Genomic DNA, 288,358 nt, shown 5'->3' on the forward strand with positions numbered 1-288,358 from the left:
AAAGCTCACAGAAATGGTTAGTGAAGATGATGCTGCCTGACATTCATGGACAGATGTGATCCAGTAAACTACAAGATGTGAGCAAGCTGACAACCGGGGCATGGAAGCTATGTTAGGTACCTTTGTTTCATCCTTCTCTGCACGTTTAGGAGGCTGCATAACATCTCGGTTGAATACGTATCTAGAATGTGAGGACCTGGAAGCAATGTCAAATGCCTGAACTACTGAGGCAAAACAAACCATGACTTCCTTATTGTGGCACAAGGTTTGAAGCAAAAAATGCAAGATCCTTGTTTCAACACAAAAAAATAACCAAAAGGCATAGCTTTCAATAGTGCTAAATAGATGCAAAACATTGCATATCCTGTCAGTGGGGGAGTAGATCTATCAACATTTTCCACATCATTTAGTGTGTTTTTAGGCCCTCTATAGGGATAATCAGAGATTCCCGTGCATCTATGAATGATCCTAGCTCCGCCCAAGAGGATCGTGAAGACATGCTTGAAGAAGGTGCCCTCGAGGCGAACCGTTTTGCTATGCTTAATGACACACTATGCCAACATGAGACCCATCATGTTGAGCAACATCGAGAGCTGGAACACCGCCATAGGGAGATGGAAAATCGCCAAGATCATCGTCATAGCCAGATGATGGCTAAGATGGGCTTGCTTGTAGAGTGCATGGGCACCCTCATCTCCACCCTCTCACCCTCCTTAGCTCAGCCCAAGGAGCATGGTCCTCCTCATGAGACCACCGCCCTCCCCCCCCTTGGAGACGGGACGTGGCCAACAAGGTTTTGGTAGCACCCATAGTTTTCCCCATAGCACCTATGAGCTGGGCGAGCCCTCTATGCGACATGATAAGCCCATCCTCCCCTCACCCGTGATGAACCCTTCCAACCCATCCTTGGGACAACAGCTCCCCCATAGTGGAAGCTATATGCAAGGGCAAAATGCAAATTTTGGGCAACATAGTATACAAGGTGCACATGAGCAGCATGCACATGGCAGTTTTGGGCAGCAAGGCCCCAATGTTCAATTTGGATCACATGTATTGCATGGGCAGCATGGAATTTTTGGCCATCAAGGCCCTAATACACGTGCACATGGGCATCATGGAATTTTTGGGCAGCAAGGCCCTAATAATCAGTTTGGCCCACATGTAATGCATGGGCAGCTTGGCACCTAGGGGCAGCATGGAAATTTTGGACAGTAAGGCCCTAATAATCAGTTTAGCCCACATGTAATGCATGGGCAGCATGGCACCCAGGGACATTTTGGTCAGCAAGGCATGTATGGGCATTCTCACGGGCATTATGAGTACCATGACCATTGGCATGGGTTCGATGTGCAAAGGCAAGTGCATGCACCTACTTATGGTCAACATGCTTATGATGATTGTGAATATTTTGAGCAGCATGCATCTGATGACTATTTATGTTCTTATGAGCTACATTTTGGTCACATACATGGACAACCATCTAGACAGCACTATGTATGTTGGACAACATCATGCAAATGTATACGAGTATGTACATGGGGAGCAACATCATTATCAGCAATGGAGTGCTTGATATCATCAGCCACTTGATCATTGCTATAAGCAACATGTGCATCCTTATGAACCACATGATACTTCTCAAGAATGATGCCATGATGAGAGCATCTCATTGCTGCAGGCTCATGAGCAGGTGCCCCATTAGCCCAAGGCCCTTAACTTTGAATGCCTAGTAGTAGCCATGCATGTGGAACTCATGGACATGAACTACCTAGGGATTGATGCAGTGAATGTTGTAGTGATTGTAGCCTCATCTGCTTCAGTTCGACTTGGCCTAGTGTTCCCAATGAGTTTATGGACAAGTCAATGCATGCTATCATATGGGTCATAAGGATCTTGTGCCACAATAAGGAAGTCCTGGTCTGTTTTGCCTCAGTAGTTCAAGCATTTGACATTGCTTCCAGGTCCTCACGTTCTAGATACATATTCAACCAGGATGTTATGCAGCCTCCTAAACCTGCAGAGAAGGATGAAACAAAGGTACCTAACATAGCTTCCATGCTCCGTTTGTCAGCCTGCTCACGGCTTCTAGTTTACTAGATCACATTTGTCCATGAATGTCAGGCAGCATCATCTTCACTGACCATTTCTCTGAGCTTTTAGCAGTGCTACAGTATGGGTTGGTAAGGATCTTGTGCCACCATCAATGCTTGAAGATGATACCATGAATTACTTCTATGATACAACAGATGCATTGGATCACAATTATCCTTTTGACCTCGATGGTAGTACGGTGACCCATGCTTGTATGGATGAGCCTTGTCCTCTTGATGCTTATTATGTGGGTTATCAATTTGATCTCGAGGAATGGAATGGTCTTGGAAAAGCCCTACCCTGATCAGCATTTCACCAGTACAGTTCTTTCCCTACTTCAAGGGTGTAATTTTGACTAAGGATTAGCTAACTTTGCCCTGGTCTGCATTGCAAACAATTGCAAATATCACACTATTTTAGAACAGTTTTTACCCTGCATTAATGATAGTCAAGCATCACCTATATGGGCTGAAAGTACGCTTCATGAGCTTTGTTTTGACATGTCACATGCCTCAATTGGAGCTGCCCATAGGAAGTTATGACCAGCTTTCTCCAGCATGCATGTTCTGGATAGCATGCTGTCCACTATTTGTCAGCCCCTCATTATTAAGAATTGGTGGCCAAACTCATACGCTATCAACTTGCATATGTCGTATACATCATATACACATTTGTATGCCCCAATTCCGCATGAGATTCTACTTTTTCATACCTATATTCTCCTTTGTAATGTTGAACAGAGTAGTACTCTGCAATCCCCCCTTTTGCTATGAGCCATAAGTCCTCTTTTTGTTTTTGAGAGCAAAAACCTTTAAGGTCGAGATGGAATGTAAAAGAGAGGGGATAGATGGGTAGGACATGGGTTAGCATGAGAATACCTAGTTATACTAATGGGGTATTTAAGGTGTTGGGAGATCCCATTAGGGATCAATTTTATCAATAATCAAGTCTCTTTTCCCCTTCCTTCCAGCTTTCATGGCTTTCCTTCTCTTTCTCTCTCCTCTCTGCAATCTCTCCCTTCTCTTCTTCTCTCTCCTAGGTCTCCTTCATTACAGAGTGGTTGTGTGCTTTAACTTGTTGCCACTAATTAGTCAGTTAAGAAACTATATTCAAATGAAGTAAGGCTTGAAGAGAGAGCAACTATTGATGAATCAAAATGGCTTTCAAATGAACTTTATAGACTACCAATGCTAGTAAATTGATTGCTCCTTTATTGATAGGATGTATGTTGAAATTTCTTATTGATGACCATGATCTTGTTGCTTTTATAGAATGGAGAGGAACTAGTCTCACTTGAAGAAGCAAAAGAGCATGTAAATTGAATGCATCTAATGTACAATGCATATAAATCCATACAATGACATGTAGGTATTGGTTTATTTTCTTGAAGGAAAAAAGGCCATGCCAATTGGATATACACATTGAAGAGAAAGAAAAAGTCTTGTAACAACGTAGGTCAACTATTGCAATGGGTTGCATAAACAAAAAGGAAAATTTAATGATCAAATTTTTGCACTTACTTTACATATGACCACTATTCAATAACATGTTGCATCGATTGCACATCATGGTCGGATACATTAGATGGACAACAAGACTACTTTCTTTCATAGAAACTTGTATGACAAATCATATGGTTTGGTTTAGCCACAAAGTTAATCTAGTTTTGGGGGCTCTCTACATTGAGGTCGGATGGCAACTACTCAAAATGACCAACTCACACTTGTTATGTAGTAAATGAAGTACATCAATAATACACTAAAAAGACTTGATTTTGATGCATCTGAACCTAAGGATACTCTTGTAGAACCGAGATCATGTCTTAGTCTTTAAGATCCAAGTGGTCTAATTAATACATTCTTAAATGAGTGCGTTGTTAGGTGTTTTCTTTAAGTCCATACAAGCTTGATGTGCAATTTGTTGTGTCATATGTGAATAGATGGATGCATGGCCTAGGCTCTAACCATTAGCAAGTTGTGACATAGATGTTTAACTACTTGCAAAGCACACATGATTATGCTTTTATCTATCCACATGGTGTTTACCTCTAGCAATTCTAATCCAATAAGGAGTTATGACTTCAAAGTGTACACTAATAGGATTTACTTTTGACTTGATACTTTATGTATAACTTGTTTGAGCAAAAAGCATCCTAATATGGCCATTTTCACTTATGAAGTTGGGTATATGCTACAATTGAATGCGTAGGATTCAAATAACTTGTTATTTCTTACCACTTTTATAGTAATGAAGAGTGTTGTCCATGCTCACTCAAAGCGCATTGAAGTACATTATCTCTATGTATGGGAGCTAACTCAGTAAGCAAGGTCACCAAATCTTTCTAGTAAGAGAAGTAAAGTCCATGACTTTGAAAGACTTCAAACTTCTGACAAGAATAGTCTTTTTAGGCAAATTTGCCAAGTTATCTTCTATAGGGAGAGAATATGATAGGAATATGCAATCACTTAGGATTGCATGGTTTATTTTCTATTTTAAGAGGTCTTATTCCTTGAGCATATACACATCCTATTCTTGTCTATTTTAGGGTCTTATTTTGGGGTTTGTACTTATCTTTATTTCCTCTCTTTTTTTCAATCATCTTCAAGAATAAAGGTGTGAGCACCCTGGCCCAAACCTGAGGCCCATTGTGCAATCATCAAATACTAACTCCAACTCAATTTCACTAATGTTCATAGACTCCTTTCCTTTGGAAGAAGATTTGGTATATGTCTTTTCTCATTTTACTTTTTTTACAAATTTATGCCAATTTTACCAACTTTTCTATATTAATGCCACTCCCTTTGAACCTCTTCTTTCCATTCTTCTTCTTCTTACCATGTGCTTTGTCTTTGGCTTATCCTATTCTACACTAATGGCACTTTCCCTTGAAATTCTTCTTTGCATCCTTCTTTTTCTCACATTGTGCTCTAGCTTTTACTAAGATCAAAATGTATTCCCTTCTAGATTGGATCTTCAACCATGTCTCCTTCTCTAGTAATATGCCTTGGAACTCATGGGAAAATTAGATATAGCCTATAAGCATAATTCCATGACCAAGCCATCATGATTGGAGAGCACAACATAGATACACCTTGTTTCCAAGCTCTAAAGGGTCTTTTCTATCCACTCCATTGAAATTTATACATGTAAATTATTTCTCTACATAACAAGTCATAGTTACACCTCCTTGGATAACTTATGTGCTATGAGATTACTATCCATGTTTTAAATCCAAGTTAGCTTTTGTATCACATATTGACCTTTTATTATGTTCTTATCACTAAACTATTGTGAGAAATACAATAACTCTAAAAGTGAACCAAATGTTTACAACTCATGAACTTGATGTCTTATAAATGTTTACTCCAATAATAATGCTCATGTATGACTATGTTTTTAATTTGATAATTCTTCAATGCTTGAAGGAAGACATCGTTGTCAAATTGTGATTAGCATGTTAAAATAATAGAGTGATTGTGCAATTTTTCATTTACTACAACATAGCTTGTTTTGACAGTGACAAATGACATACGTCTGACAAAGGGCATGCCACATGGATGCATAAATGATATCATATGAAAGAATGGTTTAAAGTTTTATTGATATCTCCAATTATTTAAAGAAATAGAGAAATGCGTATCACCTCAAAAATAAATGCTAGCATATGACCATAATACATTGAGTAAAATTATTTTATTTATGGTCTACAATATTGTCACAAGCATTGTCTATTAGTAAAGGGTAACAACCTTTGAAATCAAGCACGTTCTTGGTGTTAATGTGCTTAGAATGCTTGTTCTTATTATGGTAGGTTGGACATCATACAAAATCGAAAAAATCTCAAGGAGGTTGAATACAAAAATAAAAAGTATGTAGAGCCAATTAATTCTTAAAAAGCATTTGGATTTTTCTTGGATTTCTTGCTATAGCAAATATGTGTTGGTTGGTTTGATTTTTGCACATTGGCAATCTCTACTCAATTGTTTCGTTCTCTTCAAATATAATAAATTCCACCTAGCCTCTTGGAAGGGCTTGGGGGACATGGGAATTCCCAAGTCTAGAGCCCTTTGTGTGGTGTTGGTAATGCCATCTTTTTTCATAATCCTTTTTTTTTGTTAAAATATGACATCTTTCAAGAGTTCTCTAACATGATGAATCATGCAAATATCTCATTTGGATTTTGTAAAAATTATACTTTTGAATTGCTTAAGATATTTTGGTGAAAATTTTGAAGTGATAAGTTGATTTAATGTTGGATCATGGGTGTGATAAGATGAATGATTTTCTACAAGGTTATTTTATTAACAATAGACCAAGCTCAATGCTATGGGAAAAATGAATGAGGAGAAGAGCAAGATTTCCCAATCATACATTTGATTCCAAATAGTATTTTATTATAGGATTCTAAGCTAATAAAATTTACAAGTTGGATGGTTAGATGTGTGAAGATAGCTACAAGTTTGTCATTTTGCCAACTAAAGTTTTATAGTGTTTATTTGTGGTTCTTATTCGGTGGTCATTACAAGCAAGTATTATTGCTTAACCTGTAGTCTAAAGAAACCTGAGAAACAAAATGAAATTTTAATAGTTTGGATCTCTCCATGTCTAGAGAGGCAACCATGGTGTTATAAAAATTCAACATGAAACATTAAATAGTCATAATGTTGCAAAAAATCAACAAAGAATTTCAAAAAAAAAGTGATGTTGTAAAACTTCAAACAACTGCAATCGTATAACAATAGTAAAGTTGTAAAGCTTCATTTGTCAAGATACTTCAAAACTTGTTTGATAGAAAACAAGGTGGAATATGGAAAATGAACATGAAGGATATCTTATAGTATCCTTGCTTATGTTTTGATTTTGTTTCATATGAAAAAGCAAGGAAAATGCATTTCTATGCTTGTATGTTTTAGAGGATGACTTCAGCCCTCAAAAGGGAAACTCTCACTATTGAAGAGACATATCGGAACTCTGCAATTGAAGCACAACTATATAAATTAAGGATTTTAAGTCCCATATATGGTAGTTTCATTGTTGAAGCTCAAGTATGAGTAAGTTTTCAATTTGATGGCTCTCTCATGCTTGAATCAAGAAATGAATCACACGATTGAGATCAAGACATCAAAAAGTAGGTGTCTCCAGAATTACATCGATCACCTAGAATTTCTATTTCTAGTAGGCAACACAAGGTAAATGTGTGACACATAGGCAATTGAATGGGCACAAATAGCAGGATGTAAAGAACATTACCAAATTAGTAAATATAGTTTTATGAAAATATATTTTGGTTTGGAACTCTAATACTTTCTATTTATTTAAGGAGATACTAGCATTACATGAAATGCTAGGCTGCTTTGCAACAGCTTTATGCAGAGCTATTGCGAAGCAGCATTGTGAGTCCTCTTGCTCCTCCTCCTTATCTTCTTCAAAAAAAAACACACACACACACACACACTCTCTCTCTCTCTCTCTCTCTCTCTCTCTCTCTCTCCCCCCTTCTTTTTACTTTGTTAGTTCACTTATTTTCGCACATGATCTCTCTTCACTCACTCACACACACACACACACACACACACTCTCTCTCTCTCTCTCTCTCTCTCTCTCTCTCTCTCTCTCTCTCTCTCTCTCTCTCTCTCTCTCTCTCTCTCTCTCTCTCTCTCTCTCTCTCCCCTTCTTTTTACTTTGTTAGTTCACTTATTTTCACACATGATCTCTCTTCACTCACTCACTCACACACACACACACACACACACACACACACACACACTCTCTCTCTCTCTCTCTCTCTCTCTCTCTCTCTCTCTCTCTCTCTCTCTCTCTCTCTCTCCTTTCTTTTTACTTTGTTAGTTCACTTATTTTCACACATGATCTCTCTTCACTCACACACACACACACACACACACACACACACACTCTCTCTCTCTCTCTCTCTCTCTCTCTCTCTCTCTCTCTCTCTCTCTCTCTCTCTCTCTCTCCCCCTTTCTTTTTACTTTGTTAGTTCACTTATTTTCACCCATGATCTCTCTTCACTCACACACACACACACACACACACACACACACTCTCTCTCTCTCTCTCTCTCTCTCTCTCTCTCCCCCTTTCTTTTTACTTTGTTAGTTCACTTATTTTCACACATGATCTCTCTTCACTCACACACGCACACACACACACACACACACACACACTCTCTCTCTCTCTCTCTCTCTCTCTCTCTCTCTCTCTCTCTCTCTCTCTCTCTCTCTCTCTCTCTCTCTCTCTCTCTCTCTCTCTCTCGCTACACACAAACATAAAAGTATAGCAAAGCTAGTAGCATGAAACATATATCCAATTTCTAATAAAAACAAAAATATATAGATTAAAATGCATCCAAGTGATGTAGAAGATATCCACTGTTAATAAAGAAAAGAAGAGTTTCTCTAGTTTGACTCATCAAAGTGAAGCTTTCTCTTCCTCTGAATGATTTAGAACATTTTGATCTCCACGCCTAACATGGGAAAGTGAAGCCACAATATGCTCCTGAATTGGCATAGCATATGATGTGCCAGTCTCACCCCACCTTCTTGCACCAATAATAAACAAAAACCACAACATAAGCTAAACACCATAGATTATAAATAAAAAGGATAGTATAAAATGAACAAAGATCATTACATTGTATCCTCATCACAAAATAAAAATACATGGTCCAATATATTCCTAGACCATTCAGTAGGAGCTATGTGCCTCTGATGTACAGGCATGAAGCAACCCAAGTCCTTACTTTCATACTTCATCCAACCCATGGGTATCTTATCTACATGAGATCATTTATACTTGTGGTTTTGGTTAGGGGTAGCCAACACGAAAACATTGAATGTAACCTTTGTGTGGGATCTCAACAAATAGGGAAAATATAATGTCTATATCGAGATCAAACTCCACACGCTCAATGACTCTAGCTAGAGTCCTTCTTATAATAGCATGGCTAGTAACAGCTCTCAAATTACATTGAAGATACTTCTAATACTCAAAAGCAATATAGTAACTGTAACTTGGAGTAGGCATCTGCAAAAGTCAAGCAAAAACCTAAGAAAGAGAGAGACCCACAATTAAAAAACCACTTTTAGACAAATCATAAAGATTATTTGCAAAATACCTAAGGCAAGTGATTGTAAGGGGATGCCAACAAAATACCTCTCTGAAGAAGCATTTCATATCATTACACATTTTGAAGTACATCCTTATACACAATGTTTATAGTAGCATATGTATCATCTACACTTTCCTCCAACAAGACTTTCACACCACATGATCATCTCACCCTTGAAAGTGCTACATAAGGCCAACAACAATCATAGTTTGACCCTAAGACTTATTGATTGTCATAGCAAATGCTACCTAAATACGAAACTACCTTCATTTCACAGTAAATGGAAAATGCAAATTGCTAGGAATGAATGTGATCCTAGGAATACTCTTATCTATATTTGTCCCCGTTATTATTTTTGCATCTATCAACTTTCTGTTAAAAACCTTGCATATCAATCTCGTGCCATTACACAACCCATTTCCTGGATTCAAGTTTCTAAGGAGCATTATAGGTGCATTAGTTTTCAACAACAAAAGATGAGGAGGGAATCCTCCTCCCAAATCTAGGGTATTCAAGTAATCTATAGAGTACAAATATGAGTTATCATCTATCTAAGAACTAAATCTGCATTGTAATACACTATTAACCAATGCTTCAACAGATTGTGTTTTCAAGACCATGGTAGATGGAATCTGCAACTTATCACACCTATTAACAATACCTATTCCATCCCCAATCCCTTGAATCAAACTACTAAAGCCACAATCATTTACATCACCATTTGTGGATACACATATTTTCAAAGAGTCTTAGTACCTTAACATACTGCCATAGATAAGAGTAGCATAGAGTCACATTAACAATACTCTCATGGAAGGCCTTGATCACAACTAGCAAGATCTATCTAAAATCTCCTCCAAACAAAGTAACCTTTCCACCAAATGTCTTATCACACCTCATAATATTCCAAAAAGTTTTATCAACTACCTTAAAGGCATATATTGATGCATCATAGGAGCCTCATCCCACAAAATTAGGCTTGACCATCTCAATAATTGAGCAAGGTCACTTTGAACAAGAATATTGAACTTCGACTTAGCACGACTACCAAGCAAAATTAAGACAGCAATCCCTAATGATACAATTGCCAATCCTATACACCAATCACTTCGCAACTTAGCCAACAAGCACTTATAAAGGTCTTTCCAAACCCACCAAGACCATCCAATAAGAATATATCCCCAAAGTTTGATTCCATAGCATCCATAATTGCACAATATGCAATTCTTTGTCCATCATTTAGTATTGCTTCAATAGACATATCAATCTAAAAGCTTGTGCATATATATTGTGCTAATGCATCATAGATTGAAGCTCTCTAAGCAAGTCCAGTAAGAGGTCAAGCGTGACCCCTAGCTAATTAGATAGCTCATATTTAGTATCATAAACATACAATTGAGCAAATCTTGGTCTTTCTTGGCAATGCATATTGGGTAGGAGAGAATCTATATAGTGATAAATTGAGCCATGTAGTCGAAAAGTATAAGCATTACCAACACCACATAAGAGCTCATCAACATTTGCACTAAGAGATACAAATGCAAGAGCACTATTATAAGCTCGTATATTGTTTTTGAACTCTCCACTTTGAGGATGCACACCATGCAATAAATCATGTAATGGTTGCGGTGGACATTGCAATGGAGGTAATATCACTTTTCCATTTTGACAACAATGTTTTCCAAATAAGACCAAATGTTTCATTTGAGTTTTGCATCTCCACAGTTTGGCTGAGCATCGCTCATATACCTCAAAAAGACTCCCAATGGAATGCATATTTGGTTCTTGAAATAACAATATTATGGTTGATGGATGAATATCCATTGTGGGTAGAGTATGTCGAATGGAGCAAAATCCTCCATTTTTGGGATTAAATATGGAAATATTGTTAGTATGTGATTCACTTATCACTAGATTTTCTAAACTTTGATAATTTTGAACATTGGTACCATCCATTTGTACGAAAGATTCATGTATAAGAAGAGATGGTTTAGTATTTCTAATAGAAATCTCAAAATGTAAAGGCACATTTTGAGCAGCAAAAGACATCATAATTAGCAATCTATCTTGTCCCATCAAAGGGATTGTATCTACTACGTGGCATATAGAGAAATGGATGCTTTATTTGTAGTTGAACTATTTGAGTCCTAAGTCTAGTTATTTGTCTTCATTTATACCTAGTAGACTTGAGTAGATGCCTATGAACACGAAGAACATTGTCTCTAGTAGTTGTTCGATATGGCAATTCCATAATTATTGCAATTAAGAAGAATCTGGTATCAAGAGATAATTACATAATTGAGTGATAATTTGAGAGACAATGCACAAAGGTCAATAGAGAGAGAGAGAGAGAGAGAGAGAGAGAGAGAGAGAGAGAGAGAGAGAGAGAGAGAGAGAGAGAGAGAGAGAGAGAGAGAGAGAGGCAATTGTTCTAAAAATCCACCACAAAAGAACCTTACAAACATTGAAGACCAAGGATAAAACATCAAAAGTGCTTTTTGACAACTCAAAGATATTGTTTGTTACATCAAAGGAGATAAGAAGGCACATCAAGGGAGTTTGCTTGTTACATAAAAAGAGATAAGGACAACACATCAAATTAGATTGATCAAAGTTTTATTTGCTACAACATATGGAATTAACCATCAGGTTTATGCAAAATATCTTCTTTTCTTCAAGTGTGATCATCGAGATGATGATTTATTTGTGCAACAAGGTATGAAACCTACCAACACTCATTTTTAATGAGTGCACTTTCCATTGTAGCAAAAAAAATTTCTCTTGCATTAGTGAAAATGGTAATCAATAGCCCTTGTTGCAAATTGCAGGTTGCTAGTCATCTCCATGTCCCCAAAACACAATCCACATATCATTTACCAGTACATTGGTCAATCTATTTGTCTCGTAAACCACTCTCAAAAGAGTCTTTACTTCAGCCCTCAAATCCATTGAGACATCTTGAAGTACATTTTGTGTGTGCTTTGTTTCATGTACAACTTCATGCAAATCTTTGGCTTGTTCATTCAATTCAGTTGAAAACATCCCAAGGGAATCATCAACACATGCACACAAACTTGTCTATATCTGAGACAACTGTGTCATCTTACTTTCCAAGGATTTAAAATATGTAGAAGGTAGAGTTGGATCAACTTTCCTTCTAGTTTTTATAATTCATGCACATTGTGCATGAAATATTTCTTATCTCCTTGTTGCTTCTTTCATGTTTCATACATTCACTTTCTTGGATCCTACATTTGGACTAGCATAGAACATAGGAAATGTTCTAATTAACATGCATAGTAAACTATGATACGAACATGGATAGGGAGACAAAACAAATTGCATTTCATACCCATGTAGTTCACACCAATTTGGCAAGCGACGAGCAAAGGCTGGCATCATTGTCTCATCTGATTTTAAGTTGGTATAGGAGGAGTGGAAAGTATTGCTTCTGGCAGGTCTACCATAGCATTTGCCATACTGGATTCACCCTACTCCATTAATATATAAGCTCCTACATTAAAAGAGAAAACTCCATCACTTACGTAAAGAATATACAAACAAGTAAGTGACAAATCTATGTCAAAGTTTAGGATAGACCTTAATGGGTAGTCTTCAAAATGTTGTCAGAAAAATTTTGAGTTGTGTGACACAAAGGGCACAAAGTAGCCATAAGATTATATATGTTAAGATAATAGTAGTAAATCTAAATTAAAATCCAAATTAAAGGGAGCCTACTGATTATAGTGTAAGAGCACATGACCTAATATATAGGATAAGAAAGATAAGGCCCCCATCTTTAGGCCATGGAGGAAAGTAGAGCCTAGGATTCTCCCCCTCTCCAAGTTAAATGTCCCATTTTGGAGGGGGGCTCTAAACCCTAAGAGAATGGCATCCTCTCACTTTGTGTGTGTGTGTGTGTGTGTGTGTGTGTGTGTGTGTGTGTGTGTGTGTGTGTGTGTGTGTGTGTGTGTGTGTGTGTGTGTGTGTGTGTGTGTGTGTGTGTGTGTGTGTGTGTGTGTGTGTGTGTGTGTGTGTGTGTGTGTGTGTGTGTGTGTGTGTGTGTGTGTGTGTGTGTGTGTGTGTGTGTGTGTGTGTGTGTGTGTGTGTGTGTGTGTGTGTGTGTGTGTGTGTGTGTGTGTGGTCACACATATACCAATGCGTTACCCTATCTACATATATTCTCAAAGTGTGATCTGTGTGAGATCAAAAGAGAAAGAAATGGGGCCTTAAAAGCCACTTGAAATAGTTTCCTTAAGAACTTCTTAAATTGTTACTAGATGACTATATTAACAATGCCAACAACTCTCAAAGGGGGGTAAAATAGCAACGTGGCTGGTGGGCACTCATCTCCTACTTTTGCATTTTTGGCCTCTCAAAGAGGTAAAGAGGATAAGGCCTAAGGTTATAATTAGAAGGGTTCATGATGCAAGAGCCCATGATTAAAGTTATAGGTTATGGGGGCAAGTAAAGTTTAGGCTTCTCTCCCTCTCTCTAGGAGAGAAAATATACCATTTTGAATATTGGTTTCACATGAATCAATTAGAATATGAACTCATATACTAAAAGAGAGAGCTTATGGTGTTGAGGCTAAATAGGGTAAAGAAGATAGGGTTCATGTTTAGGTCATGGGGGTAAGTAGGGCCTAGGGTTCTCTCCCTCTCTCTAATTGAGAAAATGTATGATTTTGAAGGGGGTGTGACGATCCCAAGAGAATAGGATCATGCATCTTTCTCCATGTGTGTGTATATATTATGAGGTACATGCTAAAATGGCTAGAGAGAAAAAGAGAAAAATTCATCACTTTTACAAAAAGAATATACTGAGATGCAAGTGGTCAAATAATCATAGAGGGAATAGGGTCATTCACATCTCACATATAGCAATGTGTTACTCTACTTTACCATGTGTACACATATTCTCAAAGTGCATGTTTGAAAGAGGGGGTGAGAGAGAGGCCTTAATAACACCCTACATTGTAACTGGATGGCTATACAAACAATGCTAGCAACTCTCAATGCCAAGGTGGTTGGTGGGCATTCTCTCCCTCTCTCTAGGACAGCAAACATACTATTTCTAATATTGGTTTCACCTCACTTGATTAAAATATGAGCTTTTGTACTAAAAAAGAAAACTTGTGTTGTTGAGGCTAAATAGAGCTACAATTCTCTTCCTCTCTGCAAAAGAGCAAATATATGATTTTGAAGGGAGTTGAAGACCCCAAGAGAATAGAATCCTCCATCTTTCTCCATGTGTGTATATATGTTATGGGGTACATGCTAAAATGGCTAGATAGAAAAAGAGAAAACTTCATCATTTTTACAAAAAGAATACACTGAGAAGCAAGCGGTCAAAGAGTCATAGAGGAAATAGGGTCATTCACGTCTCACATATAGCAATGTGTTACTCTACTTTACTGTGTGTACAGATATTCTCAAATTGTAGGTTTGAAAGAGGGAGTAAGAGAGAGGACTTGGAACTCCTACAGGGCATAGGATTGGAGAGAGAGAGAGAGAGAGAGAGAGAGAGAGAGAGAGAGAGAGAGAGAGAGAGAGAACTCAAAACCCCAAGAGAATAAGGTCATGTGTATGAGTGTCTATGTATGTGTGTGTGTGTGCGTTCGCATGGGGGGTAGGCTAAAATTGCTCTAGAGAAAAGAAAAGGCAAGAGAAGGAGAATATTAAGCATCACTAAACTTGAAAAAATATCATCTCAAGCAATCATCTTATTTAACATAAATGTACCAAACTCTTTCCATCTTAAAAATAAACAATAGATATAATATAAAAACCTCACATTCTCATTCTAGGATTAGGGCAAGATAGAATAGGAGAAAGAGAAAGGGGTTGTTGGATTTTTGTAAATAAGTGAAGGCTTAGGTTTCTTTTACAATGCAAGATTACTAAATATACATGCATTTCTATTCTTACATGCAAAGAGACATCCATGAACACATGCCTCACACACACTCTACACATAGTAAAGAAAACTTCATCACTTTATAGAAAGAACATACAAAGAATTATGTGGTGAAAGAATCAAAGAGGACATATGGTTATTCATGTCTCACACATAACAATGCATTACTCTATTTTACCCTATCTACACATATTCCTCAAAGTGTAGGTTTGAAAGAGGAAGAGAGAGAGAAAGAGAGAGGACTATACACTCCTAGAGGTATAGGATGAGAGAGAGAGAGAGAGAGAGAGAGAGAGAGAGAGAGAGAGAGAGAGAGAGAGAGAGAGAGAGAGAGAGAGAGAGAGAGAGAGAGAGAGAGCTCGAAAACCCCAAGAGAATAAGGTCACATGTATGAGTGTCTATGCATGTGTGTGTGAGTGCATGGAATGCATGTGCGCACACATGGGGGGTAGGCTAAAATGACTCTATAGAAAAAAAAAAGAGAACGAGGATATTAAAGTATCACTAAAGCTAAAAAATTTATATCTCAAGCTATCATCTTAAAAAGAATGTATAGATATAATATAGAAACCTCACATTCTCATTCTAGAATTAGAGCAAGATAGAAAAGGAGAAAGAGAGAGGGGTTGTTGGATTTTTGCAAATATGTGAAGGCTTAGGATTTCTTATACGCTGCAAGAGTACTAAATATACCTGCATTCCTATTCTTATATGCAAAGAGACATCCATGAACAAATGCCTCACACATGCACACATGTACACTCTACATGTAGCAAATAAAACTTCATCACTTTATAGAAGGAACATACAAATAATTATGTGGTGAAAGAATCAAAGAGGACACATGGTTATTCATGTCTCACACATAACAATGTGTTAATCTACCTTATCCAATCTACACATATTCTCAAATTGTAGGTTTGAAAGAAGAAGAGAGAGAGAGGACTGTACACTCCTAGAGGCATAGGATTACAAAGACAGAGAGAGGGAGAGAGCTCTAAACCCCAAGCGAATAAGGTCACATATGTGAGTTTCTATCTATGTGTGTGTGTGTGTGTGTGTGTGTGTGGGGTAGGTGGAAATGGCTTTAGTTAAAGAGAATACTAAACTATCACTAGAGTTAGTGAAAATGATCCTCTCTCTTGCTCTATGAATATGTATGTGTGCATAAGTAGTAGGCTAAAATGGCTAGATAGAAAAAGTGGAAGAGAGGGCTCTTGGATTGTTGCAAATAAGCGAGGGCTTAAGCTTTCTCACACGTGCAAGAGAACAAATTTACGTACATTCTTATTCTTGTGTACAAAGAGACATCCATGAACACATGCACTCTCACCTACTCTCTTATTTTCTCACACACAATGTTGAAGCTCAAAATTGCTTGTCTTGATAGATTCAAAACAAAAGTATTTTTCAAAGTATTTTAAAATAACATCCTATAATAGGCAACATTAGTTAGCAAGGTTTAATTCATAACAAAGTAGATGTGGATAACAATGCACTTATTTAAAAGACAACATTAATAACACTATAATAGAAACTTGTCCTAACAATTCACAAACTCCAAACTATGTTAACAATGTGTTAATACCATTGCAAACTTCAACCTATATTTTATCCCAAAACACATGTTCGTCCCAAAATTATACAGAACAAATTAAATGTTTATCTATCTCAAAGTACTTTGAATAGTTGTTCCGACTTGGCCAAGCGACAAAGTCCACTTCCATAACAAATCAAACCTTGATGTGACAATCAACAATGCGAATGGCTGGCATCACAAAATCATCATCATCATTAGATTTTTAAAAATCGAATAGCCACAATATATTGATTGTGAACAAAAACAAATAGTAAATACTTATAACAACTTAAATATCAATAGAAAAATTGAAAGTGGGACCTCCAACAAACACAATGTAGCCCCTAAATATAGAAATATTTAATCTAAATAAAAATAATTATTGAATAATTTCTCCCTTTAATATTTCTTGCTTAAACATAAAATATATTCAAATTTTAAAATATTTATTATTTTTTAAAATAATAGGTTATGTGTCTAACTTGAGTAGAATATTCTAATTATTTTGAAATTAGAATATAGAAATATGTTATAATTACAATAAGTGTGATATATAAAAATGACATAAACATATAATAATTCAAAAATTTTAATTTGGAAATCTCTCTCTCTCTTCCCCCCTAGGTCACATATTCGAGCTTGTGGTGTGTTGGACCGATTGGGCCAACGTGTAGACCAACTAGGCTGCATTGCTACATGCAATCCTAGTATTGCCCCAGGCCCAAGCAACCCTTGCCACATGCAGGCTTGTTGCTACCCTCGCTATGTGTAGGATCACTACTATCCCCACCACATCTTGTAAGCTAGTTGCTCCCTGCCACATGCATACCCTATGTTTTTTATTTTAAAATTTTAATTAATTAATTCTCTCTCTCTCTCTCTCTCTCTCTCTCCACCGATTCGCCAACATTAATTTCCAGTCGCCAACGTTGAAGCAATAGCTCCACAGGCTACCACCCACTAGCCAACGAGAGAGAGAGAGAGAGAGAGAGAGAGAGAGAGAGAGAGAGAGAGAGAGAAGGCTATGGAGGCAACTGTGCGGGACTCTATGTTGGAGCCATTCAATGCTTATGTGCCACCTCTGCCATGCAACCCACCCTATAATGAGAGAGAGAGAGGGGGGAGAGAAAGAGAGAGTTGCCAATTGTCAATTGTGGAGGCGATTATGTTGGGACTCTACCCCCACTACGTGCAAGCTCAAAAGCCGCGAGAGAGAGAGAGAGAGAGAGAGAGAGAGAGAGAGAGAGAGAGAGAGGATGGCAAGCACCTCAGTCATTGTACGGCCATGACAGAAACATGAGAGAGAGAGAGAGGTAGGTACATGGTAGCATGCATTCGAATGTCACATCAAGTACTTAGCCTCGGCCCTCACGTACTTGCGAGTGAGAGAAAGCACATAAATTGAAGATTTGACGCAAATGTCGCAATAGCTTATATGAGAAAAGAGAGAGTATGTACATGTGTGAGTGTGTATCACATCATTTTGATGCCTTTTGTGAATAGAGATGGCTCCTTTGAATGGTGGCGGCTGTTTTAAAAAATTTTACACTTTGGGAAGGCCGTTAAGTTGGGACTCTCTTGGAGGTTTGGATGCTGACCAAACGTACAAGGCAAATAATAAAGTATAGAATAGATATAATAGATACGTATATCTCACCCACACTTTATAGACTCACACGCACACACACACACACACACACAAAATCACTCACAGCAAGCACTATAGCACCCAGCCTTCCCCTCTTTTATAGCGAGGGCAGTGCCAAGCCCTGTTATATTTTATAGACTACACCGTGAATGTATGTATCTGATCATATCGCTCGGCCTCCCACGGTCGGGAAAGCTTTCGGAGTGCAGGTGATTAAAGTATAACGGGAGAACGACTATTGTGACCCTTCCCTTAGAGCCATCCACACCAGGGCAATATTGGCCGCCATCGCAAACAGCTGACCATCCAGCCGACTACCTACATTATCATCGCCACACGCTCCTTCTTGAACAGTCGCCACGCTGAGTAAAAGATTGCCCTAATGAAAATAGGTGCAACTCACGGCGTATGTGTATTGAACTCTGCTTTGAATAAGATCACGATCAAGAATTTCTTTGTGATTCCTAGGATCGACGACGATATGGACAGATTGCAGGGCTCTATCATTTTCAGTCACATTGACTTAAAAGTGGTCATCATCAGATTCATATCAGGCTCAGCTGAGGATACGTACAAGACAGCTTTTTTCACTTCTTTTGGCTTGTATGAGTTTTTGGTTATGCAGTTCGGACTTGCGTGTTCGAAAGCTTCGTCATATTTAATTGTATTTTTCATCCATCCAGGGGATTTGTAGGTACATTCTTTGATGACATAATTCTTCAATCAAAGAATGAAGAGAGCATTATAAGTACTTGTCTACTGCATTCAATGAGCTAATAAAATATCCGCTGGTTATTAATAATAAAAGTGAACTTTTCTTGCATGAAATTCACTTCTTGGGATACATAATATTTGCGGTGGATGGTGTAGATATGGACCCTACTTAAAGTTGATGCTATTTGAACGTGGCCATATTTAAAGAATGTTCATGAGGTTCACAACTTCTTGGGTGTATTCTCATACTATAGACACTTCATTCATCATTTTACCAAAATTGCATCCCTATCATATTTTCTACACAAAAGAAGGGTGTACGTTTTCGGTGGATAGAGATGAGATTTCAGCATGTGAGAAGCTGAAGGAAAAGTTGACTTTAGATCCAATGTTTATGTTACCATATCCGAGGAACTCATTTGTGGTACAATGTGATATATGTGATAATAACTTTGGGGTTGTTTTAATGCAAGAGAAGCGTATCTCATTGTCTACAAGAGTTGTGCTTCGCTTGGTGCTAAAAGAAATTTGCAAGTTTATGAGAAAGAATTGCTTGTTGTAATTCATGCACTCTCTACATGGAAATATTATCTTATAGGGGCAAATCCCAATATGCAATTTGTCCATCAGAATTTGCAATATTTGTTTACTTGGATGAAACTATCTGAGAAGCACATGAGATGGTTGAATTTTCTATCAATGTTTCATTTTCAGATTGTGCATATAGAAGGTAAGGAAAAGGTGGTGGCTAATGTACTTGCAAGAAAGACTCAAATATTAGTAGTTACCATATCTTATCACATTGAGTTGGATGCCATAAAAGAGTGTGTTGATTTTGCACGAAGTGTTTATAATTAGCTTTCCAATGGTGAGAGGTATGAGTATCATGTCTTTATTGATGACTTTCTTATGATCTATGGATAATTGTGTATCACAAAGCACTTGAGGCCAAAGGTAATGATAGAGAGTCATATCCTTCCTGTATGCAAGGCATAGAGGGATTGATGCTACAGTGAAGATAGTGGAGTACTTTTTCTTTTGGCTAGCTTTGAGACATAATGAAGTTTGTATGCATATATATTGCATGCCAGAAAGTCAAGTATAATAGGCAAAAGGTTCCAGTGTTGTTGCACCCTTCACCTATTCCCATAGGCCTTGGTAGATTGTAATAGATTTCATCTTTATTTTTTTTAGGATACCAATAAGAAATTATGAAATCATATGTAGGTTTAACAAATAGGCTCACTTTATTCATGTTTGCAAGAAAATCAAGGCTGATCATATAACATAAATTTTTATATTGTACATCTTTAAGTATCATAGCATGCTAAAATTGATTTTGTTAATGATAGAGATCCTCACATGACCAGCTGCTTTTGGAAAGAGTTATTGGAAAACATTTTATCATGTTGAACTTTTCATTGTTCTTTCATCTAAATGATGGAAAGTCTAATGAGACAAATTTTGCAATGTTGGGCCTCTTGAGATACTATGTAATTTTTGCCGCTGGTTGAGTTTACATATAATTATATGATGCATAGTTCCATTGGAAAGGTTACTTTTGAAATTGTGGAGTGGAAAGGAAGTTTAACCAATTTTGCATGCAAAAGACAAAATCTTTGAGATTGATAAGCATGTTGAGAGCATGGATGTGCTTTTACTTCAAAGATCACTAGAGAAGCAAAAGAGGATAGTTGATTGCTAGAGACGTGCATTAGAGTTTATAGAGGGCGACTATGTATTGTTGTGTTTTGAGAAAGCAAGGCTTTTTTTATAAAAAAAAGCAAAGAGCATTTGTGTCATAAGTTGAAAATGTATGTTATTATGAACCTTGCAAGTGTTGGAAAAGTTTACTCATATAGTGAATAGGCTAAAATCACCTCCCCATTGCAAGATACACATCACCTTTCACTTTAGCTTGTTGAGGTATTTTCATGGAAATGTGCCAAAGGATGTATATGGGAAAACTTAGCCAAAGGTTGAGGACCTCGATGAGGTTTTGGTAGGCAAGTAGCTCTTGGCACATAAGAAAAGGAAAGTAAAAGGTAAAGTTTTTAGATTCTACTTGGTGAAGTTTCAAAATTACTTACTTATGGATACAAATTGGATAGAAGAGGGTGACTTGATAAATCATCCTTAGTTGTTGTGGCCTTACCTCGATACCTTTTAGATTAAGACAACTTTAGATTAGTCTCTCTTAGGCTTAGGAGACCAGGGGTCTTTAGTATTGCCCAATATTTGAGGGAAAGGTAGCGTTTCCACTCTTTAGTGGTGGACAACTTGTATATCTAGTGGGTCTCGGATGCACTGCATTTGTAGCCAAGGTATTGTGTGTTGATATCATTTTTACTGTGAGATCATTATTTGGTGTACTATAGTCATTGTTGTTTGGTATGCAAGTGGGTATAGTTTATATCATGGCTCTAAGACTATACATTTGTATCGGACATGAGAGGTTTACAATAGATATATATGCTACATGAGTGTCACGTGATACATCTCTGGTGGAAGGCATTGTTTACGCTTAGATTGTGCATTACTTTGCCTTGGTGGTTAAAACAATGTTGGTATATGTAAAAAAGATGCATCCCATATGCTTGTGACAATACTTATGATTCATATGTGTGAATTATAACTTGGATTTTGCTAGCTGGAAATTTCAGCATGTTATTTGGCATGGGTTTGGTTAAGCAATAGGTGCAAATGTTGTTTGACTATGATGCCATATGCTTTGTCAGTAGTGTTCGCATGCTTCTGTTGCAATCAAGACAATTGCAAGAATTTTAAGGAGGTTTGTCACAAGACCATGAATTTTGAACTTATTGCTTTGGCATAATTAAGTTGTAGACATGTGAGATGCACATATGAAGTGCAAGTTGAATTGGACACGATGACAGTCCAAAACCCTAGCTTAGGTAGTGGAGGACATTAACAAAAGTTGTGATAAGCTATGTGGAGAGATTCTAGTAGGTGCTCGGTGATAATTTTGGCTCTAGGCAATAAATGTGTCTTTGAAAAAGAATTGTGGTGTCATTCTGAGTAAAGAATTGAACATTTAATACTCAAAACTAAGGTCAACAAAAGTTAAAAGGATTTCAAGATCAAAGGGCATGCATGCATCTATGTATGCATAGTCTATGTGCATGTGTATATGTATGCATAGCTATGGCATAAGCATAGGCTATGCATAGACATAGGTATAGCTTATGCATATGCATAGGCCACATAGATGCATATGTATAGGTAACATATTCGTATATCCATATTTATATGTAAAAAATGTGTAAAAATACTATTTGAAAGATCTCTTATGTTAAATCATGTGATAGGTATATATATTGACCCCTTGAGTGATTAATATCATGTAATTTTTTTCTCAACAACTATTATCAAAATGGACCAAGCTAGTTGCCCCTTGCCCATTAAATATTCAATGCCCAGCCCTCGATTCTTTTGATGCATCATTCTTAGCATGTATATTAAAGCCCAACCCTTCTTGACAATTTGCTAATCAAATTTAGGACTCAATCTAGTTCCAAGGAACTTGAAGTGAGCTCTAGTGTTCTAATAGAGAGCACTTGGTTGGAGCAAATATGGTATATCATTACTTGTTGTCTTAGAACATTACTCGAACTTTACCCTTTCAATATGTATCTTCATGTTAGTTTCTAATCCACTCTTTTTCAAACCTTGTACCTTAGATATCAGTATGTATTTGGACCGTGATAATTGAAACATCATATAGCTGAGACACCCAAAATATCCTAATGTCAAAGACAGGCAACAACATGTGGGTTGTTGATGTCACTTTAATATGTATAGACAATTTCTTTGGGCACATGTTGCTAGGATAAACTATATAGAGCAATGTTGTAGATATGAATGAAGAGATATGTCATGGGTTTGACTTTGATGGTTCTAATATGAAGTTGTGCATAGTTCCATGGTGGTTAGAAATTATGCGAGAATGGATTTGTTGACTACTCCATAATGGTTTCACACCCTAGCAAGTGTTCCAACAACACATTGTTGTAGTCTAAAGAAGTGTCCTATAGAATCCTACCAAGCCTCTTGGGAGGGATGTATTTCTAATGAGAGACATCTTGAACATTGCATCAAAATTAAAAGGCATCAATTTTCAAACAAGTCAAACTGATGCTACTAGTGTTGCCATCAGAGTGACCGTTTGAAAGATTTTCTCTCTCGCTAATTATGTCTCTCCTCTTAGTGAATCTGAAAATTTTTGGACTCTTTTGCTGAATTTAAACTTGATTATTGCTGTGATTAGGGCTTCTTAGGCATCTTAGGAAGTGTGCCCACAAATTGCAGCCTTCAAAGGAATTGTTGTAAATTTGAGAAATTCCAGTATATTTAAAAAGAATTACTCATGTACAATCACATGCATGCAAATTTTGAAGATCTAGTTTGTGCCAAAACGTGTATAAAATCAAGGGGCAATTTGGGAATTTATGCTTTTGGTCATTCATGATAGCTGCACATTCTTGATTTTGTAGTGAGATTTACCAATCAACAAGAGAAGAGAAGATTCTTGGAGAGTGATTGTCATGAGGATGTGAATTTTTAATTTAATGCCCTTTAGATGCTTTACTTGTGATACTCAAGTTGTGGACATTTGAGATACATATGTGAGAATTAAGATGAATTTGTAACCGGGATAGATAATCTTAGCTTGGGTAGGGGGGACCATTGGCAGAAGTTGCTATGGATAGGTACCAGCGGGGTGCCTGATGTCAAATCTTGGTTAAAGATATTTAATTTTCCCTTGGAAATGACTTTTGGTATCATGCAAATAGGGATTTAAATAATTTAATGTCCTGACTAAGGTTTATGCAAAATTTTAACACTTTCGGGGTCAAAGAGGTTAGGAATGTAAAATTGAGTTTAGGCAGGGCCAAAGTTTTGAAGCTTGGACATGTATTTTCTTGGCTGGAAATTTAAGTCTAGAAGCTGAGTTTACATGGGCAGATTTGACACTTGGCAATTGGCTAAGTTTGGAAGCTATGCGAGGATGTGTAAAGCTATTTGGGGCAGAATTTAGAAAAATAATCTTAATTTTGGAGAGAGACATAGGTGATGTAGCACATGGTAGTAGGGCAACCTGATCCAGAGAGAATTCTTGAGCCACAGGCTACTTGGTGACCTGATTTCATGTGTAAATAAGGGCTAGAACTACAGGTGATGGCAATAGGCAGGTCATCAAGGACAGGAAACAGCTCCAAGATGCCATGCAACAGTTGGTGATACCATTTATTGTTGTATTTGGTGCAAGTGACTAGTTTTTGGGTTCTAGACTGGTCTGACCTGATTTTGATGTGTTTTTGCATGAGAAATTGATATTGGTCACTATTTGATAGTCGAATTAGATAAATTTTTCTTTCCTGCTGCTTCTCTCTCATCTATGCTTGATGTATGTGACATTTGGTGAAGGAAATTGGAGGCTTGAGCCACAGATTTGAATCTAATTGTGTTGCGGATTGTTGATTTTCTATTCTCAATGGGTAAGTGATAAGGATTAGGGTTTTTATGGTAGCATTAGAATGTATGCATGTGTGTCTTTTTTGTGATTGAAGAAGGTTGCTGATGCAAATTTGGTTAGTGGATAGCAGAATAGGTGAGATTTTCGGTCTATAGGTAGGCTGATTTGCATGCAATAGCAAGGGACAATTTGGGGCTTTATATTGCTTGTAATCTGTGATCTCCATGTAGGTATTGAAGATTCAATTTGTGCTTGAATGTGCGTCGGATCAAGGGGCGAGTTGAATGTTATGATTGTTGGTTACAAAGGACAGCTTGATATTCCATGTGTTTTTGGAGAAGTGGCTTGGTCTGCAAAGGAAGAGAGGAGAGCGTTTCTCTTGGCTCCGGATCCTTGGGAGTGATCTCTCTTGGATTTCAAACTAGGTGTGGCTCCTCTTAGGGATTCGAGTGAGTTCTCAGCTGTACAACAACGTGTTTATAATTAATTTGAAAAGAAATATCGCAAGGGGCGCTAATATTTTGCAGCCAATCAAGTGTTGGCTCATCTCAATTTCTTGGGGCATTCTAGCTGAAAGTGATAAAGTATTACATTTTCAATTAAATATTTATTTCATTGCTTTTATTGTTTGCTGTAATAAGTATATTTTAGGATTCTAGAACCCTTTTGTAAAAAGGAAGCTTGATTTTAGAGATTGTCTTGAATCTGAGGCAAGACTTGACTCTTCTGAAGGATTAGAGTATAATTTTAATGTACTACAAGGTTTAAGAAAATGTAAAGAAATACCAAAAGGGGCGCACCAATTTTGGGGCCAATCAAATGTTGGCTATACATTATTAAGTGGTAAAGTGGGTATTTCATTTTCTTTGAATTTATTGCTTGATGTAATTACTTGTAAATCATGTCACTGACCATCCTATCCAAGAAGGAAGGCTAGTTTTAAATGTGTAAGCCTAGCAACCCAAAGGCACAAGTGAGCAATAGATGGCTTTTGGCCATGCCAAGACTCGTATGGAGAGAGAGATTGCAATGCTTTTGTGGGAGAGTTGTTTCATACATAAGCTACATACATAATAGACTTAGGCCAAAACCCATGTGGCAAAGCTTCAATTTTGATCATACATCATGCTATCTCTATGAGAGGCCTATTCTTTCTCTTAGCTACACAGTTTTGTTGAGGTATATAGAATATTGTACTAGTAGTTTATCCTATGTTAGCCCAAAATGCATTAAACTCTTTAGACAAGCACTTCCCTCCTCAATGAGAATGGCGAGTACTCGCTTTAGATCTTGATAATTTTTTTGCCATACATACAAATTATTTGAAGTGCAAAAGGATGCATGTTGGAAGTGCAAAAGGATACACCCATGCATTCTTGGAGTAATTGTTAATAAGAGTCAAAGTTATAGACACAAGGTATTGAGCTAAAATTACATTAGTTTCTCTAATACAGCCCCAAAACATGCTTAATTAATGAGTTAGATCTTTTTTTAAAAAAGAAATGTATTTCTAGAGAGTGTTTATGTTCCATAAGCACAAACCCTATTTGGAGGACCCAAACTTTCTATAAATAGGCATACTTCCCTCTGTCCAGCCTCAATCCCGTTTTTGCAGCTGCCACATGCCTACTCAAGACTATCCATACATCATGCCATCTCAAGCCAGAGCTGTCCGTCATTGTTGTCTACCATCTAGCACCTGCTACCAAACCTTCCATTCTCAGCCTGGTGATTGATGTACCAGCCTGAATTTTTGTTGTCATCTCACCTCTTGGAGCTGCTGTACTGCTGACCCTGCTATCACCCTCTACTGATGTTAATATCGATGCTGCATTTGCACCTATCTACTACTGTATTGTTGAAAACACAGCTCCAAACTATTCTATTTTGATCTAGATGTTGCTGCCTTGACTGCTGCTACCCAAACACAAGTGTGTTTGCAAATTTCCCATTGTTCATTGCTCATTTGACACTCATCCGGTGTATGTAGTCTGTATTTGTTACTACCAAACACCTTCGAAGGTTGCTTGCTACATTTTGAGATTTGAGAGTACAACACACTCTTCTACTCATATTCTTTGTCTTGGTCCTTGAGACATGGGACTTTGGGGGCCAATTTTCACCTTGTATAGTGTGTTTGCTGCATTGAGCATTTGCATGTATTCATTCATTATTCAATTTTATTATCTTTTGTATTCATTGTCTCTTTGTTAACCCTAACCCTAATTGTGTTTCTTTATCACTTTGTGCGTTTGTTGTACGATCATGTTTGTATTCTATAGGTGAGCATTTTATTACATGGTATCAGAGCTAGATACTTGTTAGGACAATATTTAGCTATGTGTCCCAAATGGCCATAATACATGCATAATCCTTTAATGCACCGCCTTTGTTTTTCTTGAGCTGTCAATGGCTTGAATCATGCCACATCAATTTGTATGGGCTTTGCCTCAAATACTTGGTTGAGTATTCAAAAGTCTTTGTTCTGCCTGAATTCAAGATGTCTCCTCAATATCTTTCTCATCTTTTCTCAAACAGGTGGTTGTCACATTCAATTGCTTGAGAGATAAATTCACCAAGTGTATGCACCTTTGGCATAGTGAGCAAAAGGTCTTTAACATCATCTTTTAATCCCCAATGGAATTGACTAATAAAATAAACCTTATGTCATGTTAAATCGCGTGTGAATTGCCGAAATTCTAATGCATATATTGAGGCAGGCCTCGACCCTTGGTGTAGATTTCTAATCTTTGTTTCAACTACTCTTGTTGTGTCTACTTCCCCAAATGTGGCAGAGAACTCTTGTATGAAGCCCTCAAAATTATATAGCAATGGGAATTCCTTCTTAAGTAAAGGGGGAAAACCAAGAGAGAGCTATACCTAAGAGAAGAGTTCCTACGAGGCCAACCCGAGAAGCATTATTTGGATAATGATTTGGTTGTATATGTATTAACAATTGTACCTATTGGAGGAAACATTTGAATTTTGGCCTCGTGCCATCAAATTTCTCTAGAAGACTGACCTTTGCTTCTTTCTTAAGTTGATCATGAAGGTTGCCAGTAGTTAATGTACCTCTTGCTTGATGTATACATGTCTCTTGAATTTCTTGAAGTTATTGTTGTAGGTCTTGCACAACTAAGCTCAAAGCTTGTGGTTGCTCTACTTGTAGCCTTGCATTACTTTCTTGAAGCTCTTGGATTTGCTGTTGGATACTTTGTAAAGAAGCAACAATACCTTCCATTATGGACTCCGTCGCGACCAGGCAAGATCGTGGTAGAAGAGTCTTGCCAAACTATTATGGCCACAATAAGTGCTTTTTGAGAGCAATGAGATTTCTCTCGCAACTTACAAGAGAAGAACTTGAAAGAGAAATTAAACTCGAACTTGATTGCAAGGTAACTCGATTACAAGAGAATGCTCACAAGAGCATGGCTTAGTTACAAGACAAGACTCTATACAAGACAAGACTAGAACAAGACAAGAACTGGAAGATGACTTACTTCACAGGACTGAAGGGCTTATAGCCCATGATCCCTATTTATTCTATAGACTAGGGAGGTTAAGGGGAACACACATCATTATAAGAGGTACATGGCATGACATTCACGTCGATACATAGCATTACAGCCACACTTACACATGGCACACTGACATCAGGGATGACATAACAATGATCTTCTAGAATGTTCTAGAATCTTCGTGCAACCCATCCATCTGTAGATAGTTGGTTAGAGTCCGAAGAGGCTAATTCCACAATGTTGGATCTTTTGGGGTGCTATGTTTCAGACCATAAGACACAGTGGGAGCAGTACTTGCCTTGGTTGAGTTTGTGAAGAAAACTGCTAGGGTTTACAGCACATTATCTCACTACCTAGATTGCCAACCTTCTGCAAGTTTGAGTACCAATTCTTGCATTATGCAAGGTTGCATAATCAAGTTCACAAGAAAGCCTCCACACAATCTTACTCAAAGCAGAGGGGATTGGTTGCCTCTTCTTCGGGAGGGAAAACTAACAATGGCAAGAACTCACAAGATGCGAAGGCAAGCCAAACAAAGGGTAACCCCTCTTCTTTAGACGGAACCAAAGAGACAAAACCCATCTAGCAACAACTCCCTTTAAAAAAATAGGTTTTGCACACACTGCCAAAGATCAGGCCATGTGGATGAGAAGTGTCATACCAAGGCCCATGGTCTTCCTCCTAAGAAACCTCAACAGACCGCTGCAATTGCCTCCACTCTGGCTAGCCAAGCTAGTGGGGCCTCCCGCTACTGCTCCTATAGCTCCAACATGTATTGGACATGTGGCATACGGGCAGCCTCGGTGGCCATCCTTCTCTACTTCTAAGAGATTGTTTGGTTGGTATAAGAGTACCGATCCCATTGCGCTTTACACATCCACCTCCATCTAAGACTACCTCACCACCTCCTCAAGTGTTTCCTTGGTAGAGCCCTGCTAGTGGGCGTACACGATGGATCCCACCCCAAAGCAGCCAAGGCATCGGACAAAGGGTGCGTGTCGGCTACCCAGTGGCCTACCAAGCCCTACAAAGATGGATGAAACTACATGGAAACTTTTTTTTGTTTTTTGTTTTTTGAAATAAGTGAGGTAAATTTTATGGGATGTGACCGATTGAGTAATAGTGACATAGAAGACGGGAGTAGGGAGGGTACACCCAACACATCACAAAACAGTACAAGCTAACCCATCCACTCAGGGTGTTGATGACGAGGAAAAATAGATGATGAGGTATCCATGTGATGGAGGATGGTGATGGGGTAACAACAGCCGCCAGTGGAAACAGCTTAGGATCCGCTCAAGTGGTGCTCTGCACAATGAGATGCAAAGTATGCTACATGTTGAAGAATGCTCATGCAGCAAGTGTCACTTGGACAGTGTTCCTCATGGGAAAATTGTTCACTTGCCCAAGCGCTCTAGTACAAAGATGATGAAATCATGCAATGCGAAGGGTAAGGTACAACAGGGGGAAGAAGCCGATGTCGAAGACAAAGTACTGAAGCTTGTAGAATATCAAGAAGGGTAGGAACCCCCTCTCAACCGGGATGTAGATGCCGAAGAAGGAAGAGGAGCCTGATGCTGGTCTTCATATGGTACCGAGAACCATAAGGAATGAAAGAAGAGGAAGTGGAAGAAGCACCCGCTAGAAGAGCAAGGTAGAAGTCACCGCTATGATAGCATCGAGAGAGATATTGCATGATCCGTCTCAGGAGGAGAAACCGCCATGCTGGAAGAAGAGCAAGCACTCCTAGGATTGCTTTAGTCCTATCTGGGCTAGAGACGTGGTGTTGTGTGTGTGTAAATGCAGCGCAAGGCAAAAGAATGGAAAAGCTAAGGACAATGAATCCTATGGGCCCGACTCTAAGAGTGTGAAAAATGAATGCTAGATTGACCTAGGGTATCCGAAAGGACCTAGAGACATGCTAGCCTAAGAAGGCGGCTACCATTGCGTATGTCTAGTAGTAGGGCTCTGCCAAGGGAACGCCTGACGAGGTGGGGAGGAAGATGAGATAGATGCATAAAGTGCAACGAGATCGGAACCTACAGACCAATCAGCCAGTCCCTCAAGGGTAGTGAAAGAGATGGGCTGCAAAGGCTGTACTCGAGTCACATGTCCAACAATAACAACGACGGGTGCTGAAGGTGCAGATGAAGCAGGAACGGAACGCGTAGCCCCATTGGATTGTGCAGCCGCAGCGGTCTCCTGAGGCTTTTTAGGTGGAAGACCTTGGGCCTTAGAGTGACACTTCTTGTCCACATGGCCTGCTCTCTGGCAGTGTGTGCAAAACCGGTTTTTCTTAGGGAGTTTTGCCAGATAGGTCTAGATTCTTTGGTTCCATTTGAGGAAGAGGAGTCACCCTTTGATTGGCTTGCCTTCGCATCTTGCGAGTTCTTGCTACTGGTGGTTTTCCCTCCCGAAGAAGAGGCAACCAACCCCCTTTGCTCTAAATAAGGCTGTGATGAGGATTTCTTGTGGACTTAATCATGCAGCCTCGTGTAACGCAAGAACTGGCACTCAAACTCGTAGAAGGTTGGCAATCGAGGTTGGGAGATGATGTGTTGAATGAAATTAAAGTATTTTTCGGGCAACTTATTCAAGAAGAATGTAACCTGATCATCATTTGACTTTGGAGAGCGAGTAGTGGCGAACTCGGCCGCCTATATTTAGCCAGCTTAGCTTTCAAATCATCCCCTTCCTTAATAGAGAACTCTTGAAGCTCAAAGTCGAGATTGATGCGCCAAGTACGATCACGAGCCACATAGCGGTTGAGAAGGTGACTCCAACGCTCTGATGCGAGTTAGAAGTGTTGCAACTGAGAGTGAAACTCAGGAAGCAACCCCTGCATCAGCTCAACATTGGTTGTGGCATTGCGGGCTTGCCATTGATGGATGTAGTCAGGGTGAGCTAGTTGAGGGCCCGGCATAGGCTCTAGACCAATGACGAGGTCCCAAAGACCCTGAGACTCAAGCACTTGTATGAAATTAGACCAAGTGGTGAAATTTGACCTGTTAAAACGTATCTTATCCATGAAGGCATTCTTGGCCGTTGCAACATGAGTGGTAGTGCTCAGAGATGGGACACTGAAAAAGTGGAGTGGGGGTAGGATGGGGGGGTGGAGTACACTTGGGAATGGGTCCCAAAGTGTCCACCGGGCATGCGGGTAGTGTGCAAAGTGGATCCATAGGTAGGGATGGCTGACTAGGCATGGACATGGTAGTCACATGAGGTACCCAAGGAGGTGGGGTGGGAACACGGGGAGCAGAAGATGGGAATCCCTGCGTAGGTGTAACCCAAGGAGGAGTGTGAAGACACACCATAAGTTGAGGATGGAAACCCCTGCGTATGAGTGGTCATGTGAGATTTGAAGCTGCGGAGGGGGATGCCCATCACAATCGATCCAGGAGTTATGGGTGTGCTCATCTGCTAAAAGGTGAGAGGCAGAGGCACTGTGTTATAGGGTGGCATTCCCCCTAATGAAGTACCACAGTGCAAAGAGATAGAGAATGGGGTGGAGAAGGAAAAGGTGCTAGGAGCGGAGATGGAAGATCCAACCCCTAGGGTGTGTGATGCAGATGTGGAGTGTAATCCAAGGTTTTGGAAAGATGATGAGAGGTGATCAAGGTGTGATATAGAAGAGAGTGGGATGCGAGGGAAGTGAGAAGTGTGTGTGATATGCTCAAATGACACAGAAGCAAGATGTACTTGAATTCCATTTGCTTCGTAAGCCCCCTCTATTGAAGTTCACATATGCAAAACCATCCGGATCTTGTACCTTAAAAGAAGAAACAGGCGAGGGTTTTGATTCATGCAACACAAAAGAATTGTACAAACTTGACATTGGACTTGGCTGAGATAATGAAGATGAATCGCCAAACGTTCCAAATGCCGTATGTCCTCCATGATCAGAGAGGTGGCCAACCTCACCGACCAGTCCGAATGTGGTAGCAAAACTAGTAGGAAGGGTGTAAACATCACCATACTTGTTGCGATAGTACTCCTCAAAGTCCTCTGTCATGTTAGTGAAATTTGGTGAAGGTGGAGTGTCGTCCTCCTCACCAAGTCCATAATGCCATCTCAGGGCCTCCAATGATGGAGAAGCTTGATAAGACATCATAGGAATTGGAGAAGAAAGTATCTAGGACATTGTGATTCGGTTACGAGTCATGTTGTGTGTTGAGAAACCCTTCACCCGCAGTTTGCGTTTTTGCTTTTTTGCGTTTTGCGTTTAGGGTTTGCAGCCCCAAAAAGGGGTGCCATCCTAGACTAATTGTGCCTATTTATAGGCCACTCTCTCATTCATTCCTCACGGCTGATTCATTCAGTCCGTCATCTCTTCTCTCCAGCCTCTCCACTACCCTCACACCCCTTTAGGAGGACATTGCGGCTCGTGGTTCGTGGCTGTCTTCATCATCTTCCTTGTGCTATGGTATCCTTGTTCCCTTGTATCACATTCACTCCACGATTCGGAACTTCATCATTCCATTCATCAGAGTTTCTTCTCTCTTCTCTTCTCTTCTCCATGTTTGCCGAGTTCACTCTGTGTTCCTTTCCACAAACCCTACTGTCTCACTGGTACGTCATCTTTTGACATGGTGTCAGAGCTGGATCTGCTCAAACAGTGGCAAAGATCCTCCACTCCAATGAAGGCAAAGACCGGTGGCGGGTTCGGCATCCACTTCTCTTCTGCTTCCGCTGCATCAAAATCTGGTTTTTGTAGATTTCATGTGTTTCAGCTGTTAGCCTGCTCTATTATCATTCTCAGTCTGTCATCTCTTGGTTGTGAGCTCCTGTCAGAGTCTGACAGGAGACAGAGGAGCTCTGTCAGCTTAGTAGCTGCTGTTTTTGCCTGCATTCAGCTTTCGGGAGTCACATAGCCCACACTGGGCCTTTTGGTGTGCAGTCGACCCAGATTTTTGGGCAGGTCGGCCAGATCTGGCCAAGTTGGCCAAATTTGGCAGGTCGGCCAGTTTTCTGGCCTGGGGCTATATATAGCAGCCCCCCAGTCATTTCCAGTATTGTCTTCTGCAGGTTCAGCACACTCTCCGTCCTCTCCCGCTCCGGCATTGGTGCTGCCATTGCTTTCAGTCTGTTCTGGTGCCCTCACTGACGCTCCGGGCTGCGTGCAGGGACTAATCAGTCCATTTCAGTGTATTCAGCATTCATCTCAGTCAGTGCAGACTTTCTTCCTTCATTCCCTGCTTTCTCTCTCCCCTCCTCTGTGTTCGTGTTCTTCTTCCGTTGCGCACTCTCACATGGTATCATCGCCTGATTGAGAGCACGGAGGACATAACCAAGTGGAGAGATACCTCACTTCTGCTGTCATCCCATCTTCAACTGCCCAGGCGGCCCCTGTAGGAGGCCCTTCTTCCTGCGTTTGCTGTAGACGCTGTCTTCCGAGGCTGCCACGTCAACCAGCGACCCTTCTTCCCTGCGTTTTCTATCAGCCTGTCCCTCCTTCTGCTGGGCGACACATCATCAGCCTGCGTTTTGCAGATCTGATGGTCGCGTCGCTACCACTCCTGGCGGCACATCTCCTGTTGGCGACTCATTTTCTGGTTGTGTCCTGGTGTTGGCGGCCTCTTTTCTGGTGATCGTCATCAGTTAGCTTTGCGTTTTGCAGATCCAAGTGTTTGTAGGCTATGAAAGCCTGCGTCTTGGTGGTTGGTGACCATACTGCTGGTCATACTTCGGCTTCGGCACAATTTTCTTTGGTTTTTTGGTATTTTGCAGATTGGAAGATGTCTTACCAGTTTTCAGGCTTTGACGACTCAGAGGATGAGCTCCTTTCTCATCATTCCTCTGAGCGGAGACGGGATTATCATGAGTTTCGACGTCGGGAGGAGCCTCCTCGCACTCATCCTTCTTTAGTCCATGCATCTCAGAGGGTTCCATCTACCGTGAAGGTATCTTCCGTGAAGACTGCTTCAGATGTGCGGATGCCTTCCTTGATTCCCTCCATTCAGGTGCCGATTCTTCCTTCCTTTCCAAAGGAAGATAAGTTGGATGGTTCCAACTTCTCCCTCTGGTCGTGCAAGGTGGCATGCATCCTCGATACATTCGACCTTTGGGAGCTTGTTTCTTTGCCCATCGACCGTCCCCCCGTGGATTCGTCTGATGGCACCTCTATGGACCGTGCAGCCTTGTGGGATAGGCTCAACTCTCGAGCCCGTTCCTTTCTTTTCATGAGTCTACATGATTCCGTTCTTGTACATGTTCACAGGTTACAGAGCACGGCGGAAGTGTGGAAGAAGCTTGCGTCTTTGTATCAGCACAAGACGTTTGCCCACAAGATTTCCTTGGAGAAGAAGTTCCGGATGCTCAGTCTTGATGATTCTTCTTCCATGAAGGAGCACATCACGAAGATGGAGGACATGCGAGGCGAGTTAGCCTCTCTTGGTCGTATGATATCGTCTGAGGATATGGCGATGATTTTGTTGACTCAGCTGCCATCACCCCGTTATGATGTCTTCTATACCAGCCTCATCACCTCGAGGACCCGTGAGACACTCCTATGGGAGGAACTTTCCCCGCTTGTCTTGGAGCATGACGAGCGACTCAAAGAGGTGGGAGCCAGTGGCTCCACCAAGGCTTTTACGGCAGGACCAGGTGGTGGCAAGAAGAAGAAACAAAAGAAGGAGAAGGCCAAGGACAAGAAGGAGGAGGACAAGAAGGATGCGAAGGAGAAGAAGCCCAAATGTCCCCATTGTGAGAAGGGCACTCATCCCGAGGAGAAGTGTTGGCAGAAGTATCCCCATTTGAAGCCCAAGGAGAAGGACTCGAAGGCGGCCCCAGCCACGACAGAGTCTGCGTTTGTGCATGTCTTTGTTGAGGAGGATACAGCCCTAGCTTCTACCACTCAGGAGAAGCCTTGGCTCGTAGACAGTGGAGCATCTTCACATATGACCTTTCGCCAGGATTGGCTTCAGGATCTTCGTTCCCGAGGGGGTACTGTCACCATTGGTGACAATTCTACAGTTCCTGTTCGAGGCGTGGGGACTCTACCTATGTTTTCTGACAGGCGGTCTTTCTCCGCTAAAGTTCTCTATGTCCCTGATTTGGGTTTTAACCTATTGTCTGTGCATGGCCTTACTCAGCTAGGTACCCGAGTCATTTTTACTCAGGATGCAGTCACAGTGGAGGATGCTTCTACAGGTGATGCTCTTTGGACAGGTACACAGGAGGGTGGGCTTTATACGCTCACAGCCTTGGCTGCGAGGACTTCCCATGAGCTTGGGCTGCTTTGGCATGCTCGGTATGGTCATTTGAACCTCGATTCTCTTCGGCGGGCTTCTCGGAGGAAGATGGTGGAGAGCCTTCCAGATTTCCCTCCTCTTCACACTTTGTGCCCTAGCTGCTTGAAGGGCAAGCAGCATAGGCAGCCTCACCCTCAGGTTGCTTCTAGGAGGGCTACTCCTCCGCTTGAGTTGGTTCACACCGACCTTTGCGGACCAATGGGCACGGCCTCCCTTGGGAAGGCCAGGTATTTGATGCTGATTGTGGACGACTTTAGTCGTTATGTATGGCCTTATTTCTTGGAGTACAAGAGCGAGGCGTACTCCCGTTTCTGTGAGTGGCAGGTGTTTGTGGAGACCCAAACAACTTCCAAAGTTCGTGGTGTTCGAGCTGATCACGGTGGCGAGTTCACTTCTCACCTTTTCTCTCAGTTTTGTAGGGATCATGGTATTTGCGAATCGGACCATGGTGGAGATGGTCCGATCTATGCTGGAGCATAGGAGTCTTCCTCATTTCCTTTGGGGTGAGGCGGTGGCTACAACGGTGTATATTCGCAACCGCTCTCCGACTTCGGCTTTACAGGACATGACTCCTTATGAGGCTTTCTTTGGGAAGAAGCCTTCCGTGTCCCATTTTCGCATCTTTGGGTGCGATGCTTTTGTCCACGTGGACAAGAAGAAGAGGAAGACGAAGTTCGACTCTAAGTCGAGAAAGCTTATCTTCATGGGTTATAGCACGACCACAAAGGGATATCGGCTCTACGACCCGACGACACGGAAGGTTGAGGTGAGCAGGGATGTGATCTTTGATGAGGCTTCGGCCTCTGAGGATCCGATTGATGGTTCTATTACAGGTGCTTCTTCGACATCGACGGACCACCCCCCCCCCCCCCCAACCTTCTCTTCCTTCCAAGATACCCCTTATCACCCCACCTATTCCTCCTCCTCCGGCTTCCCTTTCCCCTTTGGTGGATGTCCCTCCATCTTCTATGAGTTCTTCCACTCCCCTCCGGGGTCTTCTCGGGATACATAGTCTTCTTCCGGTGCGGAGGATCTATCTTCATTTGGTGAGGGGGAGTCCCTCTCCGATATGGGTGCTTTGCAGGTTCCGGAGACTACACGGTTTCCCTTGCAACAGCAGGAGTCTCTTAGGATTCCCTTATGGTATCGCCGGCTCATGTAGGATTCAGGTGTGACTCACTTTCCTGCTTCTTCTACAGGTCCACGTCGATCATCCCGATTACAGGCCCAGCGGGATAGTTCACTGTGTGTGAACTATGCTCTTATGTCTCAGATTCTTCAGGATTCCGAGTCTTCAACTGTGGAGGAGGCTCTTGCACAGGATATTTGGAGATAGGCTATGTAGGCCGAGCTCAATTCCATCGAGCGAAACCATACTTGGGAGCTTGTACTGCGTCCCGAGAAACGGAAGGTGATAGGTGTGAAATGGGTCTTTAAGACCAAGTATCTTGCAGATGGCTCCTTGGACAAGCATAAGGCTAGGCTTGTTGCCAAGGGTTTTGCACAGCGCGCAGGATTGGACTACTTCGAGACTTTTGCTCCTACAGCTAGGATGTCCACCATTCGAGTTCTTTTGGCTCTTTCCGCTCACCACCATTGGCCTGTTTATCATATGGACGTCAAGTCCGCTTTTCTGAATGGCGTCCTTGAGGAGGAGATTTATGTTACACAGCCTCCTAGTTTTCTTGTGCAGGGGAAGTAGGATCATGTCTACAGGCTGCGGAAGGCTCTTTATGGCCTGAAGTAGGCTCCTCGTGCTTGGTACCAGAGGATTGACTGCTTCTTTCTACAGAGTGGCTTTGCATGCTCCGCTCATGATCCCAACCTCTACTTACGGGTTGTGGATTCTCTTTCTGTTTTCCTTATTTTATATGTCGATGATCTTATCATTACAAGGAGCGACACTCAGCAGGTGGAGCGTACTCGGTCCATTCTTCAGCAGGAGTTTGACATGACGGATCTAGGGATCCTTCACTTCTTTCTAGGACTGGAGATCTATCAGATGGCACAGGGCATCTTTATCTCGCAGCACAGGTACATCTCCGAGCTTCTTTCGGAGTTTGATATGGTCGCGTGTCGGCCTATTTTTTGCCCCATGGACCCTGAGTTCAAGCTTTTGGCAGATGGAGTCCCCCTTACCGATGCCACTCGTTACAGGTGCCTTGTCAGCTCTCTCATCTGGCTGCTTCACACTCGGCCGGATATCTCTTTTGTGGTGGCTTTGTTGTCTTCTTTTATGAAGACTCCTACACAGGATCACTAGCAGGCAGCCTTGCGTGTTCTTCGCTATTTACAGGGGACTCGATCCTTTGGGATCATGTATGGAGATGGGATTACCCTTTCTGGATAGAGTGATTCTAATTGGGCAGGTGATGTGGATTCGAGATGATCCACTACAGGTTATGCTTTCACCCTTGGATCCGGTGCTGTCTCTTGGAGCAGCAAGAAGCAGCCTACTGTGGTACTTTCTTCTACAGAGGCTGAGTATCGGGCCCTATGTTCGACCGCTATGGAGGCAGTTTGGCTCCGTCGCTTACTGGAAGAGATTGGCTTTTCCCAGACCGGACCTACGGAGCTGCGCATGGACAACCAGAGTGCTCTTGCTCTAGCGAAGAAGCCGGTGTTTCATGCTCGCACGAAGCACACTGAGGTTCAGTATCACTATGTTCGAGAGCGGATCGTGGATTCAGAGCTGGTGGTGGTCTATTGTCCTACGGCGGCCAATGCGGCTGATCTCTTCACGAAGCCTTTGCCTTAGGCTTCTTTGCTTCATCACATGCGGTTCTTAGGTCTTCAGACCCTCCCAGGATCTGAGAGGGGGTGTTAGCCTGCTCTATTATCATTCTCAGTCTGTCATCTCCTGGTTGTGAGCTCCTGTCAGAGTCTGACAGGAGACAGAGGAGCTCTGTCAGCTTAGTAGCTGCTATTTTTGTCTGCATTCAGCTTCCAGGAGTCACACAGCCCACACTGGGCCTTTTGGTGTGCAGTCGGCCCAGATTTCTGGGCAGGTCGGCCAGATCTGGCCAAGTCGGCCAGATTTGGCAGGTCGGCCAGTTTTCTGGCCTGGGGCTATATATAGCAGCCCCCCAGTCATTTCCAGTATTGTCTTCTGCAGGTTCAGCACACTCTCCATCCTCTCCCGCTCCAGCATTGGTGCTGCCATTGCTTTCAGTCTGTTCTGGTGCCCTCACTGACGCTCCGGGCTGCGTGCAGGGACTGATCAGTCCATCTCAGTGTATTCAGCATTCATCTCAGTCAGTGCAGACTTTCTTCCTTCATTCCTTGCTTTCCCTCTCCCCTCCTCTGTGTTCGTGTTCTTCTTCCGTTGCGCACTCTCACATCAGCTTGCTGTCCACGCCCCGTTCGCGGAGAACATCTTAGCCGAAGGTGTCCATTGCTGTCTCCATCAGTTGGCGCCTGATTTTCAGCCCTCTTCACGCAGTTTGGAGCTGATTCCAGCCAAGCGATTGCTGTTCTTGTGCAGACCTGCTGCTGTACAGCCTGTCACGTCATTATAGTCCTGCTGCCTGCGTTTTTAGTCTTTCTCTCTCCTGCATGCTGTCCTGCTTGCGTTTTTAGTCTTTCTCTCCTCGCCAACCCTACTATCTCGCTGGTACGTCACCGTTTGACAAAAGATGACATACTAGCGAGACAGTAGGGTTGGCGGGGAGGAACACCAGGCACTCCTTGTGCCACCTCTTCGTTCTAGGCCACAGAGATTGTTCTGCATCGGCTATCAGAGTACTATGCTCAAGGCAATAAGACGCATCCATTGCACACTAAGTCCTTTTGAGCACATGGAGAATCGATTGGTGCTACGACCTCCTGGAGAATGTCGCAATGCCAGCGGCAGTCTGCTCCCACTTATTTTCAGGTACAGTGGCTTCCACTACCTACGGATCTGCCATCCGCTCCATCGAGAGACAGTGATTGTTTGATATTGTCTCCTCGTCAGTCTGCTCCTTCGAGAGATAGTGGCTGCTCGATTCCTTCCTCTTCTTCGGCTACCCAGTCTGCTCCACTGAGAGACATCAACTGTTGCCCACCTCTTGCTCATTCTGAGCCCCACCCTTCTCCACCCTCGACTACTCAGGTTCGAGAGGCTACCTCTGGGCACTCTTCGGCACCCCATATACCTTCCTCGGCCCGTCCAACGGTACTTCCTTCATCATCAGACATTTCGGAGTCCATGATCCATGAGTTTTTGGATTCCCTATCTACTTTAGAGGGGGATTTAGAGGGGGATGCTATTTCTTTGCCCTCAGAGAGGGCATCTACTTCTTCTCGACTTCAGTAGGGGCCCCTCCACCTCCCACCTTAGAGGGGGAACCTACTCCATATGAAGTTCTTCACCCATCCTCTACTTTCTTGGGATGGCTGTCTTCGACCAATCATCTCTTCTATTGATACCCAGGATCTTCAGGTACCACCTAGATTAGGACCTCGGAGGTTTAGCCATGACTTGGTGACAAGGCCTTCGTATTCCTTCCAGCATGGATGCACGGAGCTAGTGGCTTCTCTCCCGAGGTTGTGTTTCGGGTTCTCTAGTTCACTCTATCTACTGGTCTTTATTGTAGGTTTCTTTTCGGTGGAAATCTTGGATCTTAGGATCCTCTACATCTTCTTGCCTTGGTCACTTGGTCAGCATGGAGTCACCTCCCGAGATCGAGTACGGCATATCCTTATGGTTCTTGGCACTACACAAAGTTCGACATTCCTCCTATGCATTGCATGTTTTCATAATCTTTATATTAGGACACTTGGGCAAGTGAACAATTTCCCCAAGAGGGACACTGTCCAAGTGACACCTGCTGCATGAGCATTCTTCAGCATGTAGCATTGCATCTCCACCTCACTCCTCTTGTTCCCCTTTTTGGGCCTGAGAGGGGGTTTTGAGAAACCCTTCACCCGCAGTTTGCGTTTTTGCGTTTTTGTGTTTTGCGTTTAGGGTTTGTAGCCCCAAAAAGGGGCGCCATCCTAGACTGACTGTGCATATTTATAGGCCACTCTCTCATTCATTCCTCACAGCTGATTCATTCAGTCCGTCACCTCTTCTCTCTAGCCTCTCCACTATCCTCACACCCCTTCAGGAGGACATTGTGGTTCATGGTTTGTGGCTATCTTCATCATCTTCCTTGTGCTACGGCACCCTTGTTCCCTTGTATCACATTCACTCCATGATTCGGAACTTCATCATTCCATTTATTAAAGTTTCTTCTCTCTTATCTTCTCTTCTCCATGTTTACCGAGTTCACTCTGCGTTCCTTCCCGCAAACCCTATTGTCTCGTTGGTACGTCATCTTTTGACATTGTGTGCCTCGCACAAAGACTATCTTTCCATAATATCCGCAGGATACTCTTTACAAGAGCACTGGCTCTGATACCATGTGAAGAAAACTGCTAGGGTTTGCATTGAGGACACACAGAGTGTACGACCACGACAGAAACACAAAGAGATAGACACAGACACAAAGGGTAAAACTCAAACCCTAAACGCAAAACTCAAAACTCAAACCCTAAACAGAAAACTCAAAACTCAAACACAAACAAAAGAAGGGAGAGAGAGAACACAACTCTGAAGTGAATGAATCTTGTAAATGAATGTAAGAGTGGACAGTGTGCTCAAGGGCAGAGCAATGCCAGAGTGTGACGTCCACAAGAGACGGATCCCAAGTTTGTGACCACCAGTCGAAGAGTGAAGAGAGAGGAAACTGCAAAATGCTCACAGTAGGGGCTGCCAGAGACAGAGGCGACAACTGCAGAGTGGGGAGGATGACACCAGGCGGCTTTAGAAGGATATAAACACAGGATATAGGATGTCGCCCGATGTTGGCGATGGCAGCTAGAGGCCAAACACAGCCTGGGAGATGGTGCTTGACAGCGGGCGACAACTGGAAAAAGGCGCCAGGGCACTGCGAGGCTGGAGGGAAAGGTGGCAGCAGTCGTGAGGGCTGGACAACCACGTGGAGGTAGACTGATAGCTGAAATCTGCATTGGAGAGTGTGAAACCTGCACAGACGGAATGAGGCTGAATGGGGAAAGCCTGTCTATTTATAGATGTGGAAGGGCACCCTAAAAATTAGGGTTTCCACTAAACTTTGTCGAACCGCTCCCCGTTTTAGGGTTTTTCTCTAAAAGAGCATTTTTTAGTGTGTTTTGGGGCTGTTTAAGAGGCTAATCAGCAAGTAATGTATGTTTTAGCTCAATAGAGTTCGCATACAATAACATGGTGTATAGTTCTAGTGGCAAAGCTCCATTTGAGATGGTTGAGGGTGGCAAGAAGATACCGCCTATTTTACAAACTAAGGATAAGATCTTTGAGGCTAATCGCTATTTGGAAAACTTGGACGCAACCTATGTAAAGATAAATTATGTACTTCACAGATCGCAGGAAAAGCAAAAGAAGACAGTTGATTGCCATAGATGTGCTTTGCAGTTTGCTGATGGTGATTATGTATCGTTACATTTGGAAAGAAAGACTGAAAAAGATGAAAGGAAGGGAGAGGTTGTATACGAAGTTAAGTATGAGATACTATGGGACCTTCCAAGTGCTGAAGAAGATTGGCGATATTGCATATCACCTGAAATTACCTCCACATTGGCGGATACACAATGCCTTTCATGTCAGTTTGTTGAGGCCTTTTCGTGGTGATGTGCCGGAGGATATATCTGCTGAAATTTAGCCTTGGGTTGAGGAGCTCTATGAGATTCTAGTACACGAGCAGATTTTGGTACATAAGGAAAGAAAGGTCAAAGGTAAAGTTTCTAGGAAATATTTGGTGAATTTTTAGAACTATTCACCAAAATGGATGCAAAGTGGATGGAAGAGGATGACTTGGTAGACCATCCTCAATTGTTGTAGCTTTACCTAGATGCCTTTCAGTTGGAGCTGACTTTGGATCGAACTTTGAACAGGGCTCAGTCAGGTTTAACAAATCAAGGGTCCAAAGCAATGCCTGATGCTTAAGGGGAGGTAGCAGTTCCACTCCACTAGTTATGGATAGTTCTAATATGTAGTGGATCTCGGATGTACGTAGTATACATCCGAGGTACTGTGTTGACATTATGTCTGCCATGAGGTCACTGATCAGTGTACTAATCATTGTGAGATGTATGCAAATGAGTATGAGTTTCACTCGGGCATCGAAACTATACATTTACATCAGTTTGACATGAGTTTTGCATCAATTCATGATCAGTTTGGTCTCAATTTCTAATCAGTTTCAGCTCAGTTTTGGATCGGTTAAGAGATTAACTTATGATTAGTTTTGGGATCAGTTTTGCATCACTTTCTGAACAATTTTTGCACTCAGTTTGTGATCAGCTTGAGATCACATTTGTAGTAGTTAGTGACCAGTTTTCAGATCAATTTATGATGAGATTATGCTCAATTTTTAGTGGTTTACAATTGGTTCCATGGATAGCAACATGTAAGTGAATACCATTGTAAATTTCAACCATGGTTTAAAGAAATACCACAAGGGGCGCCAATTTTGGTGCCAATAGTGTGCCTACTATCCAAGATTGTTAAGGTAAAGTGTACATTTCAGTTTATGCTCATTTATTGATTGCTCTAATTACCTACACTAGAGAGCGAGAATGAGAGACATCCAGACTGTAGATGGGAGGCTTAGAGGATACATATTGCAAAAGCAGAGATTGATGCCATGAAGGAAGCTAGATCAAAGCATAGGTTTCATGTGAGCTTTCCTCTACACTCATCTAGGGACAAGGTTAACAGAAAATTTTTCCATACCAGAGGGTCAAAACCCTGGGTATAGAGAGACTTAGGAGAGGTGATGGATCAATTGCACAAGACTCTTTGGAGGTGGGACAAGTGGCTACACGATACTATACAACATTGATAGGATCTATGATTAAACTCCAGGGCTATGAGAGGGATAGAGATACAATATGGCAGAGCACCAGAAGGGTGGTCATAGATAGGATGAGCAAACATTTGATGGCCCTTTTTATAAAGGAGCCAGAGAAGGCATTTCTAGCACTACCCTCAAATAAGTGTCTAGGAGAAGATGGACTAGATAAATCCTTCTTTATGAGCTACCGGGATGTCATCAGTAAAGGTTTCATTTCAGCTTTTCGAGAGATTATGGCATTAGGAGTTTTGCAAGAGAGACTTTTTGAGAAGTTGATTCACTTCATTCCCAAGGAAAGTGGAGACAAATTGGCAATCATACAATGGAGGCAAATCACCTTGCTTGAAACTGCCTATCCTTGCGAAGGTGATCAATCTTAGACTAGCCCCATTGATGGTAGACATGATCCACCCCACATACTGGACAACATCTTCACCTAGGACTTCATTGTGCTACTTCTCAACTTCGACAATGCCTATGACCATGTGGATTGGGAGTTCTTGAAGGGCATGATGCTGAGGATGGGATTCCCAGAGCAGTGGGTTAGGGGAGTAGGAGCTCTCTATTCATCAGCACACAACTAGGTTATGATCCAAGAGGCCAAAAGAGAGAGATTACACATCCAGAGATCAGTGAGATGGAGCTATCCTTTAGCCCCCTTCTTGTTTCTATTTGTTACAGAGGCCATCAACACCTTCTTGAGAGACAGATCCACAGGTATTGGTGGCATCATGTTACCCATCTGTGAGTTTGAGGAACTTCTTGATGTGGAATTTGCTGATGACACAATAGTTCATTTATATAGGGATGAGAGTAACTTTAGGGCCTTTATAGTGGCCATGGAGATCACTTGTAGAGTAGAAGGTGCCCTAATTAATTGGCATAAGTTCTATGGGTTTTGGGTATGCAACACTAGGCAGTCGGAATGGCAGCCACATGAGGATTTGACATGGGTTCCCCCACAGAATTTCGATGAGATAACTTGGATGCCATATGGGGATTGACATTACCTCAAAGAAGCACTTGGCATCTCTTCTTTTGAGCATTAGATAGAAGCTCTTGTATTGGAGCTCCACGAGACTCTTTGTAGTAGAACGAGTAGTGGTGGCCAATCACGTCCTTGCAACCATGTGGTACATTACTTCCTGTTGGGCATTCTCTAGGTTATGAATTAGCTAGGTGAAGATCCTTATCAAGAACTTTATTTGGTCAGGAGGAGATGGAAGTCTGGCTAGAGCAAAGGTGGCTCAGGACATCATCATACAACCAAGGTCTAGATGAGGCTTGGAGATCATAGACCGAGATTGCCAGAGCAAAGCCTTATTAGCTAAGCTCATTGTTAGGGGTCTTCTTCTAGGCGAGGAGTCTTTGAAGAAGCTTCAAATAGGGAGGCTTCAGTTTATCACACTTCCACATGGAGAACCATGCAGCTGAGCATTCATTGGATTCTTTAGGAGATCAAGACTAGAGACTTAGGGAGGAGCTTTGAGGTCAGATTTCCCGCTACCATTATTAGAGCATGGAGATCTTTTTCATTTGGCTTCCACCATCTACCATTGTCAACAATAGTAGAGAAGAGGAGATAACCACTTCTCTTCAATCACCATTTGAAATTAGAGTTGGGCCACACTCTTGGACAGAGGACTTATCTATCTTGGGGCAGATCCTTTGCATAGGTTTCCACCTTACTGGGAGATAGGTTCACATTTTAGGAGCTACCACAAGAGATTGAGAGGCAAAGACTACCAGGTCTCAAGGAAGCTAGGGCCATGATTGAGATATGACAAAAGGAGTACCTCCTTAGTGGTAGATGGATACACACACTTCTTAGACTTGGGTTGGTCTCTTTTCCAAAGTGGACATCCTTCTAATAGTCACTACGGCTAGTAGAGATAGGGCATTTACTTTTTTCATAGAGGAGGATGGATGCCTCTAGCAAGAGGACTTGGACCTCAAAGTTCACAAGATGCTCCAAACAAAGGATCAAAGTTATGGCACAATTCGAGAAAAAGTAGCACATTGACATTGACCCAACCACCCGTCTTGTAGATGAGTGGAGATATTGGGCTTAATAGAGGAGGCCTCTATAGAGATTACAATGGGATCTAGGAGAGTGGGTGTGAAGGGATCCTCAACCATGTGATGTCGCCTTCTTTGGCTACAGTGGATGGGGAGGAGGATTGTTAGTAGTCGTGTGTATCTTGTGTGGTCATCTCCTGCGTGTGAGCCTCATTCTAAGTCAAGCAAGGACATTAGGAGCTCTGATATTGTATATGTGTTTCATTTTATGTGCTTTAGGCATTTTAGATGGAGGACACATTAATGCATTTCTTTGTGGGCACTTTTGGTTGTCCTAGGCACCCCCATTTTGGGCCTAGCCACTCTATTACCAGTTGTGGCCCCAATTTGCCTATATTTGGGTGGCTTGACCTCCCACTCTCATTATCCATCATTGATCCTTTGTGATCAGCCATCCCTCCTCAGTCTCTCATCCTTGTGCTACCATCTAGCATCCACATTGATGCATAGTGCTATGTGTTGGAGGTGAGTGTTGTAGCCTTGTACGTTCAGCCATTGCAATCACAATATGCATAAATGTTTGTCTAAGCCTTCAGCTTACAAGCACAGGTTTTGCTTGATTTTAAGTCATGGTTTTTGTTCTTGGGTCTTGGGTTTAACCAATGAGATACCTTTCATTGGGCTGTGTCATTCCCAATCTACATATCAAGATGATGCTTCTATTTCAAATGTCGAAGGTTTTTGTTTTTAGAAAGATCAAAGTTACCTATTTGTATCAACTTTATCAAGGTTTATATTTCAAACAAAGAATGAAACACTCATTGAGATACCTTACTAGATAATTTCCTAGCAAGAAGGGTTGATGTTTCCTAATCCTTGCTAGCTCTGAGCAATACCCATGCATGGAAGCCGGAGATCTTCGAAGAGGAGCACTCTGTTTGAGGTACCAACCATTTTGCTTGGCAGTTTGGGGGATGCAAATTTATGTTTACAGCTGGGTGGCATTATTTTGGCTGGGTGACCTGATTTTCAGGTGATCAAGACCACCAGTACCTTGCATTTTGGATCAGGGCACATCCTGCCAAGCCTAGCAATCACAGGCAGGGAAGATCCTACCAGGCTGGGTGGCCTGTTTTCCCTGTCTGCTGGCAACCACAGGACAGTCCCACAGATCTGACCTCTTATTGCTGTGTTTTCTGGTTTGCCTGTTCTCATCTGCTCAGGGCAGCCCTTCTATGCCAGGACAGCCGTTGTCAAACCTGCATTTATTGCAAGACCCACTCAGATAACCAGCCAGCCCTTATTCAGAGCAGGGCGGCCATACTTCAGCCAGGGCAGTCTGTTTTCAGCCAATTTAGGGTATTTTTTTCAGGCAGCTGGCATTATCTTTGGTGGACAGCTCTATTTATTGCTGTGTTTCACTCTGGGCTAGATCGTTATGACTTGAGAACCATTTACTTGTGCTGGGCAGTGTGAGACGAGTGTACTTTCCGTCTCCTCTTGGCTGGATATCTGTGTTTACACCAGCCAGCCCTCTTTGGCCGACATTGTGTGTTCCTTTCGGCATCAGATATTCCCTGTCTACCTTGCCTAAGTCAATCTTCTTTTGTATCATGGCCCAATAGACTCTGATTATTTCGAGGACACCTCTTCTTGGTTGCTTTCCATCCCAATGGTGGCAGTATCTTCTTTTGTTTTCTTGCAAGTACTTACTGAAGGACATCTATGGCCGATGTGTATGCTTTGGGATCTTGTGGTTTGGGACGGTTAACATCAACCACCATCCTATCACTCTTTCCCTCTATATTCTTCCGGGGCTTCCAGTCCCCAATTGGCATTAATAGCATCTCTTGAGTAGGTGCCAGTCATACCCTCTCTACCCGTCTCTAAGAAGTTGGATGGAACGAACTACCCTCTATGGTTGTGCCAAATGGAGTGCCTCCTCAAATAGCACCTATGACCTTTGGGATTTTGTTACTGTCCCTATACCCTGACCTATCATGGATCCCCATGCTGGTGTGACCTTGGATTCGGCAGCTTTACGGGATTAGTTGAATTCTAGAACCTGGTCTTTTCTCTTTTAGAGTTGTGCAAATTCTATGCTCGTACGTGTCAAACATATTTGCACCGCTGCAGAAGTTTGGCAAAGATTGGCATCTTTGTACCAATTTAAACTTTTGGGCATCAATTTTCTCTTGAGTTGAAGCTACAACAACTTTCTATTGCAGATTCCCTTATAATGAGGGATCACATCCACAAGATGTAGGAGCTTGCATCCCTTGGTATGGACATTTCTTCAAAGGACCTAGCTAAGACACTTCTTTTACATCTTCCATCACCGACTTATGATGTGTTCTACACCAGTCTTTTCACATCTTGTAGCCGGGAGACTCCCATCTCCTCCTCTTTGTGTTCACTTTCCTTTCCTTTGCGCACTCTCACAAGGATACATTTGACATGGCCTTCTTTGGCTACACTAGGATGGGAAGGAGGATATAGATGGGTAGGATCAAAGCAGAGCCAACAGCGGCCTCCCATTGGTATATATAGGGTATCTCACAACATTTCTTATTAGACTTTTGGAGGAGGCTAGATGAGAGATTTAGGTCTAGAAAGAGATTCCTCTTCCTATGGCTATTAGCTCACAAGAGCTTAGCAAGTGGCACTTGGCTTGTACATGGCAGGGACCTAGTGGCTAGATGAGAGATTTAGGTCTAGAAAGAGATTCCTTCCTATGGCTATTAGCTCACAAGAGCTTAGCAATTGGCACTTGGCTTGTATATGGCAAGGATCTAGTGGCATGCATGAGATGTGGTGAGTCAGAGGAGACATAGAGACATTGCCTCAAGGACTATCCCAAAGCTTAAAAGGTATGGAGGAGAGTCCTCAAGTTAACATTCCACGGCACAGTAGAGACCATGGTTGTGACCTAGGGACCTATGGCTTGGGTCACAAATAGAAGCCCAAAATGTGGATATGAGGATGTTCAGGGCAGCTTGTCTTTCCTCATTATTGGATAACATCTAAGCGAGATCCCCACTCTAGACAACTCGTAGGCAAAATGGACCTAGGGACACGATCATAGATGGGAGCTGATTGCTAGTATTATAGCGTGGTACATGTGGACCATAGGGTATAGCCACATTATTGACCTCCAAGATGTATCCACAGCTGAGACTCTTTTGAGGATTCGGATAGAGATCATCCACACTCTCTGTGGAAGATGGGAGAGGATGCAGGGAGGATTCGACAACATGAGGAGGAGAAGAGAGGCCTTCTTGCACATGTGGACCTAGGGACAGGATCATAGATGGGAGCTGATTGCTAAAATTATAGCCTGGTACATGTGGACCACAAGGTATAGCCACATTATTGACCTCCAAGATGTATCCATAGCTGAGACTCTTTTGAGGATTCGGATAGAGATCATCCACACTCTCTGTAGGAGATGGGAGAGGATGCAGGGAGGATTTGACAACATGAGGAGGAGAAGAGAGGCCTTCTTGCACACTTGGGACTCCTGCACTTTTTTCCATGTCCCCTCAGATGATGGTTGGGCATTGTAGCCCACCAAATTGGTTGTTCACACAACCATTATATTTGTAATGTCCATAGACACTCTCTTCAAAGTTCCTTGTACTTTGTATATTACATTGAGGATATTTTCTTCAAGGTGTTAGTAACAGATTTTTCTTTTCTCTTTGAAAACAGGAAATAATAGCAAGAAATAGATGTGCGAGTTGTCCACTCACAAGGGAGTGTCTAATGCAAGGGTTTTGTAAAAAGAATCAAGTGGATAGTAATGTAATGTCAAGACACCTAAAACTTGCCTTTGATGAGTCATATGTTTTTGGGTCTTAAAACAGTCCCAAAAAGCATTTAAACCATAGGACTCCAAAATATTCACTAGGACGACTGGCTCAAAATTTTCTACAAACGGGACTCAGTGTGCACTCTCACATTTTATCCCTTATGCCACATCTACTCCCTTCAGTTTGCTGTTACTGGTGCTGCTCAGCTGTCTAGACACTCCTAAGAGCTGCATTTTCACTCAAAGACTGTCACCCAGCTTCTCTACCATCATTACTGTTATTACTTGCATCTCCACACCACATAGGCATCTGTGTTTTGATATGCTCCATGCTCCTACCTGCTGTGTTTTGTTTTATAGCTGCTGCCATTACCTCCAAGGGGCTGTCAGAAAGCTGTACATTCCTCTTCCTAGCTCCTACCCTATTGCTGGTAGTGCCACGCTGCCTATTGGCTGCAGCTGCCCATTTGTATACTGCTGCCATCTCGCTATTGGCAGTGCCACATAGCAGTTTGATCCCAAGCTCCAAACTTGGATAAAGAAACTACTCTCAGGCCCACTTCATACACAGGTCTTGAACTCACCTAAAAGAGAAACTAAATCTATTGAGTATCCAAAGTGCAGTAATTAAAAGGACAAAAGGGAAATGGAGTAGAAGGAATAAGCTATAAACCTGCTACTTGTCTTAAGGATTTGGAAAACCCGACCACACTCATAGTGCATCCTAGGAGATCAAGAATAAGCGAATTACAAGCAAAGGGAACAATTGAGTAACCATGGATACTGAGCTTGAACGAACTCACTTGCAAAAGCACGACTGAAGACATGTTTAAATTGTGAGGCTGGGATGACTAACTCGCAACTGGGTCACGAAGTTTTGTCAAGCAAATGGATTGAGCATGTTTGCAACAAAGAATAACCATCCCTAAAAGGCCATGCAAATGAACCTCTCATTATCAGAGAATCAATGATGGTCATGAAGGATGGGTAGGCAAGGGAAGGCCATATCAAAGTCAGCCAAGGTGGGCCTCCAATTCCCTATGGACTGTGAGACCTAAGGTAGATTGATGGTCTTTCTGTACCCTTTTCTAGCTTCTTTTACCTTTTCATTTGGGAAGAGGGTGTTGTGAATGTGTTGGATCTAATAAGTCTGGTGAATGTGGTGTGGCTCTGTGCCAAAAGTGCTCTCACATCACTACTATTGTTGCTTGCATCTCCACATCACATAGACAGCTGCATTTTCATCTACTGCAAACTCTTTACCTGCTGCATTTTGTCTTCCAGCTGCTGCCTTCTTCTCTACATGTTGCCAAGCTATGCAAGCACATCTATGTTTTGTAATCCTTGGCCCCTCACATAGCTGTCTTTTGATATCCAGCCTGTTGCTCTGCTGTTCTCAGCCCTCTATCATCATCTATCCTTTGGACCTGTTGCGTGAGACAATCCTCTTTGTCTATGCTACTTCCATAGTGGTCTACAACAAATTTCTTCATTGACATTGGTGGTTTGCTGTTGTTGGGATCCATTCTTAGAGGACAATGCTCTTCAACACTCCTTTAACTCGCTTGCATGAGAGAGAGTGACTATTGGATAGCCACTGCTATATGTCTTTCTCACTTATTTATTATTCATTTGGCATTCGACATTCATTCATCATCTACATATTCATTTGCATACTCCTTTGACTTACATTCGTACCTCTCTGTGTTTTCTCCACAAATCCTACTATATCCTCTCATGGTATCAAAGCCAGTTCGTTCCCTTCTAAAGCGTTTCTTGCATGACTATCATGAGAGCTAGATTTGTACCAGTGACATGCATATAACTATGATATCTTGGACACCTTCACCTTGGGAGTCCATAGTGTCTAATCAAGCCTCTCCATCTCTAGAGGCCTTGATACAACATTATTCTCTCAACATGGAGGATAATGCTTCCTCTTCTTATGATACTCCAACTTATCTAAAATTTGAGCGGATGATGGTTGGACAGTTAGTCAAACACATACAAAGAAGATGGTCTCGCTTCACTCCTTAATACATCTCTTCATTGTTTCAACATAGGATACCACAACTTACTGAAAGGCATGGTGAAGAGAGGTATGTATTAGTTGTGACATTCACTTGGTGAGGTTGGCCATCTCTTAGCTCGAGGAGGACAAACCACTTTCGAGATGTCTTGGATATTATGTTTAATAGAGCCAAGCCAAGTGATAGGTTCATATAATAATCCTTTTGCACTTTTATGAGCCAAAATCCCTCTATATTGCTCATATTATGAGGAACCACTTGTAAGTTACCATGGAGATCTGGTTGGAACAAGCATGTGAACTATCACAAGAACATGAAAATTTATTGCTTTTCTTAGCATTTGATTAAAAGTTAATCAAATGTGCAAATGTGACTTGCACATGTGAGATGCAAGCTCATTATTTCATACTATGGGATCTAAGACCTTGAGATATCAGTTGGTATCAAAGGAAAAAGTTGTAACAAATAGCGCTATGTCTCATAGGTACCAAGTGGTACAAGATGTTTAATTTTGTCCTAGATCAATTTATTGGCCAATAATGTCAATGGTGACATTAGAAACTAGGTATTAATTAATTAATTAATGCTAGTCTAAGGACTAATAACTACTCAGGGATACTTCGAAGACAAATTGACCTAGCCAATTTAATTATTGGTAGGTAAAACTAAACTTTTGACTACTAGAATAATTATTAAATTAAATTTTAAAATTAACGAGTTTAAAAATTAATTTAATAAGCTCTAAATAATGCTAGAAAGTTGGATTAGAAGACTACAACTTGGCAAAACTTGCCCATGCAAGTGGAAAAAACGTTTTTGGGGTTGGTGGAAGTCTATTCCAATCATTGTGAGAGAGTAGGAGGCTATTAGAGAGCAAGGAGATGCTGCTGATGTGATTTGCAGCCACTAGGGACCAGTTCTACAGCAGGTAACAACACTTTCGGAGCCCTCTAAGTATAAGTGATAATGGGCCAAGAACCTTGTGGTGGAGTGACAACATACAAAAGGGGCAACAATATTTCTGGTGGTCCTAAGCTAATGGTGATAGCTTTCATGGTTGTTTGAGTAGGGCAACAATAGTTTTTCAGCCTTTCTTGTGATGAAACTCTGCAATTTGTCTCTCTATAGCATCCTCTGTAATGTGCCCGCCTATCGGTTATCTAGGCACGTTTTTTAGCGGTCCATTAAGAGATGAATCTAAGTGACGTTACCTGGCACTCCCATGGAATGTTACGGGGTTTGTCTTGCCTAGGGTTTCTCGAGTCCACCTCGCAATGGAACGTTCGTGGCCGAACCCGCTAGGATCGACCTGAAACTTGAGTCCCTAGTGGTCAGGTCTCTTGATAGCTTCTAGCGTCGAGTCCTGGACATCTTATTTTACACAGAGATATCCAAGCCGAAAAAGATCCATGCCGAACTTGGTTCAAAGAGAATGGGAAGCAAGAGGGATGCGCTAGTTAACCTCTCTACCCGTAGGGCATAGTCCCATTCCGGTCCCCTAAAACGGCATGAATCGGGGTTCTAACCGAACAATTTCCAAAGGTCGACATTGGCAAAACATTGTGAGAAGCCTCCCAGTTCTCTGGGACCACCTTGCCGTAGGACGGATCCATTGGGGTTCCGCCCACCCGCTTCCCTTGATAGCTTTAGTTTTCCAATTAGCTCCTATCACATTTATGTTGACATTTAAAATCAGCTTCCTTAATTAAACCTTTTAGGAAACAGGGTTGGTTCGTGTAACTTATAGCACCGATATAAAAACAGAGCAAGCAGTCCTTTGGACAGACAAGTTCTTTAACTTATCTTTAGGTTAATCTCTGTCTCCTGCCCATATAGAAAAAATTATATATCCCTTCTGCCCTACAAAAGTAATTGGTTCAAATCACATGGCACCATAATTTTCATCCTTTATCTAAAATAGGATCTTCCAATGCCATAGATGTTGGGCTCACGGAAGACTTCACCTCCGTTTCGGATTGGGGAAGGGGTGTCCAGAGCTCCACTTGATCCCAAACGGCCAAGGAGTAAAACACAATTTCCGTGGTTAGCCTTTTCACCACTCGATCTTCGGCCCGTGAATCGAGCAATGTCCTCTCGGGTGAATCTGCGGTGCAATCTTGGAGATTATCCACCCGTACAAAATAACATTTCCTTAATTAATCCATTTAGGAAACAAGCACAAACAGGGCATTCAACCCTAATATCATTGTCGAGGAAAACATTCCTTTATTCCCATGGCAACTTGTTATCACGGACCCCTGCCATACATTTACCATCAAATACAAGCACTTGGAATAATCATCCAAATCACATCCCAACAATCAGTTTAATGCAAAAAGCATTTAGAACGATATTAGATCAATCAACAAAACAATGATATCCTTTTCCAACATTGCAAGAATAATGGTGATAGCCTTCCCATCATGTATTTGCTCTCCCCCTTGGGACCAGGAGCGGTTCTATGTAAATTTTACTTAGCACACTCTTCTTCGGCTAAGGCATATGTTAAGGTTTCAAACACTGTACAAGACATAAGTTCTATTAATCACTTACATTGATCGATAACCCAGTCTTCTTTCCAACAAGTACAAAAACATCAGTCTTTCCTTTGACTTAGGGTTTTCTAATCCCTAGAGCTCTCCACTTGCCTTTGAAGCTTGGAATTGTATTTTGTACCTAGCCCAATCTTCAGGTTGGGTTGATGAAGGTAGTAGTTGCCAGATGGACCCCAAGGCATCTTTGTTTTATCCCTTATGATTGTTGTTTGCACTAACTATGCATAACATTAAGATTCCAATCTATCAAACATGAGCCATTAGTTCGTGTTGTTCGCAGGAACTTGGGCAAAGCCTAGAGTTTTTGGGATGAATTTCCTTTAGGCTAGATTGCTTACCATTCCATCCATGAAGCGTGCAAGTTGGAGCAAATACCTTAAAGGTGATGAAAACACCCCTACTATTGCGAGGACGGGGAGTTGACATGCTTGAAGCCTTATATATTGTTTATGAATTTATCCCATAGCATCTAAATGCAATTAACTTCTCTTAAAACAAGCATTTGGGAAACTCAATCCTTGGAATAGTCGAGACGAAGTTTACATTTTTCAACGAACTATTCATCCTTGTTCTTCTACTCTTTTAGATGTGACTCGCACAAGACTTCAGCAATAACTTGCTCAAGAAGAGGGCCAATTAGGAAAAAGTTCAGCTTGCGGGATGGAGGACAATCTTACGAGAGGTACAGAGAATAGATTTGTGGGCAAAGGGGAAGAAAGATGCATGTGGCCACCCTCTCAGGAGGGGAAGAGAAAGAGTCTCTCTCTCTTCCCCTCCTACTCAATTTAGTTCAACATAGCATAAACGTTAGCTTCACTGGGACTTTTGAAATCTCCCAGACATTTTGTATGCAAAATTTTGGTCTCATAGGCTAACTTGGCCTGTTGTAGATGTTAATATAACTTTCTTTCTTTCTTCTTCTTTCTCTCTCTCTCTCTCTCTCTTGCTCTCTCTCTCTCTCTTTCCCTTTTCTTCTTCTTCTTCTTCTCTGTGTGTGTGTGTGTGTGTGTGTGTGTGTGCCAATGTGTTGTTTTTTTTTTCCCTTGTGATGGGGGAGGGGAAAGAAGTCCTCATTCGCAGCCCCAAGGGCGGGTTTTATACGTGTTGGGGGGGTATTATTGGGGGGGCGTGTGGAAGAGGTAGAGTGGTGGTGTTCTTTCCCCACCCACCACTTGACGGGGGGGAGGTAGTAGGCCCGTGGCCTCCTTTCTCCATCATCGTCATCATCACGCTCTTCCTCTCCATGTTGGCATCATTGACATCCCCCTTTCCCTCACCACCTGTTCGGCGGCGACAGGAGGAAGGGGGGTGGAAAAAAAAAAACTAGTTTTATTAAAATTGTAGGGGGGAGGAGTTCGTATGCATGGATATTACATCCTCTCCCCCTTAGAACTCGAGATGTCCTCATCTTGGAAGAACTAGGGATTTCGTTCTAGAATCTGTGGAGTAGGACCCATCACGCATTCGTTGCGACACTTTGATTACTCATAAGCATATGGTCTTTTTAAACAACCACTTATTATATTAGATATATCCAAGTCTCGTAGTATATCCAATGTTGTGGCACTCGGAGCATCGGTGTTTAGGGTGCTTTGGACATTCCTTTTTGAAATGACCTAACTCCTTGCAATAAAAATAGTGCGGTGCTTTGTCACTTGTGGTCACAAGATTCCTAGTTGTCCTTGGCAGGATTTTCTTTTTTAGACCAAATTGCCCTAGGATCCTTTTAGCGGATCGAAGTGGTTCGGGACTGAGCTCCATGGACAATTGGCTTTGCTTGTAATACTAAAGAATACTCCCAAGCTTCGACATTTTGGTAAAACCCAATCTATATTAGTTGAGAAGAAACAACTTAGGAGAAATTCATTGTAAGTTATAACTATCATTCCTTGCTAAAGTATCTCTGATCACTTGTAAGTTCTAGACATCAAAATTGATGCAACTCGTATTACTCGGGTTAACTGTAGTTACAAGAGTAACATTTATTCCAATACAAGTTGTATTTCATGTCGATAAATTTTCAGGATTTCTAGTCATCCTGAAGAGGTATAGTGGGTTCTAAGTCTTCGTCTTCATCTGATTTCTCTATATATCCGAAGACTGCACTTACGTAGCTTCGTTTCCTTGGAGGCTCCATATCTTTTAGACTTAAGTCAAGGTAGTCTACTTGGATGTGTCCTAGCTCATTGCAGTGAAAACATCGGCGGCTAGGATATTTCCTATGGATGTGTCCTATCTCTCCGTACATGTGGCATCTCTTGTCCTGATCTCGAGAATTATCTTTTCTACAATTGCCCGATTTAAGTTCTTGGATGATTGGAGTCCCTCGAAGTAATGCATCTTGCAAGTCTGTTGGACGCATTGCTTCAAGACGGTGGTTTAGAGGAGTGCTCAGGCCATGGCAAAACTTGGATGCTTGTTGCGCAATATCCATAGGTGGTGCATATTTTAGTAGGGTTACAAACTTTGAGTAGTAGGCTTCCAAGGTTAAGTCTAGCTGTTTTAGCATGAAGAATTCATTAATCCTCAAAGTCTGGTAGGTTGACAGAAGGTATCGTCCGCATACAACATCTTTCAATTGAGCCTAAGTGACAGTGGCTTCAGAAATACCTTGATCTTTGCACCATTGCTTCCACCATATCCGAGCCTGGCCAACTAACTTAAGTTATCGATAGGCAGGCACGTTACAGTTGGTATCAGAGCAAAACTTCGTAATGATATATGATTGATTAACGTATGGTTCATAGATATATCCTAAACAGAATAACGTAAGTGGTATGGCTTGACTATTAGGCACCTTCTGCACCCATGAATGTTGACATGCAAGAGAAAAAATTTCTTTTCAAGCAAATTAAGGCACCCGAGTTTGATGGAGAAGAGATAGATGTCGCAGTGGAGGCGGAGATATGGATTGAATCGATGGATGATTATTTCTCTGCTTCAGGAACCACTTTTTCCAATCACGATCCGATTCCAACAGTCGCACCCAGTGTCAAAATCGGACCAACCTGTCCGAGTCTCAAAATCGGATCAGCCTGTCCGAGTCTCAAAATCGGACCAGTCGCCTAGGGTTTCTCGAGTCCGCCTCGCAGAGGAACGTTCGTGGCTGAACCCACTAGGATTGACTTGAAACTTAAGTCCCTAGTGGTCAAGGTCTTCTGATAACTTCTAGTGTCGAGTCCTTGATATCCTACTTTACGTAGAGATACCCAAGCCGAAGAAGATCCATGCCGCAATTGGTTCAAAGAGAATGGGAAGTGAGAGGGATGTGCTGATCAACCTCTCTGCTCGTAGGGCATAGTCTCATTCTGGTCCCTTAAAACAGCATGAATCGGGGTTCTAACCTAATTATTTCTCGGGGTCAACGTCAACAAAACCTTGTGAGAAGCGTCCCAGTTCTCTGGGACCACCCTACCGTAGGACAGTGGATTTGTCGGGGTTGCGCCCACCTACTTCCCTTGATAGCTTTAGTTTTCTAATTAGGTCCTATTACATTTATGGTGACATTTAAAATCAGCTTCCTTAATTAAATCTTTTAGGGATAAGGTTTGTTCGCGTAACTTATAGCACCAATATAAAAACAGAGCAAGCAGTCCTTTGCACAAACAAGTTCCTTAACTTATCTTCGAATTAATCCTTGTCTCCTACCCATATAGGAGAAATTATATATCCCTTCTGCCCTGTAGAAGTAACTGGTCCAAATCACATGGCACCATAATTTCCATCCTTTATCTAGAATAGGATCTTCCAATGCCACAGGCGTTGGGCTCATCACGGCAGACTTCACCTCTGTTCCGGACTAGGCAAGGGGTATTCAGAGCTCCATCTGACCCCAAGCAGCCTAGGAGTGAAACACAATTTCCATGGTTGGCCTTTTTACCACGACTTTTGGCCAATGAATCAAGTAGTGCCCTCTCGGGTAAATCTGTGGTGCAATCTTGGAGATGATCCACCCGTGTAAAATATCATTTCCTTAATTAATCCATTTAAGAATCAAGCACAAACAGGGCATTCAACCTAATATCACTGTCCAAGAAAACATTCCTTTATTCCCATGGCAACTTGTCATTATAGATTCCTGCCATGCATTTGCCATCAAACACAAGCACTTGGAATAATCATCCAAATCACATCCCAACAATCAGTTTAATGCAAAAAGCATTTAGGACGATGTTAGATCGATCAACAAACAATGATATCCTTTTCCAACATTGTAGAAATAGTCACGATAACCTTCCCATTGCGTATTTGCTCTCCCCCTTGGGATCGGGAGAGCGATTCTATGTAAATTTTACTTAACACACCCTTCTTTCGGCTAAGGTATATGTTAGGGTTTCAAACACTGTACATGACATAAGTTCTATTAATCACTTACATTGAACGATAACCCAGCCTTCTTTCCAACAAGTATAAAAGCATCGGTCTTTCCTTTGACTTAGGGTTTCCTAATCCCTAGAGCTCTCCACTTTCCTTTGAAGCTTGGAATTGTAGTTTGTACGTAGTCCAATCCCTGAGTTGGGTTGATGAAGATAGTAGTTGCCAGATGGACCCCAAGGCATCTTTGTTTTAGCCCTTATGATTGTTGTTTGCACTTACTATGCATAATATCAAGATTCCAATCTATCAAACATGAGCTATTAGTTCGTGTTGTTAGTAGGAGCTTGGGCAAAGCCTAGAGTTTTTGGGATGAATTTCCTTTAGGCTAGATCGCTTACCATGCCATCTTTCAAGTGTGCAAGTTGCAGCAAATACCTTAAAGGCGATGAAAATGCCCATACTATTGTGAGAATGGGGAGTCCACAATGCTTGAAGCCTTATATGTTGTTTATGAATTTATCCCATAGCATCTAAATGCAATTAACTTCTCTTGAAACAAGCATTTGGAAAACTCAGTCTTTCGAATAGTCGAGATGAAGTTTACATTTTTCAACGAACTATTCTCGCCTCGTAAAGTTTGGAACCTAATGTATCACATACAGGAAATTAGCAGCCACTTGCTCGAGAAGAGGGCCAATTTGGGAAAAAGTTTAGCTTGCGGGATGGAGGACAATCTTGCGAGAGGTACGGGGAATAGATTCGCAGGCAAAGGTGAAGAAAGATGCGTGTGGCCACCCTCTTAGAAGGGGAAGAGAAAGAGTCTCTCTCTCTCTCTCTCTCTCTCTCTCTCTGCTTTTTTTTCTCTCTCTCTCTCTCTCCCTCTCTGCCAACGTGCTAATTGTTTTTCCCTTGCGATGGGGGAGGGGGAAGAAGTCCTCATTCAGAGCCCCAGGGGGGGGGGGGGGGGGGGTTATATGTGTTGGGGCGTATTATTGAGGGGGACGTGTGGAAGAGGTGGAGTGGTGGTGGTCTTTCCCCACCCACCACTTGTCATAGGGCATGACAGACTGGTCGAGAGGGGGGGAGGTAGTAGGCCCGTGACCTCCCTCCTCCATCATTGTCATCATCACGCTCTTCCTTTCCGCCTTGGCATTGTCGACATCCCCCTTCCCCTCGCCACCTATTCAGTGGCGGCAAGGGGAGGGGTGGAAAAAAAACCTAATTTTATTAAAATTGTAGGGGGGGGGGGAGTTTGTATGCGGGGATATTACATCCTCTCTCATCCTACAGCCATCTCTTAAGTTATCTCAACAAAATCCAGTCATTTGAGTCATCAGAGATGGACATATTGGAAAATCTTTGGTGTAAATCCTAATTTATAGCAAAAATCAGGGTTTGACAGCCAATTGAGGGCCTAGGACTTGAATTGCAGTCATTGAAATTGAAGAATTTCGGAGAGATTTAACAGGCTAGTTAGCTAATTTCAATTTGGGGCTAAATTTGACTTGCAAGGAGTAGGGTGAAGGCCAAATCTCCAAGCAAACCAATAGGCAATTTGTTTGAAGGCTTGCTGGTCATTAATGACAGCAAGTAACACTTGGATTAGTGGATGAGATTGGTGAATCTTAGTTGTACTCCATCCATTTGCAATACAAGATAAACAAATAATGAAAGAGGTGTCAATTTTGGGGCCAACAAGTTGTCCATTGTCAAGATTTAAAAGGTAAAGTGTGCATTTCAATTTTTCTAAAATAATTACTTCTTGTAATTATTGTTAAATCAAGTTATTACCACTCTATTCAAGGAGGAAGGCTGGTTTCAAGGTTCCATTAGTGAGATACCATGAATTTCCTTGAATTGGTAGGCCCGAGGCACTTGATTGAAGGTTAGAAGATTTTCTCTATTGCTGAATTTGTATTCAGTTGAGCATTACATCAAGAATGTTTTCAAATTGTGAGATGGGATCAAGCAGTGATGGTGCCCCTTAGTCTGAAAATTCACATGATGAAGGGGAAAATACAATGCCTCATCTTGGACAAGGCACACAATATGGATAAGTTGATAATGTTGGTTAAGACCAAAATCTGGGTCCTTCTAGACCTTTAGAAGCTAATGAATTGCAAGAGGAAGAGGAATTTGGTGACCATTTTAAATATCAACTGAGAATAGCAGCTGAAATGCTTGTCCAATTGGCAAATAATCCTCAATGTATGCAATTTTTGAACCCCTTAAAGGAGGGCAGCAAAGGCAAGAAGAGGAAATCGTCTTTAAGAGCCTCGAGACAACAAGATGCACTAAAGGAAGAGCTAATACATCAGCATGAGGTTCCAAATGTGGGTAGTGAGCATAGGCAAATGATGCCGGTGGGGCAACTGATGCGTATACAAGGCCAACTTGGAATCGCTAATCCAATGCTTTTTGGATAGGAAGGCATACATGCAATGTGAGGCAGCTAGGGTACTTTGGTGGCGACACTAGTTTCCATGTAATAGTGGGTCAGGAACCACATACGAGGATGTATAACATAACTCCTTATGGTATGTAGCAACCAATGCGTGGTGTGCAAGGCCCAATGTATCCGGGGATGGCTCGTAATATGCATAATCCCATGTATAGCAATATTGACATGATGTTGGGGCGCAAAGTGGCAAGTTTGACCGAACTCATGGTATTAATGTTTGTTATGCAAATGCTCCATATAGTGTTGCTCATGAGGGAAATGTAGCTATTAATGCATGCAATGTATGGAAAAATGTATCTTGATATAGTTGATAGTATGCAAATTTCCATGCACCGTCACATTGCAATAGTCCAAAGTATGCAAATATGAATGTTTTCTAATACATTTGGTGCTCCTAGCATGTCACATATATATGAGAGGCTAGTCAACTAGATCCAAGGTTTCATGACGGTCAAGTTAGAATTGCAACAATGTGAAATTATAAGGCATCGCAATGCTTAAGAGGGAAAAAGACCTAGAAGCTAGTGGAGGTTTCAAGGCAACTAAAGTTAGAGGTAAAGTTTCCATATGCTTCTTGGTGAAGCTTTAGCATTGTTTCACCTATGAAAGAATACAGCTGGATGGAGAAGGGTGACATGGTAGATCATCCTCAATGATGTGCTTTACCTTGATGTGTTTCAATTGGAGCCAATTTTGGGCTCTTTTAGGCTCAATAGAGCATAAAAGGTCTAGAGTATTGCCTGAAACTCAGTGAGGAGGTTGCATCTCCACTCCCCTAGTGATGGATAGCTCAATTATGTAGCGGATCTCAGATGTACTTGGTTTGCATCTAGGATACTGTATGCTGACAATATTTTTGCAATTGGAATCACTATTCATTATACTAGTCACTATGAGTTAGTATGCATATGGTACGATTTGCATCTAGGCTCTGAAACTATATATTTGCAAGGTTATTGATATATATGGAGTACATGGAATGCACATTTGGATGTGATGTATATTTGCAAGGTATGTATAGGATCTATGGATGACATGCTATGTATATTCGCAGGTGATACAAGAGAAGTATAATTGCATAAGTTGCATATGGTTTGTAACTAATGTATACTTTACATAACTATCGTGTGGTGCATCATTGCTATGAGGTATTGTTTATGCTCACTTTATGCAATACAATGCCTTAGTGGACAGAACAGTATTGGGTTTTGGCATGTGGATGCATCCCTTATTGTTTTGACATTGTTTATGATTCATGTGTATGGATTGTAACTGGTTTAAGTGACTGAAATTTCACATGCAAAGGTCATGAGCATGGTTAAGCAACATGTGTAGATGTTGTTTGACTATGATGCCAATATGTGTTTCCAGTGATAGCAATCCGCTTTGGTACGTTGTAGTGCAATCGAGGACGATTGCAAATTTCAAGGGGATAGTCTGTCATATTGCTTTGCCTAGCATTTGATTAAAAGTTAATCAAATGTGCAAATGTGACCTGCACATACTCAGCCGATGTCTTCCCACTGATTTGCTTCGCTTTGGACAGAGAGCTAGTATCCTAGTGCTTCGCATGTAAGATGATCGGATATATAGGGCAGTGGGAGCTAGGACTCTCTAGGATTGATTGATTTTATATGGATGATTGGAGGGGAGGATTAGCCTCTCTAACCACCCATCTATTTAGCTACTTTTCTTTGAGAGAGTTGGAGGATCTCACTCTAGTGTCAGGATTCTAAAGCACTTGTTCTATGAGGACGATCTTAGAGCGTGAGTCACACATATATGGAGATCTAGACACTTCTCAGTTGGACGAGTAGCTAGTGACTTGGATGAGAGCTTATAGGAGATTAGTTCCTTCTTCAAAGAGAAGGCCATGACGAGGAGAGAAGGCCTTTTAGAGAAGTAGAGATCTGCCAAAGCATCATTGCCTCCCTTATAGAGGGGAGAGGAGAGATGGCTAGGGTGTAGTAGATGGGTAGCGGAGAGGATGCACATTGCTAGAGCAGAGATCAATGTTATGCAAGAAGCCAGATCAGAGTATAGGTTTCACGCGAGAGCTTTGTTATGGACTTGGTCATGTGACAGGGTTAACTAAGATTTTTTCCACACCATAGGGCAAAAAGCCTCTAGATAGGGTATTAGGAGACTCAAGAGAGTAGATGGATCCATTGCACAGGGCCCTTTGGAGGAGGGACACGTGGTTACACACAGAACTTCACAACTTTACTTGGGTCCACTACTAGGCCCCAAAGCTATGAGAACGATAGAGAGACAGTATGACAGAGCGCAAAAAATGTGATTGCAAACAAGATGAGTAGATACTTGATGGTCCATTTTATAGAGGAGGAGGTGTAGAAGGCGCTTCTGGAGCTGTCCTCAGGCAAGTCTCCAGGAGAAGATGGATTGGATAAGTCCTTTTTGAGCTATTGGGATCTCATCAGTGTAGGCCTCATATCAGCTTTCCAGGAGGTGCAGAAGGTGCTTTTGGCACTGCCCTGAGGCAAGTGTCTAGGAGACGATGGACTGGATAAGTCCTTTTTGAGCTATTGGGATCTCATCGGTGTAGGCATCATCTCAGCTTTCTAGGACATCATGGCAGCAAGGGTCATGCCAAAGAGACTTTCCGACAGATTGATTCATCTCATTCCCAAAGGAAGTGGTGGAGATCACACAGTGGGGATCGATTACTTTGCTTGGAACTATCTATAAGATTCTTATAAATGTGATCAGTCTTAGATTAGCCCCATTGATGCTAGATATCCATCCCACACTGACAAGTTTTGTCCAAGAGCCCAACATCTTAGATAACATCTTCACTTTCTTGGAGTCAATAGCTTTGGCACTAACAATCGTCTTGATAGCAACCATTATCCTAGAGAGATTTCGGCATATGCTTCATCTCCGATAGCTCCTAAGGACTATGTTTTGCTTCCTTTACTACTGTCCAATGTCTACTTTGACATTCCATTGACTAGAGGAGTGCATTTCACTCCCTCCATAAAGTAGCTCTTTCCTCATCATTGACACCTCTATCTAAAGGATTGCCTTTCTCTCCCTTCACAGTGCAAATCTCTTCTAGGTGCAAATTTTATTGCAAACGGATGGAGTGCAACTGAGATCTTTAAACTTTCTCCACTAATCCAAGTGCCTCTTGCTATCAAAACTGACCGATAAGCCTCCAAACCAATTTGCCCCTTGGTTTGCTTAGAGATTGGCTTTCACCTTGCTCCTTGAAAGATAAATTCAACCCCAAATTTGATATTGGTTGGGTGGCCTCTTGAATCTCCTTGAAATTCTTTAATTTCAGTTGGAATTCAAATCCTAGGCCCTCAATTTTGAGCACACGTTCCAAGGTGATTGTTAAAACCCTAATTTCTGTTGTAAATTAGGGTTTACAGCAAAGATTGATTGAAATCTCTTTCTTTGATGGCTTGGATTGCTAAAAAATACCGAGATAGCTTAAGAGATGGCTAGGGAATAAGAGAGAATGTTGCAGAGAGAGAAATTTCAAAGTTTCATTGCGAGAAACATTGAAAAGCTACTGCTATCCTGCTCAAACAACCATGGAAGCAATCACCTACAGCTTAGGGCCACTAGAAAGACTGTCACCCCCTCTTGTATGTTGTCATCTATACTAGAGGAACCTTGGGCTGCTATCACCTGCTCTTGAAGGACTCTAAATTGCTGTCAAATGTTGTAGGACTGATCCTTTTACTGGCTCTCCCTGATTACATCAGTAGCCTCTCCTTGCTCTCTAAAAGTCTCCCTCTCTCCACAATGGCTAGAATAGATTTCTATCAGTCCCTAAAAACGTTTTTTTCACTTGCGTGAACAAGTTTTGCCAAGTGGCAGCCTTCTAATCTCATTTTTCAACATTGTCTAGCTTATTAAATTAATTTTTAAAATAATAATTCTGAAAATTATTTTAATATTATTCTAGTGCTAAAAAAAATCAATATCACCAAACTAATATTTAAATTGGCTAGGACAATTTGTCTTTCAAGTATCTCTAAGCAATTATTGATCCTTAGACTGGCATTAATTAATTAATTAATGGCTAGTCTCTAATATCACCATTGACATTAGTGGCCACTAAATTGGTCTAGGCCCAAACTGACACTGGTACCACCTAGTACCTATTAGGCATAACTTGTTGCAACTTTTGCCTTTGACACCCAGTGCATCCTTCGGATCCTTGGCCCATTATTATGAAATAGCTGCCATGTGTATCACATGTGCTAAATAACCTTGCACGCTTGATTAATAACTTAATCAAATGTTATTGGCAAGATTAAAGCATCTTAAAATTTCACGTTTGCATGATAGACCTCCCCCTGGAAATCCCTACAATCATCCTCAATTGCACTGCATTGTACCAAAGGAAAAGCATGTTAATAACATTGGAATTTCCATAAAGCATCACAATCACAACATTCGTCACTGTTGTCCAACCATGCCATGTGCCCCAAACTCGCTGAAAATTTCCAACCAACATAAATATGATATAAATCTGAAATACAATCTAGAACTATTGCTAGAAACCCATGGGATGCATCCATAACTCATGTTTCTCAACTATCTATTCAAACTTCACAACCATAGTAAAGCAAATTCTCAATATAAACCATGGCTGAAATTGTCAATGGTATTTATTAACATGTTGTTGTCCATGGAATGAGCTGTAAATCATTGAAAACTGAGCATAATTTGATTGTGAACTGATCACTTGCTAACCACAAATTGGTGCAAATGTGATCCCAAACTGATTACAAATCGATTGCAAAAATTACTCAATAACTAATGCAAAAATTGATCACAAAAGTGACCATAAACGGTTCTCAAATTGATTAAAAACTGAGCTGAAATTGATAAAAAATTGAAAGTAACTGATTATGAACTGATCCCAAATTGATGCAAAAGTATAGCCTTAGAGCCTTGGTAACAGCCATATTGATTTGCATACATCTCACAGTGACTAGTACATTGATTAGTGATCCCATGGCAAACATACTGTCAGCACAGTATCCTAGATGCATGCTGAATATATCCTAGATCCACTATATGTGAGAGTTGTCCAAAACTAGAGGATTGGTAGTGCTACCTCCCCCTTGAGCATCATGTAATACTTCGGACCCTTGCTTTGTTGAACTTGATTAAGCTCAAATTGAAGTCGGCTCTAACTGAAAGGCATTTAGGTAAAGCTGTAACAACTAAGGATGATCTACCAAGTCATCCTCTTCCATCTATTTTGTATCTATTAGTGAAACAATACTGAAGCTTCACCAGGAAACATATGGAAACTTTACCTCTAACTTTACTTGCCTTGAAACCTCCACTAGGTTGTAGGCCTTTCTTTTCCTTAAGCATTGCGATACTTTATGCTTTCACATTGTTGCAATTTCAACTCAACTAAAATATAACATTGTATCCAATTGACAAGCTCCTCATATGTACTCGATATTCTAGGAGCAACATATGCATTAGGAAACATTCTTGTTTGTATACTTTGGACCATTATAATGTGACTATGCATGGGAATTTGCATACTATTAGCTATACCAAGATACGTTTTTCCATATATTACATGTATTACTAGCAACATTTTTTCTCATGACCAACACTATACGGAGCATTTGCATGACCAGCATTAATACCATGAGTCCCAAACACAATGGGCTGCATATATGCACTACTAAACTTGCCACTTATGCCCCAACATCATGCCAACATTATTATACATGGGGCTATGCATATTACCAGCTATACCTAGATACATTGGGCCTTACACACCACGCATTGGGTGCTGCATATGATAAGAAGTTGTGTCATACATCCCTATATACGGTCCCTGACCAACCATAGAATCGAAACTAGTGCCACCACCAAATTAACCTGTGTTGAGCTAAAATATGCATTACTTGTTGATTAGCCTCTTAAACAACCCCAAAACACACTAAAAAATGCTCTTTTAAAGTAAAAACCCTAAAACGGGGGCGGTTCGAGAGAGTTTAGTGAAAACCCTAATGTTTTGGGTGCCCTTCCACATCTATAAATAGACAGGTTGCCCCATTCAGCCCCTATTCCGTCTGTGCAGGTTTCTCACTCCACGTGCAGATTTCAGCCCCATCAGGCTCCTCCCACGTGGCTGTCCAACCCTTGAGACTGCTGCCACTCCATCCGTGTTTGCTCCTGCTGTTGGTGCCTTCATCCATGTTGACGTCAGCTATTGGCGACATCATCATTTTCTGCGATTTGATCATCTAGTCATCACCAGCCACATCAGGCACTATTTTAGCCCGCTGTTTACAGCAGACTGTGCACAGTTTCCAGCCTCCGATCGGCGGTACACTGCTGTGTTTACAAGTTTCCAGCCTCCAGAATGCTGAGTTTTGGTAACCAACCTGTTGCCATTCACTATTCAACACTCCTACACTCTGACTGGTGTTCTCAAACTTGGGATCCATCTCTGGTGGACGTCACACTCCGACATTGCTTTGCCCTTGAGCACACTGTACACTCTTACATTCATTTAGAGGATTCGTTCACTTCAGAGTTGTGTTCTCTCTCTCCCTTCTTCTGTTTGTGTTCGAGTTTTGAGTTTTGCATTTAGGGTTTGAGTTTTGCCCTTTGTGTCTGTGTCTGTGTTTGTCTCTTTGTGTTTCTGTCGTGGTCATACACTCTGTGCGTCCTCACTGCAAAGCCTAGTAGTTTTCTTCACATGGTATCAGAGCCGCTGCTCTTGTAAAGAGTATCTTGTGGATATTGTGGAGAGCTAGTCTTTGCGCGAGGCACACAATACGACTCGTAACCGAATCACAATGTCCCAAACACCTTCTTCTCCAGTTCCTATGATGTCTTATTAGGCTTATCCATCATTGGAGGCCATGAGACAACATTATGGACTCGGTGAGGAGGACGACACTCCACTTTCACCTTCACCTTCTTCTACTCCTATTCCAGATTTCACTAACATGACAGAGGAGGACTTTGAGGAGTACTATTGCAACAAGTATGGTGATGTTTACACCCCTCCTACCAGTTTTGCTACCACATCTGGATCGGTTGGTGAGGCTGGCTACCTCTCCGATCATGGAGGACATACGACATTCGAAACATGTGGCGACCCATCTTAATCATCTTAGCCAGGTCCAATGTTAGGTTTGTACAATTCTTTTATGTTGCATGAATCGAAACCCTCGTCTATTTCTTCTTTTGAGGTACAAGATCCTGATCGCTTTGTGTATGTGAACTTCAATAGAGGGGGCTCACGAAGCAGACGAAATTCAGGTACATCTACAACTTCTGTTTTATTTGAGCATATTACACACACTTCTCACTTCTCTCTCCCATCCCACCCTCTTCTATATCACACCTTGATCACCTTTCATAATCTTTCCAAAACCTTGGACTACACTTCACATCTGTATCACACACCCTAGGGGTTGGATCTTCCATCTCCGCTCCTAGCACCTTTTCCTTCTCCACCCCATTCTCTATCTCTTTGCACCATAGTACTTCGTTAGGGGGAATGCTACCCTTTAACACAGTGCCTCTCACCTTTTAGCAAATGAGCACACCCATAAATCCTAGGTTGATTGTGATGGCATCCCCCTCACTATCTCTAGCTTCACATCTCACATGACCACTCAAACGCAGGGGTTTCCATCCTCAGCTTATGGTACGTCTTCACACTCTCCTTGGATTACACCTACGTAGGGATTCCCATCTTTTGCTTCCCGTGTCCCCATCCCATCTCCTTGGGTTCCTCATGTGGCTACCATGCCTATGCCTAGTCAGCTCATCTCTACCTATGGATCCACCTTGCACACTACCCGCATGCCTGGTGGGCACTCTGGGGCCCATTCCCAAGTGTATTCCACTACATCATCCTACCCCCACTACACTTTTTCATACTATCCATCTCCGAGCACTACCACTCTTGTTGCAACGGCCAAGAATGCCTTCACAGATAAGATATGTTTTAACGGGTCAAATTTCACCACTTGGTCTAATTTCATGCAACAAGTGCTTGAGTCTCAGGGTCTTTGAGACCTCGTCATTGGTCTAGAGCCTATACCAGACCCTTGACTAGCTCACCCTAATTACATTTGTCAATGGTGAGCCCGCAATGCCATAGCCAATGTTGAGCTGATGCAGGGATTGCTTCCTGAGTTTCACTCTCAGTTGCAACACTTTTCGCTCACGTCAGAACGTTGAAGTCACCTTCTCAACCGCTTTGTGGCTCATGATTGTACTTGGCACATCAATCTCGACTTTGAGCTTCAAGAGTTTTCTATTAAGGAAGGGGATGATCTGAAAGTTAAGCTGGCTGAATATAGACGGTTACTTGCCGGTTCGCTACTATTGGCTCTCCAAAGCAAGACGATGATCAGGTTACATTCTTCTTGAATAAGCTGCCCGAAAAATACTTCAATTTCATTCAACATATCATCTCCCAACCTCGATTGCCAACCTTCTACGAGTTTGAGTGCCAGTTCTTGCGTTTCGCGAGGCTACATGATCAAGTCCACAAGAAATCCTCATCACAGCCTTATTCAGAGCAAAGGGGTTGGTTGCCTCTTCTTCGAAAGGGAAAACCACCAGTGGCAAGAACTCGCAAGATGCGAAGGCAAGTCAATCAAAGGGTGACTACTCTTCCTCAGATGGAACTAAATAATCTAAACCTATCTGGCAGCAACTCCCTAAGAAAAAACGGTTTTGCACACATTGCCAAAGAGCAGGCCATGTGGACGAGAAGTGTCACTCTAAGGCCCAAGGTCTTCCACCTAAAAAGCCTCAGCAAACCTCTGCGACTGCACAATCCAATGGGGCTACTCCTTCCGTTCCTGCTTCATCTACTTCTTCAACACTCGTCATTGTTGCTGTTGGACATGTGGCTCGAGTACAACCTTTGCAGCCCATCTCTTTCACTACCCTTGAGGGATTGGCTGATTGGTTTGTAGGTTCCGATCCGGTTGCACTTTATGCATCTATCTCACCTTCCTCCCCACCTCGTCATGCGTTCCCTTGGCAGAGGACATGTGGCTCGAGTACAACCTCTATAACCCATCTCTTTCACTACCCTTGAGGGATTGGCTGATTGGTCTGTAGGTTCCGATCCCGTTGCACTTTATGTATCTATCTCACCTTCCTCCCCACCTCGTCATGCGTTCCCTTGGCAGAGTCCTGCCTACTGGACGTACGCAATGGTAGCCACCTTCTTAGGCTAGCATGTCTCTAGGTCCTTTCGGATACCCTAGGTCAGTCTAGCATTCATTTTTCACACTCTTAGAGTCGGGCCCATAGGATTCATTGTCCTTAGCTTTTTCATTCTTTTGTCTTATGCTGCATTTACTCACACACATACACATTCATTGCATTTATTTTGAGTTAGATTTTCTTTCTATTATGTTTTGCTTTGGAGCATCTCGCCACTAACCTTTGTGTTTGCAGATTCTCATCTCTTTTGCAGGGTTTTGTCTTTCCGTGGAGGGCTAACTTGTAGATTGCTTTGGTCCTACCTGGGCTAGAGACGTAGTGATGCACACCGTTCCTTTCATGGTTTCATCATCCTAGGAGTGCTTGCTCTTCTTCCAGTATGGCGGTTTCCCCTCCCGAGGCGGATCGTGCAGCATCTCTCTCCATGCTATCGTAGTGGTGACTTCTACCTTACTCTTCTAGTGGGGTGCTTCGTCCACTTCATCCACTTCATTCACTTCCTCTTCTTTCATTCCTTATGGTTCTCGGTACTGTATGAAGACTGGCATTAGGCTCCTCTTCCTTCTTCGGTATCTACATCCCAATTGAGAGGGGGTTCCTACCCTTCTTGGTATTCTACAGGCTTCAGCACCTTGTCTTCAACATCAGCTTTCCCCCCCTGTCGTACCTTACCCTTTGCATTGCATGATTTCATCATCTTTGTATTAGGGCGCTTGGGCAAGTGAATAATTTTCCCATGAGAGACACTATCCAAGTGGCACTTGCTGCATGAGCATTCTTCAGCATGTAGCATACTTTGCATTTCATTGTGCAGGGCACCACTTGAGCGGATCCTAAGCTGTTTCCACTTGCAGCTATTGTTACGAACCACCATTCTCCATCACATGGATACCTCATCACCTATTTTTCCTCGTCATCAACACCCTGAGTGGATGGGTTAGCTTGTACTGTTTTGTGATGTGTTAGGTGTACCCTCTCTACTCCCGTCTTCTAGGTCACTATTACTCAATCGCCTGCATCCCATAAAATTTACCTCACTTTTACAAAAAAAAAAGGTTCCATGTAATTCCATCCTCCTTTATAGGGCTTGGTAGGCCACTGGGCAGCTAATGTGCATCCTTTGTCCGATGCCCTGTCCTCTGGGGTGACTACTTGGATTTCCTTGGTAAATAACCGTCGCCTCTGTAGTCTTGGTTCGAGAGAGTTTAGTGAAAACCCTAAAACGGGGAGCGGTTCGAGAGAGTTTAGTGGAAACCCTAATTTTTGAGGCGCCCTTCCATATCTATATATAGACAGGCTGCCTCCATTCAGCCCCTATTCCATTTGTGCAGGTTTCTCACTCCAGGTGCAAATTTCAACCATCAGCCTTCTCCCACGTGGCTGTCCAGCCTTGGAGACTACTGTCACTCCATCCGTGTTTGCTCCTGCTACTGGCATCTTTATCCATGCTGACGTCAGCTGCTGGTGATATCATCATCTACTGCGATCTGATCATCCAGTCATCGCCAGCCACATCAGACACTGTTTCAGCCTGCTGTTTATAGCAGACTGTGTGCAGTTTTTAGCCTTCACCGTGCTCCTTGAAAGACAACTTCAGCCCCAAAGCTGATATTAGCTGGCTGGCCTCTTGAATCTCCCCGGAATTTCTTAATTTCAGTTGCTAGAATTCAAGTCCTAGGTCCTCAATTCTGAACACGCATCCCGAGGTATCTGTCAAAATCCTGGTTTCTTTTGTAAATTAGGATTTATAACAGAGATTAACTGAAATCTCTTCCATTGATGGCTCAAATTGCTGGAAAATACTGAGATAGCTTGAGAGATGGCTAGGGGATAAGAGGAAATTCTATAGAGGGAGAAATTTTAGAGTTTCATCGCGAGAAATGCTGAAAAGCTATCGTGCCTTGCTCAAATAGCCATGGAATTAGTCACCTACAGCTTGGGACTTGTAGAAAGATTGTTGCCCCCTCTTGTATGCTGTCATCTGCACTAGAAGAGTCTTGGGCTACTATCACATGCTGTAGAACTAATCCCTAGTAGTTGCAAATCACATCAGCAGCCTCTCCTTGCTTTCTAATAGCCTCCTTCTCTCTCACGATGGCTAGAATAGACTTCTGTCAGTCCCTAAAAACGTTTTTTCTACTTGCATGGGCAAGTTTTGCCAAGTGACAACCTTCTAATTCCATTTTTTAGCATTATCGAGATTATTAAATGGATTTTAAAATATTTAATAATTAATCTAGTGCTAAAAAAAATCAACTTCACCAACCAATAATTAAATTGGCTAGACTAATTTGTCTTCCAAGTATCCTTGAGTACTTAGTGTTCCTTAGACTGGCATTAAGCAAATAGTTAATGCCTAGTCTCTAATGTCACCATTGACATTAGTGGCCAATAAATTGGTCTAGGCCTAAATCAGACACTGCTAGGACCTATCAAGCATAACTTATTATAGCTTTTGCCTTTGATAGCCACTATAGCCTCAAGGTCCTTGGCCTATTACCATGAAATAACTACCATGTGCATCACATGTGCTAAACAACCTTGCACATTTGATTAATAACTTAATCAAATGCTATCGACAAAATTAAAGCATCTTTAAATATGAGGTTCCCGTGATAGATGGCATAGTTCGGCCCATTTGGGGGAGCTAGTAAATGAATCTTACCACCTGTCGACTTGCAGATGATGAAGATTCCCACTTCCAAAGGAAGCAGAAACTCCATGTAACCTGCAACTCTCATGTAGGACCATGGGTCACTGCAAAAGAACTTGTGCGAGAGAAGCTATGTCTATAGGGGAAAAGTGCAGTGTGTTGCTGAGGTATTTGACGTGACATCTGTGTAGCAGGGTGTGATGGGCTATTGCTGGGGGGGGGGAGAGAGATTGGAGTGTGAGGCTTGTTGTCCCCTGTGGGAAGAGGTTGTGGGTAGGGAGGTCAAGCAAATGGAGAAGTCGGAGCTGCAATCGAGCGTGGTGGGGGGGGTGGGATGGGTGGAAGTTGAGGAAAGAGTGGTGGGATGTGTAGAGGCCTATGGGGGCGCGGGAGAGGGGGGGGGGGGGGGGAGAGGGGGGCAATGGGCTAACTGTGGAGGCAGTAGTGGAGGGATAGGATGGTGCATCGAGTAAGGCGGTGAGGGTCTAAGATGGAGGGTGGGATGGGTTTGGAAGGGAGAGGTCGTGCAAAGAGTAGTGGTGTGGGTTTTGCCATATGGGTGGGGGGGTGATTATGATCCCTTGGAGGTAGATATTGTTGAGCTAAAAATGCACTAGCTTTGCTAAAACTACCCCAAAACATACTTAATTAATGTAGAAACCTTGTTTATTTAAAAGAAATGCGTTTAGAGAGTGTTTGTGTCCCATAAGCATAAACCCACTTGGGAGAGCCCAAACTTTCAATAAATAAGTGTGTTGTCCTCCATTCAGCCCTTAATCTCGTTTTTGTAGATTTCAAGTATTTCAGCTTGCTTCTCACACCCTGTACGCAGAGGACATCGCGGTGGTCCAAGCTGGCCATTGCTGTCTATAATAGTCTGGCGCCTATTTCCAACCTACCACACACTGTTCAGAGCTGATTTCAGCGTACTAACTGCTACTGCAGGTTTTTCTTGCGTTTTTAGTCTTTCTCTCTAGTGCACTATCGTCTGCATCAAATCCAGTCTTGATACTGCCTTGTTGCGATTCGGGATCCGTTTAAAGTACGACACACTCTCCAACTCATTACCCTTGCCCTAATCCTTGAGATATGGGAGTTGGAGGTTCAGTATTCATTCACTGCATAGTGTGTTTACTGCTGCATGAGCATTGTATATTTAGTAGTCATATCATTTCATTTATTCAGTGTGTTCATTGTCTTTGAGTCACCCTTACCCTAACTGTGTTCTTTTATTAGACTGTGCTTTGCTGTACGATTGTTATTTGTGTTTCTATGTTAGGGTATTTCTTTACATGGTATCAGAGCCTGATACTCTCTCAGAAACCTAGGCCTTTGATCTGAAAGCTCTTTGTAGAAGCAAGAACAATAGTAGGTTCAAATGACTTCGAACACAACAACACCAATTTAGTCTTCAGAACCAACAATGTGGAGAACCGCGAGGGTGGGCAGATTAACTTGCTCACAAAGTTTGGACATGGTGGAAGACACTTCTGACCATATAAAAGAAAAGCTATACAAGCTGTCCACTGAAGAATATCATGTCATAGTGCCTTTTAGACGAAAGAAGATTGAGAAGCTTGATCGAAGGATTGCCCTTCAAGAGAAGCTACTCAATGAAGGTATGCATGAATTTCTCTCTTATGTTGAGCAAAAATCCAATGATATTGCAGGGCCGTTGAGACCTCCCTCAGGGATGGGCCCCCCTATTGGAGAAAGAGATTTGGAGTATTTTCCATTCTTTCATACTCTTCCGTCCACTTCGGTGCAAGGTACTTTAGATTCGTCTTTTGTTCCTTCTTCTTTTACTTCTTCTGCTTTGTAATATACTAGTAGAAATCATGAGGAAGACAAAGTACAGTCTATTGACTACGGAAAAGGTTCTCTTGAGGATCTATTCTTGTATGTTAATACACGTCATGGGGATTATAAGAAAAAGCCAGGTACCTCTTCTTCTATCCTTTCCTCTTTTCAGTTTACTTCTCAAAATCAGAATGAATTTGGTGTTCGTAGTTCTATATTGTATGGTGCATCATCTTCATCATCATTTCATTTTCAATCATTAAATGGTAAAAATGAACAAAATGCATCTACACCTTTCACACCACAAATTCAAAACCCACCCATCCTACCACATTCTTCCGTTGCTTCTATAGTTCCATTTACACCATTTACATTCCCTTTTCAACCACCTTATGTTGTACCGTACATCACACTGAGGGGTTATGGAAACATAGTCACTGCCTTTAGGACCTCACCCTTTCCTCAGCGGGGTGGTGTTCCACCTTCTTCTCACACACATTTAGGATCATTGCAGCCTAGATATCCCCCCTAGTCTCTCCCAAGTGTGGATCAATTGGTACCACATCTTGCCTCCATGGCATTATCTAGTGGACATTCCGGTCATCCTACTATGCCCCAGCTGAGGGCTTCCATATCCCAGTGCCTCCACCTCCATCAACACCTTATGGAAACATTCATGTTCTAGTGTCTCTGCCTTAATCGGCACTCATTAGACACTCACAGCCTAATTCTGCCTACCCACCTCTTCCCCTTCCTCCTTCCTGTCAGCCACCTCCACTACCACCCTCTTACCCTCCCCATCCATCTTATCCCACTTTCCTGACACCTCATGGTTCTACCTCATATTCAGCCAAGTATACATTCAATGACAAGACTCCTTTCAACGGGTCAAACTTTACCACTTGGTCGAATTTGATGAGACATGTTCTTGACTCACAAAACCTATGGGATCTTGTGCAGGGGTTGGAACCCCAACCCGATCCTGCACTTGTTCCATATGAGGTCATCTGATCATGGAAGGCTAGGAATGCCTCCGCTATTGTTAAGCTGATGTAGGGCTTATTGCCTGAGTTTCATTCTCAGCCTCAACATTTTGACCTAGCGTTAGAGCGATGGGCACACTTGACTAACTGCTATGCGGCTCGGGATAGGACTTGTCGTATAAATCTTGACCATGAGCTTCAAAATTTCAAAATATCTGACCGGGATGATTTGAAAGTCAAGTCAACTAAGTATCAGCGTCTTCTTGCCAAATTCTCCACTACGGGGACTCTCAAGCTCTCCGATCAGGTCACACTGTTTCTAAACAAATCCTAGAAAATTTTTCACTTTTGTGGAAAGTATAGCTTCCAAGCCCACCATGTCTAATTTCTATGAATTTGAATGTCAGTTGTTGCATTATGCACGATTGTTCGATCGATTTCATTTGAATGCTACCTTAGAGGGGGCTCTTGTTGCTCATTCTCAGAAGGCGCAACAAGGGAAGGGTAAATAAAATCAGACTTCCACTCAAAACCAAAATTAGTCTGGGGATTCATAAGGAAACTCCTAGTCATAACTCAAACCCGGGTGGCAGAATGTACGTAAAAAGAATAGGTATGGTCAACATTGTCAAAAGGCTGGCCATTTTGACGACAATTGTCAATCAAAGGAAAGAGGCACAACACCAAAACCTAAGTCTCAGACCCCCGCCCCTCAGTCGGGTAAACCCCAACAAGGAGCAGGGTGATAGCAAGGGGCAGTTTAAAGGTCAAACTCATACTGCCACCTCTCAACCATCTCAGTCGACAACGCTCTCAACTCTAGAGGACTTGTTTAACTAGTTTGCAGCAGAGGCCCACATTGTCTTTGTAGAGACATTAGATACGAGTCTCATTCATATCTGTGAGCTACCTCTCGATGAGGTTACCGCGGAGGCCCACTCGTCACAGCCAAGCACTTCAACTCCTGTTTGGATTGTGGACAGTGGAGCTACCCATCACATGACTCCTATAGAGAACATCTTCCATACCTGAGCCCCTATAGCTAGGTGGGTTCGTGTAGGAAAGAACTCCTCCATCAAGATTCAGGCTCAAGGTTGTGTCAGTTTTGGCACTGACAAGGATCCGGATCTGGCTTTGCTAGACAATGTATACCATGTCCCTTAGCTTGGGGTGAACTTGTTATCTGTTCAGCAGCTTTGCAGGTTGGGGCAAGCAATTTTCTTTACAGCAACCACAATCGAGATCCTTGACTCTCAAATCGGTTTAGTGATTGCTCGCGGTGAGGCATAGCCTAATGCTCTATACCACATGACACACTTTGTGACCAAGTTGACAGCCAAGGGCTCCGTGTTCCATAGCTTCCAAGCATTAGCCACATCTCAGGAGTCTACGAATAATGAGCGTCTTTGGCATTTTCACTTAGGGCATCTTGGTTATAACTCTCTTTATGAGTTCTCACACCGTGCGCTAGTTAAGGGCCTTCCACGCCTAAAGCTAGCTCAAGATGTTTGTAAAGCATGTCGGCTTGGAAAGCAGCACAGTACCCCTTTTCCTCAGCAGTTCACCCATCTTGATGAGGCGCCTCTTAGATTGATTCATGTTGATCTTTGTGGGCCGACATCCGTTGCTACCTTGAACGACGCACTGTATTTCTTTTTGATAGTGGATGATCATTCTAGATACATGTGGGTGTGGGTGTATTTCCTCAAGCATAAGTCAGATGCTTTCACATATTTTTCTGCTTGGGTACTGCTGGTTCATAACTAGATTGGACGTTGTGTTGGTTGCATGGAAGTGATAGCGGTGGTGAGTTTCTCTCCCACGAGTTTTCTGAGTTTCTACAGCAGCATGGCATCTCTCACCAACTCGCCTCTACCAACTTTCCCTCTCAGAATGGAGTCGTAGAGCGTAGGAATCGGACAGTCATGGAAATGGTACGCTCTATGCTGTTCGCAGCAGAGCTCCCTGAGCGCCTTTGGGTCGAGGCTATTAACACTTTGGTGTACATCCTCAACTTGTGTCCGATTGCGGCTCTTTCTCAGAAGACCCTGTATGAGGCATTCTTTGGCTCTTGGCCTGCCATTTTCCACTTTAAAGTCTTCGGGTGTCGTGCCCACACACACACACACACACACACATACACACTTGATGATAAGATAGGAAAGCTCACTCCTTGAGTTGATCTCCTTATTTTTGTTGGATATTTCTCTGAAGCGAAAGCTTGTTTGATCCTTGGACAAACAAGGTGATCATTCAGAGGGACATCGTTTTTTACGAGAGGGATATTGTGCAGTCCTCTGCACCGGATTCCGATCCGATTCCTCCATCCACATCTTCGGAGTTAGTGCCTATTGAGCTTGGTCTACTTCCCGCTCCTAACATTCATGCAGATTCTTTAGCTCCCAGGCCCCCTCCGTGAGACTCATTACCTCGATGGTACCAATAGACCATGCGGGATTCAGGAATCCTACCACCAGATTCCACTCTGTAGAGACCTAGAAGATCTACCTGGCTTGTTCCTCAAGCATCCTTTGTGTCGCTGTTTACAGCTGATTACATAGCACATTCTGAACCGGATACATAGCAGGAGGCTCTTCAGCAGCCTCAATGGCGAGATGCCATGGAATTGGTGGATCGTCCGAGCCACAAGAAAGTCATCGGGACAAAGTGGATTTTTAGGACCAAAAGCCGAAAGCTGATGGAACTTTAGACAAGTACAAGGCTTGCCTTGTAGTGCAAGGGTTTCGACAGAAGCATGGCATTGATTATGAAGAGACTTTTGCCGCTACTACCCGGTTGACATCTTTGCGGTTACTTCTCGCGCTCACCGCTCACCACGGTTGGCTGATATATCAGATGGATGTCAAGAGTGCCTTCCTGAATGGTTATTTAGAGGGGGAAGTCTATGTGGAGCAGCCACTAGGTTTTCCTTCAGGGAACCCAAGGGATAAAATATTCCTCTTGCAAAAAGCTCTTTATGGGTTGAAGTAAGTACTGTGGTCTTGGTTCCACAGGATGGACAAGTTCTTACAGACTCACGGATACCATTCTACCCCTTATGACCCAAACTTATATGTTTGATCTATTGCAGAGGGGGTTAGCTATATCCTACTGTTATATGTTGATAACCTACTTATCACAGGCTCAGATTCTGCTCCCATAGCATAATTTAAGGCCAAGCTTAGTGCTACCTTTGAGATGATAGGCCTTGGTTTGTTATCTTATTTCTTGGGGATGGAGGTAGTTCGATCTCGGGGCTGTATTTTTGTGTCATAGCAGAGGTACGTACTTCAGCTTGTGGAACAACACACTTCGGATTGGACATGGCCAATGGCCACACCTCTTGATCCTACTATCCACTTGTCAAAGGATACCCTAGATCAGCCCTTTGATGCACATTCTATCGATATGTAGTAGGGAAATTGCTTTGGTTAATTCACACTAGACCAAATTTAGCTTACTTAGTTAGCATACTCAATCAGTCTTTCACTCCACCTAGGATGTCACATTGGATCGCATGTCTTCGTGTATTGCGTTATATACGGTGTACTTATTCTTATGGCCTAACATATGGTTTTGGTTTATGCTTGTAGGGGTACACTGATTCTGATTGGGCAAGAGATCCTGACACTCGGTGTTCCCATGGCAGCTACCTCTTAACCTTGGGCACGGTTCCCATTTTGTGGTCCAGCCACCATAAGCAGGAGACGGTGGCGGCTTCCACGGCCAAGGCTGAGTATAGGACTCTCTTCAATGGTACCACTGAGGCCATCTACTTGAGGAGCTTAATGGCGGCACTTCATTTTCCTTGTGACTGTCCCACCATTTTCTATTGCGACAACCAGAGTGCTATTGCCCTTGCGGACAATCCGATCATCACACCACAAACGCGGCATGTGAGAGTCCACTTTCACTTTTCCAGAGAGCAGGTTGAGTTAGGAACTATCCGCCTGGAGTTTGTGCCTTCATCATATAAATTTGCAGACATCTTGACCAAAGTGGTCAACCGGCCACTTCTCTAGTACCTGCTACCCAGGATCGGCTTGGGTACACCCTCCCCTACTTCTTCAGATTGATGGGGAGAGGGTGCTTTCCTCTTGCTTTCCTTTCCAGTTTGAGAGGGGGCGGCTTCTTCTCTTGATAGTGACAGCGATGATGCTTACAAATTTTTAGACATTTATTTATTTATTTGTATTGTATTATGGACATTCGTAACTTCATCCGCATTGTTAGGATGATATGATTGTAAAAGGGCACTTAGGCAAGTGAAAAATTTCCCTGTGAGGGCATTGTCCAAGTGGCACCATTGCATTGCATTTTGTGTGAGCATGACATATTGCATCTCCCTTTGCATTATCCCATGCATTAGCATTTTGATCATATAAACATGCATCTGTGCGCATTTATCCCTATTCGGTCTTTTAGAGTGGTCGTTGACTCTAGATCCACCATATTTATGGCATTGCACATGGCAGTCTCCAAGGTAGTTTTTCCCTAGCTTGTCTTGCTTGCTTCACATATTTACTATACCCACAGTTTAGCCATTTTCCTTCTTCACCGACACCTAGTAATGGTAGGGATAGTATGCTTGTTTTATGAAGGTCTCCCGTATTGGGGCATGGATACTCAATAGGAAGAAAACTGATTTGCAACACTCATTTAGTGCTAAATCTATCAAATCTAAAAAGCTCTAAAAAAAAAAAAGGCCATAGCTGATTACATCCACCTTTGTAGGGCTTGGTAGGCCACTGGGCAGCCGGCGAGCACCCTTTGTTTGATGCCCTGTTCTCTTTGGGGTGATCACTTGGACTCCCTTGGTAAGATAACAATCGCCTCTATAGTCTTAGTAGTCCACTGGGCAGTCGACGCATACCCTTTGTCTGATGCTCTCGCTACTTTAGGGTGGGACGCCTTGGGGTAAAATATAAAGAAAAAGGGCTTGGCTCGCCTTCCTTCTCGTGGCACTATTGTTGGGCCTGAGAGGGGGTGTTGAGCTAAAAATGCATTAGCTTTACCAAAACAGCCCCAAATCATGTTTAATTTGTTTATTTAAAAGAAATGTGCTCCTAGAGGGTGTTTGTGTCCCATGAGCACAAACCCACTTGGGAGGGGCCAAACTTTCTATAAATAAGTATGCTACCCTCCATTCAGCCCTTAATCTCGTTTTTGTAGATTTCAGGTATTTCAACTTGCTACCCACACCCGAGACGCGAAGGACATCGTGGTCCAAGCTGACCAATTGCTGTCTATAACAATCTGGCGCCTGTTTTTATCCTATCACACATTGTTCGGAGCTGATTTCAGCAAACTAACTGTTGTTGTCGGTTTTTCCTGCGTTTTTAGTCTCTCTCTCTCTCTCTCTCGCAGCCTGCAATTTTAGTATTTCTCTCTCCTCACAGTTGCGTTTGACAGTTTCCTCTCTCCTCAGTCTGTCGTAGTAGATTTTCTCTCTCCACTGCTTGCGTTTGGTGTTTTCTCTCTCCTACAGCCTGTGTTTTTGGTCCTCCCTTCTACACCGTTGTCTGCATCAGATCCAACCTTCCTTGTTTGCGTTTGCTGGTGTTTGACATCTGGAGGCTGCCTTGCTGCGATTAAGGATTTGTTCGAAGTAGGACACACTCTCCAACTCATTATCCTTGCCCCGATCCTTGAGATACAGGAGTTCAAGGTTCTATATTCATTCACTGCATAGTGTGTCAGGAGTTCAAGGTTCTATATTCATTCACTGCAGTGTGTTCGCTGCATGAGCATTGTATATTCAATAGTCATATCATTTCATTTATTCAGTGTGTTCATTGTCTTTGAGTCACCCTAACCCTAACTATGTTCTTTTATCAATTTGTGCTTTGTCGTACGATTGTTATTTGTGTTCCTATGTTAGGGTATTTCTTTGCAGACAAGGTGGCTACTAGGGGACTCTTTGGTGGGGGGGCCGCTTGTGAGCCTCTTGCACTCTGCTAAGGGTGCTGTGTCTAAGGGGCCCAATTTGCCTCCTCTGCTATCCCGCTGAACCCTCGTGAAGCCATCATTAGCTGCTTGCATGGCCACTTGCTGTGTCACCTTAGCCCCGAATCATGTACAATTAGAGGTTTAATGTGTGAGGCCATGGTATCATAGAGGCATTGACCAGGCTGCCCCGTCACAATAATCTATTGTCTAAAGGTGTACTTGCTTGCCTCAATCTCTAAAAACTTGGGTACTTTCTTGGTGTCTTCCATGGCCACCCATACTTTAGGCACACCTGCAACCATCACTACATCAGCAATTGATCGGGGAAGGATTGTGCCAAAGGGGCACCCAAAGTCCTCTAACAGCTAGTAGTCTTCGATTGCTGGTCCAGGGAAGAGAAGGGTAACTGGATATCAAGGAAATCTATTATGGAGCACAAAGGCCTTGATTGTGAAGCCATGGACCCAGGGACTAGAGAGATACCCCCCTTTGCAGAGATGATTGAAGAGTTTTCAACTAGCTCTTGTGTCACCTATGTGGAAGTGAATTGTACCACCCCTTAGAGTTTATGAAAATGAACAATCAAAGAGACTATGTTAATGTTAATACAATGAACCTTGAATCTTCCCATCTTGAGTGGACTAGGGTAGAGAAGAGTCGGAAGAGGAATCTTTGACAACCCTGAGAGTGTGTCATACCTCAAACAGATCCCAAAAAGCAATTGGCAGCCTCTGAGTGCGATTAGGTGCTCTAAGCACAGAGCAGAGTGTTTGGACAGGCTGATTTGAGCAGTAGACACCAGGGTGGCTTGCTAAGAATAAAAAACGCTTACTGGCTTATTTGAATATGTAGGCTGCCAGCAAAATGCTGCTGATCCAGGAAAGGCGATAGAGGTACAGTAGGGCTGGGTGATGACTGCACAACCTGCACAAACAGGCTGTATGGCTGGGCTGATCAGGTGGCCAGACTGGAAAGGGGCTGAACAGCACACCATGAGCTGAGATATCTACAAGGAGGGGTGTGGACTGCAGTGGAAATCAGGCGCCAACTGATGGAGGTAATGAATTGATCAAGAATGGCAAGTGACTATGCATCTCACCTATTTATAGATGAGAAACCAACCAAAGTTTGTGGGTTTGCTTATGGGGGATGAAAACTTTGCAGTAGTTTGAGTTTTAGGCCTGTTTAAAATGAGATAATGAAGGTTTCAATTTAAATGCACCTTTTTGAGCTTACCACCCCCTCTCAAGCCCAAAATTGGAACCAAGAGACCTTGCAAGCATAATTCATCCTGAATTACCCCAAGAGGTCCCACCCCAAAGCAACCAAGGAATCAATCAAGGGGTGCATGGTAGCTGCCCAAGGACCCACCGAGATTACATAGGTGATGGCTATCTTTCCTTGAGAGTTGAAAGATAGGCTTGTAATGGAATACTCGAACAAAGAAGATCAATTCAAAGCATACAACAATAATACAATGAACATTGTAAAACTCAGGCAAAGAGAAAGAGTTAATTAAAAAGAACAATCAAACAGACTAATGTTAATACAATGAGCCTCGAACAGACTATGCTAATGTTAATACAATGAACCTCAAACTTTCTTGTTTCAAGTGGACTAGGGCAGAGATGAGTCAGAAGAGGAATCTCTGACAACTTCAAGAGTGTGTCGTACCTCGAACGGATCTCGGAAAGCAATTTGCAGCCTGTGGGAGTGATCAGCTGCTCTAAGTACAGAGTACAGTGTCTGGGCGGGCTGATTTGAGCAGTAGGCACCAGGATGGCTTGCTAAGAATCAAAAACACCTATTTGCTTATTTGAATATGCAGGCTGCCAGCAAAACACAGCTAATCTAAGCAGGGCAACAGAGGTGCAGTAGTGTTGGATGACAGCTGCACTGATGATATCAGCTGCTGGACAACCTGCACAAATACAAAATGCAGCCTGTGACTGATGTAGATAGCTGCTGGATGCCTCCGAGATGGCGAAGACAGGTCATGAACAGCTAAAGCAGGCTGTACGGCCAGGCTGATCATGTGGCCACACTGGAGAGGGGCTGAAATCAGGTGCTAGCTGATGGAGGGTAATGAATTGATCAAGAATGACAAGTGGACAATCAGGTCACCTAATGAGGTTGATTAGGATTGCTAGAGCTTTGTCCAATGGCTTTCCTCATCCAAAGAATCAATTCAGGTTCTTCTCAAGGGATCTTATGCATGTTGGTTTGGCCATACCAATCTATCGGATCTTCTGATGTTATGGGCTTTGTAAGGAGACAATTGAGAGCACCACTCCTATTTAGTATTTGGCCCTGGTCATCAATTAAGAAGGTGATTGCTTTGGTGATGAATTGCTTGAAGACATCTTCCCTTCTAGATTTTTAGTTCTATTCGATGTCAAGCTTTTAATTCAAAGAACTAATCTCTACCATTTTTTGCTGCCAGTTCATTACTTGAGGATCACTTTCAAGATGATTGATTTAGACCCCTTTTGGTATTTTCTTAACATGGATAATATTCAGCCATCTTTTTATCAAATCTGGAGTAGTTATGCAAATTTAGCATGCCTACTGCAAGTCTTTGACCCCTTACAGATCCCAACAGCAAGTCATGGTTTGATAATGATTATGTCTTTCACATCTTATGGATCCTAACAACAAGTCATGGTTTGATGATGGTTATGTGTTGGTTGATGCTACTGAATATTGGCAGCTTGTTGGCTCTTTGCATTACTTAGTTGACACCCATCTTGACATATGATTTCTGCAAGTATGCTGAGTTGATTCTCTTCTACACCCCAATGATTCCATTGGCAAGCTTGCATGAGATGCCCAGGGCATCTACTAGAAAACTAGTATACATTAGGGGCTCATTATCACTGGGGCCTTGTTTATCAAAGATTTATATATTCTCATTGGGTGGGATTGGATAATAGGAAATCTCAAAGGATTTTGTTTCTCTCTTCGTTCTGACTTGATGAGTGCAAATATAATTGGAAAGAGATCATAGTTCCAGGCTCTTCTATGATACTGCATTAGAGGTCCTTTATTTGAGATAACTCTTGGAAGAGTTGGGCTATCATCCTCAGCAGTAGCCCACTATGTTTTACACTAACAATTTGAGTGCCATGGCATCTGTTACAAGCCTAGTCTTCCATTCAAGGGCCAAGTACTTTGGCATTGACTATCATGTTGTGCAAGGCTGAAGTGGTCACCTCTGAGATGTTTGTTTCTTGAGCCATGTGGTTGATGTCTTTACCTAGGCTTTATCTTAGAGGAACTTTGATCAACAGGTCCTAAAGTTGGGGTTAGACCACCCATTTAGCATGTTGGGGGCGGGGGGTGGGGACTCTTCTTGCCTTCCATGCATTGTACATTAACATGCATCTTTTGCAACTTCATGGTTCATCTCTATCTTGTTCTTGAAATGTCCTCAAGGGGCAAAGGGTGTGTTGAGACATAGTGCTCCACTCCATTTTAATCGCACCTAGTTTTGTCTAAAGTGCCCCAATTTTGGGTCTAGTGATTCACCTAGAGTGGTGACTCATAAAGCGTGCAAATATATGTTATGGTTGCACTCTCTTTTTGTCTTGTTATATTAGATTCATGTTTTTCCCACCAAAGGAGTTATGAGTTTCTTGCCTTTGCCCTTGTGAGGTGAGATTGAGTGCGAGTGTGACAATGTTTGCTATTTTCACTTTCCTTTTAATGTTGCAAAGAGCTGCACCACAATAAAGTTAGTACATGTTTTCAATTTTGAACCTTCCTAAACAATAGTGCATGTGCCTTGTGGCAAATAAAAGAGATGTGATGGATGGAATACACATGATGTTTGTTTGGTGCACATGGGATGATAGTGAATTGAGGTACCACACTTGTGTTTGGTGGTGTATGTGCATGTGAAGATTCTATTATCAAACCAAGTGCCTAGGTCACATAGGTCGATGCACATTGTGGTCACAGGCTTTAGAGATTTGGATAGACACTAGAGTACCTTTAAAAACTTGGAAAAAGGCTCTTGCTTTCGGGTTACTACATGTAGTCCTTGCTCATAACATGGCCATAATATCAAGCATGACTACAATTGAAGCAGTTCTTAGACAACTCCATGACTGTGTGTTGGTATGAACACTACTTCATATTATGCTATTTCTTTCAAACCTTTCAGATGTTCATTCAAAAAATCAGGTGCAATGTTTCCCAACTTGAGACGACAATAGAAGTTGTTGGAGTCTTTTCTTGTGAAAGCTCTTAATAAGCAAGGTGTCTTGTAACAACTTTCCAATGTCATTTTTTATTCTTAGCCATTTGAATTGTCTATGCCATAGGAAGAATACCAACATGCTCCATGCGGTTGACAATGAATGCCACTTTAAAATAAAACCTTTCTTAGGAACAAGGCATCCCAAATAGAACCACACTTGCTAGAGTGAGAATTAGCTAGATGTTCTTTAAAGAGATGATATGTCTTAATATCTTGGAGATAGTGCAATAATGAGTCATAATTCTAAGAGAACAGATGGGGATGGATATTTGAAGATGGACAGTACTCGCATGTGCAATCAAATCTCCCTTTGCCACTCCAAATATGAAACCCTAGCTTTCCTGTCCATCTCCATCATCGATAAACTGCACCTTCCTCGATGAACTGCTCTTTGTTTGGCCGTTAAGAGAATAATAATAATTCTACTACCCATGAAGCAGCTTTGTGTTTACGAAGGTAAATCTGATGAGATTGGGCTGAATCGTGAGCTGGGTGCCCGTTGCCCCTTGCCGTAGCATGCCTTGCGGGTGTCTTGTTCTCCCGCCCTGCCAATTACCACCCCTGTCTCAGCCTCCCTCTGCATCCTCGCGATCCTTCCTTATGCTTTTTCCCCTGCACCTTGTAATTCGTCCCTCTTTCTCTTCCCTTTCGCCTGTCTGCTTCTTCCTTCTTCAAAACGATAAAACCCTTCCACTTTCAAGTGTTTGCTTCTCCCCCTCCCTTCGACCCATCAAGAATTAGAGGCCTCTGCGCCTCTCGCGGCCAAACTTGATAATGCACATGGGAGAAAACGGATGCTCGTTCATGGCGACAGTTCAGGATCGTCTGGAGCTGCCGATAGAGGGAGAGATTGAACGCAATTTTGGAAATCAGATATACAGCAGTCGATTCACCTCAAAGGATGAAGCTTTCCTGTCGCAAAAGGATAAATCGCACGCTGTCGCTCAGCAAGAGCCTCATGAAAGTAAATCAGCAGAATTACGGCACTATTACAGACGGAGAATCCGGAAACAAGTGAACAATCTTGTCAAGGAAACAGAACAGGTAGAGGCACGAAACGAAGGACCTTCTACTTTACCAGAAGATGCGAGACTCAGGGGCAATCCGGAAAGTTTGCCAGAAAGCAAGGGTTGTGTCTCAAGAATGGTAGAGAAAGTTGAAACCCCTTCGATAATTACAACTCCTTCATCTATAGCAGAATCTGATCTTGAACCGCCATGTATAGAGCTAAAACACATTGATCACTTGTCTGAGGATGTGATTCCTATGAAGTCCCGCAGGAGTGAGAAGGCTAGCCCAAAGTTATCAGCTAAAAAGCTACGTGTGTGCCGTGAACTGATGAGTTTAACATCGGACAATTATTTTGTGGATAACGAGAATGCTGAACTGCTTGATTCGGTTGACTTCAGTGATGCATATTTTCCAGCTCGGAAGAGAAGAAAGATTCAGGGAACAAATCAGCAAACGAAATGCTCATCAGACAAAAATGATGTTTTGAAAAGTGGCAACACAGGTCCACTCCAAAGGGATGCACATCCAAAGTGGAGAGCGTAAGTGTTTTCTAATATTCAAAGTTAAAGTTCAAGTTAAAAAGCCTATGGTGAGACAATTGATTCACATTGTGATGAAGGTTTGGGTGAGGTGTACAGACGTCTTCTTGGGCGTCTTCGGAACACATTCTTTATGCAATAACTTCTAGGGTAGTTGATGGGGCTTGGTGAGAAAATTTCTATACGATAATGATTCTTGGAGAGGAACTTTTCTGATAAAAGCTACCAATCTGTAGTTAAGGTGGGGATTGGAGGGAAATTAATTCAGAGCTTCTCATTATTCTTAAATGGTAAGCATAGAGTTCGTTTTCTATAGCCTTGATGTGCAATGGAGTATAATCCTGAATAGATGCACATGCCTTTATCAGGTCTGACCTACATTATCACAGGCAACCTACTGATACTACTTGTTGCAAGAACCGGTTATTGGTGTTGCAAAGACTGCATATGTCTCTCTGGTGTGCACAATCTGGGACTGAGGGTTTGTTTATCTAAAGTGGATTACAGGCACTGGTTATAGAAAGCCCTAGTGTTTGCATCTGCACGGCTGATGGCAGAAATATAATTGAACTGCTACTGTGTTGAAAGATGAGAGTTGTATGTGCGAGGAGAATTGGCATGAAAATAGAGCACAAAAAGCGCTTTTAAAGACACAAGAATGGCATGTTAGAAGCTTACTCTATGCTGACTAGTGGCTGTTTTTGCCAATCTGGAAGCCGTAGATGACATTTTCAAGTTAGCTTTACAAGTGCTATTGTGTTTTGCCTTTCTCTTTCTGATAGTTTTTCTCTGCTGGTATGGTATTCTAGCAGTAGTGTGTGTGCCTATAATGTAGTGTGTTTTCCCTGTGCTCAGCTAAAATCTGATCTCTTGCTTTGCCTGTGTGTGTATGATGCCGCTCTAGTTCTTGCAAATCTCCTGCTCAAACATCAAAAAATTTGATAAAGCCATCTCAATTTTATCAGCTGCCATGTGGCTGTGTAATCCTTAAGATGTGTGATCTGCGGTAACCAGCTACTGCATTAATGTATGGAGCTGAACTTGGTTGCCCTGGAACAGTAAGGGAAGGAATGCCTGGGTTGGATGGACAGTTATCCAAGCAGTATTGTTTCCACACTAGAGCTGAAGTGCCCAGTTAGCGACATTGCAAATGAGCCTTGTGAGGCTGGAAGAGTATAGTCAAAGTCTCGTACAAAGACCTGTGGAGGGTAGATCATATCTCCAATTGAGATGAATGATTGGATTCTCTAAGGGTAGTGTGGAAAGGGTGGGATTTCATGGACATGGGATTGGGGGGGTCTCAGCCCTTTACTCAGCTGCTCACAATTAGGTTTTTCAGAGGGAGTCACAGGAAAAAGATTAAACACCTCAGATCAGCTGCCTGCTAGCTCCTTTTTATAAGCTGGGAGGGTGAGGATGGATTGACACGAGTTGACATGAAAAGAGGGGATCGGTGGTAGGAGCAGACTCTTCAATGTCCACTATCTCCCATTGAGATGAATGATTGGACTTTAGAAGGGCAGTGTGGAAAGGATGGGATTTCATGGACATGGGATCGGTGGGTCTCAACCCTTTACTTGGGTGCTCACAATTAGTTTTTTTGAGGGATTCACAGGAAAAAGATTTAACATCTCAGATCATCTGCCTGTTAGCTCCTTTTTATGAGCTGGGAGGGTGAGGATGGATTGACACGAGTTGACATGAGAAGGGGGGACCGGGGAGGGGGGGAGGGGGGGGGGGGGTAAGGAGCAGACTCTTCAATGTCGACTATCAACTCTCCATCCAAGTTAACAAGTCATCCCTGTCTGCATGGTATGGGGGTTGAACTCATGACCACTAAGGAGTCTGTACACATACTATCCAAGTTGTGCTGATTTATTGTGTGTAAGACACAAAGTTTTGAATCAAAAAATTGGTATATAAGGCAGTCCTCTTTTTTAACAATGCTTGTTTGGCTCGTCTGAATTAAGCTTTATCTTTGGAGCTTTTGTTGAGAAACCCTTCACCCTTCACCCGCAGTTTGCATTTTTGTGTTTTTGCGTTTTTGCGTTTTTGCGTTTTGCGTTTAGGGTATGCAACCCAAAAAGGGGCGCCATCCTAGACTGACTGTGCCTATTTATAGGCCACTCTTTCATTCATTCCTCACGGCTGATTTATTCAATTTGTTACCTCTTCTCTCCAGTCTCTCCACTACCCTCACACCCCTTCAGGAGGACATTGCGGTTCGTGGTTTGTGGTTGTCTTTATTATCTTCCTTGTGCTACGGCATTCTTGGTCCCTTGTATCACATTCACTCCATGATTCGGAACTTCATCATTCCATTCATCAGAGTTTCTTTTCTCTTTTCTTCTCTTCTCCAGGTTTGCCGAGTTCACTTCATGTTCCTCCCCGCCAACCCTACTGTCTTGCTGGTATGTCATCTTTTGACATGGTATCAGAGCTGGATCTGCTCACCTTGCAGTGAAGATCCTCCACTCCAGTGAAGGCAAAGACCGGTGGCGGGTTCAGCATCCACTTCTCTTCTTCTTCCGCTGCATCAAAATCTCGTTTTTGCAGATTTCAGGTGTTTCAGGTTGTTGCCCACACCCCATTCGTGGAGGATATCTTAGTTGAAGCTGTCCATTGCTGTCTCCATCAGTTGGTGCTTGATTTCCAGCCCTCTTCATGCAGTTTGGAGCTGATTCCAGCCAGGTGACTGCTCTTCCTGTGCAGATTTGTTGCCATACAGCTTGCCATGTCATCACAGTCCTGCTATTTGCGTTTTTAGTCTCTCTCTCTCTCTCTCTCCTGTTGCTTGTGTTTTTAGTATTTCTCTCTCCTGCAGGCTGTCTTGCCTGTGTTTTTAGTATTTCTCTCTCTTGCAGGCTGTCATGCCTACGTTTTTAGTCTTTCTCTCACTTGTTGCTTGCGTTTTAAGTATTTCTCTCTCCTCACCTGCGTTTTTCTACTGAGCTTTGCTACTGATCACATTCTTCTCCCACTGGGAGCTCACTTCTAGCCCTTCCACTACCCTCCCACTCCTTGAGGCAGACATTGCGGTTCGTGCTTTACACTGCCCTCACATCCCTTGAGGTGGACATTGCGGTTCGTGGTTCATGGTGGCTGACCTCTTCCTTCTTCAGCAAGGTACACTGGTATTCATGGCTTCTTTACCAACAGATGACCAGACTATTGGGTGCTACTACTGTGGCATCACCGGCCACACCACCCATGCTTGCCGACTTCGACCTTTACTCCCCACCCCTTCGGAGTACATGCGTCTTTTACTAGGCATTCCTTGTGCCACCTCTCCTTTCTAGGTCACAGAGATCATTCTGCATCGACTATCAGAGTAGTGTGCTTAAGGCAATAAGATGCATCCGATGCACACTAAGTCCTTTCGAGCACATGGACGATCGATTGGCGCTATGACCTCTTGGAGATCGTCGCAATGCCAACGGCAGTCTTCTCCCACTTATTTTCAGGTACAGTGGCTTCCACGACCTACGCATCTGTAGTCCGCTCCATCGAGAGACAGTGATTATTTGATACCATCTCCTCGTCAGTTTGCTCCTTGGAGAGATAGTGGCTGCTCGACTCCTTCCTCTTCTTCGGCTACCCAGTCTGCTCCACTAAAAGACAGCGACTCTTGCCCACCTCTTGCTCATTCTGAGCCCCACCCTTCCCCATCCTCGATTACTTAGGTTTGAGAGGCTATCTCTGGGAGCTCTTCGACACCCCAGATACCTTCTTCGGCACGACCGGCAGCACTTCCTTCGTCATTAGACATTTTGGAGTCCGTGATCCATGAGTTTTTGGATTCCCTATCTACTTTAGAGGGGGATTCAAAGGGGGATGCTATTTCTTTGCCCTCAGAGAGGGCATCTACTTCTTCTTCGACTTTAGCGGGGCCCCTTCACCTCCCACCTGAGAGGGGGAACCTACTCCATATGAAGTTCTTCACCCATCCTCTACTTTCTTGGGGTGGGTGTCTTCGACCAATTATCTCTTCTATTGATACCCAGGATCTTTAGGTACCACCTAGATCAGGACCTCGGAGGTTCAGCCTCGACTTGGTGACGTGGACTTTGTATTCCTGCCAGCATGGATGCATGGAGCTAGTGGCTTCTCTCCCGAGGTTGTGTTTCGGGTTCTCCAGTTCACTCTGTCTAGTGTTCTTTTCTGTAGTTTCCCTTTCGGGTGGAAATCTTGGATTTTGGGGATCCTCTACATCTTCTTCCTCCTCTTCTTCTTGCCTTGGTCACTTGGTTAGCATGGAGCCACCTCCCAAGATCGAGTACAGACATCCTTATGGTTCTCGGCACCACACAACATCCGACATTCCTCGCATGCATTGCATGTTTTCATCATCTTTGTACTAGGGCGCTTGAACAAGTGAACAATTTCCCCAGGAGGGACACTATCCGAGTGGCACCTGTTGCACGAGCATTCTTCAGCATGTAGCGTTGCATCTCCACCTCACTCTTCTCTTGTTTCCCTTTTTGGACTTGAGAGGGGGTGTTGAGAAACCCTTCACCCTTCACTCACAGTTTGCGTTTTTGGTTTCTGCTTTTGCGTTTAGGGTTTGTAGCCCCAAAAAGGGGTGCCATCCTAGACTGATTGTGCCTATTTATAGGCCACTCTTTCATTCATTCCTCATGGCTGATTTATTTAGTCCGTCACCTCTTCTCTCCAGCCTCTCCACTACCCTCACACCTCTTCAGGAGGACATTGCGGTTCGTGGTCCGTGGTTGTCTTCATCATCTTCCTTGTGCTACGGTACCCTTAGTCCCTTGTATCACATTTACTCCATGATTCGGAACTTCATCATTCCATTCATCAGAGTTTGTTCTCTCTTCTCTTCTCTTCTCTTCTCCATGTTTGCCGAGTTCACTCCGTGTTCCTCCTCGCCAACCTTACTGTCTCGCTGGTACGTCATCTTTTGACAGCTTTCACTCCATGGGTTATGGTTAGTTCCTCACTTGTAGGAGTCTGGAGGGCTAGTTGATGAGCTATTTATGAATTCGTAGAGGGTCTAGAGTGGGGTATCTTAGTAGCTATTAGGTGAAGGATATCATAATGAAGCAATAGATTGTACATTGGGAGTAGATATCTAATTGAACCTTAGCAAAGCTTTCCTTCATACCCTCCTCCTTTGCAGGAATAGTACGTCTCCTCTTCTTGTCAGCAGTAACTCATTGTGATTTTCCATGCATTTGGTCATTGCTGTTAGAGATTTGGTCATTCCCTGGATGGGCATAGGCACGGTACATCAGATTTTGGGCAGGTCAGACATGCAGTGGGCCGACGGTAGTGCCATGTGGCACTGCAGAGGTTGATCATAGTATTTTAGCATTTTTAATCATGTAGTTGGCCATATTAGCAAGCTGGTCGGCCAGAGCCAACCTGATCACTTTATTGCCCTATTTTTTGCTATCAATAGCCAACCTCCAGCCCACCCACAGCCATGCTTAGAAAGGTTGTTTCAAGGTGTACCCCCCGAGGAATAATCCTCAAATCCTTATGCTCTACACCATTTTGTGTAGTGCAGAGTGCACCCTAAAGGGAGCTAAGGAATATACCTCATACCATTGGTTGCATGAGGATGTTGTCATTGGTGCAAATAATGATGATATCATCTGATAAGAGAGACTAAACTGAAGTAGCCATTTTAGCATTTTTGCTTGTCTACCCCTCCCTATTCTCAAGCATTTTTTTTTGTAGTCAAGATGCTTGCATGGCATTATCAGCTTGAGATAAAAAGTCCAAAAAGTAAGTACACACTTGTCATTTTCAAGTGGAGAGAGATATCGGCTTGCAGAGATACTTTAACAGTCCTTGTGTACATCTGTCTTCTTAATTTCAGCATTCATCTACTACAGATTTTTGTGTTCTACTGTCTTTTTTTTGTCTCCCTCTTCTCTTGTGTTCATTCTCTTTTAGTCTTGTCCGTGCGCTACAGATTTTTGTGTTCCACAGTCTCTTTTTTCTCTCCCTCTTCTATTGTGTTCATTCTCTTTTAGTCTTGTTTGTGCGCTTCCGTGTTTGTTGCACTTTGACATGGTATCAAAGTAGCGTTGAAGGGCTGATGGATTGTGGGCAGAGCCCTTGTTTTTGTCCAAGTTATTTAGGTGACAATTTCTTTCAAGATCGATGTGGGGTTTTAGGCTATTAGGTTCCCGTGTAACCAGCTCTTCTTTGAGATTACAAGCTCAATAGGGAGAATTACCGCATCTAGAGGGTAATGATGCTTGCCATTCTGGATTCGTATGATTTGGTAGAGCTTGTGACAGAGGCTATAGATGCCCTACAACTCGTGACGCCTCCAAGCGTTTTGCTGATGATGTAGTTGAGTTGCTCAAGGTACAGGCACATTGGGATAGATTGAATGCCCGCATCCACTCTTTTTTCTTTCTCTTGCACTCTAGCTATTATTGCTCACATTGCGTATTTCGCTATTTCTTGGGAGATATGGTTGGGATTAGATCAATTGTATTGTCATGAGGACATGTATTTTTGAAACCTCACTTAACATGTGGATTAATTTTTAATCACATGGATAAGTAAATATTGCACATGTGAGGTGTAACTGGGGTTAGAGTAAATTTATGAGCTTGGGAACCTAAGGAAATCACGGGATGTTAAAGGCAAAAGTTGCTATTAGTTATGGGGCACAGGTACGTGGTGGTATCTAGTGCCGGTTGTTGCCCTAGGTCATTCATTTGGCCATAAGTGTTAGTTGGCGATACTAGAGAAGTGGTGTTTAATGGTACCTAACGCCAATCTGATGGTCAAAGATGGCGTAGAGACACTCGGGAGTGGAAGTTGCCTAGCCAATTTAATTATTGGCCAGTCAGATTATTTTCAGTGCACCGGAATTATTATTAGATAAATTTTCAGTATTTAAAGACTAAAAATTAATATTTAATTATGGATAATACTCAAAAAACCATTTGGAAAGGCTGCTACTTGTCAAAAATGCCCATGTAAGATTGAAAAACGTCTTTAGAGGTTGGAGAGAGGCATGTTGGTGTGTTTAGCCTACAAGACAAAGGGAGGAGTTGTTGGTGGTATGATTTGCAGCCATTGGAGGACCTTTTGAGACAGCTAGGGGCAGGAGAAGACCAATCAACAACAGAGGATAGCATCTACAAGCTATTGAGATAGGGCAACAGTAGTAAATTACAGGTTTTCTTCAGTTTTTTGTGAAGAAAGTCCGAATTTTCTATCTCCTTAGCATTCTCTCTCATCTCTACAGCCTTGCTTTGAAGATTGTAGCATTGAGATCACCAGAGGTTGAGAAATTTCATATTTCTCTGCTATAAACCCTTATCTGCAGTAGAAATTAGGATTTAGCAATAGCCTCAGGAAGCGTGCCAGAAATTGGAAGCTCTAAGACTTTGATTCAACGGGGCAGCAGCTGTTTTTAACCTATTCAAGTAGAGGGACCAGCAAATAATTGAGTTTGGGGCATTTTCCATCTCCATCAAAGCGGGTGAAGGCCAATTGATTGCTTGAATCAAGGGGCAAATCAGATTGAAGACTTGCTGGGTATTTTCGACAGCAAGGGGAGTTGGAATACCGAAAGGGATTGACAGAATCCCATTGTACATTAACTTCTTTTTCAATTAAGAGCCTTCTTGCCATTGAGCAACTCAAGAAGATCCCATATATAAGGTAGCAATAGAATCCAATTCTTTTTGCATGGCCTGCATCCAATGTACATGCTGCTGGGCTTCTTCAAAGGAAGTAGGCTCATCATTATCTAATAGTGAGCTCTTAGATCCATATTCCTCGCAAGAACCATCTACTCCACAAAAATCAGCCAAATGAGCCTTCCTTGTATGATATGCTGCATGTCTAGCAATCCTTCTAGTGCGTTGAGGTAAGGGAGCATCCATTTTACTCTCATGGAGAGTCTATAACAGCCATCTAGGGACCGTTTTTGTTGCATTTACAACAACCCTTTCTTGGGCGCTTTTTCGACTCTCATGGAGCTATCTCCCAAGGTTCAGATTTGGGCTTGCCTACACCACTTGATCAACATTGAAGCCCTCTCTTTGTTGGGTGTAAAGTCCCTTTGTCTCTGTGTATAGAGATATACGGGTGTGAACACACCCTTAATTGTATCCTAACATATAAATACATTCTTTTATTCTTTGTGTACCATCACAATCTGGTACACCTATCTTTGCATTCACACTCTCTCACTCGCAACATTGCTACTCTCACTTTTGTCTCGCACTCTCATTGCACTCTCTCCCCTTCAAACTGGTATCAGAGCTTCGGCGAAGGTGTGCGCGCTTCCCAAAGTCTAGGTGATTTAGTTTCAGCTCGCGCCTCGTGTGAAGAAAAGAGCAGGTCGTTTTTCAGAAGACGGATGCGTGTGCATCAAGGCGACACATTTTAGCAAGTTGTCACTTCCCACAGGTCAGGTCGTCAGTTTTCTGGCATGCATTCACAGTTTGCAGCAGGCGACAGCCAAGTGGCAGTAGGGACAGGTTTGTGTAGGTAGGGGACAGCCTGCACAAGTCAGCGTGACTGTAGACGGCAGCTCCCAGGCAGGCGACAGCCAAGACGGCAGCTCCCAGATAGGCGACATCAAGTGACAATCTGGTAGGTCATGCAGCTCCTAGATAGGCAAGCAACAGATTTTTTGTCATTTTTTAAAATTTCCTACAAGCAAGCCCCCTATTCACTGACAAGGTTTCGCGCATGTAAGCATAGTTTTCAGATTTTGTGCAGATTTGTGTCCGAAAATTTGGGGCTTTTCCCAGATTTGATGTCGTCCATGCATAACGGTGACATTTGACCCGGAAATTGCAAAACTTGTGCACATTGGCTCTGAAATTTTGGGGGTTTTTCATGTATCAGTGAAATTTTGCTCAGGTGAACCAGATTTACTGACATTAGTGCACATTTGGACTTGAGAAATTTGGGGCTTTTGCAAAATTTTGTGACATTTTACTAATTTTGCCCGTTTTATGCTTTCGGGAACATGTATTAATGCAATCGAGGTAGATCGGTCAGTGAAATTTTGGGGCTTTTGTTGAGTTTGTGGATTTTGGCAAAATTGATGTGACAAATGCACTTTGGGAACATTGCTGAAGCAATCTTGGTGCTGTAAGCAATGAGATTTATCTCCCACTTGTGAGATTTTGGAGAAATTGCAGAGAATTTTGGTGTTTTTTGTGTATCAGAAGTTCTCTTGGTCACATATGTATGCAGTACACATATTGGGCAACTCCCATTGAGTTGATGTATTGCTGAATATTCATGTTGCAGCAGTCTTAGTGATCATTTGCAGATTTGGGATTGTTGTAGATGTATTTTTGGTGTTATTGCTGAAGTGGGGGTCACTTGGCAGTGATGTATGCATGTAATGCATGCTGAAATTTCAGTTATACTGCTTAAAGTCATCCGTTCTACTGCTGTACATGTACTTGGACTGAATTTTGCTCTTATTTTCTGAAAATCTGGGCTGAAATTAGCTGAATATTGAGCTCATTGTTTGCTGTCATAAATTGCAGTATTGATTTTTGGTGCATTGTTGAAAAATGGTTGCAAATGCTTCTAGCAGTAGTGACACTAAATCCCTCTTTGAAATCAAGAGGTTTGATGGCACTGGCTTTGATTTGTGGAAGGATAGGATGCGGGCATTTTGTTTTTCAAGGACTGTGAAGATGCTCTCTTGGAAACTAAGCCTGCAATTATGATAGATGTGGAGTGGGCTAGACTCAACTAGAAGGCCATTGCATACATTAAGATGGCCGTGTTTGATGATGTACTTACAGACATTAAGCGTCTTGATACGGGCTATGCTATATGGAAAAAGTTAGAGGACACTTCTGAAAATACAACTCTAGTGAATCAAGTGCATCTTATGCGCAAGCTTGTGAACATGGAGTTGGATGAGTCTAAGCCAGCAGTTGAGTATTTTAGTACTTTCACAGGGATCTCGAGTCAGTTATAGGACTCTGGTTTGCTGGCCTTTGATGATAAATTAGAGGCTATTTTCGTATTGATGACTTTGCCTGATAGCTGGGAGTCTTTGATTGTTTCACTTAGCAACAACCTTGCTTTAACCTTTGATGGTGTTAGGGGCTCTATTCTCAATGAGGAGATCAGAAGAAAATCCAGTTGTGAAAGCAGTGGCTCAGCCTATCACCTTAGAGGCAGGTCAGAAAAGAAGGGTGATACAGCAAATAAAGGCAAAAGTAGGAGTAAAAGCATGGGCAAACAACAGGATGTTACTTGCTATCAGTGTGGGTGTAAAGGGCATAAAAAGCCCGATTGCCGGTACTTCAAGAAAGAGCAAGAAACAAAGAAACAATAGGGTAAGAAAAAGAAGGATGACAAGAAAGATGATGATAGCTCCTCCTCAAAAGAAGTAGCAAAGGCAAATGTTGCGTCAAGTGTGGTCATTGAAGAGCTTCTTGACACTGAAGAGATACTTGTTGTAGCCTCATGTAATGATGCAGATATTATGGCAGCAGTAAGTGATATGCACATCACCAAAAGGGATGTAATTGATGCTTTACTTTCAGCTCATGATGGGCTCTCACAATCATGGATAGTGGACAATGGTGCTTCTTTTCATGTTACTCCCTCTTTGGAGTCATTTTTTGAATACACTGTAGGTTGCCTAGGCAAGGTTTATTTAGGCAACAACTATGCATGTCAGATAGAGAGTGTAGATACCATTCACTTGGCTCTTGAAAATGGCCAAGAGCTGATTTTGCATGATGTTAGATATGTACTTGCCATAAAGAAAAGTCTACTGTCAGTTGGGTAGCTTGATGCAAGAGGGTATTTTACTACCTTTGGTGGTGGATCTTGGAAGGTCCACAAAGGCTCTATATTGATTGTTAAAGGCAGCAAAAGGGGGACTTTATATTATTTGCATTGTAAAGCATTACTTGGCAAGTTCTTGGTTGTGGTTGAAGTCCACTCACAGATGGAACTTTGGCACAAAAGACTTGGCCATATGAGCTAGAAAGGCCTTTAGGTTCTCTCCTCTTTAGGGAGATTTGATGTAAAAGGCTTTGGTCTCAAATTTTGTAACGATTGCATATATGGAAAACATGTGAAGTCTCCTTATTACTCGGTGTCGTTAAGAAGTCCAATGCTCTTGATTTAGTACACTTTGATGTGTGTACTATGCCTGTTAATTCAAATAGGGGTGCACATTGCTTTGTTACTTTTATTGAAGATTTCAGTAGAAAGTCATGGGTATATGTGTTAAAGAGCAAAAAGGAAGTGTTGGATGCTTTTAAAAGGTTTCATGCTTTTGTTACCACATATAAAGGGCTTAAGTTGAAAGCTATAAGCACTGATAATGGGGGTGAGTATGTCTCTAATGAGTTCAAAAAGTTTTGTGAGATGCATGGTATTAAGAGGGAGTTAACAACCCCTTATAATCGTGCATCAAATGGCATGGCTGAAAGACTTAATCGCACACTTTGTGAGAGAGTTAGATGCATGTTGTCCATAGCTAATCTCCCACAACAGTTCTGGGGAGAGGCTCTTAAAACTACAGTTCATGTATGCAATCGCTCTCCCAATCGTGCATTGGAAAATGGCATTTCTAAAGAGGTTTGGTTTGGCAAATTTGCTTCATATGACCATTTGCGTGTCTTTAGTTGTGATGTCTTTGTGCATGTATATGTAGATCAAAGGACCAAACTAGACATGAAATCCATCAAGGGCATCTTCATGGGATATGGAGATGAGGGAGAGACGTAGTATTTAATGAGGCGAAATTGCTGAAAAATGCTACACATGGTGACCTTGACAAAAAGAAGGTAAAATTTCAGCATGAACAGCCAGCCATTCAAGAACCATTAGCTGAAGATTTTGTTCCTTTTGATGCTTAAAATGAGTAGCAACCTATTGTGCTATAGCCAGAAGATAATGGACAGCAAAAAGATGCACAGGAATGGAATAGGACAGCAAGAAGAACATGCTGAAAACAGGTTACAGCGGCAAGGAAACGTTGAAAACCAACCGCCAGGTAATGGTGTGCATGTACTTGAGGATGTAGGTCCATTGCCTAACAATACAAATCATTGGGTAAGAAGGTCTACACGTGTCAAAAGACAACCATAGAGGTTTCAACCATCTTTGGATTGCATTTTGTTGACTGATGAGGGTGAGCCTTTGACATTTAGAGAGGCACAATCATGTAAAAACAAGAGAAAGTGGGAGCTTGCTATGCAAGAAGAGATGAAGTCTCTGTATGCAAATAACACATGGGAGCTTGTACCTTTGCCCAAGGATAGAAAAGCTATACCTAACAAATGGGTTTACAAAGTGAAATGGATTGATGGAAAGCCCAAGTACAAGGCATGGTTGGTTGCTAAGGGCTATACACAGAAGGAAGGCATAGACTTCCAAGAGGTCTTTTCACCAGTGGTGAAGATGACTACGCTCCATGTTTTGTTTGCTCTCACTGCATCCTTGGATTTAGAGTTGGATTAGATGGATGTGAAGACTGCTTTTCTTCATGGTGACCTGGATGAAGAGCTGTACATGAAACAACCCGAAGGCTTTGAAATCCCGGGCAAAGAGCATTCGGTTTGTAAGCTGAAACGCAGCTTATATGGGCTAAAACAAGCCCCTAGATAGTGGTACAAAAAGTTTGATACCTTCATGCTTAACCATGGATTTAAACACAGTCATGCAAATCACTGCTTATACGCTAAAAAGGATGATGATGGAAACCTTATTGTGCTGGTCTTATATGTGGATGACATAAATTTCAGGAAAGCATAAGACTACTTTGAATGCTCTTAAAAGACAGTTGAGTTCAGCCTTCTCAATGAAAGATTTGGGGGCAGCTGAACACATTTTAGGCGTGCGCATTAAAAGAGATAGAGAGCAGCACTTGTTGTTTCTCTCACAGGATAAGTACATTAGTAAAGTACTTCAGAGGTTTAATATGGCTGATACTAAGCCTCTTGGTGTGTCTTTACCGTCACATGCAAAGCTTAGCAAAGCTGATCGCCCAAAGGATGATGCAGCTGCTAGTGCTATGAAGGGCATACCTTATGCATCAGCTTGTGGATTTTTGATGTATGCCCATGGTTGCAACTCGCCTTGACATTGCTCATGCAGTGGGAGTTGTTAGTAGATTCATGTCTAACCTTTGCGAGCCACATTGGGAAGCAGTGAAATGTATCTTCAGATACTTAAAAGGTACACAAGAAAAGTGTATATGTTATGGAAAGGGTACAATAGAGTTGCAGGAATTTTGTGATTCAGATATGGCAGGAGATCTTGATACTAGGAAATCTACTAGTGTTGAGAAGCCCTTCACCCTTCACCCGCAGTTTGCGTTTTTTTGTTTCTGTGTTTTGCATTTAGGGTCTGCAGTTCCATCCTAGATTGATTGTGCCTATTTATAGGCTACTCTCTCATTCATTCCTTAGGGTTGATTCATTTAGTCCGTCGCCTCTTCTCTCTAGCCTTTCCACTGTCCTCACGCCCCTTCAAGAGGACATTGTGGTTTGTGTTTCGTGGTTGTCTTCATCATCTCTTGTGCTACGACACCCTTGTTCTCTTGTATCATGTTCAGTCCATGATTCAGAACTTCATCATTCCATTCATTAGAGTTTTTTCTCTCTTCTCTACTCTTCTCTATGTTTGCCGAGTTTACTCCGTATTTCTCCCTGCAAACCCTACTGTCTCGCTGGTACATCATCTTTTGACATGGTAGTTGAGCTGGATCTGCTCAAATAATGGCAAAGATCCTCCATTCCAGTGAACGCAAAGACCGGTGGCGGGTTCGGCATCCACTTCTTTTCTTCTTCCGCTGCATCAATATCCTAACTAGCAGCTACTCTCTCTTGTGTTTGCTGTTTTTTCAGCCTGTGTTTTTAGTCTTTCTCTCTCTTGCATTGATGTCTGCATAAGATCCAGCCTTCCTTGATTTCGTTTGCCCACAAAGATCCTTCTCATCAGAGAAGACAAAGACCGGTGGCGGGTTCGGCATCAACATTTGATTTCTCTATCATTTCTGCTGCGCATTGGGAGATATCCTTTTTCTCTCTCCCATCCTCCCTTCTCTAGTTTGCCACATCGGTACCATGGCGTCCCCATCGACAGATTATCCTTCTACTAGGTGCTACTACTGCGGCAGGGACGGTCATCCCACCAGAGATTGTTGACTTCGACCTTTGCTCCCCATCCCCTTGGAGTATATGCGTCTCCTACATGGCACTCCTTGTGCCACCTCTCCTTTCCGGGCCACAGAGATCGTTCTGTATCAGCTATCAGAGTAGTATGCTTGAGGCAATAAGATGCATCCGATGTGCACTAAGTTCTTTCGAGCACATAGAAGCTCTAAGACCTTCCAAGGCGATAAGCCCTCATGGAGACCACCCCACTATGTGGAGGTTTCCCCCACCCACTTTCGGGTACAGTGACTTCCACAGCCTATATCTCCTCCACAGTCCACTCTCCTAAGAGCCTCCGACTGTTCCCCACCCTTGGCTCATCTTGAGCCTCCTTCTTTCCTACCCTCTTCCACTCAGGTTTGAGAGGCCACTTTTGGGTGCTTTCCAGCTTTTTCTTCCGCCCTAGATACCTTTTGTGGCACGACCGACGGCACTTCCTTCGTTATTAGATGCTTCCTAGTCCTTGAGCCATGAGTGCTTGGATTCCATTTCTCTCTCAGACTGGGATTCAAAGGGGGATTTTCTTCCTTCGCCCTCAGAGGGGGCTTCCAGTTCTTCTTCAGATTCAGAGGGGGCTCCTACTTCTCCTTCCGATTCAGAGATGGACCCAATGTGCCATGAAGTTCCTCACACACCACCACCTTTCAATTTCGAGGAGTGGCTCTCCTTTGAGCAATCATTTCCTCTACTCATATCCAAGATCTAGAGGATCTACCTAGATTGGGGCCCTTGGGTCTTCAACAACGACTTAGTGGCTAGGCCTTCGTATTCCTTTCAGTATGGAGTCACGAAACTAGTAGCTTCTCTCCCGAGGTTGAGTTTCGGGTTTTACAGCCCATCCAATCTCTTGACTATCTTCAAAGGTCTCCTTTCAGGTGGTATTCCGAGATTACAGGGTGGATCTCCTTCGTCCCTTGGTGAGCATGGAGCCAACTCCTGAGATTGAGTACGGGTATATCCTTATCGTTCTCGCCACACAAAGTCTGACATTCCTCCTTTGCATTACATGTTTTCATCATCTTTGTACTAGGGCGCTTGGGCAATGTTGGGTATTTCACTCACACCTCACTTACACCTGTGCTCACATAGGAGTGTTCGTGATTGGTAGGACACTAGGCATTTTTTACTCTCGGTAGGAGAGGTTTTTTCCCCTAGGCTTATGCTATTATTTCGTATGTGCTTATGACATACACTTACGGGCACTTACCGTGTTCGGGTGTGAACACCCCCTACAACCTTAAGGTTTGAGGGTTGTATCTTGTACTTTCAGCTTACACTCTTTTGAGTCTATTGCATTGGGTGTCGTGCTTCACTCTCTACTGTCTACTGTTTTCTGTGCTGAGCTTGGATCGTACCGTCCTTTCTCACATTTGGTATCAAAGCTCCGGCTTTGCTCAGCAGCTCCGCTCAGCTTCTAGGAGTCCTCGCTCAGTACCAGATCTGCCCCCTATCCATAGTCAGCTCTGGAGCTGCCTTGCTCCCGCTCAGTCAATCTGCGCCTCCATCAACTCGTGCCTTTTTGACTGTGACCAGGGCACTGCCTGTGACCAGTGCCTGCCCTCTGTGCTGCTCCCGCTAGGTCTCTGTGATGCCCCCGCCTTGTCAACACAGCCCTTGTCTGCGCTTTCTCGCCTGTGTGTCTTCCTGCAGCTACTCCCCTGACCAACAACCAGCCAGCATCCGCCACGTCGGCCACCAGTCTTGTTGCGACATCTCCTGGATCTTGTCAGTCACGCTGCCTGTGCTTGAGAATGGTTGCCAGTCAGATTGCCTCGTAACGATAGTCGTAGCCTCTTGCGCTAGCCCACCAGTCTTCAGCCGCCCCGTCAACTCGTTTGAAGCGCTGCTTGTATCCACATGTCGACAGCGACAACTCGTATGAAGCGCCGCTAGTCAACCCACTTGACACGTGCCAGTAATCAGCGACAACCCGTCATTACGTCAAGTATTTTTTTAAATTTTTTTAAAATTCTTTCATTCTAGATAAATTTTTGGAACAGGGGGTTCCTACGTAGCAGGCAAAGCATTCAAAAACGTGTCTAGGATACATTGGATGTAAGTTTTTTGGGCATATTCATCCAAAATTTTGGGGCTTTTATGTTTTTTGAGGACATTGGCATATGTGCTGCACCTACAGTCATAGAAAGACTATTTTGAACACATTTGAGTCAGGAAATTTTGGGGATTTTGTTGGTACATTGTTGCTGAACACTGATTGCACGTTGGACTGCGTGCATTACAAACAATTTTGACAGAGTGCACTTCTGTACACTAATTGCAGAAAGTTATTTCCTACAATTTCTGGAAATTTTCAGATTTTCAGTGTGGTCGTGCGTCGACATTGCTCTTTTGCTTTTTCTTGGTAATTGATAATCATGGCAAATTAGGGAAGAGATGTTTTCACCTATGTATCCAAAGAGGATAGATTGGATGGAAATAACTATTTACTTTGGTCCTTCATGATGAAGAATGTACTTGTGGCAAAAAATCTTTGGGATTATGTCAGTGGAGAAGAAGCTCAACCTGGAGTGTAGCTCTAGCTACTCCTCCTCCAGGAGGATGTGCACAACGGGCACCTCAGCCTGCTCCACTTCAGCCACCTCCACAAAGAACAACAGCTTAAAAAGCATGGGATACACGGGATGCACGGGCTTTGTCGCTGATTGCATTGGTAGTTCAACGGTCAATCATCCCCCCACATTCGATCAGTAGCTTCTTTACGAGAAGCTTGGCTAACTTTGGAGCATATGTTTGCAGGCAAGAATGAGACTTGCATCTCTTTCTTAAAGAAAACAGCTAGAGATATTGAAAATGGATGAAGGTGATTCTATTCAGGATCACTTGAACAAAATTTAGGACTTGCGAGAGCAACTCATGAATGTTGATGAGTACTATTTGGATGCACAGATGATATCTACCACTTTGAACTCATTACCTCCTTTGTACTTCGCTTTTCATACGGCCTTAAATCTCACCATGAGGATTGCCACGCAGCCAATCACTTTTCTTCAGCTAGTCAGTTTGCTTCTAGAGGAGGAGCAAACAAGAAGAAATAGTGGTGTGGATGCTATAGCCTCTGAGCAAGCTTTTATGGCTAGACAGAAGGGCAAAGGCAGCCAAGTGAAAAATGCTTCGTAGAGTTTTGGGACTTTTGGCACATCACATGCAATTAAAAAACAAGGAGGTACGCTAGCCAAAAAGGGCAAATGCCATTATTGTAAGAAGCGAGGCCACTATATCACTAAGTGCGGGAAGCGAATTGCCAAGGAGAAGAAAAAGCAATTAGGAATGTCTGTTTCTGATGCTCCTTCCACTACTACTAAGTCCGCGTCCTTTGTTGCAGACAGGGACTATTGTTTTTACACATGCAGTTATGACACCTCTTGGGCAGATCGAGTATTTAGCTCTACTGAGGATACAAGCACATGGTTTTTTGACAGTGGTGCTTCTAGGCATATTGCATCTCGCAGAGGTTTATTTGCTTCTGCTAGTGTTGCTCTAGTGGACAAGTCTATATAGTGTGCCAACAATGCATCATACCTTGTTAGAGGTATTGGGGAGATTGTGCTCACAGCCATTGATGGCTCTATTCTCCACCTACAAGGAATGCTTTGTTCGTGCCAGGCATAAATAAAAATTTGCTCTCTATTTTTTCTTTGGCACGTTGTGGATTGCAGGTCACATTTGATGATGAGAGATGCATGGTGAGAGACAAAGAACACATGACTTTGGTCTTGATAGGCACTTTATGTCATGGGTTATACAAGTTGGATGCTCTTTCAGTTGATCAGTCAGTGTACTTGGCATCTACTCTTACTCTTGCTATGATATAGACAGAGTTATGGCATGCTAGGATGGGGCATGTGAACTTTGGCAACTTGATGCGCTGTAACGCAGATGCTAGATGGATTACCTCTATTGGAGAGACCTCTTGAGCACTTGTGCGAAGGATGTATTTTGGGGAAAATGCATCGTTTTTCATTTCCTTGTGATGTTGCTTTTAGAACAACAGTCAGGTTGCAGTTAGTGCATTCAGATGTATGTGGGCCTCTGTAGACAAAGTCATTGGGAGGATGTTACTATTTTGTGACTTTTATTGATGACTTTACTCGATTTTGTTGGGTCTACTCTTTGGTCAAAAAGTCAGAAGTGTATGATGCATTCTTGGCTGTTATTGCACTTGTTGAAAACCAGTCTGGTTGTAAAATTAAGACTCTCCATTTGGACCAAGGGGGGGAATACATATCCTCTATGCTGAATTCTTTTTTGAAGCAGAAGGGCATTGTCCACCAATACACTACTGCTTATACTCCACAGCAGAATGGGGTGTAGAGAGGAAATATCAGTCACTCATAGAGATGGCCAGATGTAAACTGAAGGCAAAGAGCTTGCCTCACAGTTTTTGGATGGAAGCCGTCATGTGTGCTTGCCATGTTTTGAATAGATGCCCCACCAAAGCCTTGAAGAAAATTACACCTTTTGAGGCTTGGAACAGCCGGAAATCTTCTGTTGGACACTTTCGTACCTTTGGGTGCCTTGCATATGCACATATTCCAAAGGTACTCAGAAAAAAGCTGGATAACAAGGCTGTTAAATGCAATTTTGTGGGATATAGCAGTGAGAGCAAAGGCTACAAACTCGATGATCTTGTTTCTGAAAAAGTGTTTGTCAGTAGGGACGTACTATTTGATGAAAAATCAGAATTGTCTCTACCTGGTTTAGACACATATTAGGCTGCCCGTGATGTGTTTGAAGGGTTGCTACCCATTACATTTGGTGATTCAGTTGGAGTTTTAGCAAGTGAACTCAATGTTCAGCCAGCTGCTCCTTTGGAAAATGCAGAAAATCAGCCATTGGCTGATCTGAATATTCAGCAAAGTGCTGAAACTGAAATTCAGCAAGAGCTTATGCACAGTCAGGAGGCAAGACAAATGTTTAGATGGTATTTATAGACTATGAAAGATAGTTATCTGGATGCACCCACGGCTGGTCGTACTAGAAGGCAAGCTTGTATGCATGATACTACACATACCATGGAGTTCGTTATGGCAGCAAGCACCCTTGATGATGAGGAGCCTGAATGTTTTGAGGATGCACAACAGAGTGTGCATTGGGTGACAGCAATGAAACTTGAATTGGATTCTATTACTAAGAATCAAGCATGGGATTTGATGTCTTTGCCATCTGGATGCACCCATGGCTGGTCGTACTAGAAGGCAAGCTCGTATGCATGATACTACACATACCATGGAGTTCGTTATGGCAGCAAGCACCCTTGATGATGAGGAGCCTGAATGTTTTGAGGATGCACAACAGAGTGTGCATTGGGTGGCAGCAATGAAACTTGAATTGGATTCTATTACTAAGAATCAAACATGGGATTTGATGTCTTTGCCATTTGGAAAGAAAGCCATTGGAACAAAATGGGTCTACAAGCTGAAACGGAATGCAGATGGATCCATTGACAAATACAAGGCAATGGCTTGTAGCCAAAGGCTATGCACAGAAGAAAGACATAGACTACGAGAAGACATTTGCTCCTACTTCTCGTATGACGACCATTAGGTCTATGGTTGCTTTGACTGCTCATTATGGATGGACTGTGCATTTGCAGTTGAGGGCTTGGAACACTTGGTTTGCAAGCTGAGAAAAGCATTGTATGGTTTGAAACAAGCTCCTAGAGCTTGGCATGCAAAGATAGATGCTTTCTTGCTTAGCCAAGGGCTCATAAACAGCTCATATGAGTCTACCCTTTACGTATGTAAAGAGGGGGGATCCATGTTGATCATTTGTCATTATGTTGATGATCTCTTGCTTATAGGGACACATGCTGATAAGATTTCAGCATTTACACAAAGTTTGCAGCATACTTTTGATATGTTAGACTTGGGGTCTTTGCATTATTACTTGGGTATTCAGTTCATACATGATGCTAGAGGTATTGGTTTATCACAGTCAAGATACATTGATAAACTTCTTGAGAAGTTTGGCTTACAGGATTGCAAGCCAGTATATACACCAATGGAACCTGGACTGAAGATGTCATTACATGATGACAGTGATTTGTTTGATATATACACATATGCTCCAGCAGTGGATGTCTTATTTACTTATTCAACACTAGGCCAAACATACAGTTTGTAGTTTCAGCCCTGAGCATATATATGCATTAGCCACGCATGTTACATTGGCAAGTTGTTAAGCGTGTCTTCCGTTACTTTTAGGGTACTAGATCTCTTGGATTGCTTTATGCCAAGGGGGAACCAGTGCAGTTACATGCTTACAGTGATTCTGATTGGGCTGGTGATTATGATTCACGTCACTCCACTAGTGGTAATTGTTTCTTTCTTGGCTTCTCTTGCATATCTTGGCTTAGCAAGAAACAGTCCTCTATTGCCACATCGTCATATGAAGCTGAATATAAGGCAACTTTCACTATCACAGTTGAATGTGTATGGATTAGATGCTTGCTAGCTAATCTGTATATATCTGCTACGGAGCCTACTCCTTTGTTCACTGACAGTTAGAGTGCCATTGCAGTGGGACGAAACCCAGTGTTTCATGCACGCACGAAACACATTGAGATATATTATCACATTTTCAGAGAGCAGTTACATGTAGGTGATATCAACCTTGTCTATTGTCCTACCACTAGTAAAGTGGCAGACATCTTCACCAAAGCTCTTTCTCGTGAAAAATTTGAAGCATTTCACCATGCTTTAAATTTGATTTCCTTTGATGGCGGATGATCCTTGTACTCTTGATCACTCTTCACTCCAGGGGGGTTTGTTGGGTATTTCACTCATGTCTCATGTACGTCTACACTCACATAGGAGTGTCGGTGATTAGTAGGACACTGGGGTACTTTTAGAAGAGGTTTTTTCCCCCAGACTTATGGTATTATTTCGTATGTGCTTATGACATACACTTACGGGCGCTTACCGTGTTCGGGTGTAAACACCCCCTACAACCCTAAGGTTTAAGGGTTGTACCTTGTACTTTTGGCTTACACTCTTGAGTCTATTGCATTGGGTGTCGTGCTTCACTCTCTACTGTCTATTGTTTTCTGTGCTGAGCTTCGATCTTGCCGTTCTCTCTCACATGCAAGTGAACAATTTTCCCATGAGCAACATTGTTCAAATGGCACTTGTTGCATGAGCATTTTTATACATGTAGCATGGCATCTCCACCTCTCTTCTCTTGTTCCACTTTTTGGGCCTGAGAGGGGGTGTTGAGAAATCCTCCACCTTTTACCCGCAGTTTGCGTTTTTGTGTTTCTGTGTTTTGCGTTTAGGGTTTGCAGCCCCAAAAAGGGACGCTATCCTAGATTGAGTGTACCTATTTATAGGCCACTCTCTCATTCCTTTCTTACGGCCGATTCATTCCGTTCGTCACCTCTTTTTTTCAGCCTCTCCACAGGCCTCACACCCCTTTAGGAGGACATTGCGGTTCGTGGTTCGTGACTGTCTTCATCATCTTCCTTGTGCTATGACATCCTTGTTCCCTTGGATCACATTCACTCCATGATTCAGAACTTCATCATTCCATTTATTAGAGCTTTTTCTCTCTTCTCTACTCTTCTCCATGTTTGCCAAGTTCACTCCGTGTTCCTCTCCGCAAACCCTACTATGTCGCTGGTACATCATTCCATTTATTAGAGCTTCTTCTCTCTTCTCTACTCTTCTCCATGTTTGCCAAGTTCATTCCGTGTTCCTCTCCGCAAACCCTACTATGTCGCTGGTACGTCATCTTTTGACAACTTGTGGGTATGTCTTTACATTGACAGATGGGGCTATCTCTTGGTGTTCAAGGTTGCAGAAAATTGTGGCACTAAGTACTACAAAGACTGAATATATTTCAGCCAGAGAAGTTTCTAAGGAAGCTACTTGGTTTGGCCGTTTGGTCAAGGATTTTGGTCTTTTTTCACGTACTCCAGTGCTTGGTTGTGATAGCTAGAGTGCAGTATGTTTGGCTACGAATGCCATGTTCCATGCACGTACCAAACACATAGATGTTAGATATCACTTTATTCGACAGGTCTTGGATGATGGTGTAGTCACACTAACTAAGGTCAAAACCCAAGATAACCTTGCACATGTTCTCACTAAGAGTCTTGCAAAGCCTTAACATGAGCATTGGATTCGTTTAGTGGGAGTTGGTTAGCTTAAAGGTACTACTTCGAGCCTTTAAGTGGGAGGTTGTTGGGTGTAAAGTCCCTTCGTCTCTATGTATAAAGATATACGGGTGTGAACACACCCTTATTGTACCATAACATATAAATACATTATTTTATTCTTTGTGTACCATCACAATCTGGTACACCTATCTCTGTATTCACTCTCTCTCACTCGCAACACTATTGCTCTCGCTTCTGTCTCGCACTCTCATTGTGTACTCTCCCCTTCACTCTTGAGATTGAGTATGGGCATGTTCTGTGTATCCAGATGAGTAATTCTTCTTTGGCTATTCTAGCTAAGGCATGTGAGATCTATCTTCATTATGAGATTCATCATGGTTCTTGGCACCACATAATGATCGATATTAGGTTCCTCTTCCTTCTCTAGCATCGACATCCATGGTTGAGAGGGGTTCCTAGCCTTCCTTGGTATACTACTTGTTTTGCATTGTCTTTGACATCGGCCTCCCTTCCCTGTTGTACCTCTCCCCTTTGCATTGGTTAATCATCATCTTTGTAAAAGGGTATGTGGGCAAGTGAACAAAATTTCCATGAGAGACATTGTCCAAGTGACCCTCACTGCATGCACATTCTCATTATGTAGCATTACTCTTTGCATCTCATTGTGCAAAGCACCCTTGAGCGGATTCTGAGGTGTTTCCACTAGCGGTTCTTCTACTACCTTACCACTATACCTTCTATGGTTCTTCATATTTTCCCTCATCATTGGCACCCTCAATGGTTGGGATAGCTTGCTTGTTTTGTGATGTAGCAGATTTAACTGTCCCTTTTCATTCTCCTCACGGTGTACAATTACTTGACATGCCGCAAACCATCCATTCTAAAAAAGAAAAAAGTTCAATGTGGTTTCTTCTACCTTTGTAGGTCTTGGCACCAACCCACTAGGCAACCAATGAGCAACCTTTGTTTGATGCACTGGCCTCTTTGTGGTGATCTCTTGGACTCCCTTGGTAAGATAATTGCCTCTATAGTCTTGGAAGGCCATTGGGTAGTCAATGTGCACCCTTTGTCCAATGTCTTGGTTGCTTTGCCTAGGATGCCTTTGGGTAAACATGGGCTAGAGCTTTTCTTCTATTCCCTTCTTGGCTCCATGTTTGGGTGTGGGAGGGGGTGTTGAGCTAAAAATGCATTACATACTAATTAGCTCTTTAAAACAGCCCCAAAATATGTAGATTACCAAAAGTTTTATTAAACGGTGCATGGTCCTAGAGAGTTTTTGTATCCCATAAGTAAAACCCTAATTTGGGAGGATCCTTCCGCATCTACAAATAGATAGGTTGCCCGCCATTTAGTCCATCCTTGTTTGTAGGTTTCCACCCTTGGAACCTACTCCAGTGGCTTTCCAGCCTTCGTAGACTGCTGATACGTCATCATGAGCCCCTAGTGCTTGTCCATTGCTGCTGCTCACCGTTCCCAGCTGCTGATGACTAGTCCTACAGCCCTAGACAGCTGCGCTTTTTGGTTCTGCAGCCCGCCTTGCTGTTCAGCCATCTCTTGCACATCAGTCAACTGGTGTTTTCATCACTGCAGGTTCGTTCGGCATCCGCCACACATTCCTCAGCTGTCGCCCCTTTGCCTACAGTCTCGATGACTAGATTTCAGCCTTCTATCGGTGGTAGAGTGATGCGCTTATCAGTTTCCAGCCTCTAGACTACTTTGTTTTGCGGCCGCTAGGATATTTAGCACTCTCTCAGCTTTGCTTGGTGGTTACAGCACTTGGGATCCGCCTTTGGTGGACATCACGCTCCGACTACTCCCTCAGCCCGCTCCCATAAGAGCCAGCGAATGCTGGACAGATTTGCCCTTGAGCACTTTCTACATTCTCTCATTTGTTTACAACATTGATTTATTCATTTTAGAGTTCTCTTTCTTCTCTATTTGTGTTTTGGAGTTTTGCATTTTGCGTTTTTTGCATTACTGTTTGAGTTATTGTGTTTTAGTCTTGTTCGTATATTCTGTCTTTTCTCTGTGCAAAACCTGGCTTATCTTCACACCACCCTTGAAACGTTGTGTTTCAGCATGAAACCTTTCACCCTTGGGTAATGTCTTAAGTGAAATGCAACATGGAACGGCAAAATAACATAGTTAGAGTGCATAAGTTTTATCATTAGTCTAGTAGACGTTTTTCCTTTGGAGTGAAATGTGGTGTGGGAAATGTTGCTATGATGGGTCAGGCCCAGCTCACTTCTACCAAATATGGTGGTTGGCAATCTTACTGTTGCTTTCACTTTTATCAATTTCTTGTTTATTTAAGACCCTTTGCCTGGTAATTTGATTGGTTGGACCTGCGTATACCTTCTGTTGGTTGCAGTTGAATTGGAGTGGCCATTTTCAGCTAATAGTGTTGTTAAAAAGAGAAAAAGGCATTTTGACTGCATTATGTTTCTTTTAACTAGTTATTTGATAGCATTTTGATTCTTTAAATCATGCTGTTTAACAATAACACATTATGCTTTCTGCTAGTGTAACTCTGGAAGGAGTTGATCCGGCCATTCTAGTTGGTTGCAAGTGCAAGGTGCATCCCTTTACATCCTCCTCTGATGAGGAGTTTATTTAGTATACAGAAAGATCACAAACAGGCTTTTTTTCAAGTTCATGATGAATCTTTGCTTGATTGTCAATGTTCAGATACTTTGGCCCATGGAGAAGGACTGGTTTAGTGGCGTTATTACCCATTATACTTCTGAAACTGGAACTCATCATGTGAGTATTTTCAGTGTAACTATAGTTTCTATTGTACTTAAGATGCGAAGGCTTGTCTGTTCAATTGTATATCCAGAACCATGTACAATCTCTGGGGTTGGTTGCTGATGTTGCATATGATTGCAAGCTACATGAATGCATGCTGGCTCTGCATCATAAGTTCCTTTTTGAAGGGTATACTCTTTTAGCTTACTAAGGTAGAATGCAGATCGACTATGATGATGGGGATAAGGAAGATCTTGTTCTTGCACAAGAAGTGGTGAAACTTTACCTTTCCAACGAGGAAATGATATCTCGAAATTTAAAAGCAAGTTGTGAAACAGAAGGATGCCAAAAGCTGGACTTTCAGGAAATGGCAGTGTTAGCTGCTAGCTTTGAAAATTTTCAAGAAGAGTTTGGACATGGGGAACTTATTTGGGCAAAGATTAAGGGTGAGTTCTGGCTACATTTCTCAAATATAAAATAAATGAATCCATTCAGTAATGATATGGTTATTGGTACCTCTGTTTGGTTTGATTTTAATTGAAGTTTGAGAGAGATTTGAGTTTCAGCAACGAGCTTAATTTATATGTACTGCATCATTCAGGGTATCCGATGTGGCCAGCTTTTGTCATGGATGAAAAGCATGCCATTCCTTGTGGTTTGGGGACAGGAAATTCTGAAGGTTCTCTGCCAGTACAGTTTTTGGGGAGCTATGAATATGCCAGGTGTGGGCCTATTTACAGTTGTTTGATCACTTTTGAACTTAGTTGAATTGATGCATTTCAAGTGGGCGATTGTTTAATTCCATGATAGGCGTGTGAGTAGAAAAGAAGATGGAAAAATCACCAATAATGCACCTATACTTTGTGGAAATTCCCAAAAGATCAAATTTCAAAAATCACTAATATAGTATTGTACATTATTTTCTAAAACTGCTCTAAATTTGCCTGCTCCCTCTTTTTCTATACCAAGGACCTATCTTGAGAGTCTTAAAAGCAATAATCACCATTGAATGAGCTTAAGAATAGTAACATCTGTTTTCATAAATCATAGGCTTTTTATCTCATTTGTGTAAAATACCATCAAAGGTGGTCATTGTGTCATCTTATACATGAAACACAATTATCCTCATAAAATCTTGCAAATATGATGTAGTAAACCATTATATATTGGGAATTCAGGTAAAATTGGAGGGTCGTTTAGGGAATTTTGACCAAAGTGGAGGGTTTGGGAATTTTGACCAAATATAAGGAATTTTTTGGTATTTGACAGGTATTTTGGGAATTTGGTTAAAAGGTAAGGGTATTTTTTGGTAGTTTTTGAAAGAATATTGATGACACTAGTTAAGCATAAAGTTGTTGATGAAGTTTACGGAATGTTCCGAGTAGAGTATCAAAGTTTGGTAGAACCTTTGGTGGTGATAGGAGCTTTGACTGTTCACGCATTTGAGTTTCTGGCCCTAGCATTTTAGTGCATTTCAGTTTTTACTGGGTTCTAGAGTGTTCACACTGCTGGACAAAACCAGTTCTGCTGCATTTGGTTTTAGTAGATGCGGACTTTGTTCACATGTGTGGCCTTATTTGGGGCTGATGACCTGCTTCATGCAGGTCAGCTGCATTAATTGCAGCTGCCTGCATCAGATCAGCTGTAATTAATGCAGCTGACTTCAGCCACTTTCTGGAGCTGTTGCTATGAATAGCATCCCTGCTTAAGCCCCCAACTCATTGTTTTTGGTGGACCAGCAGTCTCTCCATTCAGCCTGCCTGTTTTGTCCATCATCAGCCTGATCCGGTGCACTCATTGATGCCTTGGGCTGCGTGCAGGTATTGATCAGTCCATTGTATCTTCAGCTTTCATTTTCAGATCAGTGCGGCCTTTTTCTTCTCTTCTCTATGTTATATTAGTCTCTTTCTTCCCTTCTCTTTGTGTGCTCAAGCTTCTCTTCCCTTGCACATTCTCACATGGTATCATTGCAAAAGGGGAGGACCCAGAGCTTTTGTGAAGGGGAGACAACATATCTTGCTGTAATTGTGCATGTTTTTGTGTTTTCCAGCCATCAAAAAGTGGGCGGCTGTTGCGAAATTCACAACAGTTTTTCTAGGCCCAACAACTTGAAAATGCAAGCTTCTTAACGTAGCGATCATGCTATTTCTAGCGTGTGCGCAGCATCTATAGTCTGTCTTGCAACAGTGTAGTTGATCACTTCTCCTTTCAATCAGCCCAACATCAAAATGCAACAGATTTTCCTACGTGTTTTCCTAGATACTTTGAAGGACAGATGGATTACTAGTTCGTGTGAGAGGGTGAGAGGATCGAAGCTTAGCTGAGAGTGCAGTTGAGAGTGTGGAGAGTGAAGCATGACACCCAATGCAATAGATTGAAAGAGTGTAAGCTGAAAGTACAAAGTACAACCCTTAAACCTTAAGGTTGTACGCTCACAGAGGAGTGCCGGTGATCAGTAGGACACTGGGTCACTTTTTACTCTCGGTACGAGAGATTTTTTCCCCCAGACTTATTGTCTTCTTTCGTATGTGCTTATGTCACACACTTACAGGCACTTATCGTGTTCCGGTATGAATGAATCCCAACAAACCCCCTAGAGTGAAGAGTGATCAAAAGTACAAGGATCATCCGCCAACAAAGGAGACCAAATTTAAAGCATTGCGAAATGCTTCAAATTTTTCACGAGGAAGAGCTTTGGTGAAGATGTCTGCCACATTACTGGTGGTAGGACAATAGACAAGGCTGAGATCACTTGCATGTAGCCTCTCTCTGGCAAAGTGATAATGTATCTCAATGTGTTTCGTGTGTGCATGAAACATTGGGTTCCATGCCACTGCAATAGCACTTTGACTGTTAGTGAACAAAGGAGTAGGCTTTGTAACAGATACATCTAGATCAGCCAGCAAGTGTCTAATCCATACGCAGTCAACAACGGTGGTGAAAGTTGCCTTGTATTTAGCTTCACATGATGATGTGGCAACAGTGGATTGTTTCTTGCTAAGCCAAGATATGCAACATGAGCCTAGAAAGAAACAATTGCCACTAGTGGAGTGAGGTGAATCATAATCACGAGCCCAATTAGAATCACTGTAAGCATGAAATTGCAATGGTTTCCCCTTGGCATCAAGCAATCTAAGAGATCTAGTACCCTAAAAGTAACGAAAGACATGCCTAAGAGCTTGCCTATGTGACATGCGTAGTTGATGCATATATCTGCTCAGGGCTGAAACTGCAAATTGCATGTCCGGCCTAGTGTTGCATAGGTAAATAAGGCATCCAACTGCTGGAGCATATGTGTGTATATCAAACAAATCACTGTCATCATGTAATGACATCTTTAGTCCAGGTTCCATTGGTGTACATACTGGTTTGCAATCCTGTAAGCCAAACTTCTCAAGAAGTTTACAAATGTATCTTGACTGTGATAAACCAATACCTCTAGCATCATGTATGAACTGAATACCCAAGTAATAATGCAAAGACCCCAAGTCTGACATCTCTAAAGTTTGCTGCAAATTTTGTTTAAATGCTGAAATCTGATTAGTATGTATCCCTGTAAGCAAAAGATCATCAACATATAGACAAATGATCAGTATGGATTCCCCCTCTTTACATACGTAAAGAGTAGACTCAGATGAGCTGTTTATAAATCCTTGGCTGAGTAAAAAGCATCAATCTTTGCATATCAAGCTCTAGGAGCTTGTTTGAAGCCGTATAAAGCCTTTTTCAGCTTGCAAACCAAGTGTTCCAAGCCCTCAACTGCAAAGCCAATGGGCTGTTGTACATATACTTCCTCATGAAGTTCCCCATATAAAAATGCAGTTTTAATATCTAACTAATGCACAGTCCATCCATAATGGGCAGCCAAAGCAACCATAGACCTGATGGTAGTCATTCGGGAGAGGTAGGAGCAAATGTCTTCTCATAGTCAATGCCTTTCTTCTGTGCATAGCCTTTGGCTACAAGCCTAGCCTTGTATTTATCAATGGACCCATCTGCATTCCGTTTCAGCTTGTAGACCCATTTTGTTCCAATGGCTTTCTTCCCAAAGGGCAAAGACACTAAATCCCATGTTCGATTCTTAATGATAGAATCACATTTAGCTTGCATTGCTGCCATCCAATGCACACTTTGTTGTGCATCTTGAAAACATTCAAGATCCTCATCATCGACTATACTTGCAGCATGCTATAACTTGTCTTTTAAACCCCCCCATCCCTTCCCAACTTCTCTACAAGCATTTCTACTCTATCCCCATCTCCTCAAGTTTCTTCAAGGGGTGTTGATACATTAGGGGGGAAGCCTTTCTTCCTTGATGAGGAGGAGCCCTCTTTGTTGAGTGAGGGAGAGTTTCTTTTGTATACAAGTGTATCATAGGTTCTGAAGGCCCTTAGGCCTCCTTCATAGGAGAAGCCAGTTGTTATTTCACAGTGTTTCTAGAAGCTTATGTAGGATTTGGGAGTTTCTTAAGACATTGGTGGGTCCATGACAATCAACTAGGGTATAGGCACAACAAGGGTGTTCACTTTGTGTAAACTATGCCCTCATGACTTGGATCTTATAGGACGGAGAGCCTATGACCATTGAGGAGGCTTTGGCATGGGATGTTTGGCATTGTGCTATGTAGGAGGAGTTTGATTCCATCAAGCATAATGAGACTTTGGAATTGATTTCTTACCTAGAAAAGTGGACAGTGATTGGTGTGAAGTGGGTCTATAAGATCAAATACTTGGCTGATGGCACATTGGATAAGAACAAAGCTAGGCTTGTTGCCAAGAGTTTTGTTTAGAGGGTAGGGTTGGACTATTTAGGGACTTTTGTGATGGCCGGCATGTCTTCTATTTGGGCTTTCTTGGCTCTCGCAACCCACCATCATTGGCCCATTTATCAGATGGATGTAGAGTTTCCCTTCTTGAATGGCATATTATAGGGGGAGATTTACGTCGATTAGCCTTCGAGCTTTTGAAATGAGCCTTTCCTCTGTGAAAGGGTGGTAATGACCAGATGAAGCACTAATTATAGCAAGCATAAAATTCACATAAACTGAAAATACAAATGTTACCAATTAATCTTGGATCTTTAGCTTATATTAATATTGGATGAAGCACATTGACTATTGGCTGGTTAAAGTGAACCCTGAACCCAATTGGGATGACTGGCTTCTTGAAATCTTTGGCAATTCCTCGAATTCTAGCTCATGATTTCAAGTGCTATGCCTTGCATTTCTTGGCACAAGACCCTAGGTGGTCGTTAAACCCTAATTTTTGCTGTAAATTAGGATTCACAACAACAAATTCTTGAATTCAACACCTCCAATGGCTGAGATTTGTTGGGAAACTTTGGGAATGGTTGGAGAATTAGAGACAAAGTTGAGGAGAGATAGAATTCAGACTTGTACCCCCAAAAATGGCTGAAATCTATTGCTGCCCTATTGAAAATGACTGATAACTTGTAGACAATCCACATAGGAGTCCAATCAGCTGTCGCCAGCCCTTGGGAAGGTAAAATTTGGTGTCTTTTGATCTTCAAAGCCTCGAATATGCTATTGTCTCTCGCAAAATGGTGGTCCCTCGGCAGTAAATTGGCCCCACAATAGGTGACTGCAACAAGACTCACCTCCTCTTATCTTGGCATGATTGGGATCGGTTCCCTCTCTCTCCTTCAATCCCCAATCCACTTTTCCACTCTTGCATTGGAAGGTTTTGCCAAGTGGTAGCCTTCTAATAGTCACAAGGAACCATCTTGCATGATGCCAAATATCATCCACCCCACATAGATGGATTTTGTCCAAGAGCGTAGCATCTTGGATAACATCTTCACTTTTTGGGAGTCCACAACTTTGGCTCGATCTAGGAACTAGGACCTTATCGTGCTACTTATCGACTTTATATCATAGATAGATAGATGCCTATAGAATTACTTTGCTAGGAATTGCCTATAAAATCCTTGCAAAGGTGATTAGTCTTAGATTAGCCCCATTGATGCTAGATATCATCCACCCCACATAGACATGTTTTGTCCAAGAACGCATCATCTTGGACAACATCTTTACTTTCTGGGAGTTCATAGCAAGACCTTATTGTGCTACTTCTTGACTTTGAGAAGGCAAATGACCGCGTTGATTGGGAGTTCTTATAGGACACGATGCTCAAGATGGGATTTCTAGTGCAATGGGTCAAGGGAAGAGCGGCTCTTTACTCTTGATCTCATAGCGAGGTTATGATCAGTGGGGCGTGAGGAGACAAATTCAGCATTCAGAGATTAGTTAGGCAGGGCTGTCCACTAGCCCCCTTCTTATTCTTATTTGCAGCAAAGGCCATGAGCTCCTTCTTGAGAGATAGATCTATAGGTAGTAGAGGCATTAGGTTACATATCCTTGAGTTTTAGGAGTTTCTGGAGGTGTATTTTGTGGATGACACAATAATCTAACTTGACGGGAATGAGAGTAACTTTAGGGCCTTTGTATTAGCCATGGAGATATTTTGTAAAGCAGCATGTACCTTAATTAATTGGCACGAGTCCTATGGATTTTGGGTACATGACACTGGGCAGCTGGAGTGGTGACTGCACGAGGGTTTGAAGTGGGTTGCTTGCGGGACCGCAATGAGATAACTTGGATGCCATGTGGGGATTGACATTACCTTAGAACAACAATTGGCGCCTCTCCTCTTGAGCGTAAGACGCTTCTTTATTGGAGCTCAACAAGACTCTCACTAGCAGGGAGAGTAGTGGTCGCCAACCAGGTCCTTCTTGGATGCCATGTGGGGATTGACATTACCTTAGAACAACAATTGGCGCCTCTCCTCTTGAGCGTAAGACGCTTCTTTATTGGAGCTCAACAAGACTCTCACTAGCAGGGAGAGTAGTGGTCGCCAACCAGGTCCTTCTTGTGACTATGTGGTACACCACTTCCTCTTGGGCATTCTCCAAGTCATGCATTGGCCAGGTGACGTGCCTTATCATGCATGCAATGCATTTTTAGCTCAACACCTCCTCTTAGGCCCAAAATTGGAACAAAAAAAGGACTTTAATAGCTTGAGCCCAAATCTTTTTCTTTTTCCCAAGGTGTCTCGCCGCAAAAAAGTAGCTAGTGCATTGGACAAAGGGCCCACATTGGTTGCTCAATGACCTACCAAAACTACAAAGAAGATGGTGATCTTACCAAGAGAGTCCAAGTGATCACCCCAGAGAGGCCAAAGCATTTGACAAAGGGTGCTCATCAATTGCCTAGTGGCCTACTAGGACTTGCAAAGGCAGATTGAACCACAATGGAGTTTGCTGTTTTTTTTTTTTGAAGGAGTTTTCTACCTTGATTGTGATTTAGCATTAACTGTGAGGTCTTCAATTAGCTTTCGTCATACTGAGTAATTTCTGCCTCGAGGGGAGAATAAAGGGATGGTCAGACCCAACTTATCACAAAATGGACAAGCTATCTCGACTATGACCTAGTGTCGGGGACAAATGAATCTATAGGAGGTATGCGGCGAACCTGTGCGCAAGTTCGTACCCGTATCAATGATGGCACTGCCTTGCCTAAGCAAGCAAATGTTGTCAGGAGGCATTGTTTGCTTGGGTGTGATGGGACATCACATTCGAGCCGATGCCCAACCTTGGGGTATGGCATCTCTCTAAGGGAATCTCCTGGGATTGGCGGTTTTAGTTGGTGAGAGTCCAACACTACGTGGATCCTTGCATGGGGGTGCTAGGTGCCTACCCATACTCTGTCATTTGGTTGGTAAGCAGAGTCTCCCAAGGAACACGTTCCTAAAGGAAGTAGTGAAAGCAAGATGAGTGATTGAAGAGGACATCATGTATAAGCTAGTGATACAAGGTTCTGCCTTTGAGCTTGATTAGGCACATGGCTCAAAAAACAAAAACAAAAACAAATAGGTGGTAGCAATGTAAGACTACCCTAGGAGATTGCCATGGAAACTATCGTGAATATGGTGGTGTTAGTAGTTATGTGTGTCTTGTGTGGTCATCTCTTGCCCGCGAGCCTTAGTTTGAGTCTCAAACAAGGACATTAGGAGCTCTGACATTATATTTGTTTGTCATTTTATGTGTTTTAGACACTTTAGATGGAGGGCACATTAGTGCATTTCTTTTTATGCACTTTTGGCTATTTTTTAGGGGTTTGATCACATTTAGGGTTTTCTCTATTTTTTGCCTATATATAGGCAGCTTGCCCTCCCACTTTCATTATCCAGTATCCATCATTGATCCTTCGTGATTAGACAGCCCTCCTCATTCTCTTATCCCCCTACTACTGTCTGGTGCCCACACTAATGCATAGAGTTGCGTGTTGGGGCTGACTGTCGCAGCCTTGTACCTTCAGCCATTGCAGTCACATTGTTCCTTTTCTCTCTTGCATTCTCTTTGTCTCCTTCTCTCCCTGTTCACTTTCCTCCTTCCATCGGGCACTCTCACATGGTATCAGAGCTACATGTGGGAGCCAGGGATCTCGAAGAGGATCATGCTGTTCGCGACAAAACTTGCTAGGCTTCATCCCCACGTACTGCAAACCTTGTGTTTGGAGTCAAATGGGGCAGGGCAGCCTGTTTCCACCCTTTTTTTAGGCTGCGCTTTACCAGGCCAGATTTGTGTTTTGCTCTTGGGCAGCCTCTACCAGGTTGGGAGGCACCATTATTGCACCTAGTCGGCGTCAAATAGGAAGGTTGGCCATTCCATTGATTGGGTGACACCAAAAGAGACCTGCATTTTCTGCAGGCAGCCCCCGGCACATGTGCTGTAGAATAGGGCCTTGCATTACCTGCGTTTTTGTGCAAGCAAGTCATTGGTCTTCTTGGGCGGCACATTTGTAGGCTTGGTGACATGTGTTCTCTGCTGGGCGGCTTGTTTACAGGTGGACAGATTTTTTCTTTGCTGCATTCTTATACTGGCTGGTCTTTGCTGACTAGGGTGGCTTTTTTTTGGTGCTAGGTGGCCTCCATAGAAGCCAATATCAAGGAAAATTTGTGTTTACTGTAGGGACTCACTTTCTAGGTACTCGTGGTCCTTGACCAGCCCCTGGATTGGCTATGTTTACAGACTGAAGATCTATTTTCCTCTGCATTTACTACTCTCTTTCTCTGCTCGGCATTGTGTGTTCCCTTCGGTATTGGATACTCCTTGTCTACCTTGCGGCAGTCTGTCTTCTTCTATACCGTGGCTTGGTGGACCCTGATTATCCCGAGGACATCTCCTATTGGCCGCTTTCATTCTAGTGGCAGCATCTTCTTTGTTTTCTTGTAGATATTTCTTGAAGGACAGATATGCCGGATGTGTATGCTATGGGGGATCGTGTATTTGGGATCATTCAGACCGACCATCATCTTATTACTTTTTCCCGTTATATTCTTTTGAGGCTTCTAGTCCTTGATTAGCATTGATGACATCTCTTGAGCATGTGCTAGTTCTACCTTCTCTCGTTGTCTCTGATAAGTTGGATGGGATGAACTATTCTCTATGGTTGTGCCGCATGGAGTGTCTTCTCGACGACTATGATCTTTGGGATTTTGTTACAGCCCTTACCCCCCAACCTATTGTGGATCCTCGTGATGGTGTGATCGTGGATTCGGTAGCTTTATGGAATTAGTTGAATGCCAGAGCTTGCTCCTCTCTCCTTTTGAGTTGTACAAATTTGGTGCTTGTGCATGCTAGACATATCCGCACCGCTACAGAGATTTGGAGAAGATTGGTATCTCTCTTTCGGATCTAGACATTTGGGCATCGATTATCTCTTGAGTTGAAGTTGCGATAGCTCTCTGTCGTAGATTCCCCTACGATGAGGGATCACATTGATAGGATAGAGGAGATTTGGGATGAGCTTTCATTCCTTGGTACATACATTTTTTCCGAGGATCTTGCTATGACACGTCTCTCACATCTTTTGTCCGCGACACATGATGTGTTCTACACCAGTCTTCTCACTTCTCATAGGTGAGAGACTCTCACTTGGGAGGAGCTAGTTTCATTGGTGCTTGAGCAGGATGCACATCACTGTGAGATAGTTCCTTGCGGAGTTCGTGCACATGGTTGTGCTTATGTGGTTTTGTCTCAAGGTACAAGACAAGCCAAGCAAAAGAAAAGGAAAGAGGAAGAAGTTGGAGTCATCTTTTGACTCCTATACATTTTTTGTGGGGAAGCGTAGAGGATATCCCACGTGTCCTCATTGCGGAAAGACCTCACACCTCGAGGAGAAGTGTTGGAGGATATACCGTCACCTTTGTTGAGAAGTAAAGGGTGGACCTACATCGGAGCCTTCGTGTACCTCTACTTCGTCATTTGCTACTTCCACTGAGTCGGTGTTTCTACACATTTATTAGGTAGAGGAGTCCTCTTTGATTCTGTCAACTTTTGAGCAGCCTTGGCTCTTTGACAGTGGTGCATCGAGTCCTATGACTCTCTGAGTTGATTTGTTACAAGATCTTCATTCATTAGAGGGCATTGTCATTGCTAGTGACATTTCTTTGGTGCCTATTAGTGGTTTGGCACCTTTTCTCTATTGTTTGACCGTCCATCGAACTTTGTTTCTGAGGCCCTATATGTTTCTAACTTGGGCTTTTCTTTCCTCTTAGTTTATGGCCTTTCTAGACTTGGGATTGGTGTTGTCTTCAATGCGCCAGCTGTCTTTGTTGAGGATTCTTCTACAAGAGACTTGGCCAGACATCTATGTTCACATGTTGTATTCATGATCGTTGGGGCTATTGCCCATTTGAACACACTCCATTAGTCCTCCTTGGTATGGTCATTGATTAGGAGGGTCTTAGTGCGATTAAGCTCCCTTGTTTATTAGGCCTATGAGCTATCCTATTTTGCATAGCCAATAGTTCTAGTATGAGAGCGTGCAATGGAAGCAAAGGAACATGGAGAGAAGAGATGAGCAAATGAAATGCAAAAGAAAGGGAAGAGAAAATGTAAGTGCGGGGAAGAACATGAGAATGACAATACTTTGAACTTAACCAACTTGATCAATCATCACCATGAAAATTAGAAAATAGAGCGAGAGAGAAAGAGAGAAAGAAGAGAGTCGACACCACCACTTTTGTGATAGGTTGGCAGGAGAGGGGGCTAACTACGGTCCATTCCCCTTTCTTTGTGCAGGGCCCTCCGAGGCAACTTTCTATTGCCGCACCTATTCCCGCTTGTGCACTATCTATTTGACAAGTTCCATCCCATCCCTTTTAGAGAGGGACGATATTGGTGATGTAGCTGTGGATCCCTTTGTGTTTGAGAGGGGATTGGTGTCCACACAGACGTGAAGAGTTGCGTGTTGGGGCCAACCGTTGCAACCTTGTACCTTCAGCCATTGCAGTCACATTGTTCCTTCTCTCTCTTGCATTCTCTTTGTCTCCTCCTCCTCTCCATATTCACTTTCCTCTTTTCATTGCGCACTCTCACAAGTGGATCCCAAAGTTGACCACTCTTTGGCCGAAAGAGGACAAATGTGCATAGATGCATGCTTACAAGAATAGAAGGCCAATGTATGGGGTTATGCAAGAGGCATTGTAGATCATCACGCTCATGCAAAATGCAATGCAACAGTGCCATTTGGATAGTGTCCTCTTAGGGGAATTGTTCACTTACCCAAGGGCCCTTTTACAATCATAGTTATCATGGATGTAGATAATGATACAATGTTCAAATAATAAATGTTTGTGAAGCAATGAAGGAATCAAAATTGTGTCACCCTCAAAAGAAGAAGGCCTGGCCCTCTTAATGTGGAAGGGAAAGCCAAGGGAATCACTCCCCCCATCAATCTGAAGTAGTAGGGGAGGGTGCACCCATGCTGATCCTCAGTAGCAACTACTGAAGAATTGGGCGATTGACTAGTTTGGTCAATATATTTGCAAAGTTGTCGGATGTAGACATAAATTCTAGGCAGTTCCTAGCTCAACCTACTCTTTGGTGGAGCAACATGCCGTGTTCATGGATTGATGTTCGTGTTACCATCTAGTGCAATGGCACTTTGGTTGTTTTAGTAGAGGACAGTGAATGAAGCACATGGAAAATGAAGAATTGTTAGTAATCCCCTTAGGTAGATACCTTTTGTGGTGCTGTCAAAGAGGGCTTATTGTGTTTTGGGTGTGGAAGTAGCCACCATCTCCTGCTTATAGCTTGACCAAGAAATGGGAGCCGTGCCTAAAGAGAAGATGTAGCCTTTGTGAGAATGTTAGGTGTCGGGATCTCTAGCGCAGTCCGAATTAGTGTACTCTTGCAAAAATGAACCATGGCCATATGTCAGACCATAAGAAAAAGTACACTGAACATATCTCAAAACACGCATGCAAGCAATCGAATGTGACATTTTAGATGCATTGAAACATTGATGCAATAATAAGACAGAATATGCAAGGTCTGGCCTAGTGTGAATCAACCAAAGAAGTTTTCCTACAATAGACTTATAGGTTTGCTCATCAAAGGGCTGACCTAGGGAATCCTTAGAAAGCTTTGCAGTGGAATCAAGAGGCATGGCCATAGTTCGTGCTTGATCCGTGCAAAATCGCTCGACTAACTGAAGGGCATACTTTTGCTGTGAGAAAAAAATACAATCCCTAGAATAAACTATATACTTGCATGCAGTCTGAAATTGTCCCAAACTTGACATTTGACGAATTTCTATTTTCATTGGGCCCTGCCCTCATTTTTCATAATGTTAAATGATGAAATGCCCAACCTTGATTGTAACTCCTAACTTGCTTGAACTTCAAAGTCTTGAAATTTTTCCACAGACCTTAGTTTTATTAAATCATGTAAATCTTTCACCCCCATGACACCAAGTCAATTCCAAGGGAAAATTCAATGTTCCCATAAGAACTGACTTTGGCAAACCCAATGGCACTTGCCATCACAAGTTCTGCCAATGTTACCGAGTGCCAAAGCTAGGATTATCGGTCAATGTGATACATATTTAACTTAATTGGACATGTGCACCTCACATGTGCACAACTTAACTGTTACAACTTAAGTATCCAAAGAACATTAAAGCTAAAAATTCAGCTCCTCATGACAGTTTTATGCAGCTGGGCTTCAATTAATGTAGCCAATTGCATGTCAGCCACTTTTCTGGGACTGTTGCTGTAAATAGTAGTCTCTCCCTCAGTCCCACACTCATTCTGTTTTGCAGACCAGCACTCTCTGTGTTCAGCCTGTCCACTTTCTCTGTCATCAGCCTGATGTGGTGCCCTCACTGATGCCTTGGGCTGCGTGCAGGGACTGATCAATCCATTGTATCTTCAGCTTTCGTTTTCAGATTGTTGCAGTGATTTCCTTATCAATTGTGCCTTCATATCAGACTCCTCTTCCCATCTCTCTTCACATTTGAGTTTCTCTTCTGTTGCACACTCTCACAGATAAGATATGGTACAAGTGACAATTGTTGCTAATATGCCAAGTATCCCTCATAGTATTATGGCTGATAGGAGTTGGAGAATGAGCTCATGAGGTTGTATGCATCAATTACCTAAAATCATGGCTTGGTTTTCCTTGCAAATAATTTTATAGTAATATCACATTAATTTATAACAAAATCCCTCCTAGTAGATGCTTGATAAAATGGGAGAAATAAGTAGGTGTGGATTTCAATGCATCAAGCAATTGATTATGGATTGGTTTCCTACAATTAATGTTAGCTTTAGTTTTGTTGTGAGTTAGTTTGAGGTGAGAAATGGTAGGGTGATGTCTTTGTCTATAGAAGGTTTTCAAGGCTGGTTTAATGAGGTACAACAATATGAATTAGGAGATGCGAGGTAGCAGAGGTGAGGGTGCTGATGAGAGAGGAAGGGCCAAAGACAAGGGAGTTCGGCCTTATTGTGTAAAGAAATTGAGAGAGAGAGAGAGAGAGAGAGAGAGAGAGAGAGAGAGAGATGGCGAGCGTGCTGGTGGGGATGAGATGGGACCCCGTCTAGGGTTTCCGTCAGTCGTCCCTGCGGATTCCGCCTGTGGTTGCGTAGATCGCCGTCCTGGGACGCCACGTTCAAGCTCGCCATCATCTGCGAGACTGCCTTCCTTCGTCTGCGACTGCTTTCCCTTGTTGCCCTGCGCGCCGCCCTGCCCTGCGCCTCCCTGCGTGCAGCTGGACCCTGCGACCTGACCCTGCGTCCCTGCGACTGCGACCTGACCCTGCGACTGCGACTTGACCCTGCGACCTAACCTTGCGCAGGATTGACCTGACCCTGCGAATCTACTCCGTTTTCCTATCCAACGATTGTGACCGTCTGTATAGGAGGCGGCTGCACTGCAGACTTCACCATCAGACAGTGCGAGAGCAAGAGAGTGAGAGACAGTGCGAATCTGCTCCGTTTTCCTGTCCAACGATTGTGACTGTCTGTATAGCAGGTGGCTGCACTGCAGACTTCGCCATCAGATAGTGCGAGAGCAAGAGAGTGAGAGACAGAGAGAGAGAGAGGACAATAGTATGGCTGGCCTGGATATGGCGTTTATCGACCAGACGGTGGCAGCCCTTGGTCCGGATTCTGATACAGAGGAGCCGGAGGATATGGTTCCTTGCACGGAGGAGATGCCTTTTGGTTCTGACCTGCCGCCTGCGGGCAAACGCTCCAAGCATACTTCCGACGATGCAATGGGTCCGCAGGAACGCTCCTATGCGCAGGTTGTCTATGATTCTGTAGATTCGCAAGAGATTGATTGGGAGCATTTGCTGGAATTTGCCAATACTTTGCTTGGCGATTATGTCGAGCATAATCATGAAGCGTTTTCCGACTCGGGAACTGATGAAGTGCTGGAAGCCACGGTGGACCCGAAAACTATCTTGCGATCTTTTTCGGTGTTTTATGACCGTGCGGTTATACTCTTCTTCACTGGCAGGATCCCAGTGCTTTCCCATATTCACCAGTGGCTACATTATTTATTGCAAGGGGAGTGTGTTGAGGAGATCTTTCTTGGACCCCGCGGCTTTTTTGAGGTGCTGCTGAAATCAGAGAAGTATCGGGCTGAGCTCCTGTCCAAATTGCCATTGTTCTTTGATCGCCGCTTGGTCCATGTTGTGCCATGGCGTCCTATGGCAGACTTTCAGCGCCTACTTCAACGTGAATGCCCGGTGTGGGTTGAAGTGGAAAATTGTCCAGCGGTCTACTGGCCATTGTTAAAGGATGCGATGGCAGTTGTGGGAACGGTGCTGGTTCCCCCAAGCCTAAGGGCCATGAATCGAAATCATTTATGTATGTTATGGGACACGGCGAGGAAAAGGCTTGCGTGGCTTCACCTCAATTGCTCTGGCATGCATCCTTTGCACTTTCGCTTGAAATGGGGCAACTTTGCAGGACACTGCTTTTCGTGCGGGAAATTGGGGCATTTTATGGCCGAATGCCCAGAGAGGCAACCATCTTCAAATGATGCGCATGTTGTGCTGCCTATGGATGACATGGTGCTTGATGCTCCGGCACAGGAGGCTCCCCAGCCACCTAATGTTTTGGATAAAGGTAAACAACAAGTCTTAGGTTTGGATTCCCGTAGCAATGACTAGCTAGAGGCACGTCCCAAAAAAGGTAAAAAGTTGGATGCAGGCCTGGCGGATTCTGGGCCGACTATTTCACAGGATTCCATGCACACGTATATGCGCAGGAAGAAATGTTCTCTTCACAGCATGCTGCACGTACTATGGTTCCTTCGGGCCCCCGTAATCAGTCTACAAAAAAAGTATATGCAGACGGTCCAAAGGGCCCACTTGCTAAGCTGGCGTTTGATACTAGAGGTAATGTGATTACACCCTGGGATCGTCGTTATCCCCGTTTCACACCCAAGGCAGTGGATATTCCATCTACCTCTAAAGCGGGCCGTGAGAATTCTTTTGCAGTGTTAGCCGATTTTCTGGATGAAGGTGTCCTGGACGTTCTCGCAAAAAAGGTGAAATCGAGGCAACAGGTGCCTCATTCCTGATTCTCTTTTTTTGAAGATATATGAAGATAGCCACGTGGAATGTGCGATGCATTTGTTCTCATCATAAGCAACATGCCATGTGAACTGTCTTGCATGAGAACCAGTGGGATGTCTTGTGTGCGGTTGAGCACAAGAGTCACGGTGAAGCAGGAAAAGTTGTGAATTGCCATGAGTTTCGCCTGTTCTATGGAGAGACACATGCTATGCACTATTTTGGCGTACTTATGATTGTCCATGAGAAATACCAACCTGTTCTTATTAAAAATGATGTATAGGGCCGCTTTGTGGTAATCGAAGTTTTATTTGAAGGAGAGATCTTATGGTTGCTAGGCCTCTATGCTCCGAATGACCCTACATCTCGACGGGATCTTTGGAAGACTTTGCAGAGCTCCATGTCACTTGGCAGAAGGGGTTTTTTGATGGGGGATCATTCGGTGATGGATGCTCCGGAAAGTTGAGTGTGGAATGCCTTTGCTCTTCAGGTTACTTAAGCAAGATCTCTGGTCTTGGCTCCACCCTTCTTCTTCAAGGTTTACTTTTCATTTCGCACAATATGCAACTACCTGGTCGCGGTTGGACCGAATGTATATCATGCAGGGGGATGATCTTCTTCCCGAGATGTTGGAAATGAAAGTCTTGCAGCAATATGCCTTGTCGGATCATTTCCCTCTCCAGCTTGAGATGCTCGCACAACCTATTGCATCTTTTATGTAGTTGCTGGATAGACTCCCTTTACGTTTCAACTCGTCTTATTTGAATCATCCAATCTTTCAGGGCTATATGCAGCATTTGATTGAGAGGTTTTTGTTGGACTTCGTCTCTAAGGGCTTGGCTTCCTTTGCATGGCTGCTCTCTAATGTGCAGCGGGTTGCTCGGCAGTATGGGATCCATCATGCCTCTATTTGTCGACGGCGTCGACTCGCAGCGGACTTACTGGCTTTGGTTCATTCGCTGCTGGTGGACATCCCAGATGATGAATTTCTGCTGTCAGTGGCGATGCGTTTGGCTGATCTTATTCAAGTATTTCAGTTGAAATCTTATCAGCAGGCCAAACTGCATAACTTGACTGACACATTGCAAGATAGTGCTTGTCAGACTCATAAGTTCTTTCGCGCCTTGCATGCTTCTCCTGCTCGAGAAAATATGACTAGACTCCAGGATTCAGAAGGTCGCATGGTCACAGATCCGCAGACCATTGTCAATATGTGCAGGAATTATTTTCTGGATCTTCTTGGTTCTTCTCCTTCGCCCTCTAACTAGGTTACGCATGCACGCTCAGTTTTCTATGATCTGGTCCGCCAGCAGATTCCACTTGATATGCAAGCTACTTTGGAGGCAAATATTTGTGAGGAGGAGGTTATGGATGTTTTGTAACACCTGCCTCATGATAAAAGCCCTGGTTGGGATGGTCTCACCAATGAATTCTTTGAGAGCTCGGCCACCCAACTGGTGAAGCCATTGGCGGCTATGTTTCAGTAGGTTTGGGAAATAGGAGTCATGCCTTCCTCATGGAAAGAAGGCCTTATCAAACTGCTTCCAAAGGTTCCTTCGCCGTCAATGTTGCAACATTGGAGACCAATTTCTTTGATGGGTTCGATGTATAAAATCTTTTGCAAAGTGCTGGTGAATCGGCTTCACAAGCACCTTCCAGCTATTGTGCATCCTCTTTAATATGGTTTCATTAAGGGCCGCAACATTCTACATACTATCTTAAATGTGCAAATGGCTATTGACTATGCGAGGCACTCCAGTCAGGAAGTGGTATTGATTCAATTGGATCTAGAAAAGGCTTTTGACTATTTAGGCTGGTCTTTCATTGCAGAACTTATGTCTGCTATGGGTTTTGGTACTCGGATGTCCCGATTGATCTATACCATTAGTGCTACGGCTTCTTCGCGTGTTATGCTCAATGGTGGGGTTACAGAGCCATTTGTCCTTGCACGCTCGATGAGACAGGGTTGCCCTTTGAGTCCTCTCTTCTTTGCCCTGGCGACCCACCCGGTTCTTTTAATGTTATCTTCAATGGCAGCTTCTACTGAGCTGGCCGGATTGTCTCTTCCTTTGGGACATCACTTCATTAGCCAATCTCTGGTTGATGATAGCTTTATGATTTTGCGTGCGGACAAGGACAATATTCGCAAGGCACTAGATGTTTGGTCGCTCTTTGGTTATGCTTTTGGTCTTCGCATCAATGCCTTAAAATCAGCCAATCTCAGTTGCACGGAGTCTGATTTATAGTCGTTGGGCTGGCAGGGTCAGGTTGTTCCCCGTGGCTCCATTGTCAGGCACCTTGGATACCCATTCGGGGTTGATGTTCGGCCAAAGGAGCTACTGGAGTGGATCTCACAAAAACTAGCAGCTAAGTTTATGTATTGGAAGTTGCAAGCGTAGCCATTCCATGTCCGCCTCAAAGTGGCTCAGACAATTATGCTACCAATGCTCACATATTTCTTGCCATTGCTGCCGTGGACTCCTACTACTTTGAAGGCTCTCACTCGCCCCATTCGTTTCATGTTATGGAAGAAGGATTCATTGCACGCAGGTATTTCGTGGATTTCATGGTCACATACATGTACCCCCAAACGCCTGGGTGGTGGAGCTATTTTGGATGTTGAAACTCATATGCTAGCTCTTCGCTGGTCTCTTTTTCGCGCTATGTGTGTGGATCATCACCTGTGGACCGTTATAGCCCGTTATTTTCTTGAGGACAGCGGGCTTCGGCATGGTAATACACGACTTCGGTGCTCTTGGTGGCATGTCCTTAATGCAGACTCTTGGTTTTCTAGTCCCTCCTCCTCTCTGTTACTGCATTTGGTCAGCTCCTGGCAAGTGGTACTTCAAAAGGCGCATTGGCATCCAGTGGGGGACTGCTTGCATACTAACTCCTTTCAACTGGAATTGTTGGCAGTCTCGAGATTACTTTCATGGGAAGACAAACATGAGCTTAGACCAAGATTTATCCGCATGGCCCGTTTGGGTGTGACTTCAGTTGCGGATGCCACCCTTGCCAGTTGTAATGTCTTCTCGTCGTTTTGTACTGCTAGGAGACTTTTTTGAATCCCGCGTGGATACCGTGATTTATGGGAACAGCTTGTGTCAGTGCTTCGGGGCAGGCAACCCTTTTCTGCCCTGGCTGTGGATTGTCCTTGGCAGGACTAGGACCTTGCAGGCCGGTTGAGTCTGGAAAAGGCCTCTACTAATCAGGTGTATCATCTTTTGATTAAAGATCATCAATGGCTGAGTGTGAAAGCTAATACTGTATGGGGATTGCGGAAATCTCAGTCTTGGTGGAAGGCAATTGTGATGGAGGGCTGGTTGAATAAGACACCTTTCAAATGCAAGGTCTTTCTTTGGCGGGTGATGATTGGTGGTCTTCCTCTTGCCTCGGCCCTTTCCACGCGTCGAATCTCAAACGGCAATTATTTCTTCTGTACCACTACTGTGGAATCGGCCCGACATCGATTTATTTCTTGCCTGCTCGCCAAGAATATCTGGTCGCTCTTGTCACAGGTTTGGCGCGCAGTGGCGGGGTCCTCACTAACCCCTTTCGATTGGGTTTTTGTGCGCCCAAAATATCCCACGCTGCCACAGTTGCATATGAAGATTTTATTCCACTTTTTTAGATACTGGGGATGCTGGCAAATTTGAACCACTCGGAATGCCTTTCTTTTTGATTCGGGCTCTAATGTACCGAGACACATTGCTCGGCTTAAAGGTCTCTTGCATTGGCAGATAGATCTCATTCGGCACTCGGACTTGCTCCCTCGGGAGGACTTGCTTCCCTGGCATATGGCAATTTTCTTTGCGTCTTTGCCATCACTTGTGTAACTTTTTCGTGGCCTAGTACTGGGATTTTACACACGCTGGCTTAGGGCCCTCGTGTATCTTGTAATCATGTAAACTTGTACCTTTTTTTCGTAATTAATACAATTACCTTTTACGGAGAGAGAGAGAGAGAGAGAGAGAGAGAGAGAGAGAGAGAGAGAGAGAGAGAGAGAGAGAGAGAGAGAGAGAGAGAGAGAGAGAGAGAGAGAGAGAGAGAGAGAGATGCTCTTGGCTGTGCCCCCTGACAGAGAGAGAAGACAGCAGTATGGCTGGCTTGGATATGGATTTTCTAGACCGGACGGTGGCAGCCCTTGGCCCTGATTCTGATACAGAGGAGCCGGAGGATATGGTGCTGTGCACGGAGGAGATGCCTTAGGGTTCTGAATTGCCGCATGCGGGCAAACGCTCCAAGCATACTTTTGACGAGCCAATGGGTCCTCAGGAACGTTCCTATGCGCAGGTTGCCTCTGATCCTGTGGATTCAGAGGAGATTGACTGGGAGCATTTGTTGGACTTTGCCAATACTCTGCTTGGCGATTATGTCCACCATAATAATGAAACTTTTTCTGACGCGGGAATTGATGATGTGCTGGAAGCCGCGGTGGACCCAAAATCAGTCTTGCGGTCTTTTTCGGTGTTTTATGACCGTGCCGTTATACTTTTCTTCACTGGCAGGATTCCAGTGCTTTGACATATTCGCTAGTGGATGCACCATTTATTGCAAGGGGAGTGTGTTGAGGAGATCTTCCTTGGACCCCGTGGCTTTTATGAGGTGCTGTTGAAATCGGAAACACATCGAGCTGAGCTCCTGTCCAAGTTGCCATTATTCTTTGATCGCCGCTTGGTCCATGTTGTACCATGGCGCCCTATGGGAGACTTCCAGCGCCTGATTCAACGAGAATGCCTGGTGTGGGTGGAAGTGGGAAATTGTTTGGCGGTCTATTGGCCATTGTTGAAGGATGCGATGGCAGTTGTGGGAACAGTGCTGGTTCCCCCAAGCCTCAGGGCTATGAATCGAAACCGTTTATGCATGTTATGGGACACGGCCAGGAAAAGGCCTGCGTGGCTTCGCCTCAATTGTTCTGACATGAATCCTTTGCATTTTCGCTTGAAATGGGGCAACTTTGCAGGACATTGCTTTTCATGTGGTAAATTGGGGCATTTTATGGCCGAATGCCCAGAAAGACAACCGTCTTCTGAGGATGCGCATGTTGTGATGCCTAAGGATGACATGGTGCTTGATGCCCCGGCACAGGAGGCCCTTCAGCCACCTAATGTCGTGGATAAAGGCAAACAACAGGTCCTTGGTTTGGATTCCCGTAGCACTCATTGGATTGAGGCACGTAAAAAAAAAGGTAAAAAGTTGGATGCAGGCCTGGTGGATCCTGGGCCTAATGCTTCACAGGATTCCGTGCGCATGTATATGTGCAGGAAAGAAATGTTCACTTCACAGCATGCTGCGCGTACTATGGCCCCGTCTGCCCCCCGTAATCAGTCTACAAGGAAAGTCTATATAGACGGTCCCAAGGGCCCACCTGCTAAGCTGGCGTTTGATACAAAAGGTAATGTGATTACACCCTGGGATCGGCGTTATCCCCGCCCCACTCCCAAGGCAGTGGATTTTCCTTCTACCTCTAAAGCAGGCCGCCAGAATTCATTTGCAGTATTGGTTAATTTTCTGGATGAGGAAGTCCTGGATGCTCTCGCGGAAAAGGTGAAATCGAGGCAACAGGCGCCTCGTTCTTGATTTCCTTTTTTTGAAGATATATGAAGATAGCCACGTGGAATGTGCGAGGCATTTGCTCTCGCCATAAGCAACATGCCATGTGGATTGTTTTGCATGAGAACCAGTGGGATGTATTGTGTGCAGTTGAGCACAAAAGTCACGGTGAAGCAGGAAAAGTTGTGGATTGTCATGGATTCCGTCTGTTTTATGCAGGGACACATGCTACGCACTATTCGGGCGTGCTGATGATTGTCCATGAGAAATACCAGCTTGTTCTTGTTAAAAATGATGTGCAGGGCCGCTTTCTGGTAATCGAAGTCTTATTTGAAGGAGAGATTTTATGGTTGCTGGGCCTCTATGCTCCGAATGATCCCGCATCCCGACGGGATCTTTGGTCGACTTTGCAAGGCTCGATGTCACTTGGCGGAAGAGGGTTTTTGATGGGAGATTCCAATATGTGTGTTGACTCTTCTCAGTCCACTTCAGGGCATTCGGTAATGGATGCGCCGGAAAGCCGGGTGTGGAATTCCTTTGCTTTGCGCGTACTTAAGCAAGATCTTTGGTCGTGGCTTCACCCTTCTTTTTCAGGGTTTACTTTTCATTCCGCACAATATGCAACTACTTGGTTGCGGTTGGACCGAATGTATATCATGCAGGGGAATGATTTTCTTTCCGAGATGCTGGAAATGAAGGTCTTGCAGCAATATGCATTGTTGGACCATTTCCCCCTCCCGCTTGAGATGCGTGCACAACCTATTGCACCTTTTATGCAGTTGCTGTATAGGCTTTCTTTACGTTTCAACTTCTCTTATTTGAAGCATCCAATTTTTCAAGGCTATATGCAGCAATTGATTGAGAGGTTCTTATTGGACTTCGCCTCTGAGGGCTTGGCTTCCTTTGCACGGCTGCTCTCTAATGTGCAGCGGGTTGCTCGGCAGTATGGGATCCATCATGCCTCTCTTTGTCGGCGACGTCGACATGCAGCAGAGGACTTACTGGCTTTGGTCCGTTCGTTGCTCGTGGATACCCCAGATGATGATTTTCTGCTGTCACTGGAGATGCGTTTGGCCCATCTTATTCAAGTGTTTCAGTTGAAATCTTATGAGCAGGCCAAGCTGCATAACTTGACTGACACATTGCAAGATAGTGTCTGTCAGTCTCATAAGTTCTTTCGCGCCTTGCATGCTTCTCCTGCTTGCGAAAATATGACTAGACTCCAGGATTCGGAAGGTCGCATGGTCACTGATCCACAGACCATTGTCAATATGTGCAGAAATTATTTTATGGAACTTCTTGGTTCTTCTCCCTCGCCTTCTAGCCAGGTTACGCATGCCCGCTCGGTCTTCTATCATCTGGTCCGCCAGCAGGTTCCACTTGATATGCAAGCCACTTTGGGGGCGGATATTTGCGAGGAGGAGGTTATGGATGTTTTGTTACACCTGCCTAAGGATAAAAGTCCTGGTTGGGATGGTCTCACTAATGAATTCTTTGAGAACTCGGCCACGCAGCTGGTGAAGCCATTGGCGGTTATGTTTCAGCAGGTTTGGGAAACAGGGGTCATGCCTTCCTCATGGAAAGAATGCCTTATCAAACTGATTCCAAAGGTCCCTTCGCCGTCAATGCTACAATACTGGAGACCAATTTCTTTGATGGGCTCGATGTATAAAATCTTCTCCAAAGTGCTGGCGAATCGGCTTCACAAGCACCTTTCAGCTATTGTGCATCCTCTCCAATATGGTTTCATTAAGGGCCGCAACATTCTGCATAATATCTTAAATGTGCAAATGGCTATTGACTATGCGCGGCACTCCAGTCAGGAAGTGGTATTGATTCAATTGGACTTGGAAAAGGCTTTTGACTATGTGGATTGGTCTTCATTGCAGATCTCATGTCTGCTATGGGTTTTGGTACTCGGATGTCCCGATTGATCTACACCATTAGTACTGCGGCTTCTTCAAGAGTTATGCTCAATGGTGGGGTTACAGAGCCATTTTTCCTTGCACGCTCGGTCAGACAGGGTTGCCCTTTGAGTCCTCTCTTCTTTGCCCCTGGCGACTCACCCGATCCTTTCAATGTTATCCTCAATGGCGGCTTCTGCCTAGCTGGCAGGATTGTCTCTTCCTTTGGGGCAGTACTTCATTAGCCAATCTTTGGGCTGATGACACCTTTATGATTTTGCGGGCGGACAGGGACAACATTCGAAAGGCATTAGATGTTTGGACGCTCTTTGGTCAGGCCTCTGGTCTTCGCGTCAATGCCTTTAAATCAGCCATACTCAGTTGCACGGAGCCTGATTTACAGTCATTAGGTTGGCAGGGCCAGGTGGTTTCCCGTGGCTCCATTGTCAGGCATCTTGGATACCCAATGGGGGTGGATGTACGGCCAAAGGAACTACTGGAGTGGATTTCACAAAAACTGGCGGCGAAGTTTATGTATTGGAAGTCGCAAGCGTGGCCATTCCATGTCCGCCTCAAAGTGGCTCAGACAATTATGCTACCAATGCTAACGTATTTCCTGCCATTGCTGCCGTGGACGCCTACTACTTTGAAGGCTCTCACTCATCCCATTCGTTTCATGCTATGGAAGAAGGATTCACTGCAAGCATGTATTTTGTGGATTTCATGGTCACATACATATACCCCTAAACGCATGGGTGGTGGAGCTATTTTGGATGCAAAAACTCATATGCTGGCTCTTCATTGGTCTCTTTTTCGTGCCATGTGTGTGGATCATCACTCGTGGACCATTATAGCCTGTTATTTTCTTGAGGATAGCGGGCTACGCCATGGTAATACACGACTTCGGGCCTCCTGGTGGCATGTTCTTAATGCTGACTCTCGATTTTCCAGTCCCTCTTCCTCTCTGTTACTGCACTTGGTCGGCTCTTGGAAAGTGGTGCTTCAAAAGGCCCGTTGGCATCCAGTGGGGGACCGCTTGCAGACTAACTCCTTTCAGCTGGAATTGTTGGCAGTATCGAGATTACTTTCATGGGAAGACAAATATCAGCTCAGACCGAGATTTAACCTCATGGCCCGTTTAGGTGTGACTTCGATTGCGGATGCTACCCTTGCCACTCGCAATGTCCTCGCATCGTTTCGGACTGCTAGGAGACTTTTCAGGATCCCGCGCAGATACCGTTGTTTATGGGAACAGCTTTTGTCGGAGCTTCAGGGTAGGCAACCCTTTCCTGCCCTAGCTGTAGATCGTCCTTGGCAGGACTGGGACCTTGCAGGCCGGTTGAGTCTGGAAAAGGCCTCTACTAATGAGGTGTATCATCTTCTCATTCAAGATCACCAATGGCTGGGTGTGAAAGCTAATACTATTTGGGGACTGCGGAAATCGCAGTCATGGCGGAAGGCAATGGTGATGGAGGGCTGGTTGAATAGGGCACCTTTCAAATGCAAGGTCTTTCTTTGGCGGGTAATGATTGGTGGTCTTCCTCTTGCCTCGGCCCTTTCCAAGCGTAGAATCTCGAATGGCAATTGTTTCTTCTGTACCACTACTGCGGAATCGCCCTGACATCGATTTCTTTCTTGCCCGCTCGCCAATAATATTTGGTCACTCTTGTCGCAAATCTGGCGCGCAGTGGTGGGGTCCTCACTAACTCCTTTCGATTGGGTTTTTGTGCGTCTGAAGTACCCCACACCGCCACAGTTACATATGAAGATCTTATTTCACTTTTTCACATACTGGGGATGCTGGCACATTTGGACCACGCGCAATGCTTTTCTCTTTGATTCGGCCTCTAATGTACCGAGACATATTGCCAGGCTTAAAGGGCTCTTGCATTGGCAGATAGATCTCATCCGGCACTCCGACTTGCTCCCTCGGGAGGATTTGCTTCCCCTGGCATTTGGCAATTGCCTCTGGGTCGTTGCCATGATTGGTGTAACCTTTTTCGTGCATTAGTACGGGGATTTCCCACACGTTGGCCTAGGGCCCTCGTGTCTCTTGTAATCATGTAATCATGTAATCTTGTATCTTTTTTTCATAATTAATACAATTACCTTTTACGAGAGAGAGAGAGAGAGAGAGAGAGAGAGAGAGAGAGAGAGAGAGAGTTTTTACGAAAAAAAGAGAGAGAGAATTAGAGTGTAACATCCATTATAAGAGAGAGAGAGAGAGAGAGAGAGAGAGAGAGAGAGAGAGAGAGAGAGAGAGAGAGAATTAGAGTGTATGACAAACATAGATTGAATAGTAGAACTCAAGATGAAGAGAAGTCAAAAGATCAATGAATGAATGAAATTGTATGTGGAATATATACCAGAGCCTGAAACGTCAATGTCTTAAGGATTGGGATGAGGTGAGCATTGTACGGGGGAGTTTCGAAAATGGGGAAAATGAAAATGGAAAAAACTGGAGTTTCGGCCAAATTTAATAAACGGGGAAGCAACATTCCGGATTGTACACTAAAATAAATATGTTATTATATGGATATGTAAATATATCAATCCTACAACGGCATGTATTCAAATTTTATACAAAACTTTGAGTTTTCATGTCATATAATCGAAATCATGATTCATTACATGTGTCACAAGTGAAGCCTCAATAGTTAGGATAATTTGCTACAGTTAAGACACAATTTTCAAAACTTTAAACAACAAAATAAATTATAATTTGTTACCCATGAATGATCTAAAGACTAACATCAAGAATGGTGAAACCAAGATGTATAATAAGTAAAATCAAGATACATGAAACTGTGTGATGTGAATAATCAGTCCAAAGTTTAGTGTGCATTGAATACAAGTAACTACTAAGTGATAACTATCAACATCAATGAACAATCATGATATCATCATGTGTATGGGATATGTGTAATGCCATTGGTGATTGGTAACTAGCAACTGCAATGCTAAACTAATGCTTGACTCTTGACTCTTGATTCTTGGGGTATCACGAGTCTAGTCTCTAGAGTATATGAGTCATGACTCGTTCGGATTTTGAGGATCAATGTGTTATCTTCTCATCCGACTTTAAGGACCCTTGTATTCCTTGATTGGATTGACGTGCTTCCAAAATGAATCTAGCGCCATGATAAGGTAATGCCAAATAGGAATTCGCAAAGAAGTTAAGAAATAAATGAAGGTTGAAAAATGAGGAGGGTAAAAAAAAAAGAGGGTGGTGGTGGAAGAAGAAAAAGACGTAGAAGGAGGGAGAAAGAAGGAAAAGGACTTAGAAAAAAAGAAGGAAGGAGAAGAACTTAGGAGGAGGAGGAAAGAAGTAGAAGAAGGATGGAAGGAAGGAAGAAAGAGCAGCAGCAGCAACAGTAGTAGTAGTAGTAGGACGACGACAACGACGACGACTTGTGTTGTACCATAGCAGCAGCAACGGTAGCAGTAGTAGTAGTATAATGGGTGACTTGTGTTGTTACATACTTGTGTTGTTATATCCATGGACATCTGGATGGGTGCAAGTAGTTTGTCGGAATGATCATTAAAGTGATACAATGTCAAAGAAATTCCTCTTTATAAGACTCAAGGCCCTATTGTGTACATAATTTTGTGATCACTAGCTCTTAGGATGTGGTGGTAACCTATTGTGCTACTAGCTCCCATGCTTAGGGTGAGCCTGTTTGGCTTATGGTTGGGAGGCGAATCTAATGTTCATCCCCTTTATATTCTTTTCTTTTGGTATGGCTTGTGTTATGTTGCTATTTGGTGCAAGATTGGATGACATGCACAAAACTAGTGTTTGCTCAAGGGACAATGATGGTCCACACTTGGTAGTTATACTTCTATCTCATATGGGGTGGTATGGGCTGCTAATAGTGAGAGGGGTATGCATGGGAGATGTATTGCCGTGTATTGTACAACAATATATGTTTCTTATCTAGTATTGTGTTTGGAATGTGCGTGGGTAGTGCTTTTGCATAAGCATTTGCGGTGGTGTTGATGATTGGGGCATGGTATATATTCAGACGGGCGCTAGTAGCATTGGTCATGGTGGTTACGAAGTGACTTAGTGTGAGTGTACTAAGGACACTTCGGGTTTAGGACAGTTGAGTTCTATAAAAAGGACTCAAGGTTCTATTGTTCACATTCATTGTGTGAACTCTACTCTTGGACTCTTGTTCCGTTAGTTGACGCATCCATACAGTGTGGGCTGGTGGTATGGGACACCAATCCTTGGGATGTGGTCATGGCCCAGAGTATTGTTAGCTCCGAGGCTTGGGGGTGAGCTCGTTTGACTCTATGGCTGGGAGGTGAGTCTGATGTTGAGTCCCCTTTGTGTTGAGTGATGCTTGTGTTGTGTCTCCTGTGCAGGTTGGATCCATGGGGAATGTTTCATTGATATCAAAGCGTCAACCTGCAATTGGGTGTGAGATATGATGATGTGCACAAAACCACTTTTGCCTGTGGAACTGTGATGGTTCGTGCCTAACAGGTATGCTTTATCTCGTTAAGGGTAGTATGGGACATTATTGGAGGGAGAGGTGTGCACTGGAGGTATGTGTTGTGGGTGGTGGATACAAGAGCAAGGTATGTTTTGTACTTGTGCTCGGGTTTTGTGTTGGGGCAATGCTAGTGTGCAAGAATTTTTCTATTGTTCCGATCGTTGTACTCTGAGAGGGATTGCGTTGAAAGAAATTTTCAATTGTTCTAATGGTTGGACTTTGAGGAATTGCCATTCCAAGGCTATGATAGGTCATCGTTGGAGACTGAAATCTTGAAGCCCGAATTAACATCAGAGAATTTTCATTGACAGTGAATTAATATTTAAGGTTAATGTTAGTATTGTTTTAATTTTAATGTAACACAAAATGCTATTGTTATCTTTACATTTACTGCTTATCTTAATGCTGCCATTAATTTCAATGTTTAAGTTATTATTAATGTTAACATTAACTTTACTGTCAATGTTCTTATTGGGTGTCGAAGAGAGAGAGAGACACCGAATCAATCACATAATCATCTTGTGGAGAGAGAAATGTCAAAATTTGTCTTGAATTTTGCACAAGTGATGACTAGAGAGAGAGTGAAGCCTGAAAGAAGTTAGTTGTGGAGAGAGGAATTGAGAATAGTTGAGAAGAGGTGAATATGTTGGGGAGAGAAATGATTGTTTTTTCTTTCTTCTTTGTGTCAAAGAGAGAGAGAGTAGCAGTTGTCTTGGACAGATTAACTGTTGCACAATGTGCTGGCACACAGATGGGGGCACTCAGAGACTGTCGTAGTCTATTGCAGGGTTTACAGCTCCTGGTGGACACCAATGGCGACTTAGAGACTGATATGTAGGCATTGACTGCCTGCAGCGTGAAATCACGTGGCAGGCATGAGGGGCGCCATCCTGTTTTGGCAATTGAGAGAGGAGGGCGTTAATTCTTGACATGTGGCTTGAGGGATTGATTCTCCTCCCACTGAACATGTTAGGCAGTCCACTTGTTGGAAACCTTGGTCATAGGAAAATTGGCCATATATTAATTCTTTTTCAATAAGCGCTTCATCATGAAGACTGAAGTCTTCTTTTAAATTTATTCTCTAAGGACACCCCTCTATTTCCTTTCCTTATCCAACCCACCTCTACTTGTCTGTCCCACCTTTCACTCAAAAAGAAAGGCTTCATCTGCATTAAATGTAGATAATTTCTGCTTCTTTTGCTCTTCTCTCTCACATTCCTTGAACTCTAAGGCCACAAGGCGAGATGGGCAGAGCTTTTTTTTTGTTCTTGTGAGTAGTTGCCCTGGTTGTCTTATTAATAAGATCATATTTGGCCCATTTGGCCTTTTAAAGATCATTCGTACTATTATTAGTGGATTGGTAATGGTATTGCTTGACAATGGCTTTAGTCACAATTTTCTTTCTTCTCAATTGATGTATTAACTTTGACTCCACATGGCACTCGCTGATCGAGCATATCGTGTCTGTTATGTGAAGGACCTTGGTGCAGATCATTGGGATAGCTTGGTGCCATAGCTGGATCTTTCAATTCAACAATACCACAAAGCCTCAGACTTTTGAATGCTAAGCCTTGACCATGTGGATTCTATCCTTGGCATGTCATGGTTCTTGGAGAGATCTTTCTCACTTTTTGTAGATTATAAATCCCACGCAATCTCTTTTGAGTTTGATGGTTGTTTCTATGTGATGAGGGTTGTCCATTTTTTAGGATTGTCAAATCTAATGTAAAACTGATATCAGCCTTGGAATTCAACAATGTTTTTTAAATCGGATGTTGATACATATATATGTTTTATAGAAAAAGTTCTATCATTACTATTGCAATGTATTTGAGAAATAAGTATTTGGATCAGTTATTACATGAATTCGCTCATGTCCTTCCATCTGAATCACCCAATGCAATCTTGTTGTCTTGTGGTACATTAGATTAGAGGATAGAGATCTTACCCAATAGCTATGTTATCCTAAAAGAGGAGGACGAGATAGCTAGGTAAGTACAAGACTATTTTGCAAAAGGATTTATTGAACCTAGAAAATCTTTGAGGGGTGTATTTGTCCTTCTTGCCAAAAATAAGGATGACATGATGTGTCTTGTGTCATCAAGATAAAATATCCATTACCTCAAATGGATGACCGTATTGATCAACTATACGGGTGCACTTTATGACCAAGATTGATCTTAGGTTCCAATACAATCATTATAGATAGCTTTTGAGAACGTCTTGAAAACTATGTTTTGTATGTGGTATAGACTCTATGAATTCTTCATTCTACCTCTTGGATGAACAAATGCTCTTGGGACTTGTTTGTGTCTTAGAAAGTGGATAGTTGTTTTTCTTGATGATACACTCGTTTATAGTAATTCATTGAAACGAAAACCATTTGCATTGTCTTAAGGGAAGAGAATTCTTTTACACGGAGCTTTTGTATCTCGAATATGCCATCTGGATTGATGGCATTTGGATTGACCCCAAAAAGGTACGAGAGGTGCTTTAGTGATAATGAGTGGCCTATTTTGAGGACCATTAGATATGTGAAATCTTTCTTAGGTTTCATAGATTTTTTGCGGAAGCTCATTAAGGACTGTTGCTAAGCCGTGAAGTAAGAAGTATGTAGTTTACTTGTTGTTTAGAAGAGTGAGCTTGATCAATGTTTCAAAATGGAAACAATTAGTTATTGCTGCACCAATATTGCACATTATAGGTTGGAATGAATGCGATGAGGTTCATACGGATATTTGTGATTGTGTTGTAGGTGCTATTTTTAAATCAGGATCCCAAATTATTGCTTTCAAGAGTTATAAGCTCATTGATGCTCAAACATCTTACATCACTCGAGAGAAGGAATTGTCGGCAGTCATCCATGCACTCAAAGTTTGGCGTCATTATTTATATGACTCCCAACTTATTATGTGGATTTCTGATTGACCACGATTCACTAAAATTCCTCTATAATTGGTCTGGTCTCCATGGTGAGAAGATGGGATGGGTGGGGCTTATGCATGAATTTGACTTTGAGATTTGTTATCGTAAATGCACAACCAATATGGTTGCAGATGCTCTTAGTAACTAGCTTTTTCTTACTCAATGATTTTGAGTGTTCTCTATCTTTCTTTCAAGTGGTGTTGTCAAAAGAATCCTCACTTTTGTAAGATTTGTCAATTAGTCTAGGATGGACCTAGTAGCCCAGAAAGCATCAATAGATTGAACACTTGAAAGTTGGCTACTGAGAGAAAAAAGGTAGTCAAATATTCCAAAAAAATGGAGTGTGTGTGTGTTTGATGATGAGGATATCTGTAAGAAGATTTTCTACGAGTATCATGATGTGCTAAGCACGAGATGCCTTGGTTAGTTTTATTTGCCACACATTAAGACTTTGTTGAGTCTTACACGTGCGAGTGCTCGCAATGTTAGCCTAACAAAGCTGAATGGCACGACACAAATGCTATAACCTTAATAAATTCCCAATAGGAAGTGGAATAGTATCTCCATGGTTTTTGTAGTAGGATGGCTTCATACAACTCGAGGTCATGCCACAATCTCGGTGCTAGTGGACTGATTGACCAGACAGTTGGGTTCATTCCGTCGAAGATAATGGTGAAAAGCCATGATTTGACCAATCGCTTTGTTGAACATTTATATAAACTTTATGGTTTTCCTAAAAAAATTGAAAGTGGCTGTGACCCCTAAGTTCACTAGCTATGTTTGGCAAATGGTCTTCCAAAGCACTGACATATATACCAAGAGGACAAATCAAATCATGGAGGATATGTTGCATGCATGTCTCCTATAAACAATTTGATTGGGAGTGTTATCTTCTATAGATTGAGTTTGCTTGTAACCACGTTAAGCATTCAACTACTAATTGTAGACTGTTTATGTTCACGTTTCGTTATGATCCAAAACCACCAAAAGAGCAAAACTGCAATCCATGGTTGAATTCTTGCATGATATGTAGGAGATGTCGATAATTGCAAAAGAAAGCATTGAAACAACTGAGGATGGTGCTATCTTTTATGTAAATCAGAATTGTACTCCTAGAGAGCTCTAGGAGAGCATATGAGTTTAGCTTAAAGTCCCAAAGGATTCCATTCAATAACTAATGGCAAGTGCTGTAAGTTATCCCTGAGGTATTATGGAACTTTCTAGATCTCCAGCAAGATACATAGCTTGTCTCACCAGTCGGATTTATCTTTGGTATTTGAGTTCACCAGGTCTTCCACTTAGTCATTTGAAATAACAACTATTACAAGGTGAACAAATCGTCTTGATTTAGGAAGTCCCACTACTGGAAGATATTGCTCGTTACATTCCACTCAAACCTGAATTGGTTCTTGACTAAAGAACTAAATGATCATGTCGTAATATTTGCCCAAAGTATATTTAGTCAAGTGCAAGAACCGCTCAGAGATGGAGGCAACTTGACCATTGGTATGCTCATTGAAGATTCGTATTTCCAACTTCGTCTGTGAGGATATTGGTGAGGTCTAAGCAGTCATGTATTGGAGGGAAGTGCTACATCCTCGGACATCTAGGTGGGTGCTAGTAGCATTGGTCACAGTGGTCATTAAAGTGACTGAGTACTAATGCACTAGGACACTTTAGGTTTAGGCAGCTTAGTGCTATTTATAGAAATCAAGGACCTTTTTTGTACATCATTGTGTGATCAACATTCTTGGACTTGTGGGTCAAAGTCCACACGTTGGCACACTTGGATGGTGCAGCTGTTAGTATGCGATGCCAATTGTTGGGATGTGATTGTGACCCGTTGAGGTGCTAGCTCCCAAGCATGGGGGTGAGCCTGTTTGGCTCTGTGGCTACGAGGTAAGTGTAATATCCATTCCCTTTATATTCTTTGCCATGAGTATAGCTTGGGTCATGTCTTGTGCATAGGTTGGACACTAGGGGGATGTTTCATGTGTGATTAGCAAATTCAGGGATATGTCTGCTGTAGATTGCCATGATCAGATGGGTGTCCTGAATATTGAGAAAATACTACTGCAGGGGGTGCAGGACAGTTTGCTGGGGTATATACATATTGTAGACAGCTGGTTAGACTGGTGATAGTGGTGATGCAGCAGTTGGAGTTCTCTGAATCAGGTCACTTGGCTGATTAAAACCTCGTGGATTGATGGCAAGGCTCTTGGCTCTTATTTGATGGCTTGTGATTTGTAAATATACTACTTCTTGAACTCATATTCGCAAGTTGTTTTTATATTAGCAACCCAAACTATCATATCTGTGTCATGACCAACTCTTCATTGGTTCTAAGTAACTGATTAGAGATCTTTCCTGCAAAATTCACATGACAATTTACTGCACTAGAGGGAGAGACTCTTAATAGAGAGAATACACTGGAATTAGATCGCAAAGCAAACGCCATGTGGGTTTAAGTTGCCTGGTTTTTTTAAATTGTTCTTTTTGTGATTGTACTCTCCAGATGTTTTAATTTTTTAATTTGCATGGAACCTTGGTAGATGTGCAGGTTTATTGTGGTGGGGAACATTTCATTTCTGTGAGATGAGGAGGCGTTGGTTGCATAATTCTTGTGTAGCAATTGTACAGCATAAGTGGATGAGTTCATGGTCTGAAATTGGAAGTTCCATTGAAGTGGAAGTGGAGTATTGATTGATGTAGTAATTTTGCCCAATGACATATATCATGATGTGGTGTGGAATTGAATTTCCTCTATGCAGTCTCTAACTGGAAAAAGAAAAAGCACATTTTCTTTTTCTTGATTGTTTGACTTGAGTTGTTACAATGATGCTTGAAACTTGACTTTGAAAATGGTTTTTAATGACTTAGCAATGTTTGCATTGCATACGTTAAGGTTCAAAAGGAGTTTTACTTTATCCTAACTCCTTGAAAAGGTCTTGTTCAAAAGGTGAAATGATGACTTTGATTAAGGACTTGAAATAGTTTGCGTTCTCTTTTCCTCAGTAAATGGAGCTTATAATATACATCCAATGTTAGGCTTGTCAAATGTAAATGTTATTCAGACTGGAAACTTTATGTTGAACTTAAATGTGGCCTATTGTTCTTGCAGAATAAGTTCAAAACAAGCTCTGTCATTTTACAGTGGGCTTCTTGCAAAGATTTATTTAAAATGCAAGAAGATGACCTTTGATCGTGGACTCGAAGAGGCACAAAGGTAAAAACCACATTCTAGTGTAGGATCTCAATTGATTGAGCAGCCAGTTATGCAATTTAGTAGCGTTGGGACTTTCGATGTCAGGTTGTATATGCTGATTTTCAATGTCCATATAGTATTATTATTACCATTATTTCTGTTATTTAGTGACATTAGACAACTATGCAGTCTTAAGTGAATTAAACAGTAAGTATAGTTTTTAAAATTTTCATCCTTAAGAAGACAAGTGAATAATCTTTAGGAACAACAAACCATATGTTTATAATTCTTAAATTTTAAATCCATAAGATGGTCACCTAAACTGTAAGCTACACATTAAGGAGCTGTAATGTGTGACTAGTACCCCTCAAGTATAACTCTAGGAGCTCTATTTGTTGGCTCATTATCTGCCACAAGAACAATGCTTTCTGGTCCAACCATCTCGATGCTATCTATACATTTATATGTAAGTGCATCGATAATCTTATCTGTGTCTAGAGTGTCATGCAAAAAAACAAACTGCATATTACCTATAGATTTTAGAACATGCCAAAAGCTTGTGGATAGTTCTCTTGTGTGTATTGCTTCAACCATCTACAATGAGAGTCACCTCATTGGGTATCAATAAGTGCTTTGTATTCTTAATAAGGCATCTCTTCTTCTCTAGTAATGTAGTGCACATTGTCTCATATCATGCTGATATATATGTTGGTCTATATTCTCCAATTCTCTTCACCGTCGCCTTGAATACTCAGACCTAGTAATGCACGTTATAAATTAGTATGTCGAGAGATCATCATGGATAGAGCGATCACCATATAGAAAGGCAATATTTGTAACATGTAGAGACTTGAGAGAGTATTTTATCTCGCAACTTAGCAAGCCATATAATCATGGTAGAGATAGTGATCGTCAGCAACATTGATGTCTCATGGGTACTTTGCGACCATTGCATATGAGATGTAGTGGAGGTGGATGATAGCTCACCCGTCTCAAAGGTGCTTTGCTATGTGAGGAGGATGTTATAGCTTTGCCTATTAAGGCTGATCTTGATGCATCCAACGTTGGTCTAAGAACAAGATTGGGATGAATAATGACCACACCTTGCCTTGTAGAAGTTGATGCATCCTTATCCATGGCATGTGCGAAGCTCTTACTTCTTCTTGGGCATCAATCTTGTGTAGTTGCTTATGCAAGTAGAAGGTTGCAAAATGCATAAAAGAAGTTGATGGGTATCATTCAAGCTTTAAAAGATTGGAGACAACTATCTTTTAGGTGGAGAATTTCTCATCGAGATGGACCATGACAACTTAAGACATTTTCTCAACCAACCAAAGATTTTTGAGAAGCATAATCGATGGGCCAATTATTTAGCTCAATTTAACTTTAAGATATTGAATATTTTTGGAAAGCAAAACAAGATAGCTAATATCCTATCAAAAAGATCTCAGATTCATATAGTGTCCATGATTCATCATACAGATTTCACTAGTATGAGGTACATGTATGCTCTCGACGAAGACTTTAAAATCGTTTGGAAGAGTTTGTAACTTGGTAAAAGGGTAAACTCTTATATTATCAAAGGTGGATTTCTTTTGATGGAGAATAAGTTGTCCATTACCAAAGATTTCAGGGCTAAAGTAATGGAAAAATGTCACTCTGCTCTTTATATGGCTCATCATGGTATTTTGGCCATAACCAAGACGCTTGAAATGTGTTTCTTTGGGTCAATTGAGTTTGTGCGTGATATGGATACATCTTTTGCCCAAGTCATCCGTGCTATCAAAAAATCTCATGAAAAATAAAAGAAAGCAATAAATAAGCATCGAAGATATGTGATTTTAAAAGAAGGAGATTAGAGATGGCTAAAATTTGATAGCTCGTGTAAGAAACTCTAATATGCTTTCATTCTAAGTCACTAAGCTTGCAACAAGGAAGTATGGGCCATTTCAAGTCATTAAAATGATGAATAATATTTGATATATGTTATAACTTTCAAATTATTGGAGATTTCACAATGCTTTTGATATCCATCTTCTGAAGCCGTATGAAGGGCCTTCACCATTGGAACATGAAAGAGAGGATTCACCTGAAGTAGATGAAGAGGAAAAGATGTTCCAACCACGATCGAAAAACACTTGGAGCTTATGAAGACATTATAGAGCTAGAAATATTTCAAGCAACGTCTTGAGGATAAGATGAATTTGAAGAGGGAGGGTTGCAACCAACCTTTTGTGTATCAATTGTTATCAAGATATATTTGCTCAATGATTTAAATTACTTTGATACTCATATACTTTGAAAGACCATTTGTATTATTTGAGTGTATCAAAATATGATTAAATGTTTATCTTTCTATCCAAGGGTGTCCAATGACTAGAATGCCTTATAATTATACTTAAGTTCTCATTGATGAGATGCTCAAGAGAAATTAAAAGTTTAGTCGGGTGGTCAGATTGACCAGAAAGCTTAAATTATTAAGGCTTTTACACTTAGGTAGTCACATTGACTAGAAGCCCATATAATAAGTGGTTTCAAAAAGTAAAACTAGATATTCATGATTGAAGAAACAAACCATGAACGGTGAACCTATATAATAAAGCTTTTCAGAATCTAAATTTGTCAACTCCTAACATTTAGGAGATTACTATTTTTGGAAGTTGCTCAAATGAAAATTTTGTTCCAATCAAGGGCTTTGGAATTTTCCAAGGAACAATTTTGTCTTCAATGGCTAGCTTAAAGTCTTAACCATTTGAGAGATTTTGAGAGTAGAAAGTTCGAAAGCTTTTTTCTTCAAAAAAGTGACATGTAGTATCTAGAATAAGACGTGTCATTTTGAAGAGACAACTATCCCGATACTTGTCATTTTCAACAAATACTTGTCATTTATAACCTTTACTTTTTACTTTTAAGCATCTAAGGTCCACACCTATATATTGGAGGTATCTCTCTTTATTTGGAATAAGCTTTCATGTTGAAATTTTTCAGCCACATGCTTTGTATTCTTCTATCTATCACTTATCCAAGGACTTTTTACTTAGCTTGATCTAATCTAAGCACTAAACAGGAAAATTAGCTTGTTCCTTGGAGTATACAAAAGTTAGGGTTTCAAAACCTATTTTTTAGAATGTTAGCAAATCAGCTCTTTGTATATAGTTCAAGGACTTGGTGCCCGTGGTTCATTTTAATAAATTCTTGTAAAGGAGAAGAGGTTGGTTTTCCTCTCAATATGATGTCAACTCTATTCATGTACATAAGACTCAACCATAGTCCTAATATGTGACCAATAAAAGTAGCAAGTGACCAATGTCAAAGTTTGGTGTATGCCAAGGTGTCTAGGACTTGACACATTGTGACATTCATATAAAATTTCTTTGTGGATATCTTAATCATCGGACACACAGACTTGTCTTGTTTAAAAAGTAATCTATTAAGAATGGAATACTTTTTTGTCATCTTTCTCTTAGTAGCCAACTTTCAAGTGGATGGAATGCCACAGTTTTGTGAGCTACTAGATCCCTCTTGAACTTGTTGCTAGATCTTATCAAAGTGAAGATAATTTTGGGAATGCCCTTTGAGAGAAAGATAGAAATTAGTCGAGATCTCGGAGAAGGATAACTTCAGGAATTCGATTGAGAGGATGGACAACTATACAAGTTGTGTGCTTTCTATAGTGAATCTTGAAGTCAAACTCTTGCATAAGCTCTGCCCATCTTGTCTTGTGGCCATAGAGATTGGGCTGATCACAAATGTATTTTAATGAAAGGTGGTTTGTCCAAATAATAAACTAGGTACCTTACAAATATTGATGCCATACTTTGAGCGCATGGATAATCAACAATGATTACTTCTTTTGTGTGGTGTAATAGGTTTGGGTATCAAAGAGTTTATTACTCTCAAATGCAATAGGTTGGCCCTCTCGATAAAGAATAACAACTAAGGCATAGTACATTGTATTGCTCTTGTTTTAAAAGACGTAAGATGATGCACAAATATTTTGCATACTCTATGAAGATGACTTACTATAAATAAGGATGTCCTTGAGAAAAATGACTATCCACTTTCTGAGATACGAACGAAATAAGTCATTCATCATTTGTTGGAAAGCTGTGGGAGCATTGGCCAATCCAAAAGATAGGACTAAAAATTGACAATGTCTATACCATGTTTGAAACGTAGTTTTCAGGACATCCTTTGAAGCTATGGATATCTGATGGTAACTGGACCTAAGACTGATTTTGGTGAAATATTATGCACCACAAAGCCGATCTATAAGGCCATTCGTCCTAGGTAACGGATACTTATTCTTGATGGTTATCTTATTGAGATCTTTATAATTGTCACAAAAGCGCATTGTGTCATTTCTTCTTTTTGGTGAGAAGAACAAGTGTGTCTCATGGAGATTTACTCAACGCAATAAAACCCTTAGGTAGGTAGCCTTGAAGTTGCCTAGCTATGTCGTCGTTCTCTTTCAGGCTAAATCTATAAGGTTGTTGAGGAATATAATGGCTATTGAGCAACATCTTGATCCTATAGTCTAAGGCTTTGGGAGACAATGGAAGTTTGTGAAGTAGTTCAGATAGAAAGACTTCGGTATACTCGTATAATATCAGATCCAAATACTCACTTATATTTAAAATCATATTTAGATTATTATTAAAAAAAATGAATTACATCAGATTATCGAACTCTTTGAATAAAATAAATATAAATAGTAACATTTGGATTAAAAAAACATTCACTAAATTAAAATCTTAAAATCATATGTATATTATTTTTTGTGATCACGGAATGTAAAAAGGCCTTGATCACATAAAAATGATTATCAAGCTCAAAAGAAAATACGTGATTTTTTTAGTCAATGTATAAAGAGAAATATTTACCAAAGAATAATGGTATGCCAAGAATGATATTAATATAGATGATATTGTTGGATGGAAAGATTCAAGGCCGGTACCACTTGATCCTAGCAATCCATAGTTGGTTTCTCCATATATTGAACATAATAAGCTCAGTTAGTGGGCACTGTGTCGAGCTGTAATTTTTACATCAATTGAGAAGAAATGAAATTACAAGTAGAGCTATTATCAAACAAAATTGTAACTTCTTGGCCATTTATACACCCAATGAGGTTAAAAGGTCATGCGGGTCAAATAGAGTTTTGAAACTACCATTGTAAGTATTAGCATTAATAAAACAATCTTTCCATAAAACTTCAAAAAATATATATGGAGCTTCAAGAGTATTTATGGAAGACTTAGAAGTAGATTTCACTTTCTTATTTTGGGGGTGTTTTCGATCACTGCAAAAGTGAATTATTTGATGGTAAGTGAAGCAATGACCCTTCGAACAATGCTCGTTGTGAGTGACCTTGTGCTTACAAATTTTCTTCTTATATAACTGTGAAGATATTTGATGAGTTGTTGCTAAGGTGGAAGACTTCTTTGATTTCAAGATAGAGGTAGCTCAGTGGGAACTCTCCAACGACTGGCTACTACTACTTGCAACCAAAGTATTACACAAAGGATGAATATCCTTTCATCTAAGAGGCTGATGAAAACGATGGTGAATGTCCAAGGGGAGTGAGGGGGGTTACCCATCATAGACGTCCTAGGGTAGACAAATGTACTCACTTGCACATGTATGTAAGGGACAATGTTAATGGGTGGCATTCCCGCTAACGATGTACCAAGGTGTAGAGTGGCATGCACTTGTGGATAGCTAACATGTGTTGTGGAAAAAGAAAAAGTGTTAGGAACGCAAACAAAGGTTTCTACTCTGTTTGGGAGAAGTATGAAGTGAAAATGATGATTGTTTGCTGACTTCGATGTGGACAATGAAGCTACCAGCTCCCATGTTGCTGTCACGTCTCCAGGCCAAACTATATGCTGTTACTCCTTTGAGCAACCACTCTAACCCTCCTGTTAGGAACAGCCTACATGCTCTGAAATCTAAAACTCTTCTTTAGAATCTGCCATCATTGTCTGCAGTGAAGGTGTAGTCCCCTGTATGCGGGCATCTATGTTCCTTTTCTTAGGTGGTGCATGTCACTGGCATGGACTATTTTGGACATCACCGGTTGACAGAATTTAAGTAGATATTTTCTTAAAGATATTAAACTTCTATATCAAGTCGGCACCTTCATAAGGACATTGACATAAACATGACTGCATTGCTACTCACAGTAGTGAATATAGCAAGGGGTATCACTAATATCTGTCATAACATTTTGGAAAAATTTTTGAGGTGATTTTAGAATTCTGAAGGTGCACATTCATGGGATTTCTTTAATGCTCAAATGCTTGTTTTAAAAAAAAGGCCGTTTCTCAGAAGTGGGTAATATTGCTTTACTGTCTTTGCTGAATGCCTTTTCTTCTGAAATCATGCTTGCTGAATACTCTTTGCTCTGTAGGTATTTGAAGGAGGGAAAGCTTCCAGAAATCATGTCAAAATTGCAGGAGGATGTACCTGATTCAAATGCAGGGACAATTCACCAGAAAGAAGAGGATGAGGATTTTATCGGTGATGAACGCACCCATAAAACAAAAAAGAGTATACAAAGCCTCTTTGCTTGCCCAATCAAAGTAGGTGATCTTCAAGTGCTATGTTTAGGTAAGAAATGACATTTTCTGTTTTATGAATTGTGATATCAATATAATGGGTTGGGTAGCGTAGGGTTCCTTGCAACATTGGCTCCATTTTAATAACAGTGTGTTATGAACAGGTAAGATTGTGAGGGACTCTGAACATTTTCATGATGAGCAACACATATGGCCAGAAGGATATGTTGCTGTTCGCAAATTCGCTTCACTAAAAGGTAAATTGTGGATCATCTCTATAGTTAGCATCCCTATCTTTTCTAAGCTACTCTGAATTTTCTTAAATATGTCTTCAGATCCTTCAAAGTTAGTTGATTACAAAATGGAAGTACTGAAGGATCCTGTTGATAGGACAAGACCACTTTTCCGAGTTATTTCAGAAGGCGGGGAGTTGGTACTAGAAATTGTTGACAATTTTATATGTATTTGGATTGCTTTATATGTTAGTTTCATATCTTATGATCTTGGCAACCTGCAGATTGAAGGCTCTAACCCAACTTTTTGTTGGAAGAAGCTTTATAAAAAGCTGGATAAAGCTAGGGAGAGGTTTGGAAAAGTGGGTCCACAATCAGAAAAAAAGCGGCGGCAACTCAGTTCAGGAGATTTTATGTTTGGTTTCTCAAATGCGCACATATCAAAGCTTATCCAGGCATGGAGATTGCTGTAACTCAGTACATATTCTTCTTTAAGTGGGGTTCTGTTGTTGCAAAGGCATTCATCACCTACTTGAAGGATTGTCTTCCATCATACAAGAGTCTAATGCCAAAATACAGGTTTAGACAGTGTGCCATGTGATCAATGTGCAAGAATGTAGCAATCCAAGAATGATAATCATCTAATGGATCTTTCACTTGGACAAAAAGAAAATTTCTTACCAGAATGTTGGTAAATGGTCGATTTAAATCCTGTTGGAGATATCCACCATACTCGTTCATTTTTCCTAAAGGGACAACAGGTGTATGCATTGGCTGCTTACCTACCACATACCTTGGAGAAGGGACATCAAATATTTAATTCTTCAGAACATTCCTCACTACTTTGTATTCTAAGACAACTCAGCAGGGTGGCACTTTCATGACCCTACTTTTGGCACGGTCCTGAGTGATAGGTGGCACTTGCATGGCTGATTTTGGAGCGATTATGCATCCATGGCAGCCACTGGATGCATGTGATATATGTAAAATTGAACCTAAAATAGGGACGCATTGACCTGGAAAGTGTTAGCAGATGCATCTCTTCTATGGCCATCTCCTCTCGCTAAGCTTCAATTTGAGTCAAATGAGAACATTAGGATCTTTGATGCAATCTTTGTCCATCAGTTTCTTTCTGAGCACAGCAGCTCTTTATACCATGTGTTTTGCAGCCAATTCCTCTCTCATTGTTGCAACCCTAGGTGTCAGGATCTCCTATCTAGTCAAAGTCAACGTACCCTCGCAAAACATAAACCAAATCCATAAGGTATAAGAATACACAACAAATATCTCAAAACATACAAACAAGTAATTTAATGTGACATTCTAGGTGCGTTGAGATACTAGCTAAGCAAACTAATAGTGTAAGCTGAATTTGGCCTAGTGTGACTCAACCAAAGAAGCTTCTCTACAACAGATGTATAGGTGTGCTCATCGAAGGGCTGACCGAAGGTATCCTTAGAAAGATGGACAATGGGATTAAGAGGCGTGGCCAAAGGCCATGTTTGATCCATGCAATGTTGGTCTAATCAAAGAGCGCACTTTTTTTGCGATACAAAAATACTACCCTCAAATTGAACTACCTCCATCCCCAAAAAGAAAGACAAGAAACCAAGGTTTGTCATCTTAAAAGTCGAGCAAAGTTGGGCTTTTATCTCTTCTAGGGCAATAGAATTAGAGTTGGTGATAAGTAAATCATCTGCATACAAAAGGATATAGGTGACCCCCTCTGAAGTTGTACAGATATGTAAGTTTGGGTCATAACGCATAGAATGATATTCGTCAGTCCTAAGGTACTCATCCATCCTCTGGAACCAAGACCACAGTACTTGCTTCAACATGTAGAGAGCTTTCCGCTAGTGAGAGGCCTTATCCTTCCGGTTAGCAAAAGAAAATCCGGGAGAGTGCTCCACATAGATTTCCTTCTTTAATAACTGTTTAGAAAGACACTTTTGACGTCCATTTGATAGTGGCCAACTATGGTGGCCAACAAGCATAGCTAACTTATGGAATGAAGTCAACTGTGCTATTAGAGCAAAGGTCTCTTCATAGTCCATACCTTGCTTCTATCGAAATCCTTGCACTATAAGGTGAGCCTTGTATTTGTCCAAAATCCCATGAGCTTTTAGCTTAGTTCTAAACATCTACTTTGTCCTGATGACTTTCTTGTGGCTTGGACGATCCACTAAGGTCCAAGTCTCATTTCGATCAATGCTCTCAAGCTCCTTTTCCATGGCCTTTCACCATGGGGGGTGTTGAAGAGCCTTGTGCCAACTATCTGGCTCAAAATGCGCTATGTAATTAGCTATAATCAACGACACAAATGAAGCATGAGGTTCAAGTCGGGTAGATCTTCTAGGGCCCTTCGGAGTGAAATCCAGTGGAAGGATTCCTGAATCTCGAATGGTCTGTTGGTATCAGCAAGGTGATGTGTCTCGTGGAGGGGGACTTGGGAGGCAAAGGATCCGCAGGTTGGTTAGGAGTAGATAGTAGTCCCCGACTCAAAATGCACTATCTTACTAGGAACAATGTGAGGAAAGGGCTCAAAATCCGGTATAGAAGACTACAAAATGTCCCTTTCATCAAACACTAGATCTCTTCTAACGATCACCTTGTTACTGAGGATCGAATAGATGATAGGATTTCACTTTGGAGGAGTATTCTACAAAAATCAAGAAATTAGCTCAGGGAGGAGTGAGCTTGGGGAGGAGTGAGCTTGCCTATTTTATCATTAAGGGTGTGCATTTAAGCACAACTCCCAAAAACTTTAAAGCGGGAAACTATAGTCTGCAAGCCAAAGATTAATGCCTCATACGGAGTCCCTTGAGGAATAGCTGCAGTCAAGCACGTGTTGAGGATGTACATCGAAGTGTTAACAACTTTGACCCCAAGTCACTCAGGGAACTTTACTGCGAACAATATAGAGTATGCCATGTTCATGATTGTCCGGCATGCTCTACTACTCCATTTTGAGAGAGGGAATGGATAGAGGTGAGTTGGCAAGAAATACCATGCTCCTTTAGAAACTTGAAAAACTTGTGGGAGGTAAACTTACCCCGACTATCACTCCGCCTACATCCTACACAAAGACTAGTGTGGTTATGCACAAGTAGCACCCAAGCTAAAAATTATGTGACGGCATTGGACTCATGTTTGAGAAAGTACACCCATGTGCAATGAGAATGATCATTCACAATTAAAAAGAAGTATAATGCGTTGTTTAAGGTAGAAGTGGATGTTGGACCAGAAAGATCAACACGAATCACTTTGAGATTGCTAAGGAAATGGGATACGGTGTTGTTTCTTGAATTGATAGGCTTTACAGACATCCCGTGATGGTTTCAGGCAGAAAGACCATCAACCATTTGTCCACATGACAACTCATAAATAGAGTTGTATCCAAGAGGCCCCAAGCAAAAATGCCAAAGATGCTTAGTGCTAGTAGGCTTGTGTATAGTAGCTAAATCTTGGAAGCAGTGAAACTTAGAGCTCTGTGCTATCAGGGGGAAAAGAAATTTACATGTGGTATAGACCACGTGGCTATGGCTCATCACGAGCAATTCTTAAACTAATCAGAGAGTCAAGAACCTCGACTGTGGTCGTTGTGAAAACGATTGGTCGACCAAACGAGCAAAGTTGCTGAACGGATAACAAGCTCACCGAGGACATAGTATACCTCATCTAGCATAGCTTGATTCAGGTCTTGGTCAGTGGGAAAACCTACGTGACCATGAGCTTAAATCGTGATTGAGGCATTATTCTCAACTTGAACGTGCTTGGCTATAGGGGCTCGGAATATGAAAATGTCTATGATGGGGGTCATGTGATGGGTAGCTCCACTTTTCACAATCCAAGAAGTATTTGAAGTACTTGGATGTGACAAGTGGGCTTCCGTAATCACCTCCTTAGATGAAATTGGCCTTTCTCCTCGAGGGTGATAAATAACCTAAGGAAGTACCAATTACAACAAGTATAAAATTTAGATAAATTGAAAATGCACACTATGTGGGCCCCTTGTAGTATTTTCTTATCTTATATCCCAAATGGAAGGAGTACAACTGAGATCCTCTAATCTTCTCCACTAATCCAAGTGCCTCTTGTTGACAAAACCAACCAACAAGCTTCCAAACCAATTTGTCCATTGGTTTGCATGGCCTTTACTCTGCTCCTTGAAAGATAAATTTAGCCCCAAATTTGATATAGGCTGGTTGGCACCTTGAATCTCCTTGAAATTTCTCAATTTCAGTTGTTGGAATTTAAGTCGACGACTCTCAATTCTAAGCATACATTCCAATGTACAGCAGAGATTGTTTGAAATCTCTTCCTCTAATGGCTCAAACTATTGAAAAATGCTTAGATAACTTGAGAGATGGTTGGGGGATCAAAGGGAATGTTGTAGAGAGAGAAATTTCAAAGTTTCATTGCGAGAAATATTGAAAAGCTACTGCTGCCCTGCTCAAACGGCCATGGAAGCTATCACTTATAGCTTAGGACCACCGGAAAGAGTGCTACCCCCTCTTCTATGCTGTTATTTATATCAGAAAGACCTTGGGTTGCTGTCATCTGCTCTTGGAGGGCTCTAAATTACTATTACATGTTGTAGGACTGATTTGCGGTGGTTGCAAATCACATCAATAGCCTCCTCCCTTTTCACAATGGCTGGAATAGACTTTTATGGCCTCCAAAAACGTTTTTCCCACTTACATGGGCAAGTTTTGCTAAGTGACAATCTTCTAATCTCATTTTACAGCATTGTCTAGCTTATTAAATTAACTTTTAAAATATTAATTTTGAAAATTGATTTAATAATTATTCTAGTACTCAAAAATTAATTTAACCAACCAATAATTAAATTGGCTAGGTCAATTTGTCTTCAAGTATCTCTGAACTATTATTAGCTCTTAGGCTTGCATTAGTCTCTAATGTCATCATTGACATTACTAGGCAATAGATTGGTCTAGGTCCAAGTCTGACACCGGTTACCACCTTGTACCTGTTAGTAGACATAACTTATTACAACTTTTGCCTTTGGCACCAACTAATATCTTGGCTTCCACATTGTGAAATAATTAACGTGCATCTCACATGTGTAAGTGATATTAGCACATTTGATTAACCTTTAATCAAATGCTAAGCAAAGCAACAAAATTTAAAATCCTCGTGACATTAGGAGACAACTTGTAGATGTGGACGAGACTCGCATCCTCCAATGTCTGTAGATGGTGTGGGTCTCTGCAAATCAGTGAGATAAGCCCTCCAGCATTGAGAAGGTTGTTGATTGTGATGGTTGACTAGTGGCATCATGGGTTTGGCCTCGCCAGTGCTCTTGTTGAGGGTTGCCTTTTCACATGATATCCTTTTTGCGGGGGGGGGGGGGGGGTGGGGGAGGGGAGGATTCAAGGACTATTTTTATAATGTATTTGGAAAGACTTTTCATATGATATCCTTTTTTTGGGAGGGAGGGGGGTCTCTCAACTTTAGAGAATTTCTAAACTTTTAGGGAATCCCCAAATTTTAGGAGGTCCCTAAATTTTAAAAGTCTGAAATTGGATCTAAAAATGGGGACGACATCGTAAGCATAGTAAGTTTGTGTTCTAGTAGTGCTTACTAAATCAGGTCGTTTTTATTTTTGACAGTTCTCAGCCTAAAAAGGAAGGCTATAGAGAAGAGACAAGTGTCAAAACACTCGTGACACAAACTTCAAAGTATCCCACCACTTGTCACACATCATGTCTTGTGCTACTTCACTTCCTCTCTTTTGGACTAAGAGTGAGCCAGATCCTACAGAACTTTTTAGTGGAGCATCCAATTGAGAGTGTGTGATTACAAACTTGAGGCGATCATCCTCAAAATGTGCAAGGATCGAAACATCTCTATCAATCCACTTTTTAAAGTACTTTTGCATCTCCTCTTCAAGCTTTTCACTACATTATAGGTGATGCAAACAACTTGCAACGACATGGATTGGTTTTTGAAACCGCGGGGCACTAAGATGCTACACACATTCCTCCACACATCAGTCCATCCATCACATAAGTTAGCATACCCATATTTTTAGGAAGTTCTCTTCAAATATTGCATCTCCATCTCGATAGCTTGTTTCTATCTAACAAGCTATTGTTTGCATAAAGCCTCATAGGACAGGCCCTCCAAGTTACATCCAATTTGATGGATGACCCTGATTTTATTTTTCCACATGTTTGTGCATGCAATATGAAAAGGGATGGCATACTAAAAACAATCTCATGAGTAGCCTCTAGCTATGCTTGCTTTTGAACTGCTGTTGATATACTTGCCCTTTGCAATCATTTGTTTGTTGTCTGGATGTTTGTTGCACCTACTGTGATGGGTAATTGGACCCTCCATAGATGCACATGTACTTGCTTCTACATGAGCATCCATTGAGTCTTTGGCACCACCCAAACAACCAACATTGATCCACACTCTACCCCTCTTTGGGGCACTATCGCATGTGGTGGGAAATGGAATCGTGGGATGTGAACCTTGTCATTGAGTTTCATCTTCATTTTTCCCATTGACTACAAGGCACCTCCATTGCTCTAGACTATCAAATACATCATTGGGCACATCAAGGCAATTATCAACATGCGTATCACTTATGTGGGCAAGATGATTCTTTGCTCGTGTAGCTCTCCTTGTGCTTATGATACAATAGTAGTTGCATTCACACTGCTTCGAGCCACCACCACCTTCATAGTTCTTGACGTTGCATGTGTAACTCCAAAATGTCTCCTTCACCATGGCTGTTGCTTGCTGGAAACAAAGAAAACCAGCTGCTGATAGAGGAGAAATGAGCTGCAAAAAGTGTGGACAACGAAGGATGAAGAGTAGAGAGCTGATGGACGAGGGATGAGGGTGAAATAGGCAGTGGACAGCTGCAGGATTGAAGAAGTAGAGGCGAACAACTGAGGCAAAGAGGCGAAACAATGAGGCAAAATGTAGGAATGATGGGATGCTGCCGAAACTGCCTAAGAAACCTCAGTCCTGAAACCTGTTTCAGAGAAACGCTTGTCCCAAAATGCGTTTCAGGGCAGAGGGAGACATTCCTGTTTCCCAGTTTCCGTTTTTGATCCCCAAAATGCCATTTCAGGCAACTATGTGGGTCAGGCACCAAGTCCACATGAGTGGAAGAGTGTGCTATGGTTTCCGAACTACCAGTGCTGGTCCACTATGAAACTATAACCGCCATTATACTGGCTATTAGTGACAAACTCATCACTGGCCAGCTCTAAATGCACCATTCTATGTACATGCCTTGAGATTTGGAATTTTTTGGTTGTCACATGGGCTTATAGTACACTGTCAACTTTGAATGTGGGAGTTATCTTATAGTCCTATCACCCTTTTGATTGTCAAGACAATCTCGGTCCCTTGGCAATAGTAGCTGTGTGTTTTTCATGTGAAGCGAGACTACTCCCTAAACTTCTGGGAGGGGTATCTCATAGTCCTACCACCATTTTGATTGTCAAGACAATCTCAGTCCCTTGGCTGTAGGAGCTATGGGTGTTTTCACATGAATTTACAAGGCTATTGGACTTGCTTTCTTTGGCGTTTGACTGCACTGTTGTCAATGGGCTTTTATAGTGGTTCTCTTTACCAAGAGGTTGATGTCTTTTCGTCACTCTTGCAAAATATTTCTCATTGTCTCACCAATGTCTATAAGTTTTGCATTATTGCTTTTTTGAGAGGGACAGGACAATTCTTGCTTCTTATAAATATTCTTATCCTCTACTTATTATTGTCTCTCATAAGCTTTTGATCAATGGAAGATTTCCTTTTGCAAAACGGAAGAAAACCTATGTAGAAACAAATTTGAATGATATGTTGAGAGTACATAACCAACATTATACTGTGTGACAGTTCTAGCGTGTAAAACATGATTCAGGGACGGAAAAAAGAAACATGATGCTGCTCAACAATTCACTGCTGAAAACTTCATGACATAACTTAAGAAACTTTGCTAAATAATTTCATGTCTGCCTTTGAACTTGAATGCTTTACTTTGCAGGCTTTGCCATATGCAAGGGTATGCTCAAAATTTGCAGGTTGGTTTGACAAGTCCATTCCAGAGAATGCCGAACAGTTATTACCGGCAGGTTATAAAGCTGTTGAAGTAGATTGGAAACATGCCGACAGGTGCAATGTTTGTTATTTGGACGAGGCAGGTTTCCTTGCTGTTGGTGGCTTTACTGAATTTTCTGAGTATTATTAGTGCTGGTATTTGTCTGCATATTACTATGGGTTGGAGATTTTGTTGAACTCAATGATGGTTTCTCTCTTTTTGGATCTGCAGGAATACACGAATAATCTATTTTTGCAGTGTGATAAATGTCGAATACTGGTAAACTTTCCCAACCATGCTGGGTTCAGAACACTACATATGCAGGACGAGTAAAATTAATTAACAAGGAAACCTTTAATGTAGTTGATGCTAAGTTAAATCATTGAAAATTCTGGTGCATACTACATCAGATTGTTTCGGAGTACAAAATTAACATCCGATGATTTGAGGGGAAATTTACTGTATTGTTTGTGGTGATTAAGCTTTGAAGGTTTTATAGTTATTGGGCTGAGCTGCCATTCCAACTTTGCTATTTTTATCAAGGAAGAGACAGTCACAGAGACACACACCCTACAGTTTCTTATGCATTCAGGAAGCAAATAGTCCTTTGGTTCATATCCCTGCTTTTTTATCATTGATGTTATGTAAGGGTTAGCAGGCAGTTGAAATGTATGATCCACAACGTAGTTACAAAAACTGTTACCATCGCAAAGCTATAGAAAGCTGATATTTACATAATCATGAGATAAGACGGTTTACAAAAACAGTGGCAAATCTTAAAGCTTCCTATAAAAGCCCTGATCTACATTTAGAATCAAAATGGTAGTAATGAGCTCCTGTGTGCAGTTCTTATACAACAATTTTCTTGTTGCAGGATGAATACACTGGTGTAGCCCATTGGAAGTAGCCTTCTATCTCATTGTATAGGGGAAATTTTCAATAGAACATGAACCTTATGAACCACTCAACTACACTCCAGCTATCTGAGTCTCAATGTAAAGGTCAAAATCAATCTCAATCTCAATTACAATCTCGAACTTGATCCCATGGGATCATACGAATTGCTGACTATGCAGAAAAAAGTGAGTGATGCTTAATGATCGCAAACATGTTCCAGATCCTGCCTTGATACTATCACCTATATGAACATTTCGATAACATTAATGACAATTTATCATCCAAAGAGTATTAAGGATTCAACCCCTGCATAATTGATATTGCTAGCTAACTTTACATTTGGTAAAGCTACCCCTCACTCCTTTTCCTTAATCTATCAGTCTTTGTTATGCAAGGCAGGTGAGTTGGAATGAGGAGGGACTTTGTAGAGGGACTTGTAGGTTTTTTGTTGTGTAGAGCCGAACCAGGATGCTTCTAGGGGCAGAGTCAGTCAGCTGTGTGGCTCCTGTAGATCCATGATATGATCTCTATCATTAAGGCCAGTGCCCCTGTAATTGTTGTTTTGGAGATCCTGCTCATAACTAGCAAGTTCTAGAGCCGTCAATGCCATGATTAAAGGTTTGGAAACACATTCGAACTGTGGCAAGGTGGCATATTTGGAAGGCCCATTGCCAACCAGCTTTATTGGCAGCTGCCAGGCCACTCTTCATTGCTCATTCCCTCGGTGAATGTTCAGAGCAACTTTTAAGTAGCTCATGGCTTCACAACTTGGATAGACATTCCTTCATTCCTAGGGCACCATAGTGACACAGTCTCATGGCACCCCTTGGTGGAGCCACACTCCCACCTAGACATTGTGAGTACTCATTACTTTTTTTGCAAATAAAGTGTGGCTAATTATATTACTTCAGGAAAACCTTGAATACAAAGAAGTGCTCCTGCTCAACAGACTAGTTGGAGCTGATACAGAGTCTCAGAAATATCAAATATATAGGCCTCTCAGGGCCCTCTAAGGGGGGTGGGGGCAAGAAGCCATGGAAGGGGGAGTGTATCGCCATTTGGGGCTGCCTGCTTGCATCACGAAAAACAAGTCCTGACAGCCCCATGTGCGCATAAAGTGAAGACGGAGCTCCTGACGAGCTTGAGACTCGCCCTGCACCTGGTGCCATTAGCTGCAAAGGGAGTGGATGATGGAGGTCTAGAGCTCTGTCAAAGTCACCTGTACAAAAAGTCTCTCTCCTCCAAAAATTGCCTGATATTGCACCTTCCAGATATGCCATCCAGTGAGACTCCTTACGATCTCCCGTACCTCAGAGCGGTCTGCTGTGGGCTCTAGTACTTGGCGGATGGGTAGAGCCTCCAAGCTGGCTAACGCGCACGACCCAGTCTCAATAAGGAAGATTGTGTCTTGCATCCCAGCCTCATACAGAAGGTGACTCCTTTGGTTGATTGCCTGCTAGCAGAAAGCTCCCCATGAGATACATCCAAGGCTGGGTGCTATGCAGCGGAGAATGCAACATGCTCCTTTGCACACTAGATATGCCGCCTCACATGACCAGAGGCAGTGCTATGAGTTTCTAGAAGCTGCTGTGTGCAGCGTTTGTCAAAAGATGGTGTACCAACGAGACAGTAGGGTCTGCGGGGAGGAACACGGAGTGAACTCGGCAAACATGGAGAAGAGAAGAGGAGAGAAGAGAGGAGAAACTTTGATGAATGGAATGATGAAGTTTTGAAACATGGAGTGACAACCACGAACCACGAATCTCAATGTCCTCCTGAAGGGGTGTGAGGGTAGTAGAGAGGCTGGAGAGAAGAGGTGACGGACTGAATAAATCAGCCGTGAGGAATGAATGAGAGATTGGCCTATAAATAGGCATAGTTAGTCTAAGATGGCGCCCCTTTTTGGGGCTGCAAACCCTAAACACAAAATGCAGAAACGCAAAAAACGCAAATTGCAGGTGAAGGGTTTCTCAACACCCGTTCTCAGGCCCAAAAAGGGGAACAAGAGAAGAGTGAGGTGGAGATGCAATGCTTATGCAGCAGGTGCCACTTGGACAGTGTCCCTCGTGGGGAAATTTTTCACTTGCCCAAGCGCCCTAGTACAAAGATGATGAAAACATGCAATGCATAGGAGGAATGTCAAACTTTGTGTGGTACCGAGAACCATAAGGATATGCGTGTACTCGATCTCGGGAGGTGGCTCCATGCTGACTAAGTGACGAAGAAGATCCACCCTGTAATCTAAGAGTACCACCTAAAAGGAGATCTTTGAAGATAGTTAGGAGACTGGATGAGCTGTAGAACCTGAAACTCAATCTTGGGAGAGAAGCCACTAGCTCCATGACTCCATGCTAGAAGGAATATGAAGGCCTAGCCACCAAGTCGCTGCTGAAGACCCAAGGGCCCCGATCTAGTAGACCCTCTAGATCCTGGGTATTAGTAGAAGAGATAATTGGTTGAAGACAGTCACCCCAAGAAAGTAGAGGATGGATGAAGAACCTCACGTGGAGTAGGTTCCCCTTCTGAGGTGGGAGGTGGACGGGCCCCCACTGAAGTCGAAGAAGTAGATGCTTCCTCTGAGGGCAAAGAAATAACATCCCCTTCTGAAGTAGATAGGGAATCAAAGACCTCATGGATCACGGACTCGAAAATGTCTAATGACGGAGGAAGTGCCGCCGGTTGTGCCGAAGAAGGTATCTGGGGTGCCGAAGAGCTCCCAGAGATGGACTTTTGAACTTGAGTAGTCAAGGGTAGGGAAGGGTGGGGCTTAGAATGAGCAAGAGGTGCGTAACAGTCACTGTCTCTCAGTGGAGCAGACTGGGTAGCCGAAGAAGAGGAAGAAGTCGAGCAGCCACTGTCTCTCGAAGGAGCGGACTTACGAGGAGACGGTATCAAACAATCATTGTCTCTCGGTGGAGCAGACTGTAGAGCCGTAGGTTGTGGAAGCCACTGTACTTGAAAATAAGTGGGAGCAGACTACTACTGGCATTGCGGCAATCTCTAGGAGGTCGTAGCGCCAATCAATCTTCCATGTGCTCAAAAGGACTTAGTGCGCATCGGATGCGTCTTATTGCCGTGAGTATAGTACTCTGATAGCCGATGTAGAACGATCTCTGTGGCCTAGAAAGGAGAGGTGGCACAAGGAGTGCCTGGTGGAAGACGCATGTACTGCGGGGGGGTGGGGAGCAAAGGTCGAAGTCGGCAAGCATTGGTGGTGTGTCCGGTGATGCCACAGTAGGAGCACCCAGTAGTTTGGTCATTTGTTGGTAAGGAAGCCATGGATACTAGTGTGCCTTGCTGAAGAAGAGATCAGCCACCATGAACCATGAACCGCAATGCTTGCCTCAAGGGGTGTGAGGGCAATGGAAGGGCTGGATGTGAGTTGCCTGTGGAAGGAGGATGCGACCAGCAGTAAGAGATTGCAACTAGTTGAAAAACGCAAGTGAGGAGAGAGAAAGACTAAAAACGCAGGCAGCAGGTGAGAGAAAGACTAAAAACGTAGGCAGGACAGCCTGTAAGAGAGAGAGAGACTAAAGACGCAGGTAAGACAGCCTGCAGGAAAGAGAAAGACTAAAAACGTAGGCAGCAGGTGAGAGAAAGACTAAAAACGTAGGAGAAAATAGCAGCAGGAGAGAGAGAGACTAAAAACGTAGGCAACAGGATTGTGATGACTTGGCAGGCTATACGACAGCACGTCTGCATAGGAACAGCAGTCGCCTGGCTGGAATCAGCTCCAAATTGTGTGAAGAGGGTTGGAAATCAGGTGCCAATTGATGGAGACAGCAATGGACAGCTTCGGCTAAGACGTCCTCCGCGAACGGGGTGTGGGCAACAACCTGAAACACCTAAAATCTGCAAAAACGAGATCTCGATGCAGCGGAAGAAGAAGAGAAGTGGATGCCGAACCCGCCATCGGTCTTTACCTTCACCGGAGTGGAGGATCTTTGCCGCTAGGTGAGAAGATCAAAGCTCTAATACCATATTAAAAGATGACGTACCAGCGAGACAGTAGGGTTTGCGGGGAGGAAACGGAGTGAACTCCGTAAACATGGAGAAGAGAAGAGAAGAGAGAAGAAACTCTGATGAATGGAATGATGAAGTTTTGAATCATGGAGTGAATGTGATACAAGGAAATAAGGGTGCCATAGCACAAGGAAGATGATAAAGACAGCCACGAACCACAAACTGCAATGTCCTCCTGAAGGGGTGTGAGGGTGGTGGAGAGGCTGGAGAGAAGAGGTGATGGACTGAATGAATCAGCCGTGAGGAATGAATGAGAGAGTGGGCTATAAATAGACACAATTAGTCTAGGATGGCGCCCCTTTTTGGGGCTGCAAACCCTAAACACAAAACCTAAACGTAAAACACAGAAACACAAAAAACGCAAATTGCAGGTGAAGGGTTTCCCAACAGCATTTATATCCTCCATGCTTCTGCATCTAGGCTAACCAACTCCCTACCGCCAAGCCTCCATGTGCCACCAACCATACAAAATACGATACCCTCCTCAACCTTTAGCTGTCCCATAGGCGGCGCTAGAAAGTCCATCAGAAAGCATTTATGGTGATGTGCTCCGCCCAGTACCTGTTACGTGACGGCGCCCAATCCATGTCCTCCTGCACCAACACGTGTCTGCCAATCCTATCTATGTACTCCAAGGTGATCGCAGTGGCCGGCCTCTAGCAAATCCCAGTTAACCCAATTTTAAGCTTTTTTGAAATCCAAGAGTAGAACGGCCAGTCTCTACCCACTGTGCTGAGCCCACTCTATCACCTCAAAGAAGGTAAATACATTGTCTAGGATGCTCCGATCCTAGACAAAGCCTGTCTGTGTCATGGATGATGTTTGAAAGCACGGGGCGTAGTCGCCTACCAATCATCTTTGCGAGTGCCTTATAGGCCACTGACAATAAGGTGATTGGTCTCCACTGGGAAAGCTCCAACTGGTCTTTCCCTTTGGGGAGAAGACTGATAAGGCTTGCTAAAAGACTCCTTGGTATCTGTCCTGAAGTGAAAATCTCCTGGAAGGTCATCAGTAGGGGGTCCTTCACCCCTTTCCAGCAGGTAGTGAAGCCTTGGCCTTATCAAGGCCATCCTCCCCTGGCATTTCTGCCCATCCTGTGTATGGAAAGCCTACTCTAGTTCCTTCTCTGTGAAGGAGGACCAGGAGGGAGCATCCCATCTCCTCTGTGATGGGGGACGGAATGTGATATTAGACATTCTGTCTACATCTCTGTCCTCTAGCTGAAGCTATCTCCTACTGGAAAAGGCACGTGTAATAGTTGGTGGCAATCTCGATCACCTCGTCTAAGCTAGAACGAGTCCTCCCATACTGATCCAGATGGATACGTACGTGGTCTCCTGTAGTGCGAGCCTGGTGCACCTGGAAGAACTCCCTGCACATTGTGGCCTGTATGGCTGCCTCTTGGCAAATGCTGCTCGACTCGGCTAGGACCTTTGCAACCTCCTCTGCTATCCGGTCCCCTCCTGTCCCACTCGTTGGTCCAAATTTGCTCTAACTGTCTCGTCACCTCCTCGCTCCTATAGATCAAGTTAGGGATCCGACAGGATCGTGTGCCTTTGGCGGATGCTTGGGGATCAACTGTCAGGAGAACCAGACAATAATCGTATAACGTGGTGCCTGCCAACTGCTGAATCTGTCCTCCAGGAGAGTTTTCCCACTCTGCCACATAAAACCTGTCCAACCGCTCCAGTAGGACTCCATCTAGCCCCTTGTATCCCCAAGAGAAGTCCAACGACCTCTCCCCCCTATGGAAGGCAGGGTCTCTCCAAGCATCGTGTGCTCCTATTGCCAGCAAAAAGACCTCCCATGCCTCCTTTCCTCCCCAGCCATGCCCTAGTAGTTTCTGTCTCTACCCTGCTGGTCCTCCAAAGCCTCCAGGTTGTTGAAGTCTCCTCCAATGATCCAAGAGTCCACCTCTGGGAGTCCATCCGCAATCTCCACCGTGAACTTGCTGTGTGCCCTCACCTCGGTAGGGGCATAGATATTGAGGACCTCAAGGCACGAGTCCCCAATATCCAATCTGATCCATATAACCTTGCCTGCCACTATCGTCTCGTGGTCTTGTACACAGGCCGTGAGACTCGGGCCAATAGAGATGCATATGCCTCCACTCCTTCCGTGGGCAGCTATGGCGTGCTTCAAGTAAGTTTGCGAGCTGCCCGGAAGTACCTTCCCTACCCACGAGGCCTGGGTGGGGGTTAGCTGGTGCTCCTCTAGAAGTAAGATGTCGATCCATCCAGCAAGGGTAGGTTGTAGCTCCTACCGAACAATCAACTTCGTGGGACCAGGTGCCCCACTGTAGTGGAGACTATTCACATTCCAGGATGCAAGGTGTAAGCTCATGGAGAAACCTATGACTGACCGAACAGGCATCTGTTCGGTGTGAAGGCTGCTGATGAGGAGGAGAAACTATGAGGCATGCAAGTACGATTTGCCACCGGTTTGGAGGGCGAGATCTAGTCCCCCATGGTGGCCCTTGGTGGGACCATAGGAGTGATAGATACTCCAAGTGGTACTATCAATGCATCTATTAGTCATACTGAGAGTCGTGACTATGTAAACTGGTAGAAACGGGCCGCTGTGCCAAGGGCCACTCGATCACATCCCTTGGAGCTTTCCAATGTGCAAGGGCTCAAAGGATAATGCTCAAGTGTGGGACCTCGGCACTAGCCTACCTGTTAATATCCATCATGCAACCAGGCCATTGCTGTGCAAACAGTGCTAGTTTCTCTTCTCCCATCCATTGGGAGATGTGGTCCACCACCTGACTCTTCAACTCCTCCTCTATCTGTGTAGTCGTCCACTCCCCTGAGTGAGAAGACTTAAGAAAAAAGGCGTACTTTGGTCCTTTCGGTGATGCTAGTAGATGGACCTTGCCTCTTCTTGACTTATGAACCACGAAGATGCCCACCTCTAGAGGTAGTGGAAACTCTCCACGCTCCGCAACTCTTAGGTAGGATCATGGGCCATTGTACAAGAACTCCTGTGGCAACAGATGTGCTTGTCTTGGAAAAGTGTGATGGGTGGCAAGGGCAGTTGAGTTGGTGGCTGTATGAGAGGGGGAAGATTGCTGGTGCGAGGAGGATGTAGGTGTGTGTGGCTCATCACCTCCTATGCGTGGAGGGGGGGTGGGTATGGGGGGGATCACCTGAATCGGGTGCGGATCAAGGGGAGTGCTCGGTAGGGGAGGTGGTGGGGGGGAAGAGGATTGAGGGATGATGGGATGGACAGAGGTGCATGGCGGGTGTGGGGGGGGGGATTGGTGGCCCTGAAAAGGGGGGGCTGTGGGCCACGGTCAGTGGGGAGGGGGGGGGCCATGGGATGTGTGGGGGGTGGGTGTGGGGGTTGTGGGACCTCAGGTGAGGTAGTTTGTGGCGCGGGTGGTCGATGTGGGGGGGCTGCGGTCTTAATGGGTTGGACGGGCAGGGGGGCTGTGGAGTGCTCTGCCGAGGGGGCGTCGCTCACCCATCTGCTCCCTGTTGTCGCGGCTGGGTGTGAGGAGCTGGCTGCACCCCCCCTGTTGTCTCCCTCTCTGTCGTCTCTGGATTCGTGTGAAGGCGTCAGCATCCACCTGCAGCTTGTCGGCGGAGCCGCCTTGGCTCCGAAACACATACAAACTGCTGCCTGATGCCCAAAGTTGTGGCAGTGCAGGCACTGCCCTGGTTGCCCAGTCACAATGACCTACTACCTAAAGGAGTGCCCACCCGCCTCAATCTCTAGGAGCTATGGGATATTCTTAAGCTCTTTCACTACCACCCGTACCTTTGGGACTCCTGCTGTTATCATTGCATTTGTGAAAGATGCGGGAAGGACAATGCTAAAGAGGCGTCCAAAGTCTTCCACCAAATGGTGATACTCTATCGCTAGGCTAGGGAAAAGAAGGGCGACTAGGTGCCAAAGAAACCTGTTGTGGAGTGCAAATGCCTCCACAGTAAAGCCACTCTACCAAGGGACCATGTATATGACGCCCTTCGTGGATGCATATGGTGAACTAGCAAGTAACTCGCAAACTGCCTGTGCCGAACTGAGCCGGACCAGGAAGATCCCTTGGCCCATTAGGACTGCCTTCACGATCTGTGCTGTGCCGATGCGCAGCGTGGAGTGAAGCCAGTTCGAAGTTGGGCCCTAGCTAGGGAATGTCCTACTACTTGACCATAAATCGTTGTTTCCTTTAACTCGAGCTCCTTAGCTCGGATGGCTAACCACTGCTCCTCAGAGAGGACGATGCGCAAGGTGTTTGATTGGGGGGCACCTGCTGAGTGCGCCGGTGTCTGACCAGAGGTTTCCATTGCGCGTCCCTTCTGAGAGAACTACCAATCACGTCCTGGTGCCAACTGAGGGGGGGAAGTTGCTGCAGATAGAGGGAACAACTGGAGGGTGGGGGGATCAATGGTGGGGGGGGGGGGGGGGGGGGGGGTGGGGGGTAGGAGGGCGGGTGGGGGGGACAGCAGCACGGCCAGGGAGAGGGGGGCAGCAAACTGTCAGGGCGGGGGGGAGAGTCGCGAAACGGCCAGGCGGGGCGGACAATCGCGAACCGTCGGGGGGGACTCAGCATGACGAAACTGCCGCTGACGATGGTGCAAGCGATCTAGGGGCGGGCGTGATCAGATGGAGCGGGAGGGAGCGATCAGACGGAGTGGGGGGGGTGCGATCGATCTGGGGGGCGGGCGGGATCAGACGGAGCGGGGGGAGCTTGTGATGTGACGGGTGTTGAGCTACCGTGGTTTTTTGTGAACTAAGATGTGTGTTCAGACTCTAGCTGGTTGTCTTTAATTAATTATTAGTACAATGACCACAGATTACAGATATCATGGTTGACAGCTACCGGACTTGAGGTTAAAACATTTGGTACTATTGTTTGAACAAATTTAGTTGAATTTCATCTGACAGAAAATGAGTCTCAACATCAGCAATGCTACAGTCAACTGTAAGTTGGTGCAGCTAACTTTGCATGGTAATTCATCTTTAACATACATGCAGGTACATATGCACTGCTATGGAGAGTCTGAACTACCAAATGGACACTTATGGCTGTGCCAACTTTGTCGTCCTGCTGCTCCTATGAGGACTCCTCATTGCTGCCTTTGTCCAGTGCAAGGTTGTTAAAGTCTTTTTTTATGCTTGGATATTTTTGAAGACTGTATGCTTCTATTTGTTATCTATTGCTCACTTCTTTGTTGTGCTTTTAATTACTGCATAAAATTGTAGAACCAAGGATAGATTAAAGCTAGTGTTTGATTTCATAATCTTTTCATAGCAGTGTTCAGAATCAAGATCTTACCTGAATTTTTTTAAAAAATAGTGGCATTTTTTGATTCCTAAATCATCAAAACACATGTAATGTTAAAAGAGATTCTAGTGTCATTGATTTTCTTCCCAGAAGGTTTTTAAAGGGTGTTCACATCAAGTGCCTTTTTGTGCTGGCATAATTTTAGTCTTTTTAATTGTTGCGTTGATACAGGCGGGGCCATGAAACGTACAACAGATGGTCGGTGGGCCCATCTCACTTGTGCAATGTGGATACCGGGTACTATAGCGTCACATTATTTATATCTACCCACTACAGCTTTTTATAGTTGCAATACGTGATGTTGCCCATTACATGCTTGTTTCCATCAGTCATGGTTTTAACTGCACAATGCAGAAACTTGCTTCGTTGATGTCAAACAAATGGAACCGATTGATGGGATCAAATTGATTAATAAGGTATTTTGTGAATGTCTTTTCAGTCCCTTAAGATGTGCATAGCAGGTATCATACATAGCTCATTAATAATGTATCAGTTCATCCAGTCAAACAAAGCAGTTTTCTTGTTTCCAATTGAACATTTACGAGATGATCTCTCTCTCTACTCGATGGGTATTATGAAAGGCATTGGAATCTTACTGTGCATTGTCTCCTTGATGTCTGAGGAGAAGGGCTGCATCATAGAGGACATATTTATGTGTCTATCGAGTCCCAAACTCATGCTCCAACTGGGTAATCGGATATTGTTTGTCCGTTTTGTCTTGATCTCAGCATTGATTTGAGAAAATCAAAGTTAGCAAACTACACAGATTCACATATTTTTTATAAGTCTTATAACCAGGATAGTGATAGATCCATGATAGATGGAGCATAGGCATTTTTAGATCAACGAGATCTCTCATGAGGCATCAGAACTCCAGGCTACCTCCCACAAGTACAATGTGTCCATCAGCATCAATATCATAGGCAACCCTAGAGTCTCCACTGCACACAGGGTATGGGGCAGGATGGGCATCTCCATGGGAATAGGATGTCTCGTGGTTGTCCATGGTCCTGCAGGGGCTAGTGTTTGTGAGAATCAGCTCTAATTTTCTTGGTGACAAAAACACTATGCTTGCCCTGCATTTTATTCTATTTTTGTTGTATATTCCCCATGCTTCTGAGACTTTCTTTTTAAGTGCTGGTCACACTGGCAGCACCAATACTTGTACAAAAATCAGATAATCAATTATACAGTTTAACAGTGAATCAACTGCATTCATTTGTTTTAAATAGAATAGTAGTTTCCAAAAGAATCTGTGCCTAACTTTTGAAAGCACAGTCGTTTCTGCCCCCTCAAAAAGAAATGTTTGCACAGATGCAGCATCACTGAGGATGGGAGTTATGACAATGTTTTTTTTAGCAAGTAAAATGTGGCTGATTATATTACTCAAAAAAACTGATTACAATGGAGTGCTTATGCTCAAGAGACTAGCTAGAGCTGATGCAAAGTCACAAATACATCATGTATACAAGCCTCTCAAGGCAGTCTGGGGGGGATGGATGCAAGAAGCCATTGGGGCGGGGGGGGGGGGGGGGTTTATCACCAACTGGGGCTGCCTGCCTGCATCACGAAAAACAGGTTCTGGCCGCCCGAAGTGCGCATGAAATGACAATGGAGCTCTTGGTGAGCCGTGGACTTGTCCTGCACTTGATCCCATTGGCTGCAGAGGGAGTAGATGATGGAGGTCCAGAGCTCTGCTAAGGTCGCCTGTACTGAAATTCTCTCTCCGCCAAAAGCATCCTGACACCGTGCCTTCCAGATATGCCATCCAGTAAGACTTCCTATGATCTCCCATACCTTCGAGCGGTCTTCTGTGGGCTCCAGTACTTTGCGGATGGATAGAGCCTCCAAACTGACCACTGCGCACGACCTTGCCTCGATAATGAATATCGTGTCGTACATCCCGGTCTCATACAATTTGTGACGCCCCTAGCTAACTGCCTGCCAACAGAAAGCTCCCCATGAGATACATCCAAGGTTGGGTGCTATACAGCAAAGGATGTGGTATGCTCCTCTCCACACGAGTTGCGCCTCCTCACATGACCAAAGGCAGTGCTTTGGTGTTTTCAGATGTTGTTGTGTGCAGCACTTATAACCTTCCTCCTGCATCTGGGCAACCCAACTTCCCACCACCAAGCCTCCATGTGCTACTAGCCATAAGAAAACTTTCCTCGTTCTCCAGCTATCCCATAGGCGGCGCCAGAAGGTTCGTCGGAAAGCTTGCGTGATGCTGTGCTCCGCCCAATGCCTGCTACATGACGGTGCCCAATTCATATCCTCCTACATCAGTACGTGTCTCCCAATCCTGGTAGTGTACTCTAGGAACCTGGGTGGCTTCTTTGCGACCGTAGTGGCCGGCCATAGCCACTCTCGTGGATCCCACTCTAGCTCATCAAGTGGTCTGCCCTCCCAGATTCAAAGGTGCCACTCCGTGAGGTCCTTCCAGAAAACATAGGGGTCCAGTCGCCATGTCTTCCCTTGAAGGCCCACCACCCGAATCCTCCTCCTCCACGAAAGGGTGGCTATCCCCTCATCCTACTACCCTCTGTCAAGGGCCAGATGTCCCCCCTCCTGAATGGCAAATAAAGTTCCCTACGGGGAGCTGTCCACTCTACCTGCCACGTGTAGGGGGATGCCTGCTAGTGAAAACCTAGCTGCCCATACCTCCCTGGGCTCTATCGGCTCTCGTATCGGGGGAGCAAGCCACTCCAGGGGTATTACTGCGTCTATCTCCCTTCTCCTCAACTCCACTCCTCTTTGGCAGCTTGATACTCGCTGCAGCACCTCCTCGTTTGCCATCCTGTACACCTCCCGCCATATCCTAATGGTACGAGGCGGGCCGGCCTCCGAACCAGCCCACTAGATTTGGGGGCGCTCGCCGATCTGTGCCCCTTTCCGATCTTTGACCTGGGGGTTCCATATCACCAGTTGATTGTCTATATCCTCTTGGTAGACTGGGAGGCTCTTGATTATGTCCTTACGGTGGCCTTGCCACAGACAGAGTAAGTTGCATAGGAAAGGTGATCTAGGACGGCCTCCACTCACTGCCAAGTCTCGGTCTACACTGCTGAAGGCCCTCTTGCAATAAGACCTTCCAGGTCTGCCCGCCTGGTGTGAGGCCGCAAACAACTAGCTTGCCAAAGAGGGCCATACTCTGATACTCTAGGTGTATGATCCCAAGCCCTCCCTCTGACCGATGTCGTATGATAGTCGCCCATGCCACCTTGGCCCTAAAATCCTTGGAACCATCTGACCCTGACCAAAGGCAGTTTCGCACTAGACGGCAAAGTTGCACTATGCATAATGAGGAGAAGCACCAATACAAGGAGATATACCAAGCCGTCGCTAGGAGGACCTTGTTAACCACGAGGGCTCGGTCGGCTAGTGAGAGGCGACCTGTGCTCCAATAGGTCAGTTTCCCCCGAATAGAATCAAGGACAAGAAGAAACTCCTGGGCAGGAGTGATGTCGAGTCCCACCGAGAACCCTAGGTCCCGACAGTCTGCCCTCTGCTCACCCATCTAAATCCCAGGTGGATGCCCCTTTCCGTGCTAGAGTCCAGGTCTGTGAGGAAACCAACCGACTTTCGCCAGTTGATTTTCGCTACCGCTGCAGAATAGAACACGTCAAGAGCGAGCCTCACTCTTTCTAGCATCAACTGATCGTCCTTTATGTAGAGTGATGTATCATCTGCACACTTTGAGTCTAACAACTTAGTCTCCCCTCTCACTGGAAGTTGGAGGCCGCGTAATCCGCTCACACGTGACTTGAGGAAGTGAGACATTGCCTCTGCAAAGAGTAGAAACAGGTATGGGGCTAGGGGGCAACCCTATTGAACCAATCTCTCCAGCGGAAATTCCTCCCCTCGCCTTCCGCCTATGAGAATCCTGCTGGTGTCCAATCTATAAAGGGCTGAGACCCCACGAATCGAAACTTGGGGGAATCCCAACCTCACCATGGTACCCTCTAGGAAATCCCAGTCCACCCTGTCATAAGCTTTCTCCGAATCCAAAAGTAGTATGGCCAGGCTGTGCCCACTATGCTGAGTCCACTCTGTCGCCTCAAAAAAAGGTAAATACATTGTCTAGGATGTCTAGTACGGCCAGTCTCTGGAAAAGGCGTGTGCTACAGTCAGTGGCAATCTCCATCACCTCATCTGGGCTAGAACAAGTCCTCCCATATTGATCCCGAAGGCTGCGTATCTGCTCTCATGCGGTGCGAGGCTGGTGCACCTGGAAGAACTCCTTGCATATCGTATCCCCCTTCCGCGCCCAAAAGGCTGTTAAGGTTCAGAAAGAGAACTCCGAGCATCTGTCCTTTAGGCCAGCAATGGCTGCTCGCGCACGCACCTCCTGTGTGTGGAGGGTGGGATCCCCTGGTGCCTCCTGTAATAATCTCTGTGTGGCTGCAAGGTCTTGCCGAAGAGGATCGAGGCATGGTGGGATGGACGGAGGTGCATGGCAGGTGTTGGGAGGGGGGGTTCGTGGCCCTGAAAAGGGGGGGCTGTGGGGCAGGGTCAGTGGTGGGTGGACATGGGATGTGGGGGGGCGGGTGTGGGGGCTGTGGGACCTTAGGCGAGGTAGTTTGTGGCATGGGTGGTGGATGTGGGGGGCTGCGGTCTTGTCGGGTTGATGGGCAGGGGGGGGGGGGGGGGGGTCTGTGGAGTGCCTTGCCATGGGGGCGTCGCTCGCCCACCTACTCCTTGTTGTCGCGGTTGGGTTTGAGGAGCTGGTTGTGCCCCCCTGCCGTCTCCCTCTCTGTCGTCTCTGGACCTGTGTGAAGCCGTCAACGTCCACCTGTGGGCCTGCCTGATGCCCAAAGTCGTGGCAGCGTAGGCACTGCCCTGGTTACCCAGTCACAATGACCTGCTCGCCTCAATCTCTAGGAGCTGTGGGATATTCTTGGCCTCTTTCATTGTCACCCGTACCTTTGGGACTCCTGTTGCTGTCACTGCATCCGCGAAGGATACGGGAAGGACAGTGTCGAAGAGCCATCCAAACTCTTCCACCGATTGGCGATACTCTATCGCCAGGCCGGGGAAAAGAAGGGTGACCGTGTGCCGAAGAAACTTGTTGTGGAGTGCAAATGTCTCCAAAGTAAACCCACTGTACCAAGGGACCATGTATAGGACCGCCTTCGTGGATGCATATGGTGAACTCGCATGTAACTCGCGAGCGGTGTCTGTCGAACTGAGCCGGACCATGAAGATCCCTTGGTCCATTAGGATCGTCTCCACGATCTGCGCTGTGCCAATGTGCAGCATGGAGTGAAGCCAGTTCGAAGCTGGGCCCTGGTTGGGGAATGTCCTATACCTGACCATAAATCGTTGTTTCCTTTAGCTCCAGCTCCTTAGCGCGGACGGCCAGGCGAACAGCCAAGCACAATGGACAGTCACGAACCGTCAGGGCGGGGGGGAACTCAGCGTAACGAAACGGCTGCTGCCAATGGTGCGAGTGATGTGGCGGCGGGTGTGATCAGACCGAGGGGGAGGGAGCGATCAGACAGAGCGGGGGGGGGGGGGAGCTTGCGACGTGACAAGTGTTGAGCTACCATGGTTTTTTGTGAATACAAGTCATGAGAATGTTTGCCCGAGCATGTTGAGGAAAAGAGGTGTTCATTAAAGCATGCTTAGTAGAGTTGCTTCTAACCATCAATTCATATTTCAGGAAAGATGGAAGCTGACTTGCAGTATATGCAAAGTTCCCTATGGAGTATGTATACAGGTGGGTGCTCTTTTGTTGTCTGTGTACCTTTCAAATTTTCAATTACTGCCTTTTTCCCCTGTAGTCATTCTCTTTGCCCTTGAATGCAGTGTTCAGAACTATCCTGTCGTGTATCTTATCATGTTCTCTGTGCAAGATCTGCTGGATTCGTTTTTGAGGTATGGAGTTCCCCCATAATTCAGATAACGATTCTGCATGTGCATAAGTTTTCTAATATTTGTACTCTTTTGCCGATGAAAACACAATTTTCTCCGTTCTTTTCACTTGACATTCATAATATATATAATGAAGTCCAGTGTCAGTAGTACGTCCCTCAGTTTATTGGGAAGGCCTTGGTCTTTGAAATAACCAGGTTTTGTGAAATTTTAATCATTGTACTCCATGGTAGATTTTTCCCCATGTGGGGTTTTCCACATAACCTTACAAAAGTATTACCTAAAAGTTAGTAGTACCTGTGTGTGTGCATGCTACATCATGAATATATTTTAGGGGCATAGAGGTCAAGCAATTGAGTTTGTCTATCTTTTGATTGCTGATCCGCACTAAGCGAGGAGATGGCTTTCTTATAAAGCATGTTCTTATTGCATCCAATGGTTGAACTCAAACCCATCTACAAAGCTGAAATTTCACACCATTTTCTAATTGAGGAGAATGAGGAGGCAAGATGTCTTCACTGTGCTAGTTTTAAAGCCACTAAGGAAGCTCATTTCACTTCATAATTCTTACCAATATTCTTGTTTAGTAATTTGTGAAAAGTGAGTGTGTCTTTCTTTCTTGCAGGTTCTTGAAGACTCCTCACACAAGGGCAAGGGGTATAATGATGAACTTGACCAACCTGTACAGTTGTTGTCATACTGTAGAAGACATCGACAAGGAAAAGAGGAAAGAGATACCTTCAGCCATCATGCAATGTTGGATGGCCAAAAACTGAGGGGTGACATTGATAATCCTCCTCTAAAAAATGAATCTGGATGTGCTCGAACAGGTATGTAAAACAAGGCAGTCTTGCTGTGTGATCTTGCAGGGTAGGTAAACTCACACAAATTTTTAATTGATCCAACTTTAGAGGCTTACAACTCTGCTGCGAGGCGGGGACGGCAGGAACCTGCAGTTCGAGCAGCTGCATCAGCTAAGAGGCAGTATGTGGAAAAAATGCCTTATCATGTAGGTGGCTTCTCTAGAAGTACAAAGCAATTGCAAACAAGAAGATCACTGAGCCAGGGAGGCTCTAAAGATGTTGTGCCTGACGGAAACAGAAATGATGTTATTGTTAATGTTGGGGCCGAAGACCTCTCTAATGTCTTATCAGTTTCAGACAGATATCATCAGATGCGTTCCACATTGAAGCTGAGATTGACATTTGGTGAGCTTGCTACCTCTGCACCAATGGTTATATATCTGGAAAAAAATGGCAAAACATTTGTGTCAATTTTAAGAATCTGGCAAGTGGCATTTTGGCTTAATCATGTTATCATGCTTACCACACCCATTGGGGTGATTTATGAGCAGCAAAGAATCAAGTAGTATTGGTGTCACTAAGGGAATTTTAGCACCAAATCTACCTGTTTCAAGATCATTTTTAACACCATCCTTGCTTGAAAATGTTGGCCTGTGTAATTTATTGTTTACTATTTGTGGTTTGAGGACAGGAAAGTCATCTATCCATGGGTGGGGTGTGTTTGCAAAGAAGAGACATCGTGCTGGAGACATGGTATTTATCCTTCTGCAAGTGAAGAGGCTCACTAATGTTTTGCATTTTTAACGTTTGTACAGATTGGATTCTTCTGAAATGGGCAATGATGCTTTTGCAGGTCATTGAATATGCTGGTGAAACAGTCAGACCCATAGTAGCTGATTTGAGAGAACGATTTATCTACAATTCACTGGTGGTATGTTTCAGTCAAAAACAATGCTTTTTGGACTTTCAATCTGAATCTGGGGCATATCTCTGCTCAATGGCATGTGCTTGAATTTTCTAAGTATGCAACTGCTTTTACATACATCTTGATTGTGAACTGTTTCTGTTCATCCTAAGGATGAGTGGAGCTGGGAGATGATAGTTTGTTTCAATACTGTCATTTCACCGCTGCCTATGAGATGTATTTGCTTATCCAATACAAAGAGCTGACTTGTCATTCCATATTTGCTATTTCTTTGTATGAACTGTTGCTGTTTCTAACAAGTAGGCCATTGTTGTTCCTGTTTCAGTTTCCATGGAACTATTGGAAGGGGGGGAGGGATGTCAACAATAAGATATTTATAGAGGCATTTATTATTTCTAGCTTAGATTTTACTCGTTTTTTGTGGCATTAGATGGTTTCTATCGTATAAGTGCTATAATGAGCTTATGACAATGGATAGGAGTTGCATTTGGACACTATGATGCCACACTGGGTGTAAAAGTATATTTTAGGATCTAACAGGGTTAGGACTCAGCAAAACTGCTCAGAATCACCTGATTGTGATACGCAATAAGCAAAGCAGAGATTATTTTGACCACAAAACTGTAATCACCATGGTTAGTTGGGCAATTTCAAGTTCAATATTGGCTCAATATAGTTTCATAGCTCTGTCTATTTTCACTCCTCTTGGTCAGAATCTAGCATCAGTCTCAAAAGTAGAACATGCAAGTATCACACAATCAAAGTGTGGAAAACACTGACCCACTGTTGCAACCAGAGGTACAAAGGTAACTAAGTCAAATTGTAAAAGTGAGTGCTGTTCAAAGAGTTATGTACTCAGTACAAGTGTGCCTTCATCTTGTGAACAGGGTTTGGGGGGTCCACAAAAAGCATAAGCACATGGGCATCAAAGGGGCCATGCTTGTTGATGTGGATATAAGACTAGGAGGTTGCACCAAAGACTCACAGTAAAGTTTTACATTATAACAGCGGCTGGATCTGTCATCTGAGAGCTAACTACAGCATTCGACAGTGGGGCTCTGGTCTGGAATTTGAGCACTTGTCTAAAACCTCTTGTGGAGACTTGTCCATGAATACTGGAGACTTGTCTAAAACCTCTTGTGGAACAAGTAGTGGAATCTCCCATCAAATTCATAATGGATTGAGCTTTCATGTATAGCATTTCTCATTTTTTTGCCTCTAGGTGTCGTAGCAGGCATATGCAGTTTTCTAGGGTTTTTGCTTCAGTGTTGCCAGTCTATCCGTAATAGCTGGTAAAATGAGGTCCAAGCTCCACCTGTCACGCATCTCAACTCATGGGAAAGGTGAGGTTAGGTGTGTCCTAAAAAACCATTGGGTGGAAGGTGGAGAAGATGGTCCTAGGAAATGTTGATCCTTGTGGCTATGTTCATTTCGTATATTGAGATTTTCGACTTTGTTTGTTACCCTATTGATCATTATTGCTGAGGGGTCTTTTAATTACAGAATTCTATTTTTGTCCAACTGACTGAATAGCTGCAGTTAATGTCCTCTGGGTACGTTGTCTAACAATATCCGTGTTGGTAATCTTATTGAGCTTTGTGGGTGAGATCAAAGTCAAGGACCTGTGCCCTAAATTGGAATAAGAGAAGCACAACGAATAACATTCTTACCTTGGCATGCTAGCACTTGCATCTCCGTCCAGTCCTATAAATTGATGACTTCTAGTGCCACTATTGGGTATGTAATGTCATCTATGAAAATGTCTGTAGTTTGTGTATGGACATTACTGTATGGAAGTGCTGCTCATATATCTACTCTAGGTTCCCCCTTCTCCTATGTTAAAAACTGAGCGTCCATACTGGTGCACTAAGAGTAATGTGGGAATGAATAATTTAATGGAAGTGCTGCTCATATATCTACTCTCTCATGCAGGTTATTATTATCACTAGAGGTCTGTCCATGGGTTTCCAGCCAGGATAAACCTCCTCTTTCCCTCACGTCTAGGTTCCCCCTTCTCCTATGTTAAAAACTGAGCGTCCATACTGGTGCACTAAGAGTAATGTGGGAATGAATAATTTATCAAAAAGCCACTGCATCATCGCTATTGCATGTATGAGGCTTGCCAATGTAGTGCTTAATGCTCCTAGTTTTAAATCCTTGTGTGAATCTGGCCTTGGCTGATTGCTGCATGAAGAGTTTAGGCACTAAGATGCGGACAATGCCATCTTCGTATAGTAGGATTAGATCATCCATGTCACAACTCCCATCACCCTTTATCTAGGAAATCCTTGTTTGTCTGTGTAGTTTGGCACTTCATCAGTGTACATGTTAAAAAGACTGGGGGACAAGGCCTCCTTGCCTCACCCCCATGTTGATCAACACTTCATGTGAATTTCCGCCGTGGGCTATGACATCTCATATGTTCATGTATCCCCCATACTATCTACATTGGAATCTTTACGACTTACACCTCTTAGCTCTGAGACAACATCATATGGCTTAAAAAATCTATGTCTATATCTCTACAATGTGCAACCTAGCCGTTACAATGATGGCCCAAAATGTACATAGGTTTCACTGTACAGTAGCCTTTTCTAAAGTGTACTTGTCACGCACCAAGATTGATCCATAAATTTTGGCCAAATAATGAGCAACCATAATTATTTGATGGTTACAACACGAAGCTCCCTAGCCCCTCACACTACTGCGACCATCACGCCCAGCTCTTCCCCCCGCGGACCCTAGTCCTCAGCCCCGCCCTCTCCAGAGCTACCTGCCCCCCCCCACACCCGTCGTGTGCCTCAGACCACCCCACCATCCTTCGATCCTCCCCCTCTCCACCATCACCCCTGTTGACCAATACCCTTGATCCCCACCCTTCCCCCCCAAAGGAGGTGAGGAGCCCCATACACCGACATCCTCCAGTCACCAACAGTCTAGCCTCCCTCCCCACACAGCCACCAGTTCATTTGTCCATGTCGCCGGTCACACTTTCTCGAGACAAGCGCAACTGCTACAACATGAGTTTTTCCGTAGTGGGCCGTGGTCTTACTTAGGAGTTGCAGAGTGCAGAGAGTTTCCACTACCCCTGGAGGTAGGAATCTTCGTGGTATGCAAGTCAAGGAGCGGCAAGGTCCATCTACTAGCACCACTGGATGGACCAATCTACGCCTTCTTCCTTTAGACCTCTCACACAGGAGATTGGACATTGACTTAGATAAAGGAGGAGGTGAAGAGCCAGGTGGCAGATCACATCTCTCAGTCCATGGGAGAAGATGGACCGGCATTTTTTTCCCAGCAGTAGCCAGGTTGCATGATGAACATTAACTGGTGGGTTGGGGCCCAGGTTCCACACCTGAGCGTTATCTTTCGAGCCCCTCCACAGTGGAGAGCTATAATGGATGTGATCGAGTGGCCCCTGGCATAAGTGGCCCGTTTCTATCAGTGTACAGTCTTGCCTCTTAGCCTGGCTGATAGTTACCTTGGTAGTACCACCAAGTGCATCCATCACCGCCATGGTCTGCCGCCGGAGGGCTACCATGGGGGTATGGAGTTCATCATCTAGGCCTACAGCAAAGCGTATTCGCATGCCTTATAGCTCCTCTTATTCGTCAGCAACTTCCACACCAAATAGATGTTTGTTCTGTCAGTCACAGGTTTCCCCATGAGTTTACATCTTGCATCCTAGAATGTGAATGGCCTCCACTATAGTGGAGCACGTGGTTCCAGGAAGTTGATTGTTCGGTAGGGACTACAGCCTGCCCTTGCCGGAAGGATCGACATCTTACTTCTACAGGAGCACAAGCTCACTCCTGCCTAGGCCCAGCGGGTAGGGAAGTAGTCCCGGGTAGTTCACACACTTACTGGGAGCACGCCATCAGTGCCTACAGCAGCAGTGGAGGCATATGCACCTCTATCGGCCCAAGCCTCATTGCCCATGTACGAGGCCACGGGACAATTGTGGCACAAGGTTTCTATGGATCAAATTGGATATTGGGGACTCGTGCCTTGGAGTCCTCAATGTCTATGCCCCTACAGAGGTTAGGGCACGCAATAGGTTCTAGGTGGAGATCGCAGCAGGACTCCCAAAAGTGGACTCTTGGAGTGTTGGAGGAGAGTTCAATAATCTGGAGGCCTTAGAGGACCAGTAGGGCAGAGGCAAAAACTACCAAGGCATGGCTAGGGAGGAGCAGGAGGCATGGGAGGTCTTCCTAATGGCAGTAGGAGCACATGATGTTGGGAGAGACCTAGCTTTCCACAGGAGGGAGAGGTCGCTGGACTTCTCTTGGGGATACAGGCAACTAGGCAGAGTCTTGCTAGAGCGGTTGGACAAGTTTTTATATGGGAGAGTGGGGATGCTCTCACCGCAGAGGCCAGGTAGGGTAGTTGGCGGGCATCACTTTGTCCGATCACTGCCCGGTTCTCTTGACACTTGATCCCCCTTCATTTGCCCTAGGCACAGGATCCTATTGGATCGCTAACTCGATGTATAGGAGGGAGGAGGTGAAGAGACAAATTGAGCAAATTTGGACTAGGGAGTGGGACAGGAGGGACCAGATTGCAGAGGTGGTTGCAAAGGTCCTAGCCAAGTCTAGCAATATCTGCAAGAGGTAGCCTTGCAGGCCAGGTAGCAGAGCCGGGAGGAGAAGAGAGCGCTCCGGCCGTGACCTAGCAGCCATGCAAAGATTACTATAGGAGGCACTGGGGGATCCCATCCTCCATGCACAGGAGGTGCGTGCACAAGCTGCCATCGCCGGCCAAGAGAACAGGCTCTCAGAGTTCTCATTCTGCACCTCAGCAGCTTTCTGGGCAAGAAAGGGGGACACGATGTGCAGGGAGTTTTTCGAGGTACACCAGCCCCGCACCTCAGGAGAGCAGATACGCAGTCTTTGGGATCAGTATGGGAGGACTTGTTCTAGCCCAGACGAGGTGATGGAGATTGCCACCGATAACTATAGACGCCTTTTCCAGCAGGAGACGGCCTTAGCTAGTGGACAATGATGTAGACAACAGGTCTAGGATCACATCTTGTCCCTCGTCACACAGGAGATGGGACACTCCCTCCTTGCCCCCTTCATAGAGAAGGAACTAGAGGAGGCTTTCCATACACAAGATGGGCAGAAATGCTCGTGAGAGGATGGCCTCTCTAAGGCCTTCTTCACTACCTATTGGGAGGTGGTGAACGACCCCTTACTGCTGGCCTTCCAGGAGATTTTCACTTCAGGACGGATACTAGGGAGTCTTTCGGCAGGTCTTATCAGTCTCCTTCCCAAAGGGGGAGACCAGTTGGAGCTATCCCAGTGGAGACCGATCACCTTGTTGTCAATAGCCTATAAGGCATTGGCAAAGATGATTGGTAGGCGACTCTGCCCTGTGCTTCCAGACATCATTTATGACACAAAGATAGGCTTTGTTCAAGATAAAATCATCCTAGACAATGTCTTCACCTTCTTTGAGGTGATAGACTAGGCCTAGCATAGTGATCAGGGATTGGCTATACTACTACTGGATTTTGAGAAAGCCTACAACAAGGTGGACTGCGACTTCCTAGAGGGCACTATGGTGAGGTTGGGCTTCCCCTAGGCATGGATTCTTGTGTTCTTTACAGTTTACAAATCAGCCACTAGCAGGGTTCTCATAGGTGGCAGGCGAGGGGAGGAGATTCGGCCAGAGAGATCGGTGCGATAGGGCTGTCCCCTAGCCCCGTACTTGTTCTTACTCTTTGCAAAGGCAATGTCTCACTTCCTTAGGTCACGTGTGAGCGGGTTACACGGCCTCCGACTTCCAATGAGAGAGTAGACGGAGCTGTTAGACTCAGAGTATACAGATGATACAATAGTTTACATAGAGGACTATGAGTTGATATTGGAGAGAGTGAGACTGGCTCTCGAGGTGTTCTATACTAGAGCAAGAGCGAAAATCAACTGGCAAAAGTCGTTTGGTTTCCTTACAAACCTAGACTCTAGTATGGAGTGTGGCATCCACATGGGATTTAGATGGGTATGCAGAGGGCAAACTGTCCGTTACCTAGGGTTCCAGGTGGGACTCGACATACTCCTGCCAAGCAATTTCTTCCAGTCCTCCACTCTATTCGGAGGAAGCTAACGTATTGGAGTACCGCTCGCCTTTGCCTAGCAAGCCAAGACCTGGTGGTTAACCAGGTCCTCCTAGCGACGGCTTGGTGCATCACCTGGTCTTGGTGCTTCTCCTCGTCCTGTGTAGTTGAGCTTTGCCACCTAGTGCCGAACTTCCTTTGTGCCGGGTCAGACAGTCCCAAGAACTCCCGGGCCAAGGTGGTGTGGGCAACCATCAATGGCCTCATGCCGAGAGGGCAGACCTGAAAGGTCCTATTGCAGGAGGGTCTCCAGGAGTGTAGATAGAAGATTGGCAGTGATTGGAGGCCGTCTTTGAGATGGATCTTCACGACAGCCTAGATCATCACCACCCCCCCCTCCAGATCCCCCTTCCTACGCAGTCTGCTTCATGTGTGGCAAGGCCTCTATAAGGCCCTAATTCAGAGTCCCCCCAAGCTGCCAGGAGGAGATAGACCGCCAGCCGGTGATCTGGAACCCCTAGGTCAGAGATCGGGATGGGGTCAGGTTGGCGAGCGCCCCTGCATCTAGTGGGTTGATTGGGGGACTGACCCAACTCGTACCATCGGGACATGGCAAGAGGTGTATAGGATGGTGGATGAGGAGGTGGTGCAATAGGCATCAAGTTTCCGAAGAGGAGTTGAGTTGAGGAGAAGGGAGATAGACGCAACAATACTTAAAGAGTGGTTAGCCCCCCGAGACAAGAGCCGGTAGAGCTCAAGGAGGTATGGACTGCTAGGTTTTCACCAACAGGTATCCCCCTACATGTGACAGGTAGAGTGGGAGACATCCCACATGGGACTTTCTTCACCGTGCAGGTGGCAGGTAGAGTGGGAGACATCCCACATGGGACTTCTTTACCGTGCAGGAGGGGGGGCATTTGGCCCTTGACAGAGGGCAGCAAAATGAGGGGATAGCTATCCTTTCATGGAGAAGGATTCGGGTGGTTGGCCTTCAAGAAAAGACATGGCGGCTGGACCCTTATGTCTTTTGGGAGGAGTTTAAGGAGTGGCGCCTTTGGATTTGGGAGGGCAAGCCACTTGATGAGCTGGAGTGGGATCTTGGAGAGTGGCTATGGCCGGCCAGTGCAGTCGCCAAGAAGCCACCGAGGTTCTTTGAGCACACAGCCAGGATTGGCAGACACGGATTGATGCAGGAGGACATGGATCGGGCACCATCGCGTAGCAGGTACTAGGCAAAGCACAGCATCATGGGGGCTTTTCGACAAACCTTCTGGCACCGCCTATGGGATAGCTAGAGGCCAAGGAGGGTATCGCATTTCTTATGGTTGGTGGCACATGGAGGCTTGGCGGTGGGGAGTTGGTTAGCCCAGATGCAGAAGGAGGGAGGTTATAAACATTGCACACAGCAGACTTTGGAGTCTCCAAAGCACTCCCTTTGGTCATGTGAGGCAGCACAGCTCGTGTGGAGAGGAGCATGCCGCATACTCCGCCGTATAACACCTAGCCTTGGATATATCTCATGGGGAGCTTTCTGCTGGCAGGCAGCCAGTCAGCCAGGGCCGTCACCTTTTGTATGAGGCTGGGATGTAAGACACGATATTCATTATTGAGGTAGGGTTGTGCGCAGTGGTCGGTTTGGAGGCTCTACCTATCTGCCAGGTATTGGAACCCACACCAAACCGCTTTGAGGTATGGAAGATCATAGGGAGTCTTATTGGATGGCATATCTAGAACGCACGGTGTTAGGAGGCTTTGGCGGGGAGAGACTTTCAGTATATGCGACTGTAGCAGAGCTCTGGACCTCCATCATCCACTCCGTCTGCGGGCGATGGGACGAGGTGCAAGGCGAGTCTCGAGCTCAGCAGGAGCTCCATTTTCATTTCATGTGCACTTGGGGCAGCGAGGACCTGTTTTTTTGTGATTCAGGTAGGCAGCCCCAGATGGCGATACACCCCCCCTCTCCATGGCTTCTTGCCCCCATCCCCCCTAGACCGCCTTGAGAGGCTTGTATACTTGATATATTTGTGACTATGCATCAGCTTCAGCTAGTCTCTTGAGCATGAGCACTTCCTTGTATTCAGGTTTTTTCTGAAGTAATATAATTAGCCACACTTTATTTGCAAAAAAATTTGATGGTTACATGGTTCCATTGGGTCTCCTGCTTTCATAAGTACTTGATGACTAATTGGCAAGAAGCCCTTACAAGGGTATGTGAAACATTCAAGCAAGTAATAGTACTAGAACATCCCTTGCATCGGAAAAGTGCTCAAGCACTTAGCCATAATGGTTTTATACTCTTCCATGCTACATCCTATCTCAATATGGAGGAAAAGGGAAGGGGCGAGTTTTGGGGTTATGATGAGGAACAGTGCTCAGGCATGTCTCTCCATTCTTATCTATGGAGGAAAAGGGAGGTGTGAGTCTTAGGGTTATGACGGATGGAGAGGGATCCGCATGGGGACATGCTAAAGAGAGGTAGTGTATATGTGTTACATCATTGGAGAAGTCATTGGTATCCACGGACAACGGTTTTTTTTTTTTCTTTACAACAATCAATGTATCATTGGTTTCAGTTGGTGATGTTGATGTGAGGATATACTAGAGTTTACAGAGAATCTGCATGGTTTATGAGCAAGCACACGACTAACAAATGAACTCAAAAGATGGAATGAAAATTGAAGGAGAATGAACTCAATGAACATACCAAGTATGTGAACTGTGATAAACAAAAGCTTGAGTGAGGGCTGTCCAACAACAAGTGTCTTTCGGTATAGCAGGCTGAGCGATGCTGAAGCAGTGTCTCATACTCTGATAGTCTTGAGACCAAGCAACTAGCTAAAAATTTAATGTCAAATGGTGGAGATGATGCTGATCAGTGGTTGGCAGGATGGACAGCAAAATGTAGCTGTGTCAAGCTTGAGGCTTGTCCATGATTCTTCTTTATAAAACTTAATTGAGTCAGTTTCTCAACAGGTGGCGGAAGGTGCTCTCCAAGGTCAGCGCAGTCAAAATTGTCACATTTGGACAGAAGTGGAGGGACTGTTTGTGAGAAGCAGGGGGGTTACTCAAGCGGAGGGCCTGCTTCCTCACAGAGAGAAGAGGGCAGACAGAAATTACCATTCACTGAACCCATGGCCTCTACTCCCCTCGCTCTAGCAGCACTATTCCAAGCAATGGTTGCCCTTTCCTCATCACTCCTTCCCTCCTCACAAGAGTTACTACAGGATCAGCAGAATCACAAGATCCCGCGCAATAATCAGAAGGAGAAAACTTGATCCACGAGACAGTAGCCAGTCCATCCTCCACCTTCAAGAACTCTAGTGCAGCCCCCATAGCTCCCACGACCCATACTATCCCATAGATTAGGTTCAATCCTGACACAGAGCTCGACATTAAAGATAAAGTGATACAGCCAGCTCTCACTGGCATTCCAGCAAGAGTTACAAAGGTAACCCCATTGGGGAAAGGGTGTTTCAGGGTCAGCTTTAGCACGCTAGAGCAATATACGGCAGCACTTGCCACTAGCCCATTAGACATCTGAACTTCAATTGCCTTCTTTGTTAGATGGATTGAGGGCAAGGATTATTCCATGCTCGAAGATGGCACAACTATCACGGTACACCTCGCTGGCCTCGACGAGTATTTCGTGCCACATATAGCCCAAATTAGCAGAGTTTTTGTTTGTGCCATTCAATGGGACAGGACCTTCGTAGATGCGGTGGTGGAGGGATGACCTCAACATCCATCAATCACAGTTATGGTCCCTACTTTGGCATTGGGCTCCCTTCCTCCAGCCATCAAGATTCCATCAGTGCACAGAGGGTGTATGATTCAAACGATATATTACATTGGTCTCCTAAGGTAGTGCTTCACTTGTAGGATGGTAGGCCACCTTGTAGCAGATTTCCCAGGATGGAGCATAAAATACCATATACTAGGCCTCACCTGGACTCCTTTCAGAATGAAGGGGGAGGGCCCTTGCCTCGCAAGAGGAGTGAGAGGGAGCGGTAAAAGTGATGAGTGGCTAGAACAAAGAGTAGGCAGAGATAGAGAGAGGGGCGAGAGAAACAGGCCAAGGGATGATGGATAATTGTTAGGGATCCCAAGGGTGTTAGGCACCTGAGGTTGTAGAGACAACTCTATGTGAGTTTCCCTCTCCCAGGCTATAGATGATAGAGGGACCAACTAAAGTGGCAGTGGCTTTTCCATGTGGGATGGAGCAGCTAGCTCACACCCCCCAGCCTTGTGAGGCAATGATGGACGCACTTCGAATACTTGAGATGGATCCTGTAGTTGAGGCCTCGACCAAGCAGTTTGTCTCTTAGACCCTTGATACTTAGTAGGAGGGAGAGATTACCATGAAGAGAGAGGTGAATCCAGTTACTCATCAGAGTGAGGGAGGAAGCAAGAAGTTTGACACAGATTCAAATGATTCTTTACACTCCATCGAGGTCCCATCTCTTCACAAGGTTGCAGATATTGCAGTGATAAGACAGGATAGAGTATACACTAGTCAACAGAAGAGACAACCATGGTCCATGGAGCCACATTGGTCTGAGAGACTTAGAGGATCTCCATGAGGATCCTCTCATGGATCATTCGAGACTTTGGTGGAAGATTTTTTTGCCAAGGACGGAGCCTTTTGAGACAAGATCTCCATAGAGCATTGCTTGGAGGATCAATGGATTTTCTTATGCTACAAGAGCATCACCTCTCAAAAGAGAGGATTTCCCAGCGCAGTGGGAAGCTGTTGCTTGGATGATATCTCACGTATTGGATGTCCACTGTAGGAGCCTTAGAGATACACGCAAGAGTATGCCTTTGTGTTGGTGAGCATTGGCATCATACAGTACATCATTGGGGCATCCTTATAGCAAGGAGAGCACCTTGGGAGTCTATGAGAGTGGAGGAGGCATTAATAGTGAAACCAGCCTTCCTCCTCGGATAGGGTGGTAAATAACCTGATTAAGCACTAATTACTGCAAGCATGAGGGAAAAAAAAAGCTCCTGCCATCACGTTGTTGTTGTCCTCCCGTCTCAATTCGAACTGCTGCTGCGCCAGTCCCCCCCCCCCCCCCGGCCCCCCCCTCCCCCCCGCCCCGGCCCTGCGCTATTCCTCCTCCCTTCCATTCAACAACCCTCCCCCCCATTCGACAGTGCTTCTCCCTTCCATTCTTCCCCCTCCCCTTTCGCAAAACCCCCCCCCCCCCCCCCCCCCCCACACACACACACACACGCCCTACGTCTGCCGCTTGCCTTGCGGCCCCCGGCCTGCCCTTGCCCTATGCTTGCCTCCGCTTTGCCTTTTCCCTCCTAGCTGCCCGTTGTGCCCCCTCCCCTCCTCAACCTCCAGTTGCTCCCTCCCCTTGCAGCAAAACCCCCCCCCCCCCCCCCCCCCCAACTAGCACAGCAACATGATAGGCAAGTTCCCAACAGGGACATGCAATGGAAACTTCTGGTCAGATGCCAGCGCATTCTGCGAGTGCCCCTAGTCAAACACCTTGCGCATCATCCTCTCTGAGGAACAACCCTTTCCTATCCGCGCCACAGAGCTGGAGTTGAAAGAAAAAGTGATCTTTGGTCAAGTCGTAGGACACTCCCCATCGAGGGCCCAGCTACGGGATTGGCTCCACTCCACGCTGCGCATTGGCACAATGCAGATTGTGAAGGTAGTTCTCATGGGCCGAGGGATCTTCATGATTGGACTCACCTCTGCGGATGCAGCTCGTGAGTTAGTGGAGAGCTTGCCCTATGCCTCCACGAAGGGGATCATCTACATGGTTCCCTGGTATAGCGGCTTCACAGTGGAGATAGTTGCGCTTCACATCAGATTTCTCAAATACCTAGTTATCTTACTATTCCCCGGACTGTGGTAGAGTATCACCAGTTAGTATAGGACTTTGGACGGCTCTTTGGCGCAATTCTTCCTACCTCCTTCGCGTATGCAATGATAGTTGCAAGAGTCCGAAAGGTACGAGTGGCCGTGAAAGACACAAAGAGTATACCAAAGTTCCTGGAGATTGAGGCAGGAGGTCACTCCTTTAGGCAACAGGTCATTGTGATTGGGCAACAAGGGCAGTGCTTGTGCTGCCACGACTTTGGACATCAGGCAGCACACTCTACACGCTTCAAAGCCAAGGCGGCTCCGTCGACAAGCCCGCAGGTGGATGGTAACGGCTTCACACGGGTCTAGAGACGACAGAGAGGGAGACGGAAGGGGCGGGCCACAGGCAACTCCTTAGACGCAGACTCGAGAGCACACAAATGTCCAAGGTACAATGCAAGTACCAACCAGCAATGAAAATTCAAGTGATTGCAGAAATTTCACATATGCTAATTAATTTTTAGAGGTATAAAATGTGTGCTACAGCACACCACAAGTAATTGGAGGTATGGGCCACTAGATTTTCACTGGCAAGTATCCCCCTACAGGTGACAAGGATAGCAGGTGGTGCCCCCTACGGGATTTTTTTCACCGTGCAAGAGGGGGGGCATTTGGTCCTTGAAAGAAGGGAGCAGGATGAGGAGATCATTGTCCTTCCTTGGAAGAGGATTCGTGTAGTCGGTCTTAAGGGGAAGACCTGGCGTCTGGAACCTTATGTGTTTTGGGAGAGTTTCGGGAGTGGCGCCTCTGGATATGGGAGAGCATGTCACTTGATGAGCTGGAGTGGGACCCTCGAGAGTGGCTATGGCCGGCTACTATGGTTGGCAAGAAGCCATTGAGGTTCTTGGAGTACACAGCTAGGATTGGTAGACATGTACTGATGCAAGAGGACATGGACTGGGCGCCTTCGCGTAGCAAATACTGGGCAAAGCACAGCATCACAGATGCCTTCCGTCGAACTTTCTGGCACCACATATGGGACAGTTGGAGGCTGAGGAGAATATCGTATTTCCTATGGCTTTTGGCACACGGAGGACTGGCGGTGGGGAGTTGGCTAGCGCAGATGTAGCAAGATGGAGGGTGTAAACACTACTCACAGTAGCTTTTGGAAACTCCAAAGCATTGCCTTCAGTCATGCGAGGCAACACAGCTCGTGTGGAGAGGAGCATGTCACATTTTCCGCCGTCTGGCACCCAGCCTTGGATGCATCTCGTGGGGAGCTTTCTACTGGCAAGCAGTCAACCAACGCCGTCACCTTTTGTATGAGGCTGGGATGTAGGACACGATCTTCAACATCGATGCTGGGTCTTGCACAGTGGTCGGCTTGGAAGCTTTACCGAGCCGCTAGGTACTGGAGCCCACAGCAGACCGCTTTGAGGTATGGGAGATCATAGGGAGTCTTACTGGATGGCACATTTGGAAGGCACGCTGCCAGGAGGTTCTTGGCGGGGAGAGCCTTTCAACACAGGCAACTTTGGCTGAGCTATGGACTTCCATCATCGACTCCCTCCGCGGCCGATGGGAACAGGTGCAGGGTGAGTCTCGAGCTCGTCAGGAGCTCCGTTTTCACTTCTTGCGCACTTGGGGCAGCCATGACCTGTTCTTCGTGATACAGGCAAGCAGCCCCAGATGGCGATAGACCCCCCCCTCCCTCCCTCCCTCCATGGCTCCAACTAGTCTGTCTCTGCATCAGCTCCAAATTATATATCTGTCTCTGCATCAGCTCCAACTAGTCTGTTGAGCATGAGCACTTCTTTGTATTCAAGGGTTTTTTTCTGAAGTAATACAATTAGCCACACTTTATTTGCAAAAAGAAAGGCCCAAATTTTAGTTGCAATTTTTGCTCCAAATGCATCCACAAGCACCAATTTGTCTCTCACGGTCAAAAACCCAAAATTTCTCTGCTCAAACTGCTCAACTAATATCAAACATAACTCCGGATGGATTGCATAAGTGAATTTTGGCAAAATTTTACAAATTTTGCAAAAGCCCCAAATTTTTCAGGGGTCCTATGTGCTCAATTCGCATAGAAACTGCATTACAAGCACATACCAATACCAAATTTGACCCAAATTTTGCAAATTTTGCAAAAGCCCCAAATTTTATGAGGTCCAATGTATCAAAATTCCAAGCGTTTCACCTATTCCACTGCAAATTTTGCACATATGTGAAAAGCCTCAATTTTTGAGACTCGAGAGTGTGCAATAATCCACAATTTTTTCTTTGCCATGTAAAATTTTCACACCTATGTCAAAATCCTCAAATTCCAGGGTTAGAAGCGTGCCCAATCTCTGGGATTCGTTAGACTGTGCTTGTGCACATGTGAAAGCTTGTAGATTTTAAACAAAGGATATACCTTTGAAGAAAAGAATGATTTCTTTATAAAAAAATTTAACGAGTGACGGTTGACTTCTTGCCGAACCTACGCCCACACTAACCCGCTCTGATAGCCCGCACGTGTGTCGCCAAATTGCTTTGCATTGACCTGGACAACGTGCTGAAGTGCCCATCGAGGGTATTGTCTACCCCTGCTGACCTGTCCGACCTGCTACTTGCCTATCGAGAGCCTGTTGGCGTGATCTCTCTTGTCGACTACGATGTGCTCCTGATTGCGACCTACAACCTGACTACAACCTACAATCTTCAACTCTAATACTAGTTTGTGGTGGTTGATGCGTAATGAAGCTTCAATGTTAGGCATTGGTGATGCACAGAGAGAGAGAGAGAGAGAGAGAGAGAGAGAGAGAGAGAGAGAGAGATGCACAAAGTGTGGGTACAAAAAAGATGTACCATTCTTTAGGTTTTTGATAGTTATATGTAAAGGACCTAAGTACAAGTGCTAAGGGCGTGTTCACACCAGAGCACGTATAAAAGGCACGGTAGCCCTTTATTCCCAACAAATAGCAAGGTACGCATGCAATGATGGAGCAGCCATAATACTTTGGTGGTGACACTAGTTTCCATGCTATGGTGGGTGACGGATCGCATACAGGGATCTATGGTGTCACAAAGACGTGAAATTTTGAGATGCTTTAATCTTACTGATAACATTTGATTAAGTTATTAATCAAATGTGCAAGGTTGTTTAGCAATGTGATGTACATGGCAGTTATTTCATGGTAACATGCCAAGGATATCAAGCTTGCACTGGATGTCATTGGCAAAAGTTGTGATAAGTTATGTCCATAGTTGCACTCCTACGTAGTACGAACTGGTTCGTACTATACAGTTTGTACCGTACCGTACCGTACGAATTCGTACGAAAAAACCTCTTTTTTTTTCTTTTTTTTTTGGTGGGTGGTTTGGGTTGTTGACTGTTGTTGTTGTGGTGGTGGTTATGATTTTGTAGCCTTGATCGATCAACCAAGAAAGGGGGTGGAAGCTTGATTAGACTCCTCATACATGTTTTGTTATGATTTATCCTAGAGCCAAAGGCCATACATGGGGTATTCAAGCAGTTCCAAACGTTTCTAATTGATGTCCCATCATTTTTCACAATATGTTAGTGTCATCAATAAATAAATTCAGCACCATTTGAGAATCATCAAGTAGCTTAATCCTATTGATTTTACCTTTGTTCACACCTCATTTTGCACCACCCAACCCAAAGCATTAGTACACATTGCTAATAGAACTAGGCCAAAGGATAGCTTGTCCTAATGTACCTTTTGAGAGTACATGAATTAGTGAATGTACCATCAGTAGCTACTTTAGCCTTAGCAATGCCAAACAAAACCATAACAAAATTCATAAATCTTTTACCAAAACCTTTGGTGGTTTGTTTGGTAACTGTTGGTCTCACAGGTCATTTTGGCCTCTTGTAGATGTTAATAAAGCATCTTATGTCATTTCATCTCTCTCTTTTTTTCCGTAAAAGGTAATTGTATTAATTATGAAAAAACGGTACAAGTTTACATGATTACAAGATACACGATGGCTCTAAGCCATCGAGTTACAAAAGTCATGGCAAAGACGCAGAGGAAATTGCCATATGCCACGGAAGTAAGTAGCCAACTTAGCAGGTGGACCCTTTGGACCGTCCGTATATACTTTCCTAGTAGGCTGATTACGGGGAGCAGAAGAAACCATAGCATGAACAGTGTGCTTGGAAGACAACATTTCTTTTCTGCGCATATAAGTGCACATGGAATCTTGTGAAGCAATAGGCACAGTATCCGCCATGTCAACATCAAACCTTTTACCTTTTTTGCACGTACATCTACCCAGTCATTGCCATGGGAATCCAAACCCGAAACATGTTGTTTACCTTTATCCAAAACTTGAGGTGGCTGGGTTGCATCCTGCGACGGAGCATCAAGCACCATATCTTCCATGGGCAACACAACATGCTCAGCATCTGAAGTCGGTTGCTTCTCTGGGCATTCGGCCATAAAATGCCCTAATTTTCCACACGAAAAGCAATGCCCTGCAAAGTTACCCCATTTCAAACGAAAGTGCAAAGGATGCATGCCAAAGCAATTAAGACGTAGCCAAGCAAGCATTTTCCTAGCCATGTCCCATAACATACACAAACGGTTACGATTCATGGCCCTGAGGCTCGAGGGGGCCAGAACAGTGCCCACAACGGCCATGGCATCCTTTAGCAGTGGCCAATAGACAGCTAGACAATTTTCCACTTCAACCCACACCGGGCATTCACGTTGAAGCAAGCGCTGAAAATCTGCCATTGGGCGCCATGGCACAACATGGACTAAACGACGATCAAAGATTAATGGCAGTTTAAACAAGAGATCCGCACGATGCTTCTCAGATTTCAACAGCACCTCATAAAAGCCTCGGGGCCCAATAAAAATCTCTTCAACAACACTCCCTTTGTAGCAGACTGTGCAGCCACTGGCGAATACGGGAAAGCACTGGGATCCTACCAGTGAAGAAGAGTATAACAGCACGTTCATAAAACATTGAAAATGAGCGCAAGACATTTTTTGGATCCACAGTGGCTTCCAGAACATCTTCAGTTCCAGAGTCAGAAAACACTTCATGATTATGTTGAACATAATCGCCAAGCAAAGTATTGGCAAACTCCAGCAAATGCTCCCAGTCAACATCCTGAGAATCCACAGAATCGGAGACAACCTGAGCATAAGAACGTTCCTGATGATCCATTGTCTCTTCCGAAGTATGCTTAGTGAGTTTGCCCGCAGGCTGGAAATCAGGACCAGGGGGCATCTCCTCTGTGCAAGGAACCATCTCCTCTGGTTCCTCTGTATGAGAATCCGGACCAAGGGCTGCCACTATTTGGTCTATAAAAGCCATATCCAAACCAGCCATGTTGTATCACCACTTGTGCAAGTCAGATGCCAAGCCAAGAGCTCACGGGAGGCAAGAACGGCGCAAACCTCTCTCTCTCTCTCACTCACTCACTCACTCACACACACACACACTCTCTCTCTCTCTCTCTCTCTCTCTCTCTCTCTCTCTCTGTGTACAGAGGCGTATCTGCTTTCTTTGTCTGTGCGTGAGTGTCTACAGCCTTTGTTCGTCAGTAAGCTGCTGCCTCCTGGTAACAGATCTGTCCTTGCAGAAGGTCTATCTGGCTGTCCCTGTTAATGTCGTTGCCTGGTCTGTGCAAGGACGTATTCTGCAAGCACACCCGTTGAACCTGGCAATTCTGCAATACGTTGGACAGGGCTACCTGAATACATTGGGCCTTGCACACCAAGAATTGATTACTACATACCACCATAAGGAGTTGTGCCATATGAAACCAACCTTTCTTCTTGGAAAGGGTGGTAATTTCATGATTAAGCACTAAATTACAGCAATCAGCAAATGAATATAACTTGAAATGTACAAATTACCTTAGTAATCTTGGACATTGAACACCTTGTTGGCCCCAAAATTGGTGCCCCTTTCTATATTTCTTTAACTTGATTGCTAATGGAATGAGTACAAGCTGAGATTCACAATCTCCTTTGCTATTCCAAATAGCCTATTTGCTGTAGCAACAATCAGCAATCAATTTGGGCCAATTGCCCCTTGATTTTTCACCCAAGACTTGCATAAATGAAACCAGCAATTGGCCAAATGCTACCCCAAATTACAATGAATGGGTTGGCATTTGAATTCCCTAACAATTACACAAATTTCAGGTGCTGAATTGAATGTACCATGCCTCCACCAATTGGCACGGGTCTCGAGGTGGTTGTCAAACCCTAATTTCTACAGAAATTTAGGGTTTACAACAACAGTGATCCCTATGCTGTCCACCAAATTTGATTGAGATCTAGTCAAAATGGCTGAGAAATGCTGAAATCTCTTGACAATGGGTTGGACAAGGTGAAAGAGAGCCAAGATGAGAGAGGAATCTGATTTTCTTTGCGTGAAAACCCTAAATCCTGCATGCTGCCTGCTCTAGCCTATATTTAATATAGTCACCTTATTGCCAGCCACCTCCAAAATATTGTCACCTAATCAGCAATGCTGTTGCCAGCTTGTGGAAGGTGACTCCCTACTGTCGCCTGCCTATTGAGGCCCCCGTTGGCTGTCATTTCCAGTAGCAAATTGCTATTCTCATATCGAAAAATGGACCAGCAGCTCTCTCTCTCCCTCTCCTAAGTTGTAAATTAACTGAATGCTTGAGACTACTCAACCCCCAAAAACGTTTTCTCAGTTTGTATGGGCATTTTTGCACCACCTTCTAAATTAATTTTTCAATATTATCCAACCATTTAATTAATTTTCAGATTTTGAAAATTAATATAAGCCCTTCTGACTTGAAAATTCATTTGAGCCCTTCTGACCTTGCTCATTAAATGTGCCCATCCATAATTAAATTGGCTAGGCCATTTGCAACTTGTAGTGGTCCTAACCTCTGTTCATCCTTATACTGCCATTAATTAATTGATTAATGCTGGTTCCTAGTGTCATCATCGACACTTATTGGCCAAATAATTGTCCCAAGGTCAAAGCTCATACAAACTGACCCCTAAAGCCTAGTTGACATAACCATAGTTGTTAGGTACGAAAAGTACTGTACGGTACAGTACGGTATGATAAAATATGGTACTAAATGGTATCTTAAGATTTTATAAGGTACTGTACGATATTAGTACGAAAAAAAAAAATTAACTTCATTATTTTGAACTATAGATGATAGAACAAATGTTAAGAGTCTAAATAGCAATGCTATTGGAGTATATAAGATGAATACTTGACAGTAACACACCAAAACCTCTATGTCATATGCTGCATGCGCAACATGCGCTACAACTTACAAGTACATACATAGGAGTGGATACATCATACATGAATGATCATACAAATAAGAGGCATGTATACTTGAGAGAGAGAGAGAGAGAGAGAGAGAGAGAGAGAGAGAAAGAGAGAGAGAATGGCGAATCTGCTCGTGACTTGGGGTTCCTGCTGCGGCGATTTTCCCTGCACCTCCTGCTCGTCTAGGACAGCGCGTCGACCCGGATTTTGATCTTGCCCCTCCACACTGTGTATTTCGTGTGATTCTACAAGCGGTTGTGTTGTGGCAGACCTGCGACAGCCTGGATCTACAGTCGCGCAGAACGTGCAAAGAAAGAGAGAGAGAGAGAGAGAGAGAGAGAGAGAGAGAGAGAGAGAGCACAAATCGCGACAGAGAGAGCGCGAGAGCGAGAGAGGGGGTCCTGGGCGTTGTCGCCTGCGCTAGCCCCTGGCACCTAACCAGTGTGTTTTAGACTTATGGTATTAATACCGGTCATGTAGATGCTCCTAGGACACATAAGGAATGATGACATATGGACCATTATTTGCAAGTTTAGCAAACATGCTTATTTTATTTAAGGAAAAAGATAACTATGGATAACTACTGGTAGGACAATACACAAGGCTGATATCACCTGCATGTAGCCTCTCTCTGACAAAGTGATAATGTATCTCAATGTGTTTCGTGCGTGCATGAAACATTGGGTTCCGTACCACTACATGGCACTCTGATTGTCAATGAACTAAGGAGTAGACTCCGTAATAGATACATCCAGATCAGCTAGCAAGCGTCTAATCCATACGCATTCAATTGTGGTAGTGAAAGTTGCCTTGTATTCAGCTTCACATGACGATGTGGCAACAGTGGACTGTTTCTTGCTAAGCCAAGATATGCAAGACGGACCAAGAAAGAAACAATTACCACTAGTGGAGTGACGTGAATCATAATAACCAGTCCAATCAGAATCACTGTAAGCATGTAACTGCATTGGTCCCCCTTTGGCATAGAGCAATCCAAGAGATCTAGTACTCTACAAGTAACAGAAGACACGCTTAACAACTTGCCAATGTGACGTGCGTGACTGATGCATATATCGGCTTAGGGCTGAAATTGCAAACTGTATGTCTGGCCTAGTGTTGCATAAGTAAATAAGACATCCAAGTGTTGGAGCATATGTGTGTATATCAAACAAATCACTGTCATCATGTAATGATAGCTTAAGTCCAGGTTCCATCGGTGTACAAACTGGCTTGCAATCCTGTAAGCCAAACTTCTCAAGAAGTTTAACAATGTATCTTGACAGTGATAACCCAATACCTCTAGCATCATGTATAAACTGAATGCCCAAGTAATAATGCAAAGACCCCAAGTCTGACATGTTAAAAGTTTGCTGCAAATTTTGTTTAACTGCTGGCTAGGAGCTTGTTTCAAGCCATATAAATCTTTTTTCAGCTTGCAAACCAAGTGTTGCAAGCCCTCAATTGCAAAACCAATGGGTTGCTGTACATATACTTCCTCGTGAAGTTCCCCATGTAAAAATGCAGTTTTAATATCCAATTTAGCACAGTCCATCCATAATGAGCAACCAAAGCAACCATAGACCTAATGGTCGTCATGCCGGAAGTAGGATCAAATGTCTCCTCATAGTCAATGCCTTTCTTTTGTGCATAGCCTTTAGCTACAAGCCTTGCCTTGTATTTGTCAATGGATCCATCTACATTCCATTTCAGCTTGTAGACCCATTTTGTTCCAATGGTTTTCTTCCCAAATGGCAAAGACATCAAATCCCATGTTTGATTCTTAGTGATAGAATCCAATTCAGCTTTCATTTCTGCCATCCAATGCACACTTTGTTGTGCATTCTCAAAACATTCAGGCTCTTCATCATCAAGGGTGCTTGCTGCCATAACGAACTCCATGGTATGTGCAGTATCATGTATACGAGCTTGCCTTCTAGTACAACTAGCCATGGGTGCATCTAGATGACTATCTTTCATAGTCTGTAAATACCATCTAGGCATTTGTCTTGCCTCTTGACTGTGCATAAGCTCTTGTTGAATTTCAGTTTCAGCACTTTGCTGAATATTCAGATCAGCCAATGGCTGATTTTCTGCATTTTCCAAAGGAGCAGCTGGCTGAACATTGAGTTCACTTGCTAAAACTCTAGCTGAAATTTTCATCAAATAGTACATCCCTACTGACAAACACTTTTTTAGAAACAGGATCATAGAGTTTGCCTTTGCTGTCACTGCTATATCCCACAAAATTGCATTTAACTTGTTATCCAACTTTTTTCTGAGTACCTTTGGAATATGTGCATATGCAAGGCACCCAAAGGTACGAAAGTGTCCAACAGAAGGTTTCCGGCTATACCAAGCCTCAAAAGGTGTAACTTTCTTCAAGGCTTTGGTGGGGCATCTATTTAAAACATGGCAAGTACACATGACGGCTTCCATCCAAAAACTGTGAGGCAAGCTCTTTGCCTTCAACATACATCTGGCCATCTCCATGAGTGACTAGTTGTATACCAGTGCAGTAACTACATCTTTTAAAGAAAATGTACATTGTCTGAACATGGTGTAATAGGAGCATGCTTGGTTACATTGAAACATGTATAGATAATTGTATATTGGTAGTACATGGAGTAAAAATAGTGTGCTTGCTTACTTGGAAGCATATATGAACAACTATATATTGACAACACATGTAGTAATGGCAGTATGCTTGGTTGCTAGAAAACATGTATTGGTTATTTAGTATGCCGTGTTGGATCTTAACTGCGTGCAATTAGGGTCGCTTGTGATGTTTCAAGGGAAGGGTATGTCACCCAAATGAGAAATGAACTTAATGATGTAATTAAACTTCATGAAGATTTTTAATTAAAATGAATCTTAACTCTGGTACCCATAGCTCTTGGCATAGTGATCATTACACCAACAATGGAGGATTTGACACTAGGACATGTTGTGAACAAGTGTGCGGGCCATGTGGTACATGGCCAAGATACAACATAAAACTTTTATTAAATTGAAAATTTGTACCTTAGAACTGAGTTATGTTAAAAATTTCGCATAGTAAGCAGCTCACTTAGGACACTTAAGTTATTAAGTAGGCCGTGAGATAAAGTTTCACCTAGTAAGCTCGTCACTTATAAGTAATGATTGAGTCATTAATTAGCGCTTAATAAAAAGTGTGATATAATTAAGGAGTAACTAGTTACTCATTTGGAGTATCCCAAGTTTGGAGTATCTTTTTCTTACTGCAGAAAATTGCAAATTTCAACCATGGAATGAGCTTACAATATAGATGGAGTGTGAACAACAACCATTTTTTCTCCTCTTTGCATGGGGATTTCAGTGGGCAGCGGAGGAGTTGCTAGATGTAGAGTTTGCAAATGACGTGTTTATTTGCAAATGCCTTTGTAGTTACAATGGAGGTCTTCTGTAGAGCCTCAAGAGCTCTTATTAACTGGCACAAATTCTATGGATTTTGGGTTTGCGATACTTGGCAAATAGATTGGAAACCACATGAGAGTTTCACTTGGATCCCCCATGGCACTTCTGTGAGATACTTGGGCTGCCATATAGGCATTGATATTTCCTCAAAGCTGCAGATAGCACCCTTATCACTTGGCATAAGGTAAAAGCTACTATATTGGAGCACAACAAGACTACCACTAGCAAGCAAGGTGGTAGTTGCAAATTAGGTTTTGTTAGCCACCATGTGGTACATAACTACTTTGTGGGCCCTCTCTAGGTCATGCATTGGCAAAGTAAAGCGACTCATCAAGAATTTCATTTGATAAGGTAGAGACAGTAGTCTTGTGAGGGCTTAGGTAGCTTGGGATGTTATCATCCTACCTAGATGCACGAGTGTTTTGGGGGTTATTGACCCAGATAGTCAAAGTAGAGTACTAATGGTAAAGCTCGTTGTGAGGAGCCATGGAAGATGCTACTCTTATGGAGATTAGAGACCATTGCTCCTGCTCATGCAAGGCCATGGTAGCCTAGCACACACTAGCTATTTCAGCATATCCAAGCTACAAGGCTCGGAAAGAATTTTAAGGTTACATGTGTTGCATCTATTATAGGGGCATGGAGATTAGTATCTATATGATTTCATCAGATTGACCAGGCAAGTGTTGAAGAGAAGTTGAGGCAGCACTTTTTTTTAATCAGCTACTCAAGATAGAGAGAGGTTACACCATTGGAGAGAGGATCCTCCTATCTTGGGGGAGGTTCTTTGCACAAGTAGCTTCTACAGTGGGGGAGTGGTTTGCCTTTTTGGAGCTGACGGCTCATTTACAGAGACCGAGACTTCAAGGTATCAAGGGGGCCAAAGTCATAATGGAGAGCATTAGGGAGATGGTATCCCTTGAATGGAGAAATGGAGGAATGACAATGACAGATCAAACATGGATAGGGCTCTTTACTAGAGGAGAGCATCGCCGAGGTGGTACCCCTTGAATGGAGGAATGACACAGCACAAATCAAACATGGATAGGACTTCAAAGGTATCAAGGGGGCCTTAGTCATAATGGAGAGCATCAGGGAGGTGGTACCCCTTGAATGGAGGAATGACAGAGTGACACATCAAACATGGATAGGGCTCTTTACCAAAGGAGAGATCCTTCTTGTAGTGGTAGCCACTAGTGGAGAGAGTGTTTACTTTTTCAATAGAGATGGATAGCAGACTTAGGCAAGAGGATTTAGATCAATTACAGTTCATTGGATGCTCTCAATAAAATATTAGAGTTGTGGCTCATTGTGATAGGACTTGGTACTTAGACCAAGACTCTCAAACTTGTATGGAAGAGCGACAAAGACATTGGGCATATTGGAGGAGACTGGTACAAAGGCTTCAACGGGATCCTAGGGAGTGGGGTATGGAGAAGTCCATTTACAGATTCACCTCAGTATGTGCCCTTCTTTGGTTGTATCTGTAGGTTGGGGAGGAGAATACAAATGAGCAGGATCAAAGTAGTGCCACCTGCAACTGAGCATTAGACTATCTAGGGTATATCACAGCCTTTCCTTGTAGACTTCTGGAGCAGATTGGAGGACAACTTTAGACCAGGAAAGGTTTCACTCTTTCTTTGGTTACTAGCACAGAGTTTAGTAGTTGGCTGGCTAAGGTAGAGACCCTATTCCTTGCTTTAGATGTGGGGAGCCTGAGGAGACTCAGAGGCATTGCTTATGGGATTGCCCATGGGCTTAGGAGGTCTTGAGGAGAATCCTTAGGATGGTGTTTCATGGCACTATAGATTCTATGAACATGGGGAACAATTCCATGGGTCACTGACAGAGGCCCAACTTGTGGGTATGAGGATGTACAGGGGTGTTAGGCTTCAAGGTAGCTTGTGAGCAGGACTTTCATGCTAGATTACTCACAGACAGTATGGACTTAGGGGCATCATCACAGACGGGAGCTCATAGCAAGCACTATTGCTTGGTACATATGGACAGCCGAATATAGCCATGCTATTGATTTTTTGGACATATCTACTACAAAGGCTCTCTCCAAAATCTGGATAGAGACTGCATACTCTTTGTGGGAGATGGGAGAGAATACATGGCAGTTTCCAAACTATGAGGAAGAGGAGAAATGCTTCTTTCAGGACATGGGATGTTGAACCAAGTGAATAGAGTTGATATCTTGAGACAACGAGGATATGGATCCACCCACCAGTCTATCTAGCATTGAGGATGGAGTTCTATCGGACTCACTTCTTGTGTCTCTGTAATGATGGATTCAGTATTCAACCAGTATACATAAATGCCTATCTCTCCCACAGCATATGGGCTACTATCGGATAGATTCGTACCTCCTCTCATAAACTACAAATGGAGACAAGTAGGTAGACAAATACTCCAGCAGAGGATAGCACCTGCCAGCTTTGTGGCCGAGAGCTTGAGATAGAGAAGCATTATATATTTAGATGTACAGTATACTATGATATACGAGGATGGTACCACTGCCTCTTGTGTGATGGTTTTGGACCTCTTCGTTGTATCATGGAGTACGAGGACCAAAGATGCCTACGTCTTTCTCTCCTGGAGCTCGAGAGGCGTTGTACAGCACTACTACAAGAGAGAAGGCCAGCTTACCCAAAGAGACCCATGCAAAGAGTAGTGACAGACTTTATTCACAGATTCGACCCTACTGACACTACTAGCCTTGTAGAGAGAGACTAGAGGGACTCCACTAGACACCCCCCATTCCAAGACGTGGAGTTACATTGGATAGAGCCATTTCACTTCACCAAGCATGACAACCCCACCTACTAGGTCTGTGTCTAAGGAGGCCGTAGATCATAACCATTATCACGAGATACTGAAGACTCGGCACCAGGCATATCAGTGGAGCAATTAGGACCTCATCTTAGCTGAGATCATGTGTGGACCTTGAGATCAACTACAACTTGTAGTCTCTACCACATCTTTCTATATATAGTTTTGTCAAATTTGGATCTCCTTTTCTTTCTACCAATTTGACAAAACTAGACATGGTTCTACTTGAGCATAGTCCCATCACAAAGTTATTCTTACTATCGTTTCATAGGCCACTTATTTTTAATGTTATCTTCATCTTACTAATGATGAGATGACATTAGACATGGATATACTTTGGATATTGTCTCATAGGCCACATTGCCCTAATGTAGAGATTAATCTCTCTCTCTCTCTCTCTCTCTCTCCCCCCCCCCCCCAAAAAAAAGCACAACCACGGATGAATTATGATGGGCCATGGGCTATACCTATTGCCCATAGTACTCTCTCATCGCGGTCGCATGGGCTGCGCAAAACATGCGATACAACTACAGTCTAGTATATCTGATACAAAAAAGAGAGAGACCTATGTCATATGAATCTATGATGAGGCATCACTATCATCATCATTAGAACCATCTAAGTGCTTATCAAGAGAGTCTGAAGATGACTCCTTGACATCCGATGATGAGATACACTCCTACTCATCCTCACTGATGAGGTTACCATCATCATCAAATGATGGCTCCCTAGGTGGTGGCTATGTAGGCAAGGGGGGGATGTTATCATGAGACATAGGAAGTGGGCTACTAGAGCCCCGTCTTACATATGTCTGCAAGCCACTCAAACCACCCCTCCTCAATAATGGAGGGCGTCGAATGACCATGCCCCTGCTACCACCTACTCAAACTCCTCGTCCACGAGCATGCTGACTGCGAGTATCACAAGTATCTGCTGCTATAAGCTCTCTATAGAGCTCTGCAAAAATCATCTCCTCCTCCTCGTCCACCTCCTTATGCATACTATGAAGAGTGTCGCCGGTCAACTTGAATGTATCAACATTCACCTACACAATGCAGTGGTGCACGTAAGATTGATCATTGTAAATGCTAAAGTCTAAATTCTAAAGTATAAACTTCAAAGTTTAAAGTTTAAAAGTTAAAACAACAAATTTTAAAATTTAAATGTTATGGTTAAGTGTTTAAACTTTATCTGCTTCGGACTACCCATACTCATCATAGCTCTCATCATGTGTAAGTTAGTGCAGCAATAGACTAGCCGCTCTAACTGTTGTGTGCTAAGCCGATTGTGAATGTATGTGTGAATGAGAGAATAGGCACTCCAGTTTCTCTCACATGCACCCGAAGAGCAATCGTGGGTAAGGACCCTCATGGCTAAGGGTTGAAGGGTCTCCAGTGCGTATCCAAAGTTTTGCCATCAAAATAAAGGCTTCACAAGTGACTCTCTCCTCCAACAAGTGGGAGAAGCAAAAGCCACATGCCCTCTCTGATCTGTGTAGCATCCTAGCTCCTCTAGCATTGCATTGTGGTCATCCACAAGGACCACAAAAGTCAAATAAGCAAGCTAGTTCGAAAGGAACTCTCTATCATCCATGACCGTCGGTGACTTGTAGGCCGGATGTACCAATGCGGCAAAACCATGGATGGGCTTATGCATCCACGCCCATCTCCTCTCTACTATCTCTAAAACATATGCACGTTGTGTCTCTATGATCATTGTACAAGCACGTGCCTCCACCAATGCCGCTCTAAAGAAGTGAACGAGAAAGCCTATGGTGGATCCCTCGCAATCACTCATACATAACACCCTATAGAAGGGAGTGTCAACAATGACAACAGCACGGAGTTTTTGCCAAATGCTCATTAAGGCACAAGCGCTGCATGGCTTTGGTCTCCTCTGTCTCATGCTCATTCCACTCATTCCATAGAGTGGACACCACTATCAGATTGCACCTCACAAAGACGCTCTAGCAATAACCACATGTAAGCAAAGCGAATTGAAGAAGGCTTCTTCAACTCCAATGTGCTATGCTCACGATACATTGCAAGCACCTTTACCTTTACCGTGAAGAATGTGACAATTGGTGTAGCTTTGCGGACCATCCACTTGAGCTTTCCAATGTCCTCCATGAGCATGTCCAAACAATGACTTGCACATGGAGTCCACACAATCGTAGGGAACTCAGACTTAAGCAAACGGCCCATGCGCCAACAATTCGATGTATGTTCGGTAATAACTTGCACCACATTTGAGGGGCCCACCTACAACCACAATTTACAAATTACAAGTATAGTTATTACTAATAATACTTGGAAATTGAAGGATAGAGAGAGAAAGAGTCTAGAGAGAGTTGAAACTTGAGCCTTTCAAGTTCAAGTTTCAAGTTTCAACTTTAAACTTTCAAGATTCAAGAATGAAGACAGATGGAGCTTGGGGGTTGGGGGCTTTGTGGCTTGGGGAGAAAGAGAGAATTGAGATAGATCATAGATACTAGAGAGAAATTAATTATTAGAATAGGGAGAGAGATAGTTATGCATATGCCATAAATCAAATTTCAATTATGAATCATGATATTATCGTAATGAAAGAAAGCGAAACAAATTTAAAAGGTAAATTGCAATGTATACCTCAATGATAGCTTGTCGAATGTGGCAGTAGATGAATGCGCCCATCGTTTTTCTCCCTCTCTTGCCGATATCTACAGCCTGCAAAAAGTGCCGAGTGGACATGAGACAAGTATATTGATGATGCCACGTTTCTTACGATCACTCCATCCATCGGTGAGAATGAAGCAAACATATTTTATCCATGCGGCCCGAATAGGATCAGGGGCCCTATCAATCCTCTCTTTCTCTTCATCAATCTTTTTCGTCCTCATGTCATTGTATGTAACACCAATCCATCCTTCACATGGACCCACATTGGCAACGGCTTTTACCGTCTTTTTCCATTGCTCTTGCTTTAGGACATTGAATGTAAGATTGCACTCAATCACCATGCGTGCAATTTCCATGTCCGCAAGTCGTTGCCTTTCTCTAAGAAAGGCAACCAATCCACGCACATGACCAGGAGCTTGAGAGAGAGAGGATTGTTTCTCCGGCACCGCATGAGCCTCCACTCTTTGTTTTTTACCAGAGCCGGATACGGATGTGGAGCCTCCATGACCAATGGTAGAGGCTCTCCCCCAATTGAAGATATGCCCACATTGGATGATTCCTCGTTAGTAGGCATAGGAGTTGGTGCCGATAAGCCACTTTCTCCTCTTGTGGATCCCCCTCTCATCTTGGCAAGAATCTCCTCCACAATGTTTTGAGGGATCTCCTTGCATGGAGCAACTTGCCCCCCCGTCTTGGAAAGATGTTGGAGAAGCCGAGTTGCACCACTTGTATAGCGCTTCCCACAATACTTGCATGTCCAATGGTGAGAATTGGACTTCTTTGTGTCCCTTTCCACATGGATTGCATGCAAATTGAAGGCCTCGTGCTTCTCACGAGTCATGGTGCCGATGATGGATAAAGAGGCCAGAGAGAGAGAGAGAGAGAGAGAGAGAGAGAGATGCTTAAGTCTCGACTCTTGAAACTTGAAAGTTGAGTCTGAAAAGTTGAAAGGAAGAGAGACTCGAGAGGCCCGAGGGTTGGGGTAAAGTTGAAAGAGCAAGAGTGAGAGAGAGGGGATAGGAGATGAGAATGGCAAATGCTTGGATAGGGTGCGGGATAGAGGGGATGGGAGATGAGATTTGAGAATGGCAAATGCTTTGATAGGGTGCAGGAAAGAGGGGATGGGAGGTGAGATTCGAAAATGACAAATCACAAGTCTATTCAAGAATCAAGATCCAAGAGAGGAAGATGAGAATGATAAGTGCTTACTAAATTGGTGTGGAAGCATGGAGGAGAGGAGCACATTTTGTAGATGAGAGAAGAGTCAAAGTTCAAACAGTCAAAGAGGGATCAAGGGTCAAAGAGAGGGCTGCCAGCTAGAAGGAATCCAAAGAGGGCTAGGGAGGGGAGTGCATGGCTGGAAAAGGGGGTGGGATGAGGTATCCAAGGCTTCCCACCCCCCAAAAAGTGCCACGCAGTCAAGCGGAATAAAAGTGTGGGCACAGGAAACGCGTGACGCGGGACGCGGGATGCGCAGGCGAGGTGGCCGAAAAAGGCGTGTTTTAATGTACGAATTCGTATGGATACGTACCGTACGAATCATACCATACGGACAGATCCGTACGATGTATGGAGGCAACTATGTCTCTAGCAAAGGTTTTACATACAGCAGCTATAGAGGCATTTCCATGTAAAATGGACTCTACTGCACTAGGTAGATGCGCTGCCCCTCAAAATGCCTGGTATGATGATGAGTGCAAACAGACTAGGACCCGCTTACAAAGGGATGTTACACTAGGGACATGCACACACAAGCATGCATGGAATGTCTTCTGTTGTCTTGTGCAGAAAAAGAAGAGGGACTATCTAGCCAAACCAAAGCATGAGATGTATCAACTCTTTTTGAGTAGGGACAAGAAGAAGGCATGGAGGAAATTTCATGGTAGACAACCCCGAATTCATTTGACATCACCTAAGGTATGGCATGAACATGCTAGTGTATTGTATGATATTCCATCACAAGAGCAGATTCTCTATCCATCAAACTCTAGGCCAACAAAGTGTGGATTCTTTACGTCAAAAATGGTGAGGTATGCCATTTGGAGGTTAAAGAATGGAAGATCATATGATCAAGATGGCCTTGTGGCAGAACATTTTGCACATGCATGTTATACATTGGCCCCTATCTTGTCAAATATCTTCAATAGAGTTGTTTGTGAGGGGTTTCCAACAAGTTGGTGTGACCACACAATAGTGCCGATTTCTAAGAGTGGAGATCCATTGGTTGCTAACAACTACGGCACTATTATGATTGGCCATATGCTAGCAAAGATATATGCCTCTATTGTGGAGCATGAGTTGAGTTGGTGGGCTAAAACAAAGGGGATACGGTCTACAGGACTAGCTGGTTTTTGTCAAGGATACAATACCACATGCAAGACTCATACAGAGGTTGCGAACCATTGGGGTCCTTGAGAATATGCAGTGATGTATTTATACATCGTATGAGACAGTGACAAGTAGAGTACGAGTGCTTGCAGGCACAACAGCCTCAGTGTCTAGCACGGTTGGTATAAAGCAAGGCTGTCCGCTCTCTCCTTTGTTGTGTGGATTGTATATCTAAGAGATTTCAAATTACATACAAAGATGGGGTGGTATGGGAGCGAGCTTTTGGCTGGGGTATTGATACCAATTTTGTTATATGCAGATGATATTGTACTCATCTCAAATTCACTTAAGGGGTTACGATGACATCTAGATGCATTGCATGTGTTTTGTGAAGAGAAAGGCCTTAAGGTTAATCTTGGAAAGACTAAAATTATGGACTCTAACACCTCGACAGCTTGGGTGACACACTCAGAGCATCACTTTATGTATGACACTCAGTCTGTGGAAATGGTTAGACAATATGTATACCTTGGGGTCGCTTTTAAAGGGCCACAGTTTTCATGGAAGGAGACTTCAAAGGCTAGGTTTGCATGGGCATACGTAGCTTTGGGCACTCTAGAGCAACAATGTGCACACATACAATTCCAGGAGCCCCGTACCAAATTGTGGCTCTTTGACACTTCACGAATGCCCACACTACTCTATGGAGCAACCATTTGGAGCCCAAGCCTTTATCATACTTGACGGGCGCATCTCATGGATTGTAATAGACCTGAAGCACAACATTATGATGGCCAGGAACATATGGAGAAACCACTGGTCATGACGATAGCATGTATGATCAGGACGAAAGCTTCAGTACCACAAGAGATCATGCGAGCAGAGTTGGGTGCAGCACCCGTGGTAGTGGAAGCACTATTCCAAGCAATCACCTTCCTCTAGAGGATATGGCAACTCCCTAAAGACTGATACCCTAGGCTAGCTCTGGAGTCCTCAAGACAACTTGCAATAGAGGGAGATAGACAGTGTTGGTATGCACATATAAGCATGTGGTTGAACTTGCATGCTACAGCCTTGATTGTCCCACTTTGAGTCTCATCCGTTCAAAGTTGAATAGAGTGATCAAGGCAAACATCACTAAAGTGGAGACAGAGAGGACTTGGTCCGAGCCCCCTTTCCCATTAGGCATGAAGATGGCACAATACCAATGTCACTTCTTTCATCTTTCCCATGATGGTTTCATAGTGAGGCCAAGATATATGGATGCTCAACAAAGTACGAGGAGTTGTTGACACAATACGCATTGGAAAAAGAGAACAAAGAAAAGTGGAAAGCACTTCGTAAGAAGACCTTAAAAACCATGGAAAGAAATCAACCCTCCCCCAAAAAGCACCTAGGGGTCCTCAAGTTGGAGGTGCCTAGTGATCTCCATCCGCTGGCCCCATCTTCAATCCCCCAGCCCCAACTTTTTCCCCCACTCCACTCACATTTCTTTAGTGTCCTCAAGGTCAAGACACCCCAAGAAATTGGCAGATTTGTCACCTAGTTAATTATTTCATAGTGCGAGATTCAAGACTCCAAGATATCAGCTGTTGGTGCCAAAGGCAAAAGTTGTAATAAGTTATGCCTAACAAGTACTAGGTGATACCAACGCTAGTCGAGGGGTCAATAACTGCTCAGGGACACTTGAGAGACAAATTGACCTAACTAATCAGGTGTAGAAGTAAAAGTCTCCTCATAATCTATGCCCTTTTTCTAAGCATAACCTTTGGCAACCAAGTGTGACTTGTACCTAACAATTGAACCATCAGCCTTGCATTTGAGCTTAAAAACACATTTAGTGCTGATAGTCTTCTTGCCAGGTGGCAACCTAACGAGATCCCAAGTACCATTAGTAGCAATGTAGTCCAACTCCTCTTCCATGGCCTACAACCAATGACCTCTTGACTAGCTATTCACTCAAGCTTTGTAATAGACTTCCCCTTGTCATATAGTTCTTGATATGAAAGGCTTTATGCTTGGTTTTTTGCCTTGAGACACTTTGTTCTGAGATATGTTAATAGAATGTTTACTTTGCTCTAGAGAAAAAAATAAAATGAGCTAGTTTTTCTATGAGATCTCTTTGCTTGAAGAGAAGAGGTCAAAAAAGGCTATATATAGATCTCTTTAGGATTTTTTCTCAAGGCAAAATACAAAGTACAAAACAGCCCTCTGAGGGACTTAACAAGAAATATACAACAAGCTGCAACTTTTTGAGCTAGTCTTTCCATAATGCCAGAATCCCAAGTCCTGAAAAAGCATCTCTCCTCCTCCTCGTGGTCAATGAACTACCTTGTATCCTCTCCCATTGCTCGTGGAGAGCATGGACCACCTTTGTCCAAATTCTAAAGTCTATGGAGTGTATATCTCAATAAATCTATCGTGTTGTTGCACTTGGCAATCCATATATACTAAGCAATAATGGTAGCCATGAGCTCCTATTTTTGACAGTGCCCTTGGGTCCACACTATCTATCAGAAATATAGCATGTCAACCCTAAATCACAAGTCGCCTTGAGACAAGGTAAGCATGAGACATTGTATAATCCTCATACCCACAAGTTGAGTCTCTATCTATGATCCAAGCAACCATCCCCATGTAATAATCATTGAGTTTGTAGTGCCATGCATTATTATTCATGCTCCACCCGAGACTGTTGGGGTGCCTCCCTAACAATTCAATGACTCATGTGCCTATAAATAGGGCACGTGCATTCATCCATCTTCGCTCCACACTCACTCTCTCATTCATTCTTCATCATTCCACCATCATGCCTTTGACCTCAACCGTCTATTATTGCTGTCCACACCCCCACCTTGGCAGATATCTTAGTTTATGGTGCTGTCTAATTGATTGTGATGCCATACTAGCAAGCGATTTCTTTCGGAGCTCTTCTTCACATTCTCATCAACTCCAAACACTCCAAATTGCAATATTTTGAGTCGATACAGCTTGGCGACTTGTTCATCATCATTTCCATTGCTACATTTCAGGAAATTAGAAATTCCTAAAGGCATATCATTTGAGAAGTTTCCATGACACTTTTCTTTATGTTGTATCTTATGTACACTTATTGTGTACATTCTATTATATGTGGAAGAGAAAACAAAACAAGTAAGAAGACATATTGGCCCCCATTTCTCTTCTTGTGTTCTTTAGTAATCTTCTTCTTGCATCATTGTGTGTTTGGTGATTGGGTTTGAGCAACATCCATCATCTCAGAGAGTTCATCTCTAACAGCTCTCAAGGATTGCATTTTGCTTCCTTGACCACTATCCTCCATCTTCCAATGTCAACTCCAACATTCCACTATTTGGAGGACTTGAGCAAATTTTTTCCTCATGATTAATAGCTCTACTTGAGGGACCGTATTTCGCTCCCTTTACTATGCAAATCCGTTCTTGGTGTTGCCATTTGATCCATTAGGACAGTGCAACTATCTTTGAGCTCCACCTCATTGTATTAGCATGATTCAGTGTCCATCATTCTTCATTTTCTTTGTTTTGTTTCATTTGTCACAATGTTTGCCATGCACTCTGTGTTTCTCCCTGCAAACCCTACTGTTTCCTAGCATGGTATGAGAGCATACTGTTCCATCTCTTGGCACCACCTCCTTGATGCTCTCCTCATATCTCTAGCTTGTTGTCCTTCATGTGGCAAAGTCTCCTCTGTGCTTCAGCTAGTAGCTCAAGAAAGGCAAGCCACTTCCCCTTCATGAAAGCTGTCTGGAAAGGGAATCTTGGAGACCTCTAATCGATGGTGTGGCCTTTCTTTATCCTAAGTAGCTAGTTGAGGAGAAGTGGCTGCCTCAACTTCTCTTCAATAGTGGTTGGGTCAATCTAGTCAGGACCTATATGCTTCAGCTAGTAGCTCAAGAAAGGCAAGCCACTTCCCCACCATGAAAGCTGTCTGGAAAGGGAATCTTGGAGACCTCTAATCGATGGTGTGGCCTTTCTTTATCCTGAGTAGCTAGTTGAGGAGAAGTGGCTGCCTCAACTTCTCTTCAATAGTGGTTGGGTCAATCTAGTCAAGACCTATAGATACCTATCCCCAAGCCCTTGTAATAGATGTAGAGATTCAATCTCAAAACCACTCCCAAGCATCGTTGCATGGATATTACCATGGTTCTCCATTAGCAAGAGCAAGGGTCTCTAATCTCCAAAGCAATAACTTCTTTCATAGCTCTTCAACCACAAGAAGGCCCCTCTAAACAAGTTTCACCATTAGTGCTCTACTTTGAATGTCTAGTTCAATGGTTCCTAAGTTACCACTAGATTTGGCTTGGATAATGACATCCACACTACCTTAGTCCTCGCAAGACTACCTATGATAGCAAGCAAGATCTGGTTAGCAAGATAGTGATAATCTCGTTGTGCTATACAATAGCTTCTGCCTTTTGCACACAAGTAAGTTGTCTAGTTGCTACTCTGATGTGATTCTATACCCACATGGAAATCAAGGTATCTCACTGAAGTACCACAAGGGTCCCAAGTGAAATTCTCATATGGCCTCCAATATGGTTGCTACATGTCACAAACCTTTGCAAAGTCCATAGGATTTTTGCCATTGGATAAGAGCTCTTTGAATGTTGGGTATGGAGCTCATGAGTGACCAGCAAGCCATGGCGATGTTGGGTATGGAGCTCGTGAGTGACCGGCAAGCTATGGCGGATAGAACTCTACAGAGGGGGGCATATAGAATGTTGGGTATAGAGCTCGTGAGTGACCGGCAAGCTATGGCAAATGGAACTCCACGGAGGGAAGCATAGAGAGAGAGAGAGAGAGAGAGAGAGAGAGAGAGAGAGAGTACTCTAGCACATACACAAATTAAAAGATAGATTGATGATGATAGATGAGGTATGTGTGATGAAAGTACAAGTGATAGAGCTTGAATATCCTAAGGTAGACACCTATATCTTTGAACTTTATTTAATGCTAACTGATGTTAGATGCTCACACCTAAACATGCACTTTTACACACATCATTGTGTGTTCACACAAGGATAAATAAATCTAACAACCCCCCTTTCGGGTCATGGGTGACTAAGCCCACAACACCAAACATATGAAAAAGAAAAAGGGAAGGTCTTACCTTGAAGAGGCAATGTCTTATCTCCTACAATGATTTTGAAAAAGGAGATGCATAAATGAGAGAGGTGCAATGTAAGGATGACATGGTCTACCGAAAAGCTTGAAGGACACGAAGTAAGACATGGTTTAGAAGTGCATGTGCATGGCTCAGAGATTGATCAAAAGCCAGTGTAGCTCAAAGACTAGTGGGCACATGATCAAAGGCAAATACATGGGTATAGCTTTTGGTATCACCTCAAAGGTCACATGAGAAGTGGTTACAATCCCCCTTGAAATATAGCTCCTTTGTAAATCCAAAGGAAAGAAAATTAAAATATAGACAACTCATTTTTATTAAAATCCGAGCAAAGAACCCCACACAATTATTTATTAAGTGACAAAAAAGTTTTAGTGCATGCGTGTACATGGCCAGTGTCTAATTCTAATCACCTGATTTTAATATTTTTTTAATTTTATGATTTGTATTTTTTTACTTTTTAATTTATTTTTTTAATAAAATTGCTGGGATAAAAATCCTCCCTTGATGTTGGTCTTGAGGATATCACGATCAATGTCCATTGCTTGCAACGGTGTTGCCAAGCACTAAATGCTTGATGGGTCATTTTTTCAACTAATGTTGAAGGCGAGTAACTGGGTGGTCTAATGGAAGCTCCAATTTGATGGCTGAGTGCTTGAATAGGACAAGCCCCAACTTATGATGATGAAACTTTGAGAAATTTCAAAGAAGATCGACATGTGTATGAACTGCCCCTTGAAGAAGTTTAAAACTTTAATTAACTGAGGTTTAAACTCAAAGTAGTTTTAAATTAAACCTTTTCTTTGGTGACGGCCGACAGGGTCAGCCTTTGGATGACAATGTGTAGGCAGTCAATGCCGCGGGATGAGTTGCATTGGACAGGTCGACTGGAGCAGCACGTTTGATGCAGCAGATTAATGCATCCAGTGTCAGGCAGGTAACCGGGCAAACAGGCGGGTCACTGGAGATGACACAGGTCGCAGGACAGGAAGGTGCACAGCCCCACCAGGTGCTTGGTTGATCGTCACACTGGTAGTGGTGAGCAGGAGATTGTCTCATCACTCCTTTCAAGACTTGAGTTGTTGAACACTGACGGTGGCAGCTTCAGTAAGCAGACTTGTTGCAACAATCGGCACAGGTGGCCTGGTGAGGTGGCTGAGGCCATGTTCATGGCAGCATACAGCAAGATGGCTCTGATACCGCTGTTGGGTATGGAGCTCGTGAGTGACCACAGGCTCTAGTGGATGGAAGTCCATGTGGAGGGGGGGTTTTGCGCGCGCGCGCGCACACACACACACAGAATACTCTTGCACGTACACAAACTGAAAGATAGATCAATAATGATAGATGAGATATCTGTGATGAAAGTACAAGTGATAGGGCCTGAATATATAGGCTGAGGTATACGCCTACACCTTTGAGCCTTATGTAATGCTAAGTGGTGTTGAGGTGTTCACACCTAAACACGCACTTTTACACACAATGATGTATGTTCTCACACAAAAGGATAAATAAATCTAACATTGAAGCTTTGAGAAAAACCTCCATTGCAGCTACAAAGGCCTTGAGGTTCTTCTCATCACCGTCCAAGTAAACAACTATGTCATCTACCAATTCTACATCCAACAACTCCTCAAATTATGTGTTATTTAGCTGGTCCTAGCTCACACATGTGCCTCATAGGGCTAATAGTCATGCCCCCCCAAAACATGTGTATATTCTATAATACGCAGATGGTCACAACTCCTAAGAATGTTTTCCCGTGAATGTTACATGGATTAACTCTACATTAATTTTATGTGACAGCTATTATGAAAGGCTCATTGATGTATATAGGCTGTTGTATTCTATGCATGATGCAATGTCCGATGCCTCGAGGCTGATATCCAGTGTGTTAATTCTTAAGCCTTGATACATGGAGCTCTCCTCTCTTAGACACATGTATAACATATATGAGCTCAATAGACATTCACGTCTTCAATGAATGTACGCACGCACACAAACCTTAAGGGAGAGAGGGGAGGAGGGTGGGCACAATGATTAATCCTTCACAACCATCAGACTGCAGCAACCACTAGAGTACTCTAGTCCAATAGAATGGAAAAGTTTTTAAATTTCAGGATCTCAACATGCATACATCAAAGGATATATAGGAAATGTATGCCAGATGCATCTTATTGTCTAGCAAAAAGTTTGAGAGATGCATCTAAATTGTCCAGTCTTTATGTTGCACATTTGCATTTCAGAGAGTTTCATGAAACTTGTTCTAAGGGGGGATAGAGCTATTTTTAATGAGTTCCCACAGTAAGTCTGTTTATGGCCTCCAGTTAAGTAAGGCAGTACAGCTCTTCTGTGAGCTTTAGTATATTATATTTCACGTATGTTCACATAACAGAACAAGGAGGCATGCCTAATTTAGGGTTCAAGTGTTTGTCAAATAGTTCTTTGAATATTTTGATTTGCATATTTGAAGGTGTTGTGCCATCTTTCTGGGAAGAGGCTCTTCCACCATTGTGTTGGTTTGGGCATCTGAAAGTTGTGGGACATCTTTTTGGGAAGAGTTTCTTCCATCATTGCATCAATTTTCAGATTTCCTTGGTACCTGTTTTATCAAAATTTGTTATGTGAACATCTCAGTGTGTTTTAACAGAGAAGTAAATCGGTGTTGTATCTTGACAAACCATGAACCAAAGGTCCTTATTTTCACAGGGTGCTGGAACCTACATGTTTCGCATTGATGATGTACGAGTAGTGGATGCAACACGTGTAGGAAGCATTGCGCACCTTATAAACCATTCATGTGAAGTATGTCGACAAATTTATGTATTCTGTATTTCAAAGCAAAAAAACTCCCCCCATGGGTTTTTCCATTGCAATTTTGTAAATTATATCTTTCATTGTTTTTTGCACTACTACATCTGTAGCCAAATTGCTTCTCGAGAGTTGTGACAATCAGTGGTGAGGAACATATAATTATCTTTGCAAAGAGGGATATCAATGAAGGAGAAGAGTTAAGCTATGATTACAGGTTGGTATACTGGGATCCCTGTTTGCAGTAAATTAGAATCGTGGCCCCTTTTTTTGAGAATTACTGAGTTGCCATGATGAATTTATGAATGTGTTCTCAATTTGCACTTTTTGCGGAAAGATTTTGTAATCAATGATTCAAAAATACGAAAATACCATTTTTCTTGAACAATTTATGCTGCCAAAGTTAGATCAGTTCTTGATAAATTAGACAACCTGCTGAAACATCTCTTCTTTAATCAGGTTCACATCAAAAGGGGAACAGTTGGATTGCCATTGTGGTTTTCCATCCTGCCGGGGCTTTGTGAATGCGGATGATGATGAAGAGGAACCTGCAAAAATTCTTGTTCCTCGCAGTGAGATAACTGTATGGATCCCAACAAGGTGCTAGGCTTTCAGAGAAACCATTCATTCATCTCTTTTAAGTTCGACCATACTGAAGGCAAACTTGTGAGGTAGTGCTTATTTTCTATATACAGATTTGCCAATAAGAGATGCACAATGTCTTTGTCTACATGTGTTATTTATATAGAGAAAGCATCTTTGTATCACGCATGAAAAGTCTTTTCCCACTTGAGTATTCTGCTGGGCTTTGTTCAATTCTGGGCTCAGTTTATAAAGCTAAAAGCCAAGGGATTAGTAAATACCAGGTCAAAACTTTTGGTTGTAAGAAAGTTTTTTTTTTTTTTTTCTGACAAGAAACATATGTTATAATTAGAATGACAAGCATAAGAAAGCAATTTGAGGGTATTAGTGGGGTTCTGAATAGGGAATCTGCTGTCTGCCTGACAGTTCACCATCTATATATGCCATATAGGCCAGCTATATATGCATGTAGGCCCATTTCAGATTACCAGATTTGCAGAGTGAGAAAAGTCACAGGGATGGGGATTTTTCCTGCTCTTATGATTTGACTCACCATTGATTACATGGGTAATGTCACGTCATATTCTGCCAAGATGTTAGCCATTGATGTGAAACCCTGGCACATTTGCTGATTGCACACCTGGTAAACTGTGATGCTGCAGCCAATCTCCTAGATCCTTTGATGGCTGGTAAGCTCCAAGAGTAAATGCTCACTAAAGTCAGAAAGCATCCTCTTCTTACTCCTGAAGAGAAGTGTCTTTTTGCTGTTGCAAAGCCCTGAGAAGGTCAATATTATTAACATATAATTCTTTGACCCTTTGTGAGAGTATACTTTTGCAGATAAAAACCCACAACCAGTTTTAGACCCTGAAAGCTTTGTTCTTGTTTCTGGCTTGTTGCAATCATAGCTTCGGTGTTGGTGGCTGACTGGCCAGAAAATACATTTTTCCAAAACGTCATTTATTTGGACCCTTGGAGCAACTGGAGATGTGCCACCACAGACTTCGGAATTTTCTATACTGTGAGCACATATGTTATGGTTTCATAGCTCTCCTCTGGTGCAAATTGTACCCTACTTAGCAGATGGAACTGTGTTGTTTAGCTTACAAATAGACTTGGCAAACACTCTTTTAGGAACGTTCAGCAGAACTACTATGATTTTTTAAAGGTATGGTTGATCAAACTTAAAAATCAGCTGAGTGTGGGGTGGAGTTGATAAGTTGGTGTCAGGAGGAAAGGGAATGCAGAGAGGTAGGAATGTGTGAGAGGGGGAAGGTAGGGACCTCCAGGCAGTGTGAGGAGCCTGGGACAAGACCGCAGGATAAGTGGCCACAAAGGCATCAACTTTGTAGGACATGAAATGCTCCATATGAATCAAATGCGTCATTTTCAAGGTTCATTGGTTAAATATCTGTATAAGGATATTTTTAATCCATGCATATACAAGATCATTCTCCTCAATTGTAGCTACCCCTTGCCAGCAGAGCTGTATCTCTTGACCTCATGTTTTGAGAGATTACGGAGAGACAATGTCTTTTATCGCATCAAATTATTTCAACTTCTTCTGAAGCTATTGAACAGCAGATGTCATGTTACTGTTTGTGGGTTCGAGATGATCAGACAAAATCAACTGGTTTTCAGCCGTGCATTTGTTGTAAATTGCCATGAATGTAAATCCTGTTTTTTCTACCCTGAATTCTTGTTTTTTTCCTTTCAGGCTTTACCTTCGCTTTCATGCAGGGTTCTGTATCATTAAAAAAATGATAGTTGTGCCTGCTTTTAGACAATGTGCCTGTGGCTGCAACAGCAGCCCACATTCGATCTGTTTACTGCTGATATGGTGCTTGCCCAAAGGTTACAAGCTTTCCTGCCATCTTTTGTCACGAGCTGGAGTCATCAAACTGTACAAATATGATAATGCAAGCAGATTGTGTGCTGCCATGAGCTTCAAGCATGGACGAATCTTCTATCATCTCTATCATTGAATTTGAGGGATTGCAATTCAGCACCCCGTTGTATGTACAGATCTCAAATGGAGGGCAATTGACCTTTGATGCATACATATATCTATCTATCTATCTATCTATCTATATATATATATAGATATATATATATATATATATATATATATAAACTTATTTTTGCAAGCTATCTAGTATCAGATTTTGTCTCAATTGGGGAAAGCTATAACAACTATATATAAACTTATTTTTGCAAGCTATCTAGTATCAGATTTTGTCTCGATTGGGGAAAGCTATAACAACTGTTTTTTGGCAATGTTTCTTGGAAGATGTGTGTTATTCAACATTATGGCTATTGAGGTGTTCATGATATTAGTATATCACAGAATCCGGTATGTGGTTCTTATCGTGATCAAGGTTCATCTGGATTAGTATCGTGACTTTCTGGTAAAACCACTGGCTCTGCATTGTAGCCCATGATCAACTCTCTGATCAGCTACCAGCAATATGCGCACTGATAAAAGGTGAAGTGCTTTTCAGCCTCATGGAGTATGTACCCATCGTTTTCAATGCAAGGGGAACATTTATGAATTCGACAAGGCTGAAATTTTTGTGGCAAACTATACTTGGGAACAGGTAAGAATCAAGCCTAATGTGAATGTCCATGCAAGCATCTCTGTTGAAGATTCAAACGCCTAACTTATTAAAGAATGGCCTAAACTATGCAAAGAAAAGTAGTTTTAATTTCACAAACATCTGGCTAAACTGGGGAAGTGTTTTGTGCTGACCAGGTACATAGTAGCCTTTTATGATCTTAATTGCTAGGTAATGTATTGAATCCACCAGAAAACTCATGACGATTTGGCAACATCAGAAAGCTTTCTTGGTGAGTCAGCCTAATTGCATTTAATGCTTGTTTAATTTTATCTAGCTGCCCCAATGTTTATCCTACACAACAATATATGGAACATGGCTTTTTGTCTACCCAACTTCTGCAGTGCCACAGAGCAGTAGCAGGTCTTTAATCACGAGGTACTACTCCATGATATTTTGATTACACTGCATCAAAGTAAAATAACTGAATTGTTAACTAACACCAGGACACTATTCAGTTAGTTCAGATCATTTCTTAACTGTGTGTTTCCATAGACATTTGACCTATTTTGCAAGGGTTGTTTGAAGAAACATTCAATGATCCCACCAACCCAAATCCATATGCTTGGTTGCGACCTTGTTATATACCATGCAGCGGTGGGATCTCTAAACACCACCATTGCAAATTGAGAAGATGGATGTCTAGACACCACTATCAGAGGGTTGATAGCTAATTGTGTTTGCTGGTGCAGCATCATTCCATGCTTAGAGAGCCTCTTGTGGTTGCAAACTGCTGACTTTTTACAATCTTGTGCTTAGATAGCTAATTTTTTGATAGCATGCCAACTGATAAGGCCACATGTCACAAGTCCACGAGATAACCAAAACTCTCAAAAATTCATGGATGAGAAAAATGCGCTCTTGTAAGGTTTTGTGAACCTTTACAAAGCTGTTTAAGGTGATCCAAACACAAGCTTCAAAAAAGCTTTCCATGTGCCCTTACAAGCTTTTTGGAAGTTTTGCACATCAAAGAAATCGTAGACCACTCAAACCTAACTCTTTTATCTATAGCACAAATACGTGCAGGTACAACAGCCTGGATATATTTGCCATTTGTCATAAATTCTGATTAAACATCATGCCTTCCGAGTCTTCCTTAAGGCTGATGATGGCATGAATGTTCTTCTCCTCCCAAAAGGTGCAGGATTGTTAAGACAGTTTTGAATGAAGAGGGGGATGGTCATGATGTATCCATTAAAGAGGTTGATATTTAGCAAACGAGGTTGGAGTGTTTGTGTGGGGGCTCAACATGGGATAAGCATCTATTGATATCAAAGCAATTGGATGAGGATCGTTAACTTCCAAAGCAATGAATGAAAGCAATCTCTCCTATTGTTTGGCATCGTGTGTTGTGGCAAATATCTCGTGATTCTCCAATGCTCATAACATCATTCAAGGTGACACAAAGCTATGGTCCATGGTGACAAGGGCATGGCAAACTTATGACATAATGTCATTTAAGGTGACACAAAGCTATGGTCCATGGTGGCAATGCCATAGTCCATGGTAGATGTGACAAATTTTGCTACAAAAACTTTGGAGCCAATTGTGGTTCACTCCTCACTTACCTTTGTTGAGTGCCACGTGCTCAAATAACCCCTTTCCACCAATGCCTTGTGAGGACAAGGAAAGATGTGAGACCTTTGTCCAACATTAGCTTCTTGAAGTCCCAATCTTGGTATTAGCTTAGAAAATCGTAGTAAAAGACATCACTTTTTGGTGATTTCTAAGTGTTCCAATCTTGTTTGCTTCAAGGCTTGCGACTTCCGAAGCCCTTCATCTTAGTTGTTTCTTCAAATCATGGCTTTTGAAGGTGGAAGTGCAAAATCGAACATTAATTGTTCAAAGTGTGAAGCAATAATATCTTTTGTTTAACAAGGCAATTAGGGTGTAGTTATAAACAAGGTATGCATTGCTAGAGAAATGGTAGATAAGGCTATTTCTAGATGTGTGGAGTAAGCTCTAAGCAATTTTGCAACTATCATAAGCCTTATAAGTGGTGGTAGCAACAAAAACATCAGCAGATGCCAGGGTGGTACAATATATATAGGCAATGGTAAGCAAAGATGCCCACTTATGAATATAGTGACACCAAAGTTGTGGGATTAATAGTAATGTTATCAACATATTAGCAAAAGGGAACAATGTGATTGGAGATCTCTCCTATATCTAGAGGGTGAGTCAGAGAATGTGTTATAGAACCAAAGAGGGGATTATGATATTTCCTTCCACTTTGTACAAAAGCTTACATTGGTGTGATTGCTTGTGTGACAACTTTGTCTAAATGTTGGGAGGTCAAAAGTGAACTCCCGAATGAAGGCAAAGTGTATGATGAACACAATCATGGCAAACCTATTCGAAGTGCTCATCTTATTTACCTTGGCTATCACCACAAAAGAGCTATTAGATTCATGCCTTATACTTGGGAAGAAGTCAATGGACGAAATGACACTAGGCTCTACATCAAATTGACCACCACTAACACTGCAATTTCACGTGTAAGTTTTCATCTTGTAGAAATAGATCATTGGCCCAATCTTTAATCAAATCATTTCTCAATCAAAGCTAGGTTCTTTAAATTGCTTTGGGAAATTAAGTACATGTGAAAAGAACATTCACGACACATGCAAGACTAATGATCAATATCAACCCTATATAACCAAAGATCTCTAGCCTTTGCATATGACTAAATTCATTTGTATGTTGGTAATGTGGTTGCATTGTTCAAGAATACAATGCTAATGGCAATGTTTAGTATATGTTGCATATTAAACAAATGTTATAACCGTGTTCTACTTTTTTGTAGCAATCCCTTGAAATATTCCCTCATTTCCACAATACCAATGTCCTCTATTGTTTTTGTTGTAAATGAAATCATCTTTCTAATATCCTTTATCATAAAAACCCACTCATAATTTGCTTTTGAATATTGTTCTCCTTACTTTCAAGACACTCAATAATTGTCATGTTTTGCTTTTGTACTTTCATGTTCCTCTCTTTCTCTAAGTCATGTCTTACCATAAGTTTGTGCATAACTTTTAACAACCAATCTCACACTTCCATCTACATTATGTTTTACTTCGTAAACCCCCTTGTAGCCTCAGTATGACGGCATGGGCCGATCCTCACTGCGGTCTCTATCCAAGAAACATTGTGCACAACCATCCATCAATCTAGAGGATGTGCAACAAGTATTTTGGAACATGTGGCAATCATGGTATCAACTAACAATCATGCTAAATTCATAATGCCAAGGAAAAGTACCAACACATAATGAAGCATCCCATATGGTGGGTCACCATATTGACATATTACTCATTCTATAACAAGGCAAGAAGATTGATGAGCCCTTGCTTGTGATTTGTTGAAGGAATTGTAATCAAAGTCTCAATGTCTTGATCTCACAAAATCATTAGAACTATCATCGATCCAAAGAGATGTTACAACCATCATCTTGAGATGAATAACAAAGATAAGCGTCCCATATACTTCATTAATGAAGAAAGAGTCACAATCACAATCTATATTTACGATTTATTATGCTTCGATTAAATCCAATATTCTACCGAGATCCATATCACTTGTCCATAAGGCATGATTCAACTCATCCAAGGGAAGAGAATGCACAACATATAGAACCTAAATGCATGACCTAACCTAAGTGGTTCTTGAAGTCGTCAAATATATAGAGACATGTCTACAAACTACAACATGTCATTTATACATTGAGCTTCAAACTTTATGTTAAGGATACTCCTCTCTCCACATTTGGGGCTTTATAGATATTCTTTGGTATTGGAGTCCAATGCACCTAGATGGAGGTAGTTGTGTTCAAGCGAGACATCCTACAAGTGATCTCCATATTCCACCATGAACCCTCACATGTGCAATGTCATGAGTGTGCAATCTGAAGACATGTTGTATGTGTTGTACCTTTTCTTATGAATAATACAAGGATTCCTTATTGGTACATTCCATGTCCCTTTCTAATATACCCTGGTATCAAAGCTTCTATCTAGAATCATAACACTTGGTATGAGGGCAAATTAATCGTTGAGCTATCCATCTTAATTGGGAAGAGCATACATGGTTGAAAAGATGATCCTGCCCAAACATGAAGTTGACCTTGATGGACCAACCTAGTGAAATATCCAAAGCTCAATAGGGGAGTACTATTGTACCATTCAATATAAAAATCAACTAGAAGAAGCTACTACTCAAACACATCCACAATCAAGCAAATAATATTGTCAGTGAGATGGGGGATGCACACAAAAGAATCGAGCTTGTGAATAGTCTAAAGTTAAAAATTGAATATTTAGAAGAAACTTTGGACATGATCAATTAATGAATCTCGATGCAAGAGAGAGCCAAGCTTTGGAAAATGAAGGCTGAGTCTTAAAAGTGGGTGTACAAGGAGAAATCACCCTCATGTGAAACTAGGAGATTGCCATTGAAAGAAGCATAAGTGTGGATTGAACCATACCTAAAGCCAATGAACATAGTCAAGTCCAACAATTGAAGAATGGCACCAGGTCAACCAAAGGAGAGTCCTTAAGGGGCCTACCACGATAGCTATTTATGCAAAGCACAAGGACAAGATAAAGAAGAAACTGACTTTTGAAGTAGACTACAAGCCGATAGAAGAAGAAAAGTACTTGTAACCAACAACTTACTACCTAAAAAATGACTACCAAGTAGCTGAATAGCCATTAGAAGGATACCCAAAACACTACCCCATCGACTACCACTAAGAAGTGATGACTAGTACCCCAAAGATTACATGTTGACTACCACCAAGAAGGAGAAGACTTCAACACCAAAAACTACCCTAAAGCCTTCTATCCATGAGGAGACTATGCCATCAATTGCCCACCCCAAGAAGAGTTCAACCATGAAGAAGAGATCTATTGCTACTAGAAAGGAGAAAGGATGGATGACGAGATGTAAAGCAAAGGCTTGAAGACATCACAAAGAACTTAGGCTACAATATGAAGAATGGAGATGAATGGGCATGGGACAATGATGAGACCTCAAACCACAACTTGCAACCCAACTTGAAGAAGAACCTGTTTGGAAGAAGTGAAGATGGAAAAAAGAGAGAAGATGTTTTATACAATCGGAAAGGAACACCTTTATCCAAGGAAATTCATGGTAACACCTTGACAATGCTCTCCTTTGGTGCATGGGATGCCTTAAATGAAGATGATGAAGTAAATGAAGAAATAAACTCTAAAAAGATGAGTTGGGAAGGTGTTAGCACCTTCGGCAAGGAATCCTCCACATGTAGCCAACAAGTCATTGTGTGGAGGTGAGGCATGAAGGAAGAAGAGGAACAAAGGATAGTTTTTGCTAGAAGATAAAAGCAAAAAAGAGAAGGAATTCGAAGGCTAGAAATAAGAAAACAATAAGAGACTAAGAAAAAGAAGGCTAATTTCTAAACCCTAGTACCTAAAACTTAAAAGCCTATCAATATTTATGGTCATAGCAAGGAAGAGTAAGATTGTATAGAGTTTCTTAACATCTATAGTTCACAGCAAAATCATACAAAGATTACTTCTTCATTATCAACATTTGTAGGGTTATCAAAGGTGGATTATTGGATCTCTTAATAGTTACACTAGCTAGAGTCCTTTGAGAACAAGCAAGGGCAAAGTGCAAAGTTTTAGGTCACCATAGAGGGGAGATAAGATTAGGAGACTTCTTGCACGATGGCAAATCTGAAAAGGAAGGATACTTAAAGTTCTCTTAGGGCTACGAGCATCTTGGTAACTACCTTTTATGGTGATGTGGGAGACTAAGGTGTTCACATTATGAGAATGTGGAACAACTGGCATGCATGACTTTCTCTGATCATACCCTTGGTCTTCTCACCTAGATACTCTATCCCTAACCTTCTATATCAACCATCGATTGGATCCCCAATTAGCACAATCTACAAGCATAAACATGCATTGTGGAGCAAGAATATGGACTAGGTTATAGGAATAGCAAAGGTGGCACAACAAGACATTGAAGAGTCGAACTGCATTAAGATGCAAGCTTGGCAGCATCCAATGGTTTGCAAAAAGAAGAGAGTACTTTGTAAGGATCTAACCTTCATCGCTAATAGTGACCTCTTATGACCACAACAAGAGTTTCATCCAAATTAATGTTCACTAACCTTGAGGATAGGAGAATGAAGTTCTACTTCATAGCTCAATAACTTTTTAGAATCTAAAAGGAGACAATATGCAAAGAATTTTTCCACGTCCATCGATTCCATGCCTTGAGGAATAAAAAATTTACCATCTCATGGATCGATATGGGATAGTGTGGACCTACTTGTGGAGGTGACATGTTTTGCTACAAACTTCTATTAAAGCCTATTCCAACAAGAGCAAATCTAACTAGAGTCCAACAATGCAAAAAGAAGATTTCCAAGTGCAATAGGGGAGATATGCCACTCTCTTCTTCTACTCATCTTTTTTGAGACTGTCCTATGAGGAAGAGCTTTTGAGAGTCTTCTTTCTCACCTTCTAAGAGGAAATCAATGCACCCCTCTCGGTAGCTTCCAAGAGCCTCTTAGTATCAAGAGGATACACACAAGCCTCTTTGTAGGCCTAACCTATCTTTCAAAGGGCGAGATTAATAGGATCCCATGAGCCCTATCACTTTATTGGCAATACCTTAGGAAGGCCATAGCAAGGAAATGTCAACCAAACAAAAATCTTAAGGGCTCCCTTCATTTGATCAATACACAATCTTGTAAAGGCACAAGAAGTTGTGTTCCAACTATAGATCCAAGTGTTTCTAACTTCTATAATTGGTATTTGGATTGATGCTACCACCTCCAAATCAAATAATATTAACTCGGCCCAAACATAGAGCCAAAGATTTGTAGTTACTTTTCACTTCCTCCTTTCTAATTTATTCTCTTCATCCTTCTTACATCCTTTGCTGCTTATGGGCTTACCCTACATCACCTCATGCTTCTTGTCTAACAACCTTGGGACAAGTTGTAACCAAGTGGCCCAATGTTATAAAACAAAAGCACTACCTTGGAATGCTTCAATACTCTAGTAAATAATTCAAATCCTAATATGACAAGAAAGACTCCCTATCTTTAGAAGACAATGGAGGACTGGTCATCTAGTCTAGGGAAATGGAAGAATAACCTTTCTCTAAAGCCAACTACCGAGCTAGGCTACAAACGACGAGAGGCTAAATGTAAACTATCGAGCTAGGCTACAAATTTCAGTTGAATGAGAATGAAAAGAACTAGCTGGGGATGGTTCTAATGAACAGGAGAGAAGAGTGGGCGACATCCTTCAAAACCAAACTGATGGCCCTGATGAAGTGCTATCAAACTGAGAAGGGGAAGTTGCTTTGTGAGGCGGTCAAAAGAGATGACTTCAACCATTAGAATGTGAGACATGTGTTAAAGGTGCAAGAATACTGGAAGTATTACCCTAGAACAAAACTAAAGACATGGAAAAGAAGGGCAAGGGCCGTGTGGACCAATACCCCGTCTGGAAGTGCTTTGGAAGGTCCTAATGAATAAGTTTCCTACTCGGAGTAGGAGAACTAAGTTTGCCAAGGTTTCACCTGTGCATGTTATGCAAAAAGGAGAAATCTGCTCAACATCTATTTTGGGGTTTATCGATGTCAGGTGGCTATGGAAGGCTTTAAGTAGATGGGTGGAGAAGGCAGGATTGGAGGCTAAAATTGATGCAAGGGGAGCCCTTTTCAATGATTTCGGGTCTCTTCAAGAAGCCAAGGCACCTCTCTACAATGTCATCAGGGCTATCCTTTGTCCCTCTTAGTCTGCAACAATGTAAGTGTGATGTATTGACTGCATTGAAAGGTCTAGGAAAGGACTGTATTTATAGAGCATGTTTCAAAGCTCTTTAGTGTTGTAACTGAGACTTCTCAATTAGATCTGTCTCCCCCTTTTTGGAAGATGTAAACTTGTTTTTTATTAATTCAATATAACACCGCATTATAAAAAATTTAAAAAAAGCCTCGGTGGTGGAGGATCACCCACTAACTTACATACTATAGATGACTATAGATGACGCATTGATTGCTCTCATCATTTGAGTCTCTATATGTCACACTAGGAAAGCAAACAAACAAAAGCATTGTAGGGAAGCGAGAGGCTCCATTGACGCCCCTTGGTATTTGGTTGGGGGGACCAAATGCTGTCTTTGTTTCCTAGGTTGCTCAGGAGGCTGACATGGAGAGAGAAAAAGGGTCTCGTCTCAATTCTTAAAGCTTCCCGCCCCTAACGATAAAGTAACGAAATGCCCAGTTGATTAAAGGTTACCATTAATGTTATGATAGATCTCATTGTATGAACGCTCCTGAAATTAATCAAGATTGACGGAAAGCTTGACCTCTCTATCTCTGAACTCCAGCCTCTTTGACTCAAGTTAAATACTAGGGTAAATTTTGATCTCACCAGCTCTTGACTCATGCCTGATAAATGAAGTAGAGGGGATGGATTTTTCATTCGAAGATCCACCATGCCACCGTATATCATTGTAATGGCTTATGCCCTGACGAGCACCGCTAACAAAGAGGCTAGTCTATCTCAGCAATTACTTTTTTGCAGACGGAAGACCCAGCAAGGAGACCACCCATCCAGCTCAGGCCACCTCCCAAGTCAATGACGATCACGGAAAAGTGAGTTGAAGGCATCAAATGTCTTACCCAAAAATATCAAGCTCTCCGATACTGTCAAGACGCTCGCACAGCAGGACATTAAGTCTGCTGATGAAGCTTGGACTAACGTTAGACCGTTCATGAAGATTGCTTTATATAGGGAATTGAATTACAGTGTCCTTACAGGAAAGAATAGGAAAAAAGAAAGAAAGGCCAACTGAACTGTACCAGCAGCTGTATCATCATCATTACTATCAGATGGCACATGTCAAGCAGAAAACGAACGAGAGCTTGCCATCGTACTATAACTGCAGCGCTTGTCGTGTATTCTTGACGAGGAGAGAGGCAAAACGCGCAGGCATTAACCCTAACGTAAGTGAACTGCCATTGCAGTTCTTGATATCCATATATGCCTCAGTTCGTGTGGTCTAACGGGACACCACCACCAGCCTTGCGATGCCCCTAGGACGCTCCTTTCTAATGTCGCATTCCCACCCAAGGAGAAGAAGTAAAGGCGGTCATTAACCTTTGGACACATCACGCTCACCGTAGACTAACCACTATTGTGATTCCCATCAAAGGGTCAGATCCAATACCAACGAAGAAATAAAGATTCTAGCATAACCTTCACATAGGCCACGGCCAAAACCACAAGAAAATATGGTTTGCCCACTAGTTAAGCCATGAGATTATGATATGTCATGCACATGACCAACCATGATCATGGACACATGAACCATGGTGAATACTTTATGAGTGGCTAGGTCACTTTCTATTGTCCAATGATAAACCATACTCTCCCCAATTACTACAAGGAGAGAGTGTGTTTGTGTGTGTGTGTATCACACCACTCTACAGTGGTAAGATGGCCACACGTCAATTGGATGTTCATTCCCCTCTCCAAACTAACTGTTATGTTGACCTTTTGTTGTTACACTTACCAAAAACTACCCTAACTATTGTTGGTCATGTGTACAAAACATAGGTTTGGTGAAAGCAGGGTTAAGACACTTGCATCGACTATCATGTGGGCGAGGTATAAGGGGATTGGTAGATATTCAAACCTTGTCAATTGCACATTACTTTTTAAGATGAGTGTGTTTGTCACTTTTTCACTTGGGTATGGATGTGAGCCCTTGAGTGATGGAGATTCCCTGCCTAAACATGTCCTTGCAAAAAATGTGGGTCCAATCAAGGATTGATATGGCAATGCAACACCGCTTTCATTTCGTGCACCGTAATTGGCCCAAGTCCTCATCTATGTGCCACACAAAGCCATGGTCGTGGGTAAATAGTTCCATTGGGCTTTCCACACAAGGTCATGTGAGGGGAGGAGTGGTTCATGTGGTCAAATAAAGTGGAATCCCAAACCTTTCCTCATGCTTTATATGTTCATCATTGTGCATCTTCCCTATCCAATGTGTTTGTCAAGCAAAATGTGAGCCCGATCAAGGACGGACACAATGGTGCAACTGAGCTTTCATTTTGCACATTGTCCTATCAGTGTTGGACAATGTGTAACTGGCATGACACCTCATCTTTGTGCTACACAAAAGCTAGTTGTGTGTAAGTAGTTCCATGGCGCCTTTCCACACAAGGTTGTGTGAGGTGAGAAGTGGCTCGTGTGATTAGAGTGGCATTTCAAATCTTTCCTCATACTTTAACTAGTTGTGAGTCTACAACCTCATTAGGTCAATCTTGATTGTCAAACATCAATTTTCAAGTATCTTTTGACACATCAAAATTCTATGGTCTTACTAATGTTTTTGGGGATTTTTTGCTTTAGTTTAAGCCCACCCTAAAATACAACCCCTAAGACATTGACACACCCATGTTAGAAATATAAGCAACCCTACATAACAAGCCATAAAGAAATCACATCTTTTGTGGGTGGGGAATTAGGCCATAATCCAACCTACTTGACCTTAGTTAAATCAACTAGAGACCCTCATCTCAAGCTTAACTCTAAAGATTGTAGGCTATTGATTATGATTATGAAAGGGAGTCCCAAATTTCTAGATCTAACAAATGTTTATGATATAATGAATGCCCTCTTTGTAAGAGGATATGACTAATCTAGGAAGTATTCATGTTGATCTCCTATAGGGGGATTATATCATTATACTTGATCAATCAAATGCCTCCACTTCATCCTCTTTATGTAGGGTGAAGAATTCATAGCATGGCATCTAGTTGAATAGCACCTAGGCTTGGTAAATATTAAGGAATAACACAAGACATGGATCTCCTCTCACCTTTAATTCTCTCAAACATCTAGGCCAATGGGCAAGGTTAGACACATAGTGTGCACCAACAAAGGAGCTAGCTCCATAGTTAGCATGATAATAGTCATGAGATGTGCAAAATCAGACTTTCTTTCTTTCCATACGTATCATAATCACCAAGATGGCAATGTGTTGAGACAAGCTATATACAATGCAAGGACTAGCCTTATAGATTCAACTAAATGCAATTAATGTTGTGGAAGGGTAGACAAGTGTATGGATGGAATTGGGCGGGTGTGTGTAGGATTAACGGGATGTAGGCGAGGGACATGTGGAGGGAAAATGGTGTCAAAGTGCTACTATGGAAGTGCAAGTGTGCAAGTGTGGAAGTGAACTCTAGTGTGCACAAATAGTCTTGTGTCTATGAGTAAAACCCAATGTTGTGCCTTCTTACAAACCACACCCTAATAATCCTAAGCCTAAAATCAATTGAGTTATTTTCATTTTCTTCTATAATAAAAGGAGTGCCAACTAGACTCTCACAGAAGGGATCCATGAGTTTTGTAGAACAAAAGAAAGGAGTTGACATGAGATGAGAGTATTGAAGAACCTAGTAGAAGTTGCCAAAGCCATGAGGTTGAACAGTTGAGAATTGAAGTTCTTATGTTAGGTGCACACTATAAGTAAAACAAAACTAGTCAAAGCAATGAAAAAATTCAATTTAATCTTCAATAAAAGAATGACCATTGACATTCATCATACCTCACCAATGCTATGGGTGCCTTATACCATAGAAAGATGAAAGAAAGCATGGTGGCCTTGGAATAGGACGATAAAAAGACTAGAGTGCCATTGGACTTCTACCAATGAATATATGACCAAAAGAGAGTCAATTCATCACCAACCCTTGAATAAGCTTTGAGTTTGTGTAGAAGGTCATGTTTGAGGAGAGAATGTAGCACTGGCAAAGATCCTCACATTTAAGGAATTCACTTCAACCCTCGTTAGGATCCAAGAGATCCCCAAGTTTTTATGGCATGCCAATAGAAATAGTCAAGCACATTTGGGAGGAATTAGGTGAGACATTACTCATAGTTGTGAACCAGTGTCGAACAGAGGAGATGCTACTTTGCTATTGCTCTTCCAAGCTGTGAATGTTAAACTTGATGATACGCTTATTGATTCAAGCATTTTAAGCAACATGACTATGGCTACCTCCCACAAAACCATTGCATGCTCTCACAAATGACAAGCATCTCAAGTAAGCTATGACTCCATAGCCTTAATCACTGCACATGCTCCGAGAAGAAGAAGAAGAAGTAAGAGCTTCATCCACATGAATTCCTCTCTCTCTCTCTCTCTCTCTCTCTCTCTCTCTCTCTCTCTCTCTCTCTCTCTCTCTCTCTCTCTCTCTCTCTCTCTCTCTCTCTCTCTCTCTCTCTCTCTCTCTCTCTCTCTCTCTCTCTCTCTCTCAAAATGAAAGCAATAAGTAAGAAGAGGTCTCCACAAGATTACACACAATAAGAATGAGCTTATTCTTTCATTTCTTAGTTTTATACATGACCTTGATTTTTTGGGTACCCTCCCATCATTTTGGTATGAACTGGTATTCTCTGATTTTGTATACATACTTCTATTTTTCAAATCTTTTCCAAGATTTGTCGAGCCAAATTTTTACACTCATGTTTCACTCAAATCATACTAAATGTGCAGGGGAGTAAACCCGACTCCCTCACAAAATAAATTACAACATAAATTTTTTGTGAAGAAGTATGAATGCTTGAGAGATACTTTTGTGCTTGCTTTTCTTGTTTCTAAAAGGATGATCTATGCTCATCACACCCATCAAACCCCATCGAGAAAGTGTATGAGAAACTAGTTGATGAAAATATGGAAACAGTGGTGAGATGGAAGTCCAAAGATGATGGTTGATGCACATAAATGTAAGATACTACAAAGCACACCAATTGAAGCTAGAGGAGCTTGGAAGACAAATTAAAAAACTTTTCAACACCTATATGAAAGGAAAATTATGAATGATTTTGAGTAAACTCTTATATAATTTTCTATATTGTTATATATTGATCTCTTGATTAAGAAGCATCACACTATCCTAAATGGAAAAATCCTCTCCGCTTTATTAAACTTCAAATTTCAATGGAAAAGTAAAAAAGTAAACATTTGTATGGCGATTTGCAAGTGTCATGATAGAGGGCATGAAAGGAATCTTGTAACAAAGCATATAAAAAAACCAATTCATAGCAATTTCACTTAAACTAGCTACTTAAGATTCTAGTTCTTGGGCATTCATCCATTCTTACTTTGTGAAAAACCATATAAGGAAGAAAATTATTAGGGTGTTCGAGCTAGAAATTAGTGCAATATCATATGAAATGGTGAAGTTAGTCATTGGTATTATAGGAATGATACTCAAAGACCTTAAAAGGGTGGTTTGTTTGGAGTCAATTATTATCCCATCATACATAAAAGACAAGTTGGATTGAGTTTCAAATTAAAGAATTTAGACATTCTTTATGCCTTGGGAATACATTCTTACAATCTTAACTTACAAATACTTACTATCTTTGATAGTCTGCAAAAGATGGAAGAGCTAGTACATAAAGCATAAGCATGTTTTGTCAAAAGACCAAAACACTTTAAAGCATTGAAATGTGTTTTGATGACACAAGTTAGGAAAAAAAAGTTTTAACGCATTGAACAATTTTTCAATTATATAAGTTAGGGGAAAAAAGTTGGAAAATGTTAACACATAAAGGTGGATCTTGCTTAAATGGTCTTGTTCAGTATTTAAATGAAGAGTATAAGATTGTAATTGACATGATGAAAGGCCTTTCCATAAACAATGTCAGCATAGAGAAAATATCTCACAATTGCTAAATACCTTAAATGATGTCAAGATTATTTTCTTCTTGGAAGGGTTGCTTCAAAAATTACAAGAGATGAATTGCTTGATCAAAATTCTCATTGAAGATAATGCTATATATCATGGAGTATAAAGTTTCAAGAAAGTCATCACATCTTTAGCCAAACATGTTGTATGGAAAATTTCAAGCTTCAACAACAATTTGTCGAATGGAAGGCTATTCTAAAGGTTACCTCATAGAAAAGCTATATGATGTACAATACAATTGGCTTTCTTATTATTGTAGTAAAAGGAAAGCTTATTTGATCAACTTATATACACAAATCACGGTGAGATTTCTAACAGATGACCTCCTTGAAGCAATGATAATCGTATGTACATTCATGCAAGAAGAATGATCTTTAGACTTCAAGGACAAAGTAGAGACACTTTTAATCACTTTGAAAATAGCATGAAGCCACAAAATCAACACTTTATAGGCCTACTTAGCTTAGTTGAGTTGTTAATCCAATTGCATATTTCTAGGCCAACTATATGGGAGAAACATAAACAAGTAAAGGAACATTTAAAGTAAGAAGCAATGACTAGATTATGGACGATGTAGAATCAAAGTGTTTACTTGAAGGATCGTATATCAAAATACTTTAAGCTTTTTTATTTGTGCCAAACAATAATATTTGGATTCATTTAGGTAGGATAAGTGCATTTTTAGTAGCTTGAGTTATATCAAAATTCTATTTGAAATAGACTCAACAAGAGTTTGGATACATATTTAAGATTATTTAAGTTAGATTTTGATATTGTAATGCTTATAGTCTAGACTTACACCATTTCTTACTTCCAAGGGTAGGATATTCTTTTCCTTTCATGCATAGGTACAATATGGAAGGTTTTCCAACTAAGTTAACAATACTTTTAGTTTATAGAAGATTTTAGTTAGTTTTCTCAATATCTAAGAATTCTTCTCTATAAAAGTTTGAGATATACAATTGAGATGTGCCCAATGGTGTATACTATGAAAAGAGTTATCATTTTATGTAAACATGTATATAAACATATACATACGTGTGTGTGTGTGTGTGTGTGTGTGTGTGTGTGTGTGTGTGTGTCATTAGGGGAGTTTTGAGGTCTCGAAAATGCCCTGTAAGAGATCCTAGAGAGAGAAAACAATTTACGAAATAAAATCATTTTATAGAATTTTTAAAAGGTTTATATTTTGGTAAGTTAAAATATCAAAATTCATTAATAAGTCATTGTCGTGATATTCTCGTGGTCACATCAAACCTAGAAATCTAGGTCGCCATAAAGTTGGCAAGGTTGTCATAATGAAGATCTTACCTCTCCTCATTAAAGTGAAAAGTAATATTCAATTTGAATTTTGGTGGATACTCGATTGCTTTCCTCCATCGTTTCTCCATCGTTTCTCTCTTCTTTTTTTCTCCTCCTTATTAGTCTCTTCTTTGTTTTCGTTCTTGTTTCTAATCATATCCTTAGCTATGGATCAATCACCCAATGATCTCTGTAACTCAGCTATGGATCAATCATCTAATGATCTCTGTAGCTCTCATAAAAGGTCTCTCTATCATCTTCATATTGAGTTGGACAGTGAGTATGAACCAATAAGAAATAGAACAAAATCTATCACGGTTACAGAGTCTATGAAACATATACTGAGGTTTGAAGGAAAGAAGAATATTGATCTTTGGTTAGGTGAAAAGCTATATCCCAAAGATCCTAGCAGAAATAGCACTCCTCCTTTCTATAATAGCTTGTCATTAATGAGGTTTATTGGTGATGGCTACAATGGATTTTTAGGTTATACACTTAATCTTGTTGCAGAAAAGGATATCCTTGGACTAGAGAATCATCTTTTGATGAAACACAATATAGAGTTGTTGCAGAAGCTAGAGGATTGTCAACAAAAAATTCATTCATTGGAAAAGCGTATCAAAGCTTATCAACAAAAGCAAACTTTATTAGGCCTTCGAAATCAACAAAGAGCTCTTAAAAATATTGAGAATCTCAAACGAGGAGGAGGAGGCTGTGGTAAAAGAATCCAAGCAGCAAGGTATATTTTTTTTCACTTGAAAAATCTTAAATAAGGCTTTATTTAAACTACTTGCATTGATTTGTGATGTTAATTTTGCTTAGATCTCTTCTACAACCAAATGCAAGTGAAAGAGATTCTTTAAAAGCAACTCAGTTTTATTATCATCTTCTTCCTTCAGTAGTTTCAAAGGATATTTTGGAGAAGAAGAAATTTAAAAAGGCAAAGAAACAATGCTTGGAGTCATTTGTAAAGGATCATTCTTTAGATTTTGAGTTAGTACAGAAGACACTGGATAGTATTGGTATCAGTTGAGATGCTTATATGCAACTTTTCCAGCTTTTACAATCAAATATGAAGCAATGACAGGTACACAATTGCATACTTCCGAAACCATTTGTGGTTAGGACTATCAGACAGAGAGTTAATAACAAAGTGATGGAGATTCTAGGTGAGCCTTTTCATATCAAGGCTAGCTTCAAGGGCAAGAAAAAGGAGGTTACATTCAATGAATTTAACAATATTTTCCTTGACTTGCCCACCCTACAATGCTTAATGATCAAATTTTATGACTTGTCAGTAGCAGAGGCACAGGGAGTGGCTAGATTTGTGATTAAACTTGATGAAAGTGAGATTCTGAAATGTAAAAAATTGGAGAGAATCTCTATCACCTTGATGAATAGAGCACTTTCGTCAGGTCATTACAATCACTCAACATCATTTAGTGTTCAATCTGAATATAACATCTGGTGGCTAGGAGCATTTGAGGTAGATACTGAGAATTTTGATATACTATATTGGATTTTTCATCAAACATCAATACCTAATGTTATTCAAAGGCAACAAGCAGGAGAAGAGCTATTTGTTGAATGATTTGGGAACTACAGGATTGAGTGGCACATAGCTGGTGACCTAAAGACACTCAAATGTATGTATAATGTATCAAAGGGAGCTAACTCGAGATCTCCTTGCTTATACTGCATGTCACCAGCTGCTGTAGAGTTAAACTCAAGCAATTGGAATAGAGCTCCCTCTAGGTACAATAAGGATCCACAGTTTAAACCAGTCTTGGACATTCCTTTAGCGAATGCTCATATTTGTACACTTCATGCACTTTGCAGGATAATTGAAAAGCTTGTTCATCTCTATATAGGATTTGCATGGAAGTTGAAGCCATTATCAACTAGAACAGATGCTATAACAAAGGTTGAAAAAGTTCTCTCTGCAATTGGTTTGCATGGTGGCAATGTTGTTATTGAACCAGATCTTCAAAAGTCTAAGGATGGTAATTGTGTCCCAAAAAAACCATCTATTGGTGGAGTGAAGGCTAGAAGGTTTCTAGGCTTTCATGGGAGACTTGGCAAGATAAACTTGAGAAATGGTGGCTCAACTATTAAATTTAATCAGTGGAAATCCCTACATAATGCAGTTAAGGATCACACTGATAATGGACAAGCTCGAAATAGAAAAGGTAAAGTTTGGGAAACACTAGACAAAGTGTTTTTTTATTGTGATAAGACTGAATGGAATGATGATGATCTCAAAGACTTTAAAAACCAATTGAACCTTTTCAAAAAGGCGATGACAGAAACTTGGGGTGATCAACACTTTACTCACTATATGGTAAGAAGTTTGTATATGTTTGTTTCTTCATTGTCGAACTCATGTAATGTTTTTTAATAACTTTCTTTATTTGTTGACTATGCAGCATATTCTATACAACCATGCTCCATACTTTATTAAACAATATGGATCTCTATCTATCTAGTCAACCCAAGGTATGGAAAAATCACATTATCAAGCAAGAACAAAATATTTCAGACACACAAGACATGGAGGTGGAAGACACAAATCCAACAGTTTATTAGAGGTCTTTCAATGGTTCTATCGACAAATTTGGCATAAATTCAAGCTTCAAGATACAACCACATCAAGCAATACATCATCTTTAGCAAGGACTATACAAATTGTTACCCAAAGAAGAAAAGATAGATATTTAAATTCTTGCGCAAAGCAAAGATTTACAGAATGGTTACAAACCAAACAAGGAGTTGGGAAAAGATGGGTTTCAAGAAACCCTTAATCTTTGGCATCTTCTAGTCTGATTGTGTTGCAGAAGAGTCCTTAGTTTCAGGCACCTCAACAGGGCCTTCAGAGGAGTCCTTGGTTTCAGGTAGCTCGACAGGGCCTCTAGAGGAATCTTTTGTTTCATCCCACTCAATAAGACCTCTGTATTTCAAAAACTTTTGTTTTCAATAGCCTGGAAGAAGCTTCAAATTCTTACTATCTCCTACATAAGAGAGCAAATAGAAGCCACGAACTCCAAAATATCCAGCTCTAGATCCACTGTATCCAGGCATGAATCCAAAAACTCTTATGGCTTCTTCCTTCTCCACCAAAATGATCTTGTCCAAATCTCTGCTAAAAACTTGAGATCCAATTACCTTTGAGATAGCTCTCAAAGCCATCATTGGTAGACTTGGAGAGCTTGACAATCTACTATGATATATTACAATTGTTTGATTGTTTAAGTTTCCAATATAATGGCCAAGGCTTTGATTTTTTCCAAGCTTCATTGGCCTAGAGCCCTTGGCCCTTCCAAGAAATTTGTCCAGATCTTCAATCTCAATCTATAGAACAAACCACAACAGTACAAGATATAAGATATTTATCTATAATGCATAATAAAGTCTAACATAAACTCAATGGGTAACTTCGAATTATATTTCATACCTTAGGGTGTTCGTCTTCTTCAAGAAGACTATCATCATAAAGATTTATTGAACTCTTGGGCTTCTCATCTGATGGAGACTTCAATCTCTCTTCATACCCTACATCATCAATATGAAGTTTCTTCTGGACCTGCAAGAACTCTTCTTCTGTAGGTAGCCCCCCCTTTTCGTATTCTATGATCTGATTAATACATATATGTAAGGCTATAGAGCTATCTTGGAAATTCTCTCCCTCAACATCAAGACTTGCTAGTGGTTCTTGTTCATAACCTATAAAATTCATGTCATGTTTGCCCCAACCTGCAAGTATTGCTAAGCAATAATCTTCTCTAAGATCAAAAAGATGTTGAATATCATTTAGCAACACATATCTCTTCTTGTTGATAAGATAAGTGGGAAATGTTGGAACACAGGCAAGAGGACCTTCTTCATCAACCTGTGCACTTGGCTCGATCTCCTTTTCTTCCACCATTGTGATATTGTCACTCTTGAATAAACCTACATCAAAACCTTGGACAAGTTGATTCTCAACATCTTCTTGGAACATCTCCTCCTTCTCTTTGACCTCCTTATCCATACTTGCAATATCCTCTAGCTTTCTCTGTTGGTCTATATCTGGAGAAGAATTTTCCATGTACTGAAGATACACAATAAATCCAACGTCCTTGTGGATCAGAAGGCATTGGTGTTGGTACCTGTGGAAAGGGCAACACGTTTCTTTCTTTCTGAATTCCTCATCAATGAGGTTGAACCTGCCTAGCAAAGTTGACCTGGATATATTGGTGGCTCCCATGACATCACTATTAACCCCAATACGAAGAAAGCAAAAGGAAATAGAAAAGACGCAGGGCAAAGGTGGAAAAAAGATAGCCCGACTGAAGAAAGAATAAGAGAAAAGGCCAAAAGCGCAAGGGCAACCTTAAAAGTCCAAGGCAAATGCTCCCATGGAAAGACGCATTTTAAAATAAAAAGGTGCACCCTAAAATCTTGTAAAAGAGTGTCGGGCTCTCACCCGTGCAATTTGTAAATGTAGACGGGTGGTGGAAAGGAAGCTAGGAAGATAGAAGGACAATGGGAAAAAGGGCCTAGGCTACGGCCGGCCATGTAAAAAATGGAAAAAGGGAATGACCTCCCAAAAGGGATTTAGGGTTTTGTATATAAAGTTGAAAAGTGAATGAGAAGCTCATTCTTGTGTGTGGCCAAAAGTAGCTCTCTTCTTCTTCTTCTTCTTCTTGTTCTTGCTTGCTTGAGCTTGTGCTTGAGAGCGGGAGTGTGAGAGTGTGAGGGAGTGAGTGTGTGAGGGTGAGGGACCGAGGAGGAGAAGCTCTCCATCTTCTCCTCTCTTCTTCTCTTCTCTTCTCTTCTCTTGTCTTGCTCGCGGCAATGGAGCTTGGAGCATGGAGCTTGCTTGAAGCTTGCACTTGGATCGTGGAGCTACCGGAGTGCGCGGGAGAGGAGGTAACTCGAACGGCATCAAGGTAAGCTCACTACACCCGTAAGGTAGACATTGCGCGTCGGCTATGTGAGAGGTAGCCATTAGTGCTCGGCTTGGAACGCTTGAAACAATAAGTGGTCCGAGGGTCTCGGCGGTTGAGCAAAAGCTCCCACATTTTGGTTCCGTTGCCGGGACCAACAGATTCAAGCCTTGAGCGCTTGCGCGCTTCAAATCGAGCATTGGAGTAGGGTTTTCCCCGAACCGATGCTTGAGGTAGATAGGTAGACAGAGAGGGAGTTTGAAGAGGTATTCGATCTCCTTAGCAAGTAGGTTTTTGGTTTTTTGGATTTGGAAAAGCATGTTGGATTAGTGTAGGTGACTGCTTGTGATTTGTATACATTTAGGGTAGGAAAAAACAAAGAAAAAAAAAGCAAACAGTAGGGTTTTCTATTGCTGTATAACAGGCTGAAATAGGGAAATGGAGGCACAAATCCTTGGAGTGCCATTTGATTCGAGCACCATAGTGATTCCAGGCATGTCTGGCACTTCCTGGTAGTGTTTTGTACCTATCTGGAAGGCGCTGGCCGATTCGGTGTAGTAGACGTCAGTCTATAGGCATTGCGTGCAACTCGCAGTCCGTCGGCCGCGCCGATAGTCAAACCAGGCCGTCCGAGTCCCAGAATCGGACTAGTCCAAAATCGGACCAGTCCATAATCGGACCAACCCGTCCGACTCGGACACTCGGACCCGGACCACTTGGACCAACCCGTCCGATTTTGAGAATCGGACGCTCGGACCAACCCGTCCGACTCGGACACTCGGACCACCCCCCAGAGGAGGCTCTGCCCCCTCCGCACCTCCCCCGAGTAGGTTGGAGAGAAAATGCGCGCCGTGATAGGTCTTCCAAATTGGACCCTAGTGAAGTAATGGCTCTACACGAGCATGGATTCTCACTTGCAAAAGAGTAGCCAAAAGCCCATACCCGAATAGAGACAAACAGAGACCCTAGAACCTCAACGGGCCCATCTAGCCAACAAGAGCAAAAAGGCCACACTGCAAAAATACATATGTGTTGCATTCGGACTGCATCTAGTCAAAGCGGAAAGCAACAACATCAAGCTACAATAGCGAGAATGACTAGATATGACAGTCTTGACGATAGATGCTCCTTGAATAGTACTACACTGACGATCCAAGGCACCAGTGGAGAATCCACATCTGGTCGTACAATTGGGGACTCAAGGGCATTTGTCAGAAGTCTTAAATTTACAAGCCAAGACCCGGAAGATGAAGACATAGTACCACCTGCTTATCTTAGGGTCAAACTCACCGCAAAAAGAGAGCATACTATCGATGCTTTGATTGATGAAGGAGCAGATTTTAACATCTTGACCTATGAATCATGGACCCTACTAGGCCAACCAGAGCTCACACCGACTAGTGCAACTCTTAGCCCTTATGGGGGACACCCACAAGCACTCATAGGGAAGTGCAAAATCCTTGCGACAATTGAAACAGAAAGCTTGCCTATCCTATTTCATGTTCCTCCAAATAGTGCTAGCTGCGGGAAAGAAACCCTCCTAGGAAGACTCTTCAAAAGGGCGACCAAGTGTGAGGCCGACTATGTAGCACACAGGATACATCTGACACTACAGGGTGTGAGGATAGTCACAACCTTTAGCAAGGGTGACCTCATCAAACCTCAAGGGAAAGGCAACGAAGGTGCTGACGTAATAGTCAAGCCTACTAACGAGAGCAAGGACTTGTTAAAAAAACTAATACAAGCACATATCGAACAACGAGAACTAGTGAGAGTGAGGCCAATCCTGAAAAAAGAAGGTCAAGAGACAATGCCAAGGATGGGCTTTGGACTTACAAATATCGTAGAAGACCCCAAAAGAAGCCCAAGCCTTATAGATGCAAGCATCGATGGAGGGTCAGCACAACGCCGCGATGGATATCCAAAGCGTTGCTACGTGCTCAAGGGTACTACGCAGGTAACCGATGGATTTGGGTACCAAAATCCCTTGCTAAACCACCTCCATCATCTGAAGGACAGAATGCATCAAAAGCAACGAAGCACAGGAGGAAATCTAAGAGAAACTCTAGGTCTCGAGGCAAGAAAACAGACATGAGTGTTCGAAAGAAAGAGCCTCAACCTAGCATGCTTAATAAGCAGATGCCATATGTAGCCACTGAGCGTGCACAAAAGCCATTAGTGCCCAAAGAGCCTTTGATTCCCCAAGAGGATAAGGGGCACCAGAGGCACCATGCTACTTGTGAGATGGCTAATTGCTCAACAAAGTAAATGGCACGATCGTCTAATAGCCTTGAGAAAATCATTCAGCTAGTGCCACGTCCACCTATGAGTCCTAGATCTCCTACGCCCTCTTCTCCCAAACAGACACATGAAGCACTACAGCAGTTGTCAAGGGCGGCTGCTCAATTCCAATCTCTATCTCCATCTAAGCTTCCAACCGTCCAAGAGATGGGACATGATGCCATCTGTAGCTCTCGACCCAAGGATATGCATGAGCAACGTAATGTGACTAAATCAACTCATGCTCGATCTACACAGATGAGTGCTCAAAGGCCAACAAAAGACACAACCACTTCTGATCACCCTAGGGACTTGACACCGCAATCCACCAAGGGTAGCCAGCCCACTAAACTACCTGCTACTACTTCCAATCAGGGATCACAGCAGTCACAGCCCTTGGCCGTGACAATGCCCCTTGTGGAACATGTCCTTAGAAGTTTACCTGTGGAGGAGGTGTCACAACCAACTTCCTCGACAACTCCAGCGCTTCCAAAGTCCCTAAACCCTAGGTTGGAGGAGTTACACACAAGGGAGTTGGCTGAAGGGCTAGACTCTCCAAAAAGGGAGGTAGTTGTGCTCTCACAACCTAGCGAGGCTATTCAGCAGGCCATGATTATGTCCCGTAAGGACACATTAGAGAAAGAGAATGCTAAGGCCCAACCAAGCACATCAACGGTTAACCTAGTCCAGGGTCCTGAGTCATTGAGAGATGCACCTTCATTAACTAAGAAAAAGAGGAGAAACCATCGAAAACAACAGCAGCTACAGGTGGTGGTGGACCCCAAGGGCATTGAGACCAAGAGCGAGGGAGAGCTTAGGAATAAAGCATCAAGTCCATCCACCAATGAAGACATTGATGTCTCTCCTAATAGCGGTGAATCCTTAGACACATCCGTGTGCTCTGAAAAACCAAAACAACAGTTGCTATCAACAGTTGCTTGCAACACTCTATCCACTGACAATAGAACTCACATTGATCAATCAAGAGTGGATACAATGCTGTCACAACAGGGTGACAAATCTATACCAGTCACATCCGAGAAGAACCATGACAAAATAGCAGCAAAACCTCAGGAAAAACACACAATCCCTAAGAGCATAAGCAATCCTAGCGTTGACCAATCTTGCTCATGTAGGCCTGAGCCCCCAGCTATGCTAAAGCCTAAGGAAACTCCTAGAACCTTGCATGAGATGGCAACCGAGTAAGCCCTCGTTGAACATAGAAGTATTGCAGAATGCCTAGCTGAGATCGATGCTAAGATCAAAGTGGTCGCACGTGTCTACGTCTTGGCGGACATGGGCACAATCCCCAAGGAGCAGCTTGGAGATTACTTGCCCTTTCCTCTATCCTAGGAAGAGCAAGAACATCTTAACGAGCACTACGACAGGCTCCTGCATCAACGCATGTGACTCATCTCTGACGAGGAGGCTGACGAACTGCGCTTAACCGTCACGTTCAATGAAGTGCTCTGCTGATCGAATCTCGTAGACATAGAGCAACTAAAGCGAGTGTCAGTAGGCCAGAGTCAATTTGAGCAGCGTTGGTGCGAAAGCCGCATTGTAATGGCCGAACTAGGGGCTCAAATCATGACAGTCTCTGAGGAGCGATGGGCCAAATGGCAATCCCAAAGGGACCCAACCTATGTGGCACCAACTTCCCTTTGAGTACTGACTGCCATTCGGGGTATGGACTTAGCTGAAACTAGCCAAGAGAACACTCTGTTTGATAAGGTTCTCACTGAGGAGGAGTTACATATTGCCAGTAGACTCGGACAAGGTTCCATGCTACTCTATGTGGCAAAATGTCTATCAGTATTGAGTAAGCTGCCATGAATACTAGATGCATGTGCCATGCTCCAGTACAATCCTGAGTTCTACAATTGGTTTCTATCCTCGTGAGGAGACATGGATTCGTATATGTATATATATATATATGTATATATAAATAATGATTTTTGTCACCCTGTATAGATACTATCAACACACACAAGCAATGATAGTCAAGCGTAGGGAGAAGAGTTGGGTTTGACAAGCTAAGCTCCTCAGGTCCTCCTCTCATCACACTTAAAAGTCGTGTGACCATTCCCACCTCCAAGTAAAGGGCATGCAACCCTCATTACCGCCATAGGAAGCCTTGACCAATGACTCTGATAGTGTAGATGGGGTACTATCCCTTTCTATACACCTTTCCCCCTTTATGGTCTATCCTTTCGAGGAGGAGCCCTGCCTAAATCCATGACCACCAGCCAATGTAACTCGGGGTGAACCAAGATCTGCTAATGGCAGGAGGCTAAATATACATCACGGGGGCCATCCCTCTACAACAAGCACTGCATGCCCTACCCCTCCCCTTCTCGTCCTATGCGCTTGATAACCTGCACTATAATCCCTTATATATGAATGGTCTTATCATGTAACAAATCCTAATCCTTGATTCGCATCTTACAGGCCCCCTGCGAGGAAAACATGGAGAACCAAGGGCAGCTAGCTTGCAAGGACACTCTTCGCAGCCGATGGGAACATGCAGCACACGCCCCTCCGCCAGTGCGCTACGTGCCCACTCTTAAAAGGTACGCCAAGAAACGCGGCCCCAAGCGACACTGCCCCGGACGAAGGCCGAAGAATCCATGGGCCAGGGGAGGAGACGCTCGAGGAGGTGCACACAATGTGGCAACACCAATGGCACAAACCCCCGACGTACGCTCGGGCACCAGATGCTCAAGGGCAGAAAGGGCAGCTCAGGATAGGGTAGACTTTAATGAATTGTTTAAAGACATTCTGGAAACAGTAGCGGCCCGGGACTACACCATTCATGTCCCGGCCGACATGTTCCCTGCCCAGCCTCATGGGAGCCCCGCACTAGCACCGCCCCGGTCGCCTAGCCAACCGGACTCTCCCCGCCTCATACCTATCAACTAAATCCCTATGATGTACAAGTAGCTCGACAAGTCAGCATGCCATAACATTTTGTTTTTTGATGAGTAAAGGGGCAAGATCCCCACTTGTACACTTCCCCGTTACTTCTCGTTAATGCATGCGACCTTAACAAGCAATGAAATAGGCATCCCAATAGACATCATAGAATTCTGAAAAATTATGTCTTATTATGATTGCATTTGTTCGACGCACTTAACACAAGCGAGCATATACTCTCACAAAGTGACAAGTGGATGCAGGATAATACATGTCCTTGTACGAAAGTGTTCAATGCTCGATCACCGCAAGACCATTGACCCCACAAAGAGCCACGACGAAGCCATGCTGTCGAAAGCAAAAATCACCCTTATCGACCACCCACATCGCATGGCCCAACACACATTCATGGGCCACGCTCCCTTTCTGGGTCAAGCTCTATAGTTGGCTCACGGTAGTCATTACCTCAATTGTACCAACATCGAGTGTGTCGCAAGGAGGTTTGCAATATCTCAAGTGTATCTCCCCATCTCAACAATTGCTTCTCTAACAACGAGGCTAGGGCACAATCATCACTGTAATATCCATTTCTTGAGCCTTCGAGCTTGACATTTTCCAACCCACTGAAAGGCTGATAGCCTCAACATATTGCAATGGTTGTACTCAGGCAAGTCAAAAAAAAAAGAGGAAAAAGAAAAAAGAAAAAAAAAGATCAGAAAGAAAGAAAGAAAAAAGCACAGGAAAAAGCAACAAAAAGAAAAAGAAAAAGAAAAAACAAAACAAAAAAACAAAGAAAAGAAACGAACGAAAAGAATCACAGCACAACACCTAGGGGTTCTCAAATTAGGTACGTCCAGTGACCTGGATCGACTGGCTCCGTCCCTAGCCCTTTAGCATCACCCACAATTGTTCAGGGCACATCAAGGGCAGGACATACCTAGGGAGCTTGTCTCGCCTATGGTTAGACCTGTCACCCTGACCCACTTGCACAATTCCCTCTTGCACTCTGCCTTAATACCATTGCAATCAATTGTGGTAAGCACCGCACGATTGGCCATGAAATGTACACCGTCCTCATCACGCAAGTCCAATAGCTCCCAGCTACCGGAAGTGCAGTGTCCCTGTATTCAATTATGCTACGTCGTGCAGTCACAATGCAAAGGATGTCTCATATACCTTCACGTGTACTTCTCAACATGGGCAACTTTGCTACATCAACACATTGTTACGAGAAACTAGCCCGCGGTCTTCTAACTATGTAATATCTAAGTATGTACGAGCACTCACATAATATCTACACCGAAGTATATACACAGTTTGGGTCCTCAAGTGCAGGATACTACTCTCAGCTTGCTTAGAGTTCGACCTGTCTCCCAAACTAATCAAAATATGTCTTGTGCACAATAAAAAGACTAGCACTACCTCTTAGGGAGAGACCACATGAGAGGTTTTCAATTACAGGTATTGAAGACTCCAACGAAGGTGTCATTCTCTCTTCATCAACACTCAACTCTGAATTCCTATCCTTATCACCCTGTAAGCCTGCCAACAATCAGCATGTACAGAATCCCCACCAAACTGCCACTTGTACTCCATTAGTGCAACCCTCCAAAGAACAGCCCTACCACCAAATCCCATTGACCTTCCACCAGCCACCTTGGCCACCAACAGGCCCCCTGGACCTTTTGCCACACCACCACCAACACTCCTCCACGGAAACCACAGGCGTCCTTGTCACCCATGTCTTCGGTGCATGCTATAGCCTGCTACCTACGACGGTGAGTGCCATGGGACTGGCACTCGTCTAGGAGGGGGTAATGTTAACCCCAATACAAAGAAAGCAAAAGAAAATAAAAAAGATGCAGGGCAAAGGCGGAAAAAAGATAGCCCGACTAAAGAAAGAATAGGAGAAAAGGCCAAAAGCGCAAGGGCAACCTTAAAAGTCCAAGGCAAATGCTCCCATGGAAAGACGCATTTTAAAATAAAAAGGCACACCCTAAAATCTTGTAAAAGAGTGCCGGGCTCTCACACATGCAATTTGTAAATGTAGACGGGCGGTGGAAAGGAAGCTAGGAAGATAGAAGGACAATGGAAAAAAGGGCCTAGGTTACGGCCGGCCATGTAAAAAATGGGAAAAGGGGATGACCTCCCAAAAGGGATTTAGGGTTTTGTATATAAAGTTGAAAAGTGAATGAGAAGCTCATTCTTGTGTGTGGCCAAAAGTAGCTCTCTTCTTCTTCTTATTCTTCTTGTTCTTGCTTGCTTGAGCTTGTGCTTGAGAGAGGGAGTGTGAGTGTGTGAGGGTGAGGGACCAAGGAGGAGAAGCTCTCCATCTTCTCCTCTCTTATTCTCTTCTCTTCTCTTCTCTTGTCTTGCTCGTGGCAATGGAGCTTGGAGCGTGGAGCTTGAGGATGGAGCTTGCTTGAAGCTTGCACTTGGATCTGGAGCTACCGGAGTGTGTGGGAGAGGAGGTAACTCGAACGGCATCAAGGTAAGCTCACTACACCCGTAAGGTAGACATTGCGCGTCAGCTATGTGAGAGGTAGCCATTAGTACTCGGCTTGGAACGCTTGAAACAATAAGTGGTCCGAGGGTCTCGGCGGTTGAGCGAAAGCTCCCACAATCACTATAATGAACAAATCGATTAACTTCCAAACCTTGCACATGTCTATCATAAAAACATCTGTACTCCTTAAGTTTATCTTCAAGATCCTCCAATAACTCCTTCAAATCAAAAGGAACATTGAAAATTTTCCTAATATAGCCAAACCTGGAAGAATTTCCAGTGGTGTTTAAGAAATCAAAGAGCCTATCATCAGATGTCTCAATTATCTCCTCCTCATCCATTCCTTCCAGAGATAGCTTCCTCTTTGTCATCTTGACCAGGAAAATATTTATCCCTGAAAAAAAAGCAGAATAGAACCAATATCCAATAAAACAAGATAGAACCATGGAAAGAGGCCCCAAATTTGATTTTCCAAGACAAAAAAATCAAAAAATGAGAAATTTTTTTAGTTGACCGGTGAAACGCGAAAATTCAAGTGTCCAAGGCAAATGCCTGTGAAGAAATCGCGTTTCACCGGACACTACCTTGAAGACAAAAATTATTCCAATATCTCGCCGGTGAAACGCGATACTTAGCAAAATATCACTAACAGAGACATTGTTTCACGTTTCACTGGTCAAAAGATGCAAATCAAGAAGAGAAACATGAACTATAAATTAATTCTATGGAAACACAGAAATTGATGATAAAATCATTTTTTGAAAAGCTATGCTGCTTCTAAAAGATAGAAAGCACATAACATCTGTAATTGTTCAAGTGTTATAAAAAATTCTTTCTATATTAATCAAATTTATTTTGTTAAAATACTTGTAATTAAAAAAATTTGTTACCTATCAAAGATTGTTGAACTCCTCTCCACACAGGAAGCAAGGACCTTGAAGCGAAGTCGAGACGAAATTTCAGGAGAAAAGAAGACAATGTCAGAGAAATGGCTTTGAAATGCTTTTATATTGACCGTTAAGCATGTGGTGATAGTTCCAAAGAAAAAGTTTATGTAATAATGGAAAAATACGTGTACCTGTGTCTCACTTAACATACCGTATCAAACTCCTCAGAAGACGTGCGCACTCTCTTTTTTCAAAAATACGTCACACGTGTGTTACATAACCCTTTTCCAAGTTTTAAAAAAAAATCGGTAAGCAAGAGTACATCACACGTGTGTTATTAACACTTTGCCAAGAACGTTGAGTCCATGCAAATTCATCACCTTCGCCTTTCATCGCATTTCATCACTACTCCACCTTTACCTTTGGTGTTCCTTCCAATCTCCAAGCATTTCACTACTTCCCCAACAAAGGAAACCTTCGAGCATATTGTCGTCTTTAGACTGAGATTGTGAAGAACAAGCTAAAAAGAAGGTATGGTTTCTGCATCTTGCTTTTCAATAACAAGCTCCATTCAATGCATTCTTTTAATATTTTTCCTTAATCCTTTATGTTATTATGAGCTTATGACCTCTACAAAAGAATTTTTTCCATAGTGGGAGCATTCCATAATGTTGTGGAGATTTAAGGAAATCTTCAAATTTCTTCCCTAATTCTGTGGATATTTTATGTAATCTTAAAAGCTTTCCTTAGATCAAAGCTCTTTTTTCTTGGTTTTGTCGATTTTTAATGCTATTCATGAGTTGTTCGGTGAAACACAAAAATAAGGTGCTTCAAGCATGTCTCCTGGCTTAAATTCGCGTTTCACTGGACACAATGGACAACAAGTCCGGTGAAACACGAAAAGAAGCAGCTGCAAGGAGGCGCCTTGCTTGACACTCGTGTTTCACTAGACACCTCGAGAAAAATTCAGCTAAAACATAAAAACGCTATGCAACATGGATACCTCTTGTCTGGGACTCGCGTTTCGCTGGACATGCTGGAGAAGAAGTAACATGTCTTTTTTTGGCAGATGGCTAGGACTAAGGCAACAGCAAGAAAAGAGAAGATTGATCCTAGGGATTTAGCATCAAAGATTCATCAGTCTTCAAAGCCTCAGAAGCTCTCTAAAAGTCAAAGCCAAAGAGAAAGTTTTCTCAAAATGTCAGGTGCTTAAGGGAGATTAGGAAGGCAGTATATGCTCTTGACAATGCAATTCCAAAGTTGTCTTTTCAGAGGCTTGTCAGGGATATTTGTGACATATATAGTTTGGATAGTTTCAGATGGACAAGAACAGCTCTTAATTGTATACAAGAAGCCATAGAGGATTTTTTAGTTGAGTTTTTTCAAGATGCCTACATTTGTGCTGCTCATGCTCATAGACTCACACTCATGGACAAGGACATGGTAATTCTTAGGAGGCTAAGATATAGATTTTCAAAGGTCCTTGAGCCAATTCCCCTCACTGATATGAAGACATTTAATATCCTTAATGTGCCCCCAGCTAGGAGAAAGAAAGATGATTCTGGTCTCAGGGTTGAGGATGTCACCCATGAGAAGGATACAAGGCAACATGAAAAAGAGGAGAAAGCTAAAGAGGAACAAGCATATAAATGGAGAGAGTATAGGAGGCAAAGGGTTGAAGAAAGGGAAACAGAGCAACTAGAGTCCTTTGAAAATGAGCTAGCTACCCTTCTTGAAGCAGCTAATCCAAAAGGATTCAGTGTGTTTTGTTTCTTACCTGGTGACTTAGGCAAAAGAACTGAGGTTATCTCCTTTGATGCTACATGTGTTCAGATTCTTAAGGATAAAAGAAGAGAAGTAAATGACAATATTATTCTTGTTGGCCTAAGGTATGTCCATCCATAATTACTTATACTTTTTTATATTTTTTTAACAATAAGATTTTTCTTGTTTATACTCACTATTTCTATACCTTTTCTAGGTGTATAATGCACGAGTTTCCTTTGGATATACAATAAAAAATTGAGGTTCTTGATCCATCTATCTCATTCTTTATGAGGAATGAGCTTGATACAAGTTTTATTGAGCACTGGCTCAATTTGATTGACTTCGATACTTTGGAGCTCCTTATAATTCCATATAATGAAAAATAAGTGATTCAATATTCTATTAGAGTTTTTGAGATTTTATCCTACTAATTTGTTGAGATATGATTGCTTTTAGTTCTCATTGGAGCTTGATTGCAATAGACCTTGTGGATAAGCAATGCTTTTTAATCAACTCTATGAAAGGAAGCCATGGAAATGCTAAATTGTAAGTTATATTATCCAAGGTCTCCTTGATATTTCAATTCTTTTTTTTGTAAGTACTCTAAATTTCAATATATTTTATATACAGAGGTGCCAAAAGATTAATTGAAGAGCTAGAGAAAAGACCCCCTATGCTGTTTGATTTGCTTGCAACAATGCAATATAGACAAGTTGCGGTAAGTTATTCATTAAAATAATTGAAACATGGGTTTATTCTATGAACTACCATTCGTCCTCTTTATAGTTTTAATTTGTGTTGGTGGTTGCAGTGTCCCCATCAGGATGATAGCCATTCTTGTGGCTGGAGGGTGATTGCAAATGCTAGAAGAATGGTTAACTTTGTTTATCTTAATGATGATAAACATGTAAAGGTAATATGAAAGATACTAAACTTTAAGATAGATATTAATTGCAAATAGTCCATTGATGATAAAAATATAGTCTATTGTAAGAATAATAATGAACTAAAACTCTTTTTTCTATAAATGTGTAGCAGTTTTCGAAGGATTGCTATATATCTGAGCATGTTTGGTGCATCAGAGCAAAGCTCTTGAAGTATATAATGGTCAATTGTATACAACCAACAACAGAGATTGGTGGGGATTTGCACCATGAAGGAGATGCGGTGCCTATAACCACAGAAGGAAAATCCACAGCTTCAACACCTTCTATACCCAAGACATCAAAGAAAGGCAAAATGACTCCTAGAAAGGATAGTTCTCCAAAAAAGAAATAGCTTTGCCATATCGCCTTGTAAGCCTTCATATATAGAAATTTGCCCTTCAGCCCTTGTATATCTCATAGAGATGGCAGATAGACATCTGCTACAAAATTTGTACATATATTTTATATTGATAGTAAAGATATCTTTTCTTGAATGTCATTGCAGTGTATATTATTTTCTCTCCTTTTCGATATCTGCAAAAAATAAATTACAAATTTTTGTTAGTTAGAAAGTGAGATCTTGATATACATCTAAGTAGATATAATATGATGTGAAAACTTACTCGTTTCTTGTCAAGTTGGAATACAAAGAAGCATGGTAGTTCAATGTCTTCATTTTGTAAATCCATCCTCACTTGATGTAGCGTACATGATTTTCTGATCTTTAAGATTGCAATAATATCCTCGTTGAACCAAATATCAAGATCCACTATAGGATCCTTGCTGAAATCATTAAGATTCTGGTCTAAAGCAACTAGACTATTACCAACAAAATGCCATCGACTATAGTAAAAGCTAAGGATCAAATTTTGAGTAGCAATCATATATTTACAAGCTATAGAGTCTTGATCTATCTTACATATAATTTTCCTTCTGTCCTTGTATCCTATCCTTCATCAACAAATTGTATGATATGATCATATGTTAGTCTCTTCACTGAAAGCATGGTTTTTGTTATTCTTATCTCCATATTAGAGAAGAAATCAATAAATATATTAATAGGCATAAATAAAGTAACTTTGCTTAGCCTACTTGAGATATTAGATTTTAGTACTTTTTGGATCTCTAAAAATATATTACATCTATAGCCCTCACTAGTAGCTGGACTTGGCAAAGGCCACTCAAAGCTTGAAAAATCTGGCAAAGGAAGGAGTTTTATTGATCTCCATTGGCAATGCCGCATAGGAATAACATAAGAATGGTCATAAAAGAATATTCCATTCTCTGCAAGCTCTGTCTTCTTTCTGCCTCTATACATTTCTTCTCCAATTGAACCATGTATAACATCAATAATAGATTCCACTGGTTGTCATTCCTCAAGATTAGAGGGATAGACATCTACAAGACAAATAAATATTATAATGGAAAAACCTAAACCATGTTTAAGAAAGGAAAAACTTTAAGAATCAAATTCTTACAATTTGGTCTATGCATTGGAAGCTTTGAAGATCCAGGTTTCAAACACAGCTCTCTATGCATGAATACATGTTGCACTAGTACCTCTTTGATGCTATTCTTATTTGCTCCAAGCTTAAAATCTCGGATTCTGCCCTTCCAAGCAGAGATAAACGAGCTCTCATGTCTTTGCCTTTTTCCACATTTTTCTTGTTGCACGGTGATCCAACTACCTTTGCTAATGATAGTAGGAATCCATCTTCCATCAGTTTGGAATGAGTTAAACACTGATATGGATGTGATTTGGGAGCTTGGACGCCTTATTGAAGGTCGAATTTCTGTATCCATAGTAGAAGAGAGAGATACATGCACAAAGAGAGAGAGAGAGAGAGAGAGAGAGAGAGAGAGAGAGAGAGGACTAGGCTACCATAACGAAGGGAAAAACAATAGAGGAATAAAAGAAAGGAGGGAAAAAACTGAGCACCATGCTTTTTACCAATTTGAATTTCGATTACATCAGACATTATCATTAATCTAGAAATATCATTAAATAAAAGTAGCCAAGACTCTATGCCATTAATGCAAAAGATGTCATAATCACGAATATAAGAGACTGAAAATACATAATAAAAATACAAATTCGTAATATTATCATATTTATATATTTTTGTAAAATGATTTTTTATTATTTTTTAAATAGAAGTTCTGTTACGGAGGCTTTGCTCTTATTGGTCTAGAGCACTCTCTCTCCACATCCTAAAAGGCATTTTCGAGACCTCAAAACTCCCCTAATGGCGTGCGTGCACGCGCGCGTGTGCGTGTGCATGCATATGTGCATGTGTGTGTGTGCGTGTGCGTGCGCGCACATGTGCACGTGTGCACGTGCGTGGGCATGGGCAGTTGCGGGCGTGGGCATGCATGTGCGCGTGCACGCGCACAAATAAACATATATATACAATATACATGTATGCTTTATTTTTATCATGGTTGTTTTATAAATGCTATTATGTTAATTGATGGAGTAAATACAATATCAACTTGATTTGAGAAAAATGCAATATTGTGACTAATAGACTAGTGAAAATTTTAACTTTTGTGTTTGGTCTCTCAATCAATGTGGGTCCACTCCTATGCTTAAAATTTGTTCCAATTCATTTAGAGAGAGTTGTAAGCCAAGAAAATCTTTAAAAACTAAATAAAGTCCAAAATTGATCACTAGTTTTTAGGGTTTGCCATTACTATAAGAGATCTAGAGGGTTTACTCAAAGAAAGCAAGATCTATAGATATGTATAAAGGCTATATTGTCATCGTCATTTGCATCACATTTGCCATGTCTATAGTAAATGTTTTGGTTGAATAGACAATCCACAATCGATTGTGACTTTATAGAGGCCTACCACTACCATAAGAGTTGTAGGGAGGTTATCTAGAGAAAGAAAAATATGATTACAAATACATAGTTGTCATTTTGATTGCATTTGACATATCTATAGTGAAATTTTTGGTTGTAAACATATTTTGGTTATTGTTTACATATATAGGTCTATTTTGGTTATTCAAATTAGATGATCAAGATAGCCACAAAGTTTTGATATTGGCAAAGCTTAATATGACTATTCCTTTGAGCTAAGTTGCTAGTAATGGGCTATTTGAGATCAAAGGGAGTTGTAAAAGGTTATGGAATACATGCTAATTCCAATGATAATGTTAGCATGTCAGCAAGGGGTAGGTTGACTTAGCCTAAAGAAACTCTGTTTGGGACACATTTCTTCTAACCATGATCAAAAGCAAGATTCAATCCAAGATGAGGCATGACAAGACTGACCAAAGATGCAATGAGTGTGGCATCACTCATATATATCAAGATTGCCCTGAATGCAAAGCATAATCAACTTCCCCCTTGTTACATATTTTTTGATATTGAAGTCTCCTATAAGGCTGCTTTGTATGCAAAACAACTTCAAACGGCAAGCAAATAGCCACTCCTATGGGTAAACATCCATCAAGTGTTAGAGAGGCAAAGGTGATTAGCAATCGACGATGGAGAACATTGATTGAGAATAAATTAATGAGAAGATGATAATGTCCATGCCCAATCTATAGGCAAAATTTGGGCATTTATTCTACACTACACCATAAATGCCAAATACAACTTATACTTATTGGGCTATAAATGGAAATCAAAATTAGCACTTAATGTCTTTGGTTGATTAACACCCCAGGACATTCAAAAAAACCAACCATATAAAGCTAGAGGCTATCACAAGGCCTCACTAAGTGTGCAAAAGGTGTAGTGCACACAAGCTACATGAGGGTTACAAAGCTTATGAAAAGGAGCATTACAAGAAAGTACATACAATTTTTTTTAAAAAATATATATTAAAACTTTAGGACAAGGACCAATAGGCCCTTGTGGTCTTCATCTTTAGATATGACTTTGTAAGCTTTTGTGGTTTTCTTTTAGCATGATAGATCTTCTTTTTCTTGTCCTTTCTTCACTTTGATGAAAATCTTCTTTTCATTGTTCTTGATGCTCTCCACTTTGCTTGCTTTGATGTTATCCAATTTGCTTGAATCTTCTTTAACTTTGCTCTTTTGGTCCTCCTCAAGCAAAGATACCATAATCTTTGAGTTTTGCATGATGACCAAGGTAGCTGATTGCACTTGAGTGTGAGCAACTTCATTTCTTCTTGCAGGTAGAGCAGACAATCTTCCCATGTAGTACAGATGAGTAAGAAGAATCATGTTACTTCCCATGAACGGCATCCACATAAAAATCTTCATGTTTATCATTCCAATAACTGAGAATCAACTTCAACAACTAAGGTAAATCCATCAAGAGAGTTGGAAAAAAATTTGTGCCAAAAGACACAATAGCTATTAGTGTTTAAACAACACTATTTAGTATCAAGAGATACTATCTTGAAGCTTAATGTCGAATGCTGATGCTTGATCTTCTTGAACCTTCTTCTTGATGAGTTTGAGGGTTGCACTTCCTAGAACTTTAGTGGTGTAGTGGATTAGAGTTGCAATGGGTTGTTTGAGCCAAGGGAGTGAGAAAATGAAGTAATTTTTGAGCTTGAGATCAAAATAGTTGTGGTTGTCCTGTCAAAACAAGGACCATCACTAGTAAATCAACTCCCATGAGCTCCACTAGTCGAATATGCTCAAACCCTTTGAGATGGAGGACCCTCACTAATGAATCTAAGTCCCCCTAAGAGGGTTTGTACTCGTTTTGTCTAAGTTGAGAGATCTAAGCCTTCAAAGTGATTGCTGTCAAAATTGTGCCTAGGCTTAGGGAAATGCAAATGACAAACGTGATGCACATCCTCAATTTTTGTGCCAAGAAGTTGCGCCTTCACCTGAATAACAACTCCCGTGGAGAAAGCTTAAAGAGAGATGGTCTGCTTGAAAAGATATGGCTGCTCCAATAGAGGTAGGTGTTGTCGGCTATGGAGTTAAGAATGGTAGAGTGAAAATGAAGTGAGAGATGAAAGATTCTTGTGGAGTTGAGCTGACCAGAGGTTGTGGGAAGCTGAAGAAGCAATGATCTAAGCTAAACTGATCTCACCATGGCTCTGATACCATGTTGAGAAACATGGATCCTTGAGCAAAGTCTAGCTATGGAGGATGAAAGTCAATGACAAGAAGCATGATGACTTAAACTAGACATTGACTATTACTCAAGTGAATTAGGTTCCAAGATAGATTAGCTTGGACTCAGAAACACAACCTTGAGTAACAAAGTGCAATAGCATTTATCCTTTAACTCAATGTCAAGTACATGCTTTTATAGTTGTAGTATGGTTCCTCTTTTCTCACTGTGCCTAAGGGATTCAGCCAGCTTCTCCTAGGTTGTTGCATGTCCCTTACCCTATTGCTCCATACAAAGAGGCTGTCTTAGGAGTGTGATTGCATAAATCTCAACAAGAGGAAGAGAAGGTTCAGGGAAGGAAGAGGAAGAGAGTGAGATGACTCTTGAGCTTGAGGAAGAGGCTTGAGCAATGAGGCTTGAGTGAAGAAGGCAGCAAGCTTGAAAGTTGAGTGTGGAGATTGAAGTGGGACGAGGTAGTTTATAAAGGGCCAAAATAATTTGAAAAGATGAACTTTTTGGGGGGGAAAAGAACGGGTAGAAAAAACAAAAAAATGTAAAAAACAGACAGAAATGGTCAGCTTTTACCCTAGGCAACGGTAACTTGTGCAGATACAGTTTGGACCGGACGGATCCAACCGGACTAAACGGATCAGACATGATCGTCCATCTATGAACGGAATGCAACCATGATCCTACAACATGTGACATTAATTTGGAGCCCTCCAAGAGCAGGTGATAGCAGACCAATGTTCTTCTAGTGTAGATGACAGCATACATGAGAGGACAGCAATCTTTCTGGTGGTCCTAAGCTATAAGTGATAGCTTCGATCGTTGTTTGAGAAGGGCAACAATATCTTTTCAACGATTCTCACGATGAAACTTTGAAATTACTCTCTCTATAGCATTCTCTCTCATTCCCTAGCCATCTCTTAAGTTATCTCAACATTTATTTGAGCCATCAAAGGAAGAGATTTCAATCAATCTTTGCTTCAAATCCTAATTTACAGAACAAAAATTAGGGTTTGACAGTACCTCAAGATGTGTGCTTAGAACCGAGGGCCTAGGACTTTGAATTCCAACAGCTAAAATTGAGGAATTTCTGGGAGATTCAAGAGACCAACCAACCATTGTCGAATTTGGGGCTAAATTTGTCTTTCAGGGAGCAAAATGAAGGCCAATCCCCAAACAAACCGAGGGGAAAATTGGTTTGAAGACTTGCTAGCAAGAGGTACTTGGATTAGCAAAGGAGATCAAAGAATCTCAATTGTTCTCCATCCATTTGCAATAAAAGTTAAATAAATATTGCAAGGAGCGCCAATTTTAGGGCCAATAGACTATCCATTGTTCAAGATTAAGTGGTAAGATTTGCATTTTCAATTTATGTAAATTTTATGCTTACTGTAATAAGTGTTAAATCAAGTTATTCGCCACTCTTTCTGAGAAGAAAGATTGGTTTCATACATATGGCAAGGGATTGTCCCAATAGACAACATGTTGAGATAATAAGATTAGAGGTGAAGTTTCCAAGAGATATTGGTGGTGAAATTTCAAAATTATTCACAAATAGATGCCGAATGGATGGAAGAGGGTGACTTGGCAAACCAATCTCACTTCTTATAACTTTACCTAGAAGCCTTTCAATTGAGCCAACTTTCGTTTAGGCTTAACAAAAGCATAGGTCTAGAGCACTAACTAATGCTCAACGATGAGGTAGCACTTCCACTCCTCCAGTGATGGAAAACTCTAATGTATAGTGGATCTTGGATGTAGTTAGCATGTATCTAAGGGACTATTTGCTGATAGTATAGTTGCTAAGAGATCAATATTCAGTGTACTAGTCATTGTAGTATATAAGAAAATGATATGGTTTTTGTTGTAGCTCGAAAACTATACATTCACATCAAATTATCATCAAAGTATAATTAGTTATGTTAGAGATTGGCATTCCCTGGACACATGCAATTCCATTTGTGAGCACTTTTTGCAATTGCATGTAGCAGTACAATCTGCAAGTGTGCCACGTCAATAAGTAGAGCTGATCGCCACATCAACTGGTCTAGTCTCCGATAGTTTCCTACAATCAGATAGTACTATTGGTTGATTTAAATGCAACTGACATCATATTTTTTCCTATTTTTGCCAGACTATTTATTGCCTAGCTTCAGCACACCCTGACACAGTTTTGATCTCAGATTTCCAAATTGTTGATTGTGGAGGCTGCCTTTTGGGTTCATAGTGTGAGATCTTCGAATGCTTCACTCTAACATGGTATCAGAGCTTAGATTGCTAAGCTTGGGTAACACTAGGATCTCAACCAAGGTGTGGTTTGAATCTTAGACTAAATGGAGAAATATTTTCATAATTGGATAGATTGGGGGTCATCCATCACCTTAAGATTTTGGGGGCTACATGGCTAGTCCAATTATGGGAAACTTTTGGTTAAGCATGCACTGGCATGAACAATACTAGAATGGATGACCTCCCAAGAAGGGGAGGTACAAAGGCCCCCACCCAGTTTCTAACTCGATATCAGAGCACTGAAGGATTTACCTACCTGAAGAGGAGATTCTAGTGCAATGCAAGGCTGTGTTTTCAGTGTTCAAGGGCAAGCAAGAGGGTTGCGCATCAGAACAAGGCTGAGGCAAGCATGTGCATGTGAGAAAGGAGCAGAGTTGTTAAAGCTGCTGCTAATTTTTGCCTGTTGAGAAGGAAAAAGGCTGCATTTTGGTCCTTCAAGTGCAAACTTTACCTTCTCATCACCTCCGACAGGTGAAGGAGTGGGATGAGTGACAAAGAGCCCTAGCAAGCTGCATTCACACAGTCAAAGGGGGCTTCTTTTTGTATTTTGTGCAGACATTGTGGGTGAAGATGTCTTTTGAGACCGAGACATAGTTTCAAGTGATCATGGACTAGAAGGTGCCCGTGTTACCGGCTCTTCTATCAAATCAAAAGCTCAATGGCGAGAACTACCGCATCTGGCGAGTTATGCGAGTTATGATGCTTGCTATCTTGGAGTCCTATGATTTGGCGAAGCTTGTTACAGAGGCTATCCATTGTCCTTCTTTGCGAGATGAATCCAAACTCTCTTCAAGTGATAAGTTGGAGTTGGCAAAGGCCCAAGCACATTGGGACAAACTAAATGCTCTCATCTGCTCATTTTTATTTCTCTCATGCACTACAATTGTGATCTCTCATATAGAGCATTTAACGGTGTCCCAAGAGATATAGTTGGAGCTTGATCAAATGTATAATCGCATGACTGCCATGAAACGAGTTTCTTTGGAAGTGCAAATGAGGACTATGAGTGTCAACAAGTCATCTTCTATGCAAGAGCATATTAACAAGCTGAAGTAGCTTTAGATGCAAGTACCAAATGCATGGAAGGTGCTCACTTTTGAAGACATGGTGATAAATCTCCTTTCACATATACTGTCCCATTTCAGTGGTTTTTATTCTGCCTTGATTGCCTCAGATCAATCGGAGACTCTTCGCTAGGAGGAGTTGGTTCCTATGGTCTTGGACCAAGAGGAGTAGTTGAACGGGACCAATGCTTCTAAATCAAAGGCATTGGTAGATCAGTCCTCTCAAAAGAAGGGGAAGGATCAAAAGAAGGAGGACAAATAAAAAAAGGACAAGGAAAAGGAGTCCACTTGTCACATTTGTGGCAAGACAGGTCACTGGAAGAAGGATTTTCCCAACAAGGAGAAGAAGGAAAAATCTTCAAAGAATTCCGAAGCAGTGGATGCTCCCTCATCAACTGCTTTCCTCCACTTGGAGGTGGTTGAGGCATTGACCCTGAAGGCCTCTGATGCTATGTTGACGGCCCCATACACTTGGGGGTAGATTGTTGATAGTGGTGCCTCCCGACACATGACTCCTTCAGCAAGTGTTGCTCATTTGTAGCCTTCACATGGTTAGATTCTCATTGGTGATAGTTCTTCTATCCCTATTTAGGGACAAGGTAACATGCATCTTATTACAGATGGTCTATAAGTTATGGTCTTTTTATACCTTGACTTCTCTTCTTCTTACCTCTCAAACACAGTCCAAGCTTTGGCATGCTCAGTTTGGCCACCTCAACAATGATTACCTTTGGAAGGCATTTAAGGGACAGCTTGTTTGAGGTTTGCCGAATATTGTGGTGAGCTAGCAACCTTGTGTATCCTGCATCCATGGAAAGCAAACTCATGATGCTATTCCCAACAAGGCTTCAAGGTGGTCTTCAACATGCTTGGAGCTTTTTTCTACTAATCTTTGTGGACCAATGTGGACAAAGTCCCTTAGAGGGAGCTTGTATTTCATGCTAATTGTGGATGATTACAACAGGACGACAAGCTCCAAGACTTGGATTCAACATGGCTGAAGGTAAATTTCAACTAAATTCAGGTGGAGGATTAGCCAACCATTGAATTTGGGGCATTTCCATCGTCCATGAAGTGGGAACTAAGTGCTCGAATCAAGGGGAAAAACAGATTGAAGACTTGCTGATCACTTTGGACAACAAGGGAGTTTGGATTGCGAAGGGGATTGGGAGAACCCCATTGTAAATCAACTTCTTCAATAAATCTAAACAAATACCGAAAGGGGGCGCCAATTTTGGGGCCAATCGGGTGTGCATTGTCCAATATCAATAGGTAAATTTGTATTTTCAAATTTTCTTTAATTGTTTGCTACTATACTTAAGTTATAATCAGGGATTTACTATCCATCCATGAAAGGAAGGCTAGTTATATGGTTTCATTGCTGGGGCACCATCAAATCCTTTGAATTGGTGGGCCCATTGGACTTGATTGCAACTTGGGACTATTGCATTATTGCTTAAATTGTTCTCACCAATGAATTATATCAAGCATGTCTTCACATGGTGATACGCGATCAAGTGGAGAGGATACATCACTCCTTGGTGAATCACGTGGTGAAGGGGAAAATGCAATGACTGATGTTGGGTATGGTTCTCAGCATGGACATCATGCTGAAAATGTGGGAAATGTCCCAAATGTTGGCACTTCAATGCATAAAGAGGCTGATGACCAGCAAGGGGCTGAAGAATTTGATGATAGCTTCAAGGATCGAATGCGTACAACATCAAATCTTTTTGCTAAATTGGCAAAGGATCCCCAGTTTACTCAATTCTTGAATGCCCCAAAGAAGGACAGCAAAGGCAAAGAGAAGAAGACACATTCTACAACTTCGAGACAGCCACAATAACCAAAGGAAATGCCTAAGCCTTCTTTAAAAGAGCCTAAAATGCCTGATAAGCACAAACAATTGGTATCCGTGGGGCAACAAGTGCAAATGCATGGCCAACTTGGTAGTGCCAACCCATGGGAACATGGGCAACAAGGCAATTATGCACATGCAAGCATGGGACAACAAGGATACTTTGGTGGTGGTACCATTTTGCATGCTATGGTTGGACAGGCACCACATACGAGAATGTATGGCATAAATCCCTATGTATCCAGATAATGCAAGTGGAATGCCTAATCCCATGTATGGTAGTATAGGCATAATGTTTGGGGCACAAAGCGGGCCATATGGATACGTATCCGCACCCCCATGGACTGTTGAAGCACAAGGATTTGGTGCTAGTCGTGTAGGTGCTTCGAATAGTGCTAGTTTTTATGCAAATATAGCCAATGCACCCTTTTGCAGTAGCCCATTTATGATAACTTAACTCCCATAGGTCCACCAAAGGACTATAATGAAGGTGGAAAAAGTGTGAAGTTTGAGCCTTTCAATGGTGCACAAGATAGGCTAAAAGCACTTGTTTTTATTCAGCAGTTTGATGCAACCTATTCTAGAGGCAACTTCATAGAGGCATCTAAGATATGCAAGGCAGCCACATTTTTGGAGGGAAATGCATTGCAGTAGTGGTCTATACTTCTTATTCAAGGGAAGTCACCTACCACTTGGGTCCAGTTCAAGAAAATATTTGCTTCAAATTGGTTGACAAGTACCTTTGACGTAGACATTATGACAACTTGGAATCAATTGAATTCCAAAGACTACAAGAACTTGGATTAGTATAATAAGAAGTTTTGGGATGCATTGCTGCCAGTTACTTCTTATTGCACAGTACCCACCCCTCCATGAGCAAGTGGAGAAGTATATTTGTGGTTTGCCAAAGGGTATTCAGGATTTTTGCATTAGGTCCATAGTTTCCAATATGTCTCAGCTTATAGAAATTGCTACTACAGGCGACACATTGTTGTGTGGAGAGGATGCAAGATTCCATGATGATGATGCCAAGTCACATGTCAAAGAGGCAAAGGCTGAGAAAAAGGGTAAATCTAAAAATAAAGTTGAAAATCAGGGCAGATCCAAAAATAGGGCTAGAAAGAGGAACATATCGCAAAGAAAGAGTGGGAAAAGTGATGCACGACGTAGGGAGCTAATGGCTATAAATAAATGCTATATTTGTGAACAGGAAGGGCATATAGCATATAGCACACAACTATCCTAATAAATAGCAAGATGAATAGATGGTGGTAAGGAAGTACCCCCTATTTTGCACACAAAATATAAGATCTTTGAGGTTGATCACTATGTGGAAAGCATGGATTAAGTATGTGCTTCAAAGATCACATGATAAGCAAAAGAGAGCAGCTCATCATCATAGGCATGCTTTGCACTTTGCATTAGGAAAAAAATAAACTCACAATAAAAATAATATAGTTAAGATGTGGACCTTTTGGATTGTCCAATAGGAAGGCTAGATGTCGACATCCATGGAGGGTGAATCTTCTCTCTCCAAATCTTGGGTTTTTTATTAAAAAAAGGGGTAGTGGGGAATTTAAAAAAAATGAAGAATGAATAATACACAAACTTTGAGTTTCTCTCACCTCATATTTTTCCCCCTTTCTTTGGAGAATTTTCAATTTCAGTTTTTTCCCTCTCACGAAATCAGTTTGACCCAAAATTTGAGCAACAGACCACTTTCCCTCTCTTCTCTATACTCGTAAATTTTCGTCTCTATTGAAGCTTCCTGGTGAGAGTAATAAGGGTTTTGAGCATTTTGCTTACCTTTGCATTTTTTTCTCCATACAGCTCCAGATTTTGGGCAAAACACAGATGCCCATCTCTCTTCGCATTTTCTCTTGTTTGTTGTTTTTTCAATTGGGTTTGATGTCGTTTCTTACTGTTATTGTTGTTTTATTGCAGAGGTTGTTTTGGGCAGGAGGCAAAGGTTCATCTCTCTCTCTCTCTCTCTCTCTCTCTCTCTCTCTATCTTTCTCTTTGTGTATGTATGTATTGTTTCTCTTTTATGTTGCGTTTTCAATAGAATTTGATGTTGGTTCTAATTGTTGTTTTCTTGCAGAGTTTATTTGGAGCAAGAGACAAAGGTTTGAATCTCTCTCCGTTTGGTTTTTTTTTTAAACTGCTATCTTTTCAATATGACATGATATTAGTTCTAACCTTTTTTGTTGTTTTATTACAGAGATAATTTTGGGTGACATTGCATAAGTGTTCATCTCTCTCTTCCTCTCTCTTTCTCTCTCTGTGTTTCCTCTTTTCTATTGTTTTTTCAGTATACCTTCATGTAAATACTAACTCTTACTATTTCTTTTTAGAGATCAATTTGGGAAAGATTTGATAGGTGCTCATGTCTTTCTCTCTCCTACGTACTCACACACACTCTCTTTCTTCCTCTCTGCATTTTCCCTTTTCTACTATCTTTACAATAGGGTTTGATGCTAGTTCTAACTTAAGGATAAATTGTTGTTGCAACACTTCACAAGGTAGAGCAGAGATTCTATATCTCGATTTATGGGTAAATGTACTATTTTTTGTGATGCCAAAATTTATTCATTTAATTAATGACTTTTATGTTTGATGGGATTGATGTTTTGTTTTGTCCATCATTTACCATGGGTTTTGATAAGCAACGATTCAATATTTCGTGTTGCTTCTATTCATGTAGTTATCTAGATATTTTTTGTTAAAAGGGATTCATGCATGTATTTTTTTGTACATGCAGGTATTGTACATAGTCACAATAAGAGACATGGCTTTCAGATAAATTTTTTCTCTCTTGGTTTACTATTATCTTATTTTGGGATGGATCGGCTAACTTTTATTTCCAATTACAGGTACTTTGTCACACAATAAACTTTATGCCTAATGTTCAAGTATCGTAGATGGAGGATGCTCAAGGGTAAATGGTTGTGCCTTGATCAAGACACGTGTGAAAGTGTATCTATGGATGTTACTGTCATTTGTAAGGGCCGCAAGCCCCAAGTGTTGCAAATGGAGGATGATTGGCCCTTGAGTATAATGCACCAAGAAATTACAATGTTAATGTAAAATCCACCGGTTAACTTCTATTTTAAACTAGATGGTAGAAAAATTCAAAGCCGAGCTGAGGATACTGTTACTAGTAGAAAGTATGTTGCTCTATATATTTTAGAAATTGTAGAGTCTCCCTAGAAATCCCAACACCAAAAGTTATAATATCCAGCACTTGTAAATTTTTGAATTTTTTAAACCAATATAATATTGTTTCTTGTAAACTTGCAATATTTAAAAATTATGGTATTTATGTAAAATCATACACTTGCTATACACTTTCTACATCAACACATTTACATATGCATGTAAACTTTACAAAGACGTAAGTAAAGAAATAACTAAATATCGTATGCGAACAACCCTTAATGGTTTAAAACTTAAGGTTTTTAAGATAGAACTAGTTTAGTTCTTGTTTCATTGTTTCATTTCACACTTTCTCTCTTCATCTCTTTATATCCACTACATCCCTCCTACCTGCTACGATGGATGCTCGCGCACACTTTGATGAGTGAATCCACGAGACTATCTTTGCTAGCCAGGGTGATGAGATATTTCAGGTTTTCTCTAAGAACTTCAACCTTGAAAGTGTGCTCTCATCGCTGGATCCCCCCCTTCAAGTCTTGGAAGACTTGGTGAGCACCATTGCTATATGTACATACTCCATTGAGGAATCCAACATGGCTTGGATGCCTCTGAAACAACTCATCGTATTTCAAGCAGGAAAGAATCACCAAAAAGTGGTGAATAGGTTTCTGGCCCACGTGGATCCTTCGCACAGAGTATGCACTATTCCCATGGGCAATGCACCAGGTACAGCGCCTTTGGATCTTGTGGAGTGTGATTGCGCATTGAAAATTTACCTCCTTGCATTGGATACATCCCTAGAGGAGAAGAGTAATGAAGATACAACAACACAGGTTGTTGCTATTACATACACATGAGAAGAATCAATTGAAGAGCTCATAAATATTGAAGAGGAACATCGAGTGGTGGCAGAGTAAGGGTTGGCTCTTGTGGTTCCATCTTCTTCAGAATAGCCATAAGTTGACAAACCCAACCTAGCCTCCTTGACATCCATTGAAGTAGATGGTGTACAATACTTGCTTCTATCAGATATGTTGTAATACTTGAAAATGAATGAAGAAGAGTTGTTTTCCATAGGGTCAAGGATTCGATAGAAGACTTGATCGATTACACGGATGTGCATCCGACAATGGTAGAGATTGGAAGATATGATGGCACAAGCTTAGATATAGTGAGTGCCATCATAGCAGCACATGAATACACTACCTCGGTTGAAGAAGATTACCTTATGCCAAATGCTGAATTTGAAGTACTATAGCATGATCTGTTCAAACCAAGGCCCTAGTTTCCTACCAAGGAGTTTGTAGATCCCTCTGTCCAAAGAGATGCCTCGTTGACACATGAGGAAATGAAGATACAAGATGATTTGGAGAATGTGAGATTTCTAGCTACCATATATTTTTATGCGACGAAACTTGACGGTAGGGTGCATCGGATCCTCGGGAGTCCACCAATGAAATCTTGGCAAAAAATGATGCCTGAAACTGCCCTATCCGAAGTCTGGTGTTTGGGGCCACTTTCCGAGTCATGTCCAAAGTCTAGCGTCTGGGGCCACTTGCTAGGTAGCTACAAGCATCATTTTTTGCCAAGATATCACCGGTGGACTTTGGGGGACCCGATGCACCCTACCATCAAGTTTTGTCACTTTCTGATAACTCTAGGTTAGTTGCTAAATATATTGTTTGATTTGACTTTGTCATTTAGGACATATTATATATTGAGTTTGCATCAAGGCAAGAGGAGCTCGATATGCGGATTGACGGAAGGATTCAGCTCTGAAGGAGTACATTGGCAAACCTTGTTGCAAACTTAGTGGTCTTCCATAAGAAGTGCTCACCACGAGGACAAGAAACAATCATGAAAATTCGAACTTTAACCAAGTTTGGACCTTTTCGAGTGATACCTATGACATCTAGCTTGGAGAAAATAGTGCTAATCAAGCGGTCAAAGCTTCTTTACTTGTTTGACCAAACAGGTGGTGGAGCAATGTGCGTGCTTGCTACATTAGGTGACCTTGCTAAAGTGTCAGATCGGCTTCTCCTAGAGAAAGAGCTAAAGGGGAAGCACATCATTTTTGAAGCAAAGAAGGAACTTATATTTTCATCAGAAGTTGGTCTCTCCTCTCCATCGATGAAAAAGCCAAGGAACCAATGAGAGTTCTTGTTGGCTATTAGCTTTTTGTATTAGCCATCGCATGTATTTTTCTTGATAAATATAAGATATTTTAAATAAAATTTTATTGAATAAATGTGTGGTTCATGTAAGTGTGACAATAATGTGTGGTACATGAATGACACATTTACATACGTTAACATAATCCAATTTAATTATGTCAATGCGTAGTACTACACTTATGATTGTGCATAAGAAATAACGTAACTCGTATCCGTACGTATTACTACTTTTGATGCGTACGTACGTTAAACAAAAATTAAGAGTCCTGAGTTTCAAGAAACAAAACAAAACAACTTTAATCAATTATTTGAATTTAATACACATCGTATGGATATTATGTATATATAGATAAATATTTCAATGTGATAGAGTATACAAAAAAATTTTGCCTTCCTAGATGCTATGGTGCTATAACACTCATTACAAAACCTTGCATAATTAATCTCATAACCTTTGGAGGAGTCTCCTTGCCGTGTCAAAGCCGAACGATAAAGTTCATGTCTTTATCTGTGATTTGTGACATGCTTTGTATGGATGGCTGCTAGCTGTGTATCATCAAACAAGTCGATGGAGAAACCCCTATGTAGCCATTTGTAGGGCCTCCATAGCTGCAGCAGTCCACCTTCCTACTGGTAGGCCATCTCGCACTCGCGCCCAAAATCTTCCCATCCCTTTTAGCTCCAAGTCTTATATGACTTCTCGAATAACCTTATAAAAAGATCTTTTCGGGATGAGAAGCTCGTATCCACATTGGATTCTCCTTATTTCCCAGGGTGATAGTGTGCACGGTTTCCATCTCCCCTTCTTCTGTGGTGGTCGTTGTGCTCTATGGGAAGCACTTGTTGCTACACTATAGGAGGCTCCACCTTGTGCTCCAGGTGGCGGGCCTTGGCATGAGGTCTTCTCGTGGATGAAATGACGATATGCTTGCTTAGTGCTTGTCATGCAAGCTCAAGGAGGGGAAGATGGAGAAGATACAGAGGTTGGGGGTGTGAGAATGGAGGAAGCAAAGAAAGAAAGATGTGAAAATGAGAAGAAAAATGAACTTTTAACCCATTTAAACCCAAAAATCGGATTAATGCAACTTCATATGCACTGTCCATCATGTGATCGTAAATCCATAACCTTGTATCGGAATGCGACGAAACTTCACATGTACACTCGTTAGGTGGTTAATAGCCCTTTTTTTTTTGGAAAAAAAATGCATGCAGACCCCTGGTCGGAAGTCTGGCATCTGGAGCACCAAGTGTGATGGGTCACCTCTCGGTTCGTCACACGGGGTGGGTGTTGCTTGCCTACCCCCTAACTGGCCACCTCTCGACGGTCCACCAGGGGGTAGGTAACATCCACCCTGTGGAACCTGCCTCATGGGGTAACACCCACCTATCAGTGTTCCCACAAGTCTGTAGAAGCGTAACACGACACAACACAGAACGTAGACGTGTAACACGTCATGCGAATGCAGAAGCGTAACACGTCATGGAATAAGGTAACACAACACGATATCGAGGTAACACGGCATGAAAAACGACTATCCTTCTTGAGGCCCAATTATGTATTACAAGGTGCAACTAAGGCACGAGCATATTTACAAGAAGCTTGAAGGGGAGGTGTGTATGAGGGTAGTACCTCCTTTGAGCTCCCTCACTCCACGTGGTTTGAGTGTGTGATGCGCATTGATAGCTCCATGCTCCACCCATGAAACCAAGACCCTCAAGCCCTCCAACTACTTGTAAATATGCTTGTGCCTTAGTTGCACCTTGGAATACATAATCAGGCCTCAAGAAGAACCCATTGTTTTTCATGCCATGTTACCTTGATATCATGTCATGTTACCTTGTTCCATGACGTGTTATGCTTCCGCATTCTCATGATGTGTTACGCTTTCGCATTCCGTGTCGTGTCGTGTCGTGTTATGCTTCCGCAAACTTGTGGAAACATTGATAGGTGGGTGTTACCCCATGAGGTGGGTTCCATGTGGTGGATGTTGCCTACCCCCTGACGGACCGAGAGGTGGCCCATCACACTCCATGCTCCAAACACTAGACTTCAGACCAGGGGTCTGCAGCCTTTTTTTTTTTAAAGAATAATTTGGGCTCTTGGCCACCTAACAAGTGCGCGTGTGAAGTTTTGTCGCGTTCCGATACAATTTAGTATTTTAAAAATTAACCCACACCAAAATTATAGATGGATTGATAATCGAGAAATCAACATCATGACTACTGGCCCTTAGAAACTTCGCACCACATAGACTATACAGAGGTATCAGGAGTAAAGTCTACAATAAGAAATGGCAAATTTTTACATGTTTTTCCTATTGAAATTGACAATGCTAGCAAAAACTGTAAGTAATAGTTGAAAATACATCGAAGATGCATAGTCAAAGTTGAGAGCGAAGGACAATAGCAAAAAATTAATTCATATTTTAAGGACACGTACAATAGTTTTGCACTGGGACATAGTCATATGCCCAATGCACAAGGAGAACACTATGCCAAAAAAAAAAAACGTTACAAACTGTGTTCATTCCATTGGAACGAATGCATCCTTCACTGCTTGAAGATTTCTTACAAGTTGGAAGTCCTTGGGAGTTACAGTGATGCACTTCGCATGTATTGCACAACGCTGAGCACCACTCATCAAGTCAACTAAAAAGGCCTCTACAGCACACTATAGAGCATGAAGACATTCTTTTTTGAAGCGATCAAGTCTATCCTGATCTTGTGCCAAAAACCACCTCTTACTTTCTGTTTGGTATAGGTCTTGCACAATCTCGCGAACAAGTCTTGAGAAGCTCGCCTTCAGAATAATGAGATCAAAAGATCCTTGCTACTTCCTGATTTCTCTTAGGGCCACTGTACCTAGCTTCCACTTGCATTTCTTGTGGGGATGTTGAGGAGGATCCTTGTGAGGGCGGCTTGAGGAAGCTGGGCTAAGTTAAGAAGGGGGTGCATCTAAGCTAGTAGATGCTCCAAGAGGCTGAGCACGATAGCTCTCTTCGAACCAAGGGTATCAATAACTAAAGAGGGAGTATGGATGGTTATTCTTCATTATTCCAATGTGCTATTGAGAAAGAGAATATGTGAGAGAGATAGAGTGAGAGATAGCCGATTTTCTATGAGAAACATTGTATCTATATGATAGAGATTATGAAGACCATGAAGACATTGAAGATGAATAATGTGTGATGATTTTTATTCAAAGTGGAGCATTCCTTTGTATTTTGTTATTATTTTGATCAAGAATATAAAGAATGTGTTGAAGTTTTGTTGTGATAAATTTGTGGAAGAATTGTTATATGATGGTGCATGAAGAGTGACAAGATTGGTATTGTTTTTCTTCTTATGGTTGATTAAAATATGAAGAACATGATTGTTGAAGATATAATATATATTTTCTTGCAGTAGGTTTTCCATTTTCTTGGTGTTTCTCTTGGGGCTCCATGGGAAAAACTACCATTAATAAGCACCAATAGAGGCTGAAAATGGAAGAAATGGCACTAATGAAGAGGAAAAAAAGCAATGGAAGATTGACAAATCCTTGCAACTATTGAAGAATTTGAGATCTTCATTGCCAAAGCCACTTTCTACAAGAAGTGCATCCCTCACTAGCTGAAGCATGTCACTATCTTGATGCATGCTCTATGTGACAGACTGATCCCACTATCCTCTGAAGCTACAGAAAGTTGTATGACAATAGCCAATTGTTTCCCACAAAGCTGAAAAGAAAAGAAGAAATAAAGAGAATGACCATCCATTGGAGATTTTTCCTTCATTGAAGAATTTCCAGACATTGTCACAAGTGGGAGATTATGAAGAAGCTTTAAGAGTCATGGTCAGTTGAAGTTGACAAGAACAAGGAAAAGAGTTGGAATTTGATCGTGGATGCTCAATACCAAGATATGTGGGATACTTGGTGCATTGACAATCTTCTGTTTGTCTAATTAGCAACCCATGGAAAGCTAGTAGACAGAGTGTTCTTCACAACCTATGCTATTGAAACCCTTCGAAGTTGGTATTATCAGGACAATGGCACTATGGCGATCCTGAGAAGAATGAGTTTTGATACCTTAAAAACTAAATATCTTCCCCTCTATAGTGGAATGAAAGCTAAACTCAAAGATGTTGAAAAGAAGGAAGTAGAAGAAATACTGGCAAGAGAGTTCTCCAGAGACTGAAGCCCTTGTGATTCAGTTCTACTGAGTATAGAAAATTTGGGTGAAGCTAACTTCTTGATGAATGATGCGATCAAGAGGCAAGCACTTGAACGAATCCAAAGGTATGTGAGAAGAGAGAGAAGGCAAAAATCAAAGCTGAAAACAAGCTAGTAGAGCAGAAGCCTCCTTTGACGCCCTTGTGACACTCTTTACAGAAGTCTCCATGGCGACTTAAGGTCCCCTTCCTAGTCAGATCCGTCCTAGAAATATTGATGACAAGGGTGGCGAATATAGTCCCATTGTCCATCTTTAAGGGAGAGTATAATGAAGACCCCGATCTTCATGTAGTTGATCAGGCATATCACCAGTAAGTGTCCCAGTGTTCCAGAAGTACCTAAGGAATTGGAGGCCAACTTTACCTCCCAATCCATAGATGACAGACTCTTTTCAGTCTTGTAACACTCTCTATCTATATCCTTCTTTGGTAGCCTAATTTATAAAGGCATCTCATTGTGGATTCAGGGGGGGTATCCTATCATGCTTTATCCAATGCCACCTGGCACTGAGGGGGGGTGTTGAGAAGTAAGCATGGGAACTCTCCTTATATTGGAGAGAATAAGGGTAGCTAGGTGTAAATGGACTGGAGGACAAGGGAACAAAGGGAAACCTAACCCTAACTCCTCTAGAGACTATATAAACAACCTAAAGTACACACTCAATGATGAGGAGAGTGTACTAGTTGTACCTTGAACAATTGACTAAGCAAGATCTTATTCTTGTACTTGAGCTCTCTCTCTCTCTCTCTCTCTCTCTCTCTCTCTCATGCTTCCAACTCTGATCTTCAACAAAGGTGACATCGCAAAGTTGATCTTCATTGACAATCCCTTGAGTGACATGAGCTTTCATCCTAACCAGATGGGGATGTGGGTATGGGCTGTCCTTTGTATTTATCAAATGAGTGTGAGACAGAGGGTAGGGTGAGTGACTAGTTATTGCCCTTTAAATCCAATAGAGAGGTGAGTTGTGTGAATGTAATGTTGCATGCACAGACTGGGCACACGATCTGTTCCTGTGCACAATATAATAGGGCTCCCTGGCCTTCCTTCTCGCACTATATGCCAGCACATGAGGGTGGGGTGCACTACTACACCATCAATTGTGCATAAGGCATACAATCTTCACACAAGTGACAATGAGGATTACATCAATGGGTGTCAAGAATCACATTGTTACCCTCCTATATCCATCAATAGAGTATGAGACAGGGGGATTAAGCATGATTGATTTTCCTTTCATCAACTAAGAAGAGGTGAGGATTTAGGGACGTTACGACAATTGGTGTCAGGTATGTTTTTGTTTCCTTATACACACATGGGACGGGCCTCCACCATTAGTAGACACATCACTCGGTTCGGCGCACTACACTATAAGGCTCCCTTGCCTTCCTTCTTACACCTATGCTAGATGGATTGGGGTGTACTGATGCATCATCAACTATTCACATTGGCATACTCCTTCTAAATCATCCTTCTTGTCAATTTCTAAACCTCATATAATATATGGGTTTCAATCATTCTTCTCAAGTGATGTGAGTTATGGGGTGAGCACCTGATCTATCCTCCTCTCATGAGTGATTGTCGAGATTGAGTGTTGCATTTTTTGCCATCAATAGCTTACCGGATCTTCATCGAAAATGCTACCTCCCTTGGTGCTATTGCATGGTCCCTACCATGATCTAATTATGCTAAGTAAGCCTTGTACCTCCTGTGAATGACTTCAACTCCCTAGCGTGTGTCCTCGACAATCTACATCAACCAACTAAATTGGCAAAGTGTTTCTAACCCTACCTCTTGCATTTATTTATGCGCATGTCATGTTTTAAGAGTGGGGACATATGGGTACGGGTCATGGTCAAATGTTAGGCCCTCATTGATAAGTCAACCTGATCTATTCATGTCTTAAGTGTGGCGACGTGTCCATGCGCATCTTGGTTGCATAAATCCATGAGCACCCTATTAATGGATCCTTAGATGATAATACGTTGTTTTCCTTATACCCTATTGAGGTTCCTTCCTCACCCACCCACTCTATTCTAACCCGTTCTTGTAGTCTTTTCTTGCCCTTTTGGTTGTTTATCATTTTGTTTATCCTCTATGTGAACACATCCCATATTCATTGAAATTGCAATCTACCTACACAACCTTATTCGTCCCTTCAAATTATCCAGTTTTTCTTTTTACAACCCTTTGTTTCGAGTGACGGTTCATCGATTATTGATTTCTAATGAATTTTATGCGATTAGGACGTGTTTCCATGCGAACACACCTTTTTTACGCCAATTTGGTGTGATAGCCCTCATTTTTCCCTTTTCTTGGATACTTTTCCTTTTTACAACCACGAATTGGCTGTTATTTATGTTTGCGTGTTTGCAGGTTTATTTTTAGGTACTTTTTATGTTTTTTCCATGTGAACATGCACTATTCTCGTTAGAATGGCATTCTGTTTGGCTAGCCTTGAGATATTTTCTCCACTGACATCTTTCCCTTTTTCTCCCTCTCATTTTGACTTCTCAAAATTTTTAAATTAATTTTTAATTATGTTTCCTTATGCACTTTTGCCCTTTTTTCCATGCGAATGCACCTTTCTTCCACCGAAATCAAGTTTTGATTTGACAATCTTGTCGACCACCATGCCTTGTATATTTTTCATTTTTGTTAACCCCTGTTTTGACTTATGGATTGTTTGAAATTAAATTTTATTAGGTTTTTTGGGTGTGTTTTTATCATTTTTTTTCCATGCGAACCACCCATTTGTCATCCGAAGCATGTTTCGACTTGATAGCCCTCTCCAACTTGTCAACTAAACATTTTTCCTTCTTACTGCATTGCATTTTGACTTTTGAATTTTTTGTTAATAATTTCAGATTACTTTTTTAAGTTTAATTTTTCTGTTTTTTCCATGCGAATGGGTTCTATTCTCATCGAAACTATGTTTTGACATGAGAACCATGTCCGACTCCTCATTACAGAATTTTTTTTCTCTTTTTACATTTAGTTTGGATAGATAAATTTTACAAAATTAATTTTCATAGTTGATTTTTCATATTTTTCCATGTGAACCCCCTATTTGTCAAATGGACCAAACGTATTGCCTTGCCCAGATTTACTTTTTATGGCATATTCATTTGATGCTTAGATGCCTCCAAATTAATTTTTTCACCAAATTTTTTATTCCTTGCCCCCTGCATGTCACATAAACAACGGATTTTTGCCTTGAAACGCATGTCGGCATTTGACGTGTCATGTTTGGCCGTCCTAGTTTCTCCCTCACTCCCGTCCGTTCCCGTCAACACAAATTTGGGGGGGGCATGCTTTTGTTAAAAAAATTTGAAAAAAATTTAACACAACATTTAAAATTACCCCTCTAATGGTCCTGTTTTCTCCATCCCCTCTCTCTCTCTCTCTCTTCCCTCCTTCTTTCTCTCTCCCCTCTCCCTACAGTTCCCACCCTTCCTCCACCCTATCCTCCCATCCTCTTGTTCCTCTTGCTCCTCCTCCCTCCCTCCCTTCCACCTCTTCCCTCTCCTTTTGCTTCTTCCCCCTCCTCGTTTCTCCCTTCCTCCTCCCCTCTACTCATGGACCTATTGTAGGCATCGCCACCACTGCCATTGTGGAGCGCGCTACGCAACCATTGTCGTCGGAGCCTTTGCCGTTGCCACCACTATGGAGTGCGCTTGGTAGCCATCATCATCGATAAGTATTGTTTGATATGGTGCAATTAGGGGCAATGGGGGAAAGAGGGATTTCTTCAAGCACTCCTTAAAACCACCCCCCCCTCCCCGCCCAAACCAATCATATCATATTGATATTATCTATTTTTAGTTAGTTTTTGAACATTTTAAGCTTAATTTTCCAAAATTTATTTAAAAATAGAATGGCTCAAAGATCTAGAAAAAAAATAAGCAATTTGTCAAATCATGTGTTATTTTGGGAAATTTTTAAGGGTTTTTTTAAAAGCAGTGCACAAGTCTTATTTTGAATTCATCCACCAAGGGTACACAAGCCTTTCTTCTCAAGCAATCGCCGTTGTGTGGAGGGCACCCGTCGGCACTGCCGATGCTCATCATATCATCATTGCTATCCTCCTATAGCTCTGCCCATGCACCCTCCCTTCGCTTCTCGTCCACCTTCTGCCTCGCCCATTCTCCCTAACCTTCCCCGTAGAACTTCCTGCCCACCGTCATCAGAAGCATATTTTGACTTAATAGCCCTCTCTAACTTGTTAACCAAACATTTTTCCTTCTTACTGCATTCCATTTTGACTTTCAAAATTTTTGTTATTAATTTTAGATTACTTTTTAAAGTTTACTTTTTCTATTTTTTCCATGCGAATGGGTTCTATTCTCATCGAAATTATACTTTGACATGAGAACCCTGTCCGACTCCTCATTACAGACAAATTTTTCTCTTTTTGCATTTCATTTGGAGTGATAAATTTTACAAAATTAATTTTCGTAGTTGATTTTTTGTATTTTTCCATGTGAACCCCCCTATTTGCTGGCAAATGCACCAAACGCATTATCTGTGCCATTCCTCCAGTTGCCTTGCCCGGTTTTGCTTTTTATGGCATGTTCATTCAATGCTTAGATCTCTCCAAATTAATTTTTTCATCAAAATTTTTATTCCTTGCCCCCTGCATGTCACATAAACGGTAGATTTTCGCCTCGAAATGCATGTCGGCATTCAATGTGTTACGTTTGGCCACCGTAGTTTCTCCCTCACTCCTGTTCGTTCCCGTCAACGCAAAGTTTTTTACCCCCCGCCCACATTGGTGCATGGGTCAGGGGGCATGCTTTCTTTTATAAAAAAAAACACTAACACAACATTTAAAATTACCCCCTGTCCCGTTTTCCCTTTCTCCTTTCTATGTCTCTCTGTCTCTCTCTCTATCTTCTCTCCTTGTTTCTCTCTCCCCTCTCCCTGCGGCTCCCACCCTTCCTCCACCCTATCCTCCCATCCTCTTCTTCCCCTCCATCTTCTTCCTCCTGCTCCTCCTCCCTCCCTCCCTTCCACCTCTTCCCTCTCCTTCTGTTTCTTTCCCCTCCTCCTTCCTCCCTTCCTCCTCCCCTTCCGCCTGTGGCCCTGTTGTAGGCATCATCACCACTGCCACTATGGAGCACGCTGCGTAGCCATTGTCGTCGAAGCCTTTGCTACCGCCGCCACTATGGAGCACACCTGGTAGCCATCATTGTCGGAGCCTTCACCGTCGTTGATGTGTGGAGGGCACCCATCGGCACCGCCGGCGCTTGTCATATCATCGTTGATGTCCTCCTGTAGTGCTGCCCATGCACCCTCCCTCCTCTGCTTCTCGTCCACCTTCCACCTTGCCCATTTCCCCCAACCTTCCCCGTAGAACTTCTTGCCCACCATCCCCCTTACCTACCCTACCTACCAACCATTGCCAAGCGCCCCCCCCCCCCCCCCCCCCCCCCCCCCCTTTCCCTTGTCCATCCTCCCCCGTCCACTCCCCTTTTCTTCCCTGCCTGCCCACCACATTCCTACCCACCCCCATTGACCCCCTCGCCCCACCACATTCCTACCCTCCCCCATTGAACACCCCCCCCCCCCCCCCCCCTCCCCCCCTTTTCTACCCCCCTTACCCACCCACCCATTGTCTACCCCCCCTTTCCCTTGTCCCCCACGTCCCCCTTCCACTCCCCTTTTCTTCCCTACCCTCATTAATTTTTTTTAAAAAACACATAAACCATTTTATATATATATATATATATATATATATATATATATATATATATATATATATATATATATATATATTCAAAAACCATTAAAAAAAACAAAAACCCTAATACCACACCCCACTTTTTTTTTCCATTAAAAAATTTACCTCTACTGCCCACTTCACCCCGCTTCGCGATCTTTTGCGCACGAGGTGCGGTTGGTTGTGGTTTTTGTAGTTGTTCACGCGTGAGGATGTGCGCGTGCTCTTGCCAGTGCAATAGTGAGCTGGTTGCTGTTCTCACGCAGTCAAACTCGAGTACATATATTTTTCTATTTTTAATTATGAAAAAAATTAAAAATATTCATACAAAAAGTGTAAAAATCATTCAAAACTACAAAAAATAGCAAACGAAATCTTTTTTTTGAAAATTTTGATTATGTAAATTAGTTGAAAATATAAATATAAATATAAATATCTTAAAATATTTAAAATCCATTAAAAATATAACATTCAAAAAATTAGTAGAAAAATTAATTAAAATTTTGAGAAAATATAGTAAATTACCATGATTAATTTTTTGAATTTGTCTTGTTGATTGAATATGTATGTATGTATGCATATAAACACAAACAAATAATTTAAAAAATAACAAAAATAACCAAAACCAAACTAAACACATCCAAATCAAATTTTTAAAAAAATCTAAAAAGAAACAAAAAGAAAATAATACAAACAACATATACATGGGTTGTGGTATTTTTCGCTTATGCTAAAAAAAAAATCAGTTAGTTGAAGTGTATTGTGGATTCAATCGTGGTTGTGATCCTTTTTCATCCTATCAATTGATTCTTGTGTGCATTTAGATACACTTACATTCGCACCCTTCTCCAAGTACCTTATTTCTTTCTTTATTTTCTTTTTTACACCAAACATCACAATTAATGATAAAAATCAATTAATTGACCAGATTTTTTAGGCACATCCGCACTATACATACACATTTAATTTAAATAAAATCAACCAATCGTGCATGTAGTACATGCTTCATGCACTAAATTCACATTTTTAATTTGTAATAAAATGAACTCGTCATCACAAAGGCACATGCTAAAAAGCAAGCACTACACACACATTAAATTCCTAAAAATAAGCCTGCATTTAGAGAACTTAAGTCATGAATGATGTCTAGAAAATATTTAAGTACCATGAAACTTAATAGTTTTTAATTAATAGATAAAATAAACCATTATTTTCTTGTTAAGGTCTATCACTTAATAAAACTCATTCATTGCTAATCAATTATTAAAATTTATATTCAATAAAAAATTTCCTTCCCCTCACATTGCACAATTCCCTTGGTAAATGAAGTGCTACATGGGATGGGTGATGTGGTTGTTAGTCTTAGTCCTTATTGACCATCTTAGTTGGTTATGATTTGGTTATCAGTTGGTTGTGGTTTGGTTTAGTCCAGTTTTTCATTAGTAATGTTGATTTGAGTTAGGGAGACGTCGTGACTTGATAATATTTTATTTGGATTGCCTAATTACGAGGATATTAGGTGCCTATATGTTTGCATAGCATGAATCTTTCGATCACATAAGTAGAGAGGCCGTGTCGAATTTTTTTCAAGATGTGGATTGCCTAGGGTGGTTAGTCAATCGTGTCTATGTGAGTCATTTCTTTTGTCAACATCTTATCCTTTGCTATTATGATGTTTCGCTGCAGGCATTCCTTGTGATTACCTGTGTGTGTGTGGTGTGTGTGATCCATTTGAATGATGCCTCATACTCCTTCCTCAGTCCAGTATATTCCATTGGTTTCTCATGATTATTTGTAATTGCTAGAATCAAACCTTATTACTAAGGTCGGGCTATCCAAATTTGTGGGTCTTACACTCCCACTTGTCCCTAATGATCGTGACATGTGTGATCAGTTCTTAAATTCTTACAACAAGAGGTCTGGCTCTATTAGTGACACATTTATCCTTATGATACCTAAGAGCCTAGGCAAAGCTCTTTCTTTACCCTACCTAGGGAATCTTTTCCTACTACACGTCAACTTTTTTCAAATGAGGACATTTTGAATATTTTGCAGAAGCAGACCATGGATATATTGGATCCTAAGCAGGTCATTACTACTTCAGAAGTTAGTGTCTCCAAGATTTCTAACCCTTTTTGGAAACAGTTGTGCCAGTTACTTTAGGACAAGTTCATGCCTACCAAAACCCCTTCTAATTATCTTTGAAGGAATAGTTTACAACTTCCTACGTGGTGCTGAAAAGTATCACTATTGATTGGAGTTTATATCTCCTTGCTAAATGGATCAACTTTTTATCCGATTCATGAGGGGTAATATGACTAATGTTAGAGTTGGTTCCTACACTTATGTTTTCTTGACATATGCTACCCCTTTGAAGGAAATTTTCTTACTACCGATTGATCCTCTAGTGGTGCCTCCTCCTCCTATAGAAGATCCTGATGTCTTCATTGCGGATACTGATCCTCCTTCTTTGGTCATTCAAAGGAAATGTCTTAAGCGAGTGGCTGAATCAATACTCGTTTCCACTCCTTCAATTCCAATTCTAGTCTAATCTTGCAATCAACTACCTACTTTCCTTACAATGCCTAATCTTTTCAGAGCACATAGAGATGGTACTCTAGATATTTTCATTCCTTCTATGCAAGTGTGGTGACAAGAGATGCAATTCCATTTCTATGCAAAGATATTCAAAGCTATATTGAACTCTCAATTACTGCTTGTATTCAACAACTCTATTCTTCTTTTTATGAGGAGATATAGCAGTCCAAGGAGGAGTTGAATAAGACTAATATTGAGCTAGCGTCTGCCACAAAAAAAAAAATTGACCTCTATACATAGATGCAGCAACATACTAAGGTCATTGATGCTCATAAAGTAGAGATGTCTACTTTGCAAGCTCAATTGGCAGATACCAAATCTAAAGTGGTTATTGTGATTGAGGAGAGGGATAGGCTATTGAAGGAAGGCCAAGAGCTGAAAGCTTTGATAGTTGTCCAAAAGAAAGAGCTCAAATCAGCTAACACTATCATAGACCAGAATAATACTCAAATTTAACAGCTTAAGGAACAATTAGCTCAATCCCATTATGCTTCATAGAGACATGCTATGTAGCTAGTTCATTCCTTATCCTCTATAGATTTAGCTATTCTTCAAAGAAATGCAACATTATGTCCTTTATTCCAAGCCAAGGTGGAAAGGCTTCAGTCAAGAATGGACTTGTTTTGAGTAGTTCTAGGAATTTGTTCATCTAGATCACTCCTTTGTGCACTATCAGCAACATAAGCTAGCATTTTATATTAAGCTTTCCACAATGGATTTATCTCCTCTAGAGGATAGCTAGAGTGGAGCTTGGTCTTCTGATTTATTGATTGATGTGGTTAAAATGATCTTTGAATATTGAGTGACTCCAAATACCATGCTTATATTATACATGTTGCAAGGTGACTTGTTGATCCCTGATTGATAAAGATTTGTCTTGGTATGTTGGAGATGTGGTATTACAAGCTGTTTTATAAGTCAAACATTTGGAGTTATAGATAGATTAGATGTTTCAGACATATTATTTTAAATTGACTCATTGCCCTGAAACTTCTTGGCATACAATGATTGATTCAGTGATTTTGAATCAACGTTAAAACAAATTCTCTACTCATGTGCAAAATGCTAATAACTAAGGGTAGATCTCTTAGCTCACCTTTTCAAACAACCTCCATTTGATTCATCTTTCTTTGATATCTATCATTGTAGATCTGTGCTAGGTCCACCAATGCCTTATTTATCTTAATATCAATAGATGGCCCATAGATATAAAGCCTACCTTTCTATGTATCAATCTACTCCATAGATTATTCTACCCCTTCTTTTTCAACCCCAAGATGCCCCTCAAATCCTTATTTTCATCCGTTGTTCTTTTATTGAGGATCATGTCTTTTCCTCTACTCCTTGTCCTTTCCCATCCATAGCTGTTTTTTCACTTTTTCGGCATACTATTTAACAACCTTTTTAGCTGATTATCCTAAATTGATAGATTATCCTTCTTTAACCTAGTCCTCCTTTTATGATTTTGCTTATCCATACCTTCACCCTCTCTTGCTTGTTTCTCTTCCATCTCCTACCACTTGTATCCCTCAACCCCCTCAATTGGTTAGTGGTTACATAGGTTGTGATCTCAAAATTCCTAGATGTCGAGGATGAAGTTCACTAGATTCCCTAACAAGACCTCAAATAAATTGGCCATTGATTCCAGGGGAATAATAAGTGCCAGCCAAGCTTTTTAGAATTATCTACACTTTGCTAAAAAATACTCTTAGTATTCAGACCCTTCAATGAGATTGACTGCTCACTTTGCTTGGTATCTTGCCTATATGCATCGACATTCGCATAATGATTAGAAGTCCATCCCGAAGTTGTCTATGAATGTGAATGTGGATATTGATCCCCAACAATTAGATATTTTGTACTTTCATGCCCTTTTCCTACATAGTCGATATCTTGTATCGGTGGAGAGGATGTGTTGCTTGCAATTTCTCTAAAATCCTCCCAGGACTTTTGTAGATGAATCTTTATCCATGGATTGTTTTCGAAGCCACCAAGCTTTTAAGAGGGATTACCTTCATTGATATCCTTGAATTTATTTGATGATTCATAATGTGATATCTCTCTTTTGGAGGTGCCATTCACATGGTTGTCTTCTATTTAGTGTCTGTATTGTGTATTATTTGTATGATGGGATCGTGCTTGGATTTTTAAATTGATCAAGAAGATACCTTTTTGAATATTCATGGTGATGTTGATAGATGAATGGATGTAGATGAAGAAACTCTCATATCCTTTAAGAGTTTGTTTAAATTTGATTGGTTTGATTAAGTATTCTTCTTGATATCTTGTTTTGGGATTTTTCCTTGAATAATGGATTAGATATATGTTTTCTTTTCTAGAGATGAAGCTAGGGCCCTTTTTGGTTGCTAATTGGATATTTGAAGATAAAGTGATGAGCTATTATTTTGAACTTTTATTCTATTTTTCTAAGGTCACGAGGATGCTCCTTGATTAAGTGTGGGGATATGTTGAGGGTTGATATGACTGTGTTTTTGGCTATTTTTTGTTGAATTTTCAAGTGACTTTTATATGATTTGAATGATGATCGATTGGTTTGGAAGTGTTTGAGAGAGTTTTGGATAAGGTTGAATATGTTTGAGAAGCTCATGATGTTTTTCACTGGAGATATGATGTGCTGAAAGGTTCTATTAAGTGTTTGATAGGTTCTAGTTGGTTCTGTTTAGCTTTTGTTTTGTTTTGATTTATTTCTTATGTATGAGAGGATGGAATGATGATTGATGGAGTTTAAGAGTATTTGGAAGCTTATTGAATGATTCTTAATGGTTTTGAATGTTTTTAATTGAGCTGAATGCTTTCTAATGACCATATGTATGGTACTGTATACCCTTTATAGAGCTTCTATAGAGCCTCTGTCTCTATTCTATTTTTGCTCTATATGCCTTTGTATGTGCTCTATGTGATGAATGTGTAGCTTGGGAAAGTTTTCTAGTATTTGGAAGAGATTAATACAAGTTCAAATTAGCTCAAAGAAGTGGAAGAAGTAGCTGCTGAAGACTCAAGTAAAGGTTGAAGTGACAGTGACACCGTTGAGCTACGAAATGACACTGTAGTGGCTTTGGTGACCCTCCATATCAGATATACCTTTAGGGAGGGGTATCCATGATCAAAGAGGGATTATGGATGGTTATTCTTCATTATTCCAATGTACTATTGAGAGAGAGCATATGTGAGAGAGATAGAGAGTGAGAGATAGTCGATTTTCTATGAGAAACATTGTATCTACATGAGAGAGACTATGAAGACTATGAAGACATTTGTTAACCCCAAGTCGAGATGGCGGAAAATGGTGGAAAATGAAGGAAAAAGCGGAAAAAGCATGGAAGAAGAGCAAAGACACGCAGGCAACCTCTAGAAGCTAAGTCGAGACCAAAGGTGCAATCTTAAATGAAGGGCGCCTTAAAAAACTTGGAAAACTCTTGTAAAAGAGCGCCAGGCTCCCTCTTGTGCCAATTGTAAAATATTAGATGGGCACAGGCTAGAGGCATAAGGCTAGAAGAGGGAAATGGAAAAAAGACATTGTCACAATGGCCGGTCATGTAAAAAAGGGGATGGGTGCCCATGGGATTTTAGGGTTTGTATATAAAGTTCAAAAAGTGAATGGAAGCTCATTCTTTGGTATGTGGCTAACAAGAGCTCTCTTCTTCTTCTCTATCTTCTCTTCTTCTTGCTTGTGTGTGTGCTCTTGAGAGAGGGAGTGTGAGAGTGTGAGGGAGTGAGTGTGTGGGAGCGAGGGATCAGGAGGGTGAAGCTCTTCACCATCTCCTCTTCTCTTCTTCTCTTCTCTTCTCTTCTCTTTTCTCACGCGCGCGGCTATGGAGGATGGAGCTTGGAGATGGAGGAGGCTTGAGGATGCTTGAGCCAGCATCAAGAATTGTGGAGCTACCGAGGTGTGCGAGGGAGGAGGCTACTCACATCAACATCAAGGTAAGCTCACTACACTCGTAGGATCGACGGCGCGTCGACTAGGTGAGAGATAGCCATTAGAGCTCACTTGAAATGCTTGAAGCAATAAGCGGTCCGTGGGTCTTGCTGGTTGAGCGTGAGCTCCCACTACATTTTGGTTCCATTGCCGGGACCAACGGATTCAAGTTGAGCACTTGCATGCCTCATATCGAGCATTGAAGTAGGGGATTCATCCCCAAAACGGAGCTTGAGATAGGTAGGAAGTTTGGGTGTTTTTTATCTTTAAAACAAGTAAGTATTTTGGAACATTTTGGTTGTTTGATGATTGGAAAACATGGAGAATTTATTTCAGTTTGAGAGAGAGAGAGAGAGAGAGAGAGAGAGAGAGAGAGAGCTCCAGGCCGCATCGATTCGATCACATCACCGACGCGCTTACCGGCCCGTTCGGGTATATGAATCTCTTCCTCTACTCCCCTAGATAGGATCTGGGAGTGCATGCCATTGTGCTTGCTTACATATTGTGAATTGATCAAATTTATGTTCGCATTGTTTACGCGCGCCGCACTCAGCCCTCGGCCCTCGTCACTTGGCCCACTCGGCCGTCGGCCCGTCCGAGGCAAATCGTCCGAGTCCACCCATTCGGCCCGTCCGAGTCAAACTTTCGGCCACGTGGCACATTCCCATTCGAACGACCCGTCCGAGTCTCAAATTCGGCCCTCAGCCACTTTCCACATTTGGCCCTCAGCCCAAGTGCCTTGGCCCGTCCGAATCACCTTGTCCAAATTTGCCATTCGGCCATTCGAATCAAAACCGTCCGAGTCAAAAACCTTGAAATTCGGCCCTCGGCCTTGTGCCTCAGCCCGTCCGAGTGACCTACTCGAACCCTACAATTCGGACCAGTTGGTCCAAGTGTAATTTTTAATCAAATTTTTTAGAAACTTAACCTGACCCGGCTAAAACGCAGTGGTGCAAACTGTCGAACCCTTCGGGCGCTTAGAACTTGATTCTGGCACACGTAATAGGAAAAAAATCGTAGCACACAGCCGCTTAGCAGCTAGAAGTAGGCAGTTGCGAGACCCAAGGACTTAGACACGAACCGCTGAGCTGTAAAACTTGACTAACCGAAAACGAACAAGGCGACATATGAGAAAAACCCTAGACCCTGACAAAACGGCCAGAAAATCAATCTACAAGCCTATCAGGCCCAAAACAAGCGAGAGTGCATAAGACGCTGAGGAATTGCTTGCTACACTCAAATTGAATTTCTGCACTTGAAGTACACTTAACAAAGCTGAAAGCCTGATTGAGCACAACTGTACGAGAAACAACACGCGTACTGAGTGATTATAAATTGAGCTTTGTATTCAATAACTAAAGGAACTCACTCAGATAAACCACTCAAGGAACCCACCAATAGGAGAGGACCCAAGACATAGACAAACCATCAAAGCTTAGATTAGGACCAAGCAAGGGGCGCCGACGACGTGGATTTAACGAGACTACTGAACCTGATCGACAGCTTGGTGGAGCAAGACAACTCGACAATGGCAGAGGAAAGCTCAAACCGCTGGTCTAATGAGGAGCTCGATTTGAACATCTTCCCAAATGCTATTCAGCTGGTAAGCAGTTACGATGCACACACCCGGTATGAGCACCGCGGTAGGACAGTAGACGCTATCATTGCAGATCTAGAAGAGGAGAGAAAGCTAGCCCACAAAGCATTGCAAAGCATAGCCGAATACAATAGGGATCAGCAGGCTAGAAGCCAAAGGCAAAGTACGGAGTTGCGCGAGGTGCAACGAGTGTTGAACTTAGTAGGTAGGAACCGAACAGATCACAAGAGAGCCCTAGAGGGGGACTTGACGTTGAGCGAGCTTCTCATGAAGCGACTGCTAGATAACACGGCTGCAGAACAAAGTGCCGCGGCACTAGCGACATCGCTGCTCGCAGGACTAGGGGCGAACCAAGGCTCAAAGAGCCAGTCCAAAATACCGATCGTTGCCAAGCAACTCGACAAGTATCAACCCCATGATGACTCATACAGCTTTGTTGAGCAGTGTTGAGTGTTGAAATGACTTGTTTTTTGGCTGATTTTTGTTGTTTTTGAGAGTTGAATGGTTGATTTTATGAGATGATTGATTAGTTTGGAAGTGGTTTGAGAGTGTTTTGGATGATATTGATTGTGTTTTGGAAGATCATGATGTTTATTGGTGGTTCTGTGATGTTCTGATAGGTTCTGATTGGTTCTGTATACCTTCTGTTTTGCTTTGTTTTGCTCTGTTTTGTTCTGATTGTCTTCTGTAAAGAGGGATGGAGTATTGATTGATGAAGATTGAGATATTGTGAAAGCTTATTGAATGTTTTGTGAGAGTTTGGAATGATTTGAGAATGAGTTATGTGGTTTTGATGACCTTCTATAACCTTCTGTAGGTCTTCTGTAGAGCTTCTGTCTCTGTTCTGTTTTGTTCTGTACTGTAGCTGTTCTGGTACTGTTCTGTGACTGTTCTGTATGCTTCTGTATGTGTTCTGATGGATGAAAGTGTAGCTTGGGAAAGTTTTCTAGCCTTGGAAAGAGGTGAATACAAGTGCAAAAGAGCTGAAAGAAGTGGAAGAAGTAGCTGCTGAAGACTCAAATGAAGACTAGAGTGAAGTGATAGTAGTGAGCTATGAAAGGACACTGTAGTGGCTCTAGTGACTCTTCATATCAGACATACCTCTTGGGAGGGGTATCCACGACCTAAGAGGGATTATTGAGAGTGATTTTGAGATATTGTAGTGAGGATATGATGTATTATTGATGGAGAGAGAGAGAGAGAGAGAGAGAGTCAGAGATAGCCAATTCTACTCAAACAGAGTGATTATATGAGAGATTGAGAGAGAAGACTATGAAGATATTGAAGAGGAATACTATGTGATGTATTTCCATTCAAAGATGGTGTATTCCTTTGCTTTCTTTGTTCCATTGATGGATTTTGTGAAGATGTTGAAGAATATGGTTGATTCTATCAAAACCGTGGGAGATCTACATGATGCTGCATGAAGATTTGTTGTGCCTGGTGTTCTTTTCTTCATTGTGATCATATAAAACATGATAAACAAGCTTGTTGATGATACAAGATAGATTTTCTTGCAAGAGAATTCCCTTTTCCTTGGTGTTCCTCTTGGGGCTCCATGTTTTTGGTGCGCAGCCGGGGAACCTTGCCATCAACAAGCACCAAAAGAGGCTGAAAATGAAGGAAATGGCATTGCCAAGAAGAGAAGAATTCAATGGATGTTTGTAAAGTTCCTTCTTCCACTGAAGAGTTGGAATTTCTCATAATCAAAGCCACTTTCCACAAAAAGTTCATCCCACATTGGCGGAAACACATCACCATCATGATGCATGCTCTATGTGGTGGACAGTTTTCTCTTCCTATTGAAGCAGCAGAAACTTGCATCTTGGTGGCAAACTGTTTGGGAACAAACTGAAGAGCAGAAATAGAGAGAATGACCATCCATGGAAGATTTGGCATTCATTGAGAAGTTTTCAGACAACATCAAGTGGGAGATTGTGAAGAAGCTTCAGGAGTCTTGGTCTGTAGAGGTTCACAAAGACAAGAAGGAAAAGAGTTGGAATTTGTTCGTGGATGCTCAACAGCAAGATACATGGGATGCTTGGTGTACTGATAATCTTCTGTTTGTTCAATTAGCAACCCACTGGAAGTTGGTAGACAGAGTGTTTTTCACAACATACACTGTTGAAACCATCAGAAGTTGGCATTACTATGATGATGGCACCACCACAATGCTCAGACGTATGCATTTTGACACCTTCAGAACCGAATATCTTCCTCTGTGCAGTGGCATGAAAGAAGAATTAAGGGGCATTGAAAAGAAAGAAGTAGAAGAAATGTTGGCAAGAGAGTCCTCCAGAGATTGAAGCCTTCTGTTAACCCTCTGTGGAGCACTAACAACATAGTGGAGCCAACCCCCTGATGAATGACGCAATAAAGAGGCAAGCGGTAGAACGAGTCCAGAGGTACGTGAGAAGAGAGAAAGCAAGAATCAAGGCTGAGAACAAGCTCGCAGCAGAAGCCGCCTTTGACGCCCTTGCGAAACTCTTTATAGAAGTCCCAATGGCACATCAAGCCCTTCCGCCTCCTGATGGAGGTCCACTTCCAAGCCAGATTCGTCCTGGAAATATTGATGACAGGCCAGCGAATGTAGTCCCATTGCCAGTTTTTAAGGGAGAGTACAATGAAGACCCCGATCTTCATGTAGCAGAATTTATGGTAGCATGTGTGGCTAACAATGCCAGAACCCCTAAGCATTGGTTGGCAATATTTCCCGCCACTTTCAAGGGCGCGGCGTTTCAGTGGTATGAGAGACAAGCAGCAGGAACTTTTGGCACATGGGACGACCTGAAGTTGGCATTCCTCACTAAATTCAGGCGTGATGGTTTTGAAGAGCGGATGAGAGAGGAATTTATGAACCTAAGTCAGTCTTCTAGAGAAAGAGTAGAAGCCTATGTCTCACGAATGGAATCCATCCTGAAGAGATGGACTAACCATAATCTAGATGATGGCATTCAGAAGGGGGTGTTTCTCATAGGATTACAACCAGAAGTCCGCAAGTTTGTGGAGCTGCAAAGACCAGCCGCACTGCAAGCTACAATAGAAGGTGCAAGACTGTACGATGAAGTGGAAGCTAAACTAGCGATGAATACAGGAAGAGGAGTCCTACCTCCTCTGATGCCAGGAATGATGTATCCACCAAATGCAGTTCTAGGGACTGTTCCCTATCCCTACCAACAGATGCCCCCGGTATCACAGTACAGTGCACCAAATCCACAGTGGTCACAATCCATGCCTCAAATGGTGGTTCAACCTCAACAACAATGGTCCCAACCA

At 42.4% G+C, this 288,358-nt stretch overlaps 1 protein-coding gene across 6 annotated transcripts; it reads left to right on the top strand.

The window, feature by feature from the left end:
• The first annotated feature begins 18,434 nt into the window (after positions 1-18,434).
• Positions 18,435-219,727, top strand: LOC148027251 (histone-lysine N-methyltransferase TRX1-like). Of its 6 annotated transcripts, none has more exons than XM_087691831.1 (26): positions 18,435-18,936; positions 24,808-25,026; positions 111,650-111,701; positions 111,815-111,889; positions 112,098-112,320; positions 112,476-112,596; positions 145,769-145,873; positions 152,265-152,464; positions 152,577-152,669; positions 152,748-152,845; positions 152,930-153,100; positions 160,672-160,824; positions 160,957-161,004; positions 170,626-170,743; positions 171,107-171,172; positions 171,290-171,351; positions 176,601-176,657; positions 176,747-176,815; positions 177,438-177,642; positions 177,724-178,020; positions 178,307-178,368; positions 178,469-178,546; positions 216,825-216,920; positions 217,040-217,143; positions 217,386-217,526; positions 219,226-219,727. In XM_087691831.1, the coding sequence occupies exons 4-26, from the start codon at positions 111,827-111,829 to the stop codon at positions 219,491-219,493; spliced, it is 2,898 nt and encodes a 965-aa protein (XP_087547957.1). In that variant the 5' UTR covers positions 18,435-18,936; positions 24,808-25,026; positions 111,650-111,701; positions 111,815-111,826; the 3' UTR covers positions 219,494-219,727. The 6 variants fall into 6 exon arrangements, 4 of the variants coding, with proteins under 4 accessions (XP_087547957.1, XP_087547958.1, XP_087547955.1 ...); XM_087691832.1 differs by having other exon boundaries at positions 18,435-18,772; XM_087691828.1 differs by lacking the exons at positions 18,435-18,936; positions 24,808-25,026 and adding an exon at positions 85,526-86,833.
• The last annotated feature ends 68,631 nt before the right edge of the window (positions 219,728-288,358 follow it).

The sequence above is a fragment of the Lygodium microphyllum genome, chromosome 13, assembly GCF_053477565.2.
Source record: "Lygodium microphyllum isolate KBCC chromosome 13, Lygodium_microphyllum_v1.1.10, whole genome shotgun sequence".
NCBI lineage: Eukaryota > Viridiplantae > Streptophyta > Polypodiopsida > Schizaeales > Lygodiaceae > Lygodium > Lygodium microphyllum.

Coding starts and splice junctions, on each gene's coding strand:
- LOC148027251 (XM_087691828.1), top strand. CDS start 86,058: ATGCACATGGGAGAAAACGGATGCTCGTTCATGGCGACAGTTCAGGAT. Junction 152,465..152,576: donor TCTTCAAGTGCTATGTTTAG/GTAAGAAATGAC, acceptor TGTTATGAACAG/GTAAGATTGTGAGGGACTCT. Junction 178,021..178,306: donor GAAGCTGAGATTGACATTTG/GTGAGCTTGCTA, acceptor GTTTGAGGACAG/GAAAGTCATCTATCCATGGG.